General features: G+C 46.5%; 1 long non-coding RNA gene and 1 pseudogene across 6 annotated transcripts; one reads left to right on the forward strand and one right to left on the reverse strand.

Moving 5' to 3' along the window:
- Positions 1-55,616: 55,616 nt before the first annotated feature.
- Positions 55,617-179,456, reverse strand: LOC127487513 (uncharacterized). Of its 6 annotated transcripts, none has more exons than XR_007914381.3 (4): positions 179,063-179,441; positions 130,401-132,340; positions 60,754-60,948; positions 55,617-57,236 (listed from the first exon to the last, which is right to left on the reverse strand). It is a non-coding gene; the product is annotated as an uncharacterized LOC127487513 (long non-coding RNA). The 6 variants fall into 6 exon arrangements; XR_016230658.1 differs by lacking the exon at positions 55,617-57,236 and adding an exon at positions 133,912-135,473 and having other exon boundaries at positions 57,253-60,948; positions 179,063-179,456; XR_007914380.3 differs by lacking the exon at positions 55,617-57,236 and having other exon boundaries at positions 57,257-60,948; positions 179,063-179,440.
- Positions 179,457-242,374: 62,918 nt separating this feature from the next.
- LOC100347015 (large ribosomal subunit protein uL1-like) lies at positions 242,375-243,519 on the forward strand (annotated as a pseudogene).
- The last annotated feature ends 44,839 nt before the right edge of the window (positions 243,520-288,358 follow it).

Raw genomic sequence — 288,358 nt, forward strand, 5'->3', positions numbered from 1 at the left:
TTGGCAGGGACAGAGCCAGTTTGCTGGCCTGGGGGAACCTGTGGGGCAGCGGGGTTGGTGGGCCCTGGAAGAGCTGGCCGCGACCACGGGTTCCAGCTTTGCCGTGTTTCCTGCTCACCTGTGCTTGCACCATTGGTGTCTTTCTAGGTCTACTATTTTTTCCTCTGCATTCAAGTTCTAAAATAGCTGCCCTTTCTGTGAGAATCTTCAGATAAAATTGGACAGCACATCCTGCAAATCCATAGGCAAATAAGTAAAAGTCAGCAACCCTGGATTTACTAAGTTCTGCCAAACGTGCAGCAGTGTGGCTGTGGTTCCCAGGGAGGAACCTCTCCGCACAGCCCTGCCAGTTTTCCACCAGTGCGGCCCACACCAGGCAGTCATGGGACACAGAGGAGAATGGAAATGACCCATCAGTTCTCACTGGGATCCTCGCAAAGGCATAGCCTCTTCCTGGCTTCAAAGAGACATTCAGGTCAGGAGCCATGTCGCTGAGTCCCCCCAGGCCCCAGGCACCCACTTGGACTTTCTCTCCGAGCAGTGTTCCACGCTGGGTATGACTGCTCTAAGCCAGGAGCAAGTGTTCTTCTGTTTCTGGACGCTTGGTTCAGAAATGGGGCGCGAGCCCAACCAGGCAGCCCAGACTTCTCAGCCAGAACCTGGAGCATTGAACCTATGACCCCAGGACAGACAATGTCCACTCTGTTGATCCCTTCACTCTGGGTTCCTGGAGTGACATGGTTCTTGCCCATCTACTTTTACATTTGGTCCTTGGTTTACTCCATCTTCTTCTAAACTATTTCATTTGTTTCCAAAAATTTCCAACTTGGTTTCTCTTGCTGATGATCATGAAAACATAATTGATACGCACGGTATTCATGAGTTTTTGACTTTGTCCTTTCCTACCTCTGTCGTCTGGGTCTCATCTGCTTTCCTATGCTCTGTTCTCAGCGACACCCACGTGGCAGGATCCTCATCATGCTCTCTGTCCCTTACCTACCCTGTGCAGCTGTCCCTTCTCTGCGGACAACCTCAAGTAGACTGCTGGCCAGCTGGCTCCTACTCGGTCTCCACACTTAGCCTAAAGACTGTTACCTCCCTGAGGCCACTCTCTCCTGCACATTATTATTCTAAGTTAAACTTCAGTGGCCAAGGATGATTTTCAGGAGCACTCATATCATATAAAAATTTGTCCACTTTGAGTAGGCACACTCATAGACACAAGAAGGAAGGAAGAAGGTTACATCACGGTGTAAGATACCAATACAGCAAACTCTACTTCTATCCAAATTCAGTGATAAAACAGTGTATACTGCTGCAGCCGGGTGAACAGCAGAATTGCTCCTACAGCTTAAGGAGGAGGCCTGAGGCCAGCTCCCTCTCTGAGCAAATATCTGGTTCGTTCTGGTATTGCTCACACCCAGACCAGGATCTGGGTCCCTGTATGCAGGTCTCACTTTTAGCTTCCCCCTTGGGGGCTCACCTTAGCCAAGGTCACGATGCCTGCTAGAATTATGACCATTTCTGTTTATTCAACCTTCTTTTTCCAATTGTAAATTAAAAATCCTATGAATTCTGCTGTCTCACTCCATTTTCCAGCTCCTTAGCAGAACATATGCCAGTGGCTTGCTCCCACAATGCCCCTGCACTGCACGATGTGACTTCCCAGAGGCACACTGGGATTTGCAATGTGTTTGGCAATTAAGGCGTTGCAGGCTGGTTTAAAAACACAAACACCTTACAGGAGGTATAATTAAGATCAGTTTTCTGTTACATTTTTATATGCATGTCTATTCTTTTTAGAAAAAAAAGGAATTGCATTTTTCAAAGAAAAATCACAATGTGTGTTCTCCATTGATGATTGTTTCTATAATGAGAAGAATGAATATCTTGGATCCAAAGAGCAGAGTGGACAACTTTGCCGGTGTGAGCCCCAGCATCCTGTGTAGATCCTGGGAAGACGTCTGAGGTCTCTGGGCAAAGGAGAGCTGAGCCTTTGCGTCTGCCCTCGCTACGATGACTTGCAGGGAAATGGAGCCCAGCACAAAACCCGGGCTTGAGGCAGAACCTCTTTAGTTTGCCCTGTGTGCCTGTGGCAGATGTGGGCCAGGCGCTCTGCGGGAAGCAGTGTGTGTGTGTGTGTGTGTTTGTGTGTGTGGTAGGGGGCCATGGGAGAGGCTTACAGTAGCACTCTGGATGAAGCCAAACCCTTGTTCTTCCTTCTACTCACACCAAGAAATGAGAGACAGCCGCGTGCTTGACAGCATGTCTTGTGTCTGCTACAATTTCCAGAGGGCCTCTCTATGGAAGGAAAACCAAGTGTTCATCCAGAAACTGGAGAGGTGATGCTCATCCTGGGCGAGGCTCCGAAGCCATTGCAGGTTAGTCATTAGAGACGAGAGGACACTGGAAACGCTGGGAGAGCTGCACTCTCCGAGGCCAACCTCTGACACCTGCGGTGCACTGTGTAGTCCTCTCAGGAGCTCCGTGTACTTGGCGCTATCAGAGCTTGGTGTGCCCAGTAAGGAGACTGGGGCGCAAAGAGGAAATGTCTTGTCTAAGGCCCTTCTGGCAAAGAATGCGAGAAGCAGATTGTTTTTTTCAGATTTATTTGTTTATTTGGAAGATAGAATTACAGAGAAAGAGGAAGAGAGAGGGAAAGAGAGAGATCTTCCATCCATTGATTCACTCTCCAAATGGTCATAACAGCCTGGCCCAGCCAGGAGAAGTCAGAAGCCAGGAGTTTCTACCAGGTGTCTCAGTGGGTGCAGGGGCCTAAGTACTAGGGCCGTCCTCCACTGCTCTTCCAGGCTCATTAGCAGGGAGCTTCATGGGAAGTGGGGGGGGGGTGCAGGCTTTCCAGACAGCAGCTTAACCCACTATGCCACAGCGAGACCCCGAGAAGCAGAATCTAAACAAAGGCCTGTCAGATGTGTGTATTAAGGAGCAGTGATACCCCACTGACAAAAAGGCAAGACCTATATGGATGTAGGCAAACAAGAGAACCTTGGTCAGGGGATTCAGTGTGGGGATAGATCTATGGTTCGTAAAAATGTACTCCAAATTATAACGTAATTGCCGGCGCCGTGGCTCACCAGGCTAATCCTCCACCTGCAGCGCTGGTACTCCGGGTTCTAGTCCCAGTTGGGGCACCGGTTCTGTCCCAGTTGCTCCTCTTCCAGTCCAGCTCGCCGCTGTGGCCCGGGAAGGCAGTGGAGGATGGCCCAAGTGCTTGGGCCCCTGCACCCACGTAGGGTAACCAGGAGGAAACACCTGGCTCCTGGCTTCAGATTGGCTCAGTGCTAGCTGTAACGGCCATTTAGGGGGTGAACCAACAGAAGGAAGACCTTTCTCTCTGTCTCTCTCTCTCACTGTTTAACTCTGTCAAAAAATTATAACATAATTACAGATTGTAATTAATAAGATGATAATTTAACCTGATAAACAAAGTAAAAAGAATCTTATTTTACAACACAGGGCAAGGAACTAAATTTTGACAAAACATTATCAGCTAGTAGGTATCCCTTAGGAGTGCCAGTCCAAGCCCCCCGGCTCCACTTCTGATCCAAGTCCCTGCTATTGTTCCTGGAAAAGCAGCAGAAGGTGGCCCAAGTGTGTGAGCTCCTGCCACACACATGTGAGACCCAGATGGAGTTCCAGACTCCTGGTCCAGCCCTGACTATATAAGGTGCATGATAAGTGAAACAGGATGCAAGACATTCTCTCTCTCTCTCTCTCTCTTTGTAACTCTACCATTCAAATAAATAAATCATTTAAAGATAGTCCCATGACCTTGAGAAAAATCTCACTGTATCCTTGTGCCTCATTTCATCAGCATACAAATAAGATAATGAAAATAAATAAGGCATAATTATACTAGTAAAGACTTTTAGATGAGCTCAAAGGTTCAGAAACCCACCTTGAGCTCCAGAGAGAAGGCAGGAATATAGTGCCTCACAGAACTCTCACTGAGACAAGAGCAAGACACTGCACAGGTTCAGGGACAGTGACTAGAACTTCACAGTCTTCAAGACCCTTTCTCCATCTCTCATTGTTATTCCCTTTACAGGTGGGTCTCGTTTCCTCCCAGGAGGCCCATCATGGTTTGGAAAGATGAATTTAGAAGTTGCCAAACTTTGTATCTCAAACTCTGTCCCCAGTGGAAACCTGTTTCTCTCCCTTCACTTCCTTCAGTTCAGAAAGGCTCTGGGAGGGGATCTGAGTTTCCGGACTTAGGTCCAACGGGTGCTTAAATGAACCAGCTTGTTTGGTGACATCCTGTACGTGCAATTCACAGAAGCGAACTTTCTCCTGCTGGGGGAAGACAGAGAAGGAAGAGGGAGAGAGTGAAACTCTAACAGTAAGTCATTCACCCGGCCATTTCACTGACCAGGGGGTCCACGGAAGGGAACGCACAGCAGGAGACCTGAATCTTCCCTTCACCCAGTCAGGCTCGCAGCCCACGCACCTCTGCAAGAATGAGCCCCTACCACTCAGAAATACTTGCTTTGAAGACCATCATCCCAAAACATGAGGCTGTCTTATTTAATGGTCATTAGAAGCAATAGCTAGCATTTCAGTTCTGGACATCATTTTTTAAATGTTTTTATTTATATAAGTGGATAAATTTCATGTATTTTATATATATATATATATATATATATATACAGATTTTTTTTTTGACAGGCAGAGTTAGGCAGTGTGAGAGAGAGACAGAGAGAAAGGTCTTCCCTCCGTTGGTTCACCCCCCAGGATGGCTGCTACAGCCGGCACGCTGTGCCGATCTGAAGCCAGGAGCCAGGTGCTTCCTCCTGGTCTCCTATGCGGGTGCAGGACCCAAGCACTTGAGCCATCCTCCACTGCACTCCCGGGCCACAGCAAAGAGCTGGACTGGAAGAGGAGCAACTGGGACAGAATCCGGCGCCCCAACCGGGACTAGAACCTGGGATGCCAGCGCTGCAGGCAGAGGATTATCCTAGTGAGCCGCAGCGCCGGCCTATATACAGATTTAAGAGTATAATGCTACTTCCCACCTATCCTTTCTCCCTCCCATGGTCCCACCCTCCCTCCCCTTTCCTTTCTTATTTTCTCTTTTAATCTTTACAATGACATACTTTTAGTGTATTTTATAATCACAGTCTTAAACCTCCACCAAATAAAGAATGCAACAAGTAATGAGTAGGAATACCGGGGTTCCTCAAGGTGATAGAATTGTCTATGTTAAAATCACCTGAGAAATGCCATGTTACCATACAACTTGGGATATAAATATTGTCTTTCTAATATATTCAAGGATGTTTCAAGGGACACTGAAGGATATTTATAATATATTTTGCCACATATGTAGTTTTTGAAACTTATTCCCTTTGAAATCTATAGAATAGGAAATAGATTAATAGTTGTCTTAGTCTGGGCTGGGTGAATGTAAGGATAGGTATGGGATTTCTTCTTGAGGTGGTGAAAATATTTTAAGATTAACTGGGGGCTGGCACTGTGGCACAGCAGGTAAAGCCGCCACCTGCAGTGCCGGCATCCCACATGGGCACTAGTTCCAGTCCCAGCTGCTCCACTTCTGATCCAGCTCTCTGCTACAGTCTAAGAAAGCAGTAGAATATGGGTCAAGCCTTTGGGCCCCTGCACCCACATGGGAGACCTGGAAGAAGTTCCTGGCTCCTTGCTTAGCACAGCTCTGGCCATTAGGGCCAGTTGGGGAGTGAACCAGCAGATGGCAGACCTTTCTCTCTGTCTCTGTGCCTCTCCTTCTCTCTCTATGTAACTCTGACTTCCAAATAAATAAAGAAATCATTTTTTAAAAAAGATTGACTGTGATGACGGTTGTAGGTATCTGGGAATGTATTAGACACATTGATTTGTATAATTTAATTGGGTGAATTATATGGTATGATAATTATATCTCGATGAAGTTGTTAAAAAAATTTACTCCCCTATCATTGAATTAGATGCTACTCCAGTGTAGAAAGATGAGGTCAAGTGCACATCAATAAAACATGACTGATAAACCATAGCCAGGATAGTATGATAATTAAAGATATCACAATATCATTATAACAATTAAGTAGGAAAAGAGTGAAAAAAATCCTCAATGGCACAGGGATGAAAATTAATCTTATTTCCTTACTAACTCGAGATTTACCAATTGCCTGCTAGCTAAGTACAAACAAAATACTTTAGACAGACTTTTGACTTTTGGTGCAGTCTCTACTACTCAAGGTCACCCAAGGCTCCTTCTCACTGTTTTCCACTGCTTTTCAAAGCCCATGTCCATAAGCTACAGCAAGAAGAGGACAAGAGAGAAAGAAGGAATGAGAAAAAGGCAAGAGTGAGTAAATGAATATATGAAGCACTGTGGACACTTGAAGTGGGTATGGGTATAGACCAAGGAACAAAAGAAAACACGATGATGTGGGACAACCTGAGTTTCCTGAGCAGACCTCCTAAATCCCACACAAAGTACAACCATGAATGAAGACAGTGTGTCCAGAAAGAGTACATTGGAAAGAGTGGACACAAAATGCAGAGATCACACTGAACAGAGAAGACGAGAGGAGAATGGGGACTTGATTTGCAAATATAGATGCAAGGTGAATTTACAGCAATATGAGACAAGAAAATAATGTCATACTTTTTAAATGAGGGTTATTGTGAAGAAGGGATTCAGAAAACCCTACTGCTATCAGCTAAAGAAGAGCAGCCACTAGGCCAGGGAAAGTGCTGTGGTGGGACCACTGGGAGAGCCAAGGTTGGCCAGATAGCAACCTCCCTGGATGGCAGTCTGCGGTTGCCATCATCAAATTACCTGATGAATCATGACACATCCTGCTTAAGAAGGAGCATAGGAAGAGGCTGCTAGACCTTCAAAGACTGGAGGGAATAGCTGGATTTTCTGAAATAAATAAAGAAGCACATGCTATTTCAGGTTTGTGTGTGTGTGTGTCTGTGTGCTTGCATTTTCTTCTCTTCCAAACATAGATTATTGGAAAGCTTTCATTCTAAAAATACTATTTCAAAATCAATTACTTTCCATAATGTGCGTGTATATTTGTAGACTGCTGAGGTAATGGATGAATCAAAATGGCTGCCATAGCTGGATGATTAAGGGGGCAGCATTTTCAAGGCTAAGACACAGGAAGCTCAGTTAAGGGGAAGAGAAGTGGACTTCTTGCACTAATGGTCTCTATCTCTCACTCCTCCCTATTTTCCATTCTCTTGGCCATTTATCTTTGTGGCTTTTCTCTCTATGGATGTGGATCTCTTTTCCCCTCTTTGGGCTCTTCGTGGTTGTATGACTAGATTTGAACAACAGAATTCGGTGGAAGCAACTGGGTACCAAGTCCTTTGCCTTTCCGTGGCTTGCTGTTGTGGAACAAACTTGGGTTCACCTCTTGGAGGGGAGACAAGTGAGAGAGAGTCATGCTTCTGTCATACCGATTGAGGCTGTGCTGGTTAAGCCAACCCTCAGCAAACCGTCAGAATAGAATTGAGCCTCATCAAGACCAGGATAAGCTTCCAGCTGAGCCCTATATATCTATATATCTCACCTGAAGCCTGCTTAGCTACCTTCATGCTTACTATAGCAAGCCACTAGGTTTTGCACTTTTTTTCTTTTTAATTTAATTTATTTATGTGAAAGGCAGAATTCCAGAGAAATAGAGAGGGACACACACACACACACGCACACACACAGAGAGAGAGAGAGAGAGAGAGAGAGAGAGAGAATCTTATGTTGGTTCACTTCCCAAATTGCCACAATGGCTGGGGCTGGGCCAATCCAGTCAAGAGCCAGGAGCTTCTTCTAGCTCTCCCATGTGGATGCAGGGGCCCAAGCACTTGGGCCATCTTCTGCTGCTTGCCCAGGTGCATGAGCAGGGAGCTGATCAGAATTGGAGCAGCTGGCATACAAACCAGCATCCAAATGGGATGAGTGTGTCACAAGAATGGCTTTACCCACTACACCACAGTGCCAGCCCCAGTTTGGTGCTTTATTGTGGCAAAGGTAGCTGACAAAGGAACTAACCTTTGAGAGTATCTCAGACTGTGGTTGCATGACACTTACGCAGGGATTAACCTAAAATTCTGATAGTTTATCTGTTGGCCAAAGGAAGAGTCTCAAAGAGGGGGTGCAGGTATTCTAGGTCTCTTTGTTGGCAATTGGGCTTTCAAAACCAAATATGTCTGATTGCAAATTCATGGCATAATTTTTCTTACATTCATCTTCTCCTGAACTTCTGTTTTGTAAAAATCAGACAATATCATAGAACAGATAGAACTGAATTGCTGCAGTTTATTTATTTCATAAGTGAGGATTTTCTTCTTTAGAAACTTAATAGGTTGCATGTCAACAAAACACTGCTGGGGCTAGTGCTGTGGCATACACGGTAGGCTAAGCCTCTGCCTGAGGCTCCACCATCCCATATGGGCACCGGTTCCAGTCCCAGCTTCTTTTCTCATCCAGCTCTCTGCTACAGCCTGGGACAGCAGTAGAAGATGGCCCAAGTGCTTGGGCTCCTGTGCACACGTTGGAGACCTGGAGGAAGCTCCTGGCTCCTGGCTTCAGATTGGCCCAGCTCCAGCTGTTGTGGCCATCTGGGGAGTGCACCAGTGAGTAGAAGACCTTTCTCTCTGTCTCCCCCTTTCTCTATTACTCTACCTCTCAAATAAATAAATAAATAAAATAGTTTTTTAAAAGACAGAAACACGGCCAGCTGGAAGTATTGATACCTCCATTGTGTGCAGGGCTTGGTAGCTGGGAGGCAGCAGACTTTGGTGAGACAGCGTTCATCTGGGCCATTAGCGCTTCCTAGGGCTGGCACTTGTGCGGAGGTTTCTGCTCCTCTCATGATTTTTTGCTGCAGGTTTTGATGGACATGAATGGAAGATGGGAAATGAGGCAGGACTCAGAGCCCCAGTGTGCCGAGCGCAAACACAAACTCCCCCCAGAGAAGATGCTTCACAGAGATCACGAACTCGCACTCAAGAATCTCTGAGTGCATGCAGAAGAGGGGCTGACAGAGAGGACACATAGAGTAATCATAGCCACAGAACAAGAGATGCCAAAGTCGCCATATGTAGAATAAGCACATATAACTGGTTAAGAAAATAAATTGTTTTGAAAAATTGATAAAAGCATAAGAAACTACCAAGAATTACTCACAAGTTTTTTAAAAGGATCAAAAAATATGAAAATAGAAAATACATGAATCAGCATTAGATATGCACATCACAAGATCAGACCCAGCTGAAAAGTGAATTAGTAAAAAGAAAGATTAAAAGAAATTAAAGATTAAAAGAAATAACTAGAAATGATTTTAGAATAAAAATGTTTTTAAAAGGTAAGTGACATTGAGATTAAAATGAGAAAATTCAAAGTATATCTTGTCAGACTATCAGAGGGAAACAAATAACCAGAATAAGGCATAGGACATGCCTAGTAAGAACATGATTGGTTCCTTTAAGAACTAATGAAAGATGCAGTCTTTGGAATTAAGAAACCTAATATATTCCATAGCAGGTACACACAATATGACCTACATCTACACAAATTGAAGGATAGTATAGCACATCTAGGCCAAAGAAGAAAACATCAAAATAAACTGGTTACAAATATAAATCATTTACAAAGGGATAAGATCAGTTCTGCTGAAAATTAATGTCTCAGTAACAAGTCATAACCTGAAAATTTCTATAGTCAGAAAGCATCCATCATCCTATGGTGCCTAACCTATAGCTCAACCATTCTCCGGCAAGACACCGGAAATGTGTGTCCCCAGGTGTGTCAGCAGCACTGTTGCTAACACCCAGACCCGGGAATAAGCCAAACGTCTCTGCCAGGTAAGTGTATAAAAAAAAGTAAGCAGTCCAGAGCTGCGCAGGAAAAAGCAAACTACAGGCACATTGAAAGAGAAGGATCCCTTACGCTCAGTGAAGTAAGCAACAAAAAAAGGCAGCATGCTATGTGAGTCCGTTGATTTGACAATCAAAAAAAATTAAAATAAGGGACAGTTTGTTGTGGTGCAGTGAGTTACGCCACTGCAATGCCAGCTTCCCATGTGAGTGCTGGTGGAAGCCCCAGCTGCTCCACTACTGATACAGCTGTGCCAGCTCCCTACTAATGAGCTTGGGAAAGCAGTGGAAGATGACCCAAGAGCTTGGGCCCCTGCACCCATGTGGAGGTGCAGATGGATCTCCAGGCTCCTGGCTTTGGCCTGGCCCAGCCCTGGCCATTGCAGCCATTTGGGGGAGTGAACCAGTGGATGGATGGAAGATCTCTCTCTGTAGCTCTACCTTTCAAATAAATAAATAAATCTTTAGAAAAAAGTAAGGTTAGCCAGCCATAGTGACAAAAAACTGATTCAGGGGTTTCCTGACAAGGAACTTGGAAGAAGGCAAGGACTGCAGTGATTGTTGGGAACTAGGGACCTGTTTAGTGTGCTGATCGTGCCGATGGACACGCCAGTGTGTGCTGTGGCAAAAATCAAATTGCATCCTCTAAATATAATTGTACTTCAATAATCTTTCACAAAAAGACATGTCTGCTTAGGTCAAAAATCTCAAAGTTGCAGGGCTTAATATGTCTGAATAGGTAAGAAAGGTGAGCACCAACTCACATAAAACTGGGGAGGTAAAATCATTACAAAATTTATGTAACTGATACGTACCAGCATCAAGCAACTGGATATGAAACTAATCAAAATTAGAATGAATATAACACAAGTGAAATAAGAATTCAGTACGATAATTTCAAAAAAGGCATCACGGGAAATTAAGAAGTCCAAAAATAGACTGAGAACGAATGTTATGACACCACATGAATTTCTATTTTTATTGTAAGGTTTATTTATTTATTTTGAAATTCAGAGTTACAGAGACAGTAGGAGAGATCGAGAGACAGTTTTGCCATCCTCTGGCTCACTCCCCAGAGGGCTGCAATGGGCCAGGCCCAAGCCAGGAGCCAGGAGCTTCATCTGGGTCTCCCGTTTAGCTGGCAGGGATCCAAACACTTGGGCCATATCCTGCTGCTTTCCCAGGCCATTAGCAGGGAGCTGGATCAGAAGTGGAGCAGCTGGGAGGAGAACTGGTGTCCATATGGCCGTCCGTGGCTTTACCTGCTACACCACAATGCCGGCCCTGGCACCTCATGCATTTTTAACTTGCATTTTTCTGACCACTCAGGATGTTTATAGAATTTTTAATGTGCTTATTTCCCACCAATGTATCTTCATGGGGGAAGTATCTGTACAAATGGGACAATTCCAAAATTTTTAGAATGTTTTATTGTTGATTTAAGATCTTCATATATTACAGATGGGTACACATATTACAGATGGAATACATTTCCCCAGTTCTGGAGCTCGCAGTCAGGTCTCTGATCCATGTTGAGCAACTTTCTCTAGGCCGAGAACCTGCAAATAAAAGTAGGAGCACCGTATGAGCTGCGGCCACACTGCCAAGGGGATCCAAGGTGGTGCAGGCGTGGAAGCCGGAAACCACAACGCAGGCAGGCTTTCTGGGGTGCTCTCTGCAGGCAGCCTGTGGCAACCTGAGAGAGCACGGGCAGTTTGTGCTGGGTTTCCAGACAGAAGCAGAGGCGGCAGTGAAACGGCCTTCCCTCCTTGCTCCTGCAGGTGACGGCTTCCTGTAACAGGAATCCATGGCTTCTAACACATTTGTATTTGTTTACATCCTAGGAGCCCAAACTTGGAACGTTTTAAAATCAGTAGTGTGATAGCACTTAACTGAAGGGATGTTTCATTTCCTAATGCCTTGCTGCAAACAAAACTGTATAGTTCCATTTAATTTAAATTAGAAAAAAAAATAGTTGGTGCCAACCCACATCAGATGCTACTTCCTCTGGGCTTCCTGCCTGCACACAGGCATTGGTTTATCTGCGGGAGGAGCAGGAGGAGGGAGGAGGGGGTGGAGGGACAGAGGGAGGAGGAGGAGCAGGATCTGTCATGGGAATCCTCTCAAACAATTAATCTGAGCCATCGGCCCCATTTCCAGAGCTCCTGGGATTCTTGCTCTCAGCTCTTCCATGCCTACAACCTTCAGCTAGCATTTCACATCTTCTAACCAGTAACTAAGGCAGGGGAAAAAATGAGCTGATTTATGAGGTTTCTAGTCATTTGGGATTTAGACGACGTTTAGATGAGCTGCTTAAACTATTCTCAAAACATGTACAAGCAAACTTATGACCAAAATGAAGACTTGAACAAAATCATTTTGAAGGAATTTTGGAACATGTGTTTGTGTCTATTGCTTTTAAACGTGGTTTGAATTCAGTTCATTTGATAAGACATTATTTGCCAAGCCAGGTGAGAGGTATGCTTGAATTTTCATGCATAAGTGCGTGCGTGTGTGTGTGTGTGTGTGCTATGTATAATTATAACTTATGTGCAACTTAGGAACCCTTGTGACTTAGCATCCTCTCTCGTCCACGACCCTTCACAGCCCCAGAGCTAGTGAGATTTCCTGAGCTTCCAGGGAGAACTGTAGATGTCTCTGAGCGTGGACTCTGAGTCAGGTCAAACCTCAATGCTTTCCCTGCACTAAATAATTTTGAACCTGAACTGCTCTTAGTCCACTTTCTGATGAGAAATCCAGGCCCCTTAAGGCGCTTGCAAATACTTGCACCTCTCTCAGCACAAAGCTAAGGCTGGACAGTGGCTGCCCGGCTTCAAACACCATTTGCAATACTACCAGGTGGTAGCACCTCCCAGGACTTTTTTTTTTTTTAATATAATGCGTATTTTCCTGAAAGCTTAAAATAGCAACTGAAGGTTTTGCTGAAAACCAAGATCTTTCTTAACAGCCAGTTTGCCGTGTCTTTGAGCACAGTGTTGTGTGCATTTGAGCACTTATGAGCTTCTGTGAAATACGAGGTTAGACATCTCCACTGTTCCTGCTTTTGTAACCTGTGTCCAGTCTTTCTCTCTTCCCCACACTTCAGCCTCTCCTCTATGTCTTCCTCTTTCTCTTTCAATCTGCATGCTCCTGTCACTCCTAAGTGAGTGTCCAATGTGGTGCTCTAATGCAAGGGAAGGGAAGGGGAGGGAAGGGAAGGGAAGGGAAGGGAAGGGAAGGGAAGGGAAGGGAAGGGAAGGGAAGGGAAGGGAAGGGAAGGGAAGGGAAGGGAAAGGAAGGGAAGGGAGGGGAGGAGTGGGGGGGAGGGGAAGGGGGGAGGAGTGGGGAGGGGAGGGAGGGGAAGAGAGGGGAGGGGAAAGAAAGAAAGAAAGAAAGAAAGAAAGAAAGAAAGAAAGAAAGAAAGAAAGAAAGAAAGAAAAGAGAAGAGAAGAGAAGAGAAGAGAAGAGAAGAGAAGAGAAGAGGAGAAGAAAAGAAAAGAAAAATAATTTTAAAAGCCCCTGTCCACATGGTGGCCTTGCACTGAAGTGTTGAGAATGAGGCTGTGTCTGTCCTGTAACCTCTCTCCCCGGCACCTGTCATGGGGCATGATGCTGGTGAATGCACATTCCAGCCCATTCTGGGGAAGATTTAGCACAGCTCACCTACCCACAGGCCTTTTCTTCATGTTTGACAGAAGTTATACCGAATGTATATTTAAAGAGAGAAAAATGAAAGGCTTTTCTGAATTTCTAACCTAAAAACATTGAGCTTTGTAATGTTCCACGCACGCAGGAGCTTCTTAGGGAGGGACCCAGCTGTATCCTTTGCAAACAAAGGAAGCTTGGCGGTGCTCTTAATATGAAGGTCAAGGTTTTATTTATATTCACATTAAATTCACCAAGAATAAAAAATCAATACAGATATGGAGCTGACACACAGTGTCCACGAGGCTGGTATTTTCAAATGTGACACGGAGACACACACACAAAAGAAGCCTCGCACAGAAGAAGGGCTCACAGACATTTGCACAGAACTACACTTGGTTACCATACCCCAGGTATAGAATTTGTTCTGTTTGATGCTTTGCTATTTTTTATTAGCCCTGATTTATTGATGGCTCTCTCTGCTGAATGCATTAAATTAATAGCATTTTACACACTGGAGGGACTTTTAATTCTCCTCTTATTTGCCGGGCATCTCCCTGTTGCAGAGGCCAGAAGCGTTATGTTGTGTGTATTTAATGAGTCTTAGGCTTGCCGTGGCTCAGGAGAGCGCTGGGGCTGAGAAAGTCAATGATGGTACCTGGCAGGGGTAGATTTCAGCTGAGAGCAACGGCAGAGAAAGGCCCAGGCCCTGTGCTGGCCACAGGCTCAGCTGCAATGACACTGTCAGACCGTTCCTGAATGGTCCATTAAGCATATTGAAAACGAGACAGACTCCCTCCGTCAGACAGAATCCGTGATCCTGCTTCTATCCCTGCGTTCTGACTGCTACAAGCAACCTGAAGGATGTGGTGAGAACGTTCTGCCCGTCCATGCTTTCTTCCTCTCCTTTTGTTCCTGACCTCAGAGCAATGCTGTTCACTTGAACTGGACATGCGACACACACAAAGCCACGTGGACACAAGACAGTGCGCCTCCGTCTGGCTGCCCCTCTGGAAGGAGCATTTGCTTCTCTTATTTATTTTTATTTGTAGGTAAAGATTGTGTCTATTTTTGGGAGGGCATGATGATCTGATACACGTATACATTGTGGTGCAGGGAAAATGAAGCTAATTAACATCACCTCTCATACTTAAGATTTTTGTGTGTGATGGCAACCCTTAAAATCTACTCTTAGGCCAGCACTGCGGCTCACTAGGCTAATCCTCTGCCTATGGCGCTGGCACCCCGGGTTCTAGTCCCGGTCGGGGCGCCGGATTCTGTCTCGGTTGCTCCTCTTCCAGGCCAGCTCTCTGCTGTGGCCCAGGAGTGCAGCGGAGGATGGCCCAAGTGCTTGGGCCCTGCACCCCATGGGAGACCAGGAGAAGCACCTGGCTCCTGGCTTTGGACCCGTACAGCACATTGGCTGCAGCGTGACAGCCGTAGCAGCCATGTGGGGGGTGAACCAATGGAAGGAAGACCTTTCTCTCTCTCTCTCTCACTGTCTAATTCTGCCTGTCAAAAAAAAATAATAAAATCTACTCTTAGTGATTTGCATTGCACTAACTGTCACTATAAACTGTAAGTTGTGAGCCTCCTGAAATTATTCTGTTGAATAACAGAATGAAGTAAACACTAAGACAAGTGTAGAATAACAGAATAAAAAACTTACTGAAGTTTTTCATTCTTTGACTCATACAGCCCCATATCCAGGTCACCCTCAGCCCTGACTGAAGTAAACAGCAGGGAGAGGTGTGTATGTGTGTATTGCTTATGTGCATCTGTGGACTTGTGTGTGCATGTCTGTGTGTGTGTGTCGATGTGAATTCATGTGTTTGTGTAAGTGTATACGCAGAAAAGGAAGTCGTTTGCCATCAATGTAACTGTTCAAAATAAGAAGAGTTTTAGGGATGGGAGGGGATCAAAAACTTAAACATCTGGAAAGAAGTGCCTTGCCCGGCACAAGGGCCTTGTGAGTAAGGATGGAAGGGGCCTCAGAATGCAGGACGGTGTCCTCCCCTGCCTGGCCTCTCTCTGGGCTGCCCATCACCAAGCTTTCAATCTGGCAGAGCAGGTGGCAGCAGGGGCAGTTCACCCCACGGGACTTTCAACCGTCCCAGGCTCCTGTCTCCTGCTCCCGGGCTACCAGACAGGCTGGGCTTAGTGAATGCTCACACACATACGTGGAGAACGAGAATCTCACCTTGTGATATGCTTGTCGTCCTTAGCCCTAGTTTATGCTCCTGTGGAACTAAGGGCTTCCCACTTTCCACTTGTTGAATGTGATGGTTAGTGGTGCATTAGGCCTGTGCTTGGGGATTGGATTGAAATCGTGTCTTTGTGGGCCGGCGCCGCGGCTCAGTAGGCTAATCCTCTGCCTTGTGGCGCCGGCACACCAGGTTCTAGTCCTGGTCGGGGCGCCAGATTCTGTCCCGGTTGCCCCTCTTCCAGGCCAGCTCTCTGCTGTTGCCTGGGAGTGCAGTGGAGGATGGCCCAAGTGCTTGGGCCCTGCACCCCATGGGAGACCAGGAGAAGCACCTGGCTCCTGCCTTCAGATCAGCACAGTGCGCCGGCAGCGGCCGGCAGCGGCGGCCATTGGAGGGTGAACCAACAGCAAAGGAAGACCTTTCTCTCTGTCTCTCTCTCACTGTCCACTCTGCCTGTCAAAAAAAAAAAATCATGTCTTTGAAATTATTAGAGGAACAAAAGGAAGGAAGGAAGGAGGGAGGGAGGGAGGGAGGAAGGGAGGGAGGAAAATTGGGAGAGAGGGAGGAGGAGGGCGGAAAGTATAGTTATCTTCTTAGAATTGTACCTAGGAAATACATGAAATCTATTCTCTTTATCTTAATAAAAATTTGAAAAATAGAAGACAAAAATCATTTTCCTTTATCCTCAGGAAGAAAAAAGCCAGAATCTGAGCAGAAGGTAATAAAACAAAGGATCTCCCGAGTGACCATGTGAGTCGTGTCTCCCCGCCAGCTGCCAAGAATGCATGGCCCTCGTGCACTGGCTGTGACCAGCACCTGAGCTTCACCCTGTGGACGAAAGGTGATGGGAGGATGAAGGTGTTGAAATATACAAAGCACTATGCACACTATAATAGTTAGGAGCACATTCTAATCTTATTAATGATAAATTATTTATATTTTTAGTAGAGTTATTTTTATCTCATTATGAAGGAAGCCAATTTTCATCATAAAAACACACAATAGAAATTTTTGAGACTAAAAACTATGCAGAGAAAGAGCTATTTTAAATTTCATGATCTCATTTTTCAGAAAAATTTTACTATAATGAGTAGCCATAGTTTCTTTGAACTCTGTCTCTGCTCCTATTAATATATGTCTTATTATAATTTAAATATTACTGAATATAGAAATTTGTGCCATGCTTTTTTCACATAACATTTACTGTCAACTATTCCTGGTTCACAAATCTTTAGCAAGCAAAATTTTTGAATACTGTATAGCATGCCATTCTTTGGTTAAAGATATTTATTAGCCATTATTCTTAAAAGGGCTTTTTATTTTTTCTGATAATTATATGTACATCTCAAAAATATTACTACTGTAAGGCTTTATGTAGAACACACTGAATTCTACACTTCTACTAGCAGGACGTCATCTCACATGCTCTCTAATATGCTTATGTTTTTAACTGAAAAATGGGTGTATATGGAATGTATGACATTTTGATGCATGGGTGCATGGTAGAATCGCTAAAGCAAGCTCAGTGACATGACAGTGCCTGATCCCCTTAATCTTTTGGTGGCGAGAACACTTACAAACTCTTCTCTTAGCAATGTTCATTTTCTACATGTTCATTAGAAACCACATTCTGATTTTGGATTTAGCTCTTGTCACCAGCTGGCCATCAGCAGGACAGTGCTCTGGGGTCCCCAGGCAGCAGCAGTGGCCACTGCCACTCGGCCCCATGACTGCAGGGGAGTGCCCAATGCACTACAGTGTGCTGTGCTGCTGAGCTCGGAGTCTAGTGAGTTAGGCGTGTGCTACACTGTGCATACATCCTCATTTGCCCCAAACAATCGTACTTATGTCTGTGTCCCTGCTATTCCCATCACCAACAGTGTGTCTTTCAGCTCTCAGAAGTGTCAGTGTGGACATCACTCCCAGGACACAGCCATCCGGATCAGTTCCTGAGGCTCCCACACTGTTCTCATTGCCTGTTCTCCTTCCTCATCCTTAAACCAGCTACAGTAAGATTCTGTGGGCAGGCCAGCGCCGAGGCTCACTAGGCTAATCCTCCACCTTGCGGCACCAGCACACCAGGTTCTAGTCCCGGTTGGGGCGCTGGGTTCTGTCCCGGTTGCCCCTCTTCCAGGCCAGCTCTCTGCTGTGGCCCGGGAGTGCAGTGGAGGATGGCCCAAGTGCTTGGGCCCTGCACCCGCATGGGAGACCAGGAAAAGTACCTGGCTCCTGCCTACGGATCAGCGCGGTGCACTGGCCGTGGCAGCTATTGGAGGGTGACCAACGGCAAAGGAAGACCTTTCTCCCTTCTCTCTCTCTCACTATCCACTCTGCCTGTCAAAAAATTAAAAAAAAAAAAAGATTCTGTGGGCAACGCTGGTGCCCGGAGTGTTGAGAGCAATCCTGGGTCCTGGGAGCACTCTGGAGTAGCCGCCCTTGCCAACTACATTGGACTGTGGCATAAGAAACAAGTGAACTTACTTTTGCTGAGCTCTTGGGATGTGGGACTGCTTGTCATAGCAGGAATTCCATGTTCATCCACCAGACATGTGTGGATAGAAGGACGCAGATACTGCAAGGATCCGTGGCCAAAATAAATCTCAAAATCTCAATGAACTTCACTTATTCCCCAAAGGAAACTAAAGAAAGAAATATGCCAATAAGGTACATAAGTGTGTCCTTTAGTTTAGTTGAATGTATTTGCTAACATTTTCTTGAGGTTAACTATCCCAGTGATAAGCACATGTTCAGGCAATGACTGTGTGTGCTTCAGAAATACCGTCTGACCTTACGTTCCGCAAGTTCTCTTCAAACTCTTATGCAAGCTTGACTGTGAATATTGTCAGTTATCATTTCAGTCCCATGTAGCTTTCCTTATATATATATATACATATATATATATATATATATATATATATATATATAGCCTGGGAAGGCAGTGGAGGATGGCCCAAGTGCTTGGGCCCTGCACCCCATGGGAGACCAGGAGGAAGCACCTGGCTCCTGGCTTCAGATAGGCACAGCGCCGGCTATAGCGGCCATTTGGGAGGCGAACCAATGGAAGGAAGACCTTTGTCTCTTCTCTGTCTCTCACTGTCTAACTCTGCCTGTCCAAAAAAGTTGCAGAGAGACTGCGAGAATGACAGACCTAGGAAGACAGCTCCCATTCACTGCTTCACTCCCAAAATGCCCACAATGGCCAGGACTGGGCTGAACCTAAATCAGAACCTGGAAACCCAATTCAGCCCTTCCACATGGGACAGCAGTGGAATCATCAGGAACACCACAACTGCGCCCAAGGTCTGCATCAGCAGGAAGCTGGAGTTGGAGCCGGAGGGGAGGGTTGGAACAAGACCCTTTGGCTATGGGATGCAAGCATCTAAACTGCTCCATCAAACACCTTTCCCAATCCCACAGGCCTTCGCAGAGACTTTAAGTATATTTCAGTCTGATGCAAGGAAAAGCTGCAACAATATTGACAAACTCTTTTTCCAGCCCAGGGTGAATATCCTGTATTAATGTTTTAAAAAACTAAAGTGTTTTTCAGGTCCTGTAAAATTAAATACACAAAACTTGAACTTAGAATTTTCTATAAAAAGATCTCTCTTTGACTAGTCCTGCCACAGAGGATAATTCAAGTTGCATTTGAAGTATTTCAATTTCAACATTGATTGCTGTCCTTCACAAAATGGGTAAAAGTAGTTAATGTATCAAATTGTGGTATGTTTCCTTGTCCAACTTCATTTCCTAACTCTGTCCAGAGGACCATGTAGAGTCTTATTCATCTCCCAGCCTAGATTTGTTCCCCATCATTCTCCATATCTTTCTGGGTCACCTATATAACACCCAGCACACAGAAAAGCCTGTACTTAGTTTACTGTTAATTGGTCCTCTGAGCACTTCTGTAGGATAAAAAGCACAGGTATTCCTTAATTTAAAAAAAAAGAGATCCATGTTGTGGGGAGCAACTCTGACTAGACTAAGTTACTGGAATTAAGACTTATTCTATGCATCTGCTCTCCCACAATATGGCGCTGAGAAGGGGGTAAACAACTTCTACGCAGCTGCCTCCAGTTCGACCAATAACCTGCAGGAGCTGATCCTGCTCCTGATTGGAGGAGAGCAGCGTACTCGGCGTGTGGGTAGCAGAGTTGGGATTGGTGGAAGAGGACTATAAAGGAGGAGAGAGACAACATGCATCAGGAACATCTATCTGAAGGAACACCTGTGCAGCCCCCGAGAGAGCCGGCCGGCGGTGTGCCGCTCCCCCGCGGAAGTGGGGAAAGTGGCAGGGGGCACCGCCCTTCCACGGAGGTGGAAGGGTTGGCAGCCAACCCGGGAAGGACCAGCAGCAAACCAGGGAAGGGCCGAGCAGACGAAAGAACAATGCAGGGTCTAGGGTCGTTCCTCCGTGAAGAGGGGGAGCAACACCATGTATTAATTTGAAAGGCAGAGTTACAGAGAGGCATAAGCAGAGACAGAGAGAGAGGTCTTCCTTCAGCTGGTTCACTTCTCCAATGGCCTCAATGGCCACAATGGGCAGAGCTGAGCCAACCCAAAGCCAGGAATCAGGCACTTCTTCCGGGTCTCCCACATGGGTGCAGGGGCCCAAGGACTTGGGCCATCTTCCACTGCTTTCCCAGGGCATACCAGAGGGCTGGATCGGAAGTGGAGCAGCTGTGACTGGAACCAGTGCCCATATGGGATGCCGGCACTGCAGGCAGTGGCTTCACTCTCTGTGCCACAGCGCCGGCCCTGGTGTTCCTTAATTATATGTGTCTACCTGACTGGGCCAAGTGGTGCTCACACAGCTGGCAAAGCCGATTTCTGGGTGTGTTTAAGAAAGCGCTTGTGGAAGAGATCAGCGGTTGAACTGGTTGACTGAGTAAGGAAGATCTGCCCTCAGCAATGTGGTGGGCCACCCCGTCCACTGAGGGAAAATGAATGGGGGCCACAGAGGCTGGGTTTGCGCCCTCTGCTGGAGCTGCAGCATCCGTGTTCTCAGGCCTTCAGACTTGGCCTGATCTACCAGTGGCTTTCCTGGTTCTCTAACTTGCGGACAACAGGTTGTGGGACTTCACAGCCTTCTTAGCCTGTGACCAGGTGAGACAATTCCTATGAAATATCATATGCACATGCATGTATATGTGTAAGCATGTATGTGTGTATATATATGCATGTGTGTGTGTATGTATCCTCTTTATTCTGTTTCTCTAGAGAATTCTGACTAATGATCATGACTTCAGTTTCTATAGATAAAGAAAGTAAGCTAGGAGCTGGTATTGTGGCACAATGTGTTAAGCCACTGCTTGCATTGCCAACATCCTGCATCAGTGCCAGTTCAAGTCCTGGCTGCTCCACTTCTGATACAGCACCCTGCTAATGCACCTGGGAAAGCAGCAGAAGATGGCCCAAGTATTTGGGCCCTGTGTCCATGGTGGAAATACAGGCTCCTGGCTTTAGCCTTGAGCAGCTCTTGCCATACAGCCTTTTGGGGAGTGAACCAGAAGACGGAATACATTCTCTCTCTCTCTCTCTCTCTCTCTCTCTCTCTCTCTCTCCCCCTCCCTCCCTTCCCCCCCCTCCTCCCTCTCCTCTCCCTCTCCTTCTCCCTCTTCCTCCTCTGTCTCTCCCTTTCTCTGTAACTCTGATTTTAAATAAATAAATGTATAAAAACACAAATGAAATGCAGTACAGTCATTACTTGCTAGACGGATAAATTTGTTCATGTTAAATGAATAAGTAAAGCCTTTAGGATCATATACAGAAGTTAGTTCTCAAAAGTCAACTTGTTAAACAGCCCTGGGTCTTCCTTTACCTCGGGACCTTCCAGCCCCATGGGGGATGCTCCTGCCCTGAGGAGTGTGTCACACAAGCACCACCTCCCCTTGGCTCCTCCCCCAGCCTAGGATTCTGCACTCCAACAGAGGGGATCAACCTACACACCTCTAGGGCCTCATGAACACTCAGGGCAGGAATTCCAGGGTCTTAGGGGCTCAAAACACAGTCCAGGTGCGATCACCAGCATAGGTGTCACCGGGCCTTGGCCCCAGGGTGTGGGGGTGGGGGGTCCACGTGAGTTGACATGTGAGAATTCCGTGGCGGTCAGTGTGATAGTCAGTGCTACACAAGTGGAACCTTCAGACCCAGTGTCAAAAGAAATCAACAGTGCTTCCTCTTAGGGATTTTTCAGAATTTCAGAGCTGTTTTTTAATCAAGTTAAGTGATTTTCCCTGGTTAGTGACGAACTGTAATGAGAAATTCTTAGTTATAGCACCGTGGCTTTGAATGGTTAATTCCATTCTGGGCCAACTCTTATCTGGAGATGAGCAGCGATGTGCTAGAGATTCGCCAATTTAAACTCATTTCCCGCTCCTTTCTTGGCATTCTTGGTCTCATCTGATGGCAGTCCGTTGGCCATGGTACCTGCTTCTCCATGGGGATGAATTCAGAGATTGTACTGGGGAAAGAGGAGGGAGGGACTACAACCTAAGAAACAAACATGCTAAAGAAGTGGATCAGAGATCCCAGTGTGTCAGCAGGTCCGAGTGTGGCCTGTAACACTGCTGAAGGAGGAGACGTGAGAGGCCTTGCACAGTCAAGCAAGCTGTCAGTTGGAATGTTAGCAGCCTCTTGCAGAACCTGGAGTCTGGTCAAATCCACGCTCACACTGGGGTTACAGTACACCGCCTTCATTGGGATCCCCGCTGCCGTGGGCACACCGGAGGATCTCTGTGAGCTCCAGCGGCTTCAGATCACTTCCAGGAAGGCGCGTCCGCTGAAGGTGCTCACTGCTATGATGACTATCCCACAGGAAAATGTCTCTGATAAATACTGTTAGGCAAGGAGGGTCCTTTAGCTACTAGGGTAGCATTTGTGTGCATTTCCTGTCTCAGTTGTAATCAGCTGTTCCCAGGACAGGCACTGTGGCGCGGCGGGTTAACGCCCTGGCCTGAAGTGCAGGCATCCCATATGGAAACCGGTTCTAGTCCTGGCTGCTCCATTTCTGATCCAGCTCCCTGCTATGGCCTGGGAAGGCAGTGGAAGATGGCCCAAGTCCTTGGCCCCTGCACCCACATGGGAGACCTGGAAGAGACTCCTGGCTCCTGGCTTCAGATAGGTGCAGCTCCAGCCTTTGCAGCCAATTGGGGAGTGAACCATCAGATGGAGGACCTTTCTCTCTCTCTCTGCCTCTCCTCTTTCTGTGTAACTCAGACTTTCAAATAAATAAATAAATCTTGAAAGAAAGAAAGAAAGAAAGAAAGAAAGAAAGAAAGAAAGAAAGCTGTTCCCTTCCTTCTTTGTTACTTTGAAATAAACTATTTCCAGAACACTTTATATTTTTGGAAAAATTGTGGTAACAATAGAGATTACCCTATATCTGAAGCCAGATCCCACTATTGGTAGTTTAAAGCACCGTAAACCTGTTACAACGAATGAACCAAAACTGATACAAGATTGTTAGCAAAAATTCAAAACCAGCCAGCGCCGTGGCTCAATAGGCTAATCCTCCACCTAGCGGCGCCGGCACACTGGGTTCTAGTCCCAGTTGGGGCACCAGATTCTTTCCCGGTTGCCCCTCTTCCAGGCCAGCTCTCTGCTGTGGCCCGGGAGTGCAGCGGAGGATGGCCCAAGTGCTTGGGCCCTGCACCCCATGGGAGACCAGGATAAGTACCTGGCTCCTGCCTTCGGATCAGCGCAGTGCGCCGGCCACAGCACGCCAGCCATGGCGGCCATTGGAGGGTGAACCAACGGCAAAAGGAAGACCTTTCTCTCTGTCTCTCTCTCTCACTATCCACTCTACCTGTCAAAAAAAAAAAAAAAAAAGACAATAAAAAAAAATTCAAAACCCACACTTCTCCAACTCTGTGGCTTTACCTAAGGGCCTTCCTCTGGCTCAGGCCCTGTGAGGGCACCATGCCCCGTTTTGTCATCTCCACGGGGGTTCCTCAGAATGTCCTCGTTTCGGATGAGCATGCGGTTAGAGCAGTGGTGCACACCTGTTTTCCAGCATACGTTTCACTTGGAAGTTGCCTATTTTTTTAAAGGAAGCTTTGTCCCTTCTCCCTAGGAATGGGCTCTTTTATAACAGCATGAACTAATGGACATCCACTTTAGACTTTGCTGTTGATAACTACTATTTTACTTATTTTGTTCCTCAAATTATGTTTTAACAAAACATCCCATAATCTCCTCATCTGCCTTCTCCCCAGGTGCCTCTGATAGTTCTTCTGGATCTTTAACGTGATCAATCTGACAAATACAGTTTTATTTCTTACTGCTCATGTGTGCGCACTTTGTTTTCTTATTTTACTTTACTACTAGGACTCTCAGCACAGTGTTGGCCCGGAGTCCTACGAGGGCCCATCTTTCCATAGTCACTAACTTAGGAGGAAGCAGCTCATTTCCCACCACCCAGTTTGATGCAGTTGTTGGGTTTTTAGTGACATTCTTTTGTTCTGTTTTGTTTAAAATTTGAGAAGAAGGAAAGAAGAGAGAAGAGAGAGACAGAGATAACTCCGTCTGCTGGCTCACTCCACAAACGCCTACACTGGCCAGTTTCGGGAACTCTGGTGGGGTTTCCCACATGGGTGGCAGGGGCTGAATCACTTGAAGTCATCACCTGCCATCCACCAAGGCCTGCATTGGCAGGAAGCTGCAACTGAGAGCTGGAGACAGCCCTCAAACCCAGGAACTCTGACATGAGGAGCAGGTGTCTCAGCACACATCCTCACCTCCAGGACAAGCACCTCTCCTGGCTTCACACTGGTGTCACAGATAGTGCTGGATTTTGTCAAATGCTTCAACTGCTTCAATGGGTGTGACAATATCAATGATTCTTTTCTTAACTTGTTGATATGCTGAATTATGCTGATTGATTTTTCTTTTCTTTTTTTTTTTTTTTTTTTTGGACAGGCAGAGTTAGACAGTGAGAGAGAAAGAGAAGAGAGAGAGACAGAGAGAAAGGTCTTCCTTTTTCCATTGGTTCACCCCCCAAGTGGCTGCTACGGCCAGCACGCTGCGTCGATCCTAAACCAGGAGCCAGGTGCTTCTCCTGGTCTCCCATGGGGTGCAGGGCCCAACGACTTGGGCCATCCTCCACTGCGCTCCCGGGCCAGAGCAGAGAGCTGGACTGGAAGAGGAGCAACCGGGACAGAATCCGGCGCCCCGACCGGGACTAGAACCCGGTGTGCCGGCGCCGCAAGGCGGAGGATTAGCCTAGTGAGCCGCGGCGCTGGCCCTGCTGATTGATTTTCAAAGATTGGTCTAGCCTTACATACTGAGAAGAGATCCTATCTGTTCCTAATGTAAAATCCTATGTTTGCTAATATTTTCTTGAGGGCTATCGTGTTTATTGTTACTATGGGTATTGCTGTATAGTTTTTCCCTCTTGTACTATCCTTATTCAAAACTTTTGGCTTTGAAAAATAACCTCATAGAATGAGTTATAAGTGTGCTTCTGTTTTCTGAAGCATATTTTGGACTACTGTTATCATTTCTTCCTAAATTGATTGGTAGAATTCAGCATAGAAACCACCTGGGCTTATTTTAAGTTGATTTTCTTGCTTTGACAGATATTGGCTTATTCAGATGATTTATTTTTGGCATAAATTTCAGTAGTTTTTGTGTTTTCATGAATTTTTCCATCTTTTCAAAGTTATAAACTTTGCTGCTGTATAGGTGTTCACAGTATTCCTTTACTAGAATCTGATAACCGTGGGATCAGTGGATTATTTGTAGGACAACCAGTTTTATAGATCTTTTCAAGAGCCCTTTGTGTTTCATTGATTTTTCCCTATTACTCTTGTCATTTACCCTTCCATGTTAGGAAACTAGGATAAAGCAATGACTCACTTTAGAATTTTCTTTCTTCTTTTCTATTAAGTATGTTTAGTATTGAAAAAAAACACACAAATGCTGCAAAAGCAGCATTACACACATTTTATTGGATGCATTTTCATTTTCTTTTCTTTCAACATATTTTGAAATAAATGCTGGGGCTGGGGCTGTGGTACAGGGGGTTAACACCCTGGCCTGAAGCGCCGGCATCCAATACGGGAGCCGGTTCTAGTCCTGACTGTTCCTCTTCCAATCCAGCTCTCTGCTGTTGCCTGGGATAGCAGTAGAAGATGGCCCAAGTCCTTGGGACCCTGCACCCACGTGGGAGACGCGGAAGAAGCTCCTGGCTCCTGGCTTTGGATCAGCGCAGCTCCAGTCGTTGTGGCCAATTGGGGAGTGAACCATCGGATGGAAGACCTCTCTCTCTCTCTCCCTCTCTCTCTCTCTGCCTCTCCTCTCTCTGTGTAACTCTGCCTTTCAAGTAAATAAATCTTTAACGAAAATAAATACTAATTATCCCACTTTATCATCACACATTGGACACATGCATGGAATTATCACACTGTACCAGTTAAATATCAGAAATGATTACAGTGTTGACTAAAGATCTGAAAAATCTCTTCTCTTACTTGTGAGAAAAAACATTTTAGGATTTTCCAGCTGTCTCTTGCTTTTTGATTTCTAGTTCATTCTATTTTCTTATGAGGACAGACTTTTTATAAATTATTTTCTTTTAGATTTGTTATAATGTGTTTTATAGCCCAGAATTTGCTATGATTTTGATTATTTTTTCCCATGCAAGCTTTGGAAAAATGTGTTTTCTGTCACTATTGGGATGAAGTATTCTATAACTATCAATTAGATCAAGGTGACTAATAGTGCTATTTGGGCTAGCGGCATGTGTAGTGGACACACAAATTACCGAAGGAGGCATTTTGAAAACTTCCTCTATCTCTACCAAGTGAACTTCTCTGATTCAACTTGCAATTCTTTCAGTCGTTGTCTTATGGAGTTGAACCATTGTTAGTAGGTACCTACACATGAAGGATTGTTATAGCTTTCGGAGATTTGACCTGTCTATATTTTCTAAACCTTGCTTTTTATTCTTCATCATTTTTTCTAGATTCTGATTTATGTGAAGTTAATATAGACACTCCACCTACCATTTTGTTAATTTTACCATGACTTTTTCCAACTCTTTACTTTTAACCTGAGGTATTTATGTTTACAATGGGTTTCTTGCAGGCAATGACAGCCAAGCCTTTGCATGCTCTCTGACATTTCTGTCTTTTAATTAATAAGTTGAGGCTACTTGCATTTAAGTTGAACAGTGACATAGTTGGATTAATATGTACCATATTTGCAACTGTTTTCTTTTCTTTTCTTTTTTTTTTTCTTTTCTTTTCTTTTTTTGACAGGCAGAGTGGACAGTGAGAAGGAAAGAGACAGAGAGAAAGGTCTTCCTTTTTCCATTGGTTCACCCCACAGTGGCCGCTGCAACTGGTGCGCTGCGGCAGGCGCACCACGCTGATCCAAAGCCAGGAGCCGGTGCTTCCCCCTGGTCTCCCATGCGGGTACAGGGCCCAAGCACTTGGGCCATCCTCCACTGCATTCCCAGGCCAGAGCAGAGAGCTGGACTGGAAGAGGGGCAACTGGGACAGAATCCGGCACCCCGACAGGGACTAGAACCCAGGTTGCTGGCGCCGCAGGTGGAGGATAGCCTATTGAGCCACGGCGCTGGCCGCAACTATTTTCTATTCTTTATACTTCATTTCCCCATTTTCCTCCTCCTTTTACGGCTTATGCCACTTTAATAGAGGACTTTATATGACTCCATTTCATCTCTTTTTTTAAAAAATGATTTTTTTATTTGAAAGGCAGAGTTGCAGAGAGGCAGAGACAAAGAGAGAGAGAGAGAGAGAGAGAGAGAGAGAGAGATTGAGAGTTCTTCCTTCTGCTGGTTCACTCCCCAAATGACCGCATAAGCTGGGGCTGCACCAGGCTGTAGCCAGGAGCTTCATATTGGTCTCCCATGTGGGTGCAGGGGCCCTAAGACTTGGGTCATCTTCCCAGGTGAATTAGCAGGAAATTGGATTAGAAGTGGATCAGCCGAGATTCAAACAAGTGCCCCTATGGGATACTGGAACTGCAGGCAGCAGTTTAACCTGCTGTGTCACAACACCAGCCCCCATTTTATTCTCCTTTTTAAACATATCATTACTCTTTTCAAAAATGCCTTCATCAGTTGCCCTGGAGTTTACACATACATTTTCAACTAATCAAATCCACATTTAAGTCACAATATATCATTTCAAATAACAAATAAAAATAAATTTCAAATAATAAATAAATGTATCACTTCAAATAATAAATAAATGCTTCGTGCATTTATCTCAAAACTGAAAATAGATGCTCCCTCTTAAGGTGGCATTATATCCCAGTAAACCCACTGTAAGTTTAAAATCCCATATCAAAAGTGTGTGTGGGCCGGCGCCGTGGCTCAATAGGCTAATCCTCCACCTGCCGCACTGGCACACCAGGTTCTAGTCCCGGTCGGGGTGCCAGATTCTGTCCCAGTTGCTCTTCTTCCAGTCCAGCTCTCTGCTGTGGCCCTGGAAAGCAGTGGAGGATGGCCCAAGTGCTTAGGCCCTGCACCCCATGGGAGACCAGGAGAAACATCTGGCTCCTGGCTTCGGATCAGCACAGTGCGCCGGCCACAGAGCGCCGGCCACGGTGGCCATTGGAGGGTGAACCAATGGAAAAAGGAAGACTTTTCTCTCTGTCTCTCTCTCTCTCACTGTCCACTCTGCCTGTCAAAAAAAAAAAAAAAAGTGTGTGATATGTCTACCCCTCTGAACATCACAGCCCAGCAATGCAGCATGTGCAGAGTTTTGCTTGTTTCCTCTTTAGACTGTGACACTAAGCTAAGAGGTCTCCAGCATTGCAAGAAATTAAAAGACAGAGAGAGAGGGGAGTGAGACAGACAGATACAGAGAGACACAGAGAGCTTTCCCATCTGTTGGTTCACTTCCCAGATTCCTACAACATGTGAGGCTGAACGATATGGAAGCCAGGATCTTAATCTGGGTCTCTTGTGTGAGTGGCAGGGACCAAACTCCCTGAGCCATTCCCCATTGCCTGCCACGGTATGCATGCATTCACAGGGGGCTGGACTTGGTACTGCAGCCAGGACTTGGATATGAGAGGAGGTGCCCCAACCAGTGGTTTAGGTGCTGTGCCAAATCCCTCTGCTTCCATGGTTTCCCACCAGAAGTCTTCTGCAATCCTTACCCTTGTACTCCTCTTTCCTTTCTTTTTTTTAAAAAATTTTCCCTTTTCCTTTGCTTCTTTGAATGGCTCTATGTCCACACGTTCATTTTTGCCCTGCTTGCTGTGTGGGTCCATCCTCCGCTCCCATTTCTCTTCCTCTCCTCACTTCTGTGTCTAATCATAACCCCTCGCTAACTCCTTGCTGTATCTCAGATTCAGAAAGCATCTTTCCAAGTCTTGTTTTCCTTTGCTTCTCATTAAAAAGCATTTGCAATCTGTATTCTACCATGTGTAGCAACAGGAGCAATCATTCACTAAGAATTCACAATGCTCCAGGCAGGGCCAGTCCTAAGTGTTTTATATGCATTATTATTTCATTTACTCACCACAAAACTTTTGATTTAAGGTGACCTATTTTGTCTGTGATGGGTTAACTGAGACTTAGAAATGTTCACCAAGTCCAAGGTCACAAAGCCCTGACCTTGATAAGACAGGTTACCAGGCAACCAGGGTGTGGAAGATCAACTTCTGGTCCACTTCCTCATTACAGTCATGATGATCATCATTGCTCAGATGAGGCCTGGGGTCTCGCACACCAGGACTGTGGTTAAACAGCATTGTCATTCAATGAAGAAGCAATGCCAGTGGAGCCAGCATTGTGAGATGGTAGGTTAGCCCCTTCTTGGGCTGCTAGCATTCCGTATCACAGAGCTGGTTTGAGTACCAGCTGCTCTGCTTTTGAACCAATTGCCTGCTACTGCTCTTGGGAACACAACAGATGATGGCCCAAGTACTTGGGACCCTGACACCCCCATGGGAGGCCAGGAGGAAGTTGCAGGCTCCTGGCTTCACCTTAGCCTGGTCCTGGCTGTTTGGCCATTTGGGGAATAGACCAGTGGATGAAAGATTTATGTCTCTGTCATTTGCCTTTCAAATAAATAAATACATCTTTATGTAAAAGAACAAGAAATGTGAATAGCAATAATGCTATGGATTTTTACATGTGTTTCTGTAAGAAATCCTACCACTTGGACCATTTCACATTGTTCACAAACAGAATGCTCTGATTATCGCATCTAACCCCCTCCACCCTCCTACTCTGGTAGATAATTATGTCTGTTAATTTTGGAGACCAAAATCACTGTTATGTTTTATGTTGCTTTCTTTAAAGGGTTAGTCTTGAATTCTGCTTTGAAATTAATGACTTCAATGTTTATGGAAAGGCCAATATTTTGTTCCTCAAGGTTTTCTTGACCTATTGTATTTATTGCAACAATATTAAGTAAATTAAATCTATTAGGATCACAATTTAACAGGATGACACTGAATCTAATCGAGCCACATTGGGAAAAAGAAAAAAATGACACCATCATGTCCATCACTGCACACCAATGCACAGGTGTGTTTGTTGGCTCCCCTGTGCACCAGAATTCTTTGAGAGTGAAGAGTGACAGACTGAAGCAGGCGTGGGCCAAGCATTCTCTGGGTTTCTGCACACTGCACTGCCCATCACAGGAGACTAAATAAGGCATCTTCCAAGACAGGTCTGGGCAGCTGCAAGACGTCTTTCCATACACTAATTTATGTAGCCAAGAGATAAGTAAATTCATCTTCATTATCAATCCTCCAGACAGCAGGGGTCAAACCTGAAACACCACTCCCTCGGCACAGGAGGAAAACCATCCTTACCGCAGACTGTGTGCTTTTGTACGGATCCAGGTGCACCCGTGACAGGTTTTGGCAACAAGAACGATTTTCAAGCACAGGCAAACCTGCCAGTTGCTTCTGCTTCCTCAAGCGCATGTCTCTTGGCAAGGGCCAATCGAGATTAGACAAATCACATTGTCTCTAATCTGATCCCCTTCCCCTTAGCCATGATTCATCCTGACAAGGAAAGTTTAAAAGCAACAAGTAAAATATGATAAACAATATCCATCATTGCATAGGGGAGCCTGGCTAAAAGCTTTCTGTCACCGTTAATAACACTGTTTAGTTTTCAGCTTCCACTTGGATTGCATTAGTGGCAAATGGGAAGTACTGAGAGCAGCGAAGGTGCAGTACAGACCGCCCATGCGATCCTTGACTAGAACTACAGTTGCTCCCACACCCCTGCCTCTGGCCCCGATACAGTCCCTTAGATCAAACAGAGGTCAGCTGAGGATGCAACCAAGGCCTCACTTCTGAATTCTCATTGGTTGTGGGTTGGAGACCCACCTGCATTCCCAGTCACAAGCTTCTGTTAATGTGTATCTTGGTAGGCAGCAGATGATGTCTCAAGTGGTTGGGTCCCTGTCACTCATATGGCAGACCTAGACTGAGTTCCAATCACTGTTGTGGGTAAATGGAAAATTAATCACCAGAAGAGATCACCAGAAGGGTGCTCCCTCTCTCTCTCTTCTCCCCTCCACCTCTCAAATAAAATATTTTAAATACTTTTAAATATTTAAATTATTTTAAAAATCACATTGGAGAAAATGGAAATGATATGATCATATTCATTTTATTAAAGTTTGCTTGAAAACAATTTTTCTACGTCAATCCATATAAACACGTTTCTTTTTCCCTGCACGCTAGGTCAATAGGTGTTCAGTTTCAAACGTCCCCAGTGGTTCCTGTAATAGCTGTTAGGTCTCTATCTGTTCAATTTTGATGACTAGAAAACCAACCCAAAACTCAAAGGCAGACTATTAATGTTTCTCACCCCCAATGTCAGCTGGACTGCTTCTCATCATCATCTCAGCAGGAAGCTGCAGTCTGAGCTGGGCTGGGTGATCCAGCCTGGCCCCGCTCCCACAGCTGGTGTTTGCAGGCTGTCTTGTCAAGAGACTCTCTGCAGGAACACCTCTGCTCCATGCGGTCTCTCATCCCCTTGTTCTAGACTGAGCTTCTTCCCAGAGTCCTCTCAGCGACCAAGTGCAGCAAAAGAAGAAAAGACCCAAGAGCGTGGGCTTCTCAAGCACCTGTGTCCCATATCCTAATGTCCAATGGGCCAACGTGGGTCGCAGACAGAGCCCAGGTCCAAGGGCTGAAGGTATCCATGGATCCGTGTCTGTCCACCCTCTGACAAATCTGTTCATACCCAAATCCCAGAGAATTGGCTGATTGAAGCTACACAGCAGCTATTCTTTTTTTTTAAGATTTATATATTTATTGAAAGAGTACAGAGAAAGAGGGAGAGACGAAGATGGAAAGAGAGAGCTTCCATCCACTGGTTCACTCCCCAGATGGGCACAGTGGCCGGGGAGAGCCAGGTCAAATCCGGGAGCCAGAGCCCCATCTGGGTCTCTCACACAGGCAGTAGGGCAGGGGCCAAAGCACTTGGGCCATGTCTGCCTCTTTTGCCAGGCCATCAGCAGGGAGCTGGATTGGAAGAGAAGCAGCCAGGATAGGAACCAACACCCCTATGAGACGCCAGCATCAGTCAACAGCTTTACCCATTACACCACACCACCAGCCCTCAGCATTTACTCTTGAGATCACCTCTATAAAGGACAATGTGGGGTATGCAAAGAAGCATCACACATTGAATCTGACCTTGTAGAGATAAGAAATGCATAACACAGAGATTGAAGCAATAAAAATAACATAAAATGCTGTTTACTATAGAGTAGACAATAAAGGAATTTCAGAAAGTTAGGCTCAACAGAGGAACATAGAAAATGACTTTTTGTTAAATATTTGTGTGCAATATAAGCAATAAAAAATAAACACTTGTCTTCCTTAAGTTTTTGCATGGCTGTCACTTGACATGTGTATTAAAGACAACAGTGTGTGCATATGTGCACATGTGAATTTGTGTATGCGTGTGTATGCATTTGTACATGTATTTCCTCTAGGGAAAACACCATTGCTCTCTCCTCCATAATAATCCCATTGCACTTAGCTGTAAGCATTCCCAAGTACGTCACTAGATCCTCGCAGAAGGCACGAGGAATGCAATGTTAGCTTCTCAGAAAAAGGTGGTAGAAGAGCAGGTAGAGGAGACAGCTGGGAGGTTTGCCTTAGAGTCAGAAGGGTGGTGGGGTGTGGGGTGCAAGTCTTCTCTCCTGTGAGCTATGACCCCAGTGTGATGGACAGGTGTGAGACTCTGCTTGTGGAGAAGTTGCCACTGCACCTGCACAGAGGGCCCAGGGACTTCCTCACCACTTGGCAGTGAAGTAGGTGAAGCACTGAGTCTCAGACTTGTAAATCTTGGACTTTTGTCAAAGTCTATCCCTTCTGAGTTTCACTGTCCACGGCAGGAAATGGCCAAAATGTACACAATAGTCCTCAGACAGCATCTGACATTGGGTCAGGACTGAAGGAAGGTCAGTGGCTTTAGCCTTTAGGACTTGAGCGGTTGTTTCCACGGCAGTCACCTGTACCCCACGCTCTGCAAAGGGTGAGGAGAGGTTCTCTGCTGCATGGGCGGTCTTAGCCCCTCTCCACCCACATCCACACTGACTGCCTTGGAGGAGTGTCCATATTCAGGAGCTAAACTACAGCACTGCAGCAAATGCCTCTTCTCTCTCCCCAGATGCCCCGCCCCCAAACTGTCTCAGCTCATGGTAGCGTTCAGTCTGCAGTCATGTGTTTCACATCCTGAAGACTTGCGCCCTATCGATCTCAAAAAAATATAAAGAGGTCGAAAGCCAGAGCTTGCTTTGACGTAACTGGAGCCTTTGGGCTGATCAAAAGACAATTTCACTGCAGGAAGATTGTCTTCTGAAAGCTTGTGCAGTTCAAAACTCAATCAAATACAAAATACAAAACAGAACTCGGTGATTTGTTCAAACGTATGGGGCAAATCACTCCATTCTTACTCAGCAATAGCCTGAAGACATAGAACAGGGGACCACCCCTCAGCTGGGGGATGGTTTTCTAGTCCCCACCACTTGGGTCATCAGAACTGGGGGAATTCTTAGACCACCCATCTAAAGTTTATTATGTTCTGCCTTAAACTTGGTTATTATTTCACTGTAACTCAATTCCTTTCAACACAACATGTGCACAAGATCTGTGCTCACTGTCAATGGTATCAAGACATAACAGATTTGACAGGGAGCAGAGAGAATGACCTAAACTCTGCCCAGAGTTTTTGTATATTGTGCACCCTTGGAGGGATGTAGGGACGCTGCTGTAGGACATGGAACAACAGGGTATGTCATCATCCCTAGCAGGTTACATAAGGGTCCTGTGAGGGGGCAATCCTGAGCCGGCCACCGCAGCATGAGTAATTTTATTACCATGTGAGGGGAAATGGAAGGCAGGGCTTCCCAGCGAGGGGAAAAACACATGCAGCATTACCAGTGTAGGAGCTCAGGGTTCATTTGAGAGAAAGTGGTTTTCCATGCCTACCATTAGGAGCTGGAAGATACAGGGAAGGAAGACAAACCCTGTGTTGCAGAAGAGACAGAAAGACTTCAATGGCGCCCACAGTGTGAATTCTAGCATGTAGGCGGCCGTAAAGGGATGTCGGAGGGGTTTTAGCTGCAGCAATTGTACTCTGAGGCAGAGGAGGGTTCACTGTATTTCCCCTGGGTGTTGATCTGATCTGAGCTACATATTTCTGGAAACCCACTAAGCGGTGCCCAGAGAATGGGTCTAAGTGGAGCTAAGAGCCATAGGAAGGCTCATTCCATAGTGAAGTCTGCTCCTCTCTATTGCCATCTTGAGTTTTCACGCCATTGTTGTCTCAAGTTGTTCCATCACTTCACAGATATCCTTGAACTTCTCTAATGTTCCTGAGACATAATTAGATGCACGTATCACTGTGCTTATTTTATAAATATTGACATCTGACATATTGGGTATAGAATCTGTTTGAGATAAAACAGCACCGCACTGCTGTCAGATGACACATTGTTGTCATCCATTTTGCATGGGACTTGCCATGAAAAAAAAGTGTTATAAGCCTTTCTTTCTAATTGATTGCATACACTGAGCATCTTCGTGTTGATTTCACACATTTAAAATACACAAAGCCAGCACAGTCTGCAAGTCTCCAGTGCTACAGAAACAAGCAGAAAGGAAAAGGGAGACATGGCACACTTCTCATCTGCAATGACTCTGGTTCTGTTCAGAGGCTGGAGAATCTCATGGCTCCAGGGGCCAATGGGATGCAGTAGACTGTGCCGTCACTAGGGGCAGCCAGTGAGCGCAGCTCATGAGAAGCCGCCCTGCTGAGTGCATCCTGAGCTGAGTGTGGAGAGCAGAACCCTGTGTGAGGGAAGCGGTTCACCACCACAGGCAGATTTGGTCAAGTGCGGTGATTTTACAACTTCTGCCCGTGGATACACATTTCCCTCACAGATTCACTTATATTAGATGCCAGATAAGTAGAGCGATGGATAAACAGACACATGGGAGAGACTCATAATTTTACAAAAATGTGTTTCTGAAGTGTATTTGTATGAAACACACTAAAATTAGTTTTGACTTTAATCCAGCAACAAAACAGTTAACTGAAGAAACTGCTGATCTCCGTCTTTTCCAAAGATTCGTTCACAAAGAAGATTTTAATTGTAATAAACTGATTATGTAAATCAATCCGACGTTGCCACTCTTACATTTCTATTTAAATCTTTGTCTCAATGGTTTATTGTATGAGATACTAAATGAAGAAAACAGTATTTTCACATTTCTCCTGTCTCATCTCCTAATTTCTAAAATTATATTTAATTGGCATTTGATCCAATTTATATTCAGTCCAGTGGCCGTACGTTTTGTGCTGCTCTAAGCCTGTATTTGAATTGAGCCGTAATCACCGAGACACCTTCCAAGGTGTCTTCGTTCCAACTATCTCTGCTGATTTCCTGTGTGGTTAGGGGTCCCCTTGATCAACAGCGCATGTTTCTTATCCATGTACTGCTCTGCGCCTGAATGGCCTCGTGGGGCCACAGAGAACGGGATCTGGCTCTTAAGCACCCTACAGTGTGATGGCACTGAGTCCAGCACACATTTTCTTCCTGTTGTCTCTGAGTTCATCTGCTGAGGGTTTCTTTCAAGAAATCTTAGTTGGGAATTTTTCAAGAAGAATGCATGGGGCTTACACTCCTTGACTTCACTCTTCTTTGAGGATTCCTTCCTGTTTCCTTCTTACAGTAAAACCCATCAGCTGGGCATGCAATACTCTTGGGTCACCTTTTCTTGCCTTGAGAAATTGGTAGAAATTACTCTATTGCCAGTACCCTAGGACAGACTGCTGCTGTTGAAAAGTACAAAGGACTTCAAGAAAAATGTGTGATAGAATTGAACGAAGTTTAGTTTGATGCAAAAAGTTCTTGAAATCAATGGGAGGGGCCAGTGCTGTGGTGCAGAGGTTTAACACCTTGGCCTGCAGTGTTGGCATCCCATGTTGGCGCCGGTTCAAGACCCGGCTGCTTCACTTCTGATCCAGCTCTCTGCCATGGCCTGGGAAAGCAGTGGAAGATGGCCCAAGTCCTTGGGCCCCTGCACCCACGTGGGAGACCTGGACGAAGTTCCTGGCTCCTGGCTTTGGATCGGCACAGCTCCAGCCGTTGTGGCCAATTGGGGAGTGAACCATCAGATGGAAGACCTCTCTCTCTCTATCTCTCTCTCTCTCTCTCTCTGCTTCTCCTCTCTGTGTAACTCTGACTTTCAAATAATAAAAAAAATTTTAAAAAAAGAAATCAATGGGAGATATTCAGAAAGTTCATGGAAATGTGCATTATGGAAAAGTATGCTTGGATTTGAAAACTTTTTGCACACACACAAAAATCACCTTTTAAATCCATTCTTCATAAGATTTTTGTGGCCCCCTCATGTGCAAGATGAGACTGATCTCTCCACTTTAGGGACACTTGACTTTTTCTACTTGTTTTACTAAGCTATCTCCCTCCTCCTCCCTTCTTCTCTCCTGGTTTCTGGATCTAAAGGATCCACCATTAGCTTAAAGATCAATGATTCAAGCTCATGGAGAAACGCATTAGGCCACTTATAGACCAATAATTTAGAAATTATTTATTTAGTAAACTCTGATAAGTGCCCATGAAGCTTCCACAAAAAATGGAGTCCAGGCATTGGACATAGCCTGCAATTCCATTCGGTTTTCCCCACTCTGTTGTCCTGATGTCCTCACGGGTGGTCCCGCTCAGGTAACCCATGTCATCATCAGTTTGTGTGCCTTCCTGTACAGCTTCATCACACAAATACTTCCACATCTTTTTATACTAGTTGCTTTTTACCTTGCAAAACCTGCTATACACTCATGGAATCTCTTAGGATCTACTTTGCTCACCTAAAATTACATTGCGGAGGTCCATCCACGCCGTTGGGTGTCACTGTTAGCAGCTCATTTTGAGCTCTGTAGCAGACATTGCAGTCCGCTCATCTGTTTTCTTTTGCAAGATGGGTCTCCACATTTTCGCATCCTGGAGATGTGAGCTGAACATTCTTGTGCAGTGTTCTGGATTTCCAGCAGAACTAGTGGGGAATTGTCTGTCGTGTGGTCTTCTTACGTTCCCTCGTCCACCAGGAGTTGTGGTCACCTCTCTCTATATGTGTGTGCTGCTGTGTTTCCTCTTTTGTGAAATACTTGTTTATATCTTCCCAGTGTTCTGCGGAATTTTCTTAAGGATTTCAAGGAGTATTTATAGAGTTTTAATTGATTGAATATGTCTTCCTCTATCATTTTGAAATGTGTCTTTTCAGTGTTAGACCCTGTGGATCATGTAAAGTTTCTGTTGCTAGATAAGCATCTTAATGATATTCTGAACTGAGCAAAGTATCAAGAAGCAGAGAGGCTCAAGAAACATTTTGGGCAGTAATAAAAGGGAACAGAGAGAAGCTAGAAATTAAGTCTTGGCATTTCGGAAAATTCAATGATTTTTAACACCCCAAAATGCTACATTTAGTGAGGGTTCCATACAGAAACAGAACTGGTAGGATATCTGTCTCTGTCTGCCTGTCTCTCTCTCTCTCTACACACACACTCACACACACACACACACACACATACACACACAATGAGCCCATCAGGAATAAAACTGTGACCAAGTGGCTTAGAGCTTGGTGGCGTACGCCACTCTGCCTGCTGGCTGGAGTACTGATGAATCTCTGATTAGTCCTATGACTTCCTTCCTGAAATGCGTGTTATCAAATGGGAAGCACAGATCCTCTGCGCTCTAGATGGAGGGTTCCCAGGGCTCACAAGTGAAGACAATATCACTTAGGCCGCCTTCCACAGTGGTCACATGGCTCCTTCTTCATCCCCTCAGCCTCATCACTGGACAGACTTGATTTCCCCTTTCCCTTTCCTTAGCACTGGTGTGGCCGCAGCTGTCAAAGTCATGTTTGCCCTATTCCCCCATCTCCATGTCTCTGTCTGCAATGCACTTTTCCTGCCTGAAATGACTTTCCTCCACCAGGAGCAGGATGAAGATTGCTCTCTGTTTTTCAATTATTCAAAAGCACAGCTCAGAATCCGCCCCTTGCAAGAGCCCTCCAGAGTTCGTATATAAAGCCAACGCCACCCGACAGAGATCACTGTGATCACGATGCTGCTGCTGCCTACGCTATAAGTGATACCTGTGACTTTTACAGCCCTGGGTTCCCAGCGCACAGTCCTGAGCTCCGGAAAAGCAGGCGTGTGGAGGGGAAGAGGCGATGGAAGAACAGGATTGAAGGCTGTGGATTCCAGGTCAGCCATCATTTTCCCGTGCTCTTCTGCATGTCCATCCAGAGGGCACTGAAGCTGTGAGAAGAGGGGGACACACTGCATGGGAGGAAGAGCTGCAGACAGACGTTGGTGGAGAAACTTGGAAAACAGAACCTCGAGGAGGCTCCTAGCCTGTTGCCTGCTGTCTTTAACCTTTGCTTCAGTTCCTCCTGACTTAGCAGCTGGAGTGCGACCGTTTTCATTTCCAAAAAGATTAGCAAATATCTGAGCCTGGTGTTTGGAGCTCACAGAGTCCAGATAGGAAGCAGGTGTGAATCCACCTTGGTCACTTGCTCCATGATGACCAATTGGGGTGTTCAAATGGCCACTCTGTCAGCCCCCATGTCTTGTGTAACACAGGGTAATACTGTTTTCAATCTCACAATGCTCTTTCAAGACCAGCCAACTCCTACACACATGTGCCAAACTGGAACTGTTAGCTTATAATAGCTGCCCAATACCTATTACTATTTTTCATTATTTTACATAATTAAGATTTATTTACAATCATGTATCCAAGTCTTGTACCTTTATATGCCTATGTTATGGTTTCTTGGATAAATATTAGGAATCATATTTACTGCCTACATTTTAAATGGTATTAGATTACACAATTCATGGCTTAATATAAGAAAAGAAAAGAAAAGAAAAGAATGAAAAGAAAAGAAAAGAAAAGAAAAGAAAAGAAAAGAAAAGAAAAGAAAAGAACTTGGTTCCTGAAATACCTAAATTCCAATTCGTACTCCACCAATTATCAGTTACATGATCTTGAAAACGTAATTTACCATCTCTGAGGTGGGTTCTTTGTTGTCGGATTATTTTCCGTAAGATTAAGTGCCTGAACCAGTGCAAGAAAGAGCAGGCACCTCATCATTATGCATGCCCCCTCTTCTCTCTTTTTCTTTTTATGCAAATCTCTCTGTTCATGGCACTTCTCTATTTACAAACTTCCATGATTTATATCATGCGCGGAGTAATGCAGACATCGTCAGTCCTCCTGTTCGTAGTACGCCCTTCCATTCTCTCCACGCCTGTCCACTTGGCTAATCGCCCACCACGCAAGGCCCTGTGCTGCCTTTACTCCGTCCAGTTCATTTACTGATCCCCAAACTTTCCAAGTTCAAACTTTGCCTTTTCTTTTGTAAGTTGCTGTCATTTACCTTTTGTTGTTTGGGAGAAAGGAAGAGATAAAGAGAGGCGCACAGGGAGATCTCCCATCTGCTGGATTACTTCTCCAATACTTGGAGCAGCGGAGGCTCCACCACTGTGGAAGCCAGGAGCCTGGAACTCAGTCCAGGTCTCCCAAGTGAGTGCAGGGACTGAGCCATCACCTGCTGCCTCCCAGGGTGCACATTAGCAGAAGCTGCAATCAGAAGTGGGGTGGGAACCTGAGCCCAGACACTTCAGTGGGGGACGCGGGTGCACCAAGTGGTGTCTTCACCACACACCAAACATCCGGCCTGAATCTTACCTTTTCTGCGTTGTACAACTTAACAGCTGGCCATTTCAGTCCAGCTTCTGTTGCTATAACTGAATACTTGAGACGGGGTAATTGATAAACCAAAGAATTTTGTTTTTTACAGTTCAGGAGGCTGGGAAGCCCAGTATCCACGTGCTGGCATGTGGGAGGGGCTTCTTGCTGCGTCCTACATTTGTAGAGGCACCCATGGTGCGGTGGAGGCAGTGGGTGAGCTCAGGTCTCTCTTCCATTTCTCACCGAGCCCCAAAGGTCATCACAGGACCTCTTCCAAAACTAATCACCCTCGAGAGCCCCCCGCCAGAACCCAGTTAACCTGTAAATTTGAGGGCTAAGTTTGCAGCACCTGGACTTTTGGGGGACACATTGAAAACAGGGCATTGCCTTTCTCATCTTCCTTTGTAGAACTCTATTCTCACAGATGCTGGGCCTTGAAGTGCTCTCCTAAATGGAGTGATGCTCCCTCTAAGGGCCCCTAAGGCTCTGTGTCTTGGACTCGTGTCTGTCTACCTGTTGGCAGACATGTAGACCTGGGGGCGTGGATTTCAGCCTTGCTCATTTCCTGATCTGGGACACTCAGTGTACATTGCTGAAGGAGGCACGAGTAACAGAAATGGAAGCTTAGGGTCTTGCTTTACTTGTGCTTCACTGTTTGAACCCAGCTGGTCAGAGCACATTTTTAAGGCGAAATTCACCTGGAAGGAAACAGAGTTTGGCATCCAGCAGCTGGTACTCACCGTGGTCCTCCACGCAGCTTTCACCCACGCTGAGATCCTGTGCCTGCACACACAGGGGGGACCACAGCCCGGGGACCGTGCGGCTTTGCGGCTTCATCCCCGAGGGAGCAGTCACTGAGGCACAGCAATGGCAACCGCTCTCTTGCTTCGTTATTGCTATCTGAGCAAATTTCTCCAAGGTCGTTCAGCTCATCTGGATTATTTCTCCGAGAGCCTCTGTGCCTTAGCTCCACTGTGTTCCACTGTATGTCATTTGCTTTTATTATTTTATCCCCATTTTATACATTGGAGATCAGATTGTAGCAATAATAAGGAAATCTATTTATTTGGACCCGGAGGCAATGTTGTGAATACATATTCTCCTCTGGTAGACCTAACCATATAGGCTTTTCCTGGAACTGGTTTTATTAGGTTTCTTGGAAGAAAGCAGAAAAGAATCGCTGAATTACACCTCCAACTCGTGGTACTTTCAGACGATGAAGCACCAGAGCCCTCACTGTCTCCCCTCCCTGAGACTAATCCACACCTTCTGTGTGCTTCAACTGATATTCCCAGTGATGCATTTTTCTCATTCCAGTGGGAAACCTTTGAATATTTTAGCCATTTGTTTCTATCTGTAAGATAATAACAAATATTAACAGTGTGTGAGTGTATGCAACTTTCACTGATGCATGAATGCTGATGACGTCATGCAGGAGGGTCTCACCACGTTTTTTTTCCACCAGGCTTACAAAGGTTCACAAATATAAGAGGGGGCAGCCACTTGGTGCAGAGGCTACGATGCCACGAGAAAGGGACACAACCCAAATTGTACTTCTTGGGTTCGAATTTTTTTTAGATTTATTTATTTATTTATTTGGTAGGCAGAGTTACAGACAATAAGAGACAGAGAGAAAGGTCTTCCTTCCGTTGGTTCACTCCCCAAGGGGCTGTAACGGCTGGCGCTGCGCTGATCCGAAGCCAGGAGCCAGGTGCTTCTTCCTGGTCTCCTATGCGGGTGCAGGGACCCAAGCACTTGGGCCATCCTCCACTGCCTTCCCAGGCCACAGCAGAGAGCTGGATCGGAAGAGGAGCAACCAGGAATAGAACCGGTGACCATATGAGATGCCGGCGCCACAGGCGGAGGATTAACCTAGTGCGCCACGGTGTCGGCCCCATGGTTTGAGTTTTGTCTCTGTTTCCGTGGGAGGCAGCAGGTGATGGCTTGAGTGCCTGGGTCCCAGCCCCTCCCATGGGAAATTCAAAGTGAGTTCCAAGCACCTGGCTTTAGCCTGGCCCAGTCCAGGCTGTTGAGGGCATTTGGAGAGTAACCAGCGGGTGGAAAATCTCTGTTTGTCTTTCTGCATTTCTTTGTCTCATTATGTCTTTCTGCCTCTCAGTGTTTCAAAGAAAATGAAAATAAAAATTAAATGCTTTGGCTTTAAAAAAAAATGTGTCTACAGAGGCTGGCACTGTGGTGCAGCAGTTTAACACTCTGGCCTGAAGTGCTGGCATCCCATATGGGTGCTGGTTTGAGTCCTGGCTACTCCACTTCTGATCCAGCTCCCTGCTATGGCCTGGGAAAGCAGTGGAAGATGGCCCAAGTCCTTGGGCCCCTGCACCTGCATGGGAGACCCAGAAGAAGCTCCTGGCCTGGCTTCGGATCAGTGCAGTCCTGGCCGTTGCGGCCAATTGGGGAGTGAACCATCAGATGGAAGACCTCTCTCTGTCTCCCTCTCCCTCTCTCTCTCTGCCTCTCCTCTCTCTATGTAACTCTGACTCTCAAATAAAAAATGGATAAATCTTAAAAAAAAATGTGTCTACGAGTGACTCGTTCCAGCTCAGGTCTGCTCATGTGTGCACTACAGATAGACCTGGATTTTGTGAATCGCATTCTGCGGTTGGTGTAGCGTTGGACTCCGTCGTCCCAAGCTTCCCCCTGAGAATTTGATCAATGATAAACATAAGCTTCCTTTGGTGAGGGATCAGTTGTGTAGCCGTGGCTTTTCACGGTCTCCACTGAACACGCCCTGCTCCAGATGTGTTATCCCACACCTGCTGGCCACACAGATGTTCAAGACGCTCTCATGGTTCTCCAACTTGAACATATTAAACACAAAGTCCTCATGGGCTTTGCAGAGCCTGCCTTACCTCAGCTCAGCCATTTCCAGCCTAGTTCTTCAGCCTCTACCTCCAACCCTCCCGCTCTCCAACACACACCAGCCACTTTGTAGCCATACCAGGACCACCAAAACACTCGGTAGTCCTAGCCTGAGGCTACATGAGGGCCCCTCTCTCATCAGGAGAAAGCCTGAGATGGGAATGATCCCATCCCTGCTCCCAGTCCCTGAGAGCCCATCAGAAGGAGCAGGGAAGGGATGAGGGAGCAAACCACAGAGGGCACAGCCAGTCTGATGAGGGAGGTTCAGAAGCTGCCATCAGTCTCTCCATTCCCTCCACATGGACACCTGTGTCGCTGTTGTCACGCCCAGCTGCAAGGGCTCTGGGGAGCGTCTCCTTCTCAGTGTCTTTGTGCCTTTCTCCTGGCACTGCAGAGAAATTACCACCGGAAGTGACCACAATTTTCTTGCTTCCTCTGCCCATGGGAGGTCAAAACAGGGTGGGGACCCAGGCACATTCCTATTACGATTGAGTGTCCTGCCAGCCACACCCACATGGTATGAGGATCTGAGGGTCTATGGATGACAGAAGGTTGGTATTTGAGACTGACTTCATGCAGCAGAGGGAGGGGCGGAGCGGGGCTGGGAGGACCCAAGCTGCCGTGTGGTCCTCAGGTTTGCGTTCTTTTATAAATGAACATGTGGTCCTCAGGAAAGTAATCAACTGTGCCGAAGAGAACCAAGAAGAAGAGTGAGATCTGTAGAGTGCTGGCACCATCGGGACCACGTCTAGAGTGCTCCGGCCCTCGCCCTCCACGGGAAACCAGCCTTGCATTCCTCAGTGCTGTCCAGGAGGGACTGGCTCGATCAGCAAAAGAGCATCCAGAGTCCACTTTGGGGCTGGCCCTGTGGCGCAGCGGGCTAAGCCGCCATCCGCAAGCCGTCATCCCATATGGGTACCAGTTTGAATCCAGCAGCTCCACCTCCAATCCAGCTGCCTGATAATACACCTGCACCTGGGCAAGCAGTGGAGGATGGCGCAAAGTGCTTGGGCCCCTGCACCCATTTGAGAGACCCATAAGAAGCCCTCGGCTCCTGGCTTTGGCCTGGCCCAGCCCAGGCCGTTGCAGCCATTTGGGGGGTGAACCAGTGGATTTTGAAGAACTTTCTGCTTTTTCTCTCTCTCTCTCTCTCTCTCTCTCTCATTGTAACTCTTTCAAATAAATAAATATTTTTAAAATAAACATTTAAAATATTGTAAAAATATTTATTTATTTATTGGAAAGTCAGAGTTACACAGAGAGAGAAGGAGAGGCAGAGAGAGAGGTCTTCCATCCGCTGGTTCACACCCCAGTTGGCCACAATGGCCAGAGCTGTGCTGATCTGAGACCAGGAACCAGGAACATCTTCCAGATCTCCCACATGGGTGCAGGGGCCCAAGGACTTGGGTCATCTTCTGCTTTCCCAGGCCACAGCAGAGAGCTGGATCAGAAGAAGAGCAGCCAGGACTCAAACCGGCGCCCATATGGGATACTGGCATTGCAGGCGGTAGCTTTACCAGCTATGCCACAGTGCCGGCCCCAGTAAATAAATCTTTAAAAAAAAAAGGAGTCCATTTGTGCCAGGTACCAGGTGGGGGCAAACAAAGCAAGCAGCATTGACCTTTATGAGCGTATGCCTTCCTCCTTCCGTCAGCAGCTGCGCTGTCTTATCGTAGTTGAGCTAACTCACTTGAACTACAAGATTCATGCAGGCTGTCGCCTCCTGCAGTGACTTCCATCCATCTCCTGGGGCGGTGCTGTGCGGACATTCAGCCCTCAACTGCAGCTCCTTGGTCTGCCTGCATGGCTCCTACTGAGTTCATGCATCTCCCCCATGGCCCCACTGAGCACAAACCTCAGACAGCAGGAAGTCCCCAGGGCCCGTCTCAAAGGCTGGACCAGGACAGGGCTGACACATCACCCAGATGGTGGTCGCAGAACGTGGGATGACTGGCACCCAGGGTGCCGAGGCAGAAGCTGGTAAGGAGCTCGCTCCCTGCCCCGAGACCTGCTCCCTCTGTTCTGCACACCCATTCATAGATACTCCCCCAGAGCTCTCCTTCCTCAAAGTGGCGGCATGTTGACGTCATTCAGGATGCTGCACCTGCGTAAGCATTTCTTAAATTGAAAATGCTGCCAGGCCATGAAACAGTTGATTTATATTGAAGTGGCTGTCTGGTATTATAGGCTGGTGTGCCTCCTGTGACAACAGTGCTTTAGTCAAAAGGAATGAAACTCTAATGCTAGATTTGCAGGCGTCCTGAGGAGATAAAGGGGAAGACATCCGCTGCAGCACAGAGAGGTTGCTTTGACCCCGTCCTAAGACTTGCTCTGACCCGCGCTGGGCTCTGATCCTGCTAGTATTGCACGCATGCTCCCTGGCTACCTGTGACCCCACGAGCTTCTGATGCTTGTCCCAGTGTTTCCTCCTACATGGGATTCTGATGTTCTTCTCCCAGGGTCGTTTCCTGACACCAACGAGGAGCACCTGTCTCTGCTTACAGTGGCCTGCTGGGGTTGCTGACATGATCCTCTGTAGGCGGGGCTGCTCCCTGGAGACCTGATACAGTGGCACTGAAGTCACTCTCCTTCTCCTTCGCAATCCCATCTGACCCCTCTCCCACAGAGAGACAGACAAACACACTGTGCTCAGACCACGCAGTTCTCACAGCCCTGCCAGGCAGGGGGTGTACACGGCTGTGCCGCAGCCCCAGGCTCCCGGCCACCCCAGCCTCATTGCAGTTCCACAATGTTGGCTCTTTCCCATCTCAGAGGTCCATGGCACCCAGGCTGTCTGCACGAGGCCTTCCTGGACATGCCGGCTCTCCCTGGGTGGCAGATCCCCCAAGGGGCAAAAACCCAAGAGGGCAGTGGGGTCCAGTAGGACAATTCCAGATGTGCTCTCAGAGACAGAGAGCCACAGAGTGCTCCTCCCCCTTCTCTGCCTCACCCTCCCCAGCCCCCACCTGAGTTTCCTGCAGTCACCTGGAAACAATGCCCTATTCCAAGTCTTTCCATCAGGCTCTGCTCTCGGGGGAACCAAGCCAAGACCCTCGTCCACTTTCTCCACAAGCCAGGAGGAGAGCGTCTGCTGTTAGTTCTCAGTGTGTAGATTATGGCAAACAACACTTGAATCAATACACGTATCAAGCATCTTAGACTAATCCATGCTTTATGCTTCTATTAAAGTCATATTTCCAATATCTGCATATTAAGGTAATAAAACAAAAAGCAACTTTAAGTGTTAATGAATGCGTCAGATTAAATAGCACCATTTTGCTTGAGTGTTTTTTCTTTATTTTATATTAAAATGAGAGTCTGGATGGTTGCCCAAGTGCTTTAATGAAGAAAGGGTCATCTTGTCAACACACACACTTGGAACAGGTGGAGACAGTAGCCTCTGCCCTTACCTGCACTCCGAATAGCTCACAGATAGAAATGTGACAACTTAAATTCTAGAACTTGAGAAAGAAGCAGAAGAGGAAGTCTTTATAATCTTAAGAGCTCTTAGACAAGAAACAGAAGGTGTCAACTATAAAAGGAGAATGCTTTAACTTTGTTAAGACTCATCAAACTCAGCATATAAAAAATTGGGAATTTCAGGGCCCGTGTTTCGGTACACTGGGTTAGGCCGCCTCCTGTGGCACCAACATCCCACATCACGGCACCAGTTTGAGTCCCACCTGCTCTGGTTTGCATTCAGCTCCCTGCTAATGTGCCAAGGAAAGCAGCTGAAGATGGCCCAAGAATGTAGAAATACAAAAGTTTAGGAAATAAAACATATTAAGCATATTGAAAAAGAGAGAAAGAATTGTAAAATATAGAAACAATGTTAATGTTTATCAACAGGTGGATGAATAAAGAGATAGAGATTGAGGAATATATAGAGAGATTAAATATATATATAGGCATATATACACATGACATACACTAAATATATGTATATATAGATTAAATAGATATAGAAAAAGAGACATACATAATATAATAATATTACATATGTAATAATAAAAGCACAAATATATACATATAGATGTATGTACATAGACAATACATACTATATATAGATTGACTAAATAGATATAGATAAGGAGACACAGATACATATAAACATGCACACACACATATATATAGATGTGTATGCATGTAACACATAAAAAGAGACATATGTACATATAAATACACATATAGACATATGTATGTATATACCACAATACATACTATATATAAAGATAGATTAAATAGATATAGATAGATAAGGAGACATATAAACATATATATAAATATGTATACACACAACACATATAGACACAGATAAAGAAACATATATACATATAAGCACATGCATACACAGACTTATACATACTTACATATACTTATATAAACATACTTACAGACTTATATATAAACATACAATATCTACTATATATGTATTAAATATAAAGATACATACATATAAGCACACATACATATATATATGTGTGTGTGGGAGTAAATACACACATACCACACACACACACATACACATGTATGTATGTAGAGAGAGAAAATATTATTCAGGGCTGACACTGTAGCGTAGTGGGTAAAGCCAATGCCTGCAGTGCTGGCACCCCATATGGGCTCCAGTTCAAGTCCCAGCTGCTCCACTTCAGATCCAGCTCTCTACTAAGGCCTGGGAAAACAGTAGAAGATGGCCCAAGTGCCTGGGTTCCTACACCCATGTGGGAGACCTGGAAGAAGCTCCTGGCTCCTGGCTTTAGATTGGCACAGCTCCAGCCATTGCAGCCAATTGGAGAGTGAACCAGTGTATAAAAGACCCCTCTCTCTCTTTCTCTCTCTCTCTCTCTCTCTGCCTCTCCTTCTCTCTCTGCAACTCTGCCTTTCAAATAAATAAATAAATATTTAAAAGAATTTAGAAAAAAGAAAGGATTATTCATCCTTAGATAAGATGTAGATGATCCAGAGGACCCTTGTGCTGTGTGAAATAAGCCAGACACGCAAAGACACACCCTGTGTGACCCACTCGTGTGTGGAATCTAAAGCTATGGAGATTACATAGAAACAGAGAGTAGAACAGTGGCTCTCCGGTGCAGGAGGGAAATGTGTCTACAAATATCAAAGGTGGAAATGTGCAGTGATGCCAGATGATGGAGTCCTAAGATCTAATGCAGAGCATAAGGACGTTATTAATGGTACCATCTTGTATGGTGAACATATACTGAGAGATAGATTTCAGGTGCTCTAACAAACACATGCACAGTAATCATGTGGTATCATGAACGTGTTAATTTCCTTGGCTGTAATTCATCGCACTACATGTATACCATATATATATATATATATATATATATATATGTGATAATAATAGAACAAATAAATACAGATGAACTAATTATTCAAACTTTAGCTTCCATTTTTTCAGGTCACAAAATATGTTCATAATTTTGGAATTTGGGGTAGGTTATAAAAATAAAGGCACTTCTTCTGAATGAAACAACATGGTTGGTTTTAGATATAATAGAAAAAGCAAGTCAAGGAAACACGAAACTGATAGAACATGGACTTGCTCCTATCTGTCACTTAGGGTGAAATCCAGGGTTTTATTTTTTATGCTCTTTCCCTGTCTGCAAGTCAGAAACATTCATGGAAAGCCTGCTGTGTGGGAAACACCGTATTAGCTACTATAAATTGGCCCGTTTACATATTTATCAGAAATTGAGAGCATCATGCCCCTTAGTGTTAGTAAGACAAATTATTTAATGCACAGCCTCACAAAGCCATTACTTCAAGTTCTGGCTATGGTTAAGTCAGTTTGTGTTTATGTAAGGGATATTCTGTGTTGGAATAGAATATGAAAGAACATGCAAGATAAATCTGCAAAACGACTGCAAAAGACAGAACACCCTGTAGCTTTGGGCTGCTGTGTTGTTTGGCACAGGTAAATGCCTGGGCTCTCTACAGAACAGAACAGGCTACTCTGAGCCAGGGGTCTTCTCGGGATCCAAGAAGGAGGAAAGGGATCTAGCTAACTTTCCACCTGCTCTTTCTATGTACTGGGTGCTGTTCCGGAAGACTTATCCTTGAGTTAATTGAAGCTCTCATCTAATGCTAAGAAGGAGCTTATAAGAACATCCCAGGAAGAAATAAGGAGGGTTAGAGGTGTTCAGTTAAACTTTGTGTTGCTATGTAGCCAGCAAGGAGTAGTATTGGGATTTGAATGTGACGCTGTTTTCAGTTCAGGGACTTTGGTCAATGTGCTTACCAAACAGCCACTGGAATGAAAATCAGAACAACATTTGGAGGAAGCTTGGAATCCAGCTAAGTACATAGGCAGACATCAGTGGAGCACTGCACTGGCTGAGCGTATGCAGCCTGGAGGCTGAGAGCCCACGGGAGGACGGCGTCTCCTGAGAGGAGGACCTGGAGTCTTGAACACCTGGACTGGGTTCTACAAACATGAGCAAAGCTTTAATCCAGGGGAACAATCAACCGACCGAGCCAAAGCGATCACACTCTGTTGAGTCAGCAGCCCTGGATTGCTTCTCTGTATAATCGCAGGGAAGTAAAAGTCTTTGAGCCATCAGCTAAGTGTTTCTCCCTATAAGTTACGTAAGCCTAATTGGAAAAGATCATCAATGTCATTGGTTTATGGTTCCTCCTGTGGTTTCCTGATAATAAGAATTTTACTTTCTCTTTTCCTGGAATAAGGGATTTAATCTCTGATGGGAAGACCCAGAAGACCTTTGACTCCCAATTTGAATACCCTCGAACGGGCGACCGTTCACTGTTGCTGGATGTGGCTGCCTTGGCAATGGGGCGTTTCACCGTTGCTCTCAATAGGGACGTCAGCTACTTCAGGTCGAGGAGGCTGAATCTGATTGCACACTGCTCAGCAGGCTGAGCACAGCATCCTGCCCCAGTTGTCGCCCTGCGAAGTCTGGAATTAGGTACCAATATGTGCCCCGAGAGCAAGCTCTCCATTAGCCAGACGGAACTTCAAGCTATTACCAGAACTTACTATCTTAAACGTGTGCTGTGAAATGATGCATGGCTAGACAGAGAAACGTGGCACATCGGTTCGGCCTTGAGAGTTGAGCAGACTGGGCCAGGTAGAGGTGGCTCCGTGCCCCCAGGACTGACAGTCACCAGGGTCATCAGGTGCCTGGCCTCCCTCAGCTTCCTCAGAACAGGTTCAGAGCAGGTTGGCAAGGGGGAGACTCAGCTGGGAGACACTGGGCGGCAGCCAGCACACCATGGGTCTGGCATTCATGCACACTGACCACAGTAGGGGACAGGGGTGGCTCTATGCAGAAAACAGAACTGGGCACATCTGCAGACGGGAGCAGGGGAGGGTGACAGTACCGAGATGCGGGGAGCGTGATGGGGCCGCTGGCTTCTGGGAAGCCCTGGAGCAGGAAGAGTGGCCTGGTGAGGCCTCTCCAAGGCAGCCAGCAAGCAGAGCTGAGCACCACTGCCCTCCACCCTCCCCTGACGGCAGCAGTGTGGTCTCAGACAGAGGCTGATGTCTCTCTGGGGACTGGAAGTCCACTTTGAGATGATGGAGCCTGAGCCCCACAGTGTCCCACAGGGCCTCCGTCTCCTTCCCGCTCCTGTCAGCTCTTCTGTCTCCCTCTGTCCTCCCCTCTTCCATGATCACATTCTTCTGCCTTCTCACCCCCTGGCTCCACCCCTGGCTTTCTGAGCAACTCCCATCCTTCAGGTCTGGTCAGTCTCTCTCACATCTGTATTTCTGCCTGGTGTTTTCTTTCTCCATATTTCAGATATGGGGGGTGGGGAGGCTTTCAAGTAGGTATTTAGCCAAGCAGTTGACACTTCCATATCCCATATTGAGTACCTGCATTTGACTCCTGGCTCTGTCCCTGGCACCCGTTTCCTGCAAACGCACAGCATGGAAGGCAGCAGTGAGAGCTCACCCACGTGGGAGACCAGGAGTCCCTGGCTCCTGGCTTTGACCTCAGCACTTGGAGGGGACAGGAGTTCTCTCTCTCTCTCTCAAATTAACAAATTGAAGTGATATTTTTGAAACAATCTTCAAGAACGGTACAGAGAATGTCCAGGTACTCAGTGCCCAGGTTATCCCTATGTTAGCATTTTACCCCCTTGCTTCCTTTCTTTAACCTCTTCTTTTTTTTTTTTACAGGCAGAGTGGACAGTGAGAGAGAGAGAGAGACAGAGAGAAAGGTCTTCCTTTGCCGTTGGTTCACCCTCCAATGGCCGCCGCGGCTGGCGCGCTGCGGCCGGCGCACCGCGCTGATCCGATGGCAGGAGCCAGGTGCTTTTCCTGGTCTCCCATGGGGTGCAGGGCCCAGGCACTTGGGCCATCCTCCACTGCACTCCCTGGCCACAGCAGAGGGCTGGCCTGGAAGAGGGGCAACCGGGACAGAATCCGGCGCCCCGACCGGGACTAGAACCCGGTGTGCCGGCGCCGCTAGGCGGAGGATTAGCCTAGTGAGCCGCGGCGCCGGCTTCTTTAACCTCTTCTGTCCCTGTCTCTTCCTCTCATGTACACATACACAACTCCTTTACATATTTGCCCTGGAATTTTTAAAAGTAAGTCAAAGACAAGGTATTCCTCTATCCCTGATATTTCAGTGTGAATTTTCAAAACTAAAAAATGATTTTCTGTAAACACCCTGTGGCTACCAAACTCATAAAGCTGGCGATACAGTTCTTTTACGTAAGCAGTAGAACGTGCATGGGTTCGCCAGCTGAGCAGCACAGGCCGACTGCGTGGGGAACTCTCCCGGCTGAGCCCATCTGATGCCTCCTTCCTAGCGGCCCTGCAGAATCTGAGTGCTTCTGTAACAGAGGTGATGCTGGGCTCCTCCTGCCAGTGCCGTTGGGAAGGTGCACACGGTCCGCAGTCTCCCACGGTCCGCAGTCTCCTTCCCGGCAGTCTGACCTTGCGTGTTGACTTCCTCTGTCGGAAAGCACCAGATCCCAGGCCCAGCTGACAACTGGCAAGCTGTCACTCAAACACCACAGCCTCAGAATGGCTTGGCGGCCCACGCCTTAATACCCTCCCGCTCCCATTGCATAGAAATTACCCTCGACCCTCCATGGTAACAAACTGCATCATTTTTACAGCGCGCATCGCTATCAGAAACTCTGCAATTGCATCAGGGACAATCATGGGTCTGGAACCAGAGTGGCAGACAAGCCATGGAACTCACAGATCTGAGGGCTCGGCTGGTGTTCAGGGCTGGTGCTCACGGTGGGTGCTTACTGCGGCACCCTGCAGTGGGTGCCCCTGGGCCACTCAGCCTGGGTGCTACGAAAGTCAGTGATTCTACCGCCTGCATCCTCCCCTGCTTTTGTCTCTCCCACGGCAGTCTCAGCCCCAAGAGCACAGGGATAGCGGCATTCTAAGAAGCAGGCACGAATCTCCACCACCCCTGAGTCTTCCTTATTTTGGCTGCCTGCAGTGAGATTTCCCACTTCACTGCTGGGCAAAGTCCCACTCACTTTTCAAGCTGGAGTGTGAATGTCACTTCTTCAGGGAAGCCGTCCCTAACCCCACCAGAGAGGATTAATGTCCCTCGTCTGTGATCCCATGGCACTTTTACATAATTAGGTAGTAGCACGTGGCCCACAGCAGGCGCCTCCTGAGTCTCTTAAGGTCAGAGTCATTGGAGATCTCCAACTCCAGGCAAAACCCTGGAAGTGCTCTTTTTTTTTTTTTTTTTTTTTTTTTTTTTTTTTTTTTTGCTTTCTCTAATGAAAGCGTCCATCTAGGAAATCCGCGAGGATCTCCAGCTTTGGTGCATGGCCTCACAATAGGGAGGGCAACGGTGGGCTTGCAGGGTCTGACCGCACGAAGGAGGACCCCCACTCCCTGCTCCAGCTCTGCCTCACAATAGCTGCGCTCCTCCCTGGCAGGAGCAGGAAATGCCAAATTAGCCACTTTCACCTTAAGAGTTCAAAAAGGGCCAAGCAGCCCGCATTTCCAAGTGCTATGTATTTTAAGCAGCGGCGGCGGCGGTGCTGATAGATTAAAAGCACACTTGCCTTTCGGCAGGGGACCCACGCCTTTACCTCCAAACAACACTAATGGGGGACATTCTGGAAGAAAGAGGAGCTGCTGTACAAGGAGAGGAGGAAGCTCCCGGAAGCTCTGGGAGGCAGCCTCTGGTTACCTGCAGGCAAACGCACAGGCCTGAGCTGGATCAGCCCGGCTGCCCCAGTGAGGGAAATGCATCCAAAAGCAGAAAAAGATGCCAGTGTGCACTACGGACCACGGGGAGGTGTCCGGCTGTGACTTCAATGTCGATGTGTGTGAGGTGATGGGGTTCCTCCTGTCCCCATCAGGCGCGGCGTGTCTGCTGTGTGTGGCACGTTCCCAGAGGCTGGTGGACGTACACTGGCCCATGAGACGTGATTGTGCTCAAAGGTACAGTGGATGCTGACATTCAGAAGGGCTGGACTACACAGTGTGGGCCAGGGATGGTGTTAACTTAGAACAACTGGTGTGGGGCTGGCGCTGTGGCCTAGCAGGTAAAGCCGCCGCCTGCAGTGCTGGCATCCCATATGGGCACCAGTTCCAGTCCCACTTCTGATCCAGCTCTCCGCCTGGGAAAGCAGTGAAAGATGGCTCAAGTCCTTGGGCCTTCGTACACACGTGGGAGACCGGGAAGAAGCTCCTGGCTCCTGGCTTTGGATCTGCACAGCTCCAGCCATTGTGGCCATCTAGCGGGTGGAAGATCTCTCTCTCTCTCTCTCTCTCTCTCTCTCTCTTTCTCTCTCTGCCTCTGCCTCTCTGTGCTTCTGCCTTTCAAATAAATAAATAAATCCTTACAAAAAAAAAAAAAAAACAACCTGGTCTAGCCAGCACAAATTTGGCTTTCTAGTCCTGTTTCAGAGCACTGGTCTTTGTGTAGAAGTGTCTTCCATTTAGTGCAACTTGAGTGGTATTTCCTTCTCAATCTTTTTGCCACTGCAGTCTAATATGCTGGCCTGTCACCCCTGTGAGCTAAGGATAAGTTCCCTTCTCCTATGAGAGTGAGAAACAATAATTGGACTTCTCATATACTAGTTAAAATGTGTTACAGTGTCGAAGTACAATGTGCCGGCTGTGCATGAGTGTGAAAAGTAGAGGTTTGAGCCAAACTACAGAAAACTAAGTTGAACGTGAAATTCATGTGACGTGACTTGTATCTGTTTACCCTCCTTAAGCAGAAGTTACGAGGCCAGTGCTGGCGTGGGAGGTAAAGCTATGCCTGTGGTGCTGGCATGCCATGTGGGCACAGGTTAGAGTCCTGGCTGCTCTGTTTCTGATTCATCTCCGTGCTAGTGTGCCTGGGAAAGCAGCAGAGGATGTCCCAAGTGCTTGGACCCATGTACCCACGTGGGGGGACCACAGGAAACTCCTGGCTCCTGCTTTCGACTTGCCTAGCCCCGGATGTTGTGGCCATTTGGGGAGTGAACCAGTGGATGGAAGATCTCTGTCTTTGTCTCCCTCTCCCCGCCCCACCCCATAACTCTGCCTTTCAAATAAAATGAGCAAATCTTGAAAAAAAAAAAGCTATAGTATATAAATTATCTGTGACGGAATATGATAGCCAAGGACTGACTCTCTCTCTCTCTCTCTCTCTCTCTCTCTCTCTCTCATTTGGAGCCTCAGTCTAGCACCGCAATGTGTTTCAAAAATTAAAAAATATATTACTTCTTGTTGGCTTGTTACTGCTGGAGTAAACTAAATGGCAGTTTCCTAGTCCCAACCACTTCATCTGCAGCCAAGTCAGAGGTCGGTAGCCCATGTAAGGACAGCCGGCTACGGAGTCCACACAGGCCCTTGCCTACTCAGCAGCTGCTCATACACAGTTGGGAATCTGTCCTCGTGGGTCCCCAGGGACTTCCTTTCTGGGAGGGACACCTGAACCAAAACCTCCTCCACCCCCCCTCCCCGGGTGCCTGGGGCCTGGATTCAGCTCTGGGCTTTGAAACAGTAATGCAAAATACACTTCAAAGGAAGTCAAAGTTCCTTTAAAGTAAAAGAAAATTCCACTTTCACCTTAATGAAAAATGAATTGAAAACTGGCTTGTGGTTGAATAGCGTCTGTGAGAAAAATGATGTTGGCTTCCACTGCATAGAAAACCGTGCGGGCTAACAGAGACACCCAGGTGCAGAGAAGAGCTGGGGGCTGGCAGCTGCGGCCAACACAGCGGGGGAAGCTTGTCCTGGTGTCCCGGAAATGCTAAGTGCCCCTCTCCTGCATGGGCAGAAAACTCAGGGGGGAGTAACTTCTGACATTGCATGACCATCTGTGATGGTCTGGGAATCGGCACTGTTTGTGTAGAAGGAGACTAGACCTTCAAGCCCTAAGTCAGGCTCACCTGCAGAGGGAACCCCTCCCTGCTGCCTCTTCCAGGAGCCCAAACACGCCCTCGTGGCTGCAGGCCCAGGAAATACTGCTGCAGCAGGATTCCTGTTCACAAATTTTTTTCCACAATCATGGGAAGGATACAAACATTTCACTTCTATAATGGATGCTTCCGGTTTGTTCTCCACCCATTTTCTTTCTCTGCATCTTGAGCTGAGTGTTTCATCCTCTCCCAGCTCCCTTGTTCTTCCTGTCTCTCAGTCTCTCCTCCTCTCAGCCCCTCCAGCTGTGAGGCAAGCATCCCTAACACTCACAGATGCCCCGGCTTAAGGACCTTTGGAATCACACACTGAGTCCCACAAATATTTCATAGTGACTGGCGTTTGTCACCGCTCATAACAAATTTATTTATTTTTTATACAAAATATTTATTTTCAATGAGCTTTAGGTGATGTGTGAAAATAACACGGCTTCTGTTCTTAGGGGAGGGCAAGTTTCTCTCATGCACGGCTGGGCCCCCCAGAACCTGTGCTGTGACTCCTCATGGGTGCCTCTCTCCAAGCCAACGATGGGTAGTGGGTGGCATTATCCTGCCTTGCACTCCCACCTCTGTCTTGGTGAAGTCCTAGAAACCACCTCTGGTCAACCACAGCAGTGTGTGACCCTGAAATTCCTGCAAGACTGGGAACTCATTGCAGCGAAGGACACTGTCAGGAGATGGCGGATTAGATAAGTTTTCCACTGGGGTTAAATTTCCTGACTGGGGGAGTTGTCCAGTCCCTGCATCGGGCATCTTGGTCTTAGGAAAAGGACCCTGGACTTTATTTATTTGGAGGTAGAGGGGCTTTCTGTCTCCAGTATATTACCAAATGTCTCAAGAAAAAAAAAATAAGGCATAGGCACACACACACACCCTGCAAAGGAGAAAGTAGATGAGCGAAGTGTACACAGTTGGGGATCCGGGTACATTATCTGAGATCTTTCTACCTTTTTGCAACGTTCTGTAAATTAGAATTACATTCAAATAGAAGATTTTTTTTTTTTTAAAAAAGAGGATACTCGAGAAGGAAGTCTTATTTAGCTGACTAGGGATGATTCCATTTTTTTTTTCATTTTTTCCTGGCTATGTCCTCTTTCTTTTTCAATCATATTTGTAACATGAATCAAAATATCATTAAATCTCTCAAGATGTGAGTGTGTGTCTTACTCCCTCCAAGGTTGCATTTTAAAATAACAACCCCATTACAAACAAGCCTGCTTGGTATGCAGTTATTTCAACAATTTTTATTTAGAAAGGAGAGAGGAAAATGGCAAAATTTTCATCAGGAAAAATGCTAGGATTCTGGCTTTTTGTATCTGGCCCCTCTCAGTGGCACTGAAAACACATCAGTGTCCAAGCTGTTCATGGTGACAAAGGCCAGGGGGGGCTATCTAATTGCTTCTGCAGAAATGCATGGAGATAAACAAATATATGTGCAAATATTAAGTAGTATTGGTTTATTTTACATATTCCAGACTCCTCTCAAAGCTAGGAGGAATGCCTAGCCACCTTCTCTTATGTTCTCATGCCGGTTATTGTAATCTCTAATGAGATGCGAGGTCCCTGTCCAGGGTCTGTGCATCCAGCAGAGAAACCCCACGTGGTGCTTCCTCCTCTGGGGGGCGATGCGGGGGTCAGGACTCCGCAGTCCGGGAATTGGCAGGTCCAGATCCCAAGGCGACATGGGGCGGCGTCTTTGTCCTTGGCCCTTGGCTTCGCGGGTGTGTTCCAGGGTTGCCGGCCAGAGGAGCCTGCGGCGCGCTCGGGGGGCGAGCTCCGGGCTTTGTATAAATCGCACAGATCTGGGCTACTGTGTTCAGAGAAATAAGTCGGCACTTGCAGCGGCCGCGCCCCCTCCTGCGCTCGGCTTTGTCTTCCACTTCCCGTCCTCACCGCGTCTCCGGGAGCCGCAGGACCCGCGGTGCGAGCGCCTCTGGCCGGGGGAGGGGCCGCCCCGACCCGAGATGCGCTGTTCTCTTTCTTCTTCGTCCTCGCTTTGCCTGCTCCCCGCCCCACAGCCTCCCTTAAAGAAAAGAAAAAAGACATGCACCTTCCCTGGTCGGATTCCAAATCATTTCAAAGTCCAGCGAGGGCCTCGCCGGGCATCCTCTTAGGATTTCAAAGCGAGGCCATCTTAAGAAAAAGGGAAAGTTTATTCAGGTGGCCTGGATCAGACCCGCGCTCAGCCAGGCAAGGGGAGCCCCAGACAGGGGCCGCGGTGCCTCCCTCCCAAAACAGAGCAGGACCCAGAAAACGGGCCCCCAGGAATCTCCCGGCCTGTGCCAGAGGCAGGGGTGACGGGGAGCTGCCCTCTCATTATAGTTCTGGTGTCAAGGTTAGAATCAGACCCTCAGGGTAAGGAGCTGTCAATTAGAGATAACTCCAGCCCCCTCCCCGGCTCAGATGGTGGACTTATCTCCTAGCAACTCCAGCCATTCAGGGCCCAGCCCTCTGCGCTGCCGTGTTAAAGACGTGGAAATAACCTTTTCAAATCTCAGCAGAGGCATAAGGCATTCCGCTTCCCCAGCCCTCGGTGGAGTCTGGTGACATTTGCCTGGAAATGGGTTTGAATCTGGAAAGAATTAAGATTTTCTTGTTTTCCTGTTGCAGATGTTTCAATCATAGGGTTTACTACAAGGATCTGGCTAAGCAGTCAGGAAATCTTGCAGATAGGAGCCGTCATGTTTATGCATAAGCTGACATGCCTTCCCTCCATGGCCTATTCTGTGCTTAGCAGGAATTGGTCAACACTGGGAGATGGGGTGGCTGTGGTTACCACAGGGGCTCTGCCTCTCCCTTTATCCACCACGGCAGGCCAGATAGAAAGCCGACAAGCATAAATCCTATTAAGAAAAGCACAGGGCTATGGACCATTGATGTAGGAAACAGCCCAGAATTTACCACTAGAATATACACTTGGTGCCAAAAAAACTCGCATTCAGTCCTTGGAGTTGTCTATTCGTTAGCTTTGGGAATCACGTTGTTGATTTTTCTAATCTCAGGCAGGGTGAGGGTGATGAAATAGGAAGAAGTTGCCAGGGGGTGGGGAGAGACCAAGGCTTTGATTGCTATCTAATTTAACAAAGGGATCCCCACCTAAGGAATAGCAGTTGCAATGCACCCAGCCTGCTCCCCACTGTACGTCCCGTAGTGTTCTTGGAATTAAAGACCTGGTGCAACAAAGCTCTTAAAGTTCCCCAAAGTATTTACCTCTGAGTCACATCCACTGATCTATCGTGTTCCTCCTGTGCCATTTATAGATTGAATTTTATGTGTACACCTACTTACGTCATACGTTTTATCAGTGAAGTGCTTAATTTTTTTGTTTGTTCTTGTGTTAAGTCATACCAGGTATATTTGGATAAATAATCAGATAGTCACAAGCACAGTCTTCATTAGTGTTGGGTCAGAGAACAGACTGCTTTCAGGAAAACAATCAAGCTCAGAGCACAAGCAGGCAAAGTAGCTGCCATGCTGGCTGCCGTGAGTTTATAGACAGGGAGATAGTTTTTTTATTATGCAGCATGATAAATAAGATTTCTCCCCTCTAACCTGAGCAGCTTTGCAGTGGATTTATTTGTACCCTCCCCAAATCTCACTATGCAGATGAATTGCTCATTAAGCTCCCAGGCACTTGTGTTCCTATTACCACTTGTCAACACCACGGCACACAAGCAAGCGTTTGAAGGGCAGCTTGAGGAACTTGGAATGAATCTTTCATGTGTATTTCAAGGAGGAGGGAGGGCATACACACAATCCAGTGTTGGCTTATTGTAAAAATCAAGATTCCAGTTTATGAAAAAAAAAAAAAAAACAAAACAACAACTGGCAAACACATCACAAAGTACCCAGCATCCTGAAATCAAGTGCTGTGAGATTTGCAGAAATTGAACGTCTCACGGGTAAACAAGAAAGTGGACACACTTTATCAACTGTTTTTAGAAGGCAGACACAGATTAGGTTGTTTGCTTGTGGTTATTTTCACATTAGAAATATTTAAATCTAACTCATTATAAATAGAAGTACCCACACTGTTAGAACATGTTTATAAATACAGTTTTTAATCGGAAATTCTCTGTAGTATGGAGAATATCCCTGCATTTGTAAACAACAGGCTAGTTGGCATTCAGTGTGAATATTGAAAAAATTGACTATTAAAAAAAAAAAAGAAACATCAGTAGCAATAAAACTAAAATTTACTTTATTAGACAGCAGATGGGTAATGTGCCCAGGACTCTTATGTGGACTGTCCCTGCTGGTTCCCTAGAGGACAACTGGACTTAACCCCTGCACTGCTGTTGCAGCTGAGGGCTTCTATAAAAAAAGGCCAGAGATGGAGCCACAACCAGATACAAATATGACTCCCGTGCTTTTTGGATACCTGGTCTGGCTAAGTCTTTATTATTCAATTCTGCATATGCAAGAGGGTCTTTAGTTAATCAGGGTCAATACTCAACTGCAGAGATCACCGGGCTTCCTACAGGACCCCAGGTGCACTGCGGGTTGAGGAGAGCCTGGAACGCGGGCATCCTGTCTGAATCTAGGCTGCTGCAAGTCTGGTCCAGCTCCTTGCTGATGCCTGGGAAGGCAGCACATGATGTCCTGAGCACTTGAATCTCTGACATCTGCATGGATATGTGGGTGAGTTCTGTTTACTAACTTTGGCCTGGCCTTTTGAGGAATGTACCAGAAGATGGTACCTCTCTCTCTCTCTCTCTCTCTCTCTCTCTCTCTCTCTTACTCTCTAAGATTTTATTATTTGAAAGGCAGAGTTACAGAGAGGATTGACAGAGAAAGATTGTCCATCTGCTGGTTCACTCTCCAAATGGCCTCAATGGCCAGGGCTGGGCCAAGGCAAAGATGGGTCAGGCTAAGCAAGGAACAGGGAACCCCATCTGTGTCTCCCATGTGGGTGGCAGGGGCACAAGTACTCAGGCTGTCTTCCACTGATTCCCAGGCCCATTAGCAGAGAGCTGAATCAGAAGTGGAGCAGCCTGGACTCGAACCTGCACCCATGGGATGCTAGCATTGCAGGCAGCAGCTTAACCTGCTACACCACAATGCCGGCCCCTCTCTGCCTTTCAAATAAAAATAAATGTTAAAGATAAATCTTTTGGCAGGCTCCGCGGCGCTGGCACACTGGGTTCTAGTCCCAGTCGGGGTGCCGGATTCTGTCCCGGTTACCCCTCTTCCAGGCCAGCTCTCTGCTGTGGCCCGGGAGGGCAGTGGAGGATGGACCAAGTGCTTGGGCCCTGCATCCCATGGGAGACCAGGAGAAGCACCTGGCTCCTGCCTTCAGATCAGTGCAGTGCACCAGCCGCAGCGCGCTGGCCACGGCGGCCATTGGAGGGTGAACCAACAGAAAAAAAGGAAGACCTTTCTCTCTGTCTCTCTCTCTCTCACCGTCCATTCTGCCTGTCAAAAAAATTAAAAAAAATAAAAATAATAAATCTTTTAAAAAAGAAATGCAGAAGTTAAATATATTGGACATTCAAAAGGTCACTTGGGCATAATACAAATTCTTCTCTAACTAGAAATACCTCCTGCGGTTTGTCTGTTTCTTCATCTTATGTAGTTCTCTGTGTTCAGTCTACAGTTCTGCAACGTGAGTCCCAGGGCAGCTGTGGGGGAGGGGCAGAGCATCGTGGGGGAGCTGGGAGATGCCAGGTCCTCCCAGCTCTCTGCACACCGAGTGGTCTTGAGTAGGTGCAGCTTCTCTCAGCCACAGCTTCTCCCTGTGAAAAAAGAAAATATCAACTGAAACCAACTGTTTGAAAGGAATATAAAGTCTCAACCGTTGTGCAAGTAACAGTCAGCACTTTCAGACACTTAAAAATTATTTATTTATTTGAAAGACAAAGAGAGACAGTCGCACACAAACACACAGAGCCAGCAAGAGCCAGTGTCTTACACCCCAAATGGTGATCACCACAGCTGGGGTTGGGATGGGCCCCAAACCAGGACCAGAGCTCCATCGTGGGCTCCCCCTGGGGTAGCAGGGACTGGCCACCTGAGCCCCCACCACGGCCTCATAGGATGTGCGTGAGGAGGACGGTGGAATTGGGAGTGGAGCTGGAACTGGAACGCAGGCACTCAGATATGGGACGCAGGCATCCACATCAGAGCCGTGGGAACGAGGCCAAGCACCTACTTCAGTTTCCACACTTTATGTCTATTATGCAAGACATCAAAAAATCGTATCCCAGTATCACTCAGTAGAATCACCTGTCTTTGAGGAGCGGTGAGTACGTTTCACTCTCCACAGGCTTACTCCTGAGTACCCCTCAGTTTCCTTCAAGCAATCACAGAAGCATCCTTAACTAACCATACTTCACTGGCATATTTTTTTTTAATTTTGCAAATTTGCCTTTCTATGTTTTATGGATCTTTTTCATCTAAGTAAAGCACCTAAAATATTTCATAGAATGATATATTAATTTAAGAAAACACATTTTTTTAATATTTTACTTAAACCTGAAGCCCTAGCCTTTTTTCCCTCATTTTCGGTCATCTTTGGACTATCATGGTCATTCCCAGCAATGGCAGCGACTTTTCCTTAGCCTCGAGAGAATGTTCCAGATCTGTAAGTTAACTTCTGCAGCCAGAAACAGCAGTAGGGTCTTGAAAATCACCACAATGAACCAGAAAATACAACAATATTTTTGCCCAAGAATTTATGAAAAGAAGTTAACCTAGCAGAAGAAGTTAACATAGCAGCTTCATCTTAAATGCACCTGAACTGATTTTTTCCCAGTCCCTTATTATAAGTTTTAAGAAAATACTCTGCTCTGGTATTTTCCCACTTTTCACAGAGCAATATGAAAACCCAGCTTAAAGAATGAGGCCAAGTGAAATAATTCTGTCCTTTCTTGGGAAACAGACAAATATTGAATTACAGAGGCATTGGTCACTTTTGTTTGCTGCTTTATTCCTTTGCAGGATTGCATCGTGAAAGCCTATGGTTGAAACATGTGTGTATATACACACAAATCTATGTGCATGCACACAGAGATAGTAAGAGCCAGTAGATTAGCAGAATTCTGAAACAACAAAACTTCCTTGAGCATTGGGATCAGTTACCCGCATCAGACTCTAGATAATCGGAAACGGGAAAACTAATGTATTTTAAGTAGACAGCACCGTATTTTTAATTTCCCCTCTTGCTACTTGATCAGATAATAAGCCACTGCTAGGCATGACCAAAGCTGGCACTGTGTTTATGCACGGAAGCACTGATCCGTGTGATGACAAGAAGGAGAGGAGAAGCGCTAACTGGATTATACATGAGTCTTCTCCTTATCCAAGACTTGAGCTGGTGAACCCCAGTCACTAAAGAAAACCTCACTGGTTGCAGGTCTCGGGTGCTTTGAACTAACCCAGGCCTTAGGTATTTCAGAGATTTATTCCTTAAACTCAACCCTGGTTTTGAACTCAGTGTGGGTGAGGGGCTGCTGACTTGGGGGCCTGTGGGACTCTGTGGCCTCCTGCTAAACACAGCAAACACAGACGCAGAATGCATGACCTCATCTGCAAATCGGCTATTTGATATGCAGATCGGACCGCAGGCCTCTTCAGTAAGAGCACTTCTCAGACAGCAGGTGCAGGGAGAGGCGAGTGGCCTCTCCTCCTTTCAAAAGCTGGCCTGCCTCACTCCCTCTGGCCCTTAAGGGTTTCTGAAGCTCTATTATCTTCATTTTTTATTTAGACAGTCCTTTCACAGGCTCAGGGCTCATCCTCCCTCTCGCTCAAAGCCCCAACCTTCTGCGTGGACAGGGCGAGGGCTAAGCAGCCGCCTGAGTGACCGGGGCAGGGGACCATCACCTAGATAATCCATTAAGGAGAACACAGTTCAATCAGGAAGCCTGAGGCCCAGCTGCCCTTCGGGTCTGCACCGGCCCCGCCCCCACCCCTGCGAGGACACACATGCCTCCTGGAAAATCATTACAGAAACAGAGTTGGCTTCTCCATTCCCCTTGGAAGGAGCAACCTGAACTGAGGATGAAAGGAAAACATCTCGCTGAATTCTTTATGAAGAGCCCTCTTTTGTGGCTGCAATTGCCTTGGGCACCGGGGGCTGGCTGCCTTGGAACAGAATCATGGCTCCTGGGCCGTGGGATGCAGGCAGGGCTTCAGCCACCAGGTAAAAAACTGCAGGGCCCCATCCCCAACCCCTGAACCCCTGCCCACGGAATCGCCCTTGGCAAGCTTCCTGTGCAGGTGGCCCCGAAGTGCGCTGTCTGTCATTGATACCGTCTGTAGGTCAAGGTCACCTCCTGAATGATATGGACTACCCCGGCTTCATGCCTCTTCTGTCAACTGAAGGCAAATCTGGAATCCGTACAAGTTTATGTTCATCAGGATCCACTGTGCACTCGCGCAAATATTAAAGAATACAGGATTATAGAGTAGGGGCTGGGGAGAGACATCCGGAGAAGTGGGCAGCAGCCCTGCTGGGCTGGTGTCAGTGCCCTGTGCCTGGCTGTGGGATGCCCACCTGTGTGCTCACGGTTCTAGAGGGTGGTGCCATCGGTCTTAGAACTGAATCGTATTGTTAGATTAGCTCATGTGTACGTACGTACAGAATCAGAAAAAATGACTGCTTATTTTGATATTTTTTGCTCATACTGTGTATGTGGTTTATCTGTATGGGGGAGGGAGGGAGGGAAAGAGAGAGAGAGAGACAGAAAGAGAGAGATAGAGAGAGAGAGAGAGAGAGAAGACAGACCACAGAGGAGAATTAAAGTAATTAGTATTTGGTGGTGCTATAAAAATGAGCACTGCCCTGTCATATGCACCAACCACGTCCCTTTCAATGGCTAATGCTCTTATTTATGTATGTTCAGGATAACGGTTTTGCTAATCTTTTAAAAGATTTATTTTATTTATTTGAAAGGCAGAGTGGAGGGGGGAGGTGAGAGTGACAGAGAGAGATGGTGACGGTGACCTTCCCACCAACGGTTCACGCCACAAATGACTGCAATGGCCAGGACTGGGTCAGACTGAAGCCAGGAGCCTGGATCTTCCTCTGGGCCTCCCAGGTGGGTGCAGGATTCCAAGCACTTGGGCCATCTTCCGCTGCGCTCTCAGGCACATTAGCAGGGAGCTGGATTGGAAACAGAACAGCCGGGACTCCAACTGGCCCTCATATGGACTTACCTGCTGCAACACCGGCCCCGTCATTTTTAATTAAACATAAAAAGTCAGGAATCGGCCGGCGCCGCGGCTCACTAGGCTAATCCTCCGCCTAGCGGCGCTGGCACACCGGGTTCTAGTCCTGGTCGGGGCGCCGGATTCTGTCCCGGTTGCCCCTCTTCCAGGCCAGCTCTCTGCTGTGGCCAGGGAGTGCAGTGGAGGATGGCCCAAGTGCTTGGGCCCTGCACCCCATGGGAGACCAGGAAAAGCACCTGGCTCCTGGCTCCTGCCATCGGATCAGCGTGGTGCGTTGGCCACAGCGCGCCGGCCGCGGCGGCCATTGGAGGGTGAACCAACGGCAAAGGAAGACCTTTCTCTCTGTCTCTCTCTCTCACTATCCACTCTGCCTGTCAAAAAAAAAAAAAAAAAAAAAAGTCAGGAATCATGTGCTTTTCTGGCCGGGTGGGGTTGGGCCCTGTGTTCTGCATACAGATTTCCCAATCTTAGAGATCTTTGCAGCATGTTTTAACCACACTAGGAGTTTACATTAAAAACCGAATGACACTCAGAGAGGGTGCTAAATGGAGACTGGCATTCTGAGGGAGTCTCTTTCTCCACCAACTCAAGCAGTAAAGGAACTGGAACCTCCGCACCCCAGTGAAGAGCGGGCGGGTGAGGGATTATCAGTGACCACCGCCCTCTGTTTCTGATGTTGAATTCCAGCCCCGTAGTGTTTAGGGACAGGAGCCTTCTAAGGAACTAAAGTTAGATGAGGTCATCAGGATGGGGCCCGGACCCCAGAGAATTAGTGTCCCTGTGAGCAGACATCAGAGGGCCCCGTTCACCCCTGCTGGCACAGTGGGGAGAGACCAGGAGCAGGCAGAGGGAACACACAGCGGCCTGGGAACCAGCAAGAGTTCTCACCAGAACCCCAGCACACCGGCTCCCTGCTGGTGGCCCGCAGCCTCTGGAACGGTGAGCGTCTCTCTCGCTGAAACCACTCAGCCCTCTGGTGTGTGCTGGAAGTGTGTGTGGACGGAGACGCGTTTCTCAGGAAACCTTTCTCTCCATAGCACTTATGAAGCAGGGTTTTAATATTTACTTGTAGCACGCAGCAGGACGGCAGTTCTGAAAACCGACATAGGAGCTGAAGCAAACTTGTGTTCTGTAGGTTTTATTAAACAACAACAAAAAGTAATGGAAAAAATCGAACTGCACTTATAAAAGGCGCTATTTTAAGTGCTATAAAGCCACTAAAATAAATCTTAATAATAAACAGCTGCACCATGCATACTCTGCTTACCTTGCTTTTTAAGACATCAGTTTTAGATCACCAGGGTATAAAAGAGGTGCAAAGTAGGGTCTTGGATCTCAAGCAGCTGCCCATTTGGCTGAATTTAAAAAAAGAAAAAAGAAGGAACTATGTAGGAAAGTGGAAAAGCTTCAGCAGCCCAGGGTGTGTGCCAGACAGTCCTCTTGCTCTTTTGTTGAACCCACTGTACAGGAACTCCCAAAATTGAGGATTGAGATTCAGTCACTCACCCACATAGAAATTTCTCATCCTGGAGAATCATCAGGGGCTGGGATACAAATACCTGACTTCCTGCCAGTGCCACTGCACCGAGCACTGGTCAGACGCTGAAGGCATTCAGAGACACAGAAAAGATTTCCTGACACTGCGTAGGACTCAAGAACCAGCTGGCATCAGAGAAGAGAAGGAAGAATTTATCGTGAGAGGAAACGGAGTGAGCAGAGCTTCTAGCCTTGAAAAAGCGCAGCATTGGGTGAGTTCTGACCGAATCCACTCAAAGTGGAGAGCATTTCACCACCTCCCCCACCAATGGTTCATTCCCCAAATGGCCACAACAGTCAGAGCTGAGCCCTTCTGAAGCCAAGAGCCAGGACCTTCTTCTAGGTCTCCCACGTGGGTGCAGGGGCCCAAGCACTTGTGTGTCTTTCACTGCTTTCCCAGGCCATAGGCAGAGAGCTGGATCAGAAGATCCGCTGGGACTTGAACTGGTGCCCATATGGGATACTGGCACTGCAGACAGAGGCTTAGCACACTGCACCACAGTACTGGCCCCACTGTGTATGTTTTATTTGAAATAGATTCATGAGCCCAGGACCTCAGTGTTCAGAGAAATATTCATATTTCACCATTATCAGGGTCATGGTTAAAACCAGTGAAAGACAGGTGCATTGCCACACTCAGGTAGAACCGAGGGAAAATGAAAATGAAATCTGAGGACTGGACAAGAGGGCTTAGCCCTGACTCTACATGGCACCTACAGCATCTCTCAGATCTCCATGCAGAATCAAACAAGCCAGCTTCTCTGCGCACCTGGATCCCAGATCTGCTCCTTACTTGAGTGGCTACCGGTGAAGTTCAGACTGAGATAAAGCAGAAGTTGCTTCCAGTTTACAAACAGCTGGCGGAGCACTGACTCCGATAACAAGAACAGCCTAAGGTATAGGTTTCCCCTTTTAAAGGTAGCACAGCCAACTACGGGTGGCGTGGCCTTCCACCAGGTCTTGCTAACGTGCCTGTGTGTCCACAGTGGGTGGCACTGGTCTGCTGGCTGTGTTTCTCTTCTACCACATCTCAAGGAGAATGATCAAGACCTTTCAAATTATTTATTAAAATATTTTCAAATTTGCACATCCTAGGGCACACTTTTTTTTGCCAGCAATTTTCTTTCCCTAAACCCATGTATAGTTTCTGCAAAATTCCACCAGGATGCTCCTAATTTCTGGTGTCTTACTTGTCTACATGTAATTCTGTGTGCTATTTGATAACTTTTTCTGTAGGTACATATTAAGGTTTGCATGCTTTTTTGAGGGATTTCGTATAGTGAAACTGTCTTTCTGAAAATGGAACCCTGTTTAGGCATTGCTGCTTCCTGGAGTTACGCTTTCCCATACAATTATGCAATGCTGCTTTCTTCTTCCTAGAGAACTGTGACTTTGCAGCTATCCGATCTGATACCTGTGGATCCTGGAGACCCAGTGGCACACTAGGAAGCCTGACATACAAATGAAGCCCCAACCTTTCCTGGATTTTGTGCTACTTAGTAAAGGGAAGCCCTTCAGTGGATAACACACTGGCTATTAGAAAGCTGAAGTGATCTCTGTGGAAATACAGACAGCAGAGGGTTGTTTTATGCTTTATTTCTTGCCCTCTACAGAGCAGGCTCTGTGCATTTATCTGCTGGTAGGGTATGGTGACATGTGCTTTATTTTCCTTGTAAGAATGTTGTGAGACCAAACCAAGTAACACAGAGCGATAGGCTCCCCGTGGTCGGGAATGGAAGGCACAAGTGAGCTGTGTAGCAGATGCTGGCTCAGGCAGAATTTTTATCATTCTTGCTCTTGCAGTGATGTAATGAGGCCTCTCTGGAAGACGGGCGTCTTAGTTCCCACACTACAAGAATGTTAGAGGTCAGAATTCTTCTAGAAAGTTCTTTAAGAACGTCCAAGGGTATCCTCTTCAGGCCCCCTTATCTACAAAACTCCTCCTTGTTCTCATTCAGAAAAGCTGTCAGATGGGTCTGGCGCTGTGATGTAGTGGATTAAGCTGCTGCCTACAACATGGGCATCCCATAGAGGCGCCAGTTAGATTCCTGGCTGCTCCACTTCTGATCCAGCTCTCTGCTAATGCACCTAGGAAAGCAGTGGAACATGGTTCAAGTGCTTGAGTCCCTGTACCTACATGGGTGACCTGGAAGAAGTTCCTGGCTCCTGGCTTTGGTCTGGCCCAGCCCTGGTCATTGCAGCCACTTGGAGAATGAACCAGTGGACAGGAGAGTGCTCTCTCTCTCTCTCTCTCTCACTCACTCTCTGTAACTCTGTCTTCCAGATAAAGTAAATAAATCTTTTAGAAAAAGCTGAGAGAACCCTCCATCCCACAGATAGAACCAAAGTTCAAACAATGAAAGTGACTTGTAGTTTCCTGTCTTCCTATTCCACAGAGTCGCATGCACAGATGCTCACATACATGCTGATACACACACACACACACACTCTTATTTATTATTTGAAAATCAGAGTTACATAGAGAGAGGAGAGGTAGAGAGAGAGAGAGAGAGAGAGAGAGAGGTGTTCCATCCGATGGTTTACTCCCCAATTGGCCACAATGGCAGGAGCTGCACCAATCTGAAGCCAGGAGCCAGGAGCTTCTTCTGGGTCTCCCAAGTGAGTGTAGGGGCCCAATGACTTGGACCATCTTCTACTGCTTTCCTGGGCCATAGAAGAGAGCTGGACAGGAAGTGGAGCAGCCAGGTCTCGAACCGGCACCCATATGGGATGCCGGCCCTTTAGGCCAGGGCGTTAACCCACTGTGCCACAGTGCTGGCCCTGATACACACACTCTGACAGTGCAATAGAAGAACACATGAGTGCCTGAAATATAATATGACCGTAAAGAACCACTCCACAAAAAATCTGAATCTTATATTTAAGCATGGCTATTAATGGAATAGGATTAATACAGTAATAGCAAATATTACTTAGCATGTTTGAACCATGAAAGGCAGTTTGCTAAACACATATGACATCATAGGAATTCCTACCCTACTGAGGAGACACCCAAAGTGGCTACCCAGGTGTGGAAGGGGAGGTTGCTGTGGGGTGAAAGCCATGTTCATGCTAAAGTCCCCAAGGCAGAACTGAGTTTGGCTTCAGATGTAGCTCTACCTTGATCCCAGCATCCTGGTATTAGGCCACTGCGTTTTGTCTTCAGAGATCTGAAGTGGAATCAGGAATGGAGATTGTGGGGTGGTGGTTAGGCACCATGCAGTTCATGAATTGCCTACGTCGGGGCTGTGGCTGAATAATCCAATTACTCACTTGCTGTACTTCTCACAAGAAAATGATTTGTGTAGGTTGGTTTACATAAGAGTGACATTCAATCAAGGAAATATATTCCTTGATCTTTGATTTGCTTAACAAGCAGCTTTCAACTTTCAGTTTTATTAATTGCTCTGAAAACCTACGATTTAGGTAAAACTAATTATATTTGATTTTACTCGGTTGGTTTGCTCTCTTTTTATATAAATGGAACTGAAAACAACCACTATTATCTATATGTGCCATATATGATATGCCAGTAGGAAGTACCAGGAGACGTCCATCCGGTATTTCAAAATTAGATCTAACTTGACTTCTAATGAACGGCTTGCTCTTGCCAGAAGTGGCCTTGACAATTGTTTTCTTCCAGCAATCAATATTTTTTCTTGTTTCATTAAAAAACCCAATCTTTTAGCCTCCTGGCACCTTTTCTATCTTCTACAATAAGAAATGACCAGTGTTAATTGTGCCCTTGATGCATGCTGCGGAGTTCATTCTTTGATTTGGCAGAGGGTATTTGCTGTGATGGGGTGGAAAGACTTGGCAGAGGAGCTGATCTAGGGTGGGGGCTAGGTTAACAATAAGACGTCATTGTTAGCTAATGCACAGTAACTGAGATTTTGGAGACAGTGATAAACATGACACCAAATACCCTAAATGCTGAGAAGAACGCAGAAGAACTCGAAATCAGAAAGACAAGAGTGTGGCTAAGTCCTGACATATAAAGAAGCCAGGTATCAAACTGAGGATGAGCTGCAAGGCAGGCAGTTCCCTGAACTTTTTAAAGATTTATTTATTTATTTGAAAGGCAGAGTGACAGAGAGAGGGAGAGCGAGAGGGAGGATCTTCCTGTGGTTCACTCCCCAAATGCCTGCAACAGTCAGGATGGCCCAACACAAAGTCAGGAGTCGGGAACTCCATTCATATCTCCCACCTTAGAGGCAGGAACCCAAGTACTTGGGCCACCATAGCTACCTCCCAGGCACACTAGCAGGAAGCTAGGTAGAAAGAGGAGTAGCCAGGACCCAAACAAGGGTCCTGACATGGGTCTTGGGTATCCTGAGCACGTTAATCTGCTGCACTACAGTGCCAGTCCCAGTTGTTTGAATTTGGAGAGCAACTTGGCTTGTGTTGGTGCTGCGGGATCACAGTGGCCCAGTCTACAGGCATCTTAAAGGTCCCCAGTGCTCTTGATTATCATTCCTGAATGTTCATGAAGCGAGAAAAGCTTGACGTAACCTAGATCCCAGTTGTACAAGACCTGCCTTGTGTCTGGAGATGGGACTTTTTGTCTTACTCTCTGATACAGCACATTTATTCCTCCCTTCCTTCCAGTAACACAGTGAGGCCACATGTGGCATCTGCCACTGCAGATCAACCTGCACGTGGGCTGCCCTGTACTGCAGGTGGGATCAGAAGAGAGCACTTGTCACCCGTGATTACCTACCCTATCCCAGTGCAAAAGAAACAAGGTGTGAAGAACGGCCTTGCAAGCACTTTTGATCCAGGCTGCAGAATCTCTGCTACATTAATCTCTGCTGGAAATCCATGCATGGCCCTTGGAGGCATTTTCAGCAGAAGGTCATTTTCAAACTGTATGGCATCCATGTGGATGCTTAAACACTTCAGGCTCTGCAGGAAAACCATACTCTATTAAGAACACACAGATGGGCGGGTGCCGCGGCTCAAAACAGTTGCAGTCAGCACCGCGGCTCAATAGGCTATCCTCCACCTGCGGCGCCAGCACCCCGGGTTCTAGTCCCGGTCAGGGCGCCGGATTCTGTCCCGGTTGCCTCTCTTCCAGGCCAGTTCTCTGCTGTGGCCCAGGAGGGCAGTGGAGGATGGACCAAGTGCTTGAGCCCTGCACCCCATGGGAGACCAGGAAAAGCACCTGGCTCCTGGCTTTGGATCAGCGCGGTGCACCGGCCGCGTTGGCCATTGGAGGGTGAACCAACGGCAACGGAAGACCTTTTTCTCTGTCTCTCTCTCTCACTGTCCACTCTGCCTGTCAGAACACACAGATGATGGACAGAATGAACGCCCCTGAATTTTCCTTTGGCAGCATGCAGAGGTTAGAACATGGGACTGGGCAGTAGGAAATCTGATTTCTAAGCTTGGCGTATCTTCAACACGCTGCGTGTGCCCATCTGATGTTGGACAGGATGTGCTCCAAGTGAAATTCTCTACACAGCACAGCTGCACAGAACCAGGGCTCAGAGATGCACAGACTCAGCTCCACCATGTCCTAGGATGCTGTCGAATGTTTTTTGAGTTTATTAGCAAAACGGGGATGATAAGAGCACATTGCATGCTGGACTATTTTCTGGATTAAGTAAGATACTTTAATCACAGTATTTAGCTCAGTGGTTGTCCTATAGAAAGAACTTAACACATGTAAAAACTGTACTTATGATTTCTTATAGGATCTGTTTAACCATTGATCACTGCTAATAAATGGATAGGCAAGACTAATTCAAAAACTATTGTTTAACAGAGATATTGAACCTGTGGAGAAAGGTTTGAGGAACCCCATTTTCTGCAAATGCTGTTGCATCTCGGTGTCTACAGAAAATAGTAAACAGACAAAACAAATAAGTGAGAATGAGGTCCTTCAGGCAGTCAGCCCGAGGCCCCCACCTTCAGGGAGTGCACGCTGGCTCCTTGAAGCCCTTCAGCATTGTCGTCACTAGCAAGCCTGCACAAATCATGGAAGCAGCTTACAGAAACCCCGTTTATAGTCAACTGGCGTAGGAAAGCCAAAGGGAAGAGTCAATGCAATTAACCCAGAGTGAAACCCTGCTTCTAAAAAGTTCCCCCACTCTATTCTTGGATTTATAGTACAAGGTTTTCACGATAATGGCTCTTGTAAATTAATTGCAGACACAATTGTCTACGGGCATTCTCAGAATAAGTGGCAAGTAGTTAATTGCACCCCAAATTAGCCAATTCTGCCCATAATTAACCATTTGAAGACAATTAATTGCATGCATAATATTTGCACCTGCAACTAATTGGAGACCCTTATATTGTTCTTGGAAGAAATAAATAAATAAATAGCAACAACAACAACAACAAAAGAACCAGGATCTGCTCTTAAAGTGTAGTCTTTTGTAATCTAAGCTTCTAGAGAGGTAGGAAGGGGAGAGAGCTTAGGAAACACTTAGCTGTGCTCCAGCTGTCTACACATCAAGCAACTGAAACAGTATTTTTAATTGACAAATAGAAATTGTATACATTCATGCTATACAATGTCGTGTTTTGATGTATACATATACACATTGTGGCATTCCACAATGAATCAAATCTAAATCAAGCTAATTAACATATGCATTACCTCACACACTTGCCATTTTTCTGTGGCTGGAAAAGCGACTTTAAATCACTGTAAGAGCTGCAGAACGTTATTCTTTCATGTTTTCCTTTTTACCCCTTCCTACTATTAACGTCAACTACCTGTACTCTGTATTTAAATTTAATTTTCTCAGCTATCCAATAAAAAATTTTAAGGATATCCAAGGATGGGAAATACTAAGAACACACTGATTTAATGGTGTTACTTGTAGAAGAAAGGTTCTTTTTTTTGTTTCATTTTACTTTTGTTACCTTTTTATCCAAGGACTAATTAACTGCACTTGCCACAGTAAGAAATAATCTTCACACTCATATAGCATTAGAAGAATCACCCCAAATATGTCATTATTTCAGCTGGTGTCTGTCTGTGGGTTAGCACAAACTCTTCTTGCTCTTAAGACAGTAAATTATTATTAATAATAGTAATGAGGATGATATTAACAGTAACAATAACATCAATCACCATACAGCAAATTTTTTTTAAAAAAAGAGTTTATTTATTTATTTGAAATGCAGAGTTACAGAAGGAGGGGGGAGAGAGAGATTTGCCATCTGCTGGTTCACTTCCCCAAATGGCAGCAATGACCAGGGCCAGGCCAAGCTGAAGTCAGGAGCCAGGGGCTTCTTCTGGATGTCCCACATGGGTGCAGGGGTCGAAGCACGTGGACCATCCTCTGCTGCTTTCCCAGGCACTTTACATGGAACTGGTTTGGAAGAGGAGCAACTGGGGCTTGAACTGACACCCATATGTGATGTCAGTGTTGCAGGCAGTGGCTTTACCCACTACACCACATTGCGGGCCCCAGTAAATACTTTTGTTTAGCGCTTCACATACATAATAACATTTACACTGTCAAAATTCAAGGAAGGTATTTGAAACATTATTTATTTAAGAGGCAGAGAGATGGAGGGGGAGAGAAGAGAGAGAGAGAGAGAGAGAGAGAGGCAGACAGAAAGAGATCTCCCACACGCTGATTTAATCCCCCAATGCTAACATGACTGGGAGTGGGCCAACTCACAGCTGGGAGCCAGGAGCTCAATCCAGACCTCCCACCTGGGTGACAGGCACCTGACTACTTGAGTCATACAGATGCTTTTCTGGGAAGGTAGGGAGCTGGCTGAGTCAGAAACTGGAGCTGGAGGTGAGCTTCAATGCAAGTAGCCTTGTGTGGGACATGGCAGCCTCAATCAGCATTTTAACTGCTAGGCTTAAGGCCCACCACCAAGAAAGGTATTTTATGCCCATGTTGTAGATGATAGAATTGTTCATGGAAACTACACAATTCTCCCAATGTTACACAACTGATAAATCCAAACTTAATCCATGCAGGTGCTTAGAGCAGAGCCTAAGACATAGCAAATGCTCCACAGGATTACACAAGTACTTAAAACCCTATTAATTCCTAGGTGCATTCCCTTTCAACTACCATGTTAATGATGACACAGTAGTACCAAGAGTCGTTATATATTAAGTGGTATGTGCTAGTCACTCTTCCAACTGCTTTACAGGGAGCAGATCAATGTTAACTCCATAACAAGGGCATTAGAAGGGTATCAGTAGCATCTCCATTTGTCGTACAATAGAACTGAAGAGTTATTAAATCTATTGGCTTAAGAATATTTAAATAGAAAGAGATTGAGATGGATATTCAAATGCTGGCATTTCAGAAAACCCAGAAAGAAACCCACACATATATGATAAACCAGTCTTTGACAAAGTCATCCAAAACACACAAAGGGAAAGGTCAGGATTGGGGAAGCTGGTATCCACAAGAAAATAATAATAATAGGATCCGTATCTTACACCATACACAAAAACAATTCAAAATATGAGAACTGAGAAAGTAAATTCCTAGAAGAAAATAAGGCTCCATAACATAGGTCTTGGCAATACTTTTTGGATATGACTCCAAAAGCAGATAATAGAACAAACAATAATCAATTAAGACTATACCAAATTCAAAATGTTTTTGTGCAGTGGAGGAAATGATCAACAAAATGAAAAGACAAGCCACAGATTGGGATAAAATATTTGAAAACCATGTAAGAGGTTAGTATCCAAAATATGTAAGGAACTAATAAAACTTAATTGTCAAATAAAAGAAACCTAAAACAATTAACGAAGTGGAAGATAGTCAAAGGACTAAATAGGCACTTCTCCAAGGAAGACATGCAAATGAACACCAAGTGAAAAGGTCCTCACCGGAACAACCAGGCAATGCATATCAAAACCACAGTCAGCTAGCACCTCACACCTGTCAAGGTGATTATTAATCAAAAATCAAAAGATGCTAAGTGTTGGCATGGAGGTGGAGAAGAGCGAATTCTATCACGGAAAACTGTATGGGGGTTCCTCAAAAAATTAAAAATAGACCTGCTGCCTAATCTGACAATCCCACTTCTGGATACGTATTTAAAGGAGTTAAAAGCACTACCCCAGAGAATTATTTGTACTCCCATGTTCATTGTAGCATCATTCACAGAGGTTAAAGTGTCTATTGATGGTAAAGAAATTTTTATATATTTTTTCAAATATTATTCAACCTTTAAGAAGAAGGAAGTCTGCCATGTATGATAACACAGATGAATCTGTAAGAAAGTGCACTAAGTGAAGCGAGCAGGCCCACACAGACGTCACTAACATGTCAACTCTAAAGAGTCATTGAAACAGAGAGCATAGCTGGGCCTCAGGAGGGTGGCGTGGAGGAAATGCCACACTGAGGTCTAAAGAGTGCATTCTGGTTACTTCGTGTCCCCAGCTCCCAGACTGTAGCTCACTATCGTGCACTGTGTACTTGACGTTCACTGAGGGTGGATTCTCTTCATTACTTTAAATGTGCAGATCACTCACAAAGTATATAAAGATCGAAACATCACTTTAAATGGCTAAAATTCATATGATTTTTGTCAATCATATTTCACTAAAGAAGAAAAAAATTCAAAAGTGAAGCAAACAAATTCTGATATTCAGGTCTACAAATGTGTACTGCACTTGTATATCATATTGGCTCTCATAAGCTGGACAGACAGATTTGTCTAAAACACAGGTTTGGGTTTGTTTGTGTATATCTGTGCAGACCTGGAAACTTGGATGTGATGGGGTTCAATGTTAACACTCAGTCAGTAAAATAGCCTTCCAGCACAGCTACAAGAGGCTTGTTTCTCAAACAGAAGCCAAACCACTGTCTGTAGTTTAGGAAGTGGAGAGGGAGAAAATCCTCTCCTTTCTGCCTATATGAGAAGCCAGAGCCCACTGGCTGAAGATGAGCCCTAAAAGGAGGCATTGTCAACCATTTCTCAAAAAGCTATTTATAGAATCACCAAGAAAAGTGGTTGAGAAATCAATGCAGGAGCCAGAAAACAGTGCTAAGATTGGAGGAGACCAGGATGAACCCCATGGTGACCAAAGCAGAGGGGCTACAGTGGGCAATCACAGTGCCCAGCAAGGCAGGGGGCCACAAGGAGAAAAATGGAGATCAGGGCAGGAAGGTTGGGACTGCAGGCAGCCTGGCCCAGCTCCACCCAGGACAGACTGCCCATGCCACTGGGCACCTGTAGGCTGTGATGACACCACATGGGCTTCTCAGCAGAGTGCTGTATGAGCTCGGGCTAGAACCACACTACACTGCATGCTGAAGCACACATGCCTGATTTCTCACTGTTGTGCACAAAAGATTCAGGCAACCAGGTAGTGCCTCAAGGACAGGCAGAGCAGAGCTCACGCACACGGAGCAGGGATGCAGCTTCTCAGGTGACCATTTAAGGAAACTAACGCTGCTGAGCTACGGAACCAACATCATCCTCCCTGGGTCCAGGCAAAGAAAGAAAGTAGAATGTCTTTGTGGGGGAAAGGCACAGGAGTTTCACTAAACGTCAATGATAAGCATTAAAGACAGCAGAATATTTATATTTTTCCCCTAGAAATAAACCTGAAACATGACATCATTGACTAAGTCATTGATAACAATTTCAAACAGGGCAAACGATGCCAGCGTCTGTGGCTCACTGGCAGATAACATTATCACCTGGAACTGAGTCTAGGAATCAGAACACTGAGAAGGCCAATTTATAACAGACATCTCTGCCTTCAATTTCTCTTCCCCATCACATCTCCAGCAGAAATGCCCTGGTGCATGGGAGCACACCATCCGTCATGGGTGCCTACACACGTGTGTGCCTCACACACACATTTCTTCTGTTTCCTCGTGTAGTTTCTGATCATCAAAAACATCTGGGCCCCTCGACCACTTGTTCGTCTTTTCTTTCCTGCTTTCCCAACCATCTGCTGATGAACCACAGCATTTTGTGCTGCCTGAGATTCATGTTGAATACATATATTCCTTTTTTAAAACATGATTTATTTATTTATTTGAAAGGGAGAGTTACAGAGACGCAGAGAGAGATTGAGAGAGAGAGAGAGAGAGAAATGTCCTCCATCCGATGGTTCATTCCCCAAGTGGCTGCAATGGCCAGAGCTGCACCAGTCTGAAGCCAGGAGCTTCCTCTAGGCCTCCCACATGGGTACAGGGGCTCAAGGACTTGGACCATCCTCCACTGCTTTCCCAAGCCACAGCAGAAAGCTGGATCAGAAGTGGAGCATCTGGGACTCGAACCGGTGCCCACAGGGGATGCAGGCACTTACATTCTTGACTTAAGCTTCTTTTTGCTTTGTGGCACGCAAAGCTCATGCGGTAGTGTTGATGCCACCATGACATCCTGGAGATGAAACAAAGTGCATTTTTCATCCACGGTTCAAAGCCTTTAGCATCTCCATCCTGTGAAAATCCCATGCGATCGTCCCCCCCTGCCTGTGGTGAGGAGTGAGCCAGTTCCACCTTTCCGCTGGTGCCGGATGGAGCCCCTCACCTACCAGACACATTCACCTTGTGTAATTTGCTCCTTCCACTCATCCGATCAAGAAGCCCATCCAGCGCAGTCTTGCACGCACCTCCACACACCCACTGTCAGCGACCCACCGTACTCTGAACATGGTGACTGCTGTCTGGGCGAGGTGGTGGCCAACCGTTAACTCTAGTTTCCTATCCAACAGTGGTATTTTTGGACGCATGTCATTATTACAATCATTCACTAATGCCTCTCTCTCCCACCGGATTTTAAATCCCTGTTCTGTCTCCAGATGGAACATCAGCACAGGACTCCTGTGTAGATGGGGGGATTCCTGCCTGACTGCCCATGAGGGTGTCTGTTCTGCTGTGGGACACCTTCTCCTTCTCACCCACCCACACTTGAATTATTCAAAGCTTCCTTAATGAGACTGGCCAGCGCCCTGATTAACAATTGCACATCGGCTCCGGTTCCCACAAATCGATGCACTCAGCCAAAGTGAGAGGCACTGGGGACAATGGCAGCGGGTGTGCAGGGGAGCAGAGGCGACCAGGAGGAACTGGAGCAGAGCCAGGGTGCAGGGAAAAGGCTGAGAAAAACGAGTCCTCTGAAACGTGCCTCGCAGCCCTGCAAGATCTTACTTCTCCCCAGAGCCCCTGCCTCCAGTCCCGTCCTCCTTTCAAGTTCTGTTTCCAGAAAGCCCTGGATGCTGGGCTTTGCTTCCCTGCCCCTTCTCGCTCGGCCTCCTCCCCCCACAGGCACATCCTGGGTACCACGTGGGCAGGCACTGGCAGATGCATCGTTTACACAGACTCCTGTGGGCTGGCGGCTGCTGCTCCTTTCAGAGGCGCACAAAAGCAACGGAAAGAATTGCTCCTGGAACCGGGAGCCCAGTCGGACGGCTGTGGAACCCGGGCGCTCACAGCGCAGACCCCTCGCTGCCGCCCCCGCGACCGCAGGGCTGCGTCCCTTAGGCGCACCCGTCACCACAGCGCCCGTCCTCGCAGGATCTGCAAGCTGCGCCTTCCCCATTCTTCAGTCCTGACCTCACGGCCACCTGCCAGGCAGCCACGTGGTGTGACACGCTGTCCTGTTATGTCAGAAGGTGGCGTGATCTGGGCAGCCTCACAGCCCAGCAGCCAGATGGAAGAGAGCAGATGGAAATGAGGGGGCGGGGACCACGTCTGGCTGAGAGTCGAGGACCCGGCCCTCGTCGGCGGAGCCTTTCTGCCTGCCGTGGCTCTCAGACACCTTAAAGAACAGTGAGCTTTAAAAATGGAAGCGAGCAAAAACTCAAAAAGCGCTTAGCGAACCACCGACGCAGCGCTTGTCTGAGCGTGCGCCTGCAGGCATTTCTCGCAGTTCCGTGGCGAGGTCCAGCCTGTACTGCTTCCTTGCGTTAGGGCTGGGGTCCAGGCTGAGTCAGACGCTGGAGATGCGTTTAATCAAAATTACTATGCTGCGCCCCCACCGCCGCTCCTGGCCGCCAGGCCTCGGAGAGGAAAAATTAATGGAAAAGGGAGGAGATGAAGGAGGAAACCCACTGAGGGGTTTCGTGTTTTGTTCTGAGACCACACAAAATCAGCATGAGTGCGCCTGTGGAAGCCATTTGAATTGTAAAGCGAGAAGAGGGAATCAAATTTTGCCCAAGACAAGGACAGGGTTTAATCCACAAGTAAGGGCGTTTTCACCCCTAGGCTAAGCTAACCTGTGATGAGCAAGGTACTAAATAAGTTCCTGGACCGAAAACAATGGGACACCCAGGAGAGCCTGAGGATTGCAGCGTGGCCCTTGTAGATGAAAAGCAACAAATAAATCCCTTTGTTAATAATTAACAACTTGTGATGTGCACACTCCCGAGATGTGGTGCACAGCAGAATTCAGCCAGGGAGATTCCACTCTCAGATCCTGTTTGCTGACTGTGGCCCCGATAGGAAGGCAGGACTTGAATTTCACAGGTAAACCTCAGCAAATCCAGTGACTTCAATAATCACAACACGGGGCACAGGTGAGTACATCCAAGGACAGGAGCCGAGGTTTCAAATTTAAGCGAGGTTCTGAAAGACATACTCCCCCCACCGCCCAACCACCACCAACTTGTTAATAATGTTTTTATGACAGTTATGTTCTGTACACTGTTTGGTAGAACGGTTGACAATTATTTCCTAAATTCCTGTGTATTTGGCAATAGCACATCCATAAAATGTCTAAAGCGAGAAGTTCATTGTGAAGCAGGCTCCACACTTTGTGATGAGAAAGATTGATTGGATTCCGTGACGAGAGCCTGCTAGCATCCTGCTCTGAGCACATTCGAGGAGTCGTGGAATCCAGCACGGAACTGATGGTCTCTTGTCCTTCATGGGCCAGCACTTGCTCTCCCAGCGAAGACGCGAGGGGAGCCACAAGCCTGTTGCACAGGGCTCTCTGCTCCCTTGCCATCTGGGGCAACATCTGCGATTGTAGCAGGAGACAAACCTTGAGGCACGTAGGCAGGTTTCACATGCATGGCACGAGCTGTCTAGCTCTCGTGGTTTCCCAGACACCTGCAGCTTATACAGACAGGTAAATGGACGAGCAAACGTCACACCCACACCAGGCTCTTCCTGTGCCAGGTGGGGGCACCTCCTCCAGCCTGAGCCTGCTCCTCCCCAGACCTCATCTTGTGAGCAGAGGAGGAGAGATGAAGCGTCAGTAGCTTCCCGGCACATCCTGGGGCGCTCTGTCAGTGACCCAGGGGGACAGAGTCCATCACTCTTCAATACTGGTACTCCTATTGGTGGCTATGTGTGTGCCCCACAGATCCCTAAGGGCTTTCCCAGTAAAGGAGCAGGTGCAGTTAGCTGCACTGGGCTGCAGGAAGTTCAAGCTGATATGAAACGGAAGACTTACGCTGCATTTTCCTGCCGTGAAAAGCCCCACTTCATAACACAGGTGTAGGATGTCAACCCCTACCCTGTGTGATGCCCACCAGGTAAACCTGGGTGGGGAACCATGCTCCTGTGAAAGGCCTCGGGAAGGACCTTCAAAAGGAACCAGGGGATGGATGAGGGGGAGGAGGGCATTCACTGCTCTAAAGCCAACAGGCTTTGCTTCCTCAGATCCGAATTTCAGCTCTGCAGGAATTGGCGGGGCTGTCCAGTCACTTTCACAGTCATCATCTTTCCTTTTGCTTTGGTTTTTTCTTTGGTTATGTCTGTGCTTTTCCTAGACCTAACCGAAGGCCATCCAAAGGGATGTGCATTGGTGAAAAGGCCCAGGACCTGGCTGTGTGAGGCATTCCCTGTTTTTGACTTGCAAGGCTACTTGAGCCAACCTTACAGAGAATAGAACTGAGAAGGACCCCCTTTGACATGCTGGTGGCTGTGCACCTGGCCTATTGGGTGAGAGAAAGGGAGTGAGAGGAACAGAACCTGTAAGGACACCTGTGCTTGCACAGAGCCAGCGGTTTGAGGCCAGGCTCCCTGGGAAAAGCAGCTAGAAAGGAAGTTTGGGGCTAGAGCTCATCTTCTAGGTCACTGGTCAGCACACTGCTGACCGGAGGCTGAAGCCAGCTCCCTGCCTGTTGTAAATAGAGTTTTACAGAAACACAGCCGTGCCCATTGGTTTTCAGGTTACCTGTGGTTGCTCTCAACCATCAGTTCCAGTGTGGAAAACAGGCAGCAAAGACCTCAGGGCTTGCAAAAGCAAAAATATGTATTTACTACCTGGCTTTTCATGGTAAACACTTGCCAAGTCCTGCTGTGGAGCAACAGGCAGCATTCAGATTTATCTTTTCATAACGGTACAGTGATTAACAACACAGGCCAGAAAGCAAGGAGTGCAGTTTCAAGATAGTTTGGTTTCTTCCAGCTCAATAAATTTTGGATCTATCTCTTAACTAAGAAAATCACTTTATCAACACAAACTCATTGCACCCCAGGCTAGGAAGTCACCTCATTAAATTCTTCCTTGGTCACTGGGAGAGCTTTTCCTTAATTGTGCCCATTTGCTTTCTTTACTGTGTGGGCACGGAAGAGGCAACTATAATGTGTAGATTTCCCCATGGGTGCAGAGCAGTCAAGGCCCATGGCAAAGGGACAAGAATCTCCAGGTGACAGAGGGTCCCTCGCTGCACCCAGGAGAGATTATGTGTGCAAGAGGAGTCGCAGCCACATCCATGAGAGAACCCGGGGGTGGGAAAACCAGAGAAGAGAGCCCAGGATTCTTCCCGGAATGTCTGTTCAACAGAAGCCAGTCTCAAAGTGACATAAATGTTGGGCCTTCACACAAGAGCATGACACAGCTCTGGTAGCCGAGTGCAGAGAGTTAAAGGAAAGCATGCACACAGTAAATGAAGAGAGAAAGACTCGGCAGAGGAATACGAGACAGGCAGACGCTCTGCACCACGTCCTGTTGGGAGCGCTTGGTAGGCACCATCCTGCCTACTGCTTGTGGCAAATCTCTGAGACAGATTGTTGTCTCATGCTGTGGGCTTGAAGCATGGAGAGCCTAAGGAAACTTCTCAAGTTTCCTCATCTGTGTCGTGCACCAGTATCCACTTCATCAGCCAGCACAGCTCTGACCGCCTCTCCGCTCACCCCACAGGCTTGATATGCACATCTGTATAGAAAAAATACAGGCCGGCACTGCGGCTCAATAGGCTAATCCTCTGCCTTGTGGCGCCAGCACACTGGGTTCTAGCCCTGGTCGGGGTGCCAGATTCTGTCCCGGTTGCCCCTCTTCCTGTCCAGCTCTCTGCTGTGGCCCGGGAAGGCAGTGGAGGATGGCCCAAGTGCTTGGGCCCTGCACCCGCATGGGAGACCAGGAGAAGCACCTGGCTCCTGCCTTCAGATCGGCGAGGTGCGCCGGCCGTAGCACGCCGGCCGCGGCGGCCATTGGAGGGTGAACCAACGGCAAAGGAAGACCTTTCTCTCTGTCTCTCTCATTGTCCACTCTGCCTGTCAAATAAATAAATAAAAATACCATGTGCACAGCTCTTTGGCTTTCAAATGCTAGCCTCTATGGTAAAATTATATCATCCTCAACCTTTTGAATATAGCAAGGAAGAACACCCACTATTTTGTCCAGCTGTGGGCCCAAGAAAAATACCTTTTCCGAGTCTGAAAGTCAGAACCCCTTAGGGACTTCCCAACTCTAAGTGGTTGCCACCAGTTGGTATCTTGTGTGAACTCTAGCAATCCAGGTCAGCATGCAACACTGATCCACGTAAAGTAACAGTAACAGTGGCAAAGCAGCAATGGTGACTACCAGTGGGTTATGGAGAAGATTGCAGGAGACCATGGCAAAAGGATTTTGAGCACATTCGTGGCCAACTGCAGATTGATATGTGATAACGGCCAGCACAGAATCACTGAGTCCAGCACTGTTAGAAATCAGGCAAAACTCCAATGCTCAGCTGAGAAAGTAGACTAAGTCATAGGTGGCCATCCTCAGCCTCTGAATGTTTGTTTACAGCCAATATATAGACATTGGGTCAATGATACAGAAGAAGGTACATGTCTCGAATGAAGTACAGTAGCTGACCATGAACAAGCTGGCAAAAAAAAAAAATCATCAACACTTACTCTTATAAAAGAAGGGTTGCTCTCAGGGTCATTGTGGGAGGGAGTACAAGGTAATACCAAGCATGCTGTCTAGCTCAGTTTAGAGTTAAAGAAATATCTGTGTTCCTCCTTCTTTTATATTAAGAAAACCCACTAATTTAAAAATTGTGAGTTTAATCTAGTGCTTTATTAACAATAACAAGTTTGATCATCTTTTACTTTTAATTTCAGACTCCATTTGTGATAAGAAAATGCCCATAAAAACATTCCCAACAGAACCTTGTGTTCTCCCAACTTAGAGACGCCAGCTGTGTGATTGGAGGAAGATTGCTTTCACGGGCTTGCTCATAGAAGGCAGATTCCCTTTCCTTCTTGGGGACCACCAACGTGACTGTGAATCTCTTTTCCTACTATGCATGAAAAAGAGTTTTATCTGTGAAATAATAAAATTAGAAAAGGTTTAGGGAGCTCAATGGCCATAAGGATCCATGGTTTTAATTCTAGCTAAGCTATAAGAAAATCATAATTTTATGAGCTCCAGTCTACTTTCCTACACAACAGAGATTAAATGAATGAAAACAAGGGAGAGGAGGATAGGCGTTTAGTGCAGTGGTTAACACGCTTCTTGGGTTGCTGACTCCCATATCAGAGTGCCTGGATTTCAAATCCAGCTTTGCTCCTGATTCCAGCTTCCTGCTAATGCACACTGGGAGGCAGTAGTGATGGCTCAAGAAGTTGGGTCCTTGCCACCCATGTGAAAGACCTAGATTGAGGTTCCAGCTTTTGTAGTTGGCCTTGTTGACATTTGGACAGTGTGGATGGGAAATCTTCACTCTCTCTCAGTTTCTTTTCTCTCTCCCTGCCTTTCAAATTGAACATTTAAAAATATGCAAAGTGTCATCAAATAATGTCTCACATGTAATAAAAAAGGTATAAATTTACATTTTCTATCATCTTCACCTACAAGGGCATCATTTGGCTTTTACATAGCCATGTGGATCTCATAGTGACTAAGCAATGGGCTCTGCACAAAATACCTTCTTGATGTTTACAGGATTAACTAAATTAAAAACATTGATAATGCAAGTATTTCCAAGGAAATAGCTATTTTATATGATGAAAAACACAAGCTCAGTGTCCAGCATACATATTTTCTAGGTGTGTACATTTTAGCTCAAATTCCAGTGTTCAAATTTTTGTTCTTTGCTTGGCTTATTTTCTTCAGTTGATCTTAAATGAGATCACAGAGCATTGTAGAAAAAATATAAGACTAAGAGTCAGAGTTAAACTTAAATTTACCATATTTTATTGACCTAGATACACCATTAATCATAAGATGTGTCAGTACAAGTGAGGGAAAGATACCACTGCCAACATATGAAGAAGTGATTACTAAAGCATTAATTCAAGATGAAGAGTTACGTCAGAGCCATTCAAACAGAGGGAAATTTGGTCCAATGTAGCATGTGCTTTGACTACTCCAGTCTCAATCCTCCATCAAAAAAATTAATCTGATATCAATGATAGAGAAGATATCAAAGTGACTGTTCGCAAAATTTGAAACATCTAAAAATAACTAAACAAAATAAAGAAGAATCTTTTTTTAAACATCTTTCAAAAAAATCACATGAAAAAACACAACAAAATATTTATAGACAAAGATCTCATTTGAGAAGTAACTCGTTTGGAGATGCAAAACATCTCTGTCCTTCTTGTCTATTTTTATACTAAATGTTTTATACTAAATATTTTTTCTTACTCATCATTATTCTTCATTGTTTATGCAATTTCATTACTAAAAATCTGTGTTTATTTTCCTGCAAATATGATAAGATGTAGTCATGATCTGTCTCCTAAATTTTTATTACTTTCCATTAGGAGTATACTTAGCAGAATAAGTTTTACTTTGTTAACTTTGCATTGTTTTTGGTGATTATTTAAATATAAAATTCATAACAGTAATTACTCAAGAAACCATTTATATCTCATTAATGTTTCCCGTTGAAGTATTTGACATCAGATTTAAACAAAATCCAGAAAAATAATCCAAATAAGATCTACCATATGATTCAACTATCACACTCTTAGCAAAGGAAATGAAACAGTGTGTAAGCAGTTACCTACCCTCCCAGGCTTATAGCAGCTCAGTTCACAGCAGCCAACATACAGAATAAACCTAGAGGGCCACCAACTGATGATTGTGAAGAGAACATGTGATATACGTGATAGGATGTTGCTCAGTCACAAAAATCCCAACACTTGTAACAAAATGGATGCAACTGGAGATCATTATGCTAAGTGAAATAAGCCAGACCCAAAAAGACAAGTATCACATGTTTTATCTGTGATAGTTAATATAAATAGAGATCATAAAAATCGTGTGCATGTCATATTATTGGGCTTAAAGTTATAAATATTACTTCACTGAATCATGCCATGTGAATGACAATATACTATTTTTTCTCAAGTTAACAACAAAATAAAAAAGAAATGGAGAGGAGAGAAAAATGAGAATTCTTGGGATAAAAGAATTTTTTTAAATTTGGGTGTCTGTTATTACTGTGATCAGAGGTAAGAAACTCACTTATCTATATGCTTATATCCATTTCTTAGGATGTATACTGTACAAAAGATGTTAAGAAATATTTATATATAAGATATAAGAAAGTCAAAGCCACCCCCAAAATAATAAAATCGATAAATGCATAAAAATAACTACCCAAGTCTGGGAAAGAACTGAGTTATTTAGATAACAGGACATTTCTGGATTTTTTCTTTAAGGTCTAAGGTATCAGATATGAACATTTTTAGCAAACTGTCAACAGATCCATTTGACTTCAAATTTTGGGAGTGATGAGACAGAGACGCTCTCTGGGATTCCTGCTGCACTGATTGTCAGATGACATATCTGAAGGACTGTGTGCCATTTGAATGAAAAAAAGTTCAGTGTTGCATATTCATTGTCTCGTGGGCTTTTGCCAATATCTCTTGATGTGACAGGCAACGGTGCCAAGAAGTCGTATGATTCAGCTTTGCGAGTCCCTCCTGCATTTCTGATTCTCTAACTTGACTCCTTCTGCCTGGAAGAGATGGCAACCATTTGCTAAATTGGATTCATTAGTGGTAAGGTTCAATGAGCTAGTGACATTCAAATTTTGCTTCAAGTTGCAAAGGACATGCACCACTGTAGAATGCCAAGATGAATGCATTAACGGGGCTGTGATATTTGACAGGGATAGTGTGTCAAACAGCAAGGTCCCCTGCCCATCCTACCATGTGGGGGTCTTCCAGAATAATCTTCTAGATAACGCAGATAACTCACAGGCGGCATTAAGATTCAGACTTCCGCCCTCATGTCTTTCATTAGGGCCTTTATCTAGAATATCTTCCTCCATACTTCTACTCTGTTGAAATCCTAGACGGGCCGCAGATTTCAATGTCATTTCCCCCACTGCCATAGTTTCATGCGGTCCCCAGCCTGTAAAGCATTCCATGTAACACATCCATAACCACACATCTTTATACGTCCTTAGTAGCTCTTATTCTAGTTACTCAGGGATTAAAGGGCGATCCGTGTGTCTGTAGACTTGTATTTCTATGGTTTCGTTATACATAGAATCCCAGAGCATAGGCACAGAATTCCTCAATGGTTGTTGGTTAATTTTGATTTTGAACAACAACAACAACAGCAAAGCATATTCTGTGATTGGGATGACAAAATAGGCTGTAAAATGATGTAACACTGTACCACTGAATAATGATGCATTTACAATGGCCACATCCACATGCCCAAGTTCTGCTTTATTCAAGCCAACTCTTACTCCTGCTTTCCCACTGAAGAAAGCAGGCAAGTAAAAACCAGTGAGAAGAAGCTTATAAGAAAATTCAGTAAATCTACAAACCTAGTATTTCGTTTTGTGTTGTCAATTACTTAAAATGCACCTCCGTTATCTGCATGCCAGGCTTGGCAATGCCATGTCGAGAACTGTGGCCATTACTCAGTGCTCCAAGCATATTCCAAAGACATTATCCCAAGCTTCCCCCATCTCTTCTAGTCACGAGAAACCCTCTTGTCTTCAGAAGATTATTCTACTCCCTGCCTTATGATGCTATGCCAGGGTTCCTCACCATATGCCCTAGTAACACAGCCAGTCAGAGACTTCTTGGTTTTGTGGGCTGCATGTGCACTGTAGGACACTCGCCTGCACCCTTGGGCTCTGCCCACCAGAGATCCATGGCTGCCTTCAAGATATGATAATCAAAATTATCTCCACACCTTGTGAAACCCACATATAAACACTGAGATCCCCCAGTTTCAGAACAGCTCATCTATAAAACTCTTCTGGTTGGCCAGTGCCACGGCTCAATAGGCTAATCCTCCACCTGCAGCGCCGGCGCACAGGGTTCTAGTCCCAGTTGGGGAGCTGGATTCTGTCCCGGTTGCCCCTCTTCCAGGCCAGCTCTCTGCTGTGGCCTGGGAGTGCAGTGGAGAATGGCCCAGGTCCGTGGGCCCTGCATCTGCATGGGAGACCAGGAAAGGCACCTGGCTCCTGGCTTCAGATCAGCGCAGTGCACTGGCCGCAGCGCGCTGGCAGCAGCAGCCATTGAGGGGTGAACCAACGGAAAAAAGGAAGACCTTTCTCTCTGTCTCTCTCACTGTCCACTCTGCCTGTCAAAAAAAAAAAAAAAAGAACACTCTTCGGGTTGTACTTCCTCAGCTTAGAGGAAGACAGAGACCTTGAAACATTAGAGATGAAACGAGCCACAGAGACTAACTGGGGCAGCCCCACATGCAGATAAGCCCTGTGGAGTTAAGCGTGCTCCCCAAATAGGTTAATATAGTAATGCTTCTGAAATGTATGTCCACATCACTCTCATGTGTGAAGCTCTCCCATGGCTCAGCTCCCCACCACTCACAAGGAAGTTGGCAAAGTCCCTTGCCACACTCACAGTGTCCTCTCTCAGTCCTATCACTCCAACAACAAAGGTACGTTGTGCTACTAGCAGACACCCTTGAAGCCTTGCTGGGAGATGCTCCTGGATGATGTCTCCAGGTGTCCTCTTCTGAGATTCCTCAAAGTGGTTGCCTGCCATCCACTGTGAGAAAATGAGATCCATGAGGACAAACACTGGAATCCCTTACTCATCATTTTTCACCAACACCTTACTCAAAAACATCGGTAGAAAGATTCGTCTTTATATTTTGACTGATACTTTGGCCAGCAGGAATTTCTTTCTCCCCTGTATTTTATTTATTCTTAGAAATTCAATGCAGGCCCACGAAAAGCACCCAAAGACATAAATGCTTCTCTTCATGGATGTGAATAGGTCCTGTGCATTCCTCCTAAAGATGTTGCCTGGCTGGCTTGTTCACGTCAACCAGATGCCCACAATCAATTCCATGTATTTCTTTTTTTTTCTTTTTTTTTTTTTTTTGACAGGCAGAGTGGACGGTGAGAAAGAGAGACAAACAGAAAGGGTCTTCCTTTTTCCGCTGGTTCACTCCCCAATGGCCGCTGCAGCCGGAGCACCACACTGATCCCAAGCCAGGAGGCAGGTCTTCTTCCTGGTCTCCCATGCGGGTGCAGGGCCCAAGCACTTGGGCCATCCTCCACTGCACTCCTGGGCCATAGCAGAGAGCTGGACTGGAAGAGGAGCAAGCAGGACAGAATCCGGCGCCCTGATTGGGATTAGAACCCGGTGTGCTGGCACCGCAGGCGGAGGATTAGCCTATTGAGCTGCGGCACCAGCAATTCCATGTATTTCTGTGAGCAAGTACCAAATGGTTCAACCTTGCAACCCCTTTCAGAAGCTTAATGCTTGGTGCACAGCAAACACCTCATGAAAAATAAATGTCTCTACCACATACTGTTCCCTTTCCCTTCTGAATAGAGCAGAGTTCGTATTTCATTCTACTGAGTATTTTCTATAATGCATACCATGATATCCGGCAAAGAGTACACAGTCAGCCAATGCACTGTGCGCATGTCTCGTTTACCATGACCGGGAGCCTTAGGAGGATTGGATTGGGGTGCTTAGGCAGAGGTTCTCCCACAAAGCACTGTTTGTTGGCCTCAGCACTATGGCCACCATAGCCTGCATTGCCAAGCTCTGCCTGCATCCCTGGGGGCCTGCTTACATCTGTTTGTTGGCTGCGTGCATCTCCAAGGGGCTGCACCTGCCCTCTTTACTGAGGACTGTAGAGCTTCCCATGGCTGTGTGTGCAGAGACTGGAAACCCACTCCCAACGCTCTCCCCCGAAGCAGGCGAGTGCAGAGCCTCAGCTCCCTCCCCTCAGGGCCAAACACTGAGCAGGACCCATACCCTCCACTGCCTTGTGTGCCAGGAAGCAGCCCTGAGAGCTTGGCCTGAGATCACACCCTTGTTTCATTGTTCTTCTCCTTCCTGCCAAGTCTTCCTTAACCCCTCATCTTTTTCCCCTGTGAAAACATTATTCTTAGCCGTGGGCTCCCAACTTCTTATCTCAGGGTCTGCGTTAGGGAGCCAGCCCTGGAAGGCTCTTCTTCCTCTCTAAGGATTGCACTCAGCATGGAGAAGGGGGAGCATGTGGAGTCATTTGTGGGCTGCCTTAGTTTTTCCCAGCTGCCATAATGAAACACCAGGAACCAGGTGGCTTCTACACAGCAGAATTCGTTCTTCCTGGTTCCGGAGGTGGAAGTCGCTCTCAAGTCACCAGCAGTCTGTTTGGAGAGGACGCCTTCCTCACAGTGTCGGCGCCTGGGGAGAGGGTCAACCTCCCTCCTCAGGCCCCCAGGATGCCGATGGCCATCCCTGTCTGAGAGCAGAGTCTTCAGGCCCTCATCACCTCCTAACGTCGCCATTTAGGGGGATAGGATTTCAACATATGAATTTTGGGAAGACCGTAGAACTGGCCCAGTGTGAACGACAACGTGAGCCCCTAGTTCAAAACTAGGATTTCAGGATCTGCAGAACGCTCCCTGCCGTGAGTCCCTTGCAACGGTGACCTGTGGGAGGCTGGGGTCGGTGCCTGTGAAGCCAGCTCTGCCTCAAGGCCTCATTCACACTGCCCAGCCCATCCACCTTGCTCTAGCCTCCAAAGTCTAACTCCTAACACAGACGGACAACATATGGGCGAGTGCTTTCTTTTTCTCTGAACAGTGTTTATTTAAAGCATTATCACCATAAGGCGAGCATTAAAAATGGAAGACATGGTGAAATTTTTAAAGAATACGCATAGTTTCAGTGAGATGGTCTCTGCCACATCAGAGAGTTTTGAGAGTCATTGCTTCTGGCGACACTCTGGGCACACAGTAGGTGCTCAATAAGTACTCATTGATTGATTAAGATGTCAAATATTTGGCATGTTTTTTTGTTTTCTTTGTACTAGAAGTTCATGGGATTGGAATAGAGATGTTAGAGAGACTCATGGACCGTAGTAATCGTGGTCCAAATATGGGGTGTCACAGCCGGGGAGACTGAGACCTAGGCATTCCACGGAATCCTCTATGGTCCTCTGTCTATCTGATTGACACTAACAGAGAATTGCACCGCTCCCTGCTATGCAAGAGCAACTGGAGGTCATTCACATCTCTTGTGGAAATGGAATGAATGGAAACCTAAGGCACTACCAGAGGGACAGTGAGCTGTTGTGCTGTTTATCTTTAGCCTCGTAGAGTAGGTCACTGCAAAATATAGCAGCTCAGAACAGCACACTGTGGCCTGCAGTGGGGGTTTGGGCAGGCAGCACAGGGCTGTGGAATTGTAAAAAAGGGTCAAGGAACTTGGGGTCTGGATCGTGCTGTTTCCTGGGACTCTGACAATGGAGCCACTGGCAAGAGTGATGGGATATCCATGAAGTCTGTATTGGGCTGGTCTTCGTTTTGCAAGCGAAATGCTGTTTTGTAAAATTGGATGCCTGGTGACCAATCCTCCTCCTGCATCCTGATGTGGCATTTCTCTTTTGTGCGGAGGTTTCTGAGAGCACAGGCAAACCTGTTCTAGCAAAGGCAGGTCGATCTTCAAAACCACTCGTTTGGCAAATGCACAGACTCGCAGGCTGGACAGCGCGGCTTCTGGTTCCTTGCAGCTTACCTGATCCAAAAGCAGCGGTGATCATGTTAAAAAATGATGAGTTCTGCAAGTAGCTTTGGGCTTTGCTTGCTGCCACGGTAACACACACAAAGGCAGGGGAGGTGATGGCAGGGTGCTTGTGCAAAGCACCGCCATCCACAGAGAACGCAAACGCCTGTTTGAAGAGCCACTGGGCACAGAATTTATGGCATCCTTTATTTTACAACTACACAGCCCTCACTATAAATACTGTCATGGGATCAACCAGCTTATTTCTTGGCAAATAACCTGTCCATTCAAAAGGGATGTGAGAAACGAGAGTTCTGCTTCTGCGAGATGCAGTTTTGGTCTGACTGTATCCAGCCTATCTCATTTAACAAACACCAGGTCAACTTTTGTAACAAATCTCTCATTATATGGTTCTAGTTCCCCCAAATGGTAAAAAACTCAGAACACTTGCACTTGCGAAAATTGGCTGGCATTCAACGTGTGCTGAAATCTCTACATATCTGCTTTCCAGCTTTATCAAATGATGTGTCTTCAGCATATTCTTCATTTTCCTAATGTTGAATTGCATGTGCTTACTCAAGCAGAATCAATGAGGGATAAATATGCTACTAGGATAACTTGCTAAAACCATTCTTGTCTGAACCACCCATTTGCAAGAGATTAACTAATTAAATCATGCTGGGGATCTTCTTTGCTGAAAGAAAATGCACTCAGCTAATCTGAGCTCATCCACTAATGTTAGAAATACACATTTCCATGGGCTGGCCTTGGGGCAGATCGAGCCACCACCTGAGATGCTGATGTGTGCAAGTCCCGGCTGCTGTACTTTCAAACCAGCTCCTTGCTAATGTTCCTTGGAAAGCAGCAGAAGATGGCCCAAGTGCTTGGGCCCTTGCCACCCATGTAGAAGGCCTGGATGGATTTCCAGGCTCCTGTCATCAGCCTGGCCCAACCCCAGCTGTTGCAGCCATTTGGGGAGTCAATTAGCAGTCAGAAGATCTATCACTTTCTCTGTTTCTCCCTTTCTCTCTGTAACTCTGCCTTTCCAATAAATAAATAAATCTTAAAACAAAGAATTATGCATGTCCACATAGGCACATTATCTAGGCCACACAATACTCTTCATATTCTCCCTTGTTTGTACTGAATGATTAAGGTGAAGCACTGACTTTTTGCAATGTCATCATAAAATGTTTAGCATGGGCTGGTTGTGAAGCAAACAGGCGCAGACCAGCGCAATCCAGTGGTTCCAGGTGGTGGGCATGACTGTGACATTGCTCCTTAGGGCCAGCAGAACGGAGACCTACAAACTGGTTGCTTTAAAGCAATAGAGATGTTCTTGAGCCAGAAGTATAAAATCGAGGTGTCAGGGGGATGGGCTTCCCCTGAATCCTTCGTGGTCTCACGCTGCACATGAATGTATTTCTTGGCTTGTAGCTACACTGGATCCAACTTCTGCCTCCACTTTCTGTGGCTGACTTCCCTCTGTGCTTTTACACAGCGTTCCACTCTCTGTGTCTCTCTCCTTTCCTCTTCTGAAGACGATGGGCACATTGGATTGAGGGCTGACCCTATTCTACCGTCTTTAATGATTATAGATGCAGTGAGCCTATTTCCAAAATAGCATCACCTTCTGAGGTTCCGAGTGTTAGCACTTCCACATACCATTTTAGAGAAAGCAATTCAATCCACAATAGGCTGCATATGTCCCAGCTGGTTTGGTTCCCATCGGACAACAAGGGCTCAGGTATGGCATGCAGCAGGTGGATGTCTTTGTCAGTATTTTGTGGGAAAGAACAATAAGCAGATATGTCTGCATCAAGTTACACCAGGATGAACAGATTTCAAGGAAGCAAGCCCAGGATTTCCCCTGACCATTTAGCCTGACATGCACATGACTCTGTCAGGTGTCTCCAAGGGTTTCATGTGGACATGGGAGTGGGCACCACTGCCCACCACAAGAGCTCCTTCAACTGTTTCCTTGATGACTCCATCATGCTCAGGGACTTTGATCTAGAAACCAAAACTTGTCTTCACACCCAAGATTGATTTGTCCCAGGGAGATAAAGTGATGCTGTCTGTATTTGCAATGCTTGGGCCATAATGCCAGTATGTTAATTTTTAATGGAAAAGCTGTGTCACAGAGAACAGAATATTCATTTCAGTGTGCATTCATTGTCTGCTAAGCAACACAAGAAGCAAAATCAGAACTCGTCTTACTGAGAATGGGAGCTAATCCAGGGGAGTCAAATATTACATCATCTCAGTCTGGCACTGTCAGCTTCCTCGACTTGCCTCATGATAAGAAATGGATAATAAAATAATGATTATCGCTGACATTTATTACAAAGTTACTTTGTGTTAGGCACACTACTGAGTATTTTTTGTACTCTGACTTAATTTGTATCTCTTCAGCAATGGTATGGAGTAGGTGGTGTTATTATTCTCATTTTACAGATGGGGACAAAGACAGATTAAGTACTTTCCCCAAATTGCACAGTTAATAAGTGTCAGACCCAATAGAAACTCTCATCAGCTGTTCTCTAAAAGCCAGACTCTGCCCAGAGGGGATCCCTGCCCTGGCCGGTGGTAGGGTCATGCAGCTAGCCATTCAACTCTGCCAGCCCTCCCCTCTTCCATGACATCTGCGCATCCTTCACTTGACAAATGCTAATTAGCTATCATCCATGATTGCCCAAAGAGAAGGCTTGCTTTTCTCCTTTCTGGCTTGAAAGACATTTTTGTTTTTAATGTAAATGTTTTGCACAAAATTAGTCCCTTTGCTCAGTGGCTGGTAATTATGTTCGAAGAAGGATGAATCCCTGTGAGAGGCATGAAGTGGCACAGGTATGGAAGACTATTAGACAGCATTGTGCTGGGTTTCAATAAGGTATGGTCCACACACTCACACGATGGTCACGTCTCGCAGCCACGCATTGTGGTACTAACAGGGTGGGCACGTATTGTCTAGAAGGCAGAGCTCACGATGCCGGACTTTGCAGAAGGTTGGTTACAGCGGCCTCGGTCAGGCCCAGCTGCTCCCTCTGCCTCCTGGCTCACCAAACGATGCTTCCTCTGCACCACACTCCACCACTGACAGTGTCTGGCCTCTCCAGATGGCCAGCACACTGGGGCCACTCGATCTCAGGATGGGACCCTCCACAACCGTGAGCCAAAGTGATCCCCTTTCTTTCATAAGTAGCTTCTCTGAGGAATAAATTATGAGCATGAAAAGCCGCCTGATAGGCTTTCTAGGGGATAGATGTGGATGGAAACCTAAGGAAGTGACAGGAGAAATGAAAACGTCGAGAGAGGAGGTATCTTATGGAGACCAAGGAATGACAGCAGGTGTATCAGTAAGGGGACTGGTGATGGCAGACGAGGTTGGGTGGATGGCCAGGTCAAGATCACATGCCCTGGAAGTGCAATGACTCTGCACACTGCAAGTGTGCTGGGAATATATGGAGAGCTTTGCATGGTGTAGACATGCGGTCTCACTATGTTTATAAGGAATTCAGCTTGTGCTGAAGGTACTATATGGGGCAGGCACTGGTATTGCAATTAAGATGACCACTTAGGGCCTAGGTTCAATCCTCAGCTCTAGCCTTCACTGGCGTTCTTGAGGTAGAAGGAACATGGAAAGTGCTGAAACCTTCTGCCAGGAACCTTGTCCCTTTCCCCAGTGGAAGAGCAGAACCCAGGTTTCTGGGGCTAGGTCTGCCAGCTCCCACCTACTCCCTCCATCAGAGCGCACCCACCCCTCCTGACAAGTCAAGCTGTAACACGTCCCCCTAGGTGAGAACCCCAATTCCACTGTGCATCGGGGTGGTGCCAGCCGGCATGAACCTGAGTGAGTATGGAGAACCACACTGCAGCTTGTCAGCAGGCATCACCACGAGGGAAAGGGTGGTGAGAGCCCTCGCGGTGCAGACACCTCATCTTCAAGCGTGCTCAGTCTGATCATCTTTGCGAATCTCTACGAATTGTGTCCACTCTAAATCTTCCCTCCTGTCTCTGAATATCCTTTTCACTTACAGGTAATTAAATACAAGTCAACTCTCAGTTACGTCCCAGTTATTTGTATAATCTGTCTCCCTAAGTACTCTGCAGACCCATGAAAAAGTGGGGAAGTATAACTATACATGTAACCTTCATAGTAACAAAAAGAATTAATATTTATTGGTTGTGTACTCTAGGCCAGATAATCTTACATGTGCTTGACATCTTTTTTTTTTTTTTTGACAGGCAGAGTGGACAGTGAGAGAGAGAGACAGAGAGAAAGGTCTTCCTTTGCCGTTGATTCACCCTCCAATGGCTGCCGCGGCTGGCGCGCTGCGGCCAGCGCACCGCGCTGATCCGATGGCAGGAGCCAGGTACTTATCCTGGTCTCCCATGGGGTGCAGGGCCCAAGGACTTGGGCCATCCTCCACTGCACTCCCTGGCCACAGCAGAGAGCTGGCCTGGAAGAGGGGCAACCGGGACAGAATCTGGTGCCCCGACCGAGACTAGAACCCGGTGTGCCAGCACCGCAAGGCGGAGGATTAGCCTAGTGAGCCGCAGCGCCAGCCCACATGTGCTTGACATCTATAACTCATTTAATCATCACAAAAAAACTATGAAGTAGATACAAAGATCATTCACCTGTTTTTTGAAGAAGACACTGAATTCTGTAAAAATTCTGCCCCTTGTCCAGGATACAAGCCACATGGATTTCTCCTGGCTTCTGCTTTTCCACTGAGACACGCAGCTCCTTGTGTGGATTAGTCCAGAGGAAAGCACCAAGCATAGAAGAGGAGACCAAAATAGATTCTTAAACTCATGGGTTGAAGAATTAGAAGCCAGAGCCTTCATGTTTGCACCGAAGACACTCGAACTTGGGAATGTGCAGAGTCAAAGAAGAAGACACTCAGAACACATTCACAGCAGTGCTCAGCCCCCGAGGGTCCAACACACACAGAAACGGTTGTTGACTCCTCACACTGTCCACAGCCCTGTGCGCGATCCCCTAACTCCACGGAGTGTCCGGGCCTTCATCTAGGACTTAATTCATCCAAGAGCAAGTTGCTCTGTATGTCCCGGGCAGCACTGGCTTCTTTGCCTACTGTCATGGCTGTAGCTTCACTCCGGCCTGAGCCACACCCTAGCCATCAGCATGTGCTTCCCTGCTCGGGGACAGCATGGGTGCTTCCCTCAGGCCACACTCTGGATGGTGCAGGTAAACTCTATCCAGGTCTCCCACTTACATGAGCCAGTAACTGCTGCCTCCCAGGCACATCAGCAGGGAGCTGGGTCAGAAATGGAGCAGCCAGGACTCAAAGTGGTATTTACATGGGATGGCAGTCTTGCAGGAGGTGGTTTAACCTGCTGAGCTACAATGTTGGCAATAGAAACCAGATTCTAAAGGAGGAGGGTAAATGACTCTGATGTATTCTGGTACAGGTGACAGAAATAAGGAAACTCAATCAAGGCAAGAGGAGGGAGAGTAAGGGATGGGGTGGACGCTCTCATGGGATCTCCCACAAAGACGTCCCTGAGAACAGAGGCACCGGGCTGGCCTTGTCAGTGGCAGGCAAATCCTCAAAACCACTGACCTACAGATGCACCTGTGTGGATGCTGAAAGGACAGAAAGAAGGGTCCTTGGGGTGGTCTGCAGAGCACAGCCCAGTGGACAGCAGCAGAAGAAGCTGGGGTAAAGCGAGGGGCCAGTGCCACCAGCATGGTTGAGACCAGGGTGAGGTGTTTGGATTTTCGGATTTTGGATCTAACTGCACAGAGAAGCCAGGTGCAAGGGTGGGAGGCACCCATCAATATATGAGTTTGTGTTCCTCCAACACTGCTGGGGCTACTGGCAAGACACCAGGGGTGGGGAAGAGAGGAAGGGGAGACTGATGATACCACACAGGATTCCAGATGGGAAAATCTTTAAAAACCCATGGGAGAAAGAAAGAGCTCCTGTAAAACTCCAGTAAATTGAAAGACAGCACGGATACACCGCTATTTGTAATACCCCTATCTGATTTAGATTAAACTGTTTAGAGCAACAATTGCAATGTTTTGGGCTAGTGAGGTATTAACATATAATTTACAGCAGTTACAGCAAAGCTTTTGTGTACTATTTAAATTAAGTCACTACTAATTTGAACTGTGTTTTACAAATTACGATGTTAATTATAATCCCAGGAAAAATTACTCGAAAAAGAAATAGAAAAAAGTGAAATAAGTCAGGGTAGGGGCTGGCATTGTGGTGCAAAGGGTTAAACCACAGCCTGCAATGCCTGCATCACGTGTAAGTGCTGGTTGAGTCCAGCTGCTCCATGTCTGATCCAGCTCATGCACCTGGGAAAGCAGTGAAAAGTGTCTCAAGTGCTTGGGCCCCTGCAACCATGTGGGAGACCCGGATGGAGGTCCAGGTTCCTGGCTTTGGCCTGGCTCAGCCCTGGCTGTTGTGATCTTTTGGGATATGAATCAGTGGGTGGAAGATCTCTCTCTCCTTCTCTTCTCTCACTCTTTTTCCCTCTGTAACTCTGCCTTTCAAGTAAATAAATAAACCTTTAAAAAAAGGAAGGGTAGAGGCACAAAGGAGACATAAAAATCATATACCACAGAAGTAAGCCTTGTTTTGTCAGTAATTACACTGAATATAAATGGATTAAACATACCAATCAAAGGTAGAGAAAACAGGATCCAAGGGAACGGAATATGTGACCTGTGCCACCGAGAGGAACCAGGACAACAAGGAATGGATGCTGTTTTCCAGGAGACCGACTGAGGAGACACTGAGTGAAGCCTGGTGGGAGACCTAAACAGCACCAGGACTGGGAACCTCATCCCAGAGAGAGGAGCAGTGCACATAGGTCACCTGCTCCAGCTTTCTGGCAGAGGAAGTCCTCCATCAGTGACAAGCAGCCCCGATCACAGGAGAACTACACAGTCCTTACAGGCTTTCAATCCTGTCTGGACATCTGGCTGGAGCCTGGGCAACTGCTTTGCTCCAAAAAGGAATCCCCATGTCCCTCCACCCCCAAGAAAAATAAAAATACTTCCATGTCTAAGATGCTGACACACAGCCCCTGTTGGATTCCTCCCCATCGTGGGTGCCACCAGGCAGCGCTGCTGGCTGCCAGAAGCTCCACTAACCAGTGGAGAGATACTGAGGCAATCAAAGACACTGCTGATGCAAATGGCTTGGGGGTTACACTTCCAGGCTTACCAGAACCAAAGCCAAATGATCTACCCAATTGATACCCCACATTCCAGCTAAAGGAAATTCTTTTCCAACTAGTATTATTCATAAAAAGAAGAAGCAATTGCTGCAACAGATGCACAGACATCAATGTAGAGACACAGGAAACATGGAGAAACAAGGAAACGTGGCAATGCTGTTAGTTCTCCAAAAGTAGATCCTGATCTGAAAGAAATCCATAAAATGCCTGGAAAAGGGAACTCAAAATAATGACCCCAAGGAAACTCAATGAGATGCAAGCCAATAGAAATAGACAATCCAAAGATGAGGAAAAACAGTGTGTAATAGGAATGAGGAATTCCACAAAGAGGAAGAAATTATTAAAAAGAATCAATCAGAAATTTGGAGCTGAAGATTTCATCCGAAGAAGCTAACAACACAACTGAGAACTTCAGCAATAGAACAGACCAAGAAGAAGAAAAAAGATATGATTTTGAGGTCTAGTCTTTTGAAATAAGTGAGTAACACAAAAATAATTTAAAAAAGGAGTCATTTAAAAGAATGAAGAAAGCCTTTTGGATAGACGGGGCACCTTTAGGTGAGTAAATATTTGCATTATGGTGATAGTTGAAGGAGAAGAGAAGGAAAAAGACACCAAGAACCTATTTAATGAAACAACAGCTAAACATTTTCCATATCTTGGAAGAGACAGGGTACATCCTGAACCAGGAAGCTCAAAATACTTCAATCAGACTGAAACAAAAGGTCATCTTCAAGGGATATTGTAGATAAAATGTCAAATTCAAAGACAAGGAGAGAAACATAAATAAATTGAGAAAAAAGTAACACATTACATATAAAAATAAACCCATTAAACTAACAGTAAACTTCTGAATAGAAACTCTAAAGGCTAGAAGAGAATAGGACATTTTCAATGTATTGAATGAAAAAAAAAAAAAGAAGAAAAGAAAACCCTGCCAACCAAGGGTACTATATCCAACAAAGTATCCTTTAGAAGTGAACAAGAAATAAAGTCTTTCCCAGATAATCAAAAGCTGAGCGAATTTGTCACCACCAGAGCAACCCCACAAGAAATCCTGCAGGGAGTCCTATAATAGAAGTGAAAAGATCATAACAACCAGCATGAAAACACATGACCGTACAAGCTCCACTAATGGAGCAGACACACAAAAGAGAAAGAAGAGAATCCAAGCCTGACATGACATAAAGCTACCAAAACGCAAAGATAAATAGCCAGAGAGAGATAGAAAGAGAATATATAGAGCAACCAGTAAGCAAGCAACAGAGTGATGAGTTAAATTCTTGTTTATCAATTTATTTTTTAAAGATTTATTTTATTTATCTGAAAGGCAGAGTTACAGTGGTTTGGGGCAGGGGAGGGAGAGAGAGAGAAAGAAAGAGAGAGAGATAATCTTCCATCTGCTGGTTCCTCCCCAAATGGCTGCAATGACCAGGACTGGGCCAGATGGAAGCCAGGATCCAGGAGTTTCTTCCAGATCTCCGACATGGGTGCAGGGACCCATATACTTGGGTCATCTTCTGCTGCTTTCCCAGGTTCATTAGTAGGGAACTGGATTGGAAGTGGAGCAACCAGGACTCCAGCAAGCACCTATAAGGGATGCCAGCATTGCTGGTGGCGGCTTTACCCACTATGTCACAGCATCGACTCTGTCTATCAATCTTAATCTTGAATATAAATGGTTTAAATTCTGCAGTCAAAGGTATGGGTTGTCCAAATAAATTAAAGGAAAAAAATAATGAGACCCAATGCCCACAAGAAACTCATTCATAGCAAAGATACGCATAAGCTTAAAGAGAAATGTTGGAAAAAGACAGTCTCCACATATGGCAAGAAAAAGTGAGCAGGAGTAGTTATACTCATATCAGCTAAAACAGACTTTATATCAAAAACTATAATAAACAAGAAAGGAGGTCAACATATATTGATTAAATCATACATTCAGCAAGAAGATGTGATAATTTTAAAAACATGCACTCAACACCAAACTTCCAAAATATAAGAAGTAAACATCGTTAGCTATAAAGGGAGAAATAGACTCTACTACAATAGTACTTGGGAACTTCAATACCCACTGTCATCATTGGACAGATCATCCAGACTGAAAATGAAGAAAGACACATCAGAGCTGCACTATAGTACACAGCAAATAGACCTACCGGGCACTGACAGAACGCTTCATCCAACAGCTGCACAATATGCACTCTTCTCCTGAACACATGGAACATTTTCCAGGAGAGACCATCTGTTAGGCCAAAATCAACTCTTAATAAATTTTAAAGAATCAAAGTCACGCCAAGTATCTACTTAGATCACAAAGGACTAAAGCTAGAAATTAACAGAAAGAACAATGGAAAATTTGCAAAATCATGGAAATTGAGCAGCATGTATCTGAATAGCCAATGAATCATTGAATAAATTAAAAGCAAAAAAAAAAAACTTAGATCAAAATGAAAACACAACATACCAAAATTTTGGGATATAACAAAAATAGTATTCAGACAATTTTATAGCAGTAAGTGCATACATTAAAAATAGAAAGATTTCAAATAAATTTACAAATGATGCACTTCAAGGGCCAAGAAAATCATGACCAAACCAAATCCAAAATTGGTAGGAAACAAAAATAATAATTCTCAGAGCAGAAATAAATGAAAGTAAAGCTAAAAGATTATTAAAATGAAATATTGGGATTTTCTAGAAAAGATAAACAAAATGGGTAAGCCTTGGAAACTAGAGATGAAAAGGGAGATACTACAACTGATTCCACAGAAATAGAAAGGATCACTAGAATCCACAAGGAAAAATTATATGCTGACAAACTGGAAAACTTTGATGAAATAGGTAAATTCCTGGGCACATAAAATCTACCAAGATGAAATCAATAGGATGTAGAAAAATCTAAGTAGAACAATAACAAATGATGAGATTGAACTAGTAATTAAAAATCTCTCGTCAAATAAAAATTCCAGGACCCAATGGCTATACAAGCAAATTCTTCAAAATATTTAAAGATCTAACTCTAATATTTCTCAAGCTATTCCAAAGTATTAAAAAGGTTGGAACTCTGCCAGACTCTTTTTATGAGACCATTGCTGTGATAGCAAAATCAAAGATAAAAACTGCAAACCAATATCCTTAATGAATATAGATGCTAAATTTCTCCACAAATATTAGCAATTTGAATCTTCTAGCACATCAAAAAGAGCACAGATCAAGAAGAGGTAGAATTCATTCTAGGAATGCAAGGATGGCTCAATACTCATGATTCAGTAAAACATTGTCAACAGAATGAAGAACAAAACCATATGTTCATCTCAATAGATTTGGAAGAAGTGTTTGATAGGACTCAACATCCCTCTATGATAAAACTTCTCATAAATTAGTTATACAAAGAACATATCTTAGAATAATAAAGGACATCATTAAACCTAAAAGGGTTAAAATCATACCAAATGTGACTTTGACCACAAAGAAATGAAATAAGGAGTCAATAATATAAGGAAATTTGAGGAACATATGTAAATATGTGGACATCAAGCAATACACTTCTGAATAATCCATAGATTGGTTCACAGAAAAAAAATCACAAATGAAATATGAATATGCTGTAAGATGACTGAAAACAGAAACATAACATAAGAACTCCATTAGGTATAGCTAAAGTGGAACTGAGAGTGAAAATTATAGTCCTGAACATCAATGATGAAAACAAAGAAAAATCTTTAATAAATATTTTAATACTCCCTGTAAAAAATTATAAAAAGAGAAAAGAAATGCAGAATAGGAAAACAATAGACAAACTAACAGCATCAGAGTTTGGTCCTTTGAGAGGAACAAAATTGGCAAAGTAGGCTAGTGATGGAGGGTGTGTGTGTGTGTGTGTGTGTGTGCATATGTGACAGAGAGGAGAGAGAGAGAGACAGAGACAGAGGAAGAGAGAGAGGGGCTTAAATAGTTCTGTAAAATGTAAAGAGACTTAATCAGTAATTTAAAACAAATTCTCACAAATAAAACCCAAGCCCAGATGGCCCTATGAGAGAGTACTTCCAAATGTTTAAGGAAGTGGCATCAATCCGTCACAGGATAGTGCAAAAACTGAGACAGGAGGGGACACTTCTCATCTCAGTCTAGGCCAACATCATCCTGATGTCAAGACAAGATCACTGCAAAGAACAAAAACCACAGGCCAATGATAATATTCTATCTATGCATGGATGCGGCAATCACCCACAGTGACATCAGGCTAAATTTAGTAAAATCTGTACAAGTTGACACCCTGTAATGAATTGGTATTTGATGCAGAAATGCAATATCAGACTCAACACATTAAACTGAATTAATGTAACATATAATATTAATAGGATAAAGAAAAAATACCACACAACTGTTTCAATAGATGCATAAAAATTAATCTTTACTCATTTTCTTCATAAAAACATTTACCTCGTTAGGAATAGAAGATTTTGCAACATGAAAAAGAATATCTACAAAAGTCTGCAGTTGACATCACACTTAGGAGCAAAACACTGAAAGCTTTTCTCCTAAACCAAGAATAAGACAAGAATAAGACAAGAATGTCCATTCTCACCACTGATACCCAATGTTGTGCTGACACTGCAGCAGAGCAATTAGGCATGAAGAAGAAATAAACTCACCCACTGTAGACCAAGCAAACAAAAATAACTCCAATTTTTGCATATGATTAATGTCTATTTAGGAAGAAAATTCGAAAGCATCCAACCAATGCTACTATAACTAATAAACGAGCTTAAGGGTAAAATATATAATATCCAAATTTAAAAATCAATTATACATGAAATAAATAAAACAATTTATTTGCATATAGCTTCAAAATAATAAACAATAGGATGATATTTAACGATTAAAGTGCACATCTTGTATACTGAAAACTATATATAAGAAAGATAATGATACAAATATAATTGGAAGAAAACTATATATATAATATATGTATGTATAATAAGTAGAAAGTATACCATTCAGATTTGAAAATATAGTCCACAGAATGTGAGAAAACATTCGCAGATTATTTATGGGATATGAGACTTATATCCAGAATATACATTTATAAAAGTTCTTATAATTCAACAATAAAAACATAAATGGTCCAACCTTCTTTTAAGTGGGAAAAAGAATTTGAATAGACATGTTTCCAAAGAAAAATATATGATAGAAAATGTTGGCAAAAATGTAGAGAGATTGCAATGCTCATGTATTGCTAATATGGTAGCAAGATTGTGCATTTTGGAAAATGTTAGCAGTTCCTCAACTGCTACTAATATCGCAACAGAGGGTTACCATGTTACTCAGCATTTCACTTCTAGGTGAATACCCATAGGGATTGAACACATGCCCACCAATCAGCTATCTGTAAATGTCCATAGCTAGAAAATAGGATCAACCCAAGTGTCCATCAACTGACAAATTGATAAATACAACATGGTGTATTCATGCAATGATAGCTATTAAGCCACACAGAAATGGGGCGCTGACTTTTGCTACAACAGGGATGGACCTTTAAAACATCACGCTGAGAGAAGAAGTCAGGAAAGAGAGAGATGACCACATATTGCACGATTCCATTGACATGAAATGTCAGGACAGCCGAAGCCATCAAAGCAGGAAGGACTCTAGTGATTGGCAGGACTTGCTGGAGGAGGACGGAGAGCATTGGCAATGGGGGTGGTCTTCCTTTTGGAGCTTGAGGCAAATGCTCTGAATTAGGTAGTACGCACCTCTATCTACGAATGTAACACCAAACACAGAATTTCACACTTTAAAGTCATGGCGTTTATGGTACGTGATTGAAATCTCTATACATTACTGACATTTTTAGAAGCCAATTGCCCACCCCCTCACTCCACCCCCAACACACTTACTAGCTCACCATTCTGTAAGTCCTGCCGGGGATCTGGCTGTGTTCTCTGTCCACGTCTCAGAAGGCCAGAAGCAAGACCCTGGCAGGCTGTGTGTGCAGCTCAGCATTGGGGTCCTCTTCTAAGCTCCATCTTGTAAGTGGCTGGATTCAGCTCCTTGCAAAGGCACGGGCCTGTTACCCAGAGCCACTCTCAGCTCCTCAGGGTCTCTGACATTCCTGCACCCTTGGCCCCCTCCATCACACAGCTAGCCGCAGAGACTTGCGTACAATCTTCACTCTTGTCAGGGCTCTTCCGACAGGACCAGTGTGGCCCCCGGCAATCTCCCCTAGAGCCGCTGTGCTGGGAACGCAGCCTCATCAGGGGAGTGACATGCCATCTGTCCCCGTCCTGATGACCACACGGAGTGTGTTTGCTGGGGATGTCACCTGCACAGGTGCTCTACCTTCTGCCACCACAGCCCGCTTGCTTGAAATGGTCCCGGTCTGATGCTCACCCCACCCTGGCCTCCTCTTCAGGGGGCTCTGCAGGTGCTGCCGAGAGCCACCACCCAGCGAGGCGAAAACAGAAGCTTCCTCAGTGCCAAGCACTCGGGATGCAACCCAAGGGTGACACAGCCACGCCCACCCTCAGCCCAGGACATGCGCTGACAATACACTTACATTCCCTTCCCTCACCGCCCAAGGCCCAGAGCTCGATTTTAAAGGCTTCCAGAAGAGTCCTGCCATTGTTCCAGAAATCTCTATCTCGTTTCCTATATTTGGAAATGCCACACTTGAGAGAGAAATCGTGTGTGTTTGTGTGTATGTGGTGGGGAGAACATGTGTGTGGGTGCAAAGACGGGGATGACTGACAGAAACACTGCTTTATTGCTGCTATTGCTTCAAGCTATTCTGCTCAAAAATGGGAAATAACATGAAAATCAATAGGACATAATAAAAGTCATCGGCAGAGTGAAGACGGCTGCTGCCGCGGAGCTCGCCGGCTTCCCTGATGCCGGCCGTCTACCGCTGCTTTCGCTCTCTGCTCAGAGGTTGTGGATTTTCCACAATCTGCCTGGGTTCTGGAAGCCCGAGGGGAGGGGCAAGGCCTCATTGCAGCCGCAGGAAGCCTTGCAGGGCTTGGCTTACTGGCACGGCCTCCCGCAAGTGGCCACGGCTCCAGCCAAATGGCTGCAATTGACCCAGACAGCCATCACAAGGTGATGGTTTTATTCACCAGGCATGAGCAAAGATGGAAACTGGGGGCCTACAATCTGTCTTTGCAGAACACCTTTTACCTATTTGGCAAAAACATACTGAGTTGTCTCTCCACCTATCTGATAGAGGGAGATACAACTCAACCTGCTTTGGAGGAGTCAAATGTGGGAGATTTGTATGATATAAGATGCTGTTCACTGAGTTAAGAATCTGATTTTAATAAAGAGCAGGTAACGTTTGCACGGGTTAGAAAACCTCACCAAGTGTCCGTCAGTGGATTTTACTTATGATACATGGTGAAAACTCTAAAAACTCTTTGAGATACCTTTAATTCCCATGCTTCTGCAGGTGGCAGAACTGCAAAATCACTACGTTTGAGTACTGAGAGCTGAATGAATTTCTTGGCCATCGATTGGCACTAACTATTCTTTCACTTTCTGTAGCATCACAGGTCTCTGCCTCCCTTTGAGAAACTGACTCATTGCTTTTCCATAAGGCATTGCCTTAATAAGACAGTGCTGCATTCCTTTGCAAATAAGCTTTTAAAAACTTGTCATTACACATCTTTCTTCTGGAGGAAGGGACATTTGCAATTAAAGGTGTATTGAATCATCGTGTTATGCCGAGCGCTAAGCATGCTGAATGACTGAATTCCTAACATTATCCAACCGCCTGCAATGCATCAGTAGTTCTCTATTTTCCTACTAAAGAACTGCGTCAGAATATCTTCAGATCAATACTTCCTGTCTCTAAGGACACAAGTGCCAAGTCTTTTACTCTCTGAAACTGTACTTAGAATCACCATCTTCAGGAACTGCCACGAAGTCATCTCAGCTTGTTCCGAGGCACTGCATCTATTGCCCGTGTTGGGACCGTAAATAAGAGAGGACCTGCGCTGATCAAAGCTAGAACGAGAGAACGGAAGGCAGGGTGTGGAGGGACCCTGAGAAGCAGAACCACCTCAACAGGAGTGGGAGGTGTCCTCACAACCACAGGGCAGAGCACACGGTGTCTGTCTGGAGAAGAAAGAGGAAGCCACCCAGTCCCTGCTCTGGGTGAAAATCAGCTGTTCACATACTCAGGAGCAAACTCGAGAGGCATCTGTTGCAAAGAACTCTCAACGGGGTGCCTGGATTTTACTTGCAGGAGTTGGGGTACCCGCATTACCAGTGCAAGCAGATGTGGTTCCAGGATAGGCACCTGTGCTTCCAGGTCAGGGGCTGCCTTGTCTCGGAGACGCGTGTGCACTTCCTGGGGCAGGGCTGCTCTTCCAGGGACAGGTGCCTACCTTTACAGACAGGGCAGCAGCAAGAGCGCCTGGTGGCTCCCACTGGCAAGGGAGCAGCCCAGCAAGTCGGCTGGGGCAGCTGTTTTGGAACACCCCTCTCAGCAAACCATGCATCAGCCTGTGTCCCCAGGGAGAATGGGAAGAGGGCAGAGAGCAGTCACATCTCGCAGAAACCCAACACGTGCACCCAGTGAAAAGCAGTGTTGTGAAGATGAAATGCAAGGGGGGACAGAGCAGAGTGAGCACTGCTTCCCCCGGGAGGCTGCGGGGCCTGATCAGGCCCCAGCTGTGGGGGGATGAGCATTTCACACATATCTCTGAGATGAAAATGTTGATTTAGGCTAGGCTGAAATGTATGATAATTGAACACTTTTTCCTGAACATGATCAAAAAGCTATGAAAACTGCCCATTCAAGGATGGCAGGGTGGGGGTGGAGAAATAATCAACTGGATTTCAAAGTAGCCATAGGAGAAAAATAAACCATTTCTTCCCCATTGATTCCAGCCCATGCAATAGGCTAGCTAGCTAGCCATGTGTGCAGATACACACACTTAAATGGCGAGTGCTGTAGTAGAAATAGTGTATGAGGAGGATAACCCCTGGACGATGTCCACTGACAGTGCGTCTTCTCTGTGCCTTCCCCTCCTACCCACTCAGCTCATCCCCATGCCACTAGTCTGTATTCACTCCAAAAGATTATTAGCTTTCTGGTATGTGTCCAGTGCCATAATTTGGAACCCACAGGAACACAAAAGCATTTTCTCCCAGTAAATAGAATGAGAGCTTAGTTTAAAATGCAGAATACTTAACAAAAGTAAAAGGTGTACTAACCATACTAAATTTTTCAAAGACATGAGCTATAACATGAAGAACACCAAATCTTCAAAATATTTCATCCAGTCATTTTTCTGATAAAACATGCATGGCCAATTGGGTTTAGTCTATGGGGAAAATTTGTTACTAAAAGAATAGGAGAATAAAAGGGAAAAAAATCCTTCTTGGTCAACCTGGACTTCTTTAAAGATAGTGAATGCCTTTTCCACTGGAAAAACAATGTTGAAAAATGAATTTTCTTCCTAGCTCTTTGTAACTTCCTATTTATTTGATCTTGAATAATTTTTCTGGCATCTCTGAATCCACTTTGTCATCTGTAACCAGCAGCTCTCAACCTGAACATGTGATCCCAGATTTTCCTAGTCAAGAAAGCAGTTTGATTTCCTGTTTGGTAATTTACATATTTGAATGCTTGTACTGGGTGTTTTCCTCACAATTTCAGGAGGTAAGCAAATTCACTCATATCACATCTCCCACTGCATCATCTCCAAAAGAAGGACTGGATTTTAGGGCAGCAGATGTTTGCTTATTACAGGAAGACAATGCTGTGAATTCTGGCAGCTTCGTGCGCTTGCTTCCGAGCAGGAGAGTTGAAGACATTCTGAATATTGGTAAGGCGTCACTGGCTCTTGTAGAAGATGTGGCCTTTGTCCATTATTGTCTGTTCTCCTTGGCGTGAGATCACTACAGGAGCAGTCATTTTGGAAAAGGCAAACTCAACAGAGGTAATTTGAAAGATACCTACCACTGTCCAAAAATATGGCCCTTTTTAATGAGGTGTGATCTTTTCATTCGAGGTTGCCTTTCACCAGCAGGGTAACTTTTCTCAGATTGTTATATTCTGGCTTGTGCAGGTTAGCTAGCTAAGCTCAAAAGTGATTGGCACGCAGAGCCCCTAAAAACTGTCAGGCCACCTTGCAATTAGGCACCATGCCACCCTCGCAGATGGCGTGAGCGACGCCAGACAGCCAGCACACATATCAGCATTGAGTACTCAGAGAGCACTGCTCGCCAATGAAGACTTTCACGTCACACACACATTTCAGAGAGATTCATACTGTTTGTACGTTGGCTGGGTTGAAACCAGAGAATCAGATCCACAGATTCCCAGGGTGAAGAGTCTCTAGGAAGGCAGCAACTCTTCATGCCCCACATCATGCTTTGCTCATTCATTCATTCATTTATCCAACAAACATTGAATATCCACGAAGAATTAGGCACTGCCCCATCTATTTGCTTGGCCATTTGTCTGTGCTGTCACTTTCCCTACCATGTATTACATTCACTAACAAGAAATTTACTACAGTCGCACTCAAAGTCCTTGTCACCCTCTACTGAATAACCTTAATCTGGGCTGTATCCTCTTAACCTATAGCATCCATACCCTGACCAGTCATTCTGTGTGTGTGATTGTGGCTAAAATAAGCAGCAAATGCAATGACTTTAACTAGAGGGGAAAATTAGTTGATACTTTTTCTTGAAATATGAATGGAATCCATCATTTGAAGTCATCACCTCCCAACTCTATTTGACTTTTAGAAAATTTAACAGGCTTTGCAATTTTAGGAGAGACCACATAAAGTCTGCGGTTTGGAAAATGCTTTCATTATGGTCGTGCGCACTAAGGTACAGACACTTCGGCATCAGATAAGTCTCGGATCAGCGAACTCTCATTTGCCAGCTTGGTGTCTTGGGTGACTATGTAGTCCTGATACTCCATGCCTCCCACTACAATGTGGATATGCGCTGTGACTATTTTGCATTTATCCTTTGCTTGGTGTGCAAAACACCATCCCAGTACAGACTTGGATATTTGTGGAATGTGATATGTCTATGCACGAATATGTAAACAGTGCATATGGCTATGGGGTCCTGATCAATCAGCTTGGTTATCTGGTTCAAGATGCAGTAACTTAGAACACTGGGCCCGAGAGTAACCACATTCTCAAAAATGAGTGTGTCAGTATGTCTAAAAAATTGTGCCACTGTGTATAGGAAAGACCCTGGGGAAATCATCACCCAAACAGGGAAAATCTCAAACCCATACATTTGAATCATCTGGATAAAAGGACTGTGATAGGCCCTTCAGGCTTTGCTCATAAAATATCAGAGAATGAGGCCAGCGCTGTGGCGCTGCGGGTTAAAGCCCTGGCCTGAAGTCCTGGCATCCCATTATGGGCACTGGTTCTAGTCCTGGCTGCTCTTCTTCCAATCCAGCTCTCTGCTATGGCCTGGGAAATCAGTAAAAGAAGGCCCAAGTGCTTGGGCCCCGACACCCATGTGGGAGACCCAGAAGAAGCTCCTGGCTCCTGGCTTTGGATCGGCGCAGCTCCGGCCATTGCGGCCATCTGGGGAGTGAACCAGTGGATGGAAGACCTCTCTCTCTGTGTCTCTACCTCTCTCTGTTACTCTGTCTCTCAAATAAATAAAATCAATCTTAAAAAAAAATCAGAGACTGGATAAAGTATAAGCAACAGAAAAGCCTTGCTCTAAGTGTTAGAGGCTCCAAGTCCAAGGTCCAGGTGCTGTCAGAGTCCACGTTTGATGAGGCCCTGCTCCTCACTGGTGGTGTCTCCTGTGAGGCCTCACATCAAGGAAACACAAAGCAGCTCTCCCAAGCCACTTTCATCAGGGCGCGGTTGGCATTCAGGAGGGTAGAGCCCTGAGGACCCCACCTCTTAGTCCCTCCACTTCAGGTATTAGCTATGAGGCTTCAACAAGAACTCTGGAGAGACACAACTATTTAGACCACAACAAGGACCCTGGCCAGTGCTGCAGAGAAGTGAATGGCATAGCTCAAAGGGATCATGGGAAAAAGCAAAGTGGTCCTCAGGGAACGTTGTGTCAGAATTACCAGGGATGCCTACAGTTGCCCCCTCCCCATACCTGTATTGGTATTGCTCCAGTGAATACGACAGGGGATGGAGGCAACGTCCCATGTCCCCAGGGGATGCTTGTAGCCCCGCCCCATACGTGCCTTTCTTGCCTTAGCACGCACTCCATGGAAAGGAAAACTAAGGTCCACTGACGCAGCCAAGGATCTTTCTCAGCTGGACTGCAGGCCCCCTGGGCGTGGGCTCCTGTGGGAGGATGCACCCGCCTGCAAGCACAAGTGGAAAGTGCTCAGGGAGCTCTCCCGGGAGGGTGGAGTCCCTGAGATCCGAACACATGGCAGTGTCGCCCTTGAGAGAACACCAGACACGGCAGCTTTGGCGTGGATGGCATGGGTGTCACCTGCAGCTGTGGTGGCACGTTCAGGATGGGTCATTGGTGGGGGAGGGCTGTGCGCGCCCTCCCTCTCACCGTGGAGACGCATTCTGCTGTGGGCACTGTGTGGTGCTATGGTTTACCACATGGCCAAACCCCCATACCTTATTTGTGGCCTTATTTGGAATTAGGGTCATTGCAGATGTGAGTAGCGAAGCTGAGACCATGCTTGAGCAGGGTGGCCCCCAGATTCAATGCTTAAAATCAGGAGAAATTCATAGGTGCACCCACTCACATCACGCGTGAGGATAAAAGCAGAGACACAACTGTGAGAAACCACAGCCGGCCCGCAAGCCAGCAGAGGCTGGGAGCCAGGCCGAGGGCCACGGAAGGAATCAGCCCCTCCCACACCTGACTCAGGATGGTCCCCTCCACAGCTGAGAGAGTGTGTGCACCCGTGGTTTAAGACCATGTGTGGCTGCTGGCTGCAGCAGCCTGAGCAAACTCACGCCGATTGGAAAGGGGCTATTCTTCCAGTCACAAGAGCAGAGCCAGGGGAAAACAGCACATCTCCGTGGTAACCAAGGAGACGGCTTTAAATGGCTCGGTAGCTCTCGAGAAGGGATGGGGGAGAGAAGGTTAGGACGCCCGAGGAGGAGAGACTGCAGCTTTCATAGTACGAGTGCAGACGAGCCAGAGAGAAGCATCTTAACCGTAATTTAAAATCCCGTTTCGCGTTTGGTTCACGTGACCCTGACTTGATGTTGATTCCGTCTGAAGTCATTCGGAGCTTCTCCCTCGCTTTTGCTCTTCTGCCCCGTGTAAGCAGCTTACAAAGCCCAGGAAGTCAGGCCTGCCAGTGGCTCTGTCACCTGCTCCTCCCTCTTCACTCCTACGACCCCGCCCCTTGGAGGCAGTCTCCACTGCTTTCCTGGCGCAGGGAAAGTGTTCCTGTCCTCTGATGTCTATCTGCCTAAAGGGAAGTGCTGAGAAGAGAGTTGAGAATTTTCCAGAATGTGGAGAATAAAGCCCCAGACCTCAGCCCACGTGAAAGACTGCTGGGTCTCTCTCCTCCAGGATATACAATGGTTGAGAACACAGGCTGCCTGAGATGAACTTGCATTCGTACGTCTCTGACCCCGGGTCCTTTGCTGAACCAGTGAGCTTTGCTTGCCCCATTATGAAGTCAAGCTGTGGCCATCTTTCCTTCCAGGTGTGATGGGTAGAGGAAGTGGGTTTACAATTTAAGGGCACTCAGAGCAGAATCTAACATTAACTGTTTAACAACTGTGGCTTATAATGTCTCATGTCTCACATCTCCTCACTGCTACCTTCCAACTATTCAGAAATGTTTGCATTGCCAAATTAAGCCAAATTCAGCTTTGATATAAGCTTCCCTGGCCCACCTCTGCCCCCCCACACTTCTCTTTAGAAGTCTTACCAAACTGGCAGAGTGGCCCCACCCTCACTGTCCACAGTGGCTCCTGCAGAATTCTCTCTGGGTGCTGAAAACACCCCTACCAGGGCTGGCTCATGTTTGTCTCCCTTGGGGAAGCAACCAGGTTATTTCTGTTGGACCAGCCTTGGAAGGTTCCACTGCACACATATGTTTAATAAGTACAATTACAGACATAGATTTTGTAACCATTAAAGATGAATCTAACTATGTTTTGTTCTCCAAAGTGACTAAGGCTTCAAGAACAAGTACTGGATTTGGTGAAACACGGTCAAATTCTCCAAGTTCTCATGGAATCAATGGGACCAGGATTAAGGCTCCGGCCTCTGTATCTCAGACAATTCAGCACAGAACCAAGCAGGTGACCGTGTCGGCTCTGAACAAACACAGAATCTTCCGAAGGCAAGGGTCTCACCTCTGCACCTCACTTTGGGTTTGCTGATTATTCTTCAGAGTAGCAGGAAATACACCACATTGTGAGTCACTGTTCAGCTTGGGAACTCTATCTCCTGTGCCTTTTCTCAAAACGAAACTAGACTGTGGGAATTCCGCCCTGCTCGAAGGAGCCATCTTACAGAATGACCATTTTGTCAAAGAGGGGGAAATACTGTCACTGGCCAAACTCAAACGTTCAGGTCTTGCTACCCATTCCTGTAGGACCAAAGGAGTAGGCAATGACTTGGTGACCACACACAATTCATATAGGCCGGCATGAGATGCAGAAATGTATAGCATTCAGACAGGATATGTCTTCCTCTCACTTTTCCACAATAGCACACACTTCTACTTTGCAGCATTAGGTGTGATTGTAAATAAGGTAAACTGCATTGATGGTGACCATCTATCTTTCTGCTGCATCTCTAATATGGATGACCATAATGAGGTGAATTACATGCTGTGTGCTATTTACATAAATAAATAAATATATATATATATATATATATATAAATGATACAGAAATGTGGATGAATGAATGAGTTAGCCTCCAGACTTATCAGTCCAGGCTGCAGAGGGGGCAGGAGCTTCTGACATTTTGTTTACCCATCATACTCTGCTCTCTCTACCCCAGGAAAACCCAGGATAATGCATTGGGCAGGCATCAGTCCCAAAAACCTTGTCTTAGATCTTAGGACTCTTATTCATTCTGATGAGTGGCCCATGCAAACATCATTTGAAAAGGCACACCTCAGCAACTCTGAGAGTTCTTCCCACGGAAGAAAGACGAGGCAGTGCAGCGCCCCTGCTGTCTGTGTGCCCCTGGTGTTCCTACAAGCGCTTTAAAGACAGCGTGAGAGGAGCTCAGCACAGTGCCATTCCAACAGACCGGCCAGAACCACTCCTGACTCCCCTCCCAGGCACACGAGGGAGTGCCTGCCACCCCTCTTCCTCCCTGTCTCCTTCACCCAACGTAAGAGACTCACCTTTGCCAGAGAGTAGCTAAAAATCTTCAGACTTGTTGAAATGAAAGCGTTTATGCCATGGTCAAGGGCAAATACCCACTTCTGGGCCAAATATCCAGCCTGGTTTCCAGGGGTGCAGTGGAGAATCAGTCAGAGAGAGCAGACTGCAGTTCGTCTGTGTTGAAAATCATTGAGTTTGCCCTCACATGCACAAGGCTGGAGCCCATTGTTCCCCTGATGAATGCAGACTTAAGGGCCCTGCAGCTCTGCCTGTGGGACCACCTTGGGACCCCAGAGTCGCATCCCTGCGGTCTACAAGCACTGTCTGATGCTCTGTGTGAGTGTCCCTCTATTTTTTGAAAGCAGGACTCAGTAAGGCAGAAGGGGAGAAACTCTTTTCTTTGAATACTTTCCCAACACTGATGTGATAAACCTAATTTCCTAACGGACACCAGGAAGCATAAGCTTCTGTTAATACTGTGTCTGCTCACAGCCTCACATACCAAGACTTGTGACTACACCTCTGAAAGATGAAATTCAACTCCGTGCCCTAAAGACTCATGTGCAATTGCTACAAGACCAGAGGAAATAACAATTTTTTTTGCACTTGGGTAATACCTGTTTGAAAATAGTTAAGAAAGACCCCTCCCCTCCCATCCCATTTTCTCCAAGTGGAGACATTCCAAACTTGTGGCCTTTGCAAAGCAGGGCAGCTCTCTCCTCTGCTTCAGAGGAGCTGTGTTAGGAGCCTGTGGGTGTGACTGGTGGTGCCACAACCAGGTGCTTTTCTTTCTATAGCCAACTAAGTACTGCACCTCTCAGAGAAAAAAAATAAATAAATAGCAAAGGGAGACTCTGCCTGTGGAGAGAGGTATTAGAGATTTCATACTTCATGTGGGCTAAACGGTAAAAAATAAAGGGTGAGTGAGATGACAAGAAGATGCTTAAATGTAGTGCAAGATGTAAACATAGCCCTAAGGCTGAGCATAGCACCATGGCTGCGGCTGAGTCGAGTCACTGTGTGCACGGGGAGGACAGGGATGGGTAACAAGGCTGGCAGGGACCCAAACTCCAGCCCACAGAAGGGAGGCACTTCTGGGAGGAAGTCAATGATCCATGCATTCATTTCTTCATCTGCTCATTCATTTGACACATCCTTAGAGGCAAGGGCTTGTGGGAATGACTCAATGAATAACAAACACATGTTCTTCTGCTGTCATGGAGTTTGCAGTCTGGCAGGAGAAGAAGGGACAGTAAATAAGCAAACCAGTAGAGAAACTGGATATTTCTCATTGTAGGGAAGTCTCGGGGCTGCCTGGTCATATGTTCCAAAGGAGATGTGATGGCCCAAAGCTCCTATGTTGAAACTGTGCCCCTACGCACTATGGAATTAGCTGCAAGGGTACTGCAAGGCCATTAGGATTACACATAGTCATGGGAGTGGAGCCCCCAAGAATGGAAGTACTGCACCCAGCAGAGTCACAACAGAGCTCATTTCTTCTCTCTCTACCATGTGAGCACACACCAGCAGGTAGCTGCGTGCAGTCCAGGAAGAGAGCCCTCACCAGAGGTCAAGCATGCTTGGACTTCGATTTTCTGGAATCTTGAAAAACCTATGTGTGTTGATGATGAGTCAGCTGTCATGGCAACTTGAGATAACTGCCCATGTGGACCCAAAGGAGCCAGAAGGGGGACCCACGTGATCCTTGCTTAGAGGTGCTTGGGCAGCCTTGTTTGCCCTGCAGCCTACCTACATCTTCTTCCAAAGCAGTGAGCCCAAGACCATGAGACTGCACTGCAGAAGAGCCTTGTGAAGGATTTTATGAAGGAGTGTTGAAACCTCCAGTGGCTGGAAGAAAAGACTAACAGCTAAAATACCCACATGCAACGTTGATGGGCGTTTCTCTTGTCACCCGCTTTTCTGCACTTTCCTAAATAAACCTAAAATTATCAGAATGAAGAATGCAGCCTCTGTTCGCCTTCCTTCAGCACCTTCCCCTAGGGTTTCTCCTTCGCCGGCTCCTCAGTGCCTCTGTTGACATTCCCTGTTTCTTCATCGTCCAAGCACATGTGCTTCGTAATAATAGTACACAGTTGGAGGGCAGTTTGATGAGAGCCTATGAGGCATCTTTAGCAGATAAAGTTGTGATAGAAAGATGTGTGCTGGCCTGTCACTCACCAGTTGCTTAAACATGGGGAGACCGTTGAGTGTCTTGCAACTCCATATTCTTTAGCCGTGAAGAGGAACTCACATTCACTCACTGAACTACGGTGAGGGCTGGTCGCAAAACACAGCTGCTGGAGAAGGCACACAGGTGGCAAGTTCATACCCCACGCACACTGTCTGGGTTTAAAGGTCTATGCCTAGATCAAATGGCTTTTACACATCTCCTGGTAATGGATCCACAATGTGGGCTCAGCAGAGCAAAAAAAAAAAAAAAAAAAAAAAAAATGAGACTAGCACAACTGTCTGTTCTTCACATTCAAAGGAACATGCACAACACTAAAAATGCGGCTGGGTGATAGCCATTGTGGGACTACATTGAAATTTCCAATTTCAGAGCAAAATGGAGTTCTCCCATCTGCCAGATAGCATTCATCTCCTAATCACTGATTTGAAAAGGTGATAATTAATACATAGCTCTCAACAACCTTGAAGAGATAGAAATAACCAATCAATTAGTCCGCCTGGTGCTCCAGGTACAGAATGCTGGGAGCTGCACTCAGCAGGGTGAGCAGTAGCAAACCTCATCATGCTAGGGCAGAACCAGACTCACTGCTACTAACGAACAGAGAGCCCATTGTGCATGAGCAAATTGAAAATCAGCAAGTAAGGAAAAAGCATAATTATGGGGGCTGGCATTATGGTGTAGCAGGGAAAGCCACTGCCTGTGACACTGGCATCCCATATGGACACCTGCGGCTCCACTTCCCATCCAGCTCCCTGCTAACGCTCCTGGGAAAGCAGAGAGGATGGCCCAAGTGCTTGGGCCGCTACACCCATGTGGGAGACCCAGATGAAGTTCCTGGTTCCTGGCTTCAGCCTGGCCCAGCCCCAGCCGTTGTGCCCATCTGAGGGAGTGAACCAGTGGGTCGAAGATCTCTCTCTCTCTCTCTCCATCTATCTATCTTTCTCTGTATGTGTGTCTCTGTCTCTCTCTCACTGTCACTCTGAGCTTCAAAATAATTAAATAAATCTTTTTTTAAAAAAAGAAAATGAATAATTGAAAGAATTAGGTATACTGAATCATTGTGTGTTCTTTATTTGACAAGTATAATTTAATTTTCCTGACTTGGAACAATATTCATAGTTTGCAAATGAATGCACTCTTGTCTGTGTTGAAAAAGTGATGGAATATTAGTAACATGAGGACTCACCGCGGATAGCTGTTACTCAAATACTTCTGGCAGGTGAGAAGAAAGCCATCAAGTCTGCATTGGAACAGCAGGGTTTGCTGGAAGAGCAGTGGGCAGCAAGTGGAATCCACTCAAGGACTTTCAAAAAAAAAAGGTTTATTGGGGGTTCCAAGTGGCAGAATAGTGACAGGGTGGCCTGATCTAGGCTAAGCGAAATCAATAGGAAAGAAATGGAGAAAGTGCACTCTCAGGGTAATGCTGCAGGAAAAACTGCAGTGCGAGGTCCTGCAAACGCATTGGAAATGGCCCAGATCTGTGTGGAAGGTGCAGGCACACAGCAACAAGCAAGAAAACAACAAAAGACCAAGCACCTTGCAAACGAAAGCACCTGGCCTGGCAAATCAGGTGAGGTCAGATGGCACAGGCCCACAAGAGACTCACATGTTTGAGTCCCTCAGAGCAGTGGGGCAACTGCTCCCCTAGGGGTTGTGGGGGAGAGTGTCCTGCTTCTCTCGCCTTTTCCCAGCCCAACAGTGACTTGTAGCCAGCTGTGGGAGGGATGCTGCCATATTTCGACAAAAGCATGTAGCAACTGCTCCAGCTTTTATGCATGTACCTAGCAACTATTGGGGACTCTCTCTACCCACTCAGCAGAGGCAACCACAGCAGTTAAAGAACAATTGGTAGGACATTTTAAAGAGAAATCAAAATGAAATATTAGAAATGAAGAATTAAATAGATCAAATAAAAATGCAGTGGGAAGCCTTAACAACAGACTTGGTGGCACACAAGAAATAATACCTGAGCTAGAAGACAAATCTCTAGAAATCATTCAGTCAGACCAAAAAAAAAAAAAAAAGAAGAAGAAGAAATTAGAAAACTTAAAAACACTGTTGGAGATCTATGGGATGCTATCAAATGACCAATATAACGGTTTTAGGAGTTTCAGAAGGTGTAGAAAGAGAGAAGTGACTAGATGGCCTATTTAGGGAAATAGTTAAAGAAAACTTCACTAATCTGGAGTAAGAAAGGAACACCCAAGTAAAAGAAGTGCATTGAACTCCTAGCAGACATGACCATAAAAGCCTTCATGATGAGGCATTGTAGTCAAACTTTCCACAGTAAAGCATAAGGAAAAGATTCTAAACCATGCTCAAGAGAAATGCCAGATTACTTTAAGTGGGTCTCCAATTAGACTCACAGCTGACTTCTCATCAGAAACCTTACAGGCTAAAAGATAAAGGTAAGATATATCTCAAGTCTTAAGAGAAAAAAAAGTCAACCTAGAACACTGTGCCCCGCAAAGCTCTCATTTATGAATGAAGGTGAAATAAAGACCATCCATAGCTAACAGAAATTGAAATAATTTGTCACCACTCATCCAGCCTTACAAAAGATGCCAAAGGATGTGCTACATACAGAAACACAGAAAGAAAGAATATGAAGGCAGAAAATACCCCAGTAAAAGCACAAAATAAATCCAACATAAATGATGTAATATTCAAATAAAAATGGCAGGCAAGTAATTAATTATCAATAGTTACCTTGAATGAAAATGGCCTCAAGTCTCCAGTTAAAAGATACAGACTAGAATTATAGATTAAAAAACAATGCCCATCTAATTGCTGCCTACAAGAAACACACCTCACCAACAAAGATAGATGTAGACTAAAAGTGAAAGGATAGAAAAAGATATTCCATGCCAATGGAAAGCAGAAAAGGGCAGGTGTAGCCATCCTAATATTAGACAAAATAGACCTTAACACAAAAACTATTTAAAGAGGCAGAGAAGGATACTATGCAATGATTAAGGGATCAATACAACAGGAAAATATGACTATAATAAATGTATGTGCACTCAATTACAAGATATTTAAGAGAACTGTTAACAGATCTAAAGGGAGACATAGACTACAATACAATAGCAATGGAGGACTTCATTCCTCTTTTGTCACTGGAGAGATCAACCAGACAGAAAATCAACAAAGAAACAACAGAGCTAATTGACACTATGGTCCAAATGGACCTAACTGATAGCTACAGAAATTTTCACCCCACAGTTGCAGAATACACATTCTGCTCAGCAGTGCATGGGATTTTCTCTAGGATGGACCATGTACTAGGCCATAAAGGAAGTCCCAGCAAATTCAAAAAGTCAAAATCATACCATGCACCTTCTCTGATCACAATGGACTGAAGCTCAAAATCAACAACTGAGGAATCCCTAGAGCATATGCAAAGACATGTAGACTGAACAACATGCTCCTAAATAAACAGTGGGTCATAGAAGAAATCAAAAGAGAAAGAAAAAATTTCTGGAAGATGACAATATATCGTATCAAAACTTATGGGGCACAGAAAAGGCAATGTTAAGAGGGAAGTTTATCGCAATCAATCCCTATATTGAGAAATGGGAACGTCACCAAATAAATGGGCTGTCAATGCATCTCAAGGATCTAGAAAAAAATACAACAAAACAAACCCCAAATCAGAAGGAGGAAAAAATAACTAATATTAGAGGAGAAATAAACAAAAAATAAAAAAAGATCAATGGAATGAAGAGGCAATTTTTTGAAAAAATTAACAAAATTGACATGCCATTGCTCCAACTAACCAAAAAAAAAAAAAAAGAGGGAGAACACCCAAATCAACAAAATCTGAGATGAAAAAGGAAATGTAACAAAAGATACCATAGAAATAAAAACAATCATCAGGAATTACTACAAAGAGCTGTATGCCAAAAATTAGGAAACCTAGAAGAAATGAATAGATTCCCAGACAAATGTAATCTACCAAAATTGAGTCATGAAAACACAGAACACCTGAACAGATCAATAACCCAGACAGAGATTGAATCAGTAATAAAGACCTTTCCAACAAAGAAAAGCCCAGGTCCCAGTGGTTTCACTGCTGAATTCTAAGAGACATTTATAGAAGAACTAATTCCAATTCTTCTCAAGCTATTCAAAACAATTAAAGGAAGGGTATCCCCCTAAACTCCTTCCATGAAGCCCGCATTACCTTAATTCCTATACAAGAAAACAAACAAGAGGAAAAAAAAGAGAATTATAGACCAATTTTCCTGGAACATAGATGCAATAGTCCTTAACAAAATATTAACCAATCGAATCCAACAATACATCAGAGAGATCATCCACCTAGACCAAGTAGGATTTATCCCTAGTACGCAGGAACAGTTCAACATTCATGAATCAATAAATGTGATCTATCACATTAAAAAAATGAAGAACAAAAGTCATATGATTATCTCAATAGATGAAGAGAAGACATTTGATAAAATTCAACATCTTTTTATGATGAAAACCTTAAGCAAATTGGGTATAGAAGGAGCATTCTTCAAGACAATCAAGGGAATTTATGGCAAGCCCATGGCCAGCATCCTACTGAATGAGGACAAGTTGGAGGCATTCCCATTAATATCCGGAACCAGACAGAGATGCCCACTCTCACCATTGCTATTCAATATAGTTTCTGAAGTCTTAACCAGAGCCTTCAGGCAAGAAAGAGAAATCAAACTAATGAAAATTAGGAAGGAAGAAGTCAAGCTATCTCTATTTGCTGATGACATGATTCTATATACAGGGGACCCAAAAGGCTCCATGAATGGGCTATTAGAACTCAAAGAAGAGTTTGGTAAAATAGTAGAATATAAAATCAACACACAAAAGTCAATAGCTTTTGTATACAGACAATGCCATAACTGAGAAAGAACTTCTAAGATCAATACCATTCACAATAGATACAAAACAATTGAAATACCTTGGAATAAATTTAACCAAAAATGTAAAAGATCTCTATGATGAAATTACAAAACATTGAAGAAATAAATGGAAAACTACATAAAAAGATGGAAAAATCTTCCATGTTCATGGATTGGAAGAATCAACATCATAAAAATGTCAATACTACCAAAAACAATTTATAGATTGAATTCATTCCCAATCAAAATACTAACAACATCCTTCTCAGACTTAGAAAAGATAATGCTAAAATTCATATGGAAACACGAGAGACTCCAAATAGCTAAAGCAATCTTAAACTACAAAAACAAAGCTGGAGGCATCACTATGCCAGATCTCAAGACGTACTTACAGGGCCATTATAATCAAAACAGTCTGGTACTGGCACAGATGTGTGGACCAACGGAACTGAAGAAACTCCAGAAACCAATCTATGCATCTATAACCAATTTATCTTCAACAAGGGATCAAAAATCAATCCCTGGAACCAAGACAGTCTCTTCAACAGATGATGCTGGGAAAACTGGATCTCTGCATGCAGAAGTATGAAACAAGACCTGCTACTTACACCTTCTGCAATAATCCACTCAAGATGGGTCAGAGACTTAAATCTATGATGTGATACCATAAAATTACTAGAGAACATTCGAAAAAGTCTGCAAGACATTGGCATAGGGAAATATTTCTTGGAAAAGACCCCAGAAGCACAGGCAATCAAAGCCAAAATAAACAAATGGGCTTACATCAAACTGAGAGGCTTCTGCCTGCAAAAGAAAAACTCATCAAATTGGAGAGGGAGCCGGCAGAATGGGTGAAAATATTTGCAAACTATAAAACTGATAAAAAGAGTAATTTTCAGAAACTATAAAGAACTCAAGAAACTCAACAACAACAAAACAAAAACCTAGTTAAGAAATGGGCAAAGGACCTGAACAGACATTTTTCAAAAATGGACATTCAAATGGCTAACAAACTCATGAAAAAATGCTCAGGATTTCTAGCTATCAGGGAAATGCAAGTCAAAATCACAATGAGGTCTACCTCATTCCCCTTAGGATGGCTGTTATACAGAAATCAGCAAACAAAGGCTGGCATGGATGTGGGAAGAAAGGAACCCTAATCCACTGTTGGTGGGAATGTAAACTGGAACAGCCACTATGAAGGACAGTACGAAGACATCTTAGAAAGCTGAATAGAGACCTGCCATATGACCCAGGCATCCTACTCTGGGAATTTATCCAAAGTATACGGAATCAGCACACCAAAGAGTCATCTGCAGCCCCACATTCATTTTAGCTCAACTCACAATAGCTAAGATATGGAATCAACCCAGATGTCCATCAACTGAAGATTGGATGAAGAAATTATGGGATATATATACACTATGGAATACTACACAGCATTAAAAAATGAAGTCTTGTCATTTGCAGCAAATGGATGCAACTGGAAATCATCATACTTAGTGAAATAAGCCAGACACAAAAAGACAGATACCATATGTTCTCTCTGATCTGTGGTGACTAATAGATTACCTAGACGGTAAACTACAGGAGCAAACCTATTATTTTGAGATGGGACTATTTTGAACAGCTCTTGACTTGAATGTTGAGGAACAATGTTTTTCTTATTTGTTTCTGTTTTTTTTTTCTTTTTTCTTCATACTGTTCTGTGAACTCTCTACTTAGTGCAGAGCTAATCTTATAAGTACAAAATTAACCAAGCACTGACCTTTGTAAAAATAAGTATGGGAAAGGGAGAGGAATGAGGGAGAAGGGTGTGAGTACGGGTGGGAGGGAGGTACTTGGGGGAAGAATCATGTCGCTCCCCGTCTTCGTGGAGGAACGACACAGGACCCTGCGCTGTTCTTTCGTCTGCTCGGCCCTCCCCAGGTTTGCTGCTGGTTCTTCCCGGGTTGGCTGCTGACCCTTCCACCTCCGTGGAAGGGCGGTTCCCCCTGCCACATTCCCCACTTCCGCAGGGGAGCGGCACTCCGCCGGCCGGCTCTCTCGGGAGCTGCTCAGATGTTCCCTCAGATGTTCCCCTTAGATGTTCCTGGTGCATGCCGTCTCTCTCCTCCTTTATAGTCCTCCTCTGCCAATCCTAACTTGGCTGCCCACACGCCGAGTACGCTGCTCTCCTCCAATCAGGAGCAAGTCCTACAGTTTATTGGCTGAACTGGAGGCAGCTGTGTAGAAGCTGTTTTCTTCTCTCCCAGTGCCATATTGTGGGAGAGCAGATGCATAGAATAAGTCTTAATTCCAGTAACTTAGTCTAGTCCGAGTTGCTCCCCACAGATCCCCCTTTCTTTTTATTTTTTGGCATTGATACGCGCCTGTCTTCGGTGTCCTGCGGCACACACTCTGCTCTACTTGCTAGAGTTGCCACAGGTTCTTACAAGTCCTATCAATCAGGCAAACCGAATCCGGGTCCTCTCTTCGCCATGTTGTGAGGAGGTTTTTAGGCGCTGATGCGTGCCTGTGTTCGGTGCCCTGCAGCGCATGCTCTGCTCTGCCTGCAGGTGCTTACAAAACCTAGCAATCAGGCAAACCGAATCCAAGCCTTCTCAGCGCCATATTGTGGGGAGGCTTATTGGTGTTGATTCGTGCCTATCTTCGGTGACCTGCAGCTCATACTCTGGTCGAGCCGCCTGTTGGTGCTTACCGCCCTAATCAGGCAGACCGAATCCAAGCTCTCTCATTGCCATGTTGTGGGGTGACTTATTGGTGTTGATAACGTGCCTGTCTTCGGTGACCTGCGGCCATTAAGCTGCTAGCCGCCCGCAGGTGCTCATCGCCTCAATAATCGGGCAGACCGAATCCAAGCCTTCTCATTGCCATGTTGAGGGGAGGCTTTATTTTTCTCTATATCTCCGGGCATTCCTATCTCTCCCATTTTATGTCTGTCTACCAACATTCCTATTTCTCTCATTTTACTTCTAAACTTCTGTTTCTCTTATCCCCGCGGCTTCCCGGCGCCCGCCCCGAGGCTGCTTCTCGGCGGCTTCCCGGCTGAGCCGCTTCAGCCCGCTTCTCTTATCTGCGCGGCTTCGCGGCTCTACGCGGCTCGGCTTCGCGCGCGCACACTCCGCACACTCCGTGGTCTCGCACTAGCCCAGCGTTCCCTATCTACTTGTGCCCTGCACGCTCTCTCTGCGCACGGCAGCCTCCATGAGTCACACAGCCCCAGCTCACGTCTCCGCCACTAGTATTCAATCTAAGTTCCCCGGGCTAACCTGGCGAATTCAACCTAGCTCACGCATCTGCGCCTTTCGGTCTGGCTTCCCGTCCTTTGCTCCTCAGGCTAATCTGACGGATTCCAACCTAGCTCATACGTCTCTGCCTCTAGTTTTAGATTTTCGCCTTTTGCTCCCCGGGCTGACTTGACGAATCCCAAGCTGGCTTGCGTTTCCGCCTCGGCCTGCCCCCGCGGCTACATCCTCCCTAACATTTTTCTCTACCCGGTATGTTTCCCTAAGTTTTCTTCCAACAATATTCCTCCCTCATTTCTCCTGGCCTCTCCCCACAGTCCGCATCCGAGTCTGTTTGTTCTAGCTTTCACTTTCGCTTTCGACCTTAGAGATTTCTCCCAGCTTCCCCCCGTAGTCCGTATCTGAGTCTATGCCTAGGCTTTTGATAGCTTCTTCCGGCACCTTTTTCGTCCGGCTTTTCCCTAGGCTGTTTGCTAGTCTCTCTCTCCGAAATTTTCCCATTTCTTCCCGTTTCTTCCCTCCTAGGTTTCCTATCCGTCCTAGGTTTCCTATCCGAGTCACGGCACCATTATGTCGCTCCCCCTCTTCGTGGAGGAATGACACAGGACCCTGCGCTGTTCTTTTGTCTGCTCGGCCCTCCCCGGGTTTGCTGCTGGTTCTTCCCGGGTTGGCTGCTGTCCCTTCCACCTCCGTGGAAGGGCAGTTCCCCCTGGCCACTTTCCCCACTTCCGCAGGGGAGCGGCACTCCGCCGGCCGGCTCTCTCGGGAGCTGCTCAGATGTTCCCTCAGATGTTCCCCTTAGATGTTCCTGGTGCATGCCGTCTCTCTCCTCCTTTATAGTCCTCCTCTGCCAATCCCAACTCGGCTGCCCACACGCCGAGTACGCTGCTCTTCTCCAATCAGGAGCAAGTCCTACAGTTAATTGGTTGAACTGGAGGCAGCTGTGTAGAAGCTGTTTTCTTCTCTCCCAGCGCCATATTGTGGGAGAGCAGATGCATAGAATAAGTCTTAATTCCAGTAACTTAGTCTAGTCCGAGTTGCTCCCCACAAATCACTTCCCAAGTTTGTGTATTTTAAACGCATGAAGTTTGTATTTATTCCTCAAATAAAATTTTAAAAAATAATAAATTCAAAAAACACAAAAAAGATTTATTTTACTTTGTTTATATATGTATTTATTTGTTATTTTAAAGGCATTTGGAAGAAAGGTGGAGTTACTGAGACAGAGGGAGAGACAGAGACAGATCTTCCAACTGTTGGTTCACTCCCCAAGTGGCCACAATGGCCAGGCCTGGGCCAGAGTGAAGCCAGGAGCTTCTTCCAGGTCTCCCACATGGGTGGCAGGGTCCCAAGTGCCTGGATCATCTTCTATTGTTTTTCCTAGGCCATTACCAGGGATTGGATCTGCAGTGGATCAGTTGGTTCATGAATTGTCTCCCTTTGGGATGCTGCCAACGCGGTGGCAACTTAACCTACTACAGAACAACACTGGTCCCAGAAAGAATTTAGTATATTTGTTTAAATAACAGAGTGATGGAGAGAGAGGTGGGAAGCAGTAATCTTGTGTCTACCGGTTCGTTCCCCATAGGGCCACAATCACTGGGGTTTGCCAAGAGGAAGGCAGGAGGCTGGAACTCCATCCCGACCTCTCGTGTGGGTGCAGGGGACAAGCATTCGAGCCATTTTCATTGCTTTCCCAAGTGCAGCAGCAGGGAGCTGGATCAGAGCGGAACAGCCAGCCCTCAAAGCAGTGCTCATATGAGATGCCAGCACTGTAGGTGGCAGGGTAACCCACTGCAGCAAACACCAGCCCCCAGGGGACTAACTGTGTGGTATCCTTTACTCACTGAAGATAAACCAGCAGTGTCTTATGTGAAGTATCCTTACCAGTCTCATTCTGCAACACCTAAAACTGTTTCTGGTGACATTAGGATCACCATTTCTTAAAGAGTCATTTTTATACATATTTTAACTCGTTCTAGATTAGTATTTCTCTGTCAATGGATCAGTTTCTTCAACACAAGAAAATAGAAAGTGGAGAAACTTACAATTAGCCTTTTTTTCCCTCTATTTGTTACGTTCATGAACAATTCCTCACATTTTTTTAGTTTGTTGAGATATCAACAAATATGAGTTTTATATATTTAGGGTGCGAAGTGACACTTCAATGTATACAATGTGAAATATCCCTGCAATAGAGCTAATTAACATATCCATCATCTCGCGTAGTAACCATTTCCTTCCTCTCTCTCTCTCTCACACACACACACACACACACACACACACACATTTAAGACCTATCTGCCTTCTTAGTAAATTCCAAGTACACAACACAACACTGCTAACAGTGTCACCACATTACACATCAGATCTCCAGAACCTGTTCATCTTGTGTAACTCTAACTTTGTACTTTTGGATCAACATCTCCCCAATGTTGGTAGTAATGTAAACTGGTGCTGTAACTGGAAAAATAATATAGGGATGTCCCAGGAAATTAAAATAGAAGCCACAATAAGACTCAGCAATCCCACTTCTGGGTTTGTACCCAAAAGAAACGACATCAGGATTCCCAAGCAACATTTACATTCTCATTTTCATGGTAACATTATTCACAAAAGCTAAAATGTGAAGCCAACCTGAATATCCATCTTTAGAGGAATGAATTAAGCAAATGGGATGTGTGTTGAAAATGGAATTAAAAAATAAATTTACTTTGTAAAATTTTTTTAAAGGCCAGCGCCACGGCTCACTAGGCTAATCCTCCGCCTGCAGCGTCAGTACCCCAGGTTCTAGTCCTGGTTGGGGCGCCGGATTCTGTCCTGGTTGGGGCGCCGGATTCTGTCCTGGTTGCTCCTCTTCCAGTCTAGCTCTCTGCTGTGGCCAGGGAAGGCAGTGGAGGATGGCCCAAGTGGTTGGACCCTGCACCCAATGGGAGACCAGGAGAAGCACCTGGCTCCTGGCTTCGGACTGGAGTAGTGCGCCAGCCACAGCAGCCATTTGGGGGGTGAACCAACTGAAGGAAGACCTTTCTCTCTGTCTCTCTCTCTCACTGTCTAAATCTGCCTGTAAAAAAAATTTTTTAAATCCATGCACATTTTTGTAATACACACTTGGATGAATTTTTGAAAAGCAAACTCCAAACACACACACACACACACACACAATTAGTGAAACACTTTTCAGCTTTCTAAAAGGGAATCCTAACCTTTGTGCCAAAGGGCCACAGAAACCCTAGGGCACATGGGCCGTGATCCTTTCACACATCTGGCTACCCGCCCACACCGGGATCTTCAGAGCAAAGCCCGGGCTGGGACAAAGATATTTATAGCAGTTAAAACCCAGCTAGAGGTAGAGTGAAAATAAGAAGCGGAAGGATATCTGGTTCTTCACCCACTTCTCTCACATCCTGCCTCCCTCTCTTCGCCTCATCTTCTGGGTCAGTGATGGCCACCAGTCCAGACTTCTTGTGTTGTCCTTTATCCCCAGTCACTCCTGGCACACCTGTCAGTCTTAGACTGTTCTTGGGCACATGCTGACACTCTGCTGCGCTGCCGCGGGTCTCCCTTGCCGCTGGCGATGGCAGTAACCTTCATTCCTGTGCTGGAGCTTAAGCTTGCCTGCGAGATCCTGCCTCCGTTTTCCTAAGTACACGTTCTCTGATGCCTCCCTATCAACCCAAAGTTTCAGCTGCCAAGTGTCTGTGCAATGTTCCTTTGCCCTCCCTCAACTTTTTCATCTACAAACCGAGCTACAGCAATTAACTCTAGGTTCCCCTTTTGCCTCCATTTTATTCTCTTTACTTAATTTTCTATTTGCTCCTTAATCCACTGAAATTACTCACGCAATGTTCACCTGCAGCCTTGGAACTGCAGAGTCCAGGTCACAGGGCTTGCTCTCAGACCGACCTTTTCCAAGCATCTAGCAATCCCAGGGCCACTCTTCCCAGGGATCTTCCCTGGAGCTTCTGTGGCATGCTTGTCTCTGAGTCTACCTCCCTGGTTTTCTTGGCTTTTAATTATTCCCTAGGATTTTACACTTATCTTTTTATTCTCCCTGTATACATGCTTGGTGGTTAACTGTCCTGCAAAGTTGATGATGAGGGATCTGCACATCACCACACTTTCTCATGAGTTCCAGGGGCTAATGGGTGGCTAACTGTCCACATTTCCTCCTGCCTGGCCCAGGGGGACCTCAAACCACAGTTGAAATTATGATGTCATCCCTCAACAGTGTCTTTTCCTGTTTAACAAAACCACCCTCTGCAGGCAGGGTCGCCAAACAAGATCACCACCCTCCCTCCAGTCTTACGGCTGAGCTTCCTCAGTCCCCTGAGAAGCTGCTAAGACAGCTGTGACCAGCCCTGCACTGCCTGTTTTCTTCCCCCATGAAGGAGTTCCCCGAATTTGGCTGGTTCTCCTTCACTTCCCCATTGAGCCCATCTTGTCACATGGCCACCAGGGTGTCCTATTGCAATCCCAGAGATCTCCCCAGAGCCTAACCCCCAAGTGGGAATCTTGGATTGCCTGTTGAGTGCTTCAGTCAAAACTCAGGCTTTGTCGCTGAGCGGATTGTGTGGCCCCCAGAGATACTCTGGATGGTGCTCTTCTTCGACTTGGGCTCTCCCACACTCCCAGCTGGTCCTTCACAGTTCAGAAGTCACTCATGGGAGCCCCACTCCGCCCCTAGGACAGAGTCTCCCTGTCTTCAGAACCCCGGGCTCCTGCTTGGGCCCGACCCTCAGTGCTCACTACATGGCCTACAATCCCCCACTTGACTTTCTTCCTCACAAGACTGTGTACGCTGAGGGCAGGAATCCTTCCTAACGGGTCTTGGTACCCAGATGTCTGTCCCAGGGTCTGGCAGCTAGTCAAGAGTCAGCATCGGCTGTGTGAATAAAGAAATACCAATTACAGCATTCTGCCTCCCCCTGTAGTACACCAAGCTAAGAGGATTCACTGTCCTTCATCACGCACGATTCGTCCCCAACCTCGAGTTTGGGCAGTGTATTTGCCTCTGTGTGGAGTCTACTTGGATCTCTGGCCAGGCAGTGCCTGGAAAATCAGAGTGAAAACAGCACAACACAAGAGCAAGAAGTGAAAACCCAGCCGGCACCCAGGGCGCCTCCTTCTTGCTTGCTTTTAGATTCACTGTTCCACCGTTTAACTCTTGAACTTTTGGCTGCTGAGGTTTGGAACGACAGAGCTTAATTAGTCAACAAGACATGACAAGATTCTGTTACAGCGAGATTACAAACACCTACGGGGTGTTAGGAGATACCTTGTAGACCCCAGCAACTTCAGAGACCTGAAAAGGCTGTTATCTCCAGCAGCACAGGGGAGAATTCTCACACAAGACAAACGGTGTCTGTAATTGAAATGCGATGCAGGAATGCAGCTCATAGAATTCTCAATACGGCTCCATTCCAATGTCCCTCCATGGGTAGGCTGAACTGGATTAACAAAGAATTGTGAATATTTTCAAACAGGAAGAAAATGTACATTTCTAGAGAGGCTTCCTCCAGGGACCATAAAACTCTGCACAGACACCACAGCACGGTCTTAGGATTTCTCTTCTGTTTATAATTTATTATTTATTCCTTAATATTAATGCAGAATGCGTCTGTCTCTATTTGTTAAAGGAGGAGAAGGGTGTTTAAAGGAACCACTGGGGATTCTGCTCCACATAATGGTGTCTCGAATGATGATGGAGCTCCCTGTATAACAGATAACCAAAGCTCTGTGGATTCTGACTCAGGTCTCCATGGCCTAGTGGGTGCACAGCTGAGCCCTGTCTGACCCAGTTGTCCCAAACGTAGTCTCTGTCCTTTGTACTCACTGTCACCTGCACACCACTGTTTCATTCAGGGACGCCCACCTGGGCTCCCTTTCTCTCATTTGCATTTCACAATGGTTTTGATGACGATGTGGGTCCCCTAAGCTGGTGCACAAGGCGCTCTCTAAAGCATCCTTCCAGAATCCTGGAGGCAAGCAGAGTAAAATGTCTTTGAACTTGAGCTTCCCTGTCACCCATTCATAGAATGAACAGGCTGGTCTGCTCAGCCCTGGCTCTGGGAAGGTAACAGCGTGTGTTAGGAGATCTGGTGGGAGAGCTGACGACAGCCACATCAACAGACACACAGCATCCCAGCAGCAGAGAAGGCGAAATAAAACTAACGGACGGAGAGTGGAGGGAGGAGGCTTTGTGTCGGGTGATCAGGGACGCCTCTGCTGAGGAAGCCGTATTAAAGCAAAGACACCCCCGGAAAAGCTGCTGATGCCCACACCTCCCTCCTAGCACCTCCCCTGTCTCAGCTTTGGCAGGACAGGTGGCCAGCGCCCTCCTGTCTTGGGCTCCCCTCTTAGGAGGAAAGCCCTGTGACCCTAACAGAATCTGCAAAATGCTAACCCTTCCCATTCAGAAAGGTGCTTTACAATATAAAAACCTCCTCTCTCTCTCTCTCTCTCTCTCTCTCTCTCTCTCTCTCTCCCCAGAGTCTGACTTTGAAACCAGGTCTAAGGAGGTGAAGCAAGTCCACCTTCACCTTCCAGATACACCAGGACTGCTTCGCTCTCACCTGGGCCTCACGGCTCAGCCTTGATGTTCCAGGCTACACACGATGGGATTTCAGGACGAACTGCAAATCCATCAGGTCACTGTCTTTGTGAGGTTCTTATGATTCCTACTATTTTCTACTTGTCTTTATGCAGAGATTCTGCCGGGCCCGAGTAGATCATCTTTGTCCTTGAAAGGTGCCTTTGCTTCCGCTCCAGGACAGGGCTAGAGAAAAGCCACGGAGCCATTGGGTTCCAAGCGGTCTTTACTCACAGGCACTGCAGGATGGCCACCTGCGTCAGTGAGCACCTGCTGCATGCATGCTGTGAAGACAGGGACGCCCACTCTGGGCACTGCGTGGGAGACACAGAAGTCAGACTCCTGCTTCTGGCTTGTGGTAGCAAAGGGCGTCTGATTCAGAGTAGAAAGGCTGGTGGAGGAGGGTCGGTTACAATCGACCCACCTTTGCATTCTGCAAGCCTTTGGAGACCGGTGGTGTCACCATGTAGGAGGTCCCTTGGGATGGACTTAACTCAAGTGACCACACCTCGGCCTCCCTGACCACTGCTGAGAAGGATCCTAGCCAGCTAGTTGTCCGTCTTGCAGGCAATCTGCCTTTTCTCTCTGCTTTTTTTTTGTCTTTGTCTTTGGGTGCATACAATTCCATGGTTAAAGTTTTAGGACGCATTTATTTTTTCTTTCTTTCTTTTTTTTTTTTTTTGACAGGCAGAGTGGACAGTGAGAGAGAAAGACAGAGAGAAAGGTCTTCCTTTGCCGTTGGTTCACCCTCCAATGGCCGCTGCGGCCGGCGCGCTGTGGCTGGCGCACCACACTGATCTGATGGCAGGAGCCAGGTGCTTCTCCTGGTCTCCCATGGGGTGCAGGGCCCAAGCACTTGGGCCATCCCCCACTGCATTCCCTGGCCACAGCAGAGAGCTGGCCTGGAAGAGGGGCAACCAGGACAGAATCTGGCGCCCTGACCGGGACTAGAACCTGGTGTGCTGGCGCCGCAAGGCGGAGGATTAGCCTATTGAGCTGCGGCGCCGGCCCATTTATTTTTTCTTAAGGTTCACTAAGATTTAGTCCTTTATAACTTGTGAAAAAAATCCTTTCATTCATTATTTCTTTAGGTAGGGCCTGTCCTCCCTTTTTTCTATCCTCTTCATTCAATTCTCTTGAGAGGTCCATTACCTGTAACAAGTAACCTAGGAGGTTGCATCTCCTTTGCTCCTTGTGGAATGAGTCATTCAAATCTACCTCTCCTACACCAAGTCTTTCCACAGGGTCCCATTTACTGTTTGTTTCATTAGAATTATCTTGATTTCAATAATTGCAGTTTTAGGGGTTCGGTGTTTTCTGCAAAGCCTCTCTCATGTTGTTGAAGCAAACTCTGTGCTTTGCAATGACTTCCCTTCCTTTGTTAAAGTGTCTTTCCACATTTTCAACAGCCTCATTCCCCGTGCATTTTGCAGCTGGTGTGCTGGGCTCCTGTCTGGCAGAGCCGATCTTTCAGGAGTGTGTTGCATCGCCTTTGGCCAGGGATTCAGTGTCTGGGTTCTCTCTCTTCAGCCCCAGAAACTTGTGAACCAGGCTCACAGCTGCCAGCATTCAGCGCTAATCCCACCTACTCATTAGATTTAAACTGCATCCCAGGTGGACACAGTGTGGGATCCTTGTCAACATACTTCCCTCGCAACGAGATACGGCCTTTCCAGTACCTGGCGTTATTGGTGCAAGTTATCGGGGCTCATCTGTGGCTGCCTTGATGACTCCCCAGCCCCAGGAGATACAAACTGGAGAAGCAGCCCTGGCAGCTGCAGTCCTGTGCCAGCCCTGTGCATGCCGACCCCTTGTTCCTTTTCCTGGCTGCTGATGCGTCTTCATTTCTGACGAAGTCAGCCAAGCACTGAAACCACATGTGTGACTGTGCATCCAGAGTTCTCAGGATCGGCATCTACCACACTGTGAAAGTTGAAATAAAAATGTTTAAAGCCCTTTCTCTCGAGATCCCTGCAAAATCTCCACCAATAGAAATGCATTAACAGCAGGTATTCTTCAAATAAAACAATAATCAATAATAATAAATCAACAATTTCCCAACAGATGCTGATATTTTAGTTCACATGATCACTGTACTGCATTGTGTGGAGCTCTCTTCCGTTGATACAAGCCCTACAGACAGAGGCGTTCACGTGGTTATTCCATCAAGTGACTTGATTTGCTTCATTTCATTTGCACAACAATCATGTGTGTTTCTGTATTTTATAAGAGAAAAAAATGAGAGCAAAGCAAAGTTAAGAAATTCTGGGACCAGTGTTGTGGTGCACCAGGTTAAACTGCAGCTGTGACACCAGCATCCCATACTGGAGCGCTGGTTTGAGTCCCAGCTCCTCCACTTCCAACCCAGCTTCCTGCTAATGCTCCTGGGAAGGCAGTGAAAGATGATACAAGTGCTGGGTCTGCCTGTGGGAGAGCAAGCAGTGCCTGGCTCCCGGCTTCAGCCTGGCAGGATTCTGACTGCTACAGTCATTTGGGGAGTGAACCAATGGATGGGAGATCTCTCTCCGTATATCTCTCCCCCTCTGTCTGCATCACACTGCTGTTCAAATAAATAAATAAATCTTTTAAGAAATTGAGAAATTCTTCACAGTTATGAAGGTCACTATAAAGCCCAGGTCTACATAAATGTGAAGTCAATTACACTTATACCAGTGACTTTTGTGAAGTCAATTACACTTATACCAGTGACTTTGAAACAGGTCTTGGGGCAGCATTGTGATGACGTGGGTTAAGCCACCATTTGGGACACCCACATCCTGTATCGGAGCACTGGTTCCAGTCCTTGTTTTTCTATTTATTTTCTTAAGATTTGTATTTTTATTTATTTGAAAGCAGAGAGAGAGAGAGAGAATCTTCCATCCTTTGGTTCACTCCCTAATTGGCTACAATGGCCAGGCTGAAAGCCTGGAACTCCATCTGGGTATCCCAGGAGGGTGGCAGGGGATGTAGTACTTAGGCCATCTTCCAGCTGCATTAGGAGGGAGATGAATCAGAAGTGGAGCAGCTGAGGTTCAAAATTGGGCTCATATGGGATGCTGGCAGGCTGGCAGCAGCCTAACCCACTGTGTCACAAAGCTGGGCTCTGTTGCTTCATTTCTGATCCAGTTTCCTGCTAATGCAATCCTGGGAGTCAACAGATGATGGCTAAGGTGGTTGAGTCCCTGCCATCTATGTAGAAGATCAGGATGCAATTCTGTTCGCCTAACTTTGGCCTGGCCCAGCCCCAGCTGTTGCTAGCATTGATAGAATGCAACAGGAGATGGAAGACCTGCTTCTCTCTCTCTCTCTCTCTCTCTCTCTCTCTCTCTCATCTCTGCCTTTCAAGTAGATGGAAATATATGGAAACCCATTATGTTACTATCTCACGCTTTTTGTTTCATAAATTTAAAGCTGTTATGAAATAAAATGTTTTTTAAATCCTTAAATAAATGAACAAATCAGACAAACAGAAAGAAAGAGAGGGTGCTGCTGACCTCAAGCAAGGGTCGCCTGCTTGGGCTGGCGCTGTGGCACAGAGTAAAGCCGCCACCTGTGACACCAGCCTCCACGTGGGTGTCAATTCCAGTCTCGGCTGCTCCGCGTCCATCCAGCTTCCTGCTAATGGCTTGGGAAACAGTGGAAAATGGCCCAGGGGCTTGGACCCTTGCATCCACGTGAGAGATCCAGATGAAGCTCGTAGCTTCTGTCGGACCCAGCCGTAGACATGTGGCCGTTTGGGGAGTGAACCAATGGATGGAAGATCTCTCTCTCTCTCAACCTCTCTCTTTCTATGTTTTTCCCTCTCACTCTATAACTATGACTTTCAAACAAATAAATAAATTTTTAGAAGAAGAGTCACATGACATCGAGAATCCTTGCCAGAGCAGCCATCCCCAGAGATGAGACCAAGCAAGGTTGCAGAAGCCGCCCAAGGTGGGTCCTTCCCAGGAAAGCTTCCTGGAGTTGGGTGTGGCCGGGTGGCTTCTGTAATTCTGCTTATGACTTGAATCAGCTGTCTCGGTTCTTCATACAGGAGTGAGATCAACCCCTCCAGGGAACATCAGCTGTGAATACATGGCATTTTGGCCAAAATGTTGAAACAGCTACCAAGTCAATGGCGTGGAAAGTTTGCAGGCACCAGAGTGAAGCTGGGTTGATGTGGACGTGTGACTCCTGACCTGCCACCAGGGAAATTCACAGGACAAGGCGCCCTCTCTGGTGCTGCCAGCCCTGCCTTTGTGCTTATCCCACATGCTTTTCACATAGTCAGGAGCCTGGAGCACTGCAGGGGAAAGCCAAGGTGTGATGGTGCACGGTGAACCGGAGAGAAACGCCTGGAGTAACCCGGGAGCCAGATGGGAGTGCTGAGCGTTCAGGAACAAGAACGGAGGGAGCGGTGGGCAGGAAGGGAGCAGAGCTTCCACAAGGCAGCTCCAGCCTGGAGGACCTGGGCTGCATGTTGCCTGGAAAAATTACCTGCTCTCCCCGAGCCTGTATCTCCTCATTTTTGCAAAACAAAACAAAAAAGTGCCCTGAATAGCCAAAAGGGTGGAGAAGTAAGAAAATAGATGGAAAAGTGCTCTGAAGAGAACAGAACCAAGATGCCAGCTGTCTCGATGAGGGAAGGTGTGGCTCTTCCAGCCAGGCTGGGCCGAGAGGAGGAGTGTGGGAGCTCTGTCCCAGGATCCCAGACACCAGTCACAGGAGACCCCAGAGCCAGCCCCATTCTCAGCACCTCCTTACCCACCTCACCTTCCTGGAGGCCAGCTAAGCTGCTCAGCAAGGCCCCCACATCGGAGGCAGGTGTGGGGGCCTGCGTTGGTCCCCGTGACCTGACTGTGTAGAGCGTAGGTCACGTGTGCCCAGCACAGAGGCCTCAGAAAGGTGTTTCCCCAAGCAGAGGGGAGGGAAGGTCTTCACGTGCAGGATCACATCCCAAGATCTGGCGTGAGTTCAGGTGCTGAAGAGGGGACAGTGGGAGCTGCACAGGCACACAGAGGGGTTTTCGTCGCGTCTGAGAAGTCTCGCGTTTCCTGCCGAGTAAGGAGCGTATTCCCTGAGTATTGGAAAACAAGCTTTGTAAACGTCTTCTGGAGGTGAAGACAGAGCGGAGAAGAAAGGGTGACCTGGAGGGAGGAACCCATGAGGTGCCTTTGGAGTCACGTAGCCAGGAACCGAGAACCTGACCGTGGGCAAGGGCAGTGGGCATGAGAGGGAAGCAGGCATCCTAAGCAAATTAAGGAAATTCAGAGTGTGTGTGTGTGTGTTTGCACATGTGTGTTTGCATGTGTCTGTGTGCGTGTGCACATGTGTGTTTGCATGTGTGTGTGTTTGCACACATGTGCACACACACAGGGAGGGCTTAGATTTGTAGTGTGCACTAATTATGGAGATGCCGTTGATATGAACAATATAGAGAGAAGCAGTCAGGGAGGGACAGAGCAAAGACACTGAGTCCAGCTGCAAGGTGGGAGGCCGAGGCCCCCGCAGCGTGGGGCAGAGCTGACCAGCAGGCCTGGGCACTGCACGCACACCACGGAGGGGTGTGAATGGGCTGGTATGAAGGGCTCAGTCATCAGTATAAAGTTGCAAGTGAAAATCTTTGCTGTTGCAATGGTTGCCAATGTGTCAACTGGCCGGGGCCAAAAGTGCCCAGATAGCTGGAAACCTTACCGCTGTGTGCTCATGACAACGTTCCAGAAGGCATCAGTGTCTGAGCTGGCAGACAAGGCAAGAGACGGCTGCCTGCCCCACACAGGGGAGAGAGCAGAAAACCATGGCCAACAGAGTGACTACGTCAGCTCTTGCTCCTGGCCTCCAGCTTGCACACAGGAGGTCACAGGACTCCTCAGCCTCCACAGGCTATGAGAACCAATCCTTCCCATCGAGCTTAAGAGCTCGGTGTCTCTGAGGAACCCCGCCTGACATGACTGTCAGGGAGAGGGTATAGAGTGAGTCAAAGAAAGTGTTGAAAGTGGTAGGTCCTAAGAAGGGACGGACGGGTGAGCATCAGGGCAAAGCTGCTCTCCGCAGAGACTCCCACCACCATGGAACAACAAGCAGCCAACCCTGGGTGGCCATTCTCCAGGTGTGCTTTGCCCACTCTCCTCACCGCACTTGACCCTGGGATGGGGAAGAGCTGAGGTCTGGTACATTCCAGTTCTTCTGTGATGCCCGGGCCGGCCCTGGATGGGACCCTTCCCAGGGCAGAACAAGGAGACAGACGGCCACAGGTAAGCAAGAATTTAGCCCTTTTCCTGTGAAGGTAATCCTGCTAGACCCACTGACCTGGCTGTGCATCTGTGTTAGTGTGCATGTGCACGTGTGTGTGTGTGTGTTTACATGTGTGTGTAGTTTATAAAACCGAGGGCCTGGTTTCCAACCTTACTTCGTCTCAGAGTTGATCAGACCTCTTCCCAGAAGTACCCAGGCTGAACTTGCTGAGCTTTCGGCAGTTTGTGTCCACGTCCTCTGTTTTACAGACGCTGTCCTGTGCCACCGGAACCTTCCCGCCAGATCTTTTCCCAGCCACTCCTAGAGATTTTGCTCTGGGAGACTTCTTTTGTTGTCCAGAAAGAGAGAGCATGCCCACTCCAGGTAGTTAACACATAGCCATAATTGCTTACAGTCTTGAAATACTAAGAACCAGCAAGCTGTTTCCATCTGCAGGGTTTTTTTTTTTTTTTTTTCAGAATACATCCAGTTGAATCATAATTTTGATTTTAAGTGTCGATTTTTCAAAGTGGAATTGTGTTTAAGTCTTCTTTTCTTTAGGCAGTGGTGATAAATCTGGGCTGAGGAGACTTTTATCTGAATAATTAAAAGCATGTAATAAAAATGCCCTCCCAGCTGCAGAGACCCCGTGAGCTCTGGGCTGATAATGGAATAATCAGACAATCTGAGGACGAGCGTGCCCACGGACTCCCCGAGGAAGAGGGGTGAGTGCACAGTGAAAGGTGACGTCAAGGACAGTGTCGAGAGACAGACAGGGAGAGCTGCGTCCCCCAGTGCCCAGTGCAAGGGGCCCAGAGCAGGTGCAAATGTGGCATGGGCAGGGTGACAGCACAAGGCAGTGAGTGCAGACAGAAGAGCAGGCTTGGGGGAGCAGGTGTCTAATGGGGTGAGCCTCAGGAGAAGCTTCCCACTGGGGAGAGCCCCTCCACGGTTCTACTTTGTAGCTTCTTGGTGCACAGTCAGATTTGAAGGGAAGCAGCCCAGGTAAGGGTGCTGGACTCGCACCTGCTTGGCACCGGTGCACATGTCGGTGATGACCGCAGCATTGCCATTTGCAGCATGGGCAGCAGGAGAGAACTCGGAGGCTCCAGGAGGAGGTGGGGCTCTGTAGTGGACCCGGGCCCACAGTTGGGGAGTTGGTGAGTGCAGGTGGGAGGGGAAGCAGCCTCTCCCTCAAAGACACACCCACACCGTGGGGAGTGGAGCGGCCCCTCAAGGGATGCCCTCACACCATTCTGAGGACAACGTGATTGCCAGGAGGGCAAACAGGCAGGCCTCGGCTTACGTCCTGGAATAAAACAGCAGCGGCCTCAGCAGCGCAGCAGGAGAGATTGTGCGGGAGGCGACGAGAACTGCCAGCCACCCTCACTGCTGCAGCCGGTGCTTCTCTTCCCCTAGAGGAGAACGTGACAGCCCCGCTTCCTGGCACCAACACGGCTCAGGGATGAGACAAAGACGAGGTCGCCGAGCCTGGACGCCAGTGCCGGCCCTGCGCCTGGTATTCGTGGAGTAAGTGTGATTGGTGACCTTCATTCTTGGGTGAACGGAGCTGCTCGGTTCACATGCTTTATAATGTGGTTTTGTAGAATCTTTCAGAGCATGGGAGCAAGAGAACAGAGGGAGTCTGCAGCTGCCTCTTGAAAAATCACCATGGGCCACGGTGACACGGCCGGTGACCGCACAGGCTCCTGCTCCAGGCAGCAGGTGGGGAGCAGGTGGGGCTTCCTTAAAGAACACGCTCACAGCGCCCAGAGCTGGGCTCACCCGTGTGTGTGCTGCTGTCCCTTCCCAGGATCTGTGTCACCCTCCTCACCGGGGGTCACTGGGCTCCCTGCCCCGAGGCTGGGCGTTGCTTCCTTGTAGAGAAACAGCTCGGCAGCGCCGGATGCTCGGCCAACAGGCCCATGGTGGCCGTTCTGCCAAGGACAGGGTTCTGGGCACTGTCTCAGCAGCTGCTGGCTGGCTGTCTCTGATGGTCACTGGCCCGGCCCTCTGACTGGTGCCATCCCTGCTGTCCCCGCCCACCGCTTTCCCGGCCCTCCTCCCCGATGAGACCTCCTTTTGTTCCTCACAGGCTCACTTTCTACTTGCATGGGGCCTGCCGGGGCCTCTGTTCCACTAGTGCTCCTTCCCCCCCGCTCGCCTGCACAGGGCAGTCGCTTGGGCTCAGATTCCGAAGGCATGGTGAAGGATGAGCCTCGGAGGCCCTGGGCCTTCTTGCTGGTTTTAGGGAGAGGGACCCTTGGGGCCAGGATACAGCTGATTTTGAGGAATGACTCTGTGACCAAGTCAGCAGGGACAGCACTGCATGGGCAGGTCGCCTGCAACTTCCAGCAGAGGGTCTCCTGTGACAAGGAGAGGTGGGCTGGCTCAGGACTGGGCAGCCAACACCTGGGAGCCCACGGGCCTGGGCCAGCAGGCACTGGTCACACCTGCTCCCAGGACACATGGGCTCTTGAGGGCACTGCCCCCAGGATCAGCACCACTCTGGCCTCCCTGGTGTCTAGATCATTTGAGACATGAATCGAAGAAGGGCCACTGCCTCCCCACAGGAGATGCGTCCGGGGAGACCCAGCAGGGCGGAGGCAGAGGGGCTCAGTCCCGCTTCCCTGGACCGAGCATCACACGGGCCCTGCCAAGTGCAGCTCCCATGTCTCGCGGCCTGTTGTAGGATTATTTATGACACAACTGTCTGTTTACAACTGCGACCAGACAGGTGACATGATTTGTTTAAGGCGGCATAGCTAATTAGTAGCAGAGCTAAGACCTGCTATATTAATTCCTTATTTTAAATCAATTGCACGGCTTTGCAAATGATTCAAATACACCCGTCTCCCATGTTTTATGATCTGTTTATGCTTAATCCAGAAGATCCAGAGGAATACATTTCCTTTATGCTAATTGCAAAGGCGTGTTACACACTGATACCCAGTCACACCCTGAGGGATTTGCTCAGAGACCCTCCTAAAATTCCAGGGTGCTCAAGTCCCTTAAGGAAAATGTAGCATTTGCATGTAACTCAGGCAGACCCCTCGTATACTTTGCATTTCTAGATTCCTTATAAGGATTAACATACTGTCAGCACTATGGAAACAGTTGCTATACTGTATTGTTTAGGAGATAATGACAAAAAGGTTTGCAATTGCTCAGTGCACCCTTGATTTCCTTCGGAGTGTTTTCAGTCCAGGTGGAACTTGTGTGTATGGAGTTAAGATAGGCAGGACTTCCTGTTCGTCAACAGTCCCACTGCAGGCTGCGGGTTCTTCCTGCACAGACAGCATTCTGTGGCCCAGCCCGGCTAGGCTCACATACAGAAACTCTCCCCGAGAAGGCGACTTAGCAGCGTGGCTGGGAATGCAGCAGGGAGGCAGCAGGTGGGAGCAGTGGAGCGGCAGGCAGATCTGGCCGGCTGCAAGGACACTGGGGACAACGTCCCCTCCCCCATCAAGCAGCGTGTCGCCTGTAAGAGGTATCCATGGATACAAGAGAAAGGGGTGTTCCTTCTGCATCTGAGGACCGAAGGGGCACTTGTGCAGCACGGGAAACGTCCAGACGAAGCTGGCGACCGTGGCTGGGCCAAGACACCTTAGGGAGATGGCTGAGCTCTCTCCCAGCCCAAGCACGAGGCCTGCAGCCGGGCTCCACTGAGATGCTGAGGGGACAGCGCTTCCCCGGGCCATAGCACACGGCTAGAGTTACATAGCACAGGGCCACACACGCTCACCCCAGGGTCCCACTGGGCCACCAGCTCAGCCGTGCACCGGATCTGACAACACAGAGAGGCTACAGGGAAAGCAGTGGAAGAATCTGATGTGCAGAAAGGAAAACCTGCCAGATGCATGCACACCTCCCGCCTTGACGGGCTCCATGGTCACTTTCCTTGTCACTGTGCGCTTCCTATTGACACACACAAGGGGTCTGCAGAAAACGCTCATCACACAGAGCCCCATGCGTGGAAGTTTGCTGTATCCACTCACTGGGAGCACTGAGAGTCGTGAGCACTCCTGCCTGTGACTGTGCAGGACAGGTGGAGTGCCCACAGTGTGAGGCCAGCGGCCAGCTGTGCATTTTACAGGTGCACACACACACACACAGGATGCCTGCTACACACAGTTTTGCCCCGTATATAAATACCTAGCTCCCCCATAGGATGATGGCATGGGACATGAGATCTCCACACTACTGTGGTACAAGGGGGAGAGGGACTTGCACCCACAAGTGGCTGCTGCTTGTTTACCAGTGGTGACAGCTTTACATTTAACCTTTCTGAGAGCCCACTGTGTGCTAGCACTCATCGGAGCTTCCACTGCAAATCCTACTGTCGCACAGGTATGTGTCATGCATGTGTGTGTCACACATGTATGTGTCATACATGGTATCTGTGCTCCTCTGGGGATCTCCGTTCTGGAACCATTCGTCTGGGGTGAAATGTGAAAATATCCCACACCATGCAGTGAACCCACAGGGATGTAGGAGTTGTTTCTGCAGACTCCAGTGCCTGTGTCTTCCAGACGTCCTTTGTGAGATGAGACTCCATGGACACAGGTCAGCAGCCACTTCCTGCACGCCTTTGCGCCCCTATTCTTTCCCAGGGATTGTCCAGAACGCTGTCGACCACCAGATGTGGCCACGCACGGCTGGCTGCCGGCCACACTGCAAGCGGCAGTCTTTCAGAATCACTGCCATGGACCTGGGAAAGATGCCCTTCTGGGGACAGAGGTCTGGGAACTAGGACTGCTCAGGGCAGCGTAGGAACAGTTCTGTACCACCTTTGAGAAGACTCCAAGCATCGCAAACACAGAATGCAAACCTCCCCCTTCTCCTAAGACAAGGGGAGGCAGAGGAAGAGGAAAAGCAGGCGGGGGAGGGTTTTATAATGAGAAGGTTACCTCTGCCTGCCTGCACACTGGAGCTCCTGCCTGCAGATGCAAGGGTGCTGCCCGACGCTCATAACCCTGTAGTCCAGGAAGATAAAAAAGAAGCGGCCAGAAAATGTCACAAGAAAACAGAAACACGACCACAATACGTGCACAGGCAGCACAGGCTGGGGCTGGGCGGCCACCTCAGGAGCTCCAGTTGCAATCAGCCATTTTTGAGGATGAAACCGAAGGTTCCTGGGCTTTGCCAAACCCAGGCATCTCCCCGAGGGTCGAATGGATCAGAGGCCACCTTTTGTGCAAGCGATGCCATCCTTGTGGTTGTAATTTATGCAAAGAAATCCCCCAGCACAGGATGATTACATCACAGGCTGCCACGCAGGGTTTGCACGGCCTGGGCCCTGGGCCTTTCTCACTTTTATCTCCATTAACATCAGGTCTGTGAAAATGTGGGCCACATGGTTCTCGGTCTGGAGAATGGAGCATTTCCGCATGTTTTTTTGCAGATTCTGAAGTGGGGAGGGCACCAGCACATGGAGACACCACTGGCAAAGGCCATGGGGTCCCTAAAATCCCAGGCAGCCAGAGACGGAGTTTCCCGAGACTCCAGGGGGAAGCTGTGCAGTGTCTTTCCCATCCAAATCCGAGACACGGAGCTGGCAACCGGTCTCTGTCCTGGTCATCAGATCACCTCACTTCACTGACCTAAACCTTGTCCAATAGTATACCGTGGTTCTTCCAAATATTTGTGGAAAATGAAATTTAAACAAAATTTTATTTTGGTGCAAAAACTTTAAAATCCATACTTTTTTTTCATGACACACTTTTTCCATGAAGTCTGTGAAGAGCCCTGATCCCTGTGGCTTCTCCTTTGATGGCACATGCCTCCAGCACCGTGGGATGCTGACAAGGACCTTCCCTGGTCAAAGGCCACCTCAGGCACCCCAGATGCACCACTAGAAGCGACAGGGACGACAGAGTTTGGGCGGCCTGGTCACTGGGGAGATGCTGGGAGTACCGGACTGCCCAGGTGGACCCAGAGAAAGGAGTCACAGACCGAGGAGGCAGCACAGCTGTCCTCGTAAGCCACAGCCTGCAGGGCTTTCACGCATCCGCATCACTGGCCATTAACCGTGTCTGATTACCATCTCCAGTAAGCTCTGTCGATCATTACCATACCAGCCGTTTTCCAAAGTCCTCCTTAGCACAGGACCGGAAATGCAACAATGGAAGTGACAGGAGATGGTTAGGGGCACCTGCACGCTGGGGCTCACGCACATCAGTTAGCTCCCAGGGCGGGGCCCCTGGTGCTGCTCCCAGCACCGTAACAGGGTCTGCAGCACTCATCAGGCTCTCTTTGCTGTGGTGCATGAGGTGACAGACACAGAACCCTGTCCCCTCCCACCGGCTGCTCTCCGGCAGTGCAGTCTAAGCGCTGTCCACCATGCCCCATGCTTGGCCAAGGCAGTGGGCCTCACACAGCCACAGTCCACAGCTGAAGCTCCTGAAAGCAGCCCCCGAACCTGGATTCTCACAGGGACCACTGCCCACTCAGCAGGTGTGTGTCCACTAGCTGCCTACCTAGGGCCAGCCACCAGGCCTCCAAGACTCAAGGTGGTGTGTGACACAGTGCCCAAGGGCCTCTCAGCAGAGGACAAAGCTGACAGATGCAGGAGACATTGGGCCACCCCACCTGCTCCATATCAGTGTTTCTATTATTCTTTTTATTATTATCTTTTCTGTTAAATCCTACTGCTGACATCTGGGCTGCATTTCCTTTTCCCTTTAAAAATATTCTAAACGGAGCTGATGCCGTGGCACAGCAGGTTAATCTGCCTCCTGCTGTGGTGGCATCCTATGCGGGGGCCAATTAGAGTCCCAGTTGCTCCATGTCCGATCTAGCTCCCTGCTAACACACCTGGGCAAGCAGCAGAGGATGGTCCACGTGCTTGGGCCCCTGCACCCATGTGGGAAAACTGGAAGAAGCTCCTGGCTCCTGGCTTCAACCTGGCCCAGCCCGGCCCATTGCAGCCTTTTGGGGAGTGAACCAGCAGACGGAAAACCTCTCTCTCTATTTCTTTCTCCCTCTCCCCTTCCCCCCATCTCTGTAACTCTGCCTTTCAAACAAGTAAAATGAATCTTTTTTAAAAAAGAACTGAAAGACTCACTTGAACACATAGAGGCGGCAGCTGCAGAAATAAAACCCACTAGCAAGATATGAAAACAAATGCTGATTAGAAGTTGTTCTCCTAAAAAAATTTTAAAAAAAAGTATTGTGAGTGAGCAGAGGCCCATTCTGAGGCCTCCATGACCTGGAGCTCACACGAGCATTCTCCTTGCGTGGAACGGGCTTGGCCTATGGGTGAGGCGGAGGCCCAGTGCTGTGGGCTCATGCACCCTAGGTCCCCCAGTGCTGCGGGCTCACGCACCTCAGGTCCCCCAGTGCTGCAGGCACATGCATCCTAGGCCCCCCAGTGTTGTGGGCTCACGCACCCTAGGTCCCCCAGTGCCGTGGGCTCACACACCCTAGGTCCCCCACTGCCACGGGTACACACACCCTAGGTCCCCCAGTGTCACGGGCTCATGCACCCTAGGTCCCCAGTGTCATGGGCTCATGCACCCTAAGTCCCCCAGTGTCATGGGCTCATGCACCCTAGGTCCCCCAGTGCCATGGGTGCACACACCCTAGGCCCCCCAGTGCTGCGGGCTCATGCACCCTAGGTCCCCCAGTGCTGCAGGCGCATGCACCCTAGGTCCCCCAGTGTCACGGGCTCATGCACCCTAGGTCCCCCAGTGTCGTGGGCGCATGCACCCTAGGTCCCCCAGTGCCGTGGGCTCACACACCCTAGGGTCTGGCCTGCCTGGGCGGTGCAGGCCTCTTACCGGGAGGATGCTCCTCTCACTGGGCTAAGCAATCAGTTCCCACCAGCCTTTACCCTCAGTTCCAGCTCAGTTTCCAGACAGCACCGTGTGAGTCTCCCACCCTGGGGCTGGGACAGCACAGCCTTTGACAGAGAAACTGAGCTTTGCTGGTTGCCACTCGGAAACACCATAGCCCAGTGCCCATGCCCGGCTCTGGGACCTGCTCAGCTCTGACGTCCCTGGCACCTGACAGCTGCCAGCTCCAGGAGGGATTAGGGTCTCACCCCCTAAGCTCATTTCTGACTCCAAGAGCTCAAAAGGCTGTTGGCATCAATCCCCACCCAATTCTCTATGTTTAAGTTTGCCTCTCTTCTCTGGCTCTGGAAACATATTTTTTTTTGTGCTTTTAAAGTAAACCTGTGGCAAGATTTTCAAGATGGTTCCCATGCTCAGGTGTTGCTATGTTTGGAGCATGGATCTGCTGGTGAGAGGTTTCACACCTGCCCAGTCTGAGATCCTCGCCTGAGTCCAGGTGCACTTTCCTATGAGTGATGGGATCTTAGGAAAGGCGCCCAGCCTCCGACCAAACGCATCCGTCTTACTGCCCACAACCGAAGGAGGAACAGACCGCCGCGACTCCCAAAGGAAACGGGACAGCAGTGTGCAGCGTGGCGGGGCCACTCACAGGGCGCATGAGATTCAAGCTGAGCAGCTGGGAAGGAGCCTGTGTGACAGGTGGACAGAAACCACAGCCCCACACCTGGCTCTCAGAAGGGGTAACTCCCATCTCGGTCCTTCCTCAGCTGGATGGGACAGACCACATGCGAGCTCCCGAAACTCCCCTCCCAGAAACCGCCAGCTACAGGTAGAGACACCTGTCTTATAAAACCGACTGTGCTGTCTGCCTCTGTGCTCTGTTTGCCACGTGGCCTGGACAAACCAACTGACCACCCCTGCCTCACGACGCCATCTCTGAAGGGTGCTGATGGGCTGTGAGGACCCGGGCGTGGACTGCGACCCACGTCAGAGCACCTGGGTTAGCCACCGGACCTGGCTCCTGGCCCCAGCTTCCTGCCAGTGCAGACCCAGAGAGGCAGTGATCGGGGCCAAGTACTTGGATTCCTCCACCCTGGGTGGCAGACCCGGACTGGGATCCCAGCTCCCGGCTTCCATCAGACTCAGCACTGATGGTTGTGAGCTTTTAGGGAGTGAAAAAACAGATGGGAGTTTCTCTTTCCCCCCTTTCAAATAAGTAAGGGCATAGAAAGTAAGAAAATAAATGTGAATCCATCTGTCAAAAGTGTGTTGAGGAAAGCAGCAATTCCTTCCAAGCAAGGATCAGGGTGGGGAGTGTCCCATCCACAGCCACTGAAGGCCACAACATCCACAAACTCACGTGGTCTGGCCCTGCCAGGGCAACCCCAGCAGGACTCAAAATTAGAAAGAAAATTACAGCAGGCTAATTTTTAAATTCAAGTTTGTATGATTTTATAAATACAAAATGATGTTATAAAGATCCAAATAACCCTTGGCAGAGAAAACGTTCCTCACCCCTAACGTAGGTGATAGAGGTGCCCATGATTTCTCCAACACCTATTTCGTTTGCTTCTTTTTGGATTCTAGCAGAATGCATCCGTGTGTGGAATACCTTCCCTAACACACTTCAGGACGTCGTCTCAGCAGTGGTGACACTCAGAGCCTCTTTGCAGTGTTCTCGAACACTGCCATGGCCCTGCTATGATCCCTTCCCTCTGAGGCACCAGCATCCCACAGGGCAGTGTTGCCTGGTGGTTACGGCAAACTGCCACCTGTGAGCTCATCCTGCAGCTCACCACGAACAAGCTCCAGCATGAGGCCATGCCCTTGGCTGCTTTCCTATGGAGGAAGTGGACAGCTGGAGCCACTTCCAAGCGCCGTTATGAGGAAAGCATCTTACGGACAGATGCTCAGAAATCATGGCTACTAATGCTAGTTTTGGGGATGGACGTTTGGGGCTCTGGTCAGGTTGCCGCTTGGGAGGCCCCCATCTCATCTCACAGAGCGTGGGCTCAAGTCTCTGCTCTGCTCCGAGTTCCAGCTTCCTGCTCTTGTGCCCTCTGGGGGCAGTGGCAATGGCTCAAGAATGTGTTCCCTGCCACCAGTGTGGGAGACTCAGTGAGATCCACCGTTCCTGGCTTTGGCCCTCTCTGTCTTTCAAATAAATAAATAAAATAAGCATAGATATACAAACACATAAAATATAATATATAAATTATCTTTACATAAATATATAAAATATGAATAAAAATGTACAATTTTGCTATAAAATAACTTCAATAAATGTGGCAGTAATGATATTGTGAGAAAACCATAATAATCTGTATCACAGAACAGCATCCAGTGATTTTCCCCACGTCCAGTGCCCGACTCTCGACACCCTCCATCAGGGCTTGGAAGCAACGGCTTGTCACTCAAGGCAGACTCTGGTGTTTAGGGAAGGTCCTGAGCAGGTGAGAGCCACGGCTGGAGTACCTGCTGGCGGCTCTGCACGCCGTTGCAGCATGCGGGTGGCCTCTGCACAAGCCCCCACGAGCGTCTCTGTGATGCATGTGGTCTTGCCCGTCAGCCCCAGAACATCTGCTCCAGAAGCCCAGCAGGCAGGGTCTTCCATCCCGGAAACTCCCCAAAGGAAATGTAAAGGATGGCGAGCACCAGCTGCTGTGGCCCCCAGTGCGCAGCCACGGGCCGGCTGTCGACGCTGATGTCGGCACACAGCTTGGTCAGGGAACCCCTGGGGCTGAGACCGGGAGAGCCCCAGGTGTGGCTCAGCCTCAGACTCCTCGGCAGGGGGTGCGGTTTTCTCCAAATGTCTTAAGCCTCCATCTCTCCACAGACTTAACGAGTCAAACCACTGAGGTCAGGACCACGCTCCGTAGGTCACAGGAAGAAGCCCAGTTTGGCTCTGTTTGTCACTAGTCCCTGGTTTTGTAGGTCAGGAACAATGCCACCAATCACTCACTAGTGGCAGAGCCGGAAGCAGAACCTGAGGACCTTGATTCCTGGTCTTAAGTGGTTTCCTTTGAGACAACCTGGACAGCAAAGAGCTGAGAGTGGACACACAGTAGGTCTTCAGGTGGGAGTGGAGTACAACGGGTAGGCAGGCCTGGGATGAGGGTCTGTATCTCACCTTCTCAGTGAGGAATCCACACGATTCAAGTGATGGTGGCCACGTGGCCGTGGAGCCATGGCTGGTGAGACCCAGGGCGGCTCCAGAGCACAGCCCAGCCCCTCTGCAGACAAAGGGACAGCACTGCAGAGACCAGATGGAAACTCCCTGAATTCCTAAACCCAGGGCCCTTTCAGACGTCAGCTATGCTAATTTCACAGGTGAGGGGACAGCCTCGGGGAAGGGAGTGACTTGCTCAATCCCTATCACCCAGCAGAGCTGGCTCTAGAGCTCAAGTCTAAGGACTCCAGCTCCAGGCTGGCTCATCCCACTGGACAATGCACATGTCCCAGAGGGGCCCAGAGGGGCCCAGATAAGGACGGACAACACCCACCTCTAATGCACTCTTGTTGGCTGTGTCTGTGTGGATTTTCCCTGGTGGCCCATGTACCACCTGTCTCAGAGTCTCTGGGATCTGAGCGCACAGGCAGACCACATGTCCTGCCCAGCTTTGTTGACCCAGAGCCCCATGGGGGACGCCAGGGAAACTGGCTCAGTGGGTAAACGCTAGGCGCCCCAGTGTTTGGGACAAGACCTCAAAGCTGCGGGATAATTCCACACTCTGTTGAAGAATAGAAAAAAGCACAATTTGAACGTGGCTTGGTTCATTCCTTTATGGATTACTTAGGCCTAGCAGTTAAGACTCCCACATCCCACACGGATGGCCTGGGTTGGAAGCCTGGCTCTGACTCCTGACTCCAGCTCCCTGTTAATGAACACCCGGGGAGGCAGCAGTGAGGCTCAAGTGATTGGGCCCTGCCTCCCATGAGGGAGACCAGGATGGAGTTCCCAGCTCCCAGATTCAGCTAGACCCTGTCTTGGCTGTTGTGGGCATCTAGGGAATTAACCATCAGATGGGAGTTCTGTCTATCTGTCTCTCAAATTTAAAATAAAAGGTGTTTTCCTTTAAGGATATCAGTAGCATGTCTACTGTAAACTGGCCACTGCTGGTTCTGCTGGGAACAGCAGGCAGAAAGACAGCCAGGCCTCTGCTCAGACAGCCGTGGCAGTCCCCAGAGAGCCAGGACACAGGTCAGGGATGGCTGGTCCGGGGAGCAGGAGTGTGTGCCCAGCCAGGGAAGGAGTGGGTGTGGGCGAAGGGAGCTCTCACAACAGGAGGACGGCAGCCGCCCCTCAGCAAGTGTCCAGGGGCACAGACCGCACCTGGTGATCGGCGGGATCGCTCTGAAGCCCCGTGTCCAGCAGGGGAACACCCGGAGACCGGTCAGACATGACCCTGGGCATAGGTGGGTAACCCTCGTCTTACACACACCAGCTCTTTGGGAAACAATGCATCTCAGAAAGCCATAAAAGAAGGCAAACCTCCAGGGACCGTGAGAAGATGAACTCTTCCCATCACAGCCAAGTGTCAGACAGGGGGTGGGGAGCCCCAGAACTGCCCTGCTTACGGCTTCTCCAGCTCCGAAAGCTTGACTTGGATAAGCCCACCTCCATGACCTTTCCTTAAAATACATTGTAGACTTCGTAAAGCGATTTATGCCTGTGAACATGGAGCAGACGGCACAGAGTGCTCCCCGTAACCTCTTTATCTGCCCACCACAGCTTTCCCAGTTGCTCACGTCTTGGTTCCTGTTTCGTTCGGTACACGTGACTGCATGCAACACCACCAACCATTCTCACTCCCTACGATCCGTGTTCACGGGAGAGCTCACTCTTTGTGTTGCACAGAACGATCGGTTTTGCAAACAAGTGCAATGACATGGATCCACCCTTCCGGTAGCACAGAGACCAGCTCCACTGCCCTCAGACTGCTCTGTGCTCCACCGATTCCTCCCACCCTTCCCCAGCCCGGCAGCCTCTGCCCCTTGTACTGCTGCAGTTTTGCCTTGTGCACAATGGCCTGGAGTCCGAATCACACTGCAACTTCACCACGGCTTCTCAGGCGAGTAAATGCACGCTCAGTGCTCCTCTGTGGCTTTTGTGTCTTGTGGGCTCATTTCCTTCTCAGCTCCCTCTTTTCCCTTGGGAAGGCACGATTTCCCTCTCCCTGGCCTCACGGTGTTCAGGACGCCCTGGTCTGGGTCCTTCTGCACCCAGGTCTTGCCTGGCCCCTTACTTGTTTACGTCTGGGAGCTCCGCCTTCCCCACGCAGCCTGGGAAAGCACCCACAGTGCTGGGGCACCCACAGACAGACTCCTGAAGAGTAAGAAGGGATGGGCGGAGGTTGGAGGAGACAGCCGAGTGCAGGGGGGTGGAAGGTGTCTGTCCCTGCTGGTTTCTGACGGAGGCTCCCCAGGCTGCGCTGACTGTCATCATCCACGAGCCCTGCATGATGGCGCTGACCTCTGTGTTCTTCCTCCTGAGCCTTGGAGGTCAGAGGTCAGATCTTGCATGGGTGATGTGTGGCTTGGAGGCTGGGAGTGGGCGGCCAGGGGACCCTCTGCTTCCTTCCAGCGGCCAGGCATCGCCGGGGTCACAGGGCCTGTTGGGGCCACCGTCGGCACTTCCTGCACTCTGGGGGTGTGGGTGCTGGAGAGGAGAACTTGGCCCGTGCACGTCACAGTGTCTGCAGGCCAGCAGAGGACAGACATGGCTGGCTCCTCATCAGCCGTCTTACATCCACTTGCTGAGCACCCCAGGAAACCCGACAGGAGAGGGATGATTTCTCACCCAATTTTAACTTTTCAGGTGAGAAAATCAAAACTGCAACACATGGAACAGCTTGCCAGGGGAGACATCCAGATCCGGGAGAAGGGAAGAGAAGCCAGGTACAGCAGACCTGGAGCCCCATCCCCCTCACCCTGCACCGGGGCCCAAAGCACCATACTCTGTGTCTACGTGGATGTGGCTTCATGATACACAGGCCAGGGCAGGCCCAGCACTCGGCCCATCTGCTGGATTCCTGAGAGAACAGCGTCATGGCCACAGGGAGCTTCTGAGCCACAGGCCACTCTGCCGTCCACTGAACAGACACTTACCATCTGCTTGTGGGGTGCGGCTCATGTTCTCAGCCCCAGCGAACCTGAGGGCACAGAGCAGCAGCCATGCCTGCCTTGGGGAATCTTACGGTCTAACCACGGGGACCCGATGGGACACGAGCAAATGGCAGGGCAGGGCCTGCGAGTCTGGCTTTGTACTCAGAGCAGGGCTGGAACAGAAGAGGTTCCCGTGTCGGAAGGTGCAGAGGATAAACGAGGGAATCGCCACGCAGGTGTGTGTCTTTGGAGACAAGCCACCTTGTCTTCTGAGCACAGTTCCGCCCTGCAGGGTCCCGTTGCTCACTTGGAAGGGAGGCCAAGCCGGCAGTGATGGTGACCTGAGCTGCCCAGCACAGAGCAGAAGCCTGAGGAGGGCAGGTTAGGCTGGGATCAGGCCCACGCGCGGGAACAGCTCTCTAGAGAGAGCTCAGCCACAGGCTCTCCCCTTGTCTGCTGGCCTGGGGGACCCTGCTGGCGGTAGCTGGGAAGTGGTCAGCCACACGGTCTCTACCCACCTGTCCCAGGCTCCTGTGTGACCGCCCTCCCACACGGGCATCTGTGGGGCAGCCTGCTTGCTCTCCTTGCATGACTGAGAATGAGGCGAGCTGGCCAACCCAAGCAAAGGAGGGCTGTTCCGCTGAACTGTGAGGCCCATTGCCCTCACGGCCTGGCCACTTCCACCTCCCAGCTCCACCTGGGCTGAGCAGACCCTTCTCCCCAACGCGCAGGGCCCACATAGTGATCAGAGAAGTCCGTCCCAGGGGACTACCCTGGCCCTGGCCCACGGGGACACCCAGAAGCAGTGCCTGGCATGGGGCTTTGTCGGCACCTTCAGAGGGCACGCAGGTCAGCTCTCTGCTCTCAGGAACAGCTAGACCTGTTGTCTCCACTGTCAGTCTGGAGATGGAAGGAGCTGTGGGGTCCACAGTGAGTGCAGAGGGCTGAAACCTCTCTCGGCCTGCCAGGTTCATCACAGGTGCATGGCGGGAACTTCATCGAAGCCTCGGAGCAGAGCTCCTGGGAGGAAAACCTCAGGCTCAGAGTGACTGGGGTCTCGGTAAAGCCCCAGACCCTCCCTGGGTGCTGCCCACCAGCTTGGAGGAGGCCCCCAGGGCCCAGAGAGTCCCTGGGATGGCTTCCTAGCAGGCTGGCACAGGGGCCGGCCACACCCACACAGAGGCAGACCAGGTGCATGAGCAGTGTGCTCCAAGCAGAAAATCACACTGTGGATGCGTCACCTGCATTCAGCCTCCCCAAGAGCAGATACCCCCTCCCCTGTCGCACACCCTGTGCCCCCACACACTTACCTATATGCATGTGGCTCTTTCTCAGTGCCTGGACACAAAACGTTCGAATTCTAAAACTTGCTGAGTGTATATTTAAAGATGTGTGCATGGCGTAATTTATTTAAATGATCAACTTGGTGCACTGCACCTGTTTGTGTTTGCCTTTTGCTTTCTATTTTACAGCTCATTTGTTTCACTGCTGGCCACTGTCTTCACGAGGGACCGTCCACACAGCAAACTGCACCAGGTTCAGATCTGGAGGGATGATAAACGTTCCCAAAAGCCTCCCTCCCACCTAAACGTTTGTTTGTGAGCTGCTTTAAAAAAAAATCCAAAGCTCTTGAGGACTTCTAAATACAGTCGTTGACCAGCATCTCAGAGACTATTTACAAAACACAGACCCTGCAGGGCGTTCAGCAGAGGTGAAATTCCCCTCACCCTGGGGCCAGCATGGTGGTGCAGCAGATTAAGCTGCTACTTGCAATGCCTGCATCCCAGATGGGTGCCAGCTCCTGTCCCGGCTGCTCCGCTTCCCATCCAGTTCCCTGCCAATGGCCTGGAAAAGCATCTGAAGATGGACTAAGTGTTTGGGCCCCTGCACCCATGTGGGAGATTAAGTTGAAGCTTCTGGCGTCAGCCTGGCTCAGTCCTGGTTTTTGCAGCCATCACGGGAGTGAACCAGCAGAGGGAGGATCTCTCTATCTCTGTCTCTAACTCTGCTTTTCAAATAAGTAAATAAATCTTAAAAAAAAAAATAGAAGAAACCCCTCTCTCCTCGCCCTGCACTCAGCCTTGCCTAGGGTCAGCCCATACCTTGCACCTGGCGTCCGTGGCTCCAGGTGTATGCACCCTCGGCCCGACTGCCCCTTCAACCTGCCCGTCACCTCAGACTCACCCTTCAGTGTCCACTCACCCCTTCCCTCTTGAGAGCCTCCCTCGAGTCCACCAGGCAGACTACGGGGCACCTTTCTCTGCTGTCCACAACACTTCCCAAACGCTGCATGTTCATCACGGGTGCAGGTCTGTGATGCTCCTTGGGGTCCGTGGCTTGGGCCCTGGTCAGTGCCATCACCACAGCCCTTAGCAAGACGCTTGCATGATGAAGCTGATGAGAGGCCTGGCCTTCCAGAAGCTGTCATCCTCTCTAAGGCTACATTAAGGGGGTGGGAACTCTGAGAAAGGCTGTGTTGGGAACTCACCTGCCTGCCTGGGATGTCAGCCAGGTGTGCTGCCAGCTCCGCTCATTTCAAACAGAAGCAGGTGCCCAGAGCTAGAATGGGATGGGCAGTGAAAGGCAGTAGGAGCAGACAGAACACAGGAAAAAAGGAAGAGTGAAAGCAGTTCTCAGGGCTGGCACTGTGGCGCAGCAGGTTTTTGTTTGTGGTGGTTTTTTTTTTGTTTTTTTTTGGTTTTTTTTGTTTTTTTTTACAGGCAGAGTGTACAGTGAGAGAGAGACAGAGAAAGGTCTTCCATTTCCGTTGGTTCACCCCCCAATGGCTGCTGTGGCCGGCGCTCTGCAGCCGGCACATCGTGCTGATCCGAAGCCAGGAGCCAGGTGCTTCTCCTGGTCTCCCATGGGGTGCAGGGCCCAAGCACTTGGGCCATCCTCCGCTGCCTTTCTGGGCCATAGCAGAGAGCTGTCCTGGAAGAGGTGCAACCAGGACAGAATCTGGCACCCCGACCGGGACTAGAACCCGGTATGCTGGCACTGCAGGTGGAGGATTAGCCTATTGAGCCGTGGCGCCAGCCACCACAGCAGGTTAATGCCCTGGTCTGAAGCGCCCACATCCCACATGGGCCCCAGTTTGAGATCCAGCTGTTCCACTTCCAATCCAGCTCTCTGCTATGGCCTGGGAAGGCAGTAGAAGATGGTCCAAGTCCTTGGGCCCCTGAACCCCTGTGGGAGACCTTGAAGAAGCTCCTGGCTCTTGGCTTCAGATCTGTGCAGCTCCAGCTGTTGCGGCTAACTGGGGAGTGAACCATCGGATGGAAGACCTCCGTCTCTCTTTCTCTCTCTCTGCCTCTGCTCTCTCTGTGTAACTCTGGCTTTCAAATAAATAAATAAATCTTTAAAAAAAAAAAAAAGCAGTTCTCTTAGAGGATCACAGAGAGCTGTTCCCTGGGCTCGGAGGCTCCACCCTGCCACCATGCAGCACACTGACTCCTCCCACTGCCTCTGCATCCAGCAGGAGAGGCCCAGTGGAGACTGGTGCATCTCTTAACCCTGCTGGGCGAACAGAGAACACGGAAATACTGACAAACAAAACCAAGCTGCAGCATCTGTCCCAACCTGGGGTGAGTCCATGGCCCTGGGAGCCACGGGGGACACAGCCTTGACCACAGCTGTGCTGCACAGCCGGCTCCCAGGTGGGGCTCAGGACGTGCTGAGAGCTGGCCCACATGGCACGGAGCCTGTGCTGGAACAAACGCAGCCCTGTGGCTCCGAGTCTGGGTGAGCCACTGCCCTCCCTCAGCGTCAGAGATGCCAGAAGCACCTTCCTTGCACAGCTCCTTCCAGCAGGGGACGTTCTTGTAAAGCAAGGGCATCCAGGAGGAGCAAGACATATCCAGTGACCCACGGCCACTGCCATTGCTCTCACTACCGCCAGAATCATTGCTGCAGCCCCTAACACCACCACTAACGCCGGTGACCCCCAGAACCGGGCAGCTGAGCCGCCCTCTACCTACCCCCATGGCTGCCACTGACTGCCTCCCTTCAAGACGTGCTCTGAGCAGAGAGGGAAGGGAAGACCCCTCCGCACGACTCCCGAAGTCCCCAACGTCCTCCATCTCCACTACATTGTCCCCTAGCATCCCCCTTCCCACCACACGCTTGGGACGACATTGGTGGTGTTGAGATTTAGCTTTGCACCAGCCTTCCCACTACAGGACCTCTCTCCCACTCTGTGATGTTGATCATGATCATGTGATCATCACTGGACAGACATCGACTGGATTTGTGAACCTACAAATGAACCCGGAGGTGGATTGAGGTCCCACTGGTGGGGAGAGGTGAGGCACGTGGGCACCTGGGTCTCCGGGCTTCCTGCTGTTATACAGCTGGTGGGGGGGCGTGTTTTGTGCCCCTGTTGGAAGGAGGGAGGACACCCAGATGTGCAGACAGTGGCTGCAGAAGGCACCACCAGTTCCCACCCCCGTCTCTGTGGGTGACTGGAACCAGAGAGGTCAACTTCACAGAGACCTCAGGCCAGGGTGCCCAGGCCCAGCCCGCAGGACAGCCTGGAGGGCTCAGTTCTAGCACTTCAGGGGCCCGGAAGTCTTCCAAGCTGGGCCTCTCCCCAGAGCTCTCAGTGCAGCACTCCCAGGTGCCTCTCCTGCTTGCCCAGACCTCTGCCAGCTCTGCAGCTGTGCACGGCCACTTGAGAAGAAAAGCACCCATGAGCTGCCCTTGTTGGGGGAGATGGCATGGGGAGATGGCATGCTGCGCACAGGCTCACACTAGGCTGAGCGAGAAGGAACAAGAGGACGCGGAAGCCGAGAGAACTCCTGGACAACAGCGAGCGTCCATCTGCGGACAGACAAGGTCTTGTGGAATGCAAAGGCTTGGGGTCCACAGAGCTCACTCCGGGTCAGGGGTCCCTCCTTGCTGACTCTGTGGCCTTGGGCTAGGCCTTGACCTCCTTGTGTGTGCCTCACTGGATCCCGAGAAAGCGTCCCTGTGCAGAACTGCTGAGAGCCGGGGCAGGCGGGCTGCTGCGATGCTTGGCATATCCCAAGGGCTCGGAGAGCGCCTGCTGCTTTCCTCCATCCCCAGAACTAATTCCCAGAGAAGCAGAATCACACCTGCTTTACAGAAAGCACGCTGAGGCCCCAGAAAGTGGAGGCGTTGCCTAAAACACACAGCATCTACGCGACACATGTGTTAGGAAACAACAGGCCGCATCTTTTCCCTGTTGCAGTTTGTGTGTTTAACAGATACACATTGAATATCCCTGAAAACATGATGTTTAATAAGGACACTCCATAAAGGACCTCTGGACCCTAGATTAACTCAATGTCTAGATAAATTTTATGCTTTTTGATGTTACGATTCTATGAGCATCTATGAAACAAATGGTTCGTTATGGGCTAGGCTAAGGAGTTAGTTCGATTCCCATCTGTCACTTTTCCGCAAGCATTTTTATGGGAGAAGCCACGTGAAACAGAAAGTTCCCACAGCAAGAGGCAGGAGGGGGCGAGAGCCTTCCACCTTCCGCGTATTATTTATCCAGACTCAACCCCAAATCTCCAGGCCACCAAGGTTCAATTACCCCCGGTGCAGCCTTTGCGGGTGTGGCGGTGGGGATTACAGCTCCACAGAGTCCCATTCCCTGCCCACGGGGCCGCCAGGGCCTGAACCACACCGGGGACAAAGGGGGGCAGAGTCAGGGAGCCTGCATTCAGTTTGGGACTTGAAATGGAACTTCAACCTTTTTCCAGCAAATTCTGTGCATTTGACAGATTTCACCTTCTCCTCCCCCACCGGTCCTGGCCCAGATGGAGGGGGAATCACAGGGTCTATGTGTGCCTCGGGGTGGGGGTGGGGGGGACAGAAACCCCTTCAGAACCCAGCAATTGTTTTTTGTTTCCTGACCCACTTTGGCCACAAAGAGGGCCCCCACACCTCCAGCATTCAATGAACCCCGAGTGTGACTGTGAGGGACTGGAGGCTGGTCCAGGCCCATTCATCAGGGATTCCTCTTAACAAAGGTCGACAAACTAAGTAGCCTTTTTTGTTGTTGCTTGGCTCAGGCCCATTGTTCCCTCCAAAGGGACCTTTCCCACTTAATTGGGGCTTTAGAATTCCACTGCCATTGTGCTCCTGCAGGAGAAACCCTGGCAGGGAGCCTGTGTGTAGGTGACTGGGCCTTTCTACTCACTGAGTCTGGAAGCATTCAGCTGTGGTTCCTGTCCCTGCTGGAAGTTACCCTGGCAAAGACCATCGTCCTCCAACAGGAGCCACGTGGTTACGAGCGTCCGTATGGACGAGGAGCATCAGGCTCTGAGGAAGGCTTCCTGCATTTTGTTCCTAGGCCACGGAAAACTCCGTGTGTCACAGACGCCAGCTGAGAAAGCAGCCGCCCCACCAGATGCGCCAGGCAGAGTCCCGCCTACCTGCTCCTTGGTTCCTGGGTCTTAGCTCAGCCATGGGAGTGCAAACCCCAGCCACAAACGGAGCAGAGATAAAAAAGCAGTTTTATACGCGCACGGTAATGATGCAGCACCTGGGTGGAACAGGTAGAAACCAGAGCCATGAACTGGGTGTAGCATCAGATGACCTGGAATGCTGAGGCCACAGGAGGCCCAGATAGGTCCCGCCTCCCTGTGGGACTGATATTCCAACTGAGTCTGTAACTCATTCCCTCCATCTCTAAGTAGATTTCTGAGAACAGCACTGTGTATCAAGATGGGGCACCCAGCCTCCAGTGGGACACTTGTGCCAATGGCTGTGGGCAGGAGTCACACCTGTGGGCTTCACACCACATCGCCCCATGGACACAGGGATTTCGGCCCATGCTTGGATGTTAAGGGCGAGACGTCTCTTTGCTCTGGGATCGCTGGCTTCCAGAAAGACCCAGGAATAAGCAACATTCTAGGCACCTGGGCCCCCCTGGCCACAGCCCAGAGTCTGCGTTGCATGGGGATGGTGCTCAGGCCTTTGAATCATCTTCATGACACTGTGGCCACTTAGGTTTCTCATATCTCTCTATTTTTTAAAGATTTATTTATTATTTGAAAGTGAGAGTTACAGAAAGAGAAGGAGAGACAAGAGAGAGAGAGCTTCCTTCCACTATTTCACTCCCCAGATGGCCACAGTGACCAGGACTGGGGAGATGCCAAAGCCAGGAGCTTCATCCAGGTTTCCCACATGGACAGCGGGGGCCCAAGTACTTGGGTCATCTTCTGCTGCTTCCCCCAGGCTATCCTCAGGGAGCTGGATTGGAAGTAGAGCAGCCAGGACATGAACTGACCCCATATTGGGCACTGGCATCAAAGGCAGTGGCATTATCAGCTCCGCCACAGTGCCAGGCCCAAGTTTCCCATCTCTGAGCCCCAGGGTCCAGGCTTCCTAGGAACCACTTCTCTGTAATCAGGTCTACAGGAGCCTTGCCTTAGCCTGTGATGCAAATCCATAGGAGACAGGCCCTCAAACTGGCTGGCAGCAGAGTCTGCATCCAAGCAAGGTCTGTACTGTGCCCTGCCCCAGGAGAACACCCACTCCCCTTGGATCTGGTGCACTCACGCAGGAAGGGGCGCCTCCTAACCCTAACCCTAACCCTAACCCCAACCCCAGCCCTAACCCTAACTCTAGCCCTAGCCCTAGCCCTAGCCTTAACCCTAACCCTAACCCTAGCCCTAGCCCTAACCCTAACCCTAACCCTAACCCTAACCCTAACCCTAACCTTAACCCTAGCCCTAGTCCTAGCCCTAGCCCTAACCCTAACCCTAGCCCTAGCCCTAGCCTTAACCCTAACCCTAGCCCTAACCCTAGCCCTAGCCCTAACCCTAGCCCTAGCCCTAACCCTAACCCTAACTCTAGCCCTAGCCCTAGCCCTAGCCCTAGCCTTAACCCTGGCCCTAGCCCTAGCTGTAGCCCTAACCCTAACCCTAGCCCTAACCCTAGCCCTAGTCCTAATCCTAGCCCTAGCCCTAGCCCTAGCCTTAATCCTAACCCTAACCCTAATTCTATCTCTAGCCCTAGCCCTAGCTTTAACCCTAACCCTATCCCTAACCCTAACCCTAGCCTAGCCCTAGCCCTAACCCTAGCCCTAGCCCTAACCCTAGCCTAGCCCTAGCCCTAGTCCTAGCCCTAGCCCTAACCCTAACCCTAGCCCTTACCCTAGCCCTAGCCCTAACCCTAACTGTAACCTCTGCCAGAAGGATGTGTCCTTCACCTCAAACACAGTGCACACAGGTAAGGAGCGGTCATGTGTCCACTGTGCAGATGGTGCCTTTTACTGCCCATTTAAATCACACAGAAGAAGAGTTGTCTGCTCTTACTAGACATGTCCAATTACCCAGGACACAGGAAAACCCAGATAGTGGACATGTCCCAGAATGCAAGCCCTTAGCAGGAGGGGCTGCAGGGAAGAGGCCCCCATCTATCCCTCCCTTCTTGGTCCCCTTCAGGGCCACAGCAAAGCCCCAGTATGGAGGGACTGCAAATGCTGAGCTGACACCAAGAGCTGGAGCAGTGGAGTTGAATCTGGGACTTTGACATTGGACTGGAGGACTCCTGTTGCAGCTGGACTACTTCAAACAGTGGAGATCCAGCTTTTTAGCCATCTCCCCTACTGGTAAGATTGCCAAATGCCACAAAATACACAACAAATAACAATGATAGACACAGCAGAAAACAGACAGGCACACGCCCTGTGCGTCTGCTGAAGCAGAAGCTACAGAGCCTGGGCTCCCCAGGTGCCCAAGTCCTGACTCCATCCCAGGCGCCCTGCCTGCGCAAGTCTGCGTCTCGTCAGATTCCTTGTCCCTCCAGGCGACGAGATGCATTCTCCCACTGAGAAGCATTGCCACTCCAGGGACGCGCACCGATCGCAAAAGCAGTAAGACACGACAACTGCCAGGAGACAAGAAAGATCAGACGCAGAAGCCAGCAGACACGGACAGAGCACTCAGGAGACTCAGCCTTGCAGCAGACCCTGATTCCACGCCCCCCATCACACCCGATGCCGTTCACGCACAAGAAGGGAGACAACCAGGTAGCAAATGGTGAGGGGTCTGCAACAGGGCAGTGAGACCCTTAGGAAGGTCAAAGCCCCAGCAGTGAGCATTCTGCTTTCTGGGAGGCTCGTGTCCCCACCTGGACTCCCTGTTTCCTGACAGTCTCAGGTGCTCCACACTGTCCTATTTTGAGTCACTAACCACTTCTGTCTAGAAAATGTGACATCCGTCAGCGCTGGCCTCCCTGCCTCTCTGCCCTGGCCAGACCTTGCAGAGGTGGCCCCTGGGCTCCTCCTTCCTGCATGCCCACCGTCGCCACGCGTGCACGACCTTGGATTGACATCCTTCAACCCTCGGTTCCTCCGTGTTCCTCCCCATTAGTTCTAATAAATTCCCCACACCATGCAGGAGTAAAATGTGACTAAGAAACGATTCCGGATGCAGGGCCTGTCTGTCAACAACAGGGAAGCAAACACGTGTCAGCCAACAACAGGTGGGGCTGCCTCTCTACCATCTTCCTGGTAACTCTAAGTATGGCGGCTCCTGTTCATTGAACACCATCGTGCCTAAATCCCCAGCCTTGAGTGCAAACGCTGAACTAGTTCATTTCTTCTTGCTCTTCCTTGACCACATGCTGCCCTCATGGCTCATCCCTCATCACGTGATTGTCAGCTCCTGATAAGCAGGGTGGGGAGAGGGGAGTGGACTTTGGGAAGAGAAGGAAAACAAGTAAGCCAAGTCTATACGGCAGACACCTACTGCTGAGGCCCTGAACTCAGGGCTGGGAGGAAGACGCTATCCACTGGCCAAGCTTGGCTTGGCCATATCCTGGGTGGAGAGCGACTCATGGTGCACCTGCTCTGGAACGCCCAGGAGAGGCCGGAGGAACCCTGATTGAGAGCCTCTGATGGCACCCACAACCCTGCCCCCCTGAACAGCCTGCTCTGTGCACCTTGTAAGAATCTAACAGTGTACCAGGACATGGAGAAAGCAGGATGTCCTTGGGTCTATACAGCATTTCAGACCCAGTGGGAGACTTGAGAAGTAGAAAACAAGGATAGGGGCCAGAGATTCCAGCAATTCAGAGAAGGAGGAGATGTTGTAGGGCTAGTGCTATGGCATACAGGGTAAAGCCACCACCTGCAGTGCTGGCATCCCGTATGGGTGCTGGTTCAAGTCCCGGCTGCTCCACTTCCCATCCAGCTCTCTGCTATGGCCTGGGAAAGCAGTAGAAGATGGCCCAAGTGCTTGGGCCCCTGTACCCACATGGGAGACCTGGAAGAAGCTTGTGGCTCCTGGGTTCGGATCGGCACAACTCCTGCCTTTGTGGCCATCTGGGGAGTGAACCATCAGATGGAAGACCTCTCTCTCTCTCTCTTTCTCTCTCTGACTCTGCCTTTCTGTAGCTCTGCCTTTCAAATAAAAATAAACAAATCTTTAAAAAAAAAAAAAGGAGGAGATGTTGGAGCAGATCATGCCTGGGGAACTGGAGGACCCAGAGTGGCTTCCTGGACCAGGTGTGAAGAGGGAAGGTAGCCTGCCTGGGGGACGACAGAGGTGAGAATGGACTCTGGCCGGGAGGTTGAAGTCCTCTCCCAGTCTTTTTCATCCTTGGACAGATTTTATTTCCATTCCAAATTCCCGCATCCTGCTGTCCTACTTTATACTTCTCTGTATACGTGTTTGGCTAGCCTGCACTAGATCTTCTCTTATAGCCTGATAAACGCCTACGCATCCTTCCAAGCTGATCTTAAGTCGCATCCTGTTTCAGTGCCACTGTGGAGCCACGCACCTCAGATGGCCTTGTTTGTTTTCTCACTCGTGTTCCTGTAGTTTTCAGTCTTCAGATCTGGGCTGCATTCCTCACTTTGCACAGTGAGTAGCTGTTATTTTGTATTTATTTAAAGAACTTTATTCATGTGGTTCTTAATGCAAATGGATCAAAATGATAAGCTATGAATCATTTTTCTATGATAGGGTTATATTAAAAGAGATATTTTATAAAATGTACATTATAATAAATGCATGATTTTTAAGAGCCAATTTATTGTAACAAGATAATATGTTTCAATAGCAGGCAAAAATTAGCTCTAATGTAGATATTTAATAATGAAAAAGCATGAAAAGAAGACTATATTAAGACAAAATAAATAGCAATTAAAAAACACTTTAACAATGAAAGATAACAGAGGATCCAACATGACTGAGGAGGGAGTCCCTGCACTCAGCTCCACCTCAGAGAAGATCCAGGGAGACAAGGACTGGAGGAGAGCTCTGGAGTGCAGCAAGGGGGAGATAGGAGCCCTGGAGAGCAAGGGGGCCCAGCACGGCAGTATCAGGACAGGGACAAAGTGCCCTGTAGCTGCATCCCCAGCTCCCTGGATGGGGGACTCTGCTTTGTCAGGGAAAGACAAGCAGAAAAGCACCAGCGGTCCTCATCATCGCCGTGGATCAGCAGCTCTGACTGAATTCCACCATCCTCAGTCTTTGAATCCAGCTGGGGAGCTGTCTGGGCTCCATGTACATTGCTCCTTTGGAGGTACATGGAGCCCCTCCCAACGCCTAGAGCCCCAGCTGGCAAAGCACAGGGCTGTCTTCCTCGCAGAGCCGCTGCTACACTGCACCCTGCTCCAGGGCCAGGAGGAGATCCCAGCATCTAGACAGACTCTCCCAGGAGCTGGTGTTTGCCTTACAGGGAAGTGAACAGACCCCCTCCATGCTCGGCAGCTCTGGGACTGACACTGTCCTGGAATCACCCACACTTCCCTGCTGGAACTGGGGACAGTGCCCTGTGTGTCTTGTGCTTCAAGAACTACAGTTGCCATGGCCACAATCATTATTGATGTCATCACCGCCTGAGGATACTCACATTTGTAAACCCATGACCACTGCAAAATCACATCACTACCTCCAGGAAGAGCTGCAGTCTAGACTATTGCAGCATTTGTAGAGACAGATGACTTGGCTCCTAGCTGAGGATAGCATATGGAGGTGACCTTTCTGTGCTTACTTGGAACCAGCACCAAGACCTACCAAATGGATATCCTATGCCCTGTCAAATTGGGAAAAGTGAAAAAAAAAGAAAGCTTTTCCTATGGAAACTACTCTACAACATTGGAAGAGGCAGTGATTAACACCAACCTTGTAGGAATACAAGGAACAAGAAAAAGGGGAGGAGTCATAACAGATACACAGGAGCACAATAATTCCCCAGCAATAGAACACATTGTGAAGCAGCTCTATGAAGTGCTTGAAAAGGCATTCAAAATAATGAGCCTATGGGCGCTCAATGGTATGCAAGAGAATAGAAACAGACGGTTCAGTGATATGAGGAAAATAATTAATTCTATGAACGAGGAATTCAACAGAGATGGAAATCATAAAATAGGGCCAAATAGAAAAAGTGAAGCTGAAAAATGCAATGAACGAAATAGAAACATGCAATCAAGTGGTTCAACAACAGATTAGACTGAGGCAAAGAACAAATATCAGAACTTAAAGACAGAGCTTTTGAAATAACTCAGGCAAAGAAGTTAAATACCAAGTATTAAAAATAATGAAGCCTGCATGACATATTCTTTGAGTGAACAAACATTCTCTTTTGGAGGTTCCAGTTGAAGAGAGGGAAGCACTATTGAAAATGTGTTTAATGATATAATAGCTAAAAAGTTCCCAGTTCATAAAAGATATGGACATCCAGATGAATCTCAAAGCGTCTCAAATAGATTCAACCTCAAAAGACTTGATTCAAATCATTTTATAGCCAATTTTCAAAGGCCAAAGATAAAAATAAAAATCTAAAAGCTAAAGAAACATATTGTGTCACATGTAAGGGAATCCCCATTACACCAACACCAGATTTCTCAGGAGAAACCTTATAAGCCAAAGAGAATGAGATCATATATTCAAAGTCCTGAAAGAAAAAACAAACAACTTCCAACCTAGAATACTACACTCAACAATGCTATCCTTTAAGTCCTATACTTAGCAATGCTATCCTAAAATAACGAGGTAGTAAAGTATTTTTCAGATAAACAAAAAAAAAAGAGTTAATCATCACTACACTGGCCTAAAAATAACTTATTGAGGAAGTTCTACATCTGGAAGAAACTGACAATGGCTACCATCAGGAAAATATACACAAAAGAATAAATTTCACTCACAGAGAAGAAACATGAAAAGAGAAAATAATTAAATCTTGCTGCTAGAAAAAACTGCCTAATCACAATGGCAAATAATAAAAGTGGCCAAAGGAATAAAGAGCATAAAAAATTATCAGAAGCAATTAACTTACTTATCAATAACCTTGAATGTAAATGGATAAAATTCTATATCAAAATATACAGACTGGTGGAATAGGTAAAATAAAGACAAAATTCAGGAGATCCATGATGGCTGAATAGGGTGTAGCCACACTAAATTTAAGCTAATATGGGATTTTAAAAGAAAAAAAAAGGAAGGGTTATGCTTCCAGGGTCTGACTGATGGACATTGTTGACAAAGAAGTGAAAAAAATTTTAAAATGAGAACTAAAAGACTTCATGGGACAACAGGGGAGACGACAGAGACACTTTCTGCAGCCAGCCACACGGCACAGGCAGCCTCAGGCTGTGGGCCACCATCTTACCTCCTTAACGCAGGAAGAAATGGCCACACTTTGCTCTACCTGCGGTTTTAGGTGAAAGGGGATCCCACAGCCATCCACTGACTTTTACTACTCCAGGGTTGATGGAGGTCTGAGCAACTACTGGCATGGAGCAGGAAAGCCATGTTGCTTTCCTTTCCTTCACCCGGCCCTCCACAGAGCACCATACTCAGCAGTGAAAAGCCATGAGCACCTATATTCTGATCCTCCCAGCATCACAGAGTCAGGGAAACATGTGGGGCAAAGACAGATCCCCTGCATCCTGCAACTGTGGGAGTTTTGGGGCATTGTCTCCAGAACTACACTCATGCACTTTATGTGAGCCAAAGGAATTCGCCTAAGCTGCTGTGGGCTAACAGCAGAAGCAGCCCATAAATAATCTGCCCCCATCCTGGGAGATCTGGCTACTGAACCCACAACACCCTCTAACACCAGGACTATAACAACTCATTCTAAATTTCTGAGTGCCACTAGAATCTACCCAGTGGACACAGGGACGAACCCATCTTCATTTTCTCTCTCTGGAATCATACCCTCTTTAGTAAAGTCTCCTGTATGGCTTGTAATCACCCTGTGGCACTGGAACAGGGTTTACTTCATGTACACTAGTCCTAGGACCAGGGCTGTTGGTGTTATAAGCCACAGCACCAGTTGGACTCTCCTAGCAGGACCTAAGAAAGGGTTCACCTGTTTCATGCAGTCCTAGAGCCAAAGCAATTTAGTGCCACAAACCCCAGCATCACTCAGGCTTGCCAGTAGGACAAGTAGGGTAGCACCAACAGCAAGGTCCTGACTATAACATTCACCAGGAAGACCGAGAGCAAACTCTGTGGGCCAAAGGTACACACCCAAGGAAACCCTTATTCATCTCAAATCCGCACTTCTATCCCTACAAACTGAAGCAGACTAGATCACTGTGTCACTTATAGACACAACTGACGTTAATTAAGACAAAAGAAGTCACTCAGAGACTACATGCCTTGGTTCACCTAGAACCAAAGCCAAAGCAACAAGCCAAGTGACAGCTAAAAATAAAAATAAAAAAAAACAACTCTTTTCCAATAAAACCTACTCTATAAAGAAGAAGGTATAATTCTACCGGATGGGCAGATGTCAGCATGGGGACACAGGAAACATGAAGAAGCAAAGTAGAATGACACTTCCAAAACAACACAATAATGAGAGAGAGAGAGAGAGAGAGAGGGAGAGAGAGAATGCAAATACTATTAGATACTCCAATACAATAACAGTGATGACTTCAACGCCCTACTATCCTCAATGGACAGGTCATCCAGACAGGAAAATCAATAAAGATATATCAGAGTTGAAAGATACTATCCACAAAAGGACCTAACAGACATTTACAGAGCATTTCATACGACAGCTACAGAATAAAAGTTCCCCTCATGATTACATGAAACATTTTCTAGGATAGACCACATATTAGGCCACAAATCAAGTTTCAAAAGTTTAAAAAGATTGAAATCATGCCATGTATCTTCTCAGATCACAAAAGAGTAAAACTAGAAATCACCAACAAGAATAATACAACACTCATAAATATGTGGAAATAAAACAATATGCTACTGAATGAGCCATGGGTCATTGAAGAACTAAAAAGGAAATAAAAATCTTTCTTCAAATAAATGAAAATTGAGACATACATATCAAAATCTGGAATGCAGCAAAAGCAATATTAACAAGGACCTTTATTACATTAAGTGCTTACATTAAAAAAGATAAATTTCTGAAATTAAAGATCTAATGATGCATCTTGAAGACAGAAAAAAAAAGAACAAATCAAGTACAAAATCAGCAGGAGGTGAGAAATAATAAGGATCAGAGGAGAAAAAATTAAATTGAAACTAAAGAAATATAAGAGATCAACAAAACAAAAAGTTGAGTTTTTTGAGATGATAAACAAAATGGATAAACCTCTAGCCAGACTAACAAAGAAAAAAGAGAAAAAACTCACATAAATAAATTTAGAGATGAAAAAGGAGACATTACAATTGATACCACTGAAATACAAATGATCATAAGAAGCTACTAGGAAGAACATAAGCTAATAAACTGCAAAACTTCAAAGAAATGGACAAATGCTTGGAATCATATAACCAACCAAGATTAACTCAAGACGATATAGACAACCTAAATAGACCCATAACAAGCAATGGAATTGAAGCAATAATCAAATGTCTTCCACCAAGGAAAAGTCAGTTTGCACCCACACAGATACACAAAGTATAAAGCACTTTTTGAAGACTAGTTTTACCATTAATTCACATAGTACAACACATTAAGGACAGAGGTCCTACATGGGGAGTAGGTGCACAGTGGCTCCTGTTGTTGATTTAACAATTGACACTCTTATTTATGATGTCAGTAATCACCCAAGGCTCTTGTCATGAGCTGCCAAGGCTATGGAAGTCTCTTGAGTTCACAAACTCTGATCTTGCTTAGACAAGGCCATAGTCAGAGTGGAAGGCCAGCATTATTTTGATACAAAAACCAAAGACATGACATGAAAAGAAAAATATAGACCTATATCCTTAATGAACACAGATGCAAAGATTCTCAGCAAGATACCAGCAAATCAAATCCAAAACCACAAAAAGGATCATATTTCACTATCAAATGAGATTTATCTCAGAAATGCAAGGGTGGTTCAACATTCACAAATCCATAAATGTCATAAATCACATCAACAGAAAGAAGAACAAAAACCATATGGTCATCTCAATAGATGCAGAGAAAGCATTCGATAAGATTCAACACCTCTTCATGATTAAATTCTTCCACAAATTAGGTATAGAAGGAATATTCCTCAAAATTATAGACTATATATGACAAACCAACAGCCAAATCATACTGAGTGGGGAAAAGCTGATAGCATTTCCCCTCAGATCTGGAACAACACGAGGATATTCACTTTCAACACTCCTATTCAATACAGTACTGGAAGTTTTAACAAGAGCAATTAGGGAGGAGAAAGAATTAAAGAAATCAATATTGAAAAAGATAAAGTCAAATTATCCATGTTTACAAATCACATGATGTTGTACATGGAAAAACCTAAACACTCCACCGAAAAGCTGCTAGAATTGATAAACCAATTCAGTAAAGTTGCAGGTTACAAAATAAACGTACAAAAAGCAGTCGTTTTTTGGTATGCATATAATGAACTCACAGAAAAAGAAATCTCATTCAGAATAGCCACCAAAATGTTAAATATTTAGGAATAAATTTAGCCAAAGAAATTAAAGATCTCTATAATGAAAATTATCAGACATTGATGAAAGAAATCCTCAAAAACACACAAAAAAATGGAAAGATATTCCTTGCTCAAGGATCAGAAGAATCAATATCACTAAAGTGTTATGCTACTAAAAGCAACCTACAGATGCAATGAAACCCCTATTCAAAATACAATGACATTCTTTACAAGACTAGAAAAAGCAGCCCTAAAATTCATATGGAATCACAAAAGACCCAGAGTAGAAAAAGCAATCTTGAACAAGAAAAATTAAACTGGAGGTATCACAATACCTGACTTCAAAGTACACTACAAAGCTGTAATATTAAAACAGCAGGTTGCTGGTAGAAAAACCAATACACAGATCAATGGAACAGAATAGAGTCCAGGAATTAATCCACATGCATACAGCCAACTGATTTTTGACAAAAGTGCCCAGATAATACAGTGGAGTAAGGACATTCTCTTCAACAAATTGTGCTGGCAAAACTGGATTCATATGTGTAAAAGAATGAAATTAGATCCATTCCTCACACCACCATACACAAAAATCAACTCAATATGGATCAAAGGCCTAAATTTAAGACCTAAGAGTCTGAAATTTCTGGAAGAAAATGTAGGGGAGCCGGCGCCGCGGCTCACTAGGCTAATCCTCCGCCTTGCGGCGCTGGCACACCGGGTTCTAGTCCCGGTCGGGGCACCGTATTCTGTCCTGATTGCTCCTCTTCCAGGCCAGCTCTCTGCTGTGGTCAGGGAGTGCAGTGGAGGACGGCTCAAGTCTTTGGGCCCTGCACCCCATGGGAGACCAGGAGAAGCACCTGGCTCCTGCCATGGGATCAGTGCGGTGCACCGGCTGCAGCACGCCGGCCATGGCGGCCATTGGAGGGTGAACCAACGGCAAAGGAAGACCTTTCTCTCTGTTTCTCTCTCTCACTGTCCACTCTGCCGGTCAAAAAAAAAAAAAATGTAGGGGAAACACTCCAGGACATTGGTGTAGGGGATGACTTCTTGGATAAGATCCCCAAAACACATGCAACAAAAGCAAAACTAAATAAATAGGACCATATCACACTCAGAAACTTGTCAGCAATAGAGTGAAGAGACACCCAGCAGAATGGGGAAAAATATTTGCAAACCACCTATCTGATAAAAGATTAAAATCCTGAATATATAGGGAACTTTAAAAATACAACAAAAAACAGCTAATCAAGTTGGGAAATGGAAAAAAGACTTCAATGAGCAGTTCTCAAAAGGAAAAATACAAATGGCCAGCAAATCTATGAAAACGCTCAACATCACCAGCCAGAGAAGTGCAAATCAAAACCACGATGAGATATCACCTCACCCATGTCAGAATGGCTAAAACACAAAACACAGAGAGTAACATGTGATGGCGAGAATGTGGACAAAGAAGAACTCTCATATACTGTTGGTGGGAATGTAAATTAGTGCAGGCACCATGGAAACTGGTGTGGAGATCTCTTAAAAAGTTAGAAATAGACTTGCCATATGATCCAGCAATCCCACTCCTGGGTATACACCCAAAAGACTTGAAAACAATGTATCAGAAATCCCTGCACCTCCACCTTCATAGCAGCACTGCTCACAATAGCCAAAATCTGGAATCAACCAAGGTGCTCTTCATCAGATGAATGGATAAAGTGAATGTGGTATATGCATACAATGGGATATTATTCAGTTAGAAAAAAAGAATTAAATTCTACTACTTGCAGCAAAATGGATGCAACTGGAAGACGTCATGTTGAGTGAAATAAGCCAGATCCAGAAAGACAAATACCACATGTTCTCCTTTACATGTGGGAGCTAAAATTTAAAACACAAACAAAAAAGAAGAAAAAAGAAAGAAATATCTGTGTGTATCGTTACTGCTGCAAAGACAGTTTAGTAAGACTTTGCTTGGTACCTCTATCAATGGTTAGCAATGTGAGACCACTAATGTTACCTCAAAAACTAAAAAAGGGACTAGACTATGGCATAGTAGGTTAAGCTACCGCCTACAGGGCTGGCATCCCACGTAACATCCAGTTCAAGTCCTTGCTGCTCCACTTCCAATCCAGTTTCTTGCTAATTGCCTGAAAAACAGTGAAAAGTGGCCCGACTGCTTGGGCCCCTGAACCCACGTAGGTGACTTGGAGGAGCCTCTTGGCTCCTGGCTTCAGCCTGGCCCAGCTCGTCATTGCGGCTATTTGGGGAGTGAACCGGTTGTTTGAGAGCTCTCTGTGTCTACCTGTTCCCCCACCCCACCCCTGTGTGTGTGTGTGTGTGTGTATAACTCTGACTTTCAAATAAAATAAATATAAAAAATAAAAGGTTGCTGGAACATCTGTTACTTGGGAAATCCCCTCTCCTGGACATTTCGGACTGCTGAGACAAGACATTATTAAAAAGGGGCAGGGGGGCAACTTTACCAACAGCCCTTCTGCAAAAGAATGGAAAACTGCTCTCTGTCTCTTCCTCTCTCTATTTGTAACTATGCCTTTCAGAAAAATAAATAAATAAATCTTTTAAACATTTTAAAAAAGAAGGTGAGAAAGAAGGAGGGTAGGAGGAAGAGAGAAGAAGGGAGGAAGGAAGGACAGGAGTATCATGATGTTCTTAGAACTGAATCTGTAAAACTAATTAAAAATTAAAGTTAAGAAAAAAAAAGAATAAATGAAAACAAGATTCAGCTACATGCCCAGTACGGGAAACTCACTTCACTGGTAAAACACACATAAACTGAAAGTAAAGGACTGGAAAAAGATATCCATGAAAATAGAACCTGAAAGTGAGCAAGATTTACTGACACTCATATCAGATAAAACATACTTTAAAAAACTGTAAAAAAAAAGTCATTATATATTGATAAATAGATGAATTCAGTAAGAAAATGTAGCAGTTATAAATATATGTCCACTGAACACTAGACCACCCAAATATATAAAGCAAATCTTATTAAAACTAAAGGGAAAAACAGACTCCATTATGCTAACGGTGGTGGACTTCAATAGCCCACTTTCGCCAATGGGCAGATCACCCAGACAGAAAACCCAAAAGGGCACTTTGGAGTGGAACCATGGAACAAAGGCACCTAGCAGACATCTCCACAGCGTTTCACCCAACAGCTGCAGAACGCACGTTCTTCCCATCAACACATGGTGTGTTTTCCAGGAGAGACCATATGTTAGGCCACAAATCACGTCTCAATGAATTTTTTAAAAAATTGAAATCATATCATTTATCTTGTGTGACCACTATGGAGTAAAGCTGGAACCAATGAGAAAGAAGAACAATGAAAAATACGCAATAAGTGGGTCACTAGAAAAATTAAAGGGAAATAAAAAATTCTAGAAACCAACAAAAATGGAAATATAACATACTAAAGCAAATGAGAAACAGCAGAAATAATGCTTAAATCACCAAGTATATGAAAAATATTAACATCACTAATTATCAAGGAAATGTAAAACCAAAATGAGATTTCATCTCACCACAACTGGAATGTCTATTTTCCAAAAGGTTAAAAAAAATTAGACACTGATGAGAATGTTGAGAAAGGAGAACCTTTCTTAACTTTTATTTAATAAACATAAATTTCCAAAGTACTGCTTATTGATTACAGTGGCTTTTTCCCCCCATAACCTCCCTCCCACCCACAACCCTCCCATCTTCCACTCCCTCTCCCATCTCATTCACATCAAAATTCATTTTCAATTCTCTTTATATACAGAAGATCAATTTAGTATATACTAAGTAAAGATTTCAACAGTTTGCACCCACACAGACATACAAAGTGTAAAATACTGTTTGAGTACTAGTTATAGCATTAATTCACATTATACAGCACATTAAAGACAAAGATCCTACATGGGGAGTAAGTACACAGTGACTCCTGTTGTTGACTTAACAATTGACACTCTTGTTTATGGTGTCAGTAATCTCCCTAGGCTCTTGTCATGAGTTGCCAAGGCTGATCTTATCACCAACTCTGATCTTATTTAGACAAGGTCATAGTCAAAGTGGAAGTTCTCTCTGAGAAAGGAGAATTTTCACACATTGTAGGAGATAACATGGTCTAGGATAGCCATATGGAAAACAGACTGTAGATTCTTCAAAAAATTAAAAATTGAGGTACCATATGACCCAGCAATGCCACTACTGGGTATATATTCCAAGAAGATGGAATCACTATATCAAAGAAATATCTGTGCTCCCATGTTCATTGCAACACTGCTCACAATAACCGAACACATGGAATCAGCCCAGGTGTTCACAGTGGTTGACAGATCGAGAAGGAGAGGCACACATACCTAACAGGCACATGTCAGCCAGAAAGAGGATGAAATCCTGTCGCCTGGGGCTCAGCACATGACGTGGGGATGAAGCTGCATGTTAACTGAATGAGGCAGCACAGAAATACAAAGACTGCACGTTGCTACTCATTTGTAGAAATTAAAATACTGAGCTCGTGGTAAGAGAGCAAAGCAGGCATCACTAGAGACAGAGCAGGGGAGGAGAGATGTGGGGAGGTGGGATAAGGTCAGCCTACCACCACCCTCCACCTGGAAATCGATGGAATATATTCTTCCCATCCTAAAGGAGACTCCACTCACAATTTCTTTTCTTCCAGTTTTGCTCATACTGATTGATAAACTTGTGTTTCAGAATTCCACAACTTCTGAAAGTGATGATGACCATGTAGGGAACACAACCATCGTGGTGATTGAAAATACTCCAGCTCATGAAACAGATTTGTTAGATGAGATAGGAAGAGGTTTCCAGACCCCAGACAGGCAGGGGCTGTGTCCATGATCATCAAGAAGGAGATGGAGAAGCCATGATGAGTCTGTGTCCTTCAGTGCCCCCTTAAGATTGAGGGTCAGAAATCTCTGAGGAGGGAATGAGGTGGAAAAGTCAGGGAGACAGATAAGGTTCATGAGCTGGAGGCCACACCTCCCCCTGCATATAATTCTATAATCAGATGACCCCTCCCCAAGATGCACCTCCCCTTACCTGGGACCTGGGGGCAGTCTATGTAACCATTCCCCCTTTCAAAGCTAATAAAAATCCGGGTGTAGGGTAAGGGGCCCTCTTTCTTTCTCTCTCAATCTTGTGGACCCAGGACAAGCAGAGCAGGGTATGAAACTCCCCTTTAACTTTTCCTGGCCCACTCTCCCTAAATGAAGCCCTCATGCACCTGTGTATTCTTACTTTCTAAATAAAACTTATCATGCTGCAAAAAAAAAAAAAAAGTACAGTTAGGAGGAATTAGTCCTGGTGTTTTTTAGCCTGGTAGGGTAACAGTGTCCTACGAAATCTATGACAGATCTCTGCAAAACCACTGCAAGAGGCTAAAGGTCTCCAACGCACAGAAATGATTAAGTTTTGAAGAGCTGGAAATACTAATTATCCTAACTTGATCATTATGTATTGTATAGAAGTATCAAATTGTCATCCTGCACCTCATAAAAATGTACACTGTGTATCAGTAAAAATTGAATTAAAGAACATAAGCATAAAATGTGCTTCATTTATTATTAAAATAATTATGAGTGATACGAAAGCACCATAAATGTACGGTGTTTACAGTTTCTCATTCTTGGCGTAGGTATCTGATACAGCAGTTGGAACACTGCTTGGGGCATCTGTGTTGCCAATCAGAATGCCTGAGTGCAATCCTTGGTGCTGCTATGGATTCTAGACTCTTACTAATGCACACCTTGGGCAGCAGCAGGTGAGGTACCTCAAGTCCTTGGACTTCTCACTTTGGCTGTCCAAGCTTTGACTATTGTGGGCATTTGAAGACTGAACCAGCAGATGAGAGAGCTCTCTCTGTCTCTCTGCTTCTCCCTCTTTCAAGTAAAAATAAATAAATAAGCAAGTAAATAAATAAATAAAAAATGTAAAAGTAAAATAAAGGAACAGGCGCTGTAGCTTAGCTGGTAAAGCTGCTGCCTGAGATGCTGTCATCCCATATGGGCACCAATGCATGTATCAGCAGCTCCACTTTCAATCCAGCTTCCCGCTAAAGCGCCTGGGAAAGCAGCAGAAGATGACCCAAGTGCTTGGACCTCTGCACCCACGTGGGAGAACCAGAAGCTTCAGGCTCCTGGCTTCCAGTCTGCCCAGCTCAGGCCGTTGCAGCCATTTAGGGAATGAACCAAGAGAATGAAATCTCTCTCTCTCTCTCTCTCTCTCTCTCTCTGCCTGCCTCTCCCCTTCCTCTGCAACTCTGCCTTTCAAATTTATAAATAAATATTTAGGGGAAAAAAGTAAAATAAGACTTTTCTTAAAACAAAATATTAAAGCAGACAGAGTAATAAGTTCCCGGTTCATTTGGTAATCTTGCTCTGACTGTCTAAGTAGTCTAAACAGAAAATGTTCTCTCATGCTGTATTCATGTTGATGGAGTTACTGTGAGTGCATCTAAATCATCTTCAGGTTAGGAGAGAAGGCAACCTCTCTTCATAAGAGTTCATTTTCTGTTTTAAATAGGAAAACCTTTTGTCTGCTTGTCTGGTTTTGTTTGTCCTTTGGAAATCAATATCACCTTGGCAGATTCTAGCTGTATCTGCTTTCTTCCTTGGTGATGGAATGTTTCCCAGCATCTCTGAATTTCTTCTTTCAAAATATTGACAGAGCCTGCAGCCCACCGCGGACACCCGCGCACTGCCAGCACCAGCCACAGAGAGGGCCACGCCTGGCCTAGAACAGCTCACAGAAGGTTTCTTCCCCGGTAGGTGTTTTGTACAAAGCCAGTGCTCTCCATCCCTCGGATAACGGACTTGGGCGAAACAGGGTGGGCAAGTAGCAAGCACGTGGAGTCCAGAGGAGCAAGAGACCCCCTCCCTGCCTGGGGTGGGCAGACACAGCAGCTTCTGTGGTGCAGAGTGGCAAATCTGGAGCGACCTGGGCAAACCACCAGGAGCCAGGCTGGGAAGCCCAGAGCTAGGATAAAGCTCTTATCTCAGCTGCTGGGTCCTAGGAGCTCCAACCTGTCTAATCACCCCATTCTTCACGCTCATGCTGGGGACCCCTCCTGGGGAGTCAGGGGACGCATTTTGCTCTGGACTTTGCTGTCTAGAAAATGCTTTTCAAGGACTCATTCCTTCAGGGGGGGCTCCTTCAGCGGGGAGATCTTGTGCGTGGGACTCCCCTGGCCTCCATCCTGGCTGTGGTCCCACGCAGGTGTGTTTGCCTGCAGGTTCACTGACCAGGCATTAAGTGACCAGGAGGAAGAAGTCGGGAAAGGAAGGGTGTGGGAGGTGATAGCGACCTCTGTCCTCAGACCAATGGGAGCTGGGCAGTTCCACACGCTGTGTCTGCTCTCGCTGTGCAGTGAGGCTGGGAGACACCACACCTTCCAGCCCTGAGGCCTCCCGCAGGCCACAGAGGCTGAGCCCAGCTTCCTGCACCCTTGGATGGAGCACGGCGGGCAATGAAGGAGCCAGTAGGTGTGGCATTGGCCCCCTCCACCTGCAGGGGCTGCAGGACCCTCCGTCTCTCCTGCAAAATGACAGGATCCTTGCCCCCGGTGATAACAGACAAGCTGCATCAAGATGCACTTGTGTGATGCCAGGCCATGTGAGTGATGCAGTAGTGGAACCTGAATCTCTCCCATGTGTCCACTCATCCTTCAGAATAAACTGGGAAACTGGGGGAGACAGCCAAGGTGTGAGCCTGTAGAGCGTGCTAAAAAGTCTAAGGATAATCATTAACTTTCCTCTTTCCCTAAACAGCTCTGCCAACCTTTACAACCCCACTGCCCACAGCCCGTCTGCTCCGTCCTTCTGTGGACTCATCTCCAAAATACGTCTTGTCCCAACAACTCCCCACCCCCGTCCAAGGCACCTCACTTCCCACTGAGCTTCACCAATAACCTCTTGACCAGCTCCCTGCAGCCATTCCTGCCCCAGAAACCAAGAGCCGAGCTCCCCAGTGCCCTGCTAAAAAAAAAAAAAAAAAAAAAAAAAAAAAAAAAAAACCTTCCCCTGCACCTTCACCCATGGGTTCCCTAAAACACAAGCCCTTATCTGACCAAGCTCCCGTGGCCTCAGCCAGGCCCTCTGCACCTCCCCTGGTACCTAGCCCTCCCTAATTGCTTAGTCCAAGGTCAACACTCCCCAGTCCTTATCAGAGTGGTCAGTTCCCTCTGGTGTTTTTCATTTCCACTCTTGTGTCTAATTTTCCATCAGAACACCTCTGTCAACACAGCCTCAGCTTTGTCACTGCTTGTCCATGGGACTAAGACCACACTCACAGAGACCAGGTGAGCACCAAGTATTTGCTTAATGAACGAAATCACTGAGGGAGAACCAACGCCTGCTGCCCACCCCCACCTCCCATATCCTCAGAGGACCCCTCGCCCACCGTGTAGAGCTCCGGGGAGTCCCAGCTCACATACATCACTCATGTTCAGCATCAGTTCTCGAAGACACCAAGAGGAGAACAATACGCCTTCCCATTTCCCTTCCTCGCAGACACATGGAGACAAAGACCTTAGGTGAGTAATTTAGCCAGCTGAACCAGAAGCGATGAACTAGAATCAGAGCTCCCAGAACCTCGTCCCACCCTGAACCTGCTGCCCTCCACGGCCCACCTTGGAAATCTGTTTCCTTTCTCTAGACCTCAATTTCTTCACCTGCAACAAGAAGGCACTGATCCCAGGAGAACGGGTAAAAGAACTTGGATAAATGTGTCCATTCGTGAAGGAATACGTTAAAGAAACCAGGACCAAAAACAGAGAGGGATGAAAGCAAATGCCAGAACTCCAACATATGAATGGGATTCAAATGATGCAGAAAACTTTTATGTTATTAGGAAAAGCATCAAGTGAGGGGGGCACATCCCGTGTCTATCTTTGTTTCTTCTCTCCATTGTGATCAAGAAGCAGGTGGGGTTTCACAGCACTGCCCTTCCACGAATAAGCTGAAAAGGGTGAAGTTTCCAGGTAGGTCTAAGCTGCCTTTGTGCCCTGGTGCTGTGTGATTGGGAGCTCACCAGGTTATTGCCCTGGTCATGGTCAGGACCCCAGGTGCCTCTGGGTATGGGAGGAAGGGGCATCCCCAGGTCTGCATTCCCTGGACCCCAGGGCTGCATGTGGGGGAGGGCTTGGGAGCCAAATGTGGGCTGCATGTGGGGGAGGGCTTGGGAGCCAAATGTGGGCTGCATGTGGGGGAGGGCTTGGGAGCCAAATGCTGCCTCCCAGAGGATGTGGGACTTTCCTTGAACTCTGGAGAGAGGTCCTCGCCCATCCCTGGGGTGAGTAATTGGAGCTGTCCAAGGTTGCCTCTTGGCCACCCAGAAGGAAGCATTGGTGAGAAAGTCAGCTCAGTTAAAAGCAACCCCGAGGGACCGAGAGAAGACAAATGAACGAAAACCCCAAGTTGTTGTGTTGATGCCGTTGAGCCCTGGACCCAGCTGGGCTGCAGCAAATGGGCCTTGGATCCTGGGTTCCTTTCGAGCCTCACCAGGTGCTCAGGGTTTGTCACAGTCCCAGGGCAGACCTCAGCTCACGTTCTCCGGGTGGCATCTGCTCCACCTCGGCCCTCGCGGTTACCTTGGCACAAAAGACAGCACCGTCCACTAGACGGCGCTTGAGGGTCATGGCCCACCCACACACGCCACACTCGGGCTACAGGGGGCAGTGCTGTGTGTACCTGGGCCCCCTGGGAATGGGCTCCTCGCTTCCCACACCAGGGGCCCGCGGGTTTTGATACCAGGCTGAAGTCAGAGCCTTTGAAAAGCTCTTTGTGCAAATTGTCCAGGTCGCGACGGTGACAGACGGTCATCTGAGAGTCAGTCAGTGCTGGAATCAAAACTTTAAAAATCACAGTTTATTTTCCCCGAGTCCCCGACTGCCCCTGTCTGCCTGGAAATCCTGACTCAGCTTCGGTCTTTAGCTCAGCTGTTGGCGTCCACCTGTGCAGCCAAGGCAGCTGTTGAGCAGGCTGGAAAATGTGGCTGTCTGTAAGCTGCAGGGATCCATCTCCCAGCCTTGAAACCCACCACCGGGCACAGCCTCCCTGAGACCCTGGACCTGGCACCTGGGCTCTGGATCCAGCTCACAGCCCCTGGCTGCTGTTGTCTGCAAGGGCTGCTGCTCCTCCAGGGTCCACATCACCTTGGAAGCCTCCTGACCTTATGCTGGCATTGGATGCTCTTTCTGTCTCCTTGCAGTGGGGCAAGGTTCTCCCTCTGTGTGCAGAGGCCCTGTTCTCAGGGACGCAGAGTGGTAGATGTAGGCAATTGCACGACAGTGGTGTGCAGTGGAAGAACACCAGGCACTGGCAGGGAGAGGAGACACCCAAAGCAGCTGGGGAAGGCTTTTTGGAGGAAACCACAGCCAAGCTGAGTTCTAAATAATGGGTGCAGGTGACACAGGCTGTTGGAGGGGCACCCAGCCTGAACGGACATAAGACGGGGGAGGTGGGGGGCGAGCAGAGAAGCGCCAGGTTCGAGCGTCCCTGGAGCAGGGAGCAGGATGTCTCCTCCACAAGGATCGCAGGGTGGGGCACGGACATGGGGGCACTGGAGGCAGCCGTGAGCTCAGGGAGCCACAGCAGGAGTTTCACCAGGGAAGTAAAGGACCCTGCTTGGCTCTCGCCGGGTCCAGCTGGAGGGGTGATTTGGGCAGACCTGCTGGTTGTCAAAGCAGAACGCTCCCTGCTTGTTTGCGCTGCTCACTGAGCCTCCGCGTGGATCAGGCCTGGCGAAGGTCGATCCCAGCTTGGGTACAACGTCATCTTTCTCATCTGGCCACCGTGACAGGGCTGCTCAAAGCCCGGGCCTTACCTCGTCCCTTCCCATCCCTCAGATCTGTCCCTGGGGTCTCAGGTACCCCACAGCTGAGGCTCTGGCACCCAAACATCTGCCCACCGTTAGCCTGGGAGCCTCTCCCATTTGGATGAAAGTGATCATCATGACATGACCTCGTCGGGTTTTGCTCATTTCACAGAGACCCCAAATGGCTGGCTCCGTGGAGTGTAACCTGGGTCTCACGGCCTTTCCAAGCTCATGCCTATCTTTTGTTGTCATTCAAAGCTTGGTGAGTGGGTGGGCTGTTTTTAGTGCATCAAATGACAAGCCCTGGGCCAAGAACTCAGCAAACAGAAGTAAACGGACAAAACTCAGGAACTCAAACTTATCACAGCCAATACAAGTAGGTAATCATCTCTTTCATCCAACAACAGAGTGCTGAAATGCTGTGGGATCCCCGCCCCCTCCCCCCAGGCACCGTTCAGCTCCTAGGCAAGCCTGGCGCAGGCTATGAATTAGAACTCAGCACTCCAGCCTCTGCAGTATTCCACTGCCACCCTCCCAGTTGCAGTCGGAGACTCCGAGAGAACTCCCCCATGGGGACAGGCTCATCTGTCTCCGTGTGCTGCTGTCACAGCCCAACAGCCACTGGGCTAGGACTCCTGGTGGCTGAGTGTGCTGGGAAACCCTGGGAAGCCGTCTTCCTGATGCCAGAGGTGGTTGTCTGACCGCAGTGCACGCTGAGCCAGCTCTGGCTTTGTCAAAAGGAATCAGGCAAACGGTGACAGACACTCAAGCAATCAATCTCCCTGACAGATAGCAGTCCCAGCAGACTGGCTTCCTTGTGCACAGGCAGAGACAAGGTCCACACTCCCAGCCTCCGAACCCCAAGCCCTGTCTCACCTGGGCAGGGCTCCCTTTGTCATGGCGTCTGCAGGCTCCCAGCAGCCGGGAGTTCTGTGCTTCCGATGGGGCTCGTCTGGGAGGCACCAGCTCAGCTTATAGTTCCCTCTCACAAGACACTTGTCAAAGCTTCGCCCAGCTGCAGAGTGGAATCTGGGTTGGGGGATCCTCTACGGGGCTGCCAGAGACGTTTGGCACCGCCTGGCACGACCAGCCTCGGCTGAGCTCTGTGCAGACTGCTGACCTGGCACCGGCGCTGTGTGATATAACTCGCCGGCACGGGAAGCTTTAACCGTCTCTTCCCCAAGCCAGTAGCCATCCGATCTCTGCAGCGTGTGTCTTCCTGCCACACCACGTTTCCCACGCCCCAGCAGCTCCTGCCAGGGCTCCTGTTCTTCAGGGCTTCCCAGCCCAGCCCCGCAAAGCATGCCAGGCAAGAATCCATCGTGTTTAGCAGTCACTAAAAATCCCAAGCTTCTCTTTACGTCCTTCTCCTGGGTTAGTTAACCCAATTAAAATATTTTAAGCATGAAGGTATTTACGAAGATTCTAGTGTTTTTCCATAAATACCAATTGATTGAAATCATTTTATTCTTAAATTGTATGTGTGTGTGTGTGTGTGTGTGTATTCAAGCAACCATCCCCTCATTCCTATCTAACATGTTGTTCTCATTTCATCTGTGTGATTTTCAAACTCCATATGGAAAAGATACGGTTGACCAGGGAGACATGGATATTAAAAACACATAGCCATGTAGGAAATTACTAATGCACGTTAGGACACAGATTCAGTTGCTACAGGGGTGGAGAGATACCTGAGAAGCCGAGACTTGAAACAGGGTTCTGGGCCCAGGAACAATAGCCATTGCACCAGGCAGAGCTGTGCACACGGTCTGGGTCGCGGCTTCAACATCTCCTGGGCTTGTGCACAGTGAGGCTAGCAGACTGCCCCAGTCCCTCCCAGCACCCGCCTTCTGTTCCTGCTCCAGACCGCAGCTCCCTGCAGCTCTGAGAGGCAGCGCCACTGTCCTGAGGGTCCTTACGTTCTCTCCCTGCCCTTTCTGGGCTCCGGAAATTGGGCAAGTCGTCCAGTGCCTCGAGACCTCGATGGCCCCATCCGCATGAAGAGGAAACCCTGCCGGCTGCGTGGGTCCCCACAGCCGCTGTGGGAATCGGTGAGCTGCTCCACGGACGCTCCCCGCAGCAGAGCTGGGTCCGTGGTTTGTGCTCAACAAATGTGGACTCCTGTGATGCTGAATTCACAGGTCTGCCCTCTTCTGCAGCTACTTAGTCTGTACCAGCACCGGGGATGTTGACCCCTGTTAGACACATGTAAGAGTCACGGTCTTCATAAAACAGGATCCTGCTGCTGATGAGGCCACTTCCCTTTATTGAGGAGACAAAGCCCTATCTTAGCAAAACACAAATTAAAAAAAAAAAAAAACACTATTCTTTGTGCATTCCTGTTTGCCACTGCTAGTCTGGATGTGGTTTTGTGCTTCAAGGGCTCATGTGTTAGAAGCTGAGACCCGAGCCGGCGCCGTGGCTCAATAGGCTAATCCTCCACCTTGCGGCGCCGGCACACCGGGTTCTAGTCCCGGTTGGGGCGCCGGATTCTGTCCCGGTTGCCCCTCTTCCAGGCCAGCTCTCTGCTATGGCCAGGGAGTGCAGTGGAGGATGGCCCAGGTGCTTGGGCCCTGCACCCCATGGGAGACCAGGAAAAGCACCTGGCTCCTGGCTCCTGCCAGGATCAGCGCGGTGCGCCAGCTGCAGCGGCGGCCATTGGAGGGTGAACCAGCGGCAAAGGAAGACCTTTCTCTCTCTGTCTCTCTCTCTCACTGTCCACTCTGCCTGTCAAAAAAAAAAAAAAAAAAAAAAAAAAAAAGCTGAGACCCCAGTGTGGCACAAGAGGTGGCTAAGGGGAGGTGGATAGTCACTGGGACCCTGCTGTTGGAACTGTTAAGATAGTTCCCAGTAGAGGTCGCTGTGCAGAGTAAACCTGGCTCCTACTGTCACCCTGGATGCCTGGCTCATGGTGTGATCATCCCCTCCGGCGTGTGCACCTGCCCTGTGTTGCCATCCACAGTGAGGTCCCCACAGAGCCCAGCTAAGGCCAACGTCATGCCTTTGAACACCCAGAACTGTGAGCTAAAGCAACCTCTTTCCTTATAAAGCATCTTCGGTCAGGTATTTCCGTACAGTAATGGAAAGGAGACTAATACAGCCAGCATGCTCTGTGAAAGACATTTTATATCATGTGCACTTCAGGGAATTGTGTAAAGTTCTCTTTCAGGGGTTAGTATTGTGGTGCAGTGGGTTAAGCCTCTGCCTGTAGCACCAGCATCCCATGTGGATGCTGGTTCAAGTTCCGGCTGCTCCACTTCCAATCCAGCTCCCTGTTAACGCACCTGGGAAAGTAGTGGAAAATGGCCCAAGTGCTTGGTCTCCTGCACCACCATGGGAGACCAGGATAGAGTTCCAGGATCCTGGCTTCCTCTTGGCACAGCCCTGGTCACTGTCACCATCTGAGGAATGAAACAGCTGACAGAAAATCTCTTTCTCTCTGTTTTTCCCTCTTTCTCTATAACTCTGCCTTTCAAATAAATACATAAATCTTTTTTTTAAAAAAAGATGCTTTCCCTTTCAATAACTATTAAAAAGTCCCTCATTTTAAAAAAGAGTAATTCCAATGCATTAAAGTTATATAATCTGCCCAAAGTGATAGATCTGCCTGGTAGCAAATCCAGGACTAAAACCCAAGGAGTCTAATTTGAAGTCTTCATCCAATGAATTACTTGTGCCAGAGGAGAGTAGTTAACAGGGGAAACTGAGGCAAGGTTCCTTAGGGGAACAGAGGTATGGGTTGATCTTTCTCTCCTCAGTTTCTCTTTGCTATGCAGTGGTGGTGTCAAAATTTTTATTCATGCAAGGACCTTAGAAACAAGCCTTTCAGTATGGACCTACAAAATATTTTCTGCTGTATTGTTATGTAAGCCCCACGTTAACTAAAGCCGTAATAGTAGCAACCACAGAGGGGAAGTCTCCACTGACAGACCACTGCAGGGCACTCCACTGAGCTCTTTGGACAATGCCTGCAATCCCACCGGCTCTCGTTTCTCTCAGAGGAGAAACGTCAACAGGATCTGGCTCCAGTTTCATGAAGCAAGGCCGAGAAGGGTGGACTTACAGCTAAGAGGCATGTAGCTTGATTATTGCCCATCACCAAAGAAAAACTCCCAAGGCAGGCATTTGGCACAATGGTAACATGCCACTTGGAATGCTCACAACCCAAATCGGAATGCCTGGCTCCAAGTCCCAGTTCTGCTCCCACTCCTGGCTTCTTGCTAACGTGCACCCTAAGAGGCAACAGGTGATGGCTCCAGTACCTGGGTCCCTGTCTCGCAAGTGTGACTCCTACGTTGAGTTCCTGACTCCTGGCTTTGGCCTGGCCAGTCCTGGCTCCTGTGGGCATTTGGGGAGTGAACCAGTGGATGGAGATCTATGTCTGTCTCTCTCTATGCCTTTTTAAGAAATTGAATCAAATAAATAAAACCTTAAAAAATAAAGGAAGGAAGGAAGCTCTGGACAGGAGAGGAGAAGAGCACCTCTACCTCACTGGAAGAATTAGGAGCCACTACAGTCTCAGAGGTTTGTGTTTTCAGTTTTTTATTGTTGTTGCTTTTGTTTTTGGCTCGATTTTTTTTCCACTAACCTGTCATTCATTAAAGCAAAAACTAACATTGACTTGCTCAGTGTGCTAGCTATGGTGCTGAACATCTTTATAGAAGCTGGCAGATGCCTATGTCCATCTTGAGTGTTCATTCCTGATAATGTGGACATCAATTTCCTTCTAATCAGCTCCCACTCATTCCAAAGATTGCCAAGAATAGCCACATCTTTCATGTAACTTTGCACGACTGGTCCTCCTGTGTGACTCTCGGAGGAGTCCATGTCTGCTAGTGACTTCCCACCCCATTTCTTTAACTCATTTCTGTTATTACGAGAACGTCCTTTCCATGTAAGTACTCATTTTCCCATGCGTTTCTTTTGTGGGCCCATTAAGGATAAAGGTGGTGTCTCAATTGCTTTTGTTTCCCTGGTTCAAATCCAATATTCCCCAACCTCTGAACTATTAAAATTTGTGTTCATATAATTCTTGTTTGTGTAGAACCGGCCTGAGTATTGTGCGAAGTTTGCCAGCATCCCTGGCTTCCCCCACTAGGTGCCAGCAGCACCCCCTTCCCAGTTGAGATGCCCAGGAATATCTCCAGACAGTGTCAAATGCCCCCAGAGCACAAAATAATCCCACCTGAGAAACACATGCTAGTCTGATTGCTGGATCTGAGCCGAAAAAAAAGTTATTGCTAAACAAAAATCCAATTCAAATCTTTTGACAATTCCTATCTCTCAACTTGTTTCTCTAAGAAAAAATAAGCTACAAATTTGTGCATGTATTCATTTAATTAGTAAATTGGATGGGCATACTCTAAGAAGTTCCCTAGCTCTGAATGCACACTTACAAGAAAAATAAATTGCTGTCCTCACTGAGATTAGCTGACAGATAAAGATCTTGCAGAGACACCTGTACACACAAACGCACAGCTAAGAAATCCGTCACCAGTTCATGCATCTGTTGGTTCATTTCACAAGGAATGGTTGTTCCTGTTCTGTTTTGGACACACCCACCCACAGTGCTAAGGATATGAGATAATGTAAGACAGAGTTCCTGTCCTCAGGCAAAAGTAGGCAGAGGAAATCTTGTAAACAAATGGGTGCAATAAAATATTTATTCATGCAATAAATATTTAGGCAGAGTGCTACAGATTGATAATAACATTCTGAACAAAACTGATGCTGCCTCATGCAGCTCTCAGTCTAACAATGAGGAGAGACACTAAGTGAGAAATAAAAGCCTTGTAGTGGAGGTAAGGGCTCACCACGGGACCCAGGGCGAGTGCATCTATCTCACGGAGAGGATTTGTGGGGATTTCAGCAAATGTCCATAAGCTTCTTGGCACTCATCCCATAAAAAAGTAAGGTCCACGCCACCTCCGCTTGGACACGGGGGCACTTCGGTGATCATACTTTGATATCACAGGCACAAGTGCGCCCTGCGACTCACAAGGGGAGGCGTGAGCTGTGGTGGGACTCTGCCTGGCTCTCTCTACCCTGGAACCTTCTCCCTCAGAGCTCAGCTGTGATGTGTTAGGGGAGCTCAGGTGTACGGACAGGCCCACTAGACCTGCGAGCTTTCCCGTGCCTCCAGCCTTCAATTTGCCCAGTCCGAGGCTAACCAGGGTGCAGAGGAGCCATTGCACACAAACCCCATCCACACCACAGATCTGTGAGTGAACAATCACTGCCATTGTTTCATGCCATGATGCTTTGCAGTGGTTCCCAACACAGACACGGTAGCCCTAACCACACCTCTTGGATCTGATAAACACTTGCATGGTTGCAGCAGGAGCTCAGAGTCTACTCTGAGTGGTTCAGGGACGATTCCATGAGCCAGCAATGTATGTTCTGTCCTGAAACATGCGCGCTTCAGAGTGTGCTCCGCAGGCAGAAGGGGCAGGGGAAGCCAACCGTTTGCCACAGAGGGTGAGGGGGAATGCAGCAGCGAAGATGCGGTGTCTGCAAAGTGCGGACATTTGGGTTTTGCCAGCTCACCTGGGACAGGGCCCAGTGAACAAGTCAGCACAACAAAGTTAGACTCAGACATTACACCCTTTTCCTCTTCTTATGGAAAGTACATAAACTGTATGACTTACACAGTGCCAGGACAGTGGCATTCGGTTGTTCACAGTGTTCGTGCAGCCAGCACCACCATACCACTTCCAAACAATTCATCAGCCCCAGAAAAACTCCTCATCTTCCCTAAGCGGTCACTCCCCGTCTTGTCCCTGGCAACCGAGCACCTGCTTTGTGCCTCCATGAATCTGCCTGTTTTGGACGCTCCATTTAAAGGAACCCATACTACATACGGCCCTCTGGGCTTTCAGCCGGCAGCAAGCCTTCCAGGTTCACTTACCCCGAGGCACAGGTCAGGGCTGCATTTGTCTCTATGACTGGGCGACACCCACAGTTTCTGTGAACCACATTCTGTTCATTCATATTTTTTAAAACTTTTATTTAATAAATTTAAATTTCCAAAGTACAGCTTTTGGATTATAGCAGCTTTTTCTCCCCATAACCTCCCTCCCACCCACAACCCTCCCATCTCCCGCTCCCTCTCCCATCTCATTCACATCAAGATTCATTTTCAATTCTCTTTATATACAGAAAATCAATCTAGTATATACTAAATAAAGATTTCAACAGTTTGCACCCACACAGAAACACAAAGTGTAAAATACTGTTTGAGTACTAGTTATACCGTTAATTCACATAATACAACACATTAAGGACAGAGAGCCTACATGAGGAGCAAGTGCACAGTGACTCCTGTTGTTGATTTAACAATTGACACAATTGTTTATGGCGTCAGTAATCACCCTAGGCTCTTGTCATGAGTTGCCAAGGCTATGGAAACCTTTTGAGTTTGCCAACTCCAATCTTATTTAGACAAGGCCATAGTCAAAGTGGAAGTTCTCTCCTCCCTTCAGAGAAAGGTACCTTCTTCTTTGATGGCCCATTCTTTCCTCTGGTATCTCATTCACAGAGCTCTTTCCCTTAGGTGTTTGTTTTTTTGTTTGTTTTTGCCAGAGTGTCTTGGCTTTCCATGTCTAAAATACTCTCATGGGATTTTTAGCCGGATCCAAATGTCTTAAGGGCTGATTCTGAGGCCAGAGTGCTGTTTAGGACATCTGCCATCCTATGAGTCTGCTATGCATCCTGCTTCCCATGTTGGATCATTCTCTCCTTTTTAATTCTATCAGTTAGTATTTTTTTAATTTTTATTTAACAAATATAAATTTCCAAAGTACAGCTTATTGATTACAGTGGCTTTTCCCCCCATAACTTCCCTCCCACCTGCAACCCTCCCATCTCCCATTCCCTCTCCCATTCCATTCACACCAAGATTCATTTTCAATTATCTTTATATACAGAAGATCAATTTGGTATATATTAAGTAAAGATTTTATCAGATTACACCCACACAGAAACACAAAGTGTAAAGTACTGTTTGAGTACTACTTATAGCATAAGGACAGGGATCCTACATGAGGAGTAAGTGCACGGTGACTCCTGTTGTTGCCTTAACAAATTGACACTCTTGTTTACGACATCAGTAATCACCCTAGGATCTTGTCATGAGTTGCCAAGGCTATGGAAGCCTTTTGAGTTTGCTGACTCTGATCTTATTCCGACAGGGTCATAGTCAAAGTGGAAGTTCTCTCCTCCCTTCAGAGAAAGGCACATCCTTCTTTAATGGCCTGTTCTTTCCATCTATCAGTTAGTATTAGCAGACACTAGTCTTGTTTATGTGATCCCTTTGACTCTTAATCCTATCATTATGATCAATTATGAACTGAAATTGATCACTTGGACTAGTGAGATGGCATTGCTACATGCCACCTTGATGGGATTGAATTGGAATCCCCTGGCACATTTCTAACTCCACCATTAGGGGCAAGTCCGATTGAGCATATCCCAAACTGTACATCTCCTCCCTCTCTTATTCCCACTCTTATGTTTAACAGGGATCACTTCACAGTTAAATTTAAACACCTGAGAATAATTGTGTGTTAATTAAAGAGTTCAACCTATAGTACTAAGTAGAACAAAAAATACTGAAAGGGACAATGTATCAAGTTGCTCCTCGACAGTCAGGACAAGGGCTGATCATGGATGCTGGGGTTGATGGTCAATCCCCATCTGCGACTGCTGGGAACACTGTTGCTGTGAATGTTCTTGTACAGTTTGTGTCTGAACACCTGATTTGAGCGTGTGCATGAGTGTGGAGTTGATGTGTCCTTTGATAACTCAATGCTGGGGCTTTAGAGGAAGCACTGAACTCTTTTTGGTAGTAGTTGAGCCATCTCACGTCCCCACCAGCATTGTATGAGGCCTGGAAGAAGTTCAGCTATTCGCAGGTTTTACATTTTCCTCTTGATTCAGGTGTTTTTGTAGCTATACTGGGGATCTGTTTTGCAGGGTAGTTCCTAAGAAGACTCCTGCAGGAACTCTAGGAAGCTGAGTGAGAATGGACATCATTCTTTTTAGGTTCCCACCTGCAAAGGGAGCACTGGGAGGTGAGCCTCAGGTTTCCCTTGCCTGGGTCAGTTATTATGCGAAATTACACAACATGGAGTGAATTCATCACACAGTTCACTTGGAGAAACGCAGCGATTCTCCTCACTAGCTATGTGAAACAGTGACAGAGACGACCTCTGGTATTGCACGCCTGGATTCACATTTCTATTCTATACCCAGAAGCCAGCAGCACTTAATTTGCCCATCTTCAGGAAAAACAGGATTTGTTGTCGGGCTGGTGCTAAGAGCACAAATGTGGGGTACTCTTCCAGACACCCTAACTTACCCCGATTTAAGACAGTTTTGTGTTCATCATATTACCACATAGCATTATTTATTTATTGTGACTATCAAATAGCAAAAACTTTGAGAGACATTTAAGCTTTAAAACTAGCCAAAGATGAATATCCCTGACATTTGGCATATTTTTGTGTTTTTTTTTAATTTTATTAATTTATTTGAAAGCCAGAGTTACAGAGAGAGAGAGAGATTTTCCATCTTCTGGTTCACTCCCCAGATAGCCGCAATGGCCAGGGCTGGGTCAGGCCAAAGCCAGGAGCCAGGAGCTTCATCTGGGGCTCCCACTTGGTTGCAGGGGCCCATGGGCTTGGGCCAGATCATTAGAAGAGAGCAGAGGCAAAAGTGGATCAACCAGAATTTGAAAGGCGCCCACATGGGACACAGCGTCACAGGTGGTAGCTTTACTGGCTACCCACAATGCCATCCCTGGAGTATTTTCTTAGAGGCATATAGAGAGAACATGCCAGAGATGCCAAGATACGGGACTAGAGATTTTACCCACGGAGAGGTGGCCGGTGAGCCATGCGACTTTAAGCTGCACATGGGTTTTCCTCTCCCTTTTTCCTTAGGCAGTGGTGTGCATGGTTGTGTGATCACAGTGCTGCAGGACTGTGACTAACCCCAATCCTTTCCTGGATTCTGTCACCAAATGCCCAGGTCACTTTAGAGGGCAAGAGCTGTGGACTCTCCACGCAGTGCCTTGGCCAAAACACGGATGAAGGATGATTTCCCCAGATGACAGAAAGACAGACGGGCGAGAGAAGGAGCCATCTGAGGCTCCTGCACCCTGCTCCCTGGTCCCAGTGCTGCACACACTCCACGTCCTCAGGGACAATGGCTCCATGACCATGCGACCTGGACACCCAGGATCCTGTCCTGAGAAAGCTCGGAGAGCAGAGTCTCTGCAGGCTAAGGAGGTCCTGGCTGCTGGGCTGTTCCCCTGCCACCAGCAGCTGCCGGGGTCAGTGACCGAGGGCTCTCCCTGTGCCACCCCCAAGATCTCCAGGAGGCACTGAGGCTGTGGAACCCTCCACAGACAGCACTGCATCCAGAACAGGGCTAGGCCCATCTCAACAAGTTGCTTCAAAGTGCATCTTAGTTGAGGCCAGCGCTGTGGTGCAGTAGGTTAATCCTCCACCTGCGGCGCCAGCATCCTATATGGGTGCTAGTTCTAGTCCTGGCTGCTCCTCTTCTGATCCAGCTCTCTGCTACGGCCTGGGAAACCAGTCGAGGATGACCCAAGTCCTTGGGCCCCTGCACCTGTGTGGGAGAGCCAGAGGAAGCTCCTGGCTCCTGGCTTCAGATAGGCACAGCTCTGGTCGTTGTGGCCATTTGGGGAGTGAACCAGTGGATGGAAGACCTTTCTTTCTGTCTCTCCCTCTCACTGTTTGTAACTCTACCTCTCAAATAAACAAATAAAATCTTTTTAAAAAAGTGCATCTTAGACAATAAACTCACACTTCTTGGACACTGGGATCCGAGGCTGGAGCTCCAGGTATGAAATGTTGAAAGCAAGTAAACACTTCCTGATGACTTTCTTTGGAGCTTTATTTCCTTTTACCTTGCAGTACAGCAAACAGTGCTTTAAATTCTGCTCCAAAGGTCCTACAGCATCTTGTCACATAGAAATTTCTCAGATAACATACCTCTGATGATTTCTGGGTTCTTTGGAGAGATTATGGAAGAACATACCATCTTTCCCAATAGCCATGCTGTGGAGCTGGCAGCTGTTTTCTAGCTGAGGGGCCCTGTCCTCAAAGCTCAGCCTGGCAGACACACAGTATGTAATGCAGGCAAAGCAGAAGTGCTCCAGACACAAAGGTGTGAGCGCCCCGGGCATGGTCTCCAGACCCCACAGGCCCCTGGAAAGCTCTCCTGCTGACCTGGCCTGGGATTCCCAGCCCATGAAACAGAGCACACGCTTCCTGAGACCAGGGAATGGTCTTGCCTGCCCCAGTTCCTCCCAGAGCACATGTGGATCCCGTCCCCTGGCGAGATCAGCCCTATCTTTGACAACTACCCGACAGTTCCGAGGCTCACAGGTCTTGCTCGCTGTTCAGGTGATCATGACCATCGAGGCTGTGCTCTGAGCTCTGGCACAGCACCTGACTTGTCCACGTCTTTCCTGCCTTCCTTCCTCCTACAGTCCCTCCGGGAGAAAGGCTACAGCAGAGAGAGCCACGGACCCAGTCATCCAAGCAGTGCTTTACGATCTGCAGAAATCGCATCACAATTATCTTCAACCTCAGCTGTGCTGACAAATTATTTCCTCTTTCAGGTCGGGTGTATTATTATGCCCACTCCGAAAGAAGTTATTTTTCCTAAGCAAACTATATGAGGCATGGTCCAGCGTCACTTAAAAGAAAGTAATATGTGGCTACAAAATGTGAGTCCTGGGGCTACTATAAATCAACTCTGCAGCCTTTTGTGTATTCCTTAAACTACATAAACTTCCATTTCCTCATCTACAAAATAAAAATATGACACCCACCTTGCAATGTCTGTTGTTCGTGTTTATCCATAATTTGCACATCAATGTCTGAGCTCCAAGTTGGTGGTGTTAAGAAGCAGAGTCTTTAGGAGGTGATCATGATGTGCATGCAGCCCTTGAAAATAGGATTTGTGCCCAGAAAGCTTCTATGTTGCTTGGATGATAGGTAAGGAGACAGGCAGAGATCAGAGCAACAGCCAGAGGAAATCTGGCACCACTCCCTACCCATGGATAGCCGCATCCTGACATCAATACTGAGGCCACGTCCTTGCCCAGAACTGGGTTGGCCAGAAACACTCCACATGGCTGCTGCACCCCTGTGAGGACCGATACCCCATTATAATATCATTATAATAAGATTGCCATGACTGATATTCCTGTTCTCATGCTGCGTCTGATGACATGACACTGCCGAGTCTTTCTAAAATGGCCAGAAAATGGGCAGTCACCTACTCCCTGGAAATCTCTGTTCTTGCCTGGAAAACTCCACCAAGGTAGCACTTCCGGGTCACAACCCCCTCAGGGTCACCACTCGCCCTGAATTAGCCCACACTGCCTCTTGAATGTGTACTTTTGCTTGCTAATAAGTCTTACTCTTCTGTTAACCTTTATCTACGGCTCAGCATCCAATTCTCCCATGTATGAGAGACAGAACCTGCATCACTTGCTACTCACCAGTCTACCAAGGCTGTGACTTTGAACTGCAAGAAATAATGTTAGACATTTACAAGCCACACGGTCATGTTATTTTTTATCAAAGGAGCCCAAGTAGACTAAGATCACACAGGGCTGTTAAAAGTATTCAACAAGAAATACTTGGAACTGCCTTGGTAGTACAATGGGTTAAGCCACCGCTTGCAAAGCTGGCTGGCAATGTCGGAGCCCAGTGCAAGTCCCAGCCACTTTGCTTCCTATTCAGCTCCCCATCAATGCACATGAGAAGACAATGGTGCATGGCCCAAGCACCTGGACCTCTGTTACCCATGTGGGAGACCCCGTTGAAGTTCCAGGCTCCTGGCTTCAGCCCAGCCCAGCCTTGGTCACTGTGGCCATTTGGGGAATGAAACAGAGGGTGGAAAATCTCTTTCTCTCTCCTTAACTCTGCCTTTCAAATCAATAACAAATAAATCTTTTCTTTAAACAATCCTCTGCAAAGCAACTGGACCCACGTCTGGCCTGTCAGAGATGCCCTGAGCACACAGGCTGCCACTCCACACACTCCTTCCAAGAACTGTGTCTGCCTCCTTGCAGAGAAATGGCAAGTAGCAGTTCTTGCTTCCTCCAGTGCAATTGAACTCCCTCTCCCAGCACTGCTCAAGGAGGCAACAGAAAGCTCTAACTTGCAGGAACTGAAAGAGCCCCCGTCAGTTGTGAGTGAGCTTTGGAAATGTCAAGTGTTAGTCCACAGTGCCAGGTAGTGGACGCCTGCAGCCTCTGGCACAGTCCCCACCCAGCAGCCCTCCATGCTTCCTCCTACACCAGTTCCTAGACAAATCCACGGGTACCATCAGAGAAGAAAGCCCAGGCAGGTGGCGAAAGCAGCTCAGCCTGGTATCTGCCTTTGATAGGCACAGACAGTGCACGTACCCCACAGCTGTCACTGTGAAGGTCAAGGAGCCAGCCAGGGGAGTCTGAAGTGCTGGCTGCCCGAGGAGTGTGGTGTGGCTGCTTCTCTCTCCGTGGTCCTCCAAGAAGGCGTTGCAGGCGAGGACCTGGGTCCCTGGGTCCCTGCTCCATGAGCTCTCAGAGGCTGGGGCTCCTGGGGCTTGAAAGCAACAGCAAACCCAGGTGCTCTCCCTGGGAGATGAGATGCTCATGGTGGTGGAAGGCACCACCTCTTGGTTGGCAGTGCCGAGGCTGAGCTCTGCCCTTGCTGTGAGCGGCTCGCTTCCCTGGCTTCCTTGTGTTTCACCACGTTGACGCCAACTCTCCGCCTCTGCACCACCAACACCTGGGCACGCTTGCTGGCCCAGGCTGACCTCTCCATAGTTTTTTCCTCCAGGGTTCCTAGGCAGATTTGGAAGAGGTGAACCTGCTCGTGAAAGGGTAATCATGACACTAATGCAGCAAAGTAAGGAACTCCCAGAATGTGGGGGCCAGCTGATTGTCACTTTTGGGGGTGGAGGGGGTGAGATGCTTTTCTTCCTAACTTGCCCAAGTCTGAAGTCCATGTGAATACAAAATCCATACCGCAGACCACCTGACCAGCACTGCGGAGGTGCTGTGACGGGCCACCCAGGAACATCTGGGCAGGGTGCTGGGGGTATGCATTAATGTGTGCACGTGTGCCATGAGTGAGCCAAGCTGCAGAGTGAGGAAACTGCCCGCCGTCACACAGCTGACCAGTGCCAAGAACCAGCACCTGGTGCGGTAAACCAGCAGACGCAGACACCTGGGGCATTCCACACACTTTGCAAACTCTATTTTAAAATGGAATTTCTTTAATTCTGCCTCTTAATTAGTTCATAACCATTGACCCAATGCACTGTCTCATTTCCTGCTCTGATTAGAAATGAAAAGAAATTGCAGCAACCTATTGCCATTCATCGTTACTCGTCTAATGTGTCACTCGCAAAAGCCAATTATCTAGACGCTTTCGTTTTCCTAACTGCACAAGCCACAGGGGCCTGGTTGGGTTATGGTCTGCATGTCTGATACCCTGTGCTAAGTTATCACTGCTCCTTGCCATTTCAGAGAATTTTCCTCCGAGTGGTGTTGCTTCCTTCTACCTTTAAAGACATCATTCCAGATCCTTCCTGACACGGAGTCAGGTTCTGCATTCCACCTCTGTCCGCCTACACAGCAGAAACACACACCCTGTGATGCAGTGTATGTCTGGCTTCTTGGGTGACCAGGTGGCCCCAGGCACTGATTGGCACCTCGGATGGACTGCCTACGATCACGCTTGCTCCAGGGCACTTTTCCGATGTTGAGGGTTTTGTTTTTTCCTTTGTGCTGTAATTTCTTGTTTTTGTCTGTAGCCTTTTTTTCTAGAATTTGAAAGTCACTTCCAAAAGAATCCTGTTAACATTTATAATATGAAGGTGACACCCACTCTTCTTGCCCCAACCGTATGAGGTACAACAATCTCATGGGTGCTGTCACTTCGCATAGAGTGGAGAATGAGAGGCAGAGGTAAGCCGTGACAGCTCCCGGACCCTGGACCTGCACCTGCAGCAGCCGTCACCCCCTGAGTGAGCCCATGCTCAGAGTGTGCGCAGACCCTGGCTCCTCCTCCACATCACTCCTCACTCATCATCATTCTTGTTTCCTATTGGTGAGTCGGCCAGGAGCAGGGTTAGGAGCCAGTCTCCGGGCACGGTCCTCAAGATGAGATATAAACACCACAGCCAAACCACATGAAGTTAAATCTCCCTTTCTGGAAGTTCACAGGCCCCTTCATTCATGAATCCATTCAGTAGTTCAATGACTGTGCCGTGCTTGTTCTGTGCAGGGCCTAGAGATGTTTAAGTCACATGGTCAGCGGTGGGTGCTTGACACAGGTAAACATGCTGTCAGGATGCCTGCTTCCCCTATCAGAGTGCCAGGGTTAGAATCCTGGCTGTGCTCTCAGCTCCAACACACAGTTTGGGAGGCAGCATTGAAGGCTTAAGAATTTGGATCCACACCACTCACACAGGAGACCTGGAGGGAATTCTTAGCTCCAGGCTGCAGTCTGGTCCAGTCCCAGCCTTCCAAGGATTTTGAGGAGTGCAAAGATGGAAGATCTCTGTATGTGTCTAACCTCTGTCCCTCTGCCTTTTAAATAAATAAACTAAACCATAAAAAGATAAACTGCATGGTCACAGTGCTCTACAGTCTGCCATCTGGCAAAGGAAGGACCCATGTCCTGCCCACTGTTGGAGCAATTGTACAGGAGCCTGGAGGCGGTCTCTGCTCTTTCTCCTCTGGCACCCTCCCTCCAACCTGAATGACTGACAGGCTTAGATGCTAAACTGAATGCATTGCTTCACACTGCAGGGGCTCAGGGGGGAGTTCTGAAGCCTGTTTTAAGTCACTTAACATCAGTGCAGAGGTCACAGGGTCTGGCATGTGTCACCAGCTTTAGAAAATAGGTCTGTCCGCGAAGCACCCTAGTAGGAGACCCTCCACCCGTGTCCAAGAAGGTCATTTTCTCTCTGTTTTCATCCTGCCCCTTAGAGCTGGCCCCAAGCCTGGGTCCCTTCTTGGGTGGGTCCCTCCCAGGCCTGACACTGACTCCCCAGGGGCCTGACTCCCGGATGCACCCTTCCTCCCCTGGAGATGGAGCTCAGGTGGCCCAGGATGGTCACACTCAGCCCCGTCTCTCCTGCCAGCAGCCTGAAAGTTGATAGCTCAGTCACGTTCAGGTCTAGGATGGTTTTTCTCTGCTTTAATTATTTTGGTCACACTGCATGTGCTTTGACTCATATTACAAATAAAGTTCTGATGGCCCATCGGGCTGAGGCATTTTTACGTTCCTTAATTGCCTTTCGAAATGCTCCACGCCAAGTTTTCAGAAGACACTGTTTCCATATACATTTCAGCTGTAATTACTGTGTGGTTTCAGTTTCAGTCGAGAGTTCTGCAAATTAATGCGGTTCAGTTCAGGTTTGGGTTCACGGCTGGGGTCGGGTCGTGACCCTTGAAGCATTCCTAGATAAGGTGGATGATATTAATTTCTTACAATAATAACGATGAAGACAGACATGAAAATAACCCTTTGTCTACAACCCCGTGGCCCCTGCAAGAGTACAACTAAAAGATCTCTGAGTGGCTTTCTGAACTCAGCACATGGCTGGAGCTTTTGTGGACTAGGCTATGAAGGGCATGCATTCTGTGTCTAGAATAGGTCTCTGGGTTATGGGGACTGCCACCCTCTGGCAACAAACCTCTGGCAGCTTCTTTGTAGAGAAACTTGTCGAGAGAGACTCAGTAACTTATCTCAGCCAAGACATTTGGTTGGAAAAGGTAAATCCAGGTGCCTCTGCATATTCTACTACATGAGAGTCCTCTGAAAATTGAAACTAGCTGTGTATTTTTGCTAAAAAACACACTGATTGACACCAGGGTTTTTCTCTTTTATAGATACATAGATCTTATTGCAATACTGGTCATGGTGATGTTATATGTGGAAGTGTCAGTGAATTCTGTTATGAGCAAATCGAAGGACAAAGAGCAGTCCCCCCAAAATTGAATCTTTTTAATGAAAGTTTCTTTTTTAAATTTAGTATCTGTTTACCATTTTTGAGATAACTATTTTTTTTTTGACAGGCAGAGTGGACAATGAGAGAGAGAGAGACAGAGAGACAGAGAGAAAAGTCTTCCTTTCCGTTGGTTCACCCCTCATTGGCCGCTGCGAAGCCAGGTGCTTCTCCTGGTCTCCCATGCGGATGCAGGGCCCAAGCACTTGGGCCATCCTCCACTGCACTCCCTGGCCACAGCAGAAAGCTGGACTAGAAGAGGAGCAACCAGGACAGGATCCGGTGCCCTGACCGGGACTAGAACCCGGTGTGCTGGTGCTGCAGGCGGAGGATTAGCCTATTGAGCTGCAGCACCAGCCGAGATAGCTATTTTTAAGGTTTATTTACTTTGTTTTTTTTTCAGCAGAGATCCAATTTATTCATTTGTCTAATTGATACATAATCATTGTACATGTTTATGGGGTACAGTGTAACATTTCAATACATGTATACTACAGGAGTGTCAACAGGATAATTAGAATATCCATCACCCTAAAATCTATCATTTCTTTTTTTTTAACTTCTATTTAATAAATATAAATTTTCAAATTGCAACTTTTGGATTATAGCAGCTTCTCCCCCATAACCATCCTCCCCCCCATAACCACCCTCCCACCCACAACCATCTCATCTCCCACTCCCTCTCCCATCCCATTCTTCATCAAAATTCATTTTCAATTATCTTTATATACAGAAGATCAATTTGGTACATGCTAAGTAAATATTTCAACAGTTTGCACCCACACAGAAACACAAAGTATAAAGTACTGTTTGAGTACTAGTTATACCGTTAATTCACATAGTATAACACATAAGGACAGAGATCCTATATGGGGAGTAAATGCACAGTGACTCCTGTTGTTGATTCAATCCCATCAAGGTGGCATGTACCAATGCCATCTCACTAGTCAAAGTGATCAGTTTCAGTTCATAATTGATCATAATGATAGGATTAAGAGTCAAAGGGATCACATAAACAAGACTAGTGTCTGCTAATACTAACTGATAGAATAAAAAAGGGAGAGAACGATCCAACATGGGAAGCGGGATACACAGCAGACTCATAGAATGGCAGATGTCCTAAACAGCACTCTAGCCTCAAAAACAGTCCTTAAGGCACTTGGATCTGGCTGAAGAGCCCATGAGAGTATTTTAGACATGGAAAGCCAAGAAACTCTGGAAAAAAAAAAAAAGAGGATATAAATGAAAGATCTCTGTGAGTGAGATCCCAGTAGAAAGAATGGGCCATCAAAGAAGGAGGTACATTTCTCTGAAGGGAGGAGAGAACTTACACTTTGACTATGACCTTGTCTAAATAAGATCAGAGTTGGCGAACTCAAGAGGCTTCCATAGCCTTGGCAGCTCATGACAAGAGCCTAGGGTGATTACTGATGTCATAAACAAGAGTGTCAATTGTTATTTACTTTATTTGTAAGGCAGAGTTAGAGAGAGAGAGAGGGAGAGAGAGAGAGTGATATCTTCCATACAATGGCTTATCCCCCAGATGGCTGCAATGGCCAAGGCTGTGCCAGTTCAAAGCCAGGATCCAGGATCTTCATCTGGATCTCAAATATGGGTGCAGGGGCCCTGGGATTGGGCCATCTTCCATTGCTTTTCCAGGCACATTGGCAGAAAACTGGATCAGAAGTGAAGAACCTAAGATTCCAGCTGGCTCCTAGGAATCACAGGCAGCGTCTTAACTTGCCAGGCCGCAATGCCAGCCCTGAGATAGCAATTTTTATTTTACACTATAGTCAAAGGCTTAATGCTCCACTAAATAGAAAATAGGCAATGGTTATAAATAGTAATCAAATGAAATTACATTCAACTTCACTTATAAATTATAAAATAGTCACATAATCATTAAAACTATAGTAGTTTATATACTGTGTGTATTAGTTTTCTCCATGTTTTGCTTGTCTTTGTGACAGCATTTAATTACTAAAATATGAAAGTCTTCTTAACCATTGTATGTGGGATAATGCAATTTTTTAAAAATATATTTATTTATTTACTTACTTATTTACTTATTTATTTGAAAGCCAGAGTGGAAGAAGGAAAGACTGAGAGTGAAAGACACAGAGAGAGAGAGAGAGAGAGAGAGAGACATATACCGTCTGCTGCTCCACTCCTGAAATGGCCACAGTGGTAGGAGCTGGGCCAGGCTGAAGGCAGAAACAGGAAACTCCATTGGGGTCTCCCACGTGGGTGGCAGGAGTCCAGATACTTGGGCCATCATCTGTTGCCTCCTGAAACTATTAGCGAAAACCTGGATCAGAAGCAGAGCGGCTTGCACCCCAGCCGGCACTCAGATCCTGCATGGAATGCTCGTGTTGCAAGCAGTGACCTAACCCGCTGCACTAGGACACCTGCCCCAGCCTGTGATGTGTATCCTCATCCTGAACCTGCTGACTCAGGGGCTTAGCCTCTGGGCTGTGTCATGTTCCAGAACAACAGTTGAACGACCAATGTTGTTCAAAGGGAAGGTTCTTCTTCATCTGCATCTCTCAATGGGCAGAGAGAAACAGTGCTCATGAATAATCCTTGAAACTGCACTGCCCTTCCCAGCCTGTCCACTCCCCTCTGCCTCTCTTTAAACCATGGAGTCACTCGGGTGTTTCCTTTGAAACCCCTTCCCTGGGTATCCGGCCCTCCCTGGGGAAGTGTCCATCCTGCCTCCTCAGAGCCGGGTGCCTTTCCTCCTCTCTGCCCGTCACTCCTCCACACACTCCCTGTGGCAGGTCTGCCTTCTCTCTGGCCTGGCTCTTCTCTTTCATTGCCTCCCTCTATGCTTCTAATTCTTCTCACAAAGTCTCAGAAAACAACACTGGGGGAAAAAATCTGGGCATTTGTCAGGCCAAGTGCGGAGAGAAGAAAATGTCGACCCAGTCACCGGCGGAGTGAGAGCAAAAGCAAAAGATGGGTGGGAGAGACTGGGGAGGCCGCTCCAGGGGTCCTCGTGTGATGCATGAGAACTAAAGAGAGGAGAAAGTGCAGGCGACAGCTGCTGTTGGCAGTGGCTTGAAGAAAGAAGATCCCAGGACAAAACCCAGGAAAATCACCCAAGAAGAAACTGGCTTTCAAGGAGCGTGAGATATTAAAATCACATTCCTTATCAACTCCTGTGGCAGGGGTTAAGACACTGACGTCACAGGAAAGAGAAGCAGGTGGACGAGGCTTCCTCTGGCTGAGTTAACAGTGAAACAACCAACACATGGGACAAAGCCCGCCAGTGTCCTCACCACGATCCTGGTTTTAAGTCTCTGTGCTGACGTAGAAGAGTAAATACAGTAAATGGAATGAGAAACACCCATCCCTTGCCCAATGTTGTCATTCAATTAATAGGACCACTTTTTTTAAAGATTTATTTTGGGGGCTGGCGCTGTGGCGCAGCAGGTTAAAACCCTGGCCTGAAGCGCCGGCATCCCATATGGGCGCCGTTTCTAGCCCCTGCTGCTCCTCTTCCAGTCCAGCTCTCTGCTATGGCCTGGGAAAGCAATACAAGATGGCCCAAGTCCTTTGGCCCCTGTACCTGCGTGGGAGACCCAGAGGAGGCTTGTGGCTCCTGGCTTCAGATCAACACAGCTCCAGCCGTTGCAGCCATCTGGGGAGTGAACCAGTGGATGAAAGACTTCTCTCTGTAACTCTGTCTTTCAAATAAATAAAATAAATGTAAAAAAATTTATTTTGGTTATTTATAAGTCAGGATTACAGAGAGAGGGGAAAAGAGAAAGAGAGAGAGAGAGATCTGCCATCTTCCATCTGCTGGTTCACTCCCCAAAAGGCCAGGCCAAACCCAGGAGCCAGGAGCTTCTTTCAGGTCTCCCGCATGGGTACAGGAGCCCAAGTACTTGGGCCATCCTCCACTGCTTTACCAGGTCATTAGCAGGGAACTGGATTGGAAGTGGAACAGGCAGGACTCAAATTGGCACCCATTTGGGATGCCAGCACTGCAGGCTGCACTTAACCCACTGCACCATGGCACTGGCCCTTAACTGGACGTCTTTGCCTCCAAAATCATTTTTATATTCTCACTAGAGCAAGGATCCTGTGGGGTTTTTTTAAGATTTTTTTTTTGAAAGTCAGTATGAGAGAGAGAGGGAGAGAGAGAATCTTCCACCCTCTGTCTCACTCCCCAGATAGCCACAACAGCCAGCACTAGGTCAATCTGAAGCCAGGATATTCTGCTGGGTCTCCCACTTGAGTGCAGAGGCCCAAGCACTTGGGCCATCTTCCACTGCATTTCCCAGGCTGTCAGCAGGGAGCTGGATCAGAAGTGGAACAGCCAGGACTCAAATCGGCATTCATATGAGATACCAGCATTGCAGTCAGCAGCTTTACCAGCTATGCCACAGCACTGACCCAAAGAATCCTGTGTTATTTGACTTTGCCTAACAATGACAGTAGTATACAGTAAGTGGTAAATTAATGCTTATTGAATAAAAAATGCACCACCAGGCTGGGAGCTGAGTGGGACAAGGTGTGGGTCAGGGAAGGGAGGATCCCTACCTCATGACTTGGAGGGCAGCCACAAGGAGGGCTAAAACACAATGGTTGGGCATTACTACAGCCATCACTTATTTCTTGGGAAATAGATAATATTGTTCTAAAGATCATAGAACAAAAAGGAAGAAGATCAAACTTTGGTATCCGTAGTAAGCACTCTGGGGGCAGGCATCCTTATCCCCACTTCACAAACAAAGTCATGGTTTCCCTCCAGGGACACAAAATGTGATGAAATCTGTAGTTCAACCCAGGTCTGTGCAGTGTCCACCTCAACGTAAGGGCATTGTAGTCCAGAGCTGTGCTTTCCTCAAATAGAGAGGGAAAACGCAGGGCTAGGAAAATGATTGTCTGTTGGTAACAAAACAGCCCAGAGGAAGGTCTCTGTAATTAAGCAAGGGCTCAGTAATACAAAGATGCTGTTTAATCTTCTCCAGAAGAATTGCAAGCATAACTGAACCTAAAAAATAGACACTCAAGCTCTGTGTGCAATTTATAATGTGCCAATGACACACGGGTGAGCCCAATGGTCCAGCAGATGGTAAAAGAATTAGAATTTTACCATGAACACTGAGCAGCCCCAGAACTGCTGAGAAAGCGCGCTTTTCCCTTAGGGTTGAGATGGTCCCCAAGTTCTCAGGGCAGAAGACTTGCCCTGGCTCTGCTCAGGGGACCTCTAGTGGGAACAGGAGCTGCTGGCTCCTCCCCTCTACCAGCTTAGGAAAATACTGCTGGTTTTCTGTGTTTCTAGCCGAGACTGGGACAACCAGCCAACCAACTTTCAGAGATGGTAAGACCTGGGAGCTAGATCTTCACTGGTGTGTACTTACTTGGTGAAAAATTAAGCAAAAAAAAGTGAGAGAAAAAATAAAAATATATTAGAATAGAAACAGGTATCATATTCAGGCTGACAAATACTCTGTAGAAGTTACTCCCAACCACCGCCAAACGAAGTAACACCCACCAGCTTGTGGAGCAGGGCGAGTGGCCTTCAGGTGAGAAAAAATGAATGATTGTGTTCATGGAGGCCAGGACTGGCAGGCAGAGGCCTTAACAGAATTATTCATGAAGAAACTTGTTGAAGTGAAATGGACACTGTGAGAAACAGTGACTTGATCAGCTCTTGTCCTGACGATTGATGTACAATGTAATACTTTATCCATTTTAGTATTTTGTTTTTGTTCTAGTACCATTGGTTGAACTCTGTAATTAACACACAATTGTTCTTAGGTGTTTAAATTTTAACTGAAAAGTGATCCCTGTTAGGAATTTGGAAAACATTATGTTGAGTGAAATAAGCCAATCCCAAAGGGACAAATACCACTTGTTCTCCTTAATAGGTGACAACTAACTGAGCACCAAAAAGGAAACCTGTTAAAGTGAAATGAACACTATGAGAAACGGTGACTTGATCAGCCCTCACCCTGACTGTTGATGAGCAGATTAATATGTTATCCCTCTTAGTATTTTTTTGTTTGTTCTACTTAATACTTTTGGTTGAATACTGTAATCAATACACAATTCTTCTTAAGTGCTGAAACTTAACTGAAAAGTGATCGCTGTTAAATATAAGAGTGGGAACAAGAGAGGGAAGAGATGTGCAGTTCGGGACATGCTCAAGCTGACTTGCCTCAAACGGTGGAGTTAAAAACATACCAGGGGATTCAAATTCAATCCCATCAAGGTGGCATGTACCAATGCCATCTACTAGTCCCAGTGATCAATTTCTGTTCACAATTGATCGTAATGATAGGACTAAGAACCAAAGGGATCACATAAACAAGAATAGTGTCTGCAAATACTAGCTGATAGAATCAAAAAGGGAGAGAATGATCCAACATGGGAAGTGAGATACACAGCAGACCCATAGAATGGCAAATGTCCTAACAGCACTCTGGCCTCATAATCAGCCCTTAAGGCATGCGGATCCAGCTGAAATGCCCATGAGAGTATTTCAGGCATGGAAAGCCAAGACACTCTGGGGGGAAAAAAACCTAAAGGGAAGATCTTCACGAGTGAGATCCCAGTGGAAAGAACGGGCCATCAAAGAAGGAGGTGCCTTTCTCTGAAGGGAGGAGAGAGCTTCCACTTTGACCATGGCCTTGTCTAAATATGATCAGAGTCAGTGAACTCAGGGGGCTTCCATGGCCTTGGCAGCTCATGACAGGAGCCTAGGGTGATTACTGAGGCCATAAACAAGAGTGTCAATTTGTTAAGTCAACAACAGGAGTCACTGTGCACTTACTCCTCATGTAGGATCTTTGTCCTTGGTGTGCTGTACATTGAGATTTAATGCTATAACTAGTACTCAAACAGTATTTTTCACTTTATGTTTCTGTGTGCGAGCAAACTGTTGAAATCTTTACTTAATGTATGCTAAACTGATCTTCTGTATATAAAGAGAATCGAAAATGAATCTTGATATGAATGGAAGGGGAGAGGGAGTGGATACGGGGAGGGTTGTGGGTGGGAGGGACGTTATGGGGGGGAAGCCATTGTAATCCATATTCTGTACTTTGGAAATTTATATTCATTAAATAAAAGTTAAAAAAAAGAACAAATAGACACAAAATTTTCACTAGACTTGGTTTTGTGGTTGGAGAATGTCAATGTCTCTGGTGACACCTTGTAGTTGTAGCCATCATGTGTTTTCGAACTTCAGAGTGAGCTCAAGGTATGTTTTCTGTTTAATCTTTCTTTTTCATAATGGCTTCTTGCGATTATAATTCATATGTCATGAACCTATCCAGCCTTTAAGGATATAATTCAGTGTTTTTAACATATTCACAAAGTTGTGTGACACTATGTCATCCAAGAAGAGTATCATTATCCCAAATGGAAATGTGTTCCCTCAACCCATAAATCCTAGTGCTTATTAATCTACTGTCTGCCCCTGTAGAGTTGCCTGTTATGGGCATTTAATGCAAATAGAATCACACAAGGTGTGGCCACTTGTGTCTGACTTCTTTCATTTCACATGGTTGTGGCTTATACCAGTACTTCATTCATTCCACAGCTAGATAACATATGGTTTGCTTGATCGATAGTGATACATGGACTGTGACTTCCTTCAGCTATTATGAAGGATTCTGGGATGAACATTCACACACAGACATGTTCTTCAGTACCAGTGGGAACAAATACTTAACAAAATGGGTTTTGAATAGTATAATAACTGTAGTTGTTTGTGGAACTGCCAAGCCAGCCATTTTCCAAAGCACTTCTATCAGTATACATTTCCAACTGTAACATATAAGGGTAAAATTTATCCACAATATCACCAACACTTATCTTTCTTTTTTTTAAAAAAAAAATAACCATATCTTAGTGCCTGTAAGGGTATATCTCACTATGGTTTTGATTTACTTTACCTAATGACTAATTATGAGATATTTACATGTGTTTATTGGACATTTGTAGGTCTTGGGGAAGATGTTGGTTTAGCTCTTTCTCTATACTTTCTAAATAAGGTAATTTGTAGTGTTAAATTGTAAGTTTCTTACATAGTCTGAATACAAATGTCATCAGGTATATGGTTCTCAAATAATTCCTTTCATCCTATGGAATGTGTTTTCACATTCTTAATATTGTTTCCATGAAAATATCATTAAATTTTTATGTTGTACAATATAGTTAGTGGTGGTGGTAGTGATTCTGCTTTTGCTGTATTGGGTAAAAAGCCCTTGTCTGATCTAAGATCATAAAGACTGATTCTTACATTTTGTGTGGTACGTTCGTAGTTTTGGGTTTGGCTAAGTTATGACCATTTTTTTATGATCCACTTTAAGTTGATTTTGTGAATGGTGTGAGGTCGGGATCAAACTTAGTCCTTTTCCCTGTGGATATCCAGCTGTCACAATAGCATTTGTTGAAGAGGTTTCTCTAGACGCTCCATTGCATTTTCCTAACACTGTTGTCAAAAATAAACTGTAGTAAATGTAAGTATGGACTTTGGGGCTATCTTTTCTTTCATTGATTTGTATGCCCATCCTAATTCCATTATCACACCATCCTGATTTTACTATTCAGTAAGTTTTGAAATCAGGAAGTATGAGACCTCTGTTTTTCTTTTCACAATCACTTGACTATTTTGGTTCCCATAACCTTGCCAATTTCTGGAAAAAAACAATAAGCTATGATCGCAATATATTGAAATCAGTAGGTAAGTTTGTGGAAAGTTGTGATTTTCACAACATTCAGTCTTCTGAACCAGGTATATAGAATATCTCTTCTTATATGCAGACCTCCCTTAATTTCTTTCAACAACATCTTAGAGTTTTCAGTGCACAAGCTTTGCATTCCTTTTTAAAATTTATGGTTAAGTATCTTTTCCTTTTGACTCCATGGTGAATAGAATTATGTTAATTCATTTTCAGATTTCTCATTTATGGTGTGCAAAATTTCAATTTTTAGATACTGATCAGGTGTCCTGCAACCCTGCCAAACTTACTTATTAAGTCTGATACTTTTGGTGGGTTCTTTAGGATTTTTAGTCTATGCTGTAACTTTATCTGGAAAAAGAGATTATTTTATGTTTTCCTTTCCAACCTGAAAATCTTTTCTTGCTCTTTTCTGTCTAATTGCTTTAGCTAATATCTTTAGTACAATGTTGAACACAAGTGGAGACAGTTTGTCATCTTTTTCTTCTAGTCTTCTTCTTCCATTGGCTGAGGTTTTTTGTTTGTTTTGTTTTGTTTTGTTTTTGCTAGAGACATTTATCAAGTTGAGGAACTCTTGTTAACTGTTTCTATCATGAAAGAAGGTTGGATGACATCTAATGTTTTTTTGGCATTTCCAAGATATTCATAAAATTTTTGTTCCCTATTTTGTTCAATATGGTAGATTACACTGAATTACTTTCCCATGTCGTAACAACTTTGTACTCCAGAATAAATCCCAAATGGTCACAGGGTATGATCCTTTTTATATGTTGCTGGATATGGTGTGCGAGATTTCTGTTGAGGATTATTGCTGCTCTAGTCATACAGGATATTGGTCTGTAGTTTTCTTGTGATGTCTTTGTCTGGTTTTGGTATCAGATAATACTAGTCTCAAAGAATGTGCTGAAAAGGTTCTTTTCTATTTATTTTGGAAGAGTTTGAGAAGAACTGATGTTAATAATTTCTTAAATGTTTAGTAGAATTCACCATTGGTTTTTCTGTGTGTTAGGGATTGTGAGTGAAATTTTCCTATTTCTAATTCGATTTCTTCTTAAAAATATAGTCAATTCTATTTTCTTCTTAAACTCATTAATTTGTATCTTTTCATCTAAATTATAGAATTTTTGGCATGCAGTTGTTCATAAAATCCTCTTATAATCCTTTTTATGTATTTAAGGGTGATGGAAATGCACCTTATGTTATTCCTTACTTTTATAAATGGAGTCTTCCCTTTAAATTCTTAGGTCACTCTAGCCAAAAGTTTTCAACTTTATTGATCATTGTAATGAACCAATTTTAGTCACACTAATTTTCTCTAATTTTTATATATTTAATTAATCACTGATTGGCTCTGCTCACTCTTCTTATAGTTTTTTGTAATGAACTATTATTTATTTGCAATGTCTCTTCTTTTTAGTGGAGATAGGTAATTATATCTATAATTTTCTTCCTACAGTGTGCTTTCACCATATTTCACTGAATTTTACAATATTGTGTTTTTTGCTTCCATTTGAATAAAACTGTATCTTAATTTCCTCTGCAAATTCTTCCTTGAAACAACAGTTGCTTAGAAGTGAATTTTTTTAATTTTCATATTATTCTGAGTTTCCCAAATCAATATTGGTTATTTTCCATCTTCATTCCATTGGAGTTAGAAAATATAATTTGTATGATCTGAATTCTTTAAATGCATTGATCTTTGTTTTATAGCCTGCTTGAGCTATCTCTTGGAGAGTGGTCCATGCTTGTGAGAAGGGCGTAACTTCTGGAATGTTCTATTGATGTCTGTTATGTCTAGTTGGTCTGTGGTGCTGTTCCAGTCTTGTATTTCGTTGTTTGATACCTGCCTAGTTCCTCTGTTTTATTGAAACTGAGGGATTGATGTTTCTAACTATCATTGTCAAAGTTTGCATTTCTTCTTTCAATGCAATCAGTTGTGGCTTCAGGCATGTTGGTGCTTACATGTTAGGTATATATGTTTGTTACTACTATGTCTTTCTAGTCAGTTGACCCTTTTGTCATTATAGAGACTCTTTATCTCTACCTTGGCTTAAAGTCCATTTTGTCTGATAACAGTATACCCTCCAAAACCCTCTTTTGGCTGCTGTTTGCATTATTTAACTTTCCAATTATTTCACTCTCAGACTACTTATATCTTTGAATGTACAGTGTGTCTTTCATTGACACCCTAAATTTTGATCCTTGTTAAATCTCTCTGTCAATCCCTCTGCCTTTTGACTGGAGTGGTAGCCATATTGCACACCACCTTGGGCTGCTTCCTAGAGAAAGCTGTGACAAAGACAGGCTGAGGAACCCTGGAGCTGTGCAGAGCCTGTGCGTCATTTTGATGGGGGAGGCAGCTGTCTGTAGAGAGCAGTGGACGATACAGCACAGAAACTCCCAAGAGAGGCACCAGACTCCTCATCCTCACCGAATCGGCGCTTTGCAATTCCAGATGGCAGGTCATCCAAGGTTCCTTGGCGAGAATCCAGTGCATCACATGGACCTATACCGTGCAGTCCAGACAGGTGGGCCAGGCCCTCTGGCCTGCAGAAGGGAGACGGAGCAGCAGCTAACATCAGTACTCTGAGCTCCCAGACACAGATCTCCTGCTGCGAGGGCCAGTTTCTCTTCCCGCTTACCCTCGCTGAAACTTGCTGTAAGTTCAGTCACACTCCACAGGGAACAGAATTCTTCCATCAGATTGGTCCTTCCATCTGCCTAGGTCCTTAATCCAAATTCTTTGACTTTTCTAACCTTCCAACCAGAAAATAAGTCACTCAACCTGGAGACACCCAGGGCAATAGCAGGTGGATAGGGATGAACCGAGATCCCCTAGCCAAACCAGACCACACATGATCCCTCCTCCACCCAGGTCTCCTTCCTCCCACCACCTGTCAGTCAACACCATGAGCTGAAGATTCCATATTAAGTCAGTACACAGAAGAACCCTTGATCCCTCCAGTCTCCTTTTATTCTCTTTCCACCCAGAGTCTAGGGAAAGCAGTCAAGCAGTCCACATGCGCTTCCTTCCCTTGGTCTTCTACAAGTGCTACAGAGGCAGGAGTGAGCTCACAGTGCTCTCTGAACCTCATCGAGCCTGGTCCATTCAGGTTTTCCTTAAATGCAATCATGGGCTGGCGCCTCTTTCCTTCAAGTGTGAGGAGGGTCTCCAGGTTGTCATCACTCCTTGGCCTTTCCCTGCCCAAGTGGTGTCACCTTTCCTGAGTGTCAGCCTCTATATAGGATGTCAGATCTCTCACGGCAGCTGCTGTCTCCACCCCAGAGAGCTGGGGTCCCCCGAGCCCGCAGTGCCTCCTCTCTCCCTCTCTCTCTCTCCTCTCTCTGCCTCTCTCTCATCTTGCCCAGCAGAGGGCCCCCTTGAGGCAAGGGTGCCTGTGTGATTTCTGTGGACTATGAGGACTGGCAGGGTTTTTTGACAGTGTCCCTGTAGAACAAGGAACAGGGTGACGAGGGAGATGAAGGTGGCGCAAGCAGGGAAAGAGGCAGAGGCAGGGGCATCAGGGAGCCTGTCTCTGTCCTCACAGCCACCCCAGCAGACGTGCCGCTGGGCTTGGGAGGAGTGAGGTGTCAGGGAGGAAGGCAGGCCAGCTTGAGCCAGCCTGTCTCCGTGGCTACCCATCTTAGTGTCAGGGGCCTGTATGTCAGAAGACAGGGGCAGTCCCAGCCAGGGCTGCTCTCTGAGCTGCATCCATGAGCTCTGCTACGAGAGAAATTCCTTACACGTAAGTCTTCAGTGAGATGATAAGCCTTCCTAGGAGAAACGGAGTGCCCCGCCACACAGACAGGGACTCATCCAGGCCAGCTCCATTCTAAGGACAGGAGTGGCCAGGGGAGGGACGTCTGCCCTTCGTTTGGCCACAGATTCCTCACGGAGGACGCAGGGTTGGGTCACACAGCCTGTTGCTCCCTGGCTACTGAACACAGCTGTTCGCAATCCACTCACTCCTGCCCAGGGTAGCCTGGAAAATCCCTGTAATTTTAAACAGGCCTGGCCTCCGAGCCATACCTCTCCCCAGCCTTCCAGACCGTGACCCGCCCTGCCTGGCTGGGGCTTATCTCTGTGGCGATCCCACCAGGAAACCCCTGCGGATCTCAGCGGAGGTAGGGGCTCGGGGCAGCAGGGGAGATGATGTTGCCTGGTAACCACGCAGGCTAAATCAGAGCTTTCCCTTTCAGCTTCGAGATAAAACCTAAGGGCCATGCCAGCACTCAGCACCCAGGAATGTCCCCACACAGCTGACGGCCTTGGCTTCCATGCAGAGCGTGTGAGATTGCTGGCTGCCAGACCCACCCCTGTGGTTTAGCAAATGCCAAAGAGAGTCCTGGAAATGAATGAATGAAGCAGCCATAGCGTAGGCACGTCTTCCCCACGGAGCACCCTGAGCTAGCAGAACCGGATGTGCGGGCTGCGGTAATCCCTCGTATTTATCCAGCACTCTGGCGTTTACAAAGCACTTTCTAGACCATCAGTGCATGTGATCCTCCCGGCGACCCTAGCAGGCGTCAAGGCTGCTATTATTAGCCTCTCCCGGCTCTGCTCCCCGAGTCTCTGTGCCCGCCTCTCCCTAACACTGATTGCTGGCTTCCCGATGACTACCTGACCGCGTGGGAAGAATGCAGGCCTCGGAGCCACACAGCCCCGCGCGTGCAAATTGCCATCTGCCCGAGCTGCCCTCCCTTCAAGTCTGTTTTCTCGTTTGCAAAAGTCCCGTTCTCACCTGGGAGTTGTAAGGATTAGAGTGGGACGCCGAGGAGCGAGCAAGCGCACCGTGCAGAAGGAAGCGGGAAGCACCGCATCCCTCTCTCTCCACCAAGACAGCTTGACTGGCCTGAAGGCTGGCCCCACACTCCATTTATTTTGTATATCCCCAGAGCTTAGCACAGGACATGTCAAATGGGCACTGTTTGAAAACAAGAAAGAACAAAAGGGCTGCGTGAATGAAGGAATTCCATTTTGGAAGGAAGTAAACAGAAACTCAGCGGTTTAAGTGCCCTTTCTCGGGTAGAGCTGGGGTTTCTGATAACTTATCTCTCGTTCTTCCCACTATGACAGCCTCTCAAAGCTCTGGTGTCAGTCTTCCATTAGTTAATTAAACTTCTCCAAACACCACCCTTGGCCACTCAGAGACCTTAGTCATTGCTCCTGGCTTTTTTCCCAATGAACTCAACTCTTCGCAGAAATGCACAAAGTGGCTTAGAGAGCCTGGTGGCCCACCGTCCACTGAATCTAAGGTAGAGCTTTGAACACTACCCCATCCATTTCATACCCAGAATAAGCCCCCAACCCGAGAAGATCGTTCAGATTGCCTGCACTGCCCGGGAAAGTTCAAAGTTGGTTAAAAAAACAAAAACAAACAAACAAAAAACTGTGTCTGTCTGGTTTTCTCTTAGTAAGCAGATGGCAAATTGATCAATTCAAATTCAAGTAAAATTGTGTCAGCTTCCATTAAGACCCTCAGTGGCTGCTCCTTGTCAGCTGGTATCGCGAGGAGAATTGTTAACCTGCCCCAGTCCCTAAGGTGCATCAGCAGCTCCTACCCCGGCTCCAGCAACACTTCCACTGCCTCTTTCTTTCAGAACTTCTCCTCCAGCATGCACGCCTTCTTGTAGCCTTTACGGTGCCATGTTCTTCCCCTGGGCATAGCGTTTCCTCTCTCTAGAAGCTTACGTTCTGCATTCCCCTAGTTAACCCTTTCTGTTCTGACTTTGATGCGAGGATCATATCCTTGCTGTTACACATGCTATTATTTTATCGCGTGCTACCTAGAATCATCTCCGTTTCCTTCAGGCCCCCTAGATCAGCTTCAAGAACTCTCATTTTGTTGAGGATGTGCTGGCATCTCCCTCAAAACATAAACTCCATGCGGTCAACAATTGTTGCTTTTGCTCATGGGTAAATCCTCAGTGTGTGGCACCTACGTGGTACTCGGGATTCGTAGAACAGAGATTTGACAACTGGAACTTGGATCTGACCGACTCAGAGGGTTGCCTATACTAGGCCACCTTCTGGGCAGGAGGACAGAGTCCACCCAGATCACTGGCTTTTGCTAAGCTTTTGGAGTTCAAAGCCTTGTCGTTGAACGACTGTCTCAGAGCTGAAAGAGATTTCAGACATCATCCAGTCCAAAACTTCCTCTTTCCAAGACTACCAGAGCATGTGTTCTACTTGATAAATGGTTTTCCAGGCTTTTCTTAGTCTCGTTCTCTGCACAAGATCCACAGGAATACATACTAGGGCTATATTACCCCAATGAGTGCTTTAAGATCTATGTAGAGATAAACAAAGGGTCAAGGTATCCAGAGGAAATATATCCACGTTATAGAAAAAGCAATTTAAACCTAATAAGCAAGCAAAAATGCCTGTTAGAAATCATAGAAATGAGCAAGTGTAACTGGTGTTTTGGTATTAATTCCCAACTCCTCCCTACTGCAGAATGAGCCTACCTTGAACTGGGGTCAATAGTTTGCTTTAGACACTTCCGTTTTTTGGGATCCATCTCAGATCTCCACTGTTAGACATATTGAGTGGGCATGGTGGTGTACTGCTTTTGGTCTAGCTGTTCTAACCATTCTTTCTCATGTGCACAAGGTTCAGTACCTAAAGTATAAAATATTCCTGTTTGAATCACAAAGGCATCTACACGTGTTTTTTTCTATCACTTTTCCAGGACTCCTGTGTTTCATTAACTTCCATGCGCCCGGGATCTGGTGCTGCAGCACTCTCGAGGCTTTCTGAATCACGGGCATTTCTGAGTCTAATGCGTGCAGTTAGGTCCCAGACAGGCTCAGTCTGTGTCTCAGGGGCCCAGAGATACAAGAGGAGCAGCCCTCCCCTGACGGTCTCCACCAGGTCTCCACCGTGTTAGGAAGATTAGCATCTTCACAAACATGATGATTTTTCAATGGAGGGCAGCCTGGAAGGTTTTCTTCTACTTTTCATTTGCTCTTTTCTCTGTTGATTTTTTTGCCTCCGTTCTTTGCTACAAAAGTCCCTTGATAGTGTCCCCACATCACAAATACACGCTTGCCCCAGGCTTTGACTGAATTTGCTGTCTGTTTAATACCTACCCCATATGGGATAGATTAACACAAAAAGCTTTAGCCTTGTACAACACTCAGATGCTTTCATGTAATGGCCATGAGGTTGGGGGTGGGACATGAGCACGTAAGTGGGTGCATGGACCAAGAACAGAAATCCATTGAATTCCCCCAGACCAGACGTCTGCCTTCTGGAGGGCTCTCAGCAGCCAATAAATTTGACTTGAACTTTTTTATTTCATGCATTCTGCTGTTAAAGCAAACCCTTCTTTCTAAACTAAGTATAATTGCAAGATACTATTCTGAGTGCCAAAAATGTCAACTGCAAGTTGCAAACATGGACACATTTAAACAGAACCATATGTTAGATTGAAAGGAAAAATCAGAAAAGAACCAGTCACTCTACCTTTTGCTGAAGAGATAAATTACAATGAAGCAACCATGTCAGAAAAGAATTGCAGAACCAACGATCATCATGAAATAATGTACTAAGATGTTTTCACTGGGAAAAACTGGCAATCAGTGCTCCGTGAATGTCATTGGCAAAGAAGAGCCTTACAAAAACAGTGCATGGAAGACAAAGGTGTGATACCAGTAAACTTTGTTCAAAATCTAATGAACTTATAACATTCTGCTCCAAGGTCATTGGACTGGGAGTTAGGAGAGCATGGCTTTGTCTGGGGTCTGTTAATGACTATCTGTGACCTTGGGTGACACTGGCTTTCAACTTCATTCAGAATAAGGTCCACATCTTCAGAAGGTCCTGTGTCATCTGTCACCGTCATCATGTATCAAAACTCCCTGCCACTTTTACTCACTTTTTCTTGGGCTCATTTACTGCTCAGAAATATCTTAGGATTAACATTGTTACTGAAATCTCTATTCCATGCATGAGAAAATTGGGCTTCAGGGATTTTAAGTAACATAGCCCAACAAATAACAAAATGTATATTCTTAGTTGTATGATTGTCTATTGGGCTATGGTACATTTCTTCCTTGATTTCAATAGTTCCACTCTGCTTTAGTTGGCTCATTTGTACCAGGAGGAGTCTGGATTGTATATACATAGTTTAAATTGTAGCATACTTATTAGAGAGATACGTGAGTTACCTTTAGGTAGTCATAGACAAGCGTTAGGAAAAAAGTGTGTGTGTGTGTGTGTGTATGTTAAATGCATAAAACTGGTGTATTAAGTCCAGGATTTAATGGACATTATTACTTAAAATTAGATTAAATTCATTTAATATAAAAATGAGCTGATTTTTAAACATAGATATGATTGTACTGTAGATGGTAACTACATACATGGAAAAACTACACTCAAATACATGAAAATTATAAAAAAAAAGGAGGTAGATGATCCCAAATTGTTCTTCTAGTTCTTTTAGTTTAAGAATCAGCAATTTTACTTATTCATAATGAAAATTTATATTTTAAGTAAGCCCAAATGTAGAATAACTTAAAGTTGGAAAAGCAGGAAACCACTAACATTTCATAATCAAAATGATAATACTAGGGATTAGCAATGAGATTAAGAGTATTTCTGACTTTTTATTTTTGGGATAGACTTATCTTGTTACTGTGACCACCTCTCATCATGGAGTGGAGTTAGAAAGCATTGGAACTTTCTGGATCATTCCATTTACCTATGGTGTTATCTAGTTGCAGTGGGGTCTACAGCCCAGGCCTGTTTGCAATTACACCAGCACAAAACAGAACCGCTGTGTGACTCAGGCCAGAAGTCAGGGACGGCCTATGTTGAAACAGCCTGCCTCTAGGCACTGCTGAGGGGCCAAATTGGAGGCACATTTTTACTGAGGATTTGCTAATTCTTAGGCATGAAAGTATGGTAAAGAAAAATGGAAAGACTGTTATTGACAAATACACTACCTTTCCTTGAAAAAGTGGCTTTCTAATCTGTTTTAAAGTACCTGTATAAATAACTTTAACAACTTCGCTTAATGAAGCATGCCATATAATCTTGGCTCAGCTCATAAAAAGTAGGTGTTTTAGGGCATTTAAATTATTTATTAATATTCAAATTGAAACTTTCTAGATAGAATATGAACAAGCAAGAAGAGTGAGTTTGCAAAGAAATGGAGGCTCAGTCACTCAGTATATGGTAGAGTTGCTTCCTCATCTCTCAGATCTATTTCCATAACTCCAGTCTCTCTCTCCCTCTCCACCACCACAACCACCACCATCACCATCATCATGTCTATTTATCTATCTTCCATCACCACCATTCTATCCAGGCATCCATCCATCATCTATTTATTGTCTGTCCACACTAATACACAAGACTAACCACATTATCTGTGGAACCCAATAAAAATTAAAAATATTGGGTCCTTCATTCAAAAATTAGTAGAAAGGTCGAGATGCAGGCAGGAGAGCATTAAACCTCCACTGAACTTGGGGGCCACATATGACTGCGCAATTTGCAGGCCCTTGGAGCTGGCAATGAACCACGCTTATAAGTATATTCCTCTGCTTCTAGTAAACCCCACATGCCCGACCAAGCCTTGACTTCATACTCTGTGTTCCTTTTCATTCCACATGTTCAAGCAAAGGGCTGAGTCAAGCCACCATGTGAGAGAAGTAGTCAAAGGACTCACCACACATGGCGTCTCTCTTTGTTTCTGAATCATAGTGCACCATATATTTTTACACTCAAAGGTACAAATGTCACTTTAATTTTGCCCTAGAACAATGAACATAGCTTGTAATATATAGTAGTTAATGTGTTTCTCTGAATTACTTGCCAAATGCCTTAATATTAGCCAGTCTGGCTTCTAACAAGTCAGTTTCTCTCCAAACTCTCTTATATAACTTGAGATATTCATGTTTCTCTTAAGCTTAAAGGGTGGAGCACAAGCAGAAGTAGCCTTAGAAATTGGTTGGGGGGCCGGCGTCACGGCTCACTAGGCTAATCCTCTGCCTGCGGCACTGGCACAACGGATTCTAGTCCCAGTCGGGGCGCCAGATTCCGTCCCAGTTTCTCCTCTTCCAGTCCAGCTCTCTGCTGTGACCCGGGAGTGCAGTGGAGGATGGCCCAAGTGCTTGGGCCCTGCACCCATGTGGGAGAGCAGGGGAAGCACCTGGCTCCTGGCTTCGGATCATCGCAGCGTGCCAGCCGCAGCGCGCCGGCCACAGCAGCCATTGCGGGGTGAACCAACAGAAAAGGAAGACCTTTCTCTCTGTCTCTCTCTTTCTCACTGTCCACTCTGCCTGTCAGAAAGAAAGAAAGAAAGAAAGAAAGAAAGAAAGAAAGAAAGAAAGAAAGAAAGAAAGAAAGAAAGAAATTGGTTGGGAATTCAAACTAAGGGAGTCCAGCGAGGCAGCCATGAACTTGGGACCCTCGCTACCTTTCCTTGAGGAGGTATGTGGGCATGAATCAGGCGTGGATCTCAGCACCCAGGACGTTCCCTGCACAGGCCATCGCACACCTGAATGATCCTGGTGGCGTCTGGCTTCCTGCCCTGAGTCCCTGTCTGTTTGCCTCTACCCTTGTCCACGTGAGGTCCTCTCCACTCTGGTTGTGGATCCTGGTTCTCACCCTGCTCTGCCCTTCTTCTGTAAGTAGCATTTCTCAGGATGGTGGGCTGACTCTCCTGGGTGAAATGCATTTGGCTTTTCTCAATTATGTGTCTATAAAGTCTTGAGGCCAAGGATGTTCCGCAGGATTGCTAGGAAAGGGAGCCGGAACCGAACTTCTGGTTGTTACAACTTCCTCTTTTCCTGGGTTCCAATGAGGCTAGGAGGACCCCCTTTCCACACTGATGTCTGTGTGGAGTGAGCCAGCTCTGCACTAGCTCATAGTCTGGACAGCAGACAGGGGCCTGAGAGATTACTGAGGAGTCTTACCTCTTACTAAACCTGTAAGGAAGCTGAAGTTCAAGAAGACTTTCTCAATCTTTCTAACACAGATACAAGCAGAACTGTTGAGAGAAGCTGTTTGTAGAGCCTTAGTCTGGCCTTCAAAGCTTTTTTTTTTTTTTTTTTTTTTTTTTTGACAGGCAGAGTAGACAGTGAGAGAGAGAGACAGAGAGAAAGGTCTTCCTTTGCCGTTGGTTCACCCTCCAGTGGCCGCCACGGCTGGAGCGCTGTGGCCAGCACACCACACTTTTCCAATGGCAGGAGCCAGGTGCTTATCCTGGTCTCCCATGGGGTGCAGGGCCCAAGCACTTGGGCCATCCTCCACTGCACTCCCTGGCCACAGCAGAGAGCTGGCCTGGAAGAGGGGCAACCGGGACAGAATCCGGCGCCCCGACTGGGACTAGAACCCGGTGTGCTGGCACCGCTAGGTGGAGGATTAGCCTAGTGAGCCGCGGCGCCGGCCCCTTCAAAGTTTTTACACGTTCCTCTCAGCCTTATTTTCTAACATTCCTTAGCTGCAATGGACTAAACACAGTTCTCAGTCTCAAAAGCACGTTGTTCCCTGTTCATACTGATTCACACTGGTCTCTTTCTAAAGATGCCACTCTTGCCTCCTCTCCTTCCACCCATGCCTGGTCTGCCCATTTCCTATACACCACACACGTCTGTGAGTCCTCCTGCCTGGGTAGTCACTAGGCTTCTCTTAATAGTTCCGCTAAGCTCACTTCTCAAGCATTGGCTGAAATTTCAGTGATGGGTTACTCATTAAACCAGGCCCTGGGAATACAAAGGGGAATGAAACACCTTCTTTGCTTTTTAGGAACTCAACCTGTAAAAAAATTTCATTATGCAAAGACCTATAAAGACAGCAGAGAAGACAGTAACTAACAAGTACCTGTAGAGGCACACAGAATCTGCCCTGTCCAGGATAAGGGTATCGACAACAACTTCTTAGGACAGGTAGAATCTGTGTGGAGATTCTCAAGTCACTGGAAACTCTCTTGATTAAAAAGCTTGAGCTGAAGTATCAGCAAAAAGAAAGAAGCCCTCATACATAACAGACTTCAGAATTCTTTGATATTCCAAGAGGTCATTCTAAAGCCCAAAGCTTTGTGAATCAGTGGCCTTGAGATCTCTGTTTTTTTTTTTTTCTGGTGAACTATTCGATTCCTTGCTTTCCATGACAAGAGAGTTATCCTGAACACCATACAATATCTGGTTATCAATGGGTCAAAATGACTTGAAAGAAAATATTGCCAAATATGAACAAATAATTTCGAATTTGGTCTTCAAGGGAAGCTCACTTCTTTTCATGCATATTAATGAATATATCATCCTCTCAGTGAAAAGCAACATGGAATCAGGAAACACTAGCATTGTTGTGATCTTTAGGGACTTTCTATACCAATTTCTCTTCTGTTACAAGCCTGGGAAGCCAGGGGAAGAGAAGTCACTTTTTCACAAGCCACATAGCCCTTGAACCTGGAGTAAAAAAGCAATCTATTGTCCTAGCATCCATTTTGCTGCATTGTTTTTACCTGGTGTGACAATTCAAGGTGAAATTCAAGAGCATTGTTACCTAATGGGGAAAAAGCACTACTAAAGCCAGGCACTGACAGATGTGCCTGTAATTTATGGAAAGCCAGAAGCAGCATGTGTAGGCCTCAGTTACCAGGAACTCTGTTTGGGCTAAGAAATGATCAATAGAGGACTAACATGGTCTTTCCTTGCATTTAAGATAGAGATTGGATTATTGCGAAAATTGCGCTAAAGCAGAAATCTATGATCAAAGATAGTGAACTCACTATGCATGGATTTGCCAAGCAACCAGAGTAAAAGTGATGAATTTGGCCTATTGATTGCATTCACGTGGGACTCGCAGGAGAGCTTTCTGCTCAGTGTGGGTGCAAGTGAGAGACTCAGCAAACACTTGAAGACTAATGAAAGTACTCTTGCTGTCAGGACGGCTAATTGGCAGGTATTTTTCAATCCTGGCAGGGGTGGATTTTCTAAAATGAAGTAGAAATATCGTAATAATTCAACTGATCGCATTTTTACAAGGCTTTGGAAGGCACTCAAGGGGACTGCTATTTCTTCTCTTCCAAAATGCTTTACAGGTTATCTTTTTATCAATAGAATACACATGCTTCATTTTTCAAAGGTCTCTGGTGTCTGTAGAAGAATTGAAATAGTATAAGCCTGGAAAAGCATTCTTTAAAAACAATGGTAGCATTTCTCAACAAACAATTGACGATTCCCTATGTTTGGTGGGCCCGTGATGGGGATTAGTTAACAGCTTTCAACTTGGTTCACCTTTGAGGAAGTTGTTGAGATAATGTAGTTCTATTGCCTTTTAATTATTTTAATCATTAAAATGTTACACCGATACGTGCTGTTCTCATTCTGTGGGAGCTGAAGCTTGTAAACCGAGAGAGGGAAACCAATTTGAAGTTAACAGAGGAAGAGCAGTAAACTTATGAGTTAATTGAACAAACTATCATTGAGCACCTATCATGTACCAGACACTGTTGCTACAGCTGGAGAGATGTAGAGGGGAATTAGCCAGAGCTCGTGTCTCCGGAGGCTCACAGACACACATAACAAACTCTAAACCATTTGATAAGTGATCCAATAGTGCTATAAACAAAGATTTCAAGAAAGGAGAGAGGGGACAAATCCATTCTTCCTGGTAGGGCTGGCAAGGCATGTCAGCTAGCATTCTTTCACTGGGTAATGGCCAAAAACACAACACAAAGTAGCTTAAAGAATAAGAGAATATATTTCAAATGGAGACACCCATACTAGGGATAGGGATGGGTTCAGAGACTGCTTTTTCTCATCCTCTCTCTTGGTTTCTTCTCTAGGATAGGGCGGTTGGTTTATTTCTTAGCCCATGTGCTGGGATAAGATGGCAGCTTCCACTCCAACACTGTATTTCTCCCAAGCTCACATGCAACAGGAATAACACCTACATTGTTTCCAGAAGATTCATCACCAGTCTTTTTGCATCTTCTTGGCCCTGAACCACTTAAGGGAGATGTATTATTCTGATTGGACCAGCTGGTTGGAGGTCAAGTTAAGTCCACCTGAACCTCAAGTATTAAAAGCCTTGGAAAAGTGACCCTTCTCTCTTCCTCCCCACTCCCCACCCCAAAAAAAACACAATTCAGTACTCTTGTATTAGAGAGAGTTTGAATAGATGCGGGTGCAGCAGTAAAAACTAAGCAATGAATGTGTTGGGTCTAGGAGCATGAGAGAAAATGGAGCTAGGTATGCACAAAATAGTGCACAAAGACAGAGGAAGGAAGACACGAAAGTGTAAAATAGCGACACAGATGCATGTCATTTTTTTTTATTTTTTATTTATTTATTTTTTTGACAGGCAGAGTGGACAGTGAGAGAGAGAGAGACAGAGAGAAAGGTCTTCCTTTGCCGTTGGTTCACCCTCCAATGGCCGCCGCGGCCGGCGCACCATGCTGATCTGATGGCAGGAGCCAGGAGCCAGGTGCTTTTCCTGGTCTCCCATGGGGTGCAGGGCCCAAGCACCTGGGCCATCCTCCACTGCACTCCCTGGCCACAGCAGAGGGCTGGCCTGGAAGAGGGGCAACCGGGACAGAATCCGGCGCCCCGACCGGGACTAGAACCCTGTGTGCCGGCGCCGCTAGGCGGAGGATTAGCTTAGTGAGCCGCGATGCCGGCTTACATCACTCTAGTTGAGATACTTTCTTGTAAGAGTTGATGCCTCTTAAGGGGAAGGAGCACACATACTTCATTTAGGTTTAGGCGAGTTGCATCCCATCAGCATTTCCCACAGGATCTGAAGAACAAGGTAGGAAAATAGAATGAAAAGAAAGCCCTGAACCCCTTTGCTTGTAGACAGATAAACATGAGCACCCTGCATGCCATACTTTGCATCCTTCTCTTTGTTCATTCGTCTGAGATGAGGACGCTAATGGGTGACAAAGAGTGGGCTATGTCTGGAGTTACTGCACTGGAAATGGATGGCTGTTTCCTGCCCACACAAACTCTGTCCCTCTTCTAGACCTCAGGACCCAGAAGTCACTGAAAAAAGTGCAATTATGTATCCAGACTTCACGGTTAGGATTCATTGAGAAAATTACTTTCAGTCATCTTATAATTTTAAGACCAGCAAATTGTAGCTTGGGGAATTTTGGCATAAACCATGGATAATCACAACATGGTATAGTAAAAAGGAAAAATAAGAGATGCACACAGAGAGACAGCCACAGGTTTTAGCCATAACTGCGATTTTCCAGAAGACAAATTATTTTTGCTTTCCTGAGTCTTGGTGTCCATGCATATGAAATGGGGATGGCTATTGAGGATGAGGTTTGTCCCAGCATTCTCATAGGGGTGCTCAAAACTCAGACTCTACAAGGGACTAGCCCTATCCATGTGCCAGTCACTTTGCAGGGGCATTGGCTGTTGTGGCTTCTCATCCCTCCCAAACCTTCACTCTTAAGTGTTATCATGCTAATTCTTACCTCTGAAGATGAGACTTAAAAATACCACTTGGAATCTCTCTGGCTCCTCCAGGATGTGTTTGGTGCCTCTCCTAGGTGCACCTGCAGCCCCAGCCCTCCTTCTCATAGCACATAGCACTTCCTACACAGGTTTCTTTTTTTTTTTTTTATCTTTTATTTAATGAATATAAATTTCCAAAGTACGACTCATGTGTTACAATGGCTTCCCCCCCCATACCGTCCCTCCCACCCACAACCCCCCCCTTCCCACTCCCTCTCCCCCTCCATTCACGTCAAGATTCATTTTCGATTATCTTAATATACAGAAGATCAGCCTAGCATACCTTAAGTAAGTATTTCAACAGTTTGCTCCCACACAGAAACATAAAGTGAAAAATAATAGATGATTTTTTTTAAATGATGATGAAATCAGATCAGACCTATTGTCATGTTTAATCCCAGTGAGAGTCAAGTTGGGAATCGATAATTTTTTTTTTTTTTACAGAAGATCAGTTTAGTGTACATTAAGTAAAGATTTCAATCGTTTGCACCCCCATAGAAACACAAAGTGAAATATACTGTTTGAGTACTCGTTATAGCATTAAGCCTCAGTGTACAGCACGTTAAGGACAGAGATCCTACATGAGGAGTAAGTGCACAGTGACTCCTGCCGTTGACTTCACAAATTGACACTCCTGTTTATGGCATCAGTAATCTCCCTATGCACCAGTTATGAGTTTCCAAGGCTATGGAAGCCCCCTGAGTTCTCTGACTCTTATCTTGTTTAGACACGGTCATAGTCAAAGTGGAGGTTCTCTCCTCCCTTCAGAGAAAGGCACCTCCCTCTTTGAAGACCTGTTCTTTACACTGGGATCTCACTCACAGAGATCTTTTTGCCAGAGTGTCTTGGCTTTCCATGCCTGAAATACTCTCATGGGCTTTTCAGCCAGATCCGAGTGCCTTTAGGGCTGATTCTGAGGCCAGAGTGCTATTTAGGACATCCGCCATTCTATGAGTCTGCTGAGCATCTCACTTCCCATGCTGGACCACTCTCCCCTTTATCCATTCTATCGGTTGGTGTCAGCAGATACTAGACTTGCCCATGTGCTCCCCTTGACTCTCAGTCCTTTCATTATGATCAATTGTGAACTGAAATTGATCACCTGGAATAGCGAGATGGCATTGGCACATGCCACCTTGATGGGATTGAATTGGAATCCCCTGGTATGTTTCCAGCTCTACCAATTGGGGCAAGTCAGCCCGAGCATGCCCCAAATTACACATCTCTTCCCTCTCTTATTCCCACTCTTACGTTCAACAGGGATCACATTTCAGTTAATTTTCAACACTCAAGAATAACTGTGTGATAATTACAGAATTAAACCAGTCATATCAAGTAGAACAGACAAAAAAAAAATACTATGAGGGATAATGTATTAAGTTGTCCATCAGCAGTCAGGGCTATGCTGATCAAGTCACCATTTCTCATAGTGTCCACTTCACTTCAGGAGGTTTCCCCTTTGGTGTTCAGTCAGTTGTCACCGATCAGGGAGAACATATGGTATTTGTCCCTTTGGGACTGGCTTACTTCACTCAGCATGATGTGTTCCAGATTCCTCCATTTTGTTGCAAATGACTGGATTTCGTTGTTTCTTACTGCGGTATAGTACTCTAAAGAATACATATCCCATAATTTCTTTATCCAGTCTACCGTTGATGGGCATTTAGGTTGGTTCCAGGTCTTGGCTATTGTGAATTGTGCTGCAATAAACATTAGGGTGCAGACCGCTTTTTTGTTTATCAATTTAAACTCCTTTGGGTAAATTCCAAGGAGTGGGATGGCTGGGTCGAACGGTAGGGTTATCTTCAGGTTTCTGAGGAATCTCCAGACTGATTTCCATAGTGGCTTGACCAGTTTGCATTCCCACCAACAGTGGTTTAGTGTCCCTTTTTCCCCACATCCTCGCCAGCATCTGTTGTTGGTAGATTTCTGTATGTGAGCCATTCTAACCGGGGTGAGGTGAAACCTCATTGTGCTTTTGATTTGCATTTCCCTGATTGCTAGTGACCTTGAACATTTTTTCATGTGCCTGTTGGCCATTTGGATTTCCTCTTTTGAAAAATGTCTATTGAGGTCCTTGGCCCATCTCTTAAGTGGGTTGTTGGTTTTGTTTTTGTGGAATTTCTTGATCTCTTTGTAGATTCTGGTTATTAACCCTTTATCTGTTGCATAGTTTGCAAATATTTTTTCCCATTCTGTCGATTGTCTCTTCACTCTCCTGACTGTTTCTTTTGCAGTACAGAAACTTCTCAATTTGATGCAATCCCAATAGTTGATTTTGGCTTTGACTGTCTGTGCCTCCCGGGTCTTTTCCAGAAATTCTTTGCCTGTGCCAATATCTTGAAGGGTTTCTCCAATGTTCTCTAATAACTTCATGGTGTCAGGACGTAGATTTAGGTCTTTAATCCACGTTGAGTGGATTTTTGTGTAAGGTGTAAGGTAGGGGTCTTGCTTCATGCTTCTGCACGCCTACACAGGTTTCTGATCCTTACACCAGTGTTGGCCCCTTTGTCCCCTACCCTGTGAGGAAGGAGAGCAGATCCATAGTTGCACTGTTATAGTCCCAGAGACCACAATAGAGCTGCCCACATGCTAGGCAATCATAAATATTTGTTGAACAAAGTAATAAACGAGTGAGTAATTAACAAGGTACCTAAACCACATGCATGAGCATCTAGCCTGTCTCTTCACAGGGTGGAGAAAAGCAGATCTGTGATCAGCTTGAAGCCATCTTCAAGGTCCTTAGAGCATGTCTTCTGGTCATCATATGTTTTTGTCAGTCAACAACTCAGTCAATTGAATGGCAGTTTGGGCACAGGGAAAAGATCATTAGTCCTAGAAACAGGCTGAAATTCCAGCTGCACCATTCCCAAGTTATCTGATAGCATGAGTCCACCTATCTGAGCTTTCTTACCGACTTAGAGATGGAAGTAACAAGAATTACTCATATATGGGTACAATTGTCATTTAACTTGTAAGCAATACATAATAAATCAATAGTTAATAAAGGCAACTTAACAGATGTGTCAGATAGACTTGCAGTAGGCTTAAGTAAGAAAACAAAGAACTTTGTAAGTGGGGAATGTTGTTTAAACAGTAGGTGATTACTCAGTTGAGTCTCTCCCTTGTGCACCTGCAGGCACAGGCCAGACCTAGCCAGGAGCTCTGGGTGAACATGCTCACAGCAGACTCCAGACCACCCTGTCTTCCTCCCCTCTCAGTCTTCAGTGACTGGTGGGTTTTAGTTAGAAAAAAAGTTATCTATGCATGATTTTATTTTCTCCTGGAGGAAAAAATTGCCTTGCTTTGGTGAGGTGTTTCCCCAGAGAACTAATTCCACAGTGGGAGCACAGGCACTATTTTTAAGAACTTGTGCATTTTTATTTATTTGTTTAAAGATTTATTTATTTATTTATTTGAAAGGTGGGGGTGGAGAGAGAGAGAGAGAGAATCTTCCATCCACTGGTTCACTCTTCAAGTGGCTTCAACAGCTTGGGCTGATCCAGGCCAAAGCCAGGAGCCTGGGACTCTACCTGGGACTCCTATGTGGGTGACCGGGGCACAAGCACATGAAACGTCCTCTGCTGACTTCCCGGGTGCATTGTCAGAAAGCTTAATAGGAAGCGGAGCAGCTGAGACTCAAACAGGCACTCTGCTCTGACACTGTGAGGGACGCTGGCACTGCAGGAGGCAACTTAGCTCCCTGCACCAAAATGCCGGCCTGGGCACATGTTACCAAGAGCTTTTCCCCCTGCATTTGTAAACCTGTGATAGTGTGAAGAAAGGTCACTCTGCATCTTCTGATCCATTATTCTTCAATCATTAAAATACCTTTTAAGTAATTTCTGTCTCCAAACCTGCCAAGACCGTTCTAACAGTTTTTTGCAGTGTTTTGCTTTAGGAGCAGATGAAATAGACTCACATTTGGCCTCCTTACTCCAGCCCTGAATACACTCAAGTGACCAACCCTGGCAGATTGACACGGCTTTGACATTCACATTTCAGCATTCATGCTGATTCTAAATGCAGTCAAAAGCACCGTTCTCCCTTTCAGTAAATGAATTTTCAATTTACCAATAAGAAAATCACAGTATCGGATTGTGCTAAAACTAACTCAACTTTGCATTTGTTGTATAATTAATATTAATTGAATATGCATTGATTTTGTTCTCTCAACTAATGGAGTAATTTTAAAAGAAAGGCTTGTTTCAGTAATTAAGCAGATTAAAATAGATAACATATATTTCTTGCTTAATCAGTCCAATAATTGAGTTCCACTAGTTTAAATTCACATCTACTCCCTATTTAATCAAAGTGAAATGCAATGTTTATCCTAAAACTAAATAATGTACAGACAGTACGTTTAACCCAGAAACTCACACGTCAGATATTAGCCTTAGTAAAGATGTGTCATTCTCTCTGAGGAACAAGTTTTCTGTGCACCAGGGTTGATCCTAAAGTCTCGGCAATGAGAACAACATTGCTACTTCTCCGAGGTGATATCAGCTATCACATAGCCAGCCCCAAAGCACATAGAAATCAGTGCCCACAGCAGTGGCAACAAATGCACAGCCATAGGCTCCCATCAGCAGCTGCACAAGGGAGCAACACCCCACCTGGGGCAGCAACCGTCTTCAGACAACTTTCACTCTTCAGATTCTAGCAAGAAATTAAGGAAAGGGAGGATTCCATAAGCTGCCAGAGCCAACGTCGTTTGTTGCACAGAGGAAACCATGCACACAATGCTAGTGGAGGGTGAGCTGAGCAGACTGTTTGCTGTGGCTCCAGGAGGGCACCTTGGGCAGTTCATTTAACCCACAGACCCTCATTTTTCCTTTCTCTCTTTTTTAAATATTTCATTTGTCTGTTTGAGAGGGAGAGTCAGAGATAGAGAGAGAGAGAGGAAGAGAGAGAGAGAGAAGTCTCCATCTGCTGGTCCACTCTCCAAATGGCCACAATGACTGGAGCTAGGCCTATCTGAAGCCAGGAGCCAGGAGCTCTCTCTTGAGTCTCCCATGTGGCTGCAGGGACCCACGCTCTTGGGCCATCTTCCACTGCTTTCCTAGGCCACAGCAGAGAGCTGGACGAGAAGAGGAACAGCAGGGACACAAACCAGCACCCACGTGGGATGCAGGCTCTACAAGTGGAGGCCTAGCCCACTCTGCTACAGTGCCGCCCCTCCTTTCCCTTTAAATGAGACCTGGAAGGCTGAGCTTCTGCTCTAACGTCCCAGATATGTTGTTATTAAGTTGCCCTTAATTTCCTTGAAAAAATATGTATAAATGGCTGCACGTCATAAAATAGTTAAGTACATAGAAGAATTTGAAATGACATTTGTCCCAATTCTTCCTTCTTTTGGAAACACGAAATTTAGGACAGCCTAGAGAAAATACTCTAAGATTATCAAGTGAACAAATTGCAACTGTGAGCTCAAATGATTTTCATCAAAATCGCCATGAAGACTTATTCCTTTCATAATTATTAATAAAAGCCAGACAGTCTCCATTCAGTGCAATATGGCAGGCTTCAGGCAGTGTACTGTCCCGTCTTGTTGAATTCATTTAATCCTAAGTACACTTTAGTGTCCTGGGTACTTGTGTTCATGTGGACTTCACAAAAGAGAAAATGGAAAACATTGGCAACCAGCTGAGGAAAAGCTCATCAAGCCGTGGGTCAGCTACATACAGAAAAATAGACAACGGGTGGGAGGGAGGCCTTTACTCACCATAAGGTTAATCCTATGAGTATCATGTAAGCTGAAAATAGATTTTTGTAAAAATTAAGAGTAGGAATAGGAGAGGGAAGAGGAAGAAGAGTGGGAGCATGGGTTGGAGGGAGGCTAGGGTGGGAAGAATCACTATGTTCCTAAATTTGTCTATATGAAATAATGAAATTTATATACCTTAAATAAATTCTTTAAAGTGTGTGGAAAATGGAACAGCAGTAAAACGTTTGTGGCCAAAAGGTTCATGTTGGTGCAAAAGTTTTTGAAATTTATGCATAGTTTTTTTTTCATAATATGCATCATCCATAAAGTTTTTGAATACATCTTGTTTTAGAGGAGAAATTAGCCAAAGGCAGATAGCATGAGAAACCATGAGTCAGTTTCTCAGGCACCAGCACCCGTGTTGCAGGGAGCGAACAAGGGCTCTTGGAATCCGAGCAGAAGCCAGCTCGCAGGGCCGTGGCAGCCCCAAAGAGTCAGCTCCCGTGGAAGCCGATGTGGTCGCCTCGGTGGCCATCAGATGTAAGGGTGCCATTGGGCTTTCTAGTTCAATGCTTTGAAAATGAAAATATCAACCAGCACCACACTAAAATGAGTACAGATCCCTTAGCACGGTGAAGGTTCATATCATTTTGGTTCAGCACTTCCCACGATTACTAGGATTTAGTCCTGTTAATAAAGGGTGAAAAGGTTTTAAGTTATGAATTGTTAGTAAACTCTACAGCAAGAAAAAGACCTTGTGCACTGATAGTTCACCAGCGTTGAACTCTCACTTCCCTGGACGTAGTCCTCAAAATGCAGCCAATCCAAGGTAACAGATAGCAACAGAGCTGCGGTTGTTTGGGGACAGAACAGTGAGTAGGAAGCAATGCATCACAATGGAGCAGACAGACACTTTTTGCAGAAAGTGAACACATTTATAGTTTTTGCCGTGATGATGGTTTCATGGATTTCAAGTATGTCAAGCTCACCAAACTGCATACTCCACCATGTGCATTTTATTGTATGTCAGGCAAACCACTGCATAGTGGGTGAAAGCAGAAACTATCCTTAAAGAACTCATGTGCTATTATACATGATGCTACATCAGCATCCAGTACCTGGGGCAGGTGGTTGGTGTGCAGGTAAGATGCTGATCCAGAAACTTTCCTCCCTATCAGGGAGCCTGAGTTCAACTCCCGGCGTTGCTCCTGTCCCAGCTTCCTGCTCATGCGCAGCCTGGGAAGCAGCCAATTATGGCTCAGGTAGTTGGATTCCGCCACTCACTGGGGAGACTTAGATTGAGTTTCTGATTCCTGGCTTCGCTGTGGCCTGATGCAGCGCCAACGGTCATGGCCATTTGAGGAATGAACCAGCAGGTAATCTATCTCTCTCTCTCTCTCTCTCTCTCTCTCCCCCCCCCATGCCTTTTACATAAATAAAATAACTTCTAAAATGCATCTAATGCAATAAGTTAAATTCTGTATACTGTTGGTAAAATCCCAAATAAATTAAGCTGTCACTTTAAAAACTTCAACCCCACTTTTTTAAACATTCCGAATTATTATAGCACAACAAAATCATGAAAAGTTAAAAAAAAAAAAAGCCCACTGGCCAAAGCACACCCCTTTGAACTTCACATCTCCTTGGCCACACTCCCCACCTCCACAGTGAATCAATAGCAATAAAACCTTTGCCGCTGTGGTTAAAGCAGCTCACGAATGCCGTCGGGCCCCTCTCTGAGGTTCCAGTCTCAACCACTATTTCCAGGAGGAATTCCCAAGTTCTCACTTGTGCCCCATTCTAAGTAGCATGGTGACTTCTTGAGCTAGCCCACTCTGCCCGCCCAGGTGCCAAATCACTCCTTTGTCCAACGTATCCACACTGCGCCTGCTACCCACCTGTCAGTCATTCAGTAGATGGACTGCCGCAATGTCACAGAGCTTGAGTCAGTGGCTGTAAACGGTGTTATAATTGCTCTGTTATAAAGTAGATAGTAGATGTTCATCTCTTATTGTGCCTAACTTATAAATTAATTTTTATCATAGTGGTATGTACCTATGTAGGGTTTGGTCCTGCCTGTGGCTCCAGGCGTGAACTAGGGGTCTTGGAGAGAATCCCCTGCAGACAATGGGAGCCGTGCTCTCCAATGTCCAATGCAGTGTAAGGCTATGGACTGTATCTAAGCCTGCTTTAGGTTCTGAAACTCTCACTTTACCCAAGGAGCGAAAGACTCCAGTTTAGTGATGGGAGAGTTTGCTGCTTGCATCATTGAATAAGGGCCAGGAGTAGTTTGAGGTTGCAAAAGCCTGGAGACAGGGCCGGCGCCGCGGCTCACTAGGCTAATCCTCCGCCTTGCGGCGCCGGCACACCAGGTTCTAGTCCCGGTTGGGGCGCCGGATTCTGTCCCGGTTGCCCCTCTTCCAGGCCAGCTCTCTGCTGTGGCCAGGGAGTGCAGTGGAGGATGGCCCAGGTGCTTGGGCCCTGCACCCCATGGGAGACCAGGAAAAGCACCTGGCTCCTGGCTCCTGCCATCGGATCAGCGCGGTGCGCCGGCCGCAGTGCGCCGGCTGCGGCAGCCATTGGAGGGTGAACCAACGGCAAAGGAAGACCTTTCTCTCTGTCTCTCTCTCTCACTGTCCACTCTGCCTGTCAAAAAAAAAAAAAAAAAAGCCTGGAGACAGAATGAAAGCAGAACTTAAAAAGAAAGAGAAGGAAGAGAAGCCGAGTGAGGAGCCGTGAAACAGGCAGAGCCCAGGGATTTCCACAAGGACTGGGAAATGGATCAGGTGACAGCGGTGGGAGCAGGGGCTCTGAGGAGCCACTGCAGGTGGGGCCGGCTGTGCTGCTTGCCCACGTGCCTGGGTGGAAGTCCCGGCACCCTCTCGTGTCTCCACTTCCTCATCCATCACATGGAGTAGTGCAACCTGACAGACTGGGTGCCATGAAGACTCAGTAAGTAATATATGTGCACAGATCCTGGACACAGGAGAGAGTTCAACAAGTTCATGGTAAAATGGAGTTAAAACACAAGTTTATTTTGGTGCCAAAAGTTTGAAATCCGTGCATAAAATTTTTTATAATACTTATTTTCTGTGAAACTTTTGAAGACCCCTCATGTGCCAGGATATCAAACTGTTGCCCAAAAATAGATAAATATACCTTTCTTTTTTTTTCTTTCTTTTTTTTTTTTTGACAGGTAGAGTTGTAGACAGTGAGAGGGAGAGAAAGGGAGAGGTCATCCATCTGCTGGTTCACTCCCCAAATGGCCTCTATGGCCGGAGCCAGGCCCATCTAAAGCCAGGAGCCAGGAGCTTCCTCTGGGTCTCCCACCCAGACACAGGGGCCCAAAGACTTGGGCCATCCTCCACAACTTTTCCCAGGCCATAGCAGAGAGCTGGATCGGAAGCAGAGCAGCTGAGACTGGAACCAGTGCCCATATAGGATGCTGGCACCGCAGGCAGAGGAAAAACATGTTACAGCCACTTGGAGAACGAACCATTGGATGGAAGATTCTCTCCCTCTCTCTCTCTCTCACTCACTCACTCTCTCTTTCTCTCTCTCTCTGTAACTCTGCCTATCACATATATAAAAATAAATCTTTTTTAAAAATTAGCGAATTATAGCTTCCTTGCTGGAAAAGCACACCTTTATTATATCTAGATCTATTAAGAGAAAACAGCACTGACTGTTCTCTCAAAGCTACAGACATGACAAATTAGGAGTGAAATGAACGTTATTCATACTTTAGGACCAAACTCAAATCTGCATTAATACACCCTATAAGCCTTAGTTAGACTTTATAGCATCTTTCAGGACGTTTGCTTAAAATTTAATGTAAAGAGGTGGTGACAATGTTAAAATTTGATAACTAATAATTATTAGAAAAATGCTTACATAATGATTTTTTCCCTGAGAAACAAACTCCCTCATGGCGTGGCCTGGCTGTGGTTTACTGCATGGACAGAAGGTATTTCAGAATACAGCTTGACTTCCAAGTCTGGAAGCAGAATACTGCTTTGTTCTTTCAACTGAGCCCAGTCGAGAGCCTGGGTGGGCTGTGAAATCACAGGGAGCAGGTTTCTCTACACGGACTAACCATTTGAAAGGAATAAACCAAGGCCAAGTCTGAACACAGAGAAAGATTCAGAAGGAGCACCTCAGGGTCTACCTATGTCAGGGGCCCAGATGGGAGGTGGAGAGCACAGAGCTCACCATGCTTAGCACAGCAGTGCCCTGTGTATGTGCAGAAAGGCGGGTGGCACATACTCCACTTCAGGGACTGACAACACCGCCCGGCACACACGTTAGCTAGGGTTCTTCAGAGAAGCAGAACCAGTAACACGCATGCATGTGTATGTTGGTGTGTGCATGTGCGTGTGTGTGCGTGTGCATGTGTGTGTGTGTATGTGTGTGTGTGAGCAGAGAGTTATAAACAACTGACTCAGACGATCATGGTGGCTACATATTGATTCAGGAGAGCCAGTGGAGTGGATTCCAGTGTGAACCCAAGACCAAAGGCAGAAGATGAGTGGCGTTTGGTCTCAGACAAACAGGCAGAGAGAGGGAAGTGTTGCATGTCCCGCCTTTTGCTCTGCTGGGACTTTAAAGGCTTGGCCGAAGCCTGCCCGCCTTACGCTCAAGCTGCTCAGCTCGGTCCACTCCATCAGATGCTGAACTCATGAAGGAACAGCCCCACAGTCACACTCAACCCGTGTCCACCCAGATATCTGGGCACCATGCGGCCCATCAAGCTGACACATAAAGTCAGCCATCACAACACAAGCCAGCAGAAATGCAGGGAAAGGCTGAGAGAACCCTGGGCCAGGAGCTTCCTGAGTGCAGGCAGCAGTTTGCGCTGGCTCAGGCTGCCGCAGAGCTGGGAGCAGAGGTCTTGGCTGGAGGGAGCTGTGCAGGAAATACTGAGATGAGCAAATCCTGGCTCTGCCACTCACTGACTGGGAACCTCAGCCCTCAGCCACACTGGGAGACAGAAACCTGTTAACCCATTCAAATGAATGAGCCCTCGTTATCACGCGCATGTCTATGTTTCCTCTGCCACTCTGTGAAAATCAACTGTGACAAAGCGAACTTCGTTTGGATGATATGAGATGTAATTTAAACATGAACCAAGACACCTGAGACAGCTGTGTTTCTCTGCTGTTTTTCTACACTCCTGCTGGACAAGGGGTTCATTTGTTGGTTTTAAGACCTTTGTAACACTGTGTCTGAAATTACATCATTTGTTCTCCTTGGCCAATGGATATTGTCTTTCAAAAGTGTTATAAACATTTTAAAGTTATGCAGTTCTGCTTCTTAAGCATGTTAGGTTAGTGATGAAATACATGCCTGTGTGACTGTCTAACGCAGTGTTGACCTAAACCCACCCTTACGCAGAAGGCCAGACTCAGTGTGGTCAACTGGACCACACAAGGGTTGAGCAGAGGCCCTGCCTTTGTGCTGCCGCCACCACTCACTCATTCTGTGACCTTGGCTTCAAGATACTGAGTTGTCAGCAAATATTTAATGATGCAAACTTTCAGTTTAACTCTAAGAAACCATGGCAGAATAAAACATGGATAAGCTTATGAAGGCAAAAAAAGAAAAATGTGATGGAAGCTACAAAAGAAGTCTTAAAAAGCCAGGAGTGGAATGAAGACAGCTGGAGACAACAGGGAACTAAGACAGTGGCAACCTCCCCCCAGAATCTGGGACATTCTGTGTGTCCTCCCGTTGAATCACGGTAGCCTTTGCGATTTCTTAACCAGTGGTGGTGGAGGAGGTGAGGATCACCAGTTTGGAGAGGAGGCCTTAATTGATGGGTGCTTCCTCATATTGGCTTTGCAATTCTTTGATCAGGTCCACAACGCTGTGAGGAGCATGGAAGACAGACCCCTCTAGTGAGGCAAGGGTGTCCCTGGGTGGCGCTCTGACAGCATCAGGGATAGTCATTGCTGGCTTCCTGCCCCATGAGGCAGCATCTTGCAGGTGCACCCTCCACTCCTGGAAAGCAAGCACAGGCCACCTGGGCCTGCCAGCCGTGGGCTCAGCAGTTATGCCAGCCATAGCCTGGCAGTCACACCAGTCACGGGCACGGCCGGCAGGCCAGCCCAAGCTGGTCACTGCCAATACCGCACCGACTCCTGCTCTTGCTATCAGCCACTGAAACTGGGGATAGTTTGTCCTGTAGCAACAGACCCGGGGAACAGGAGCCAAGAGGTAAGGGCGCTCATTTCAAATCTGCCAATAATTCATTGTGGCATTTTGCAAAATTATACAGTGGCTCAGTTTTTAGCTGCATTGTGCACTAAGCCATGGACCCTTTTGGCCTGGGTCACTCAAATACGTAACTGTCACACATTGCCCCTTCAGCCCAGCAAGGCTCCTGCCTAATGTATCTCCTTCTTTCTCGTGGACATATGAGAAGCTCAGACATCAACAAAGAAATACGGGGACAGATTTTCTTTCCAGGAAACTTGCTGCAATTCGTAGCACTAAACATCTTGCATCCTGCTTCAAATGCCCTCTGGGGCACTCCCGGAAGCAGGACGTGTGCTCACTGAGCTCAGCTGTCCCTGTGCGTTCTGCTGGGCCCTGTGACAGATTGGCCTCCGCCTCTCCGTCCTGTGGGAGCCTCCCCACCCGCAGAGCTGCATCTGTGCTGAGTCTGGCTGGGCGTCTGGGGAAGCTCAAACCCTTCCCCTGGGGTTTGGTCCCATTTCCTTGGGAGCTGAGCTTGTCCCTGAGGGACTGGGTACCAGCTAACGCACAGGGACTGATGAGATGGTTGGGGTGAGAGCAGAACGTTCAATAGAGGAAGAGACTTCAAGACATCCATGGAAAAACAGCATGAAAAAAGTATTTTAGTGCAAATTCTTTTTAAATCTATGCATAGCTTTATGTAATTTGCATTTTCTACGAAATATTTGAAGATCTTTCATATACGGGAATTCCAAACATTTTTGCACCAAAATAATTAAACTTATGTTTTGTTTCCATTTTCCACAAACTTTTTGAATTCCCTTGGCTTTCAGTGGAAAGAGTGGCAACACTCAAGGATAATCATGAAGTGAAAAGATTAGAATCCCTTCCCACTTGCTCCTGTACATACCCAGTTTTATGTGTTTACTGTGACACCACGTCATTTCCAGATGCTTCTCCCTGGGACGGTTCTCTTGGTCATTGACCTTGAAAGCTTACATTGATGGAGACACTTGGAAATCTGCACCACTGGAGCTGTCTCTCAATGCTCAGGACGCCTTCCCTGGCAGCTGGCAATAGTGTAAAACCATGCCTTTTAGAAACTATGCTATGCTATTGCTGTGGCGTAGCAGGTAAAGCCGCTGCCTACAATGTGGCATCCCATATGGGCGCTGGTTCAAGTCCCAGCTGCTCCACTTCCAATCCAGCTCTCTGCTATGGCCTGGGAAAGCAGTAGAAGATGTCCCAAGCCCTTGGGCCCCTGCACCCACATGGGAGACCTGGAAGAAGCTTGTGGCTCCTGGCTTTGGATAGGCACAGCCCCAGCCATTGCGGCCAACTGGGGAGCGAACCAGCGAATGGAAGACCCCTCTCTCTCTCTGCCTCTCCTTTTCTCTCTGAGTAACTCTTTCAAGGAAAATAAATAAATCTTAAAAAAAAACTATGCTATTGGAATTATCATTGAAATTGATGATTCAGAGATCAGATTGCAAAGAAAGGGATCCTGCTAATTCCATAGAAATAAAGTTGGTGGCCGCATGCTGTCAGCAGTGCTGTGTCATCAAGAGCCATTCTCTTCACAGAAACCAGAGGCACGTGCTCTCTTGGCCTTGCTGGAAGCATCACCAACCTCTAAGACCAGTGAGTCACCCTCCAGTGCTTGGGGGTGACAGGCAATGACAGCTCCAGGGCTGGGCTGTGAGCAGGAGTCTCCCCTGAGGAGGCACACACAAGCCTCCAGTGCACCAATTCTCCCCAGTGCTCACCAGCCCACAGAGTGCTCCTGTGCCATTCTCTCTGCACCCCATGCAAGATCTGCAAAGCCAGCACTGATTCTCTCTCCTATTTAAAATGTGTCCCTGCGCCCTTGCCGGCTCCAGAACCAGGCCTTCTGCACTGACCCCAGCTCTCTGCAGCTCTTCCTAGCCGACTGCTGCCCCTGCACCTGCTTCCATGTGTCAGTTATTGCACACATCTCTGCTTCTTCATCTCTCGCCTTCGGCTTTTCTGCTCCCACTAGTCCAGAATGTTTAGGATGACATCGAATTCTGCTTGATACACAACCATATCCTTGTCTTCTCTACACTAAAACTACCTGTGACTCCTCAAAATCTACCAGGACCCCTCTATCTGCTACTTTTCTCAGACCAGGCTTTCCCACCTGGCACTGGAGGTGCTGAGTGCCGCGTTGTGTATCTCTTGCTAAACTATAAACTCTTCTCTTCCAGTGCTTGGTCATATACAATGCAAATAGCACACGGTGTGTCAAATTAATGTGTTGAAAGCTAGAATCAATCATTTTTTCTCACCCACCCTTCATATACAAGTTGAGAGATAGGAATCAGTAGGAAAAAAAAATCTGTTATCAGCAGTCAGAACAACTGTAATTTGAATTTCATATAATCCCCACCACATCCTTTGAGGAAAAATATGTACATATGAGACTTCTGGGCCCTATGGTGCTGTGGGTTGAATCCTAATCCCTAAAGAAATCTCGAGTTCAAACTCCAATACGCATTTGGAAATAGGGTTTTGGCAGACATTTCTGTTACGATGAGGGAGTTAGCATGGGCCCTAATGAGTAGAACTGCTGTTCTTATAAAAGGAGCGTTGGGCAGAAACAAAGATGAAGATACAGACACTCATATGAAGATGAGGACGGAGATTGGGCTGGTGCATCCCGAAGCCAAGGAGTACCAGTGATGCCAGCAAGCCACCAGGAGCTGGCAGGAGACCTGGACCAGAACCTTCCTCAGAGCCCCTGGAAGGAATACCCCCTGCCCACACCTGGATGATCCATTTCTGTGGATGAAGTTACCATGTTTGTAGCACCTGGCTCCAGCAGCCCCAGGGAACACGTGTGTATGGTATTTGTGTTTCAACTTCATAGGAAACTGCCAAGCTGGTTGCCATGACAGCCACCTCATCCTGCATCGCCATAGCAACGCATGGGTGTTCCAGTTGCCACTGTCCCTGTCAGCACTGGCTCTCACCAGACTTTTTATTTTATCCCTTGGAGCAGGTGTACCATGGACTGTAACAGTGCTTTTAGTTTTCATTTCCACAACAGGTGCCGATAAACGCATCTTGCCATGTGCATACTTACCATGTTTTTGTCCACTTTGGTGGAGTGGCTGTTCGCATAATTGCTCATTTTATCTGTGTGGTTGTTAATCTCTTCATTACCACATTGTAAGATATGATCTAGAAACAAGTTGTTTGTCAAGTGTATGTTTTGCAAGTGTTTATTCTCAGTCCGTGGCTTGTTTGTCTTTTCACTTAATTTTCCATCTCTTTTGAACAAAAAATTTGATAAATTAAAGTTGACCAACATTTTTCTTTTGTTGATGATTCTTTTCAAGTAATACCAAGGAAATATTTGCCTAAGCCAAAGTGATGAAGATTTTCTGGTTTCTAATAAAAATTTTATAATTTTTTTACAATTCGTACTGTATTGTTGGAGGCACTTGAAAATGTTCATGGAAGGGTGAGCACTAGGGCACATCAGTTGTGATGCTACCTGAGATGCCCACCTCCCACATTGTTCAAGCACCTTCTCCACTTCCCAGCCAGCTTCCTGCTAATGAACACTCCGAGACGCAGCAGGTAATGGCTCAAGTACTTGGATCCCTGCCACCCAAGTGGGAGGCCTGGATTGAGTGCTGTGTTCCTTGCTTCAGCCTGACCCAGCTCTGGCTGTCATGAGCATTTGAGGAGTGAGCCAGCAGATGGAAGACCATCTCTCGCTCTGTCTATCTGTGTCTCTCTTGCTCAGAGTTTAAAATAAAGATAAATAAAATGCTTTAAAACTTCATGGAAAATAGAATTAAAAGACAAATTGACTTTGAAATAAAAAATTTGAAATCCATGCATAATTTTTATAATACACATTTTCCATAAACTTCTTGAAGACCCTTGTATTATGTTTTTCAGCTTCCATTGTTTTTTTCAAATGAGGTAGTACTTGATCTAAGTCTGAATTTTTATAAACATAACAAATTCATACTTGAAACACATCAGTTATTTAATCTATGTAGTGTTTATTGTGCAAACTCCCCCTTCCTTCAAAATCACTTCTCAGCGATACAAGAATTTGGTTTTCTTAGTTTGGGAACAATAAAATCAGCCAAAATGTTAAATAACTAATAAATCCTGGCAGCATTCTAAGTGGTGTGTATAGATTATCTCATTTAATCCTCATAACAAACCAATGAGACAAGAGCGATTCTTACCCTCAGGCTACAGTTGAGATATTGGAGGCAAGGTGGGATACTTTCTTTAATGACTCCAGACTCTGCTATGACTGCTGTTTCACAGGGGACCACTGCGACAGGCAGGTGTGGGAGAATGTTCTATGCCATTGACTGGTATCAGTTACTATGCCAGGCATGTCCCCTCTTTGAATATAAATAATCTAACATTCTGAACTATATTGACTATTTGGGTCAGTCGCTCATTGTCCACTTTTTTTCAAATACTTTTACTGTGGTGAGATAGATTTAAAATTTATCATTTTAACCATTTTTGTGTCCAGTTCCGTGGTTTTAAATCCATTCATAATGTTGTTCACCCATCAAAATTTGAGTACAATGCAGCTTTCTACATTGTTTTGTGTGTGTTCAAGGTTTGTTGAGCTTCTGGGATTTGTGAGCTTAGTGTTCTCACCAAATTTGGAAAAGTTTCAACATATTTCTTCAAATGTGTCTTTCTGGTTGTGCTGCCCACCCCTCCCACACCTTTCTTTAAGAGCTCCAAGTATGTGTATGTTTGGTCATTTTGTGGTCTCAAAGTTCATGTAATTCCGATCATATTTTAAAATTTTTCTGTGTCTCATTTTTGTTAGCTGCTATTTTGATGTCTTCAGTTTACTGGTATTTCTTCTGCAATAACTAACGTGTTGTTGACCCCATTTAATGCACTGTATTTTCTATCTCAGGAAATGCAGTTTCCATCTCTAGAGGTTCAGTTTGGACCGTATTTACATATTCTGTGTCTCTACTTCATACACAGAATCTTTCACTTATGACCCTGGGGGATCACACAGCTTTGTTCTGGCCTCAAACCCTTCTGGTCTCATTTTCCTGACACAAATCGTACTGTACTTAGAAGCACATCTCCTTCCTGGACACTGCGTTTTTACCAAGCCAGAAAGAATCGTTTGACCAATTCATGAACAGAACACATAGCCTCATTTGTAAGTCCTGATGAAGGTTTTAGTTTGCATTGTGAGTGAACCAGCTTGATAAAATGAATCAAAGTGCTCACAACAAAAATACCTCTAGTCTACCAAGTAAATAAACTCACACACTTTCATAAAAAGCTGGAGTTCCCTGAGCTTTTTCTTGGGAATTCTCTGATGGCGTCCTGGAGGGGGTCATATCATGTGAATATCATGCTAAAGCTCAGGTAGGAGTAGCAACTCTGCCAAATTAACACACCTCCTAGTTAATGTTGATTCTGTTTTGCAGTTGATAACAAAACCCAACGTGCATTAGAATTGGCTATAAAGATTCCTAAACGTTCCTGGACAGACCCCCTCTGTCAACCCAGCCCCAAGATACATGAGATATCCACTTCTGTAAAGTCCTCACTTGTAGCAGAACTGATATTTCACTTGCATTTTCACTTTGCAAAGCTTCGGGTCTTTCCATGGCAGCAACTCTATCTGATTCTGATAACTTGCTCGATGCTAGCCAGCATTGTTCCAGAGCCATATTTAGAAAAATAGCTATTTTCCTTACTACTCTGTGGTCTGGGAGTCTGTTTTCTATCAACTAATTGAGGTAATTTATGCCAATCCTGGACAGAGGATGCTTTCTTTGTGTGTGGAACACAGTCAGATCTCGGGAGGTGTCCAGCACACACCCGTTGTTAGCATAAAGCTCTGGTGTCACATACAATGGCATGCTGCTGAGTAATTCTGAATCTTATATCAACTCAATGAATTTTAAGAGAGATCTGGGTTTAACTGACCATGAGGTGGTTGTCTGTCTTTTACTACTGAGCGTGCATGTAAGAAAACATGCTCACTGATTTCCTAGCCACAGGGTAAAGAAGCTTTTTCAAGCAAACATCACTGGTTCACTGAAACTTGGTACCTAAGATAAAATTGGGGACAGTATAAAATGAATGCAACTTTATTAATTGTTAAGGGTATGTAAAACAAAACAAACTGTCAATCCTCTGCGTAGCCAAAAGTCCACATTCCTAAGAAGGTCCAGAGGAGACTTGCATAATCACAGTGATTTACCACAAGCACATACATCATTAGCACACAAATAAATGCTACCCACAGTGCTTAAAATCTGTTCAATGGCTTAAAAGTTTCCCCGGAAATTATCCTTCCCTATTATCTTAAAAGGAGCATTTCAAACTTGTTTCTTTAAGCAACGCCATAAATTCCAGTTAGCTAGATCCAATTCATCGAGGTTTATTTCTCCAGCCAAATCTTTTTCTAAACATTTACATTTGCAGAGGTCCTGAGACAGTAGACGGGCTGGCACACTGCTGAACACAATGATGTGCAGTGTGCATCTTCCAGTGAGTATTTATTTTAGAGGCCAGTAATTGCCTTTGTGTGTGAGCTTTGCAGGGTTTTGAAATATATATTATCCATGAAGTCAGCACCACACAGTTCTGCTGACGCTCATTCTACAGTGCATCCAACACCGTTACTCATCTATGGAAAGGGAACTCTATCTATGGAGAGGGAAGTCTCAGGCCGTACGACCAATCTTAGCAATTTTCCGGACAAAGATTGTGAGTTGGCAAATCAAGCGATTTATTTGGTAAGGACTCAACAGTCATACTGTAACCTTCTGCAGCAAACATTTGTTTTGCTGGCGAAAGCTTTTGAGCAGAAGCCTTTATTTTGAGAACGGCAGGGAGGTAAATATTTGATTTTAGAGAGTTAAGACGGTCCAAGGATTTTCAAATGTCTCCTCAGGTCAGCTAATATTTATTCTGGCCACTAAAAAAGACAAAATAGAAAACTCTTCAGTCCTTTTTTGGGGAGCAGGGGCAGGGGTCACTGATTTAAACTTAATCACAGAAAACTGTTTTGTAAATAGGTCCTAAGAAGCATCTATTCTGGTTCATATATTATGTGTATGTATCACATGTAGAGAAAATATTTATGCATATGTGTGTTCACACTAAACATGAGAGAACATTCAAATCTCAAGGCCACACTGACTTTCTCTACAGTTGCACCCATGTTCATGCAATTCCTTGTCCCTGTAGTCTGCACATCTGAAATCCATTCCATCTTTCCTGAAAAGACTCACCGGCACCCAGTGCAGGTGGAGCACTCCTCAGAGGAAGAAGCACAGGTGCGCTCTGCATCGGTCACAGGTCCCTAAGTCACAGGCTGCCTGAGCTTTCCTGAGCTGGCCAAGCAGCGTATTTACAGTTGTGTGCATGTTAACCTGTTGTGCTCAGCTGTGACTCAGTTTACCCAGTGCAGCGACTGCCACCACGCAGGGCTACTACCTTGGGTTGCCTCCCACGAGATCCCCCAAACCATGACTTGTACCACAAAGCATGCCGATGAGTGCCTACTAGTGGTGGAGCTGTGATGGGCTGGTCCAGTCAAAGGGGACGGGCTTAAGCGTTATATACCACATAACAGCCCATCCATTTCTATGGATTGCTCTTCAAAAGTCTCAGGACAAAAATAATCAAGATGCTGCTTTGTTTCTCAGTGATCTTCGTTTCTACTTTCCTTTCCATTTTCTATGAAAAGCCCTAGAACCTCCTTGGCAAGCAGATACATCTCGGGCCATAATCTTTTCTTCACCAGGGAGCTGGAGAGGCCGTGAGCCTGAGACAATGAGCGCGTGGGCAGCGTGGTACTAAGGTGGAGCCGACAGGCACCGCCCCTCCAGCACCCAAACTATTTTTCAGCCAAAACCTGCAAGACAGGTTCCACAGAGAGCTGTTTCATCCAGCCGCCCACCACAGAATGAGCCTCTGGAAGCTCCGTTCAAACTCCTTCTCTCTGACAACACTGGTTGTCTTGTTTACAAGGCCTGTTAGCCAGCGGGATTTTCCACAAGTGGACTTTGAAAGGCATTCTGCAAGCCACACTGAGGATGCACCTCTTCCGCGCGGTCGTCTTGGTCCCTTGCTAATGGGTTGATTACTGTGCTAGTGATTTTTACCTTCACTGACTCTGCAACAGCAGGAAACCAGGGAAAGATCTCTGAAGACAGATTGGAAACACTGGTGGTCGTTCATCTTTTGTTAGAACCTCGTCCAATCCATGCATACCTTAGCTCTTGTGGACTGTCTTCCTCAGCCTCAATTGTTCAAGTTGCACAAAGCATTAGCATAATTGCAAACTTATTTTTGGGTACTTTAAAAAATATCTATGAAAAAATGAAAGTAAGAGGTAAGTTTATTCTTTCTGGTGTAAAAATGTTTGATATGTATGCAAATCTTTTTCATAGTATGCATTTTCCTAACTCTTTGACTGATGGCTTTAAAAAGAAAATGTATGGCGGGGGAGGGGGAGACTTTTCTCTCCATGACATTTCCCAATAATGTTTGGAAGTACCCTTGTGAAATCATCCTATGGTAAAGTGTGACTAAAACTGCCATCTTCGGAATGTTAGCCTTGAAATTCTAAGCGAGGAGCTTTTCTCTTTTTCAAATGTGTAATGTGTTTATTTCCATCTACTGAAAAGGCAGCATGACAGAGAGAGACAGAGACACAGACAGAAATCTCTGATCCACTGATTCATTCCCCCAAATGCACACAAGGGCTGGGGCTGGTCCACACCTAAGCCTGGAGCCTGGAAATCCATGTTGGTCCCTTCATCTTTTCTTTTTTAAGATTGATTGATTTTGTAAGTTAGAATTACCTAGAGAGAATGAGAGACAGAGAGATTGGGCTTCCTGGGCTTTGCCAAGGGCGGCAGTGGCCAGTATCTGCTGCCTGGTAGGCACGTGAGTGGCAAGTTGAATCTGAAGTGGAGGATCTGGTACTTGAACTGGCACTCCCATACAGGCTTAGTGCTTCTTAAGTGGTGGTTTATCCCGCTGAGCCACACTGCCTGTACCCCAGGAGCACTTCTTGCGATACTACCAGGCCCCCTGGGTCCTGGTTGATTTGTGCTATCTAAAAGCTTCTTGAAATTCCATGTATATGCTAAACCATGGTCCTTGTTTCTTTTTCAAAGGGGTTGCCACAGTCTCTTTATAACCTATCACATAGTAGCTACCATTAATCAAGTGCGTACTCTATGGCAGCCTCTGAGTTAGGCCCTTCATCTTTCTGTTAAGATTTATTTATTTATTTGAAAGTCAGAGTTACAGAGAGAAGGAGAGACTCAGGGAAAGAGAGAGAGAGAGAAAGAGAAAGAGAGAGAGAGAGATCTTCCATCCTCTGGTTCACTCTCCAAATGGCCGCAACGGCCAGGGCTGGGTCAAGCCAAAACCAGGAGCTTCCTCCAGGTCTCCCTGTTAATGCAGGGGCCCCAAGCATTTGGACCATATTCCACTGCTTTTCCCAGGCCATTAGCAGGGAGATGGATTGGAATTGGAGCTGCCAGCTCAGGAACTAGCACCCATATATGGATCCCGGTGCCACAGGCAGCAGCTTTATCTGAGCGCCCTCATCTTAATCAAATCTTCCAACAGCCCTGCTGAGGAAGAAACTGAGGGTCACAGGACCTAAATATCTCACCTGAAGACATTCGTCCAAGGAAGGGGCATTGTGGATCCAAACTTGAGCCTGTGCAGTTCCAAAGTCTGGCTTCTTCCAGTTCAGCTCTATTGCTTCCACAGGTTTGCATGCATGATGAATTTTAGTGCTTGTATTCTCATTACCATAGAATTATTTTAAGAAAATAAAACCCATTCTTGCAAAGTGTCAATATTTTTTATTTATTTAATTTGGCAAAATACTCAGACATGTAAGTTTCCTATCATTTTGAACTGAAAGAAAATTGCACGTTAAAAATGTAACTTGCCAAGTTTCCACAATGATTGTATGTGATTTTTAAAATCAGAGAAAAGAAAGCATTGTTCTAAAATATCATATTTGGATTCTATAAATATGTAAAAGCTGTTAGTTTCTTCCTGGGCACTGGGCTGATGAGCTGCACCCATTGGACATAGCTCGTTTTAAGCTGTAGCTCTGTGGCAGATGGTGGTGGCCTGTCTTTATGAAGAGGCTGTGGCCGAGAAGGTGGAGTAAACATGCCGAGGTGCTGGTGCTGGCACCGACACCAGGCCTCCCTTCCAAGTGCAGCCACTCTCTGCTCTGTTCCTGCTCTCAGACTTGCGCATGCCAGGGTAGGTCTGGTTAAAACACAGCCCCGGTACATCTGAGCTGAGACCGGAGATTCCCCACATCTGCTGGGCTGCCGAGCAATATTGCTGGTCTAGACTGACTCAACAAATAGCAAAAGACGCACAAGTGAAATCAAACTTTCAGAAATTTAAATATCTTTCAATTCTTATGTTTAATAGTAGTATTTTCTGATCTTCTAGAATAATCTTTATATTTTCAAGGACTGATCATCTACCCTTTTAATTGATTACACCACTAAGACTTTTTTTTATTATTTATTTGACAGGTAGTTATAGACAGTGAGAGAGAGAAACAGAAAGATCTTCCTTCCATTGGTTCAATCCCCAGATGTCTGCTACAGCTGGTGCTGTGCCTATCTGAAGCCAGGAGCCAGGTACTTCTCCTGGTCTCCCATTTAGTGCAGGGGCCCAAGTACTTGGGCCATCCTCCACTCCCCTCCCAGGCCACAGCAGAGAGCTGGACTGGAAGAGGAGCAACTGGAACTAGAACCCAGCACCCATATGGATGCCGGTGCTGCAGGCGGAGGATTAACCAAGTGAGCCACGGCACCAGCCCTGAGACTTCTTCAATAGTTTTCTGTGTTCCAACAGGTAGGAGGTAATAAAATATAGACAATGAAGCATAACTCTTCAATTTCCTGGGTTCAAGCTATTGTTTCAGCTTATCACTAATCTACTTGTCAATTACTATGAAAATGACTTGACATAATTCAAACAAAATGTATAGGGTTGGTGCTTAAACTAGGCATTAAGATGCACTCTTTTCCGGTTACCGCGGCGCGAGGAGCCATGAGCAGCAAAGTCTCTCGCGGCACCCTGTACGAGGCGGTGCGGGAAGTCCTGCACGGGAACCAGCGCAAGCGCCGGAAGTTTCTGGAGACGGTGGAGCTACAGATCAGCTTGAAGAATTATGACCCCCAGAAAGACAAACGCTTCTCGGGCACCGTCAGGCTGAAGTCCACGCCCCGCCCCAAGTTCTGCGTGTGTGTCCTGGGCGACCAGCAGCACTGCGACGAGGCCAAGGCTGTGGACATCCCCCACACGGACATCGAGGCGCTCCAGAAGCTCAACAAGCCTTGCGGCGCCGGCACACCGGGTTCTAGTCCCAGTTGGGGCGCCGGATTCTGTCCCGGTTGCCCCTCTTCCAGGCCAGCTCTCTGCTGTGGCCAGGGAGTGCAGTGGAGGATGGCCCAAGTGCTTGGGCCCTGCACCCCATGGGAGACCAGGAAAAGCACCTGGCTCCTGGCTCCTGCCATCGGATCAGCGCGGTGCGCCGGCCGCAGCGCGCCGGCCGCGGCGGCCATTGGAGGGTGAACCAACGGCAAAGGAAGACCTTTCTCTCTCTGTCTCTCTCTCTCTGTCTCTCTCTCTCACTGTCCACTCTGCCTGTCAAAAAAAAAAAAAAACAAAAAAAAAAAAAAACAAAACAAAAAGAAGCTCAACAAGAACAAGAAGCTGGCCAAGAAGTATGACGCCTTTTTGGCCTCAGAGTCTCTGATTAAGCAGATCCCACGAATCCTGGGCCCAGGCCTAAATCAGGCTGGCAAGTTCCCCTCCCTGCTGACACACAATGAGAACATGGTGGCCAGTTGATGAGGTGAAGTCCACGATCAAGTTCCAGATGAAGAAGGTGCTGTGTCTGGCTGTGGCAGTCGGCCACGTGAAGACGACAGACGATGAGCTTGTGTACAACATCCACCTGGCTGTCAACTTCCTGGTGTCACTGCTCAAGAAGAATTGGCAGAATGTCCGGGCTTTGTACATCAAGAGCACCATGGGCAAGCCCCAGCGCCTGTACTAAAGCACACCCTAATAAACCCTGGTGCCACCGTAAAAAAAAAAAAAAAAAAAAAGATGCTAGCATGGAGCTGGCACGGTTGCGTAGTGCGTAAAACCACTGCCTGCAATGCTGGCATCCAATGTAGGCGCCAGTTCGGGTCCTGGCTGCTCCACTTCCGATACAGCTCTCTGCTGTGGCCTGGGAATGCAGTGGAGGGTGGCCCAGGTGGTCGGGCCCCTGCACCCATGTGGGAGACCAGGGGAGACTCCTGGCTCCTGGCTTCGGATCGACTCAGGATGTGTGGCCATTTGAGGAGAATCAGAGATGGAAGACCTTTCTGTGTACCTCCCTCTCTCTGTATGTAGCTCTGCCTCTCAAATAAATAAATGAATCTTTATTTAAAAAAAAAATGCTAGGCCGGTGCCGTGGCTCAATAGGCTAATCCTCCACCTAGCGGTGCCGGCACACCGGGTTCTAGTCTCGGTTGGGGCGCTGGATTCTTTCCCAGTTGCCCCTCTTCCAGGCCAGCTCTCTGCTGTGGCCCGGGAAGGCAGTGGAGGATGGCCCAAGTCCCTGGGCCCTGTACCCCATGGTAGACCAGGAGAAGCACCTGGCTCCTGCCTTCAGATCAGTGCGGTGTGCCCGCCGCAGCACGCCAGCGTGGCGGTCATTGGAGGGTGAACCAACAGCAAAAGGAAGACCTTTCTCTCTGTCTCTCTCTCTCACTATCCACTCTGCCTGTCAAAAAAAAAAAAAAAATGCTAGCTTAAGATATCCTTGTCCCTCATCAGGCTACCTAGGTTCAATTTCTAGCCACAGCTTCTGACACTATCTTCTTGCTAATGCTGACCCTGGGAGGAAGCAGTGGTGGCCTGACTGACCTGAGTTCCTAACACTTATGTGGGGGACCTAGATTGAGTTCCTGGCTCCTGGACTCTGCCTGTCCCCACTTCCATCTGCTGGTTCATTCCCCAGATGGCCACTCAGGTCCGAGCAGGGCCCAGCCAAAGCCTGGAGACAGGTGCTTTGTCTGGGTCTTCCAAACACATGGGCCAACCTCTGCTGCTTTCCCAGGTGCATTAGCAAGGAGCTGGATCAGAAGTGGAGCAGCCAGGACACAAACCAGTGCCCATATGGGATGCAGGCATAGCAGGTGGCAGCTCTACCTGCCATGGCACAACACTGGCCCTGATGAATTGACATTTTTAAGGACAAGTTTTAATAGCTTAGATTATCCAGCTGGAAGTGGTTTTGAATCAGTGTGTTCCTTGTCATTCAAAATCTTCAGAGCAATGTCATATGACAAGGAGATAAGGCCATTGGACTGGCTGTTGGAAATAAATCCATCTATGGGATCGTTTTAGGGCTAACATTCTGAATATTAGAACTAATTGTAAAGGCCATTCTTTAGCCCATAAAATCAGACAAACCTACTAAAAATGTCTACAGGTACCTTGAAAATAAATGGAGAGTTTGGAAAATCTCTTGTAGCATATGAGTGCTGGGCAGAGGTTCTGAGGATAGAACAGAGCTCTTGCTATTGTTGCTTTTTTTTAATATAGAAAGGGTTTTATATTATAATTCTAAGTAACTCAAGCCCTAAACTTGAAAATTTTCTAGAATATAATTTCATCATTGCCACAATTAAGTCCTAAAAGAAATCAGAAGTTGAACTATTTGGACTTGTATTTTGAACTAGAATAATATGTATTGGAATTATCGCAAGTACTTACTGAGTGAGGTATGCACTAATGATGTTTTGATATTTCTTATTTCACTCTACTCTCTTAAATTCTTCTATTTGACATAGAAAAGAAAGGAAAACAGACCTCACTTTCCATTTCCGAAAGTATTGTGGATAAAATTTATTTTGATGATTAGACATCAAGTGCTTCATTGCAGAGATCATTTGCATGCATTTTTTTAGAGTTTTGAATGAATATTTGTAGTGTGCCCAAAGGTGCACATTAGTTCAGAAATGGTTGTTAAAGTTTGTATTCTTTTTAATTAAACAGCACAAAGTACTGGAAATAAATGTGATTACTACTGCATTTCATGTCTGTTAGAATTAAGCAGCCGTAATAAGCATGTGCAGTAAAATCCCCCTTTCTAATTTTTGCAGAATCAATACCTTGAATTGTGCTGGGAGGCTCTTTAAGTCACGCAAAGCTACTTAGTATTCACAAGGTTTTCTTCTTCCACGAGAAGAAGGAGTTCCACGAGGACCAAATGAGTGACTACATTTACGTCCACACAGAATACCTCTTGCATGCTTCTATATGCAATTCTTTCAAATTCATGTGCTGTATCCCACCAAAGAGTAAATTTAATACTGTACAATTTAGTGAAGTACAGGTACTTGGATCCAACTCATTCTGACAGCTTTTGAGAATGAGGGATTGAAAAATAAATGATAGGTAAAACGTAAATTTTACCTTGCATTAGAGAATTGTGGGGGAAAAAGGCAAGGGTTTTTGTTTGCTTGCTTTTAGAAATGACCTAAACGAAAGATCTCTGTTAGTGAGATCCCAGCGGAAAGAATGGGCCATCAAAGAAGGAGATACCTTTTGTTGAAGAGAGGCGAGAACTTCCATTTTGCCTTGTCTAGATAATGTCGGAGTTGGCAAACTCAAGAGGCTTCCATAGCCTTGGCAGCTCATGACAAGAGCCTAGGATGATTACTGATGTCATAAATAAGAGTGTCAATTGTAAAATCAACAACGGGAGTCACTGTGCACTTACTCCCCATGTAGGATCTCTGTCTTTAATGTGTTGTACTATGTGAATTAAGGGTAAAACTACTACTAAAACAGTACTCTACACTTTGTGTGTCTGTGTGGGTGCAAACTGTTGTAATCTTTACCTAATATATACTGTTTATCTTCTGTATATAAAGATAATTGAAAATGAACCTTGATGAAGAATGGGATGGGATAGGAGAGGGAGTGGAAGATGGGATGGTTGCAGGTCGGAGGGAGGTTATGGGGGAAAAAGCCACTATAATCCAAAAGCTGTACTTTGGAAATTTATATTTATTAAATAAAAGTTAAAAAAAATACAGTTCCTTTCACAGTGGCTGAAACACTCTGGGTTGTCACACCGGCACTTTAGGAAGATGCCACGTGTTTTGTCCGTTTCACACGGGAGGCTCCCTTTGACTGCAGCTCACAATGTCTGTTGGCAACAAGGACCTTTACTGGATACTCCCTGGCAGCTCACAGACTTTTCAGCATCCCTGAGAACGTGGAACTCACAGTCCTAGCACCGGCTACTGCGATTTCACGGACCTGAAGCAAGCAACTCAGACTGCAGTGCTGAAAAACACACCCCACAGCCACAAATGGCAGCCAGGGCTGGGGTCTCCCACTCTGACCTCTTGTCCTCCAGGAGCACGCAGCACACCTGGCCCTCCTAACTTGTGCCTCTTCTCCTCACAGGCACCAGTCCCTCATTAGCCTCTTCCTACGTCTCCCCTTGCACACCTCTCTTCCAGAGTCAACATCTCTGGGAAGCCCCAAACCACCATCCTCCCTACAAGCTCATCTCCCAGTGGACCAGCAGTGCGCCACACCCCTCCCCAGCAGTGTGCCACACCCCTCCTCAGTAGTGTGCCACACCCCTCCCCAGCAATGCGCCACACCCCTCCCCAGCAGTGCACCACACCTCCCCCAGCAGTGCCCATGCCGCCTGTGCCCCCTCCCCAGCAGTGTGCCACATCCCTCCCCAGCAGTGCGCCACACCCCTCCCCAGCAGTGCACCACACCTCCCCCAGAAGTGCCCATGCTGCCTGTGCCCCCTCCCTGAGGAATGCACAGAAGTAGCCAATTTACCGCTGCTCTGTCTTTCTAGGCTGTGAGCAGCCAGAAGACAGGTGCAAGGCTCCTTCCCCACTCCAGGGGCTTCTGGCTACACAGTTTTGGGTTTTGTTTTCAAGTAAGCAGAGAAGAACTCTGTGTTTCCCATTTGCAAGACTTTCAGATTGGCCACAGACTACCAGGATGCACACTGTAAGGATTTAAATATAGGGCACTTTTTCACCTGATAAGTTTCAGAAGTATAAAGTGATACAGGTATTCATTGATAAAGATAGATAGATTTATAGATATTGCTGTAAGTAGCTGACGTGAGTGATGTGTTCTAGAGGACATTAGTGATGTGTTCTAGAGGGCTCAAAGTTCTCATAGCAGAGTGCATGAGAGTCCCACCCAGACCCTCCTCACCACACTCTTGCCTTGGGTCTGCCCAGGTTCTGCCAGTGCTTGCGCAGGGTCCACACAGTCACTACATACTCTCCCTCCCCAGAGCTAGTGTTCTGTTCACCTGCATTCATGTGGCTCCATGAGCAAGATTTGATGGCGACATGACAGGGTGTGATTGTGACTTTCACATATAATGCTAGCTTGGAATCTGATGTTCCTGCAGAATGAGTTACTATTTATAAAGTAGATACATGTAATGAAATATGTTGATACCATGTGTGTGTGTTTCCGTGTTTTTTTTTTATTTTACATTTTATTTTATTTATTTGAGAGAGAGACCTCCTATTCACCACTTCCTTTTCCAAATGCCCACAACAACCAAGGCTGGATCAGACTGAAGCCAGGAACTGGGTGTCGCTCCCCCTCTTCGTGGAGGAACGACACAGGACCCTGCGCTGTTCTTTTGTCTGCTCGGCCCTTCCCGGGTTTGCTGCTGGTTCTTCCCGGGTTGGCTGCCAATCCTTCCACCTCCGTGGAAGGGCGGCTCCCCCTGCCACTTTCCCCACTTCTGCGGGGAAGCAGCACACCGCCGGCCGGCTCTCTCGGGGGCTGCTCAGATGTTATCCGGATGTTCCCCTTAGATGTTCCTGGTGCATGTTGTCTCTCTCCTCCTTTATAGTCCTCTTCCACCAATCCCAACTCTGCTACCCACACGCCAAGTAGGCTGCTCTCCTCCAATCAGGAGCAGGATCAGCTCCTGCAGGTTATTGGTCGAACTGGAGGCAGCTGTGTAAAAGTTGTTTACTCCTCTCCCAGCGCCATATTGTGGGAGAGCAGATGCATAGAATAAATCTTAATTCCAGTAACTTAGTCTAGTCCGAGTTGCTCCCCACACTGGGGACTCCATCTGCGTCTCCCACATGAGTGGCAGGGACACAAGTTTTTAAACCATCAGCTGCTGCCTCCCAGAGCACACAGTAGCAGGCTGCTGGAATTTGGATTTAATCCAAATCTCAAGCAATCTGAGTTGGGATAGGAGTGTCCAAAGCAGCAGATTAACCACTGCACCAAAAGACCACCCTAAAAATTTTTTAAAAGGACTTGTATAAGAAAAACTGGGAAGCCAACATTGTGGTGCAGAGTTAACCACCACTCGAGATGCCAGCATCCCAGCATCGGAGGGCCAACTTGAGTCCTGTCTGCTCCTCTTTCTAGTCTGCTTCCTGTTGATATGCGAGATAGTAACAGGAAAGCAGAAGACAATGGCCCCAGACTCGGGACCCTGTCACCCAATGCAGACCAAGATGGAGTTCCTGCTCCTGGTTTCAGCCTCACCCAGATCTGGCTGTTGTGGCCTTTTGGGAAGCAATGCAGCAGATGAATTCATTCTCTCTCTCTCTCTCTCTCTCTCTCTCTCTCTGTCATGCCACCATTCATGCAAATAAGTAAATAAATCTTCTTTAAAAAAATAAAGGAAGGAAAGAGAAAAGCTGGATCCTTAAGTACAAAATCACGGAAAATTTTGCTTTGACTGTTAAAACTATTTTTTGCTTTCAGATTATTTCTTGTTCCTATGAAGAAGAGGACCACATTATAGCACAACAGCTTTAGGTGGAAAACAAGCCAGAAGGGACCATGTGTGAAAATCCAGAAACTGGAGACAAATGAAGTCAGTCACAAGTTCCAGATGCTGGTGGCTAACCAGACAACAGGCACAGCCAGGATGGCAAATTCTCACCTTAGAGCCAAGCACAGCCTCAGAACAACGGGCCAATACCCTGAGATGTGTTCTAACATAACCTGTCTTCTGGAACTTGCTTTGATGGAAAGGTCCTGTTGTTTTTTTTTTTTTCACTGATATACAGAATTTTCTATATTGCCTACATGTATTAGCTACCATAAATCAGAGAAAACATGTGATATTTGTCTTTTTAGTTCCGGCTTATTTCACTAAGCATGACGATCTCCAGTTGCATTCACTGTATTGCAAAAGTCAGGATTTCCCTCCGCCTGCCGCGCCAGCACCTCGGGTTCTAGTCCCGGTTGGGGCACCAGATTCTGTCCCGGTTGCTCCTCTTCCAGTCCAGCTCTCTGCTGTGGCCAGGGAGTGCAGTGGAGGATGGCCCAAGTGCTTGGGCCCTGTACCCCATGGGAGACCAGGAGAAGCACCTGGCTCCTGCCTTCAGATCAGCGCAGTGCCAGCCATAGCCACCATTTGGGGAGTGAACTGACGGAAAGAAGACCTTTCTCTCTCTCTCTCTCTCTCTCTCTCACTGTCCAACTCTGCCTGTCAATAAAAAAAGTCAGGATTTCATTCTTGTTATGGCTGAGTAATATTCTGTGGTGGATGCATATGACATTTCCTTTAACTAGTGAGCAGTTGATGGAAATTAGGCTGATTCCATATCCTAGCTACTGGGGGTTGAGGTGCTTTAAGCATGAGAGTACAGGTAACTCTTTCATGTGCTGACGTTATTTCCATTGTATATATTCCCAGGAGCGGGAAGGATGGGTCACATGGTACATCTGCTTTCATATTTCACAGAAATCTCAATACTGTCTTCCATAATGGTTGTACTAGTTTACATTCCCACCAACAATGTATTAAGGTACCTTTCTCTCCACATCTGCACTAACATTAGTTATTTTTGATTTTTGTATGATAGCCATTCTAACTGGGGTGATACCCCATTGGGGTTTTTATTTGTGTTTCCCTGATGGCTAGTGATGCTGAGCTTATTTCCATATGCCTGTTGGCTATTTATATTTCATTCTTTGAAAATTTCATATTCATTTGCTTTCCCCATTTCTTAACTGTATTGTTTTGATGCTGTAGAATTGCTTGAGCTCCTTATGTATTCTGGATATTAATCCTTTATTGGATGCAAAGTTTGCAAATATTTTCTCCCATTCTGTCAGTTGCCTCTTCATTTTGTTAATTGTTTCCTTTGCTGTACAGAAGCTTCTTAGCTTGATGCAATCCCATTTGTCTATTTTTGCTTTTTTTCCCTTTTTTTATTTAGTAAATATAAATTTCCAAAGTACAGTTTATGAATTACAATGGTTTCCCCCCTCCATAATTTCCCTCCTACTCTCACCCCTCCCATCTCCCGCTCCCTCTCCCATTTCATTCACATCAAGATTCATTTTCAATTATCTTTATATACAGAAGATCAATTTAGTATATATTAAGTAAAGATTTCATCAGTTTGCACCCACACAGAAACACAAAGTGTAAAATACTGTTTCAGTACTAGTTATAGCATTACTTCACATTGGACAACACATTAAGGACAGATCCCACATGAGAAGTAAGTACACAGTGAGTCCTCTTGTTGACTTAACAACTTGACACTCTTGTTTATGGCGTCAGTAATCTCCCTAGGCTCTAGTCATGAGTTGTCAAGGCTATGGAAGCCTCTTGAGTTCGCCAACTTCGATCTTATTCTGACAGGGTCATAGTCAAAGTGGAAGTTCTCTCCTCCCTTCAGAGAAAGGTACCTCCTTCTTTGACGGCCCCATTCTTTCCACTGGGATCTCACTTGCAGAGATCTTTCATTAAGGTCTTTTTTTTTCCAGAGTGTCTTGGCTTTCCATGCCTAAAATACTCTCATGGGCTCTTCAACAATATCCGAATGCCTTAAGGGCTGATTCTGAGGCCAGAGTGCTCTTTAGGACATCTGCCATTCCATGAGTCTGCTGTGTATCTCGCTTCCCACTTTAGATCGTTCTCTCCCTTTTTTATTTATCATTTAGTATTTGCAGACACTAGTCTTGTTTGTGTGATCCCTTTGACTCTTAGACCTATCACTATGATCAATTGTGAACAGAAATTGATCACTTCGACTAGTGAGATGGCATTGCTACATGCCACCTTGATGGGATTGTATTGGAATTCCCTGGAATGTTTCTAATTCCACCATTTGGGGCAAGTCTGATTGAGCATGTCCCAAATTGTACATCTCCTCCCTCTCTTATTCCCACTCTTTTATTTAACAGGGATCACTTTTCAGTTAAAATTTAAACACCTAAGAATAATTGTGTGTTAATTACAGAGTTCAAGCAATAGTACTAGAACAAAAAAAAAATACTAAAATGGATAAAGTATTACATTGTACATCAACAGTCAGGACAAGAGCTGATCAAGTCACTGTTTCTCATAGTGTCCATTTCACTTCTACAGGTTTCCCTTTTGGTGCTCAGTCAGTTTTCGCCGCTCAGGGAGAACATATGATATTTGTCCCTTTGGGACTGGCTTAATTCACTTATCATGATGTTCTCCAGATTCCTCCATCTTGTTGTAAATGACCTGATTTCGTAGTTTTTGACTGCTGTATAGTATTCTATAGAGTACCTGTCCCATAATTTCGTTATCCAGTCTACTGTTGATGGGCATTTGGGTTGGTTCCAGGTCTTAGCTATTGTGAATTGAGCTGCAATAAACATTAATGTGCAGACAGCTTTTTTGTTTGCCAATTAAATTTCCTTTGGGTAAATTCCAAGGAGTAGGATGGCTGGGTTGAATGGTAGGGTTATATTCAGGTTTCTGAGGAATCTCCAGACTGACTTCCATAGTGGCTTTACAATTTGCATTATTGACAAGTAATAACTTGGTCCTGTCATTTTCCATAAATATTCCTACTGTTTCTTTCTGTTTGTTCTCTTACCAGGAGGTTTTCTGTCTTCACATTCTTTCATGATGCTGATTTTCTTCCTCTGTCTGTGTGTAGTACAACCTTAGGTATCATTTGTAAGGCTCACTAGGTGATGACAAACTCTGAATTTTTCTCATAATGGAAGGTCTTTATTTTAGCTTCATTTATGAATGATAGCTTCACTGGGTAAAGTATTCTGGGTTGGCAGGTGTTTTTTTTTTTTTTTTCCTTTTAGGATTTGGCTATGTCTCTCCATTCTCTCTTGGCCTATACGTTTCTTTTGAGAAATCTGCTCTCAGTCTGATTAGAGATCCTTTAAAGGTGATCTTATGTTTCTCTTTTGTAAATTTTAGGACATTTTCTTTATGTTTTTATCGTGAAAGCTTGACTATAATGTGTCATAGTGAAGAGCATTTCTGATCATGCCTATCAGTTTCTATGTACTTCCTGTATTTGGATGCCCATATTCTCTCCCCAAATTGGAAGAATTCTTCTATTTTTTCCCTATGTACATTTTCTCATTTTCTGAGTCATTCTTTTTCCCCATACTACCAGGAATGCCTAAGATTTGTATATTTGGTTGTTGGATGATATCCTATATGTTCCAAATGCTGGTTTTGGTCTATTTTTTCTTTTTTTTTTCCTTTCTGTTTGTCTGAAATATTTCAAAAGACCTGTCTTCTAGACCAGATATTCTTCCTTCTGCGTCATGAAGTCTGTTGTTGAGGTTTCCACTGTATTTTTAATTTGACTTAACTGAATTCTTCATTTCTAATATTACTTTTATTTATTTATTTATTTATTTTTGACAGGCAGAGTGGACAGTGAGAGAGAGACAGAGAGAAAGGTCTTCCTTTTCCATAGGTTCACCCTCCAATGGCCGCCGCGGCTGGTGCACTGTGGCCGCGCACCATGCTGATCCGAAGGCAAGAGCCAGGTGCTTCTCCTGGTCTCCCATGGGGTACAGGGCCCAAGGACTTGGGCCATCCTCCACTGCACTCCTGGGCCCCAGCAGAGAGCTGGCCTGGAAGAGGGGCAACCGGGACAGAATCTGGGGCCCTGACCGGGACTAGAACCCGGTGTGCCAGCGCTGCAAGGTGGAGGATTAGCCTATTGAGCCATGGCACGGGCCCTGATTTTTCTTCAGTATTTCTATCTGCAGAATGTCTCAACCATGCCATATATGGATTTACTTATTTCATTTAACTGTTTCTTTGTTTTTGAGTAATATAGGAATCATTCTTTTGAATTTCTTTTCAGGCATTTTATCCAACTCATCTTCACAGTCAAATATTAGCATATTATTATTTTCCTTTTGGGGAGGCATCTTGCCTTCCTTCTTCATGTTACTTATATTTCTGCACTGATTTTGTATGTGTGTGTGTGTGTGTGTGTGTTTCTTTAACTTTTATTTAATGAATATAAATTTCCAAAGTACAGCTTATGGATTACATGGCTTCCCCCCCATAATGTCCCTCCCACCTGCAACCCTCCCCTTTCCCGCTCCCTCTCCCCTTCCATTCACATCAAGATTCATTTTCAATTCTCTTTATATACAGAAGATCAGTTTAGCACATATTAAGTAAAGATTTCAACATTTTGCACCCACATAGAAACATAAAGTGAAAAATACTGTTTGAGTACTAGTTGTAGCATTAAATCACAATGTACAGCACACTAAGAACAGATATCCTACATGAGGAGTAAATGAGCAGTGACTCCTGTTGTTGACTTAACAAATTGATATTCATTTTCAATTATCTTCATATACTGAAGATCAACTTAGTATATACTATGCAAGGATTTCAACAGGCTGCACTGACACAACCGCACAAGGTATAGGGTATTGTTCGACTAGTAGTGTTGTTTTTAAGTTTCATAGTAGAACACATTAAGGACAGAGATCCTACGTGGGGAGCATGTACCCAATGACTCCCGTTGTTGATTTAACAATTAGCATTCTTATTTATGACTTCAGCAATCACCCGAGACTCTCGCTATGAGCTGTCTGGGCTATGGAAGCCCTTGAGTTCACCGACTCTGAACTTGTTTAGTCAAAGCCGTATCACAGTGGAGGTTCCTTCCTCCCTTCAGAGAAAGGCACCTCTCTCCTTGATGGCCTGTTCCTTCTGCTGGGGTCTTGTTCACCAGGATCTTTCATTTAGATTGTTTTTGCCACCGTGTCAGTACCATGCTGTTTTATTAACAACTGCCCTGCAGTATGTCCTGAAATATGGTATTGTGATGCCTCTGGCTTTGTTTTTGTTGTACAAAATTGCTTTAGCTATTCGAGGTCTCTTGCATCTCCGTATGAATTTCAACATCATTTTTTCTAGATCTGAGAAGAATGTCTTTGGTATCTTGATTGGTATCACATTGAATCTGTAAATTGCTTTGGGAGAATGGACATTTTTATGATGTCGATTCTTCCAATCCATGAACATGGAATATTTTTCCATTTTTTAGTATCCTTTTCTATTTCTTTCTTTAAGATTTTGTAATTCTCATCATAGAGATCTTTAACGTCCTTGGTTAAGTTTATTCCAAGGTATTTGATTGTTTTTGTAGTTATTGTGAATGGGATTGATCTTAGCATTTCTTTCTCAGCCATGGCACTGCCTGTGTAAACAAAGGCTGTTGATTTTTGTGCATTGATTTTATTTCTTGCTACTTTGCCAAACTCCTCTATGAGTTCCAATAGTCTCTTAGTAGAGTTCTATGGACCCTCTAAATAAAGAATCATATAGTCTGCAAAGAGGGACAGTTTGACTTCTTCCTTCCTAATTTGTATCCCTTTAATTTATTTTTCTTGTCTGATGGCTCTGGCTAACACTTCGAGAACTATATTGAATATCAGTGGTGAGAGTGGGCATCCCTGTCTGGTACCAGATCTCAGTGGAAATACTTCCAACTTTTCCCCATTCAATAGGATATTGGCCGTGGGTTTTTCATAAATTGCTTTGATTATATTGAGGAATGTTCCTTCTATACCCAATTTGCTTAGAGTTTCATCATGAAAGGGTGTTGAATTTTATCAAATGCTTTCTCTGCGTCTATTGAGATAATCATATGGTTTTTCTTCTGCAGTCTGTTAATGTGGTGTATCACATTGATTGTTTTATGAATATTGAACCATCCCTGCATACCAGGGATAAATCCCACTTGGTCTGGGTGGATGATTTTCCTGATGTGTTGTTGTATTCTATTGGCGAGAATTTTATTGAGGATTTTTGCATCTATGTTCATCAGGGATATTGGTCTGTAATTCTCTTTCAATGCGGCATCTTTCTCTGGCTTAGGGATTAAGGTGATACTGGCTTCATAGAAAGAATTTGGGTGGATTCCCTCTTTTTCGATTGTTCTGAATAGTTTGAGAAGAATTGGAGTTAGTTCTTCTTTAAATGTCTGGTAGAATTCAGCAGTGAATCCATCTGGTCCTGGACTTTTCTTTGTTGGGAGAGCCTTTATTACTGTTTCAATTTCTTTCTCAGTTATGGGTCTATTTAGGTTTTCTGTGTCTTCATGGTTCAATTTAGGTAGATTGCATGTGTCCAGGAATCTATCCATTTCTGATAGACTTCCCTGTTTGCTGGAATACAAGTCCTTGTAGTAATTTCTTATGATTCTATTAATTTCTGCGGCATCTGTTGTTATGTTTCCTTTTTCATCTCTGATTTTATTGATTTGGAAAAAGATATCCCATGCCCACAGAAATGAAAAAAAGCAGGTGTTGCCATATTAATATCAGACAAAATAAACTTTAACACAAAAACTGTGTCTTTTCTTTTTTTAGTTAGTTGGGCCAATTTGGTGTCAATTTTGTTTATTTTTTCAAAAAACCAGCTCCTCGTTTGGCTGATTTTTTGTAATGTTTTTCTTGATTCAATCCTGTTGATTTCTTCTCTGATTTTAATTATTTCTCTTCTCCTACTAGATTTGGGTCTGGTTTGCTGCAGTTTTTCTAGATCCTTGAGATACATTGAAAGCTCATTTATTCGGTGCCTCTCCAATTTCTTGATGTAGGCACCTATTGCTATAAACTTTCCTCTGAACACTGCTTTTGCCATATCCCATAAGTTTTGATATGTTGTGTTGTTATCTTCATTTACTTCCAGAAAATTTTTGATTTCTCTTTTGATATCTTCTATGACCCATTGTTCATTCAGGAGCATGTTGTTCAGTCTCCATGTGTTTGCATATGCTCTAGGGATTCCTGAGTTGCTAATTTCCACCTTCATTCCACTGTGGTCTTAGAAGCTGCATGGTATGATTCTAATTCTTTTAAATTTGCTGAGAGTTGCTTTATGGCCTAGTATGTAGTCAGTCCTAGAGAAGGTTCCATGCACTGCTGAGAAGAATGTAAAATCTTTAAATGTAGGATTGAAAGTTCTGTAGATATCTGTTAGATCCATTTGGGCTATAGTGTCGTTTAAATCTACTGTATCCTTGCTGATCTTCTGTCCGGTTGATCTGTCTATTTCTGAGAGTGGAATATTAAAGTCCCCCAGTACTATTGTATTGGAATCTAAGTCTCCCTTTAAGTCCCTTAACATACCTTTTAAATAAACTGGTGCCCTGTAGTTAGGTACATATACATTTATAATAGTTACCTCTTCCTGTTGAATTGAACCCTTAATCATTATATAGTGTCCCTCTTTGTCTCTCTTAACAGTTTTTGTGTTAAAGTTTATTTTGTCTGATATTAATATGGCTACACCTGCTTTTTTTTTTGGTTTCTGTTGGCATGCAATATCTTTTTCCAACCTTTCACTTTCAGTCTGTATGCATCTTTGTTGGAAATATGTGTTTCTTATAGGCAGCAAATAGATGGGTTTTGTTCCTTAATCCATTCAGCCAGTCTGTGCCTTTTAACTGTAGAGTTGAGTCCATTAACATTCAATGTGACTATTGATAAGTAGTGACTTTGCCCTGCCATTTTCCCAAAGATATTTTCTAGTATATGCTTTGAACTTCCTATGGTCTTTTAATGGTAGGTTTTCTTCCTTTGCCTTCTTTCATATTGATGTCTGTTTTACTGTGTTTCTGTGTGTAACACATCTTTAAGCATTTTTTGCAGGGCTGGACGAGTGGCAACAAATTCTTTCAATTTCTGTTTGCTATGAAAGGTCTTTATTTCAGCTTCATTCACAAATGAGAGCTTTGCAGGATATAATATTCTGGGCTGGCAGTTTTTCTTTCTTAGTACCTGGACTATATCTCACCATTCCCTCCTAGCTTATAGGGTTTCTGATGAGAAGTCAGCTGTGAGTCTAATTGGAGATCCTCTGAGAGTAATCTGATGTTTCTCTCTTGCACATTTTAGGATCTTTTCTTTCTGTTTCACTGTGGTGAGTTTAATTACAATGTGTTGTGGTAAGGATCTCTTTTGGTCATGTTTATTAGGGGTTGTATGAGCTTCCTGTACTAGGATGTCTCTGTCCTTCTCCAAACCTGGGAATTTTTCTGCTAGTATCTCACTAAAAAGGCCTTCTAATCCTTTTCCCTCTCCATGCCTTCAGGAACTCCTAGAACCCAAATGTTGGGTTTTTTAATAGTATCCTGTATGTTCCCCACAATATTTTTAGATTTCTAATTTCCTCTTCTTTTCTTTGGTTTGACTGTACACTTTCCTGTTCTCTGTCTTCTAAGTCCAATATTCTCTCTTCTGCTTCACCATTCTGTTTTTAAGGCTCTCTAATGTGTTTGTCATTTGATCTATTGAATTCTTCACTTCATTATGATTTCTCATCACTATCACAGTTTCCTGTTCTACTAGTTGTTTCATTTCATTTTGATTCCTCCTTAATATTTCATTTTCACGTGAGAGATTTTCTATCCTGTCCATTAAGGATTTCTGTAGTTCAAGAATTTGTTTTTGAGAACTTCTTAATGTTCTTATCAATTTTTTGAGATCTGCTTCTTGCATTTCTTCTATCTCGTCATCTTCATAATCTTGAATTGGGGTGTCTTTTTCATTTGGGGGCATCATAGTGTCTTCCTTGTTCTTGTTACCTTGGTTTCTGTGTTTGTTTGGCATTGTGGAGATATTCTTTGGTTTCTTCGCTGTGGTGCTTTTTCTCGTTATACTATGACTCTAGATTAAGTGGACTGTCTGCTTTTGATGGATCCTTAGAGGCTGTGATGGGTTTGGCTAGAGAGCTCTGTTTGGTTCTTCAGGGTTAAGGGTGTGCCAAAGGTGACTCACCCAAGATCGTTCTGTTGCTTGCTCGCTCTCTCTCTCTTTTTCTTTTTCTTTTTTTTTTTTTTTTTTGATTCAGTTGGGAAGTAATTCCACACAGCTGAGTGGAATTGAGGGTAGTTGATGTATGAAATCTGGCCCCTGTGGGTATTCGTTTGCTCTACCCCTGGGACCACACAAAGAGTTTATGCAGCCCTCAGTATGGTCTCAAATTTCTCCGCAGTCTCTCACCGGGTTGCCAAGGTTACCAAGTTTGTGTACTCGGTGAGTTCTCTCGCCCCCCCCTCAGATTTTCACAGTCTCAGTTCGTTAGCTCCACACTGTCACCAGGTCCTAACCTCCTGTTATTTCTCCCCACCAGAGTCAGGTTTTTCTGCTTGGCTAATGGCGGGCACCACTTTACATACGTAAAATGGCGCCTGCTCTTTGTCTTGCTTGGCTTTGTAAGGTGAGTGGAGAGAGAGGCTAGTGTCCTTGCCGGTTCCCCTTATTTATTCGTTTTTTTCTCTCCTCCACTCAGCCTGGTGAACTTTCCCCAGCGGGGCTTCAAGCCCCGTTCTCTCTAGGCTCTTTCTGCCTTTCCCTGCCAATGTCTCAGGTTACCAAGGTTTTTGTCTCACCTCCCCTTCCAGCACTGGCGTGCAGACTCTGCGGCTGGGCTTCCACGCAGTGGGTGACCTTGCTCTCCCTGTAGGTCCTCCGTGTCACATCCACTAGATCCGGAAGAGTTTCCTCTGCAATTTTTTCCTGAGCCTTTTCCTGTGGCTATGGTAACTCCACTTTTATTAAACTATCTTTTCCCGGACTATCATTGTGTGTCCTCACTATTCTGCCATCTTGGCTCCGCCCCCTCTGCATTGATTTTTACACATCTGGAGAATCACTTGTTACTGTTTATTCTAAAGGCTATGATCTTGGAAATGTTCCTCTGCAGCTAGGGGGAATGACTGAGGCTTATACCTGGCCTCCAGAGGTGCTGCTGGGTGGAGCCAGGGAGCTCTGGCCACCACTGATGGCGGGGCAAGAGTCCCAGGGTGACACTCACGTTGGGCGTGGTGGATCTCTTCTGACTATAGTCCCTAAGGAGAGGGGATGTTGATGATGGCTGGTGTATTCACAGCCCTTCTCTGTGACAAGGTAAACCAGCTGATTCAGTGGCCCAATGTAAGCTCACAATGTCTGCACACCCCACCTACTCAAATCTCACAGAGCACTGACACACTCCATAGTGTAACCCCTGAGAGATCTGTCCCCAGTACCTAGGGAGTTCTGAGTTCTCAGAGTCAGAACAGGCAGGTGCCCAGGAACCCAGCCACCCCTGTGCTCCTCACAGCTCCACAACCTTTTCCTAGAACTCTCACAGTCACAGGGGCCAAGGGGATCATTCTCTGTCCTATGAGCTGTCCTGTCTCTGGACCAATTTCCTACTGCTCCCTAAGTCAGGACAGAGATTGGCTCCACTTCCACCTCATCAACTCCAGCCTGGTAGTGGAGGGGAGGAAAGCAACATGTCATACCATCACCAATCGATCAGTCTTCACGCTGCCACACACCTGCACCACAGGCCGGACTCAAAGTCAGCAAGGACCATGGGATTTTCCTTTGTCAAAACCCCTAGTGACATAAGCTACAACAACCTTCTCTAACCTTGCTCTGGGAAGATGGTGCCTCCCATCCAGGCACCTGTCACAAGAGTCATTGGCAACAGGCTTTGGCATGTACATCCCCTCTCCTTGCTGGTCTAAGGAGTCTCTTTTCTTTTCTCCCATTTTTGTGAAAAATCAGTTTCATTGAGAAACAATTCACATACAATAAATTTTGAGTGTACAGTTAGATGAGATTTTGTTAAGATGTATTTATTTGAATTGTACAATTTAAGATTTATTTATTTAAAAAGCAGAGTTACTGAGAGAGAGACAGAGATATCTTCCATCTGCTGGTTTACTTTCCAAATAGCTGCAATAGCTGGGGCTGGACTGGACTTAAATAAGGTTCCAAGAACTCCATCCAGTCCCCAGATGGTTGGCAGGGCCCCAAGAACTCAGGCCATCTTCTACTGTTTTCCCAGGCACATTAGTAGAGAGCTGGATGGGAAGTGTAGCAGCCAGAACTTAAACCAGCACTCACAAGGGATTCTGTCTTGCAGACTGAAGCTTCACCGACTACCACAACACCAGTCTCCTGATGAGTTTTGACAAATGCATACATTTGCTTTAATGATCACTTCAAAAAGACACAGGAAATGTCCATCACCTTAGGAAAATTGCTCTTGCCCACTTGTAGTCAACTCTTTCCTGCCTCATACGACCAAGGATGGTAAAGTTTATCACTGTCACTATTGTCAAAGGTCCTTTTGGGTGAAGCAGGACATCATGTTATGAAGTCAAGATATATAGACTCGGGGCCGGCGTTGTGGCACAGCCTGTTAACGCCCTGGCCTGAAGCGCCAGCAACCCATGTGGGCGCCAGTTCGAGACCCGGCTGCCCCACTTCCAATCCAGCTCTCTGCTATGGCCTGGGAAAGCAGTAGAGGATGGCCCAAGCCCTTGGGCCCCTGCACCCGCATGGGAGTCACAGAAGAAGCTCCTGGCTCCTGGCTTCAGATCAGTGCAGTTCCGGCTGTTGCGGCCAATTGGGGAGTGAACCATCGGATGGAAGACTCTCTCTCTCTCTCTCTCTCTCTCTGCCTCTCTCTGCATAAATCTGACTTGCAAATAAATAAATAAATCTTAAAAAAAATATATAGACTCTTGTGTCTGGCCCTGTGCGCTCAGTATCATGTTTTAGAGATCCATTGGTTTGCAGCATAAATCACCTTTCTTTATGTATTTCTGAGTTGTAAGACCATTGCACAGTTTGTTTATGAAGTCATCTGATGATGGATTGTGTTTTCTCTATCTTACAATGAATAAAGTTAGTATGAATATCTGAGTACCACTCTTGTGAACATGTGCTTTTACTTACCTTCAGCAAATATTAAGTAGCAAGATTATTGGGCCATGTGGTAAATGTGGTGATCAGAATTTTTTTTAAGTCAGAGTTATAGCAGTTGAAGGGGAGAGAGAGATCTTCCCAAGTAGCCGCAATGGCCAGCACTGAATGAGGCCAAAGCCAGGAGCTAAGAGCTTCTTCCAGGTCCCCCTCATGGGTGCAGGAGTCCACAGGTTTGGACCACCTTCTGCTTCTTTTTCCAGGCCATTAGCAGGGAGCTGGATTGGAAGTAGAGCAGCTGGGATATGAACCAGTACCAAATTGGTTGCCAGAATCCCAAGTGCTGGCTTTACCTGCTGCAGCACAACGCCAGCCCCCAGCAATCAGAATCCTTAAGACTGCCCCAAAGAGTCCCTGCTTCCCCGTGTGCACATCCTGTGTCACCCTTTTCTGTAGGGTGTGGCACAACTGGTGCATGATCAATGTCTCTCCTTTACTTAGGTTGCGGAGACGCAAAGCTATTCAACTGTAATTCAAATCCAAGATCAGTTGATTTTTAATTAATCAACAAAAAGATGGCCCTGGTGGGCCTAACCTGGTCAGTGAGCTGTTTTGCAGAGGCTCCAGGGGGACACACTCTCTTGCTGACCTCAGAGAAACAAGCAACGAGGAAGTAAATCCCATTTAACAGTCACATGGCCTTGGAAGATGACCCAGCACTTCAGTCAGGATCTCAAACCTCATTGTTACTCTGCTAATACTTTGTGGGAAGATGATCTAACTAATCCATGGAAACTGGGAGATAAGAAATGTGAGTGGTTTCAAGCTGGCAGATTTGTCGTATTTTGCTATACAGGAGTAAAAGCCTAATATAAATGTATGCATAACTTTAAAAATATTGTAATATTGTTTTCACTCCTTGGTTCTATGTGTCAGGTTTCCATTGGTCCACACATACCAAGCCACACCTGCTGTGGCTGTCCAATGTATCCAAACAATTTGATGTGGGTCACTTTCCTGTTGGCATTCTAATTTGCAATTTCCTGCTACCTAATGAGAAAGAATAAACATTCATAGGCTACTTAGAAATTAGCATATCTTCTCATGAAGTGTCTATTTAAGTCTTAAGCCCATTCATGTTGAACATTTTTTCTCAATATCAAGATGCACAAATGTTTTGCATAATCAAGATACAAAGCCTTCTCCAGTGTAGAGATTGAAAATGTTCTCTCCAAGTCAATGGCTTATCTTTTTTTTTTTAAGATTTATTTATTTATTTGAAAGTCTGAGTTACACAAAAAGAGAAGGAGAGGCAGAGAGAGAGAGAGAGAGAGAGAGAGGTCTTTCATCTACTGGTTCACTGCCCAGTTGGTCGAAATAGCCAGAGCTGTGCCGATCTGAAACCAAGAGCCAGGAGCTTCTTCTGTGACTCCCACGTGGGTGCAGGGACCCAAGGACTTGGGACATCCTCCACTGCTTTCCCAGGCCATAGCAGAGAGCTGGATCAATGGCTTATCTTTTTAACTATGTCTTTTAAAAATCAGATTTTAGCTTTCAACAAGATAAATGTACACATTTGTAATGATGTATGCTTTTCTGTTGAAATATTTGCCTACTTCCAAATTCCTACTTTCAAATATTTGCTTGTTTCCAAATTCCAAATTGTCTGTTTCCTATTAGAAATTTTAGAGTTAATTTCTTTGAGATCCAAGAAAGTCTTCAAATCAGTGTAAGTTTTCCAATTTTTCCAGCCCTTCCAGATGTTTTGGATATTCTACACATTTTGAATTTCCATATGAATTTTTGAAACAGCCTACTGACTACTTCAAAAAAAGCCTACTGGAATTTTTACTAGCATCATAGTGAAGACATAGATGAATTTGGAAAAATAAACATATTAACAGACTTTCACATTTCATTTTATGGACACAGTCAATCTCTTTTACTTATTTAGGCACTTTCTGTCTACTTTCAGAAATGTTTTATAGCCACTTTTACAGAAATTTTGCACATTTTTTATAAAATGTATCCTCAAGTTTTCTTGAGGCTATTGTATTCAGACTTTATAAGGTTTGTTTTCCCCCATTTGAGGTTTTAATATTAACCATAATCTTGCAACCTTGTTAAAATTATTTATTTATCCTAGTAGTTTCGGGAGAGGTTTTATTTGGTGGATTCCCTAGCCAACCATGTCATCTATGAAAGGGAACAGTTTTCACTTCTCTCTTTCCAATAATTATGTCTTTATTACTTTTACTGTCATGATCACACGAGCTGATACCTCTCATATTATACAGGATGGACGTCACAGGAGCAGGCACCCTAGCCTTGTTCTCAGTCCTAGGAGGAGTGCCATGGCCTTTTAACATGAAGTATGGCATCACCCACAGGTGCTAGTGTGTCCATTTGTAGTCTGATGGAGTGTTGTTCTCTTAGGTTGTTGAGCAGTTTGGCTTTTTTTTTTTTTTTTTCGGGAATAAATAGACTGGAATGTTAATGCTGAGGTCATAGATAACCTTCACTAGACAATGAGAGAGGATTACTCACCTCGTGTGTGTTCAGTTTCTCTGGAAAGCTGTGGCTCATTCACAAAATGATTCCAAATGCTATGATGGCAGCCTTGATCTCCTCCTTTACCACTGGGTCAGTCAGCCAGGGCTGCCACAGCACAACGTCACAGCATGGGTGGCTCAACAGCAGGAATCCATTTCTCACTGTTCAGCTGAGCGGCATCCAGGATGGAGGTCCGCAGGGCTTCTGGGCACATCCACTCTCTTTTTCTCCTCTTGCTGTGTCTGCTCACGGCTTTTCCACTGTGTGCATCTGGTATCTTCTCCTCTCCTTGTCAGAATGCACGTCCCATTGGAATAGGACCACCCTTCTGTCATCATTCCATGCTCATCTCCTTCCGCAAGACCCTGTCTCAAGATGGCAACAGTGGAGATTAGGAAGGACAATTGCTAGCCCGAGACCACCGTGGAAACACCTTGAAGAATTTAGAGCATACTCACTAACGCGCTCACTATATGAATCCCGCGAGAAATAAATGGGGACTTCAGACAAGGGACTCTGGCTTGGGCAAGTCACCTGACTGCTCTGTGCTGGAGCTGCTTGTGTGCGAAAGCAGACGATGAAATAATCGTCCACCTGATGCGTCTGTGTGAGGCCAAAGTGCATCAAATATGTCACATAGTATGTGCTCATAACTACTAAATGTAAGACATGCAATATAAACATCAACTGTTATGATGATGGTTTGCTTTATCACACTCAGTCCTCTAATCCTAACCACTGCACAGGCCTTCGGATATCCATTTTTCTAATGAGAAAGTCGAACAACGGTCATCGTGCTGTTGAGCCAGATCTTCCCACCTGAGGCGCTTGTTGCCACAGCCCACAGGAAGGAGAGGAGGGAAGCTGGGTGACGGACAGCGGCCACCGGAGCTCACACTCCTGCCGGCACTTTACTCGTGTGCTTCTGTGTGATTCACACAGTGAACGTGTCATTACACAGCCGGGGAGCAGGAGAGCCAGCAAGGTCACACCACTCGCCACGGCCACAAAACCACATCAAACAGCCAAGAAAGATTTGAACTCGGATGCGTGTCGTAGCTAAGACTACACTTTGCTATTAAGCAGAAACAGAGTGAAGTTGAAGTGTGACCTGGTAAGGGCGGAGTTGGAGGGAAAGACTCAGAACTGTTCTGAAAACCCGTGACTATCAAGCATGTGCCGTGCTGCAGCAACAGCACAGCTGCCTTGGATACTGCAGGAGTCCCCCTTGCCCTGGCCTCGGCGTCCCTGTGCGCAGGTCTGGAGCACAATTGAGAAACTAGAGCTGTCGAGGTCACTTGCCCCGGAGAAATCACCTGGCGTGTTCAAGTGAGATCTTCCGCCACCTCACACTGGTAGGACAGGTACGCAGCTCCCACCACCAAGCTCCCTGGCGGAATCCAGTGAACTTGTGGCAAAGTGATCTTGTTTGTACAAAACTGCAAGCGTCAGACTCAACACAAAAGGAAAACTGACCCAAGTCGTGGAAATGTCATGTGTGAGAGTCCCAGCCCACGAGCTGTGGGGCACTGGCTGGCTTCACAGGAACGGCCCTTCCCAGAAGCTGATCCGCAGCGCCCAGAGAATGTGGCCCAGAGGGAGCTATACTTGGCCTGTTCCTCCGACAGCTGCTCAGGGGCTGGGCACAAGAATGAGAGCGTGTGCGGGGGCAGCAGGCGGCCCTGTGTTGCTGTGCGGCTCACTTTTTTAGCAGGGCTACGAGAAAGCAGCTTTCAAGTCTGCGGAGTGAAATGTTCAGCTTTGTGGGCGGAGTGGGCTTGGGGTGCTGCAGGCGTCTTGCTCCCCACAGTGTGTCTTTTTCACAGGGGCAGACAAAAAGGAAATGGCAAGAGAAGACAGAATGTGGGCGTGCGAATGTCCTTTGGGGCTTACAGGCCATTAGTGAGTGTCTTAGAGGTTCTGGGCTTTGCTTTCTGTAACCTGGGCAAGACCCTGCCCCCTCTCCAGCCTTCAGTCCTCGAAGCTTCAAAACGCAGTGAAGCAGAAGTGGGCATTTAACCCAGCAGATAAGGTACTGCTTAAGACTCCCACGTCCCACATCACGGTACCTGGATTGGATTCCCAGCTCCAGCCCCTGACTCCAGCTTCCTCCTAGTACAGCAGTAGGGTTCCTGACCTCAAGGGGGTGGGGGACCCCTGAACTGCATTCGTGGCTCCAGGATCTGGCATTTGGGGAATAAACTATTGTGTGGGAGCGCTCTCTCCCTTTGTCTCTCCTCGTCTCCAAAACAAGTAAATAAATATTGTTTCCTAAAGACAGTAAAGCAAAAGTAGCCGCAGCTGTGTGAACGCCACCATCTATGAAACTCCTCTGGTTCTCTGAGGATGTGAAGGAAATTGGGCAGAGAAGAGGGACTGCAAAGGGGAGACACAGAGTCTGTCCTCAGCAGCCACCGGTCTCAGGTTTCCTCTTCCTCTGAAAGCTGAGAGAGCTCCAAATGCCGTCCTATTCCAGGCTGAGCCGCCTCCAGGGGAGACCACACCCAGGGATTTTCCAGGGATCTGGGGCAATTAAAGGACACATGTTTCCACTTCCAGCCAGCAGCTTGCAGGGCAACCCCGGAAGGCCTGGGGAGGGCACCTACAAGAATGCAGCTGCACCCTTCCTAGAAGGAAGTGCCACGCCCTCGGCGGCAGCTGTGTCCTGAGCCCACCCTTTTTAGTCCTCTGCAGTCTCATGGCCTTGGGACCCATGGGGCATTCCTGGGTGTGGGCACAGATGCCTCTGACCAAGGCCTGGCAGGAAGTCTCAGGAGCAAGCTCCCCACCCCAGTGCTCAGGATTGCTCCCAGGCTGCTCCGTTCTCCCTCTCGCTGGACAAAAAGCTCCAGTCATGCAAGATTGTGAGTTGCCTGATCTCCCACCTGAGCCTCCAGTAGAGACACTGCTCACTGCCCCCTGCCGCCACTGAGCTCACCGGCTCACCACCTCCCTCCTGGCTACACAGGCAGAGGAGAGAGCAACAGGAGGCCCCTGCTGGAGTCTGCACACATGCACACCCACCCAGGTGCGGCAAATACACAAGTCCATGGCCACGGGATCTTCAGAGACACGGCTCATCAAGGTGACGCCCCCATGCTCAGAGGTGGCTGTCACTGGGGCCAACTTCAGCAAACACCTGCAGAGAATTCAACCACGGCTCCACCCCCTGTTTCGGAAGACGGTGGACCAGGTCTCCCAGACAGCCTTCTGGGACGCCGTTCCTCACATGCTCTCAGCCGGGAATGCCGCACCACACCCAACCACACCAGGCTGTCACAGAAAGATCCAGGTTACAGCTGTGCGTACTGGCCTGATTCCCGGCCTTGAGAGCCAGAGTAGATCCAACTGCTCCCTCCTTCGTTTCTGTATTTGTCCTGATTCCAGGGACCCTTCGAGGACAGCAAACTCACAACTCAATAAAAAACCAACTCAACTCTGCAGAGAGCTTAGTAAGTGTACGCACGGATATTGTGTAAGGTGTAGGGGAAAGCTGATGTGCATAGAAGAGAAGAAGGGGTAAGGATGCCTGTCTCCTGGCATCTGAACTCATTTGGAGCTGATGGCCACTTGAGGTTTAAGCCTTTGCAGATACAAACAGTGTGTCCTTGAATCTGTGTCACTCTACATCGTGACAATTCTGGTATTTTTTTGTTGGCTTGTTTTAATGGAATCAAGAATAACCTTTGGAAAAGTATCCAGGATGGAGTAGTTATACATCCTAAAAGGTGTGTTTCCAGGCTCATCTCAAAGGCCATAGGGAAGCAGGCAAGGGGACTACATACTCCCCTTCTAGAATTCCCTAGCCTGTTCTCAGGATAGACAGTTCTGGAGGCATCACCTGGGGAACCAAAGGATAGGGGCTGAAGGCAAAGATTCCCTGTGGAGGAGAAGCAGGCAGACACGCTGAGTATCTGGGGAACCAGGCCTTACAGCCAGTGCAATAAAAGGGACCCCATCATCTGGAGAGCCCTGTGTCGAGTGAGGTCAGATGCTAGCTCCATGCTGTCCAACAGCTGTCCGACACAGGGGTGTTAGCCATGCTCTCTGGAGTGTGCAAGATGGGAGGTGGCAGTGAGTGCAGTCAGCTCCAGCCCCTGCCCTTGTCGGGTGTGGCTCCCAGGAGTGGGCAAGGTTTTCACATGTGCTTGCTCCACACCCTCGCAGTGGCCTCCCACTCTGCAGGCGGGGCTCCTGGAGGAGGCGTGGGGGAGAAGCGGCTGCAAGAACACATGCCCGCCAAGCCCACAGGATTCCTGCTATTTCCATGCCCTGGACCCTCCCACACCGCTGCCGCGGCAGGGGCACTGAGGGACACACTGGCAGCTGCTGTCCAGAGCACTTGTGGAGCAGGCCCTGCAGCCCTGCCCTGCTGGGTTTCAGAGAGGGATGCCCAGCAGCCCACACACCCTCCTAGGCTGGACACAAACGGCTCACCACTCAGATGGCCCTGTCGCTGACCCCTGCCCTCCTAGTAGAGCCTCACACACAGCTGGGAGTGTGCAGTGAATGTTGATTGAGAGAGGCTGCTCTTAACACAAGAGTGCCAGCATTCTGCAACTGCCCATTGGTGGTGCTCTGAACTGGCAGACAGGAGACTGAGACTCGAGTGGGGTCCCTCATCCCTTCCACAGTCCAGCCAAGAAGACTGTGCTCAGACACTCTGGGGAGGGGCAGGAGATGCACAGGCATCAAGGGTCCCCTTTGTTTCGAGTGAATATTTATCCACTACTGCCATATTACTTCCATGAATACTTACTCATACTCGCAAAGGGCATCTGTCCAGCCTGTCCAGCAGACACTGTGCTAAGAGCATTGCCTGTGATAATCCATTTATGGCTCCTAAGAACCCCATAAAATCCCATTATTTCCATTTTCCTTATGATGAAATGGAGGCAGGCGATGTGTCCAAGGCCAGGAAGGCGGTGGAAGGTGGGCTCCAGAGATGACTCCAGGCAGGCAGACTCCAGCTCCCTCACAGCCTGTGTGCTTCTGCCCAGCCCCTCAGTTGTCTGGACCCATCTAGCTTCAGAACCCAGGAGCAGAGCTGGCAGTGGAGGAGAACAGACCAAGGCTAGGAGGACCAGCAGGGTCAATCACTGACTCCTGCACCTGAGCACTCAGAAGTTACCAGAGGATCCAGAATGACCCCGTGGTAGGACCTCTGCAGCAAAACCTCCCCAGGAATGGGCAGCTTGGGATCGAGCCACACTCACCGGATCCTGGCTGGGTCCTGTGGCCTGGAGGTGGGACCTACCACTGCATTCCCAGAGTCCTTGCCCTGCCACCTCCCACGTCCCTGTCACTCACTGCCAGTTAGAGTCATCTGTTTTCCACTCAGACTGCAAGCTTCTTGGGCGCCTTCTGTTTGTGTCCTAAATCCTTAACCCATGCATGGCACATAGTGCACAGTTGAGTGGGGAAGAGATGCAAACACGAATAAATGATGGCATGAAGCCGAGAGGCTTGGAACAGAGGCCCAGGAAGCAGGAGGTTTCCCAGCTCTGATCGACCAGGCTTGGCCTCTCTATGTAGCAGAGGGCTGGGTCGGGTGTGAAGAGAACTTATGCTCCTCACCTCTAGGAGAAATCAGCAAGAAATCACTGGCAACACATACTGTGGAGGGAACACGTTTTGGCTGCGGTTGGCTCTAGGACCCAGGCGAGTCTGCCAGTACTGGCTGTGCATTCCGCAGAGCTGAGCCAGACGCCACATCCTCAGATGCCAGTCTCTCTTCCTGCCCTTGAGCTTGGTGGGGAAGGAAAGTACAGGCTGTGGACTCCCTGCTTGAGGATGAGCCCTTCCCTGAAGGCTTTACTCGGGGGGGGGGGGGGGAGGACTAGCAGAGGTCGGCTGGTGTACCTGGAGCCTGGAAGCTGTCACCTGGCCATGGCTGGAAACCAATGCAGCCAACCACCTTCAGGATATGGCTTCTGCTGCAATGTTCGGGTTCCATGAAGGGTCACTTTAGAAAGCATTAAGGGGGCCAGCGCTGTGGCATAGCAGGTAAAACCACCGTCTGAAGTGCCAGTGTCCCAAGTGGGTGCCAGTTCAAGTCCCAGCTGCTCCACTTCCAATCCAGCTCTCTGCTATGGCCTGGGAAAGCAGTAAAAGATGGCCCAAGTCCTTGGGCCCCTGCACCCATGTGGGAGACCGGGAAGAAGCTCCTGGCTCCTGGCTTTGGATCGGCACAGCTCCGGCCGTTGAGGCCAATTGGAGAGTGAACCAGCGGATGGAAGACCTCTCTTCTCTCCCTCTCTTTCTCTCCCTCTCTCTCTCTCCCTCTCTCTATCTATCTTCTTCTCTCTCTGTGTAACTCTGACATTCAAATAAATAAATAAATCTTTTTTAAAAAAAGAAAACATTAAGGATGAAGGAGATGGTGAGAGAAACGCATGAGGAGGACCACGTCCAGTGCTGTCCTACCACGTCCAGTGCTGTCCTACCACGTCTCTGCTGCTGTTTCTCATGAGTCAGCCAAAGCAGCCTGATGTGCAGAAAGGCGGAACTCCCGAGCACAGGAAGTGGGAGTCTTCTCAACCGCGGCCCCGTCACCCTCTCCCCTCCCTGCATGGCTGGTCCACGTAGCTGATGCACCAATCTCAGAGCTCTCTCGAGTCCTGCATCCCCGGAGAAACATGTTCTTTCCTCCCGTAACAGCTTCACATCAAGGGCTCCTGGGCAAGCTCCAGAGAAGGGCGGAGCTGGAGCCACTTCCTGCTGCACCTGCCCACTCCCTTTCATCGCCTGTTTCACATCGGCCAGTTGTATTGGTTTCCTGAGGCCACCATAACAGAACACCCCAAGGTGGGTGACTTAGAGCAGCAGGTGTGTATGGCCTCACAGTATTCAAAGCGTGAAGCCCGACTTCAAATTTTCCGCAAGGAAACACTGACAGCTCATTAGGAGCAGCCGTCCTTGCCCCTTGCAGCTTCTGGTGGCTTCTCAGAATCCTGGGAGCTCTTAGACCTAACCATGTGTGTCTTCCCTCTGTGTGTCTTCCCTCTCTGTGTGTGTTTCTGGTTCTGAATTTCCCCCTGTGTCAGGACAGCAGTCAGACTGTACTAGGGCTCACTCTGATCATCTCATCTTAAGTTGATTGCCTCTGCAGGGATGCTGTTTCTAAATAAGGCCTGTTATGTTTATGTATGTTTCTAAATAACATACCTGTTAGTGGAGACACCATTCAGTCCACAGCCATCACTTACACACTTGACAGGGATGGGTCCCTGTCAATGACATTACAGGCTTTGCCAGTGTCTCGACTCGTCTGTCATTGTCCCCACTGAGCACGAGAGGAAACCGAACCTCAGGAAGGCATCACACCTCTTCCAAGCCCAAACAGTGAGGAGCATGTTGACTCCAGGACATTCTGATCCTAAGCACGTGTGTTTGCTTCTCATTCCACACTGGCAAATTCCCATCATTCTTCAAGACTAAGTCAAATGCCATCTCCTCTACCAGCTGTGTCCTGAATCCTCTGATTGGCAGCTGACTTCCACACATCTATGTCACAGTCCTTGCTGCACTGCCTGCCAATTACTGGCTTCCATGTATGAGCGACCTTAGAAAGTCAGCATTCACTGCCCAAGCCTTGTTTCCCTGTGCCTCTGTGGACGCACGCGCCAGAGCTGCAATGCTGTCACCAGGAACTGCTTGCTTAGCCTGTCCATGACAGACAGGAATTATTTGACACTAAACAAAGTTCAGAAAAGTATGTCTTTTTCCTACGTGCAATAGCACTTTATTTCTTCCTATTGCCAATATTAAAATACAATTCTTTTGGTGAGAGAAAATACAGTAGATATTAAAATAAAAAGTGGAAAAACATCAACAAAGGCCAGCATTGTGGCATAGAAGGTTAAGCTGCAGCCTGCTGTTCTGGTATCCCATTTAGAGTACCAGTTCAAGTCTTGACTGCCCCTCTTCCAACTCAAATCCTGCTATGGCACCCAGGAAAAGATGACCCAAGTACTTGTGCCCCTTCCATCCATGTGGGAGACCCAGATGGAGTTCCAAACCCTGGTTTCAGCCTGACCCAACCCTGGCCTTTGTGGCCATTTGGGAAGTGAACCAACAGATGGAAGACATTCGTTCTCTCTCTCTCTCTCTCTCTCATCACTCTGCCTTTCAAATAAATAATAAGAGGAAGACATCAGCAACATAAATTCTCTTCCTCCAATTCCTTATCAATGACTGATTCTGCTGTCCATCCTTTAACAGGAATATAATGTGTGTCTAATTCAGTGGCTTTGGAAAGTAACTCTTTGCTGTCAGCCAGTACTGCTCTCCACAGGGAACCAGTTTTATTGTATCCAGAAGGAGATATTCATTTATCAAACATTTAAGTGTCAAATATTAATTATAGGCGTTATGTATGCTTGGGCGCAATGATGGATAAGTCAAAGTGTTTGGATCCACAGAGAGACACAGAGGAGCAGAGTGATGGACACACACACACACACACACACACACACAGGCTGGGAGTAGAACAGACAGGGGAGAGTAGAGGGCACAGGATGGTGAGGATTCTCTCCACTGGGGGATGCTAGGAGGAAGGTGATCACGGCAGCCCCACAGAAGCAACATTTGCTTGGATCTTTTTTTTTTTTACATTTTTATTTAAGTTATACAAGCTGCATGTATTTCATATATACAGATTTAGGAACATAGCGATACTTCCCACCCTACCTTCCCTCCCACCCACACTCCAAACCTTCTTCCTCCTCCCTCTCCTAATCCCATTCTCAATTTTTACAAAGATCTACTTTCGGTTTACTTAATACTCGTAAGGTGACCACTACACTAAGTAAAGAGTTCAACAAATAGCATGAAGAAGAAAACACTGCTCCTCAATAGAAGAGACTGGAGGCTTTAAACAATCACCGAATGTCAACAAGTCTATTTCACTCCAATGTGTTGCATTTCGGGTACTCTATTAGTTGCTTGGATCTTTTCTTTTCTTTTCTTTTCTTTTTTTTTTTTTTTTTTGACAGGCAGAGTGGACAGTGAGAGAGAGAGACAGAGAGAAAGGTCTTCCTTTTGCCATTGGTTCACCCTCCAATGGCCGCTGCAGCCGGCACACCGCGCTGATCCGATGGCAGGAACCAGGTACATCTCCTGGTCTCCCATGGGGTGCAGGGCCCAAGCACCTGGGCCATCCTCCACTGCACTGCCTGGCCACAGCAGAGAGCTGGCCTGGAAGAGGGGCAATGGGGACAGAATCCGGTGCCATTAACAAGTAGGACTTGGGAGATGGAGGAGTAGGAAACATCCCAGTGGAATGCCCATGCTGGATGCCACAGAAATCCACATGAGGCATTTTAGATCAGTGCGGTTATTGGGTCCTCGCAGAGACCCCCTCACTCGAACGAGCAGAATGTAGACAAATCCACGCCAGGACTCCCAGCGATCGTATGGTCAGCAAGCAGCTGCAGGGCTTCCAGTGTTTGCATGGATTCATGTTGCCCCTGGATTTTCACAGTGGAGGCAGACTTTGGGGAGTGGATCCTGCATGAAGAAAAGGCCCAGAGCTTGGAACGCAATATCCGGTGAGTGAAGTTCAAGGATATGGAAACGGCTCACGTCTCCTGGCAGTGAGTGGGCTTCATCCATGGCCTCGGGACTGGAAGCAGAGTGATAGTCAGGACTGTGGAAAACAGCTTGTGTTCACTGCAGAATCAGTAACGGGCTCAACAGCCCAGGTGACAAGGCTTCTTTGTTTCTGGATTCGGAAAATTTGGCACGGATTTTCAAGGCTGTGTGCAGCAAGATAATTAAGGCCATGGATGCTTCTGAAAACCAGTTCATTGACACAAGCCATCATTTCCCACCACCCTACCTCCAACACTAGGAGTATGAAGTCCTGTGGTCAGGAACAAAAGGAGTTGCAAAGGGAGGGGGTGACGACTTGAAGGACTTAGTAAAAGGAGGAAAAGCATGGTCAGGAAAACCTGAATGGGTGATAACCTGCTCCAGTGGCTCTCTGAGGTTTCTCTTCTGTGCCTGTGGACAGTGCACTGTGGCTCCTGAGCCCTCCATCTCCCCAAGGACGCCTGCTGTGGGGGCAGACTCGCTTCAGCTTGGAGGAGAAGGCCAGGCAAGGAAGGGTGTGTGTGCTGAAGAAGAGGCTAAGCCCCGAAGGCTTAGACAAACTGAATTCCAGGAGTCAGAGACTGGCGGGGGGCTGTTTGCTTCATCTGGGCTTGTCATTTGTGCTTAAAGAGAAATTATTCAGAAGTCAGGACAGGAACAACAGCTGGGGAGATTTTAATCGGAGCTTACTTAGGTTATTGTTTTCCACAAAGGTGTCTGTGAGCCTCTCACACAGAATCACCTGGGAAGCTTGCGAGACGCACGAGCCCATCACTTCTCCATGGTCATAAACTGAAGTTGCAGGGAGAACTCAGAATCTCTAATCCCTGCTCCGTGTGGCTCTTATGCTCCCTGAGGGTGAAAGCCTCCTTCTGCACTTTGTTTCCAAGGAGATGGGCTGAAAGGACTGGTGCCTCTCTCCCACCTTCCACAGCCAGGGTGCTGGAAAAATACAGAAAAGAGATGAGTTGCACATCTGCTCACTGTCCGGATCCTAGTACAAAGAGAGAGGCAGCCCCAACACAGCCCAGCATCCTCACTGGGCTGAGGAGGCAGAGGTCAGAGATGGGGAGGTTGCTACAGACAGAGTGGGGGGCAGAAATATCAGACACGGGAAGGCTACCCAGAGAAAGAAGTCTGGGGCACTGCAGAGAACTCCCGGGTGTCTGGGTGAGTGCTTCCGTGTGTGAGCGTGGAAGGAAAAGTCTCAGCTGGAGAAGAACCACCCGAAGGCTGCAAGCAGCTCCCGCGGTAGTGGCGTCTCCACTCCCCAGGTGGGAAGACATCCGGGAATCTCAGACAGCCTCCCCTCAGCAGGGGAACCGGACGAGCCCTGTGGCAAATTTGCACTGGTCCTACTCTCACACAGTTTGCAGGTGAGCCTCGACATGGACAAGAAATAACTGATGTGTGTGCCCAGATAAAACTCAGCCTAATCAAAGTAGCACAACATGATCCAGAAATCAAAATCAACCATGACTAGTAGTCCACAAAATATTAGCAGGGCCATGAAAGAAGCAAGATGGATGACTCGTCACCAGGAGAAAAGCAAGCAGTAGACAGAGATCCGCGAATGGTGAAGGTGATGGAATGGAAAGAGAAGAGCGTTAGAGCAGCAAAGTTATGATGGGGCGTCCGATGGCTGGCGGGTGTGGTCGGCACCCCCAGCCTGGCCACAGACAGACAGTGTCTGTCCCCACCAGCCTGTCCCACCCTGCGCAGAGTCGCACTTACTCACTCTGTTCTTGTGACTGATGTTCTCTATTATCTTGGACGTCCGTTGTTGTGGAGATGAGGACTCACTGAGTTCATTTTTATTCTTTTGGTGAGCAACTCAAGGAACATTACCATTGCGATAAAAAAAAAAGAAGTCAGGCTGTATCTTGGTGTGGCTAATTTTGTGGCTTTCCTCTAAAATACAATAAATCTAATCAATTTTCTTATTAAGATATATTTAATTTGTTCTTACGTGGGAACATTTTCTCCAAAGATGTTTTAGATTATTTGTTCTGCACTGATATCTCCAGGTTAATTTGAACAGCAGCATCATCTGGGCTTTGGAAAATGTCCTTTTCTCTCCTCTCATAGCATCGCATTCTCTTCACTTACCTCCCTTTGGTTTTCTTCTGCTTGTTCTGGTACACCTTTGAAATTTATCATCAAAGGGTGGACCTTTTACCTTGAAGCTCCTGCGTTCGAGTTCTACCTCGGTTCCCAGTTCTGGCTTCCTGCTAATGCAGACCCTGGTGGGCAGCAGGTGGTGGCTCAAGTAGTTGTGCACCTGCTACCCAGGAGGGAGGCCCAGACTGAGTTCCTAACTCCCGGCATTCAGGGAGGGAGGGAACCAGCAGATGGGAGTCCCTGACTCTTGCTCAGTTTCTGTGTTTCTCTCTCTGTCTCTCTGCTTCTCAAGCCAAAAATCAAATAGGAGAAAACAAAATTTGTCATTGAATTCTGTTTCACTTTTATCTCTGTAGAGTTTGGTTTTACTTTTGATTTTTTTCCTGTTTCTCTTATTCATTCAGTTGCCCTTTCATAGTTGTGTTTTATCTTTACACTCATTTATTAATTCATTCGGCATGTCTGCTATGGGGTCAGGTATTTTTCTTGGCCCTGGAGTTTCAGCAATCAATAAAACAGAAAAAAAATCCCTGTAGATATGAAGCGTATATTCTGATGATCTGTTTGAGGAATTGCAAGACCAATGTAGCTGTAGAGAAATGAAACCCACGGAAGACTGGGTCCGAGCTGGGGACTCAGCACTGGAGCCAGGCTCACTCCTGAGACCACGTTGGCTTCATTCTCTGTAAGGAGGAACCACTGGGAGTCTTTAGTAAAGCAAGACTGTCACTTCATTTTCATTTAAAAAGCATTACACTGCCTTCTGTGTTGAGAACAGGTAATAAGGGAGGAAGAATGAAATAGGAACAGTTAAAATCCATGTGAAAGATGATGGTGGCGTAGATCATGCAGGGATGGTGGTTGAGGTGACAGGAAATGTTGGACCTATCTTGATGGTACAGTCCATGGGATTCAGCAACCAACTGGCTATGATGCAAAAGAAAAGAGTGGAGTCCAAAATGACTTTGATATTTCTGTTTTGAGCTTCTGAAGAATGAATTTGTCATTGGGTGGGCTGGGGAAGGAGGCAGGGCAGTGTGAAGGGGTTGGCAGTAGCTTGGTTTGGGAGATAATGACATTTTTCCACATCTGATAGACAGGCAAGATAACATTTTATATAGGTGGATATCCATACTCAGATGAATACATATGTAAGCCTGGAGTTCAAGGATGGGAGCGGGACTGGAGAATGTGCTTGAGAGCACTGTAGGCAGATAACGTTTACAGTCACGAGAATGAACAAGGTCTTCAGGAGAATGAGCAGCGAATGAGAGAGACTAAGCACTTGAATACCGCAGCCGTGAAAGGTGGGAGGAAGACGGGGAGGCAAAGGGCCCGAGGAGGAAGCCCTGCAGTCCCTGACAGTCGGCAGCCACAGGTGGGAACCCCAGCGCTAAACGCTGCTGCTGGGCTAAGTGATGATGTGGACACCGACTGTGCGGTCTTGCCCTCGGTCCTTTTGGATCCATGTGCATCTTTGCTATCTACAGAAAGCTTACTTCCTTGTGGTTTATGGAGAATAATATGTAGATGTCTCAAATTTTACTGTTTCTTCTCTTAAGTATTGAAGACAGCATCCTCTTTTCCTGAATTTTTGTGTGTCATCAAAACTAGAAGTTATTTCCTTTTACTGGCTCTGAGATTAGCTATTACGCAGACTCCAACTAAAATCTTGCTTGATGATCCGGTCCTTTCTTCAGATACATAGCCGTGCTGTGAGTTAATAGGAAACATCTGGCCAAAATTTTCAAGGGTCCAGCAAGAGTTCCCTGGGTAAGCTTCTATTCTGCTGAGGCTAAATCTCTATCTCTCATCACCTTGTTCCACAGCCTAGATGGCAAATGAAATTTAATCTCTGGATGATTCTGCTTGTTTGTTAATTGTCGCCTGGAGCGGACAATGAGAAGTGTGAGATAAAGAGCAAAGGTCAGACTGTGCAGGACACTGTGTTGTGAGCAATCAGATAACACAAGCTGCTGTGGCTGAAGGAATCAGAGACGTATGCTGACCTTGCCGTGACCCAGTGGAGGCAGCGCAGGAATTCTACTGGCAGGATGCACCACTCCCACGTTCTCGCATCTACTTCTGTGGAGGGCACACACCACAAAGGCAGTCACTTACTGCACTTCCTGCATTCTGTCTGCATGAGGGTCCTTCAGAATGCTTGTGGGAAAACTAAGTTGAAAGATAACCTTATTTATAAAAAAAAATTTGAAATCCATGCATAGTTTTTTTGAGAACATGCATTTTCCATGCACTTTTCAAAGACCCCTCATATGCATGGATTTCGAGCTTTTTGCAGCAAGACACACTTTAACTCCATTTTCCACACACTCTTTGCTGTGCTCTTGTATAAGTCTTCAGGGCTGCGGCTGCCACAGGAAGGTGTAAGGCAGACAATAAAAGACACAGGAGGAAAGAACTCCCTGCTGTTAAGCAGTCCCTACCTGGCGAGGTTTCAGACAGGCATAGGGGTGGTTTCTCTAGCAGAGGCAGGAGAGAAAGCCATTGAAAATCTTTCCTGCAATTTGGTGACAGATTTCTAGTTGCTAAATACTGAGTGTGCACAGACCAACAAACCAACTTTTCCATCCATTTCCTTATGGTCTTGGAATATTCTACCATTATTCGGCAATATCAGTCAGTTTTCAGTGTACTTGTGAGTTTTCTTCACGTATTACATTTCTTTTTTTTTTTTTTTGACAGGCAGAGTGGACAGTGAGAGAGAGAGACAGAGAGAAAGGTCTTCCTTTGCCGTTGGTTCACCCTCCAATGGCCGCCACGGCCAGCGTGCTGCGGCCGGCGCACTACGCTGATCCGATGGCAGGAGCCAGATGCTTATCCTGGTCTCCCATGGGATGCAGGGCCCAAGTACTTGGGCCATCCTCCACTGCACTCCCTGGCCACAGCAGAGAGCTGGCCTGGAAGAGGGGCAACTGGGACAGAATCCAGCACCCCGACTGGGACTAGAACCCAGTGTGCCGGCACCGCAGGCGGAGGATTAGCCTAGTGAGCCACGGCGCTGGCCCACGTACTACATTTCAATAGAGATTATTTTTCCTTCTACTTCCCTCACATCTAATCCATCAACAAGTTCACAACTTCTGTTTATTCAATCAATAAACCATATTCAATTCTTCCTGTGCCAGTTGTTAGGATACCAGTCATAGCCACTGTCCCACTGTCATCCCTAACCTTCACTAAGTCATACCATCCTAATAAATTTCCTTGCTTCTTCTCTTTGCATTCATCAATTTGTAGATAGCTGTCAGAGGGATATCTTAAAAATATGCAACCTGTGATTTCCCTACACACACACACACACACACACACATTGAGAGTTCTCCAGAGGATCAGACCAAGAGGACATATAGATTAAGTTAGATTATATAGATAGAGATAGATAGATAGATAGATAGATAGATAGATAGATAAAAGAGAAAGGAAAAACAATAGATGCTAGATAGATAGATAATGATAGATAGGTAGATAGATAGATAGATAGATAGATAGATAGATATAGACAGACAGGCAGAAGAGCTCCTCTGTGGAAACTGATTTGTGTGACTGCAGACTCAGAAGTCCTATGATCTACTTCCTGCAAACTGAAGAAACATGGAAGCCAGTGATGTAATTCAGCTCAAGTCCAATGGCCAGAGAACCAAGGAAGCCGATGGAGTAGGTCCTTGTTCAGCCCACAGCTTTGAGATCCACAAGTGCCAGTGTCTGAGGGCAGAAGATGGACATGTCATCTCAGACAAAGGGATGGAACTCACCCTTCCCCCACCTTTTTGTTCTCTGCAGGCCCTGGGTTGGTTGAACAATGCCCACTTTCATTGGTGAAGCTGATCTTCTACACCCAGGTCTACCAACTAAAACTTTATTCTCACCTGGAAACACCTAACCACACACTCCAAATAATGTTTGACCAGGTCTCTGGGTATCTGTTAGCCGAGCCAACTTAACATGTAAAATTAATCATCATACACTCAAATCCTGCTTAAAGCATGACATCTTCCATTTCTCCCCGCCCTACGCAGAATGAAATACAAACTCCTGAGCCTGCATGCAAAGCCATTCCTTATAGGGCCCTGCTGGGCACCACTCTCCCTCTCAGACTGCCACAGTCCGGGCTCACTGGCTTCTTTCTGTGGTTGGAGAAAGCCGAGTTCCGTTCCCTCCCAAGACAGCAGCCATGGCGCCCTGCACACACTGGAGCTGGATCTTCTTACCCAGCTGAAAGGATCCTCCCCCAGAGAGGTCCTCCCAGCTGCCCGTCTAGAGGAGGCACCGGGCGGCTGATAGCGGCTCCCCTGATTTGGCTTATTTGAATAGTTGTATTGTAGCCGGACGGCTTGTTAGTTTGTGTGATTTCTTACTGTCTCACCCCACTAGGTTTGTTTGTTTTGTAGAACACTTCATCACTCTGAAATGAATCGCTCCATTTCAAGCATCTAGGATATTGTCAGTCATAAGATGAATGTTCAATATCTCTGCTGAATGACAGGATGGATGGATGAGAATGGGTAGATAATGGGTGGATGGATGAGGGGTGAATGACAGCAAGGATGATAGATGAGTGGAAGGATGAGCAGTGATTGGATGGATGGAATAGGTGCCTTGGGAAAGGCAAACCTAGTTCTATTTCAAAGAAAGTCTACTTGGCTGAACCTTCCTATGCAAGCAATTATGAACTTTTCAGTTATGACTAACAGTACCAAAAGTTTTCGTTTTAGTTCTTATTATCAGGAATACGATTGCTTTCCTAATATTAAGTACTTATTAGGTTTGAATTTTTCCCATAGAGCCCTGCCTTTCTAACAGCAACAGAAGAGCCTGGCACAACTGGTGTTGGCTGGAGTTGGGGATGATGAGATGGCAGCTATACAGGCATTAACTGGTCAGCCTGTATTTATTTTATATTATATTTTATATTTGTTCTCAGATCAGTCCTATCACTTACACTGTGAAAAAAGCTTAAAATAAATGAAGTTAAATGCATTTGTATTACAAATTAACCAAATTTCTGACCTTGTGGAATTTAAAATCTGGGTGAAGAGGTAGAGCATAAGCTCTTAAAGAAAAAATACCAAATAAAATGTACACATGTGCGCAGTTTTTCAGAGACAGCAGGTGCAGGTTGAACTCAGTTGGCAGAGGTGACAGTGTGACGGCTAGGAGGATGAAGAGAAGCCACGGGGAAGGAGGGTGACACTACAAGCGGCAGGAGTTTATGGGCAAAGACAGACATGTCTTCACCATCACTCCATTACTGGTGCCACAGGCAATTGATAAAGACTGCTTTTTTTCTTTGCATTAATTTCACTTACTACAGATTCTCCCACCCACATGGCATATGGCTGCAGAGAGGTCAAAGCTGCCCCACAGTTCTGTGCTTTGCTTGGCTTGCTGCTCTTTGAAAGCTGGCTGGCCATGTCCTTAGCTCTTAAATGTGCAAGTGTCAGGCATAGGTGCAAGCTGCTTGGTACCTGATCTCAACCTCTCAGGATTGCTGGGATCAGACCAGCCCAATGAGGTCCATGGGACCAGATCAACTTAATGTCAGGTCAAGGGGCTTGGTGCCTGCTGTGAACACGAGGAAGCTGAGTATCCTCAGGGGACAGGGTGTGAATCCCTGCAGCAATCAGCTCTGGGGACTTGTGTTCTACCGAACTTGCTGCTGGGGGAGAAGGCTTGTACGGCCTGGCGTCTCACACGGAGGTCAGGGTAAGTCCCAACCCTGGAGGCGAGTGCTCTCTCTATCACTTCTTGCTCTGTGACTTTTCTTATCAGAGTTTCAGTTTCTTACACCAAAATGACATCTGAAAATACTAGGTTCTGAATCATGAGCTAATATGTGAGGATAAATGCCTTGCATCTCTACAGCATCACCATGCTTGGAAGTGTCACTCACACTCACGTTGATATTAAAGTGCAAATGGGCTTACCCAGGTTAGGCAACTGCCCACCTAAACTCCAAAACTTTATAAAGTGATGCCATTCTTGGACCCTTTAACTTTCATCTCCTATTAGCATACCTGAGGCTCAGCTACCTATCTGGACCTGTCTTCTGGAGGTTTTCTGTCTATGGGGCCTAGAATGCCTTGTCTGGGTGTGTGCTGTGCCCTTGCTGATGGAACAGCCCATTTGCTGCATTAGATGAATTGCACGGTGTGTCTGGTATGTGTCTTCAGATGCCTGGAACATGCAGCGCACTGGTACTAAGGTGCCACTGTGCCCTCCTCAACTCAGATAAGCAAGTTCAGCCTTCCAGGGTCAAGAACACTCACAGGGCCAAGGATTCATTAATGGAGATCAAATGCCTCTGATTACATCAGCTCAGAACAGCAACATTGATGCTGTCAGATGGTCGGAACGGGGCAGCACACTGACTCTGACCAAACAAATGGAACTCTTATTGTGTGCTATGAGATTATAACACATGTTTAATTTTCATCCCAGCGACACTGCCATGAACACCAGTTAACAAAAACATAGCAACAGAACGTGCATATTACAGGAACCCTTTATTAAAACTTGGCATTCCTCAAGCAGAACAGGGTGAAAATTCTGTACTTCTGATTGCTGAATAGGAATGAAGACCGATGTCAAGTAATGTGTCATCAGTATATTAGTAATATTCATCAGTAATATTAAACATTTGGAGGGTGAGCTCCACCCGTTTACATGGAGCCCCTCACATGGTGTCCAGGCGAGACCAATCTCACATGTGACTTCTGTAGAACACACAGGAAAACATTGACCCAGGTTTCCCAGACTATCAGGCGAGTGGGAAGTGCCAGTAGAGATGAATCCAAGGGCAGAGGCTGGAAACGACACTCCAGGAACCAAAGACCAGCAGAAAATTTCACTATAGAAACGCTGGTGCGATTATCTCTGCTTTGAAAGTCTAACTGCAGGCAATGTTGTCTAGCACAGATGCCTAATTTAGTGTGGTTAAGTCTGGACAATCTATATTTGCATATGAGCCAGATGGCAAGACCAAAGTATTGCCTGTTCTGCTCCCAGCTCTACCCTAACACATGCACACACATGTACATATGTAGGCATGCACACATATATGTAGCCATGCACACACACAGGGACACATAGACACATACACACTCACATATGCACACGCATGCACATTGCACATGTGCAGGCATGCACACATATATGTAGCCATGCACACATGCAGGGACATGTAGACACATACACACTCGCATATGCACATGCATGCACATTGCACATGTGCAGGCATGCACACATATATGTAGCCATGCACACACGCAGGGACATGTAGACACATACACACTCGCATATGCACACACATGCACATGTGCAGGCATGCATACATGTACACACTCACACATGTGCATGCACATGCACACATGTGCATATAGGCATGTATACACACATGCACACCCACAGATTAGTGCATGCACACACATGCATATTCATCCACATATGTAGGCATGCATACACACATACACATGCAGGGACATGTAGACACACATGCATGTACACACATGGACATTCAGGCATGCACACACATACATATGCACACATACATGCAGGCATGAACATATACACTCTCATACATGCATATGCATGCACACATGCAGGCACGTACACTCAGGCACACATGCAGACATGTGTGCATACACGCATGTAGCATGCACACACAGTCACACACAGATGTGCACAGAGACACACACAGGCATACATAGGCAGAGCCGCACGCATTTTTATGTTTTCTTACTCTTTTGACCTAACAAATAAAAAATCTGTAGTAAATTCTGAAATCATAGAAGTCAGGCTGGATCAGGATATTCACAGCAGAAGGCGTCCTCGAGAAATGTAACCCAAATCCTCAGAAACTTCCCAGAAGAGGGATCAATGCCCCCTGGATCCTGAGAAAAGTGCTCCTTCCCGGAGCTTTTCTGAGAACGCCAGGAGCAGCCTTTCCCTGAACGTAGGCCTCTCTCGGGGAGAGGGGCACGGAGAACCTTCTGAAGGGCCTGCAGACTGGGTCAGCACCTGGGCACCTGAGCCCTTCACGCATTGCCATGTGTGCAGCTGCTTCCCCTGGCAGGACCCACGGCCGCTGAGTTGGAGTCAGCACTGTGACGTAGCAGGTAAAGCCGCCACCTGCAGTGCTGGCATCCCATATGGACACCTACTGAGTCCCTGCTGCTCCACTTCTGATCCAGCTTCCTAATTTTTTTTTAAATTTTTTTGACAGGCAGAGTGGACAGTGAGAGAGAGAGAGAGAGACAGAGAGAAAGGTCTTCCTTTGCCGTTGGTTCACCCTCCAATGCGGCGGCCGGCACATCGCGCTGATCCAAAGCCAGGAGCCAGGTGCTTCTCCTGGTTTCCCATACGGGTGCAGGGCCCAAGTACTTGGGCCATCCTCCACTGCACTCCCCCAGGCCACAGCAGAGAGCTAGCCTGGAAGAGGGGCAACCGGGACAGAATCCAGCGCCCCGACCAGGACTAGAACCCGGGGTGACGGCGCCACAGGTGGAGGATTAACCTATTGAGCCGTGGCGCCGGCCCCAGCTTCCTATTGATGTGCCTAAATCCTTGGGTGCCTGTACCCACATGGGAAACCCAAAAGAAGCTCCAGGCTCCCAGCTTCAGATTGGCCCAGCTCCAGCCATCGTGGCTACTTGGGGAGAGAACCAGCAAAGAGAAGATTCTCTCTTTCTCTCTCTCACTCTCTCTTTCTCTCACATCCTCTCTCTGCGTCTGCTTCTCTATAATTCTGCCTTCAAATAAATAAATAAATCTCTTTAAAAATTTCTAAGTTAGCAGCTTTTTTTTAAGTACTTGGACTATTTCCTTCCATTCTCTCTTGGCCTATAGGGTTCCTGGTGAGAAATCTATTATAAATCTGATGGGAGTTCCTTTAAAGGTGATCCAGCATTTCTTTCATGCAAATTTTAGGGTGTTTTCTTTGTTCTTACTTGTGAAAGCTTGACTACAACGCGTAATGGTGAAAATGGCTTCTGATCAAGTCTATTTGGGGATCTATGTTCCTCCTATATTTGGATGTGTCTATCTCCAAACTGAGAAAATTTTCTCCTATTATGGAGCAGGTTTTCTAAGTATTTCTTTTTCTATACCTTCAGAAACTCCCAATACTGTATATTTGATCATTTGATATCTCGAAGATCCCAAGGGGTGTTTTCAGTCTTCCTAATTTTTTTTTGTCTAACTATTTCAAAACAATGGTCTTCCATGTCGGATATTCTTTCTTCCACCTCATGAAGTCTGTTGTTATGACTTTCCACTGTATTTGTTCTTTGAACTCTTTATTTCTATGATTTCTGTTTAAAAAAAAAAAAAACTCACTCTCTCTCTTTTGCAGAATTTCTTTTCCATGTCATGTACTGATTATTTCATTTAATTGTTCTTCTGTATTTTTGAGTTACCTTGCCATCATTCTTTTGAATTCTTTTTCAGCCATTTTTTCATCTCCCCTTCTTTATAGTCCAATGTTAATGGATTGCTGTGTTCCTGTTGGGGAGACATATCGCCTGTTCCTGTTTTTTGTGTTTCTACCTTCATTTATGTGCATCTGGAGCATCATTTATTGCTGTCTCCTCTGGAGGACTTTATTTTAAATTGAAGTCTTCATTCCCTGTGAATGTGCCTCTGGGTCTTGGTGGAGTACCTATGGCATATACTTGCATTCCAGAGGTGGTGCCCTGGCCACCATTCATGGGTGGGGCAAGAGTCCAGAGTGACACCCCAGTTGGGCATCACTTCTTCTGGCTACAGTCAGCTCTGGAAGGAGATTTTGGAGACAGTTTATATGTTCACAGCGCCAGCACTTCTCTGTGTCAAGGTGAACCAGCTGGTTCACAGCCTACAGTGAGCTCATGGTGACTGTACATGGAGCCTACAGTGAATTCATGGTGCCTGTACATGGAGCCTACAGTGAGTTCATGGTGCCTGTACATGGAGACTACAGTGAGCTCATGGTGCCTGTACATGGAGATTACAGTGAGCTCATGGTGCCTGTACATGGAGCCTACAATGAGCTCATGGTGCCTGTACATGGAGACTACAGTGAGCTCATGGTGCCTGTACGTGGAGCCTACAGTGAGTTCGTGGTGCCTGTACATGGAGCCTACAGTGAGTTCATGGTGCCTGTACGTGGAGCCTACAGTGAGCTCATGGTGCCTGTACGTGGAGCCTACAGTGAGCTCATGGTGCCTGTACGTGGAGCCTACAGTGAGCTCATGGTGCCTGTACTCCCCACCCAACCAAGCTTGTGCTGTGCAGAGCACCAACACATTCTGCAGTGTTCCCCCAATTTCTCCTTCAGGTCTGTCCTCAGCATACTGGGAGTCTGAGACCCCACAGTCAGACCAGGTGGATGCACAGGAACCTAGCTGCCACCCATGACCCTCTCAGCTCTGTGGCCTGTGCCCAGAACTCCTACAATCACAGAGTTCAGGAGGTCACTCTCTGCTCTGCAACGGGACAGTCCCCTCCCCAGCCACCTCCAGAAGTGGGGGAATTGCTGGCTGATCCCAGAGTCAAGATAGATAACAGCTTTAGGTCCCTCCTCAACAAATTGAGTCTGGCTCTAGGATGGGGGGAGGAGTGGAAAGAATGTGGCCTCCTTCAGGGAGCAAAGTAGCTGCCCAGAGCCCCACCGGCTTCTCAGGCTGCAGTTGAAGCCAGTAAGGACATTGGGATTCTCCCTCAGTCAAAGCTGCCAGTGGCCAACTCTATCCTTGCCCTGGAAGATGGCACTTCCCAGCCAAGAGCCGATTGTGTAGATGCAGGAGCGGCTGGCAACGCATGTCTGTCCTCTCCCCTCACTGTTCCACGGAGTCTGCTTTGCTCTGCTCATTCTCCACTGAACATTTCTCTCAGTCAGTGCCCTGGGGTCATGGTCCATCCTTTGCTTTTCTAGCGTCTTTCTGTGGCTGATGTCAGTGTGACCTCTGACTATTCGGCCATCGTGGATCCTGGTCTCTCCATTCTGCCAGGAAGCTGACGGCTAGGACTCAAACCGGCCTTCCACGCCAATCCGGAAGTGTTTGTGAGAGCTGAGCAGCACAGCTCTCACCTGGGCAGCGGCCACTGGGCCCTCTGGTGCCCGGTTCCTTTACAAACGATCCAAGAAGTAACTGATGAGGGAAGTAGATGTTTCTGTTTCCGAAAGATGACTCTGGGAATCAGTACCTGAATATTTGCTGAAGACTGGGACTTCGAGCACCACCTCTGATGCTCATCTCAATCTTGCTTCCTTCTACTCTTCCATCCTGAGGCTCCAGCAAGCCTGCTCACACCTGTCGCTCTTGGCCACTTCCACGTGGTAACTCACTTTCTCTGCTGCCCACTATGCCTCCACCTATTGCACTCTCCAGTTTTCCTCATATGATAATTCTCTATTCTCCACTTGTTCTTCAAGGGAGAACTCAAGAGCAGCTTCTCCCTGTGACCACTTTTCCTTCCCTAGGGCTGAACTAATCAGCACACTTCAAAGTCATAAGCATTAAGGAGGGGACATCTCTGCACATGTCTTAGCCATTCTAACCAGAAATCTGTGGCACCCACTACCAATATAATAATAATGACATAGCAGGGTACAGTGTCTCCCAGGTGGACTCACACACACACACACCCCTGGGGCCTTGAGATAACTTTGGGGAGAAGCGAATTTGCCCATCACAGCTATGACATTGAACCACTGAACCATTTTTAAGCAACAGTGAATCCATTGGGTCCAGCATTATGGTTAGCAAGTAAAGCCACCACCTACAACACCAGCATCCACTTCAAGTCCCGGCTGTTCCACTTAAGATCTAGCCTCCTGCTAAAGGCCTGGGAAAATCAGAGGAGGGTGGCCCAAGTACTTGGGTCCCTGCCACCCATGTGGGAGACCTAGAAGAAACTCGTGGCTCCTGGCTTTGGCCTGGCCTAACTCCGGCCTTTGTGGCTTTCTAAGGAGTGACCAGCAGATGGAAGATCTCTCTCCCCTTTAAGCTCTCCCTCTCTATATAAAACTCTGACTTTCAAATAAATACATACATTTTTTTAAAAGTAAATCCATTGCAATGAATACCAAGAAAATCTGAATAGTGGAGGGATACACATTTGGCAAAGTGATGGATGTGCTATATAAGTAACAGACATGTACAAGCCACGGTGAAGTGGGACAATCACAGAGTTTACAGTGAGTTCCTGAGTCCAGAGCTCTGCTGTCAGCTCCTGACTCCCAAAAGGCATTTGGACCACATGAAGTCTAGTTCTGTATGTAAGAACTATGTAGGTCTATTTCTCTATGTAAGCCGGGGAAATAAGTGATTATTTTAGTAAGTTAGTTTCTTCCTCTGAGCTGTAAGCATTGTTCAAAACGACAGAAAAAAATCTTTTTGTTCCCAAGACAAAAATATCTTGTCTTTTATACCAAACCCATCAAAGACACTAAATTACAGAAAGTGATCAGAAATTGTTAGTTGAATGAATGTATTTCATTTTTAAGTGACTTGGGATGAATAATTATTTCTAAAATGCACACAAAACACATACATCTCATAGCAATTGCTGACAACAACCACTGGTGAAGCATCAAAAGTCGTTTCTTTGTTTCTACCTGAAACAAAGGCTGTGTTTTTTTTCCTTATCCCGGATACTTTTCTATGAAATGTGGTACTGGTA

Source organism: Oryctolagus cuniculus, chromosome 2 (genome assembly GCF_051225735.1).
Source record: "Oryctolagus cuniculus isolate XC-2025 breed Fujian yellow rabbit chromosome 2, ASM5122573v1, whole genome shotgun sequence".
NCBI classification, from domain to species: Eukaryota; Metazoa; Chordata; class Mammalia; order Lagomorpha; family Leporidae; genus Oryctolagus; species Oryctolagus cuniculus.